This window comes from Astatotilapia calliptera, chromosome 5 (genome assembly GCF_900246225.1).
Source record: "Astatotilapia calliptera chromosome 5, fAstCal1.2, whole genome shotgun sequence".
Taxonomy (NCBI): domain Eukaryota; kingdom Metazoa; phylum Chordata; class Actinopteri; order Cichliformes; family Cichlidae; genus Astatotilapia; species Astatotilapia calliptera.
The window spans coordinates 7971877-8226238 of record NC_039306.1 but is presented as its reverse complement, the minus strand read 5'-3'; the positions used below and the strand labels follow the sequence as shown (position 1 = coordinate 8226238).

General features: G+C 37.9%; 10 protein-coding genes across 18 annotated transcripts; 6 read left to right on the top strand and 4 right to left on the bottom strand.

Annotated features, from left to right (window-relative positions):
* The first annotated feature begins 34101 nt into the window (after positions 1–34101).
* Positions 34102–62960, top strand: LOC113022044 (immunoglobulin-like and fibronectin type III domain-containing protein 1). The gene is made up of 26 exons (XM_026167024.1): positions 34102–34286; positions 37837–37927; positions 44044–44163; positions 44901–45043; positions 45158–45257; positions 45396–45440; positions 46655–46688; positions 46777–46960; positions 47113–47226; positions 47316–47484; positions 47734–48006; positions 48170–48305; positions 49047–49102; positions 49468–49497; positions 51736–51854; positions 53531–53672; positions 53867–54160; positions 54265–54561; positions 55257–55436; positions 55544–55672; positions 55760–56068; positions 56493–56578; positions 56677–56869; positions 56961–57257; positions 61786–62112; positions 62372–62960. Exons 2-26 carry the CDS (start codon positions 37879–37881, stop codon positions 62374–62376), a joined length of 3831 nt encoding a protein of 1276 aa, XP_026022809.1. The 5' UTR covers positions 34102–34286; positions 37837–37878; the 3' UTR covers positions 62377–62960.
* Positions 62961–70130: 7170 nt separating this feature from the next.
* Positions 70131–85417, top strand: igfn1.4 (immunoglobulin like and fibronectin type III domain containing 1, tandem duplicate 4). The gene is made up of 23 exons (XM_026167022.1): positions 70131–70308; positions 73782–73844; positions 74864–74986; positions 75362–75501; positions 76174–76273; positions 76471–76552; positions 76628–76820; positions 76996–77109; positions 77522–77690; positions 77790–78062; positions 78228–78449; positions 78649–78711; positions 80330–80445; positions 80643–80784; positions 80876–81169; positions 81286–81588; positions 81841–82020; positions 82121–82249; positions 82359–82438; positions 82627–82819; positions 82993–83289; positions 84726–85052; positions 85142–85417. Exons 2-23 carry the CDS (start codon positions 73799–73801, stop codon positions 85144–85146), a joined length of 3591 nt encoding a protein of 1196 aa, XP_026022807.1. The 5' UTR covers positions 70131–70308; positions 73782–73798; the 3' UTR covers positions 85147–85417.
* Positions 85418–86709: 1292 nt separating this feature from the next.
* Positions 86710–102898, top strand: LOC113021644 (immunoglobulin-like and fibronectin type III domain-containing protein 1). Its single transcript, XM_026166346.1, has 24 exons — positions 86710–86829; positions 89470–89556; positions 92143–92265; positions 92357–92496; positions 93537–93636; positions 93745–93771; positions 94060–94105; positions 94180–94375; positions 94650–94763; positions 94888–95050; positions 95155–95427; positions 95623–96000; positions 96474–96598; positions 96752–96893; positions 97197–97490; positions 98299–98598; positions 98984–99160; positions 99285–99413; positions 99550–99858; positions 100494–100579; positions 100685–100877; positions 101511–101807; positions 102404–102730; positions 102847–102898. Exons 2-24 carry the CDS (start codon positions 89520–89522, stop codon positions 102849–102851), a joined length of 3981 nt encoding a protein of 1326 aa, XP_026022131.1. The 5' UTR covers positions 86710–86829; positions 89470–89519; the 3' UTR covers positions 102852–102898.
* A 1706-nt stretch (positions 102899–104604) lies between these two features.
* ppp1r12b (protein phosphatase 1, regulatory subunit 12B) lies at positions 104605–114691 on the top strand. Of its 3 annotated transcripts, none has more exons than XM_026167018.1 (8): positions 104605–104634; positions 107110–107285; positions 111223–111239; positions 111413–111551; positions 112264–112365; positions 112551–112601; positions 112681–112731; positions 114275–114691. In XM_026167018.1, the coding sequence occupies exons 2-8, from the start codon at positions 107184–107186 to the stop codon at positions 114359–114361; spliced, it is 549 nt and encodes a 182-aa protein (XP_026022803.1). In that variant the 5' UTR covers positions 104605–104634; positions 107110–107183; the 3' UTR covers positions 114362–114691. The 3 variants fall into 3 exon arrangements, with proteins under 3 accessions (XP_026022803.1, XP_026022806.1, XP_026022804.1); XM_026167019.1 differs by having other exon boundaries at positions 104606–104634; positions 107107–107285; XM_026167021.1 differs by lacking the exon at positions 112681–112731.
* A 680-nt stretch (positions 114692–115371) lies between these two features.
* syt2b (synaptotagmin IIb) lies at positions 115372–145045 on the bottom strand. Of its 4 annotated transcripts, none has more exons than XM_026167015.1 (9): positions 144718–145045; positions 126602–126830; positions 126324–126484; positions 124211–124342; positions 122442–122609; positions 121380–121547; positions 120230–120347; positions 119911–120044; positions 115372–119770 (listed from the first exon to the last, which is right to left on the bottom strand). In XM_026167015.1, the coding sequence occupies exons 2-9, from the start codon at positions 126804–126806 to the stop codon at positions 119555–119557; spliced, it is 1302 nt and encodes a 433-aa protein (XP_026022800.1). In that variant the 5' UTR covers positions 126807–126830; positions 144718–145045; the 3' UTR covers positions 115372–119554. The 4 variants fall into 4 exon arrangements, with proteins under 4 accessions (XP_026022800.1, XP_026022799.1, XP_026022801.1 ...); XM_026167014.1 differs by lacking the exon at positions 144718–145045 and adding an exon at positions 131737–131865; XM_026167016.1 differs by lacking the exon at positions 144718–145045 and adding an exon at positions 131737–131865 and having other exon boundaries at positions 124211–124333.
* Positions 145046–148523: 3478 nt separating this feature from the next.
* Positions 148524–160912, bottom strand: LOC113022034 (myosin-binding protein H-like). Its single transcript, XM_026167010.1, has 12 exons — positions 160642–160912; positions 159574–159636; positions 159268–159402; positions 158475–158642; positions 155045–155133; positions 154765–154960; positions 154545–154684; positions 154218–154377; positions 151344–151480; positions 149930–150116; positions 149747–149800; positions 148524–149055 (listed from the first exon to the last, which is right to left on the bottom strand). The coding sequence occupies exons 1-11, from the start codon at positions 160832–160834 to the stop codon at positions 149769–149771; spliced, it is 1500 nt and encodes a 499-aa protein (XP_026022795.1). The 5' UTR covers positions 160835–160912; the 3' UTR covers positions 148524–149055; positions 149747–149768.
* Positions 160913–161182: 270 nt separating this feature from the next.
* Positions 161183–206842, bottom strand: LOC113022033 (neuron navigator 1). 4 transcript variants are annotated; one of them, XM_026167005.1, is made up of 31 exons: positions 205793–206842; positions 200158–200260; positions 197696–198055; positions 184123–184273; positions 182447–182747; positions 180414–181173; positions 177926–178336; positions 177203–177244; positions 176957–177117; positions 176292–176465; positions 175663–175715; positions 175266–175289; positions 174657–174734; positions 173852–173863; positions 172843–172926; positions 172296–172407; positions 172080–172201; positions 171529–171537; positions 170868–171046; positions 170507–170663; positions 170094–170292; positions 169486–169586; positions 169291–169386; positions 167761–167929; positions 166259–166494; positions 165978–166129; positions 165821–165892; positions 165267–165463; positions 165047–165165; positions 164634–164831; positions 161183–164532 (listed from the first exon to the last, which is right to left on the bottom strand). In XM_026167005.1, the coding sequence occupies exons 1-31, from the start codon at positions 206523–206525 to the stop codon at positions 164449–164451; spliced, it is 5649 nt and encodes a 1882-aa protein (XP_026022790.1). In that variant the 5' UTR covers positions 206526–206842; the 3' UTR covers positions 161183–164448. The 4 variants fall into 4 exon arrangements, with proteins under 4 accessions (XP_026022790.1, XP_026022791.1, XP_026022794.1 ...); XM_026167006.1 differs by lacking the exon at positions 173852–173863; XM_026167009.1 differs by lacking the exon at positions 173852–173863 and having other exon boundaries at positions 169486–169583.
* Positions 206843–211672: 4830 nt separating this feature from the next.
* Positions 211673–248172, bottom strand: LOC113022035 (uncharacterized). Its single transcript, XM_026167011.1, has 5 exons — positions 247940–248172; positions 246998–247084; positions 214984–215792; positions 214597–214685; positions 211673–211858 (listed from the first exon to the last, which is right to left on the bottom strand). Exons 3-5 carry the CDS (start codon positions 215763–215765, stop codon positions 211770–211772), a joined length of 960 nt encoding a protein of 319 aa, XP_026022796.1. The 5' UTR covers positions 215766–215792; positions 246998–247084; positions 247940–248172; the 3' UTR covers positions 211673–211769.
* Positions 237259–241406, top strand: LOC113022037 (cysteine and glycine-rich protein 1-like). The gene is made up of 6 exons (XM_026167012.1): positions 237259–237366; positions 238227–238336; positions 238787–238955; positions 239216–239345; positions 239439–239532; positions 240364–241406. The coding sequence occupies exons 2-6, from the start codon at positions 238228–238230 to the stop codon at positions 240438–240440; spliced, it is 579 nt and encodes a 192-aa protein (XP_026022797.1). The 5' UTR covers positions 237259–237366; position 238227; the 3' UTR covers positions 240441–241406.
* On the top strand, positions 241423–247488 carry LOC113022038 (troponin I, slow skeletal muscle-like). The gene is made up of 8 exons (XM_026167013.1): positions 241423–244696; positions 245945–245977; positions 246162–246168; positions 246288–246329; positions 246420–246551; positions 246683–246772; positions 246941–247117; positions 247327–247488. The coding sequence occupies exons 2-8, from the start codon at positions 245964–245966 to the stop codon at positions 247429–247431; spliced, it is 567 nt and encodes a 188-aa protein (XP_026022798.1). The 5' UTR covers positions 241423–244696; positions 245945–245963; the 3' UTR covers positions 247432–247488.
* Positions 248173–254362: the final 6190 nt, after the last annotated feature.

Below are 254362 nucleotides of genomic sequence, written 5' to 3'. Positions count from 1 at the left end.
TAAAGAAAACACACTCCTCTGTAACGCTCAACACGTCATTATCTTGACTGTGGAGTCCATTGAACAATATTTCTAATTGAGCCCCAGGGAAGATGAAGAACCAGATAAGTGCTGTAAGTAGAGCTCCCCAGGTTAAAGAGAGACACTGTGGTAATGTGTTTTTCTCTGGGGAGAAAAAAAAAGTGTGAGGAGGTGGGTAAAGTCTTTACAATGAAACTAGGCCATCCTAAAAAGAACAGGGAAAGGCTGTGACAGTAGAATGCAGAGCCTAGTTTACCGCAGCCTGGGTCTCATATTCACCACCAATAATGCTTTCATTTGCTATGCACCACTTCACTCTCTCCTTTTAGCTCAGTCGACCTCAAACGCACAGTGCTGTCTGTTAAATACATCTTCTTAGGTATTCTGTCAGAGAGTCGTTTCACTGGCCAAATCTAGATTTTGATTATACAAACAACAACAACAATATATTGTATGTTTATGCTGATTCAGAAATGTGGCAGCACTGACATGACGTTCTTTTAAAATTTAATGTATTTTGTTAATATTTAATGCTTCTATTCATATTTCACAACAACAGAATTGATATTTCTAACCTGTCATTTCTCTTTCTGTGCACCTGAATATGTCCTGTATTTATTTATTTGAACTGAATTTTCTGAAATGCCATACCAGTATGTATGATCGCTATTACCACGGTGGTGTCATAACATTATAAATTAGTCCACCATTACCAACTACTGGATTAACTGTCATGAAATTCCTTCAGGGTTCTTCATTATAGCCTGTGTCATGGTCCAGTACAGTTTACAATCTAATTTCTGTTTTTGGTTATAGTTTTAGTTATATTTAAATCCCTGAGTTAGCTTCAATGATTTGGACCCCTGGGTTGTTATCACACTGACTGATAATACCTCCTTTGCCACAGTGAAAACCCTCTGGAGCAAATGATATAGTTTTAATACTACAAGCCATGATCAGTAGTTTAAAAGAAAAACACAGTCATTATGTTATTAAAGTTTTACACTACTACTTGCTCACTCTGACACAACCAGGGTTTTTTTTTATGATTTGCATAAAAACCCATGAGATGGGATAATGGGTAGAATGAACTTTTTAAAATTTAGGCTTTCTGCTTAAGATCCATAAAAAGGCATGTTTGAAGAGTCATTTGAGTTTTCTCCTAGTAACATCAGCTACTTACATCATTCACAGTATGTTAATAACTTTTTCTGTATTACTCGTCGTCACTAGAAATGCCTTGATCCTTTGCTCATCCTGAAGCTGCTGGTTTGTGGGTGGCTCTGAGCTCTAGATAGCTTAAGCTTTAGACATTTTTTTCTTTTTCATCCTCTTTAAAATTTCCATGTCGAACTGGAGGAAGACAATTTAAGTTTCTGATTCTGTTTTTAACAACATTGTTGTGCTGTTGAACAAAGTTCACCAGGAGGAGGAGTTCATGGTAAACTTTTTGTGTCCACCTCTGTGTAGATGAGGAACCTACTGACATGTTAGCATGTGGCTGTGAGTCTACACGTGATTGCCCAGATAAAAAGAGAGCCATCTTTGTGCATTGAGAACTCTGGCTTTAGGGTCAAAATATCTGACTAACCCTTTAATCTTGCTTGGTAGTACATGCCTCCAGATGGAACTCAAACTGTGGAACACATCAAGTAATAGCAGCCTATTGAGAAAGCCACTTTCCCACATTTTACATGTCATTTGGTAGTGGTCTAGTTTTTGCATGTCATTTTACAAAGTGTCATTTTATAGCATTGCATCTTGAATTAGGGGTAGGAGATAGGCCTAAATTGTTATTAGCTATAAATAAAAGCTGTTAAATACGACTTTAGCTGCACACATGTATTGTATTAAGACTTGTATACCTACATCTTTTCTTCTGAAGCAATTCTCTTGTAGATTTGCTGGTGTGCTGGGGATCATTCCCCTGTTGTATGACCCAATTTCACCCAAGCTTTAGGTGCCTGACAGATGGCCGCACACTTGACTCTGGAATACGTTGGTATACAGAGGAGTTCATAGTCAACTTAATGACTGCAAGATGTTCAGGTCAGGCTGTAAATCATCACTCCTCGACCACAATGGTTGACAACTGGTATTAAGTGTTTGCACTGATACATTCTGTTTAGTTTACACCAAATGCAGCACTGTTCTCTATGGCTTAATTTTTCCACTTTGGTCTTATCAGTCTAAAGGACATTGTTTCAGAAATCTTGTGGTTTTTCCAGGTGGAACTTTAAGATAAGATAAGATTACCTTTATTAGCCGTAACCATTAACCTTTACAAACCTAAGGTGTGCTGCTAAGTTCTTTTCAGAGAAAAGAATCTTTCTACTGGCAACACTTCCAAACACGCCACACATACTGTAATGAATTTTAACATTTGACATGCTAACTGAATCCTGAAGAATCTGAGATTTACTTCTTGGGGTTTTTGTCATTTCTCTGTGTACTGACCTTGAGTGGATTTGCTGAGATGTCCGCTCATGGTAAAACTGGCAATTGTATTGAATGTTTTCCATTTGTGAATAATCTTTTTTACTATAGAATGATGGTCTTGAAATTGTTTGGAAATGGCTTTATAATGTTTCTGAGATTGAGCAGGAGAAACATTTGCTTCTCTAAGATTCAAATGATTTTTTATCATGTCTTGATACATAAAACCTTCGAAATGAAAGAGGTTGCACTTTTTGCCATGACTTTATGAATAAGCAACAAGGTCCCAGAAGTGAGCAATGCCATCAAAGGTACATTGCTGCAGATGGAAATAATCTTCCTCTGACTTTAGCAGCTGTGAGTGAAATAATCACAGCTACGGTGAAACTAAAGGAATTCAACGATTAATCCATGAGTCAGTGCAAAGAAAATTAAATGATTATGGTCGAGCAAGAACGCCTGAGTCAGTCACAAGTAAGGGAACTGACTAACTAGCTGTTTTCCAGATTTTTCACATTTTATTTGGACTTCTGAACTGTCTCAAGTTTGTTTTGCATATTTTATTTCATCACATGTTGTACTTGTGATATCTGAGACTATAATAGGTAGCAGGTAATTCAAAGAGAAACATCCTAAGGATGAGACTCATGTGTGATGTTATACAATAAAATAATGGAGCAGAATGTGACTTAAAATGGTTAATAAATAATGGGGGCTGGACTATAATGGTGATTGTCTGTGTATAACTAATGGAATGACAAAGTGGACAATGAGTACTCCGAGAAGATCCACATTTATCTTTCATCTCACGAGGGACTCTGGAACAACTTTGTGTGGACTTTGCTAAGAAGTAGGTCAAGTCTAGATAGAGGTGAACTCAATCCCTAAAGCTGTTAAAAATCATGATTTATTGCAAACCATTCAAAGCCCTTCACTGCATTAATACTGGATGACACTGTATGAAAATGTGATACATAGGGTAAAAAAGCTTTCTAGTTTTATAAGCAAACATTGGTGTCTGGTCACGGAGAAGATGGGAGCTCATATTGTAATATATTGTCAGAGAGTCCAACATAAGAGGAAATATGGGCCCATTTTTAATATAGTTCAACCTCCCAGGCAGATAGTAGGGCAAGGGTCTTCTAATATGACCACTCATATTTTTACAAATATTCTCCAATTTAAGAAACACCGGCTCTGATTATATTCAGAAAGATTTTCTTGCTACAAACAAGAATTAATAACCAGGATATTTGCTCAATTTCCACGGAGGCAGGTTGGCAACAAACTATAAGGATTATGAGCTACAAGGGAATGTTTATCTCTTTGAAACTCACTTTTCTATCACAGGAACTGTAATTCCCCTGGATTGATTTGGTTATTAAATGTTCTATTGAGATTAATATTAGATCCACAGCCTGTTTTTCCTGTAAATACAACTATGCTTAAAATGACTTTGTGCTATCACTCTTCAAGCCAAAAAGCCTTTTTACAAATTTGATACATGTTGATCTTTTAAAGTAGAATATTCTACACACTAAAGTCTGCAATACCATCATCTTTTACCCATTATAGGACTTCAGAAACATCCATCCATTCGCTACCGCTTATCCTTTTCAGGGTCGCGGGGGGTGCTGGAGCCAATCCCAGGTGTCATAGGGCGAGAGGCGGGGTACACCCTGGACAGGTCGCCAGTCTGTCACAGGGCCAACACACAAGGACAGACAACCATTCACACTCACATTCACTCGCACATTCACACCTAGTGGCAATTTGGATTATCCAATTAACCTATCCCCACAAACTGCATGTCTTTGGACGGTGGGAGGAAGCCGGAGTACCCGGAGGGAACCCACGCAGACACGGGGAGAACATGCAAACTCCACACAGAAAGACCCCGGCCTGATGGTGGAATTGAACTCAGGACAACAGTGCTAACCACCGTGCCACCGTGGCTCAAGAGTTGGGAGTTCGCCTTGTAATCGGAAGGTTGCCGGTTCGAGCCCTGGCTCCGACAGTCTCGGTCGTGTGTCCTTGGGCAAGACACTTCACCCGTTGCCTACTGGTGGTGGTCAGAGGGCCCGGTGGCGCCAGTGTCTGGCAGCCTCGCCTCTGTCAGTGCGCCCCAGGGTGGCTGTGGCTACAATGTAGCTTGCCATCACCAGTGTGTGAATGACTTCAGAAACAAGCACCTAATGTTACTGCCTTGTGTTTTCTTGCAAAAAACTTTTTACTCGAGGCTGTTTATTTACTAACTCAGCAGTTACAGAGCAGCATTAGTCTAATAACTTTAATTTCAATAATCAACTTAAATAACCCGGCTCTGCTAAATATTCCAGTGTGTTCAGCAAAGAGTTTTAAACTCATGTGCAGCAGATTTTCAGTACTTTATCACTTACACCACCTGCCTGGCTCCAGCCGAAGACGACACCATAAGGGTGAACGAAAACGGTAAAAACCTGGAATATAATGAGATACAACTCCCTGTAAAGTTTTATAACACTAAGCAGGGCTGCGGATTCAGGTGACAATTACCTTTATTGCCCCTGTACCCATATGACTGACTCTTTTCACACCATCACACATTATTGTTACATCTCCATTTCATAATTTAAAAAAAGTACATACAAGTGTATGAGTGTGCTATTTTAGCTTTTTGAGTTATGCGTGAGAGAATACTAGCAAAGCAAATAAAACCATATTCACAGTTACACATATTTTAGGGGAAACCCATTTTCTTTGAAAAGCCTCTGAGCATGTCACATGTAGACTGTCATTAAGTTAGTATTTTGAAGAGAGAATAGCTATGAGGATGCACTTCCTCATATCAATGACATTGAATGAAATGACATTAAAGCAGTCTGATGTATGGCTATCAAGACAGACAACTGACAGATGGCCAGATGGCCAGATTTCTCAAATTATACTCATTAATGTCATGTAATAGTAATTGCAATTTCATGACCTCCTCTTAAGGGCACAGCTACATATCTAAATGGACCACAAACTAAACAAAGGTGAAAGCTTTAACTTTACATTTTTTTTTACATATTTGTAATGCAAATTTCAAACTTAAGGTTCATATAGTTTTGGGAATAACAACTGAGACAGTATTTTTTCCCAGTGAAAACTATAAACATGGTGACATTACTGCTTTTTGACTCAAGGCAAAAAATTGAAATTCACCACTGGGCCTCCAAAGTCTCCAAATGTATGTTCAACAATCTGTGACAAATGCTATTAGTCACAATGTCCCTCTGATGTAGAGGGTATGATATAGGGCCTCATCAAGCCTTATTCAACTTAATCGCTCTGAGTTTCAAGTCTTGATGAGTGCATAAAGTGCCTCTTTCTCTCTTACTTCACTTGTCGCCTTAAGGCTTTATTCTGTGCTCTCACAATCTTGGCAACCAAAAATATTAAAATAAAATATACAAATGTCTTTTTTCCCCATGTTTTTTTACTTGGGAAGATATTATAACTGAACAAAATAAGGTTGTTAAAGAAAACATCTGAAATGAAATAAATAAAAAGTCAGTTCAAAGTATTATAACAAGGAGGTGATTTTTATAATATGCCTCCATGCATCATTATGATGGTTTTTAAAGGAGTTGAAGACTAAAATTTCAGCTTTAATTCAAAAGGTTAAAAAACAAATAAATATAATTCTAAACATACTTTTTTTTTGTAGGATGCATTTCTATTTTATGTAGATAATGGACATGTGGATGCTGCCTTCAAGTGCTGAATAGTTGTGGTTCTTTTTGCTTTTACTTTCATCTTCAGTAAATGGAAGTCACACTCTAATACTCTTATATTTAAGATCATTCAATTTCAAACACTAAGATGCACTTGTTTTGTTTTCAGGGCATGCTCTGGGTCATTATGCATCTGTACTGTGGAGCAGCATCCAATCACCATTGTGGCATTTGTCTAGATCTGACCAGACAGTATAGCTCTATACACTTCAAAATTCATCCTGCTGCTTCTATCAGCAGTCACAACATCATACAGCAATGACCCAGTTATATTGGCCATGCCATAACATTTCCTTTACCATTTTTGACAAATGACATTGTGTACTTTGGATTATGAGCCTTCCTTTACTTCAAATTCTTCATTTCTCACTATTTGGGTACAAGTCAGTCTTGGCTTCATCCATCTAAATAATCTTGCTCCTGTTTAGACATTTATTTAATGTAAGGCCAAAATGCACAGAATTTAAGATCATGATTAACTCCCACCTTGTCCTCTGATTATGGGTACAGATTTGCTGGGTACAGATCAACTGGTAAGACAACGTGTGAGGGTCACATCGCAACCAGCAGGTTACACCAGTAAGATGTGGTAGGTGCTGTGCTCAGCAGTAACACAAGGTTTTCTGGTGCTCTGGACATCTTGAAAGCATAGGGAGAGACAGAGTCTGTCTATTTGGAAAACCCAATAAATAACATAGTTGACTTTGGGCCAGAGGTGCCAAATTCCATCAATCCCACAAAATGGTTCAGGGAACAGTTGTTAGGCTACAAAACCTACCAGGTTGCACCAGTCTCATACAACATAATGCTGAAACTTGCCTGGGTGTGATGGTTCTGTCATGACCCATAGGTTACCAGAACAGAAGTTCTGTAGGATCTGAAAGCAATGCTGGAAATGGGGGTGATGAGCTCATAGTGTCTGCTATAGCTTATACCCAACTATTCATGTCATAAAAAATGTTAAGCGAGTGAAGTGTCATGGTTTTATGCTTATCCCATGCCCCTGATCAAAAAGCTCCTGGAAGTTAACCGAGGGTTCCTGGAAGAGTTCCTTCTCCTCAGAGTCTAGGGAAGTTGGTATATCCTACTCTATTCAATATACCAACTTGATACACTTACTTTCCGTCTCTTTATGCTTTTTAGGTACCTCATGGACAGGGTGCAGCGTGTTATGCTGCTACCTGTGTGGACAATGTCATCATCTACTGCTCACCTGGTGTGTGCAGCAGGTGGCCATGGTATTGGAGTCTGGGCTTATCACTAACCTGAAGAAGTATGCGGATTGATGGAGAGAGGTACAGTATCTGGGGTACCACATGGGCAGTCAACAGCTGGTCTCTTAGGCGGATGAAACTCACTTTGCTCTCATCCAAATTTGTTCCAGAGGCCAGAGCAATGCCAGGTGGAATTTGAGAGTGAAACAATCTCCACTCAGCGCTCCTTGCTTCTCTCCTCTTTGTCTCGCAGATTCATGCTTCAAACACAGGGCTCAGGGCCATTTTGTTCCAGCATGGATATCAGCCAGAAACTGTCAGAGTGTAGAATCAGGCTACAGTACTGTTGAGAAAGACTGTCCTATGATACCGTACACTATTACTGCCTGGGACACTCACTGGGGGCTGCAGGAGGAGACATGGGGCAGAGTAATTTAGGAACAGTGCCAGGTGAGGTGATTGGGACACCTGTTGTGCATGTGCCAGTTATCCTCTCCCTTTTTTATGAATTAGGTACAGGCCTCTTCAAAGACACACACACTAACCTGGGAAGACAGCCAATGGGCTGTGGAATGGAAGAGAGCTCTTCACCCTTAAAGAGTGCTCTTCATCTAACTAGATGTAGCCAAGCGTTTTTTCTTGACCTACTTTAGTTGTAGAAGTCATTTTAAGAATCTAACAAACTGATGATGTGGTCACTTCATCAACAGCTCCTTGGACTGAATACTGAGAGTTTCCATGAACAGGTGCCAAATGCAAATTCAGCTATTGGACTTCAGTAATGAATTCAATTCATTGTCCAGTTGCTTTTGAGCCAGTGGCTGTGATTTCTAAATGGTAAAACCAGAGGTGACCATCGCCATCACTGCCCCTAGACTCTGGAATAATCTCCCAGTCGAAATCCGTACTTCGGAATCAATTCAATCGTTCAAATCCCGTTTAAAAACACACTTGTTCAACTTAGCTTTTGAAACAAATTAGTTTGACTTTCATTTGGCCTGCACTACACCATGTAAATGCAATTTTAAGTATAATTGTACTATTTGTTCTTTATTCTGCCCGCACTGTGGTTTTATTGTGAAGCACTTTGATGTACACTAGTTTTTTTAAAATGTGCTATATAAATAAACTTTGACTTGATTCGACTTGACATCTCAATTTTGTAATTTCAAATCTATTGTGGCGGTGGAGGAAAACCTGTTGAAATTGTATATTTCAATACTTGACCTGACTGTGTAATACACCAATCAAAACACAGACACAAACAGGGAGCTGATTTAGCTACTGGCTGAGTCAAAGTCAGAAATCTGGTGGGCACATTCACAGTACACTAAATACTTCTTTCATCAACAACTTAACCACACCAGTCCTCAGTGATAGTCAATTAGGTGTGAGAAATAACAGGGTGCAGTCTGGTTTCTGTACTATGTGGAGCCAAATACAATGCTCATAAAAGTGACATATTTCAGCCTCCTAATTATTAAACACCATCTGCACGGTGTCTGAGGGATTAGGATGATTTGTTTGGGGAATCCTAAACAATGAACCCTGACAAACAAAGTGGCACAAGGAAAGCTAATACCATATTTCAGATACGTTTTATGCTTGAAATATTGATAACTGCACTAATAAGACATTACGCCGAACATCTCTGTTATTGCTCTCCATCTGAAAAAGTGATATGACATTTTTGATAGGTAGCAGGAGGCTGGTTTACAATGTTAACCACTTAAGCTTAGTGCATTTGTGTATTAATATTTACTGATGAGCACAAAACATAACAAAAACTGAATAAAGTGGGAATATTATCTCTTTGACAGTTCAGACCAATCATTGTACAAACCAGTCCATTGAGTATGCATTGATATTGATATTTTCAGTTAGATTAAAGTGGGAGACAGTAGTTTGGAATAATTAAACATATATGGAAAATTCACTGGTTAACTTTCTCTCTGAGAAAATAAGGATTGATTTTACTCCTGTGTCATTTTAGTTCTATGCTGAGTCAGTGCGCTGTGGCAAAGAGTAAGTAGAAAGCTCAACCTTGAAAAGAAAAGCCCATAGTCTTAAAAGTCTTGTTATTAACAGGCTCTCTCTTCTCTCTTTCTCTATGTCCTCTCACCCCCTGTGGGCGTTCTGTCCTTCAAGCTCAGGTCCTCTATCAGAGGCCTGGGAGCTTCAGTATCCTGCGCAGCTGTACCTAGGACTGCACTCTTCTGGACGGGAATGTCGAATGTTGTTCTTGGGATCTGCTGGAGCCACTCGCCTAGCCTGGGATTCAGTGCTCCAATTACAACTGCATAGTAGCATTCCAACAGCGCCCTATTTTCATCTCTTGCCCACAGACGCCATCTTATTCAAGTAGCCCACTTCTCATCAGAGTGTCCTGGTTCCTCAATGCCTCATGTGACAGGTAGGCTTGGTTAGCACGGGGGGTCTAGGCTAGAACCCTTACTGGATACAGAAGCCCTGGTCAGGAATCAAACCTGCGAGGTGTGCAGTCTTACCATGAATATATTGAATGAATGTCTAAATATATTGAATGAATTGAATGTGTTAGCACCAGATGTGTAATATTACACATCTGTAATATTACAGAAGTGTAATATTCTGTACATTACTTATTCTGTTCATTACTTATGAATGCAGCTTCCCATGTCGGTAGACAGGGAAGCTGCATTCATAAGTAATGAAGACATAATTCTATGGAAAATGCTTGCACTGTCCAAACTAATGCTAGTAACAGCTTTCAGGGCAACGATAATCAGCCTTTCAAAAATTTCTGATACAAATTCTTAAGCAGTGCAAAAGACTCCAAAGAAAACTGTGGAGCAATTCATAGCATGCACTCTAAAGAATTGTTGAGAGCACTCAAGGAAACAAGTCTTGGAAGTTGCTCTGCATATGTGTAAGTCTTTAGGCAGAGTAGATAATCACTACAGATCACTCCACTCAGTCTTATAAGGTGTGACAACTGACACGTGTTTTCCTGGACACTCTCTCTGTCTGGTTTCAGTCTGAAAATTGCACTGCCAATAGATATTACCTCCTATAGACTTACTTAAGAGGTAGTACAGGGAATACGTGTTAAGAACCTCAGAACAGATAGTTCTGTTTTCCACTTCTGTTTTCCCTGAGTTCTTATTTTGTGCCCTCCTTTTTGCCTCTACAACAGCGGTCCCCAACCTTTTTTGCGCCACGGACCGGTTTATGCCCGACAATATTTTCCTGGACCGGCCTTTAAGGTGTCGCGGATAAATACAACAAAATAAAACTAGTACCGGTACCGAAAAAAAGAAAATTTATTCATAACACACGTGAAAAGACCCAGGAAAACCGAGTAAACGATAAAAACGATAAACAAAATAACGCTGAAAACCGATAAAAACCCTGAAAACTATACATTTCACACCTGAGCCTCAAATCTCGGTGGCCCGGTACCAAACGATTCACGGACCGGTACCAGTCCGAGGCCCGGGGGTTGGGGGCCACTGCTCTACAACATACTCTTAATCCACTGGGTTCTGACATGCGCGACCTGCTGACTGATACAGTAATTGAAGGACAGTTGATAAACTGTGTGTCTGGCTGCTACTACAACATGTATGCTTAGTGCTGATAGGAGAAAAGATTAAACCACAACTGGGTAAGAGTCTATACTCTGTCACTATTCAATCAAAGGTTTTAGAGTACAGATAAATCAATATCTGTGTTTAGACATATTCTACCTGTAAACAGATTAGTGAGTCAGTGCGCTGTGGCTGGATATTTTAACCTCCCATCATAACTGAAAAATGACTATGTTTTCAATAGCTGTAAGGATTAATGGTATATTATCTGACAACTACAATAAGCAGCACTTTTGGTTTTACAAGAAAAACCTACAACTTGCATTAGATAATTTAACCTCTTTTCATTGCTTAAAACTTAAGAATTGCTTAAAAGGAATAGAATATACATTTATCATGGAATCGGTTTCATGGAACTATATGCTTAAGTGAGCAGGCTTTAAATAGAAGCAGGTAAGGGCTACAACACTTCAAGATGTCCTAAAACCTCAATGATTCTTATTAGTTACTTTACAAAGAACATTTTGTTTGTGAAAATGTATGACCTACTCATATTATCTGACAAAAGACTCTGAGTGACGCGTAAAAGGTACTGTTGTTTTCCAGACTGCAGATGCTTGGGTAAAGAAATTCACTGCTCAGTCTGTTAGGTCTCTGGCGAGGTTTCCTGCTGCTTTTATTTTAGTATAATCAAGAGTCCTTGAAGCTGACAAACTGCTTTTATCCTGCTCTAATGACGGAAGACACTGACAAGGAACAAACATCACAAGAGGAAGATGTAGCTTCGTTTTACATGTACAGTGAAATGAATGAACCTCATCAGATGGACTCATGACTCATAATCCACAGACATAGGTGGGTGATTCGAATGACTAATACTGTCCCTTTCCTTACAAATTACTGTCAAATTGCCCTTCATGAAGGCACTGAAATTCGTATTCAGCAGGAAGGATGGAGTACACAGGTAGCTGTGGTGGTTGGATCCCTAGGGAAAAGTATTTTCTCTGTGCTGTTAAAAAAATAAAACACCTACCTTGTTGAAAAACAACACATGCCCCTCTGATTAGTATCGCTGTGGTGGCAATTAGTAGTGCAGAGTTTTACAAGTTTATTGTTAAGCATGGGGTGCTAAATAAAACACAGTGATGGAGAGGCTTTTGATCAAATAATGATGATGATGATGAATCAGCAAAATCAAAAACAAAAGAATTCATACCTTATTAAGTCTCGCTGATGAATATTAACCTGTGTCTTTTGGTAAGTTTTTGACATCCTTTTATTTGTGGCTCCAATATTGTATTTGCAACAAACATGATAACTTCATGCAATCATGCTGGTATTTTTTTTCTCCTAGTCAGTATTTCAGAAGTATACATGCACTATAAGTTATGTGTTTCTGGAAATAACAATTAAAAAGCAACTGATGCATTATATCTATAGACTAGAAAAGTATTATCATGTGAAAAAGTATTATTATCAACACTAAATAGTCTTTTTACATGGAAAGAGTTTCCTTTACATGATATTTGAGGTCTTATTGTTAGCAGGTTGTCGTGTTTTGACCTTTTAAAATGATATCTTTTAAAATCTAAAAGTATTCAATGGTATTACTTCCAATTTTATTTTTATATTTTATAATAATGTGTTCTCAGCTCAGAGTGTCAAATACACATTGTTTCAGATACTGCTGGCATTGCAGAAATATGTACAAGGTGTCATTTGGCTTGGATGCCTTCATGCACCGGCTGCAGCAGTATTGTACACCACAGAGGAAAAGTCTGCATTAGGATGCTGGAGAGGTGTCATAAATGGTATCCTGTTTGGTCGTTAAGTTACATCACCCAAATTAATTGATTAGTTTTAGGCAGTAAAAATAACTTCTATGGGTTTATAAGGAGATTTTGTATTAAAAAAATATGAAATGTGGACTGAGGTGGAATTATGATTACGCCTATACAGTATACTGGTACATGAGATGTCAAGGGATCCTTAAAAAGTGTTCATATCTGATGAGGTGGGAATGAGAGCCATCAAACTATTGTCATAACTGGTGTATCATGTTGTTGAGTGTACTACTTGACTGGCTCTAAATTAAAAAATAAAAGGGTTCTTTTTATAAACTGTTGAGCATTTCTTTTCTATTTCTGTGTGACATCTTTACACACAACTTCTAAAACTAGAATAGATATAGAGAAAACCAGTAGGGAAAAAGTTCATAAACAGAACCCAAATAAATAGAACCTTAATAATATCTCATGAGATGAAATGTTATATTCTGTTGATCTGAAGTACAAAGTATTTGCTCCCTTCCTGATTTTTTTTTTAGTCTAAGGATCACAGTGGCAGACATAGAAGAAAAGGTCTACAGTATGAAGAGTTAGACAGCACCAGGCCCCAACATGATTCACACCTACTGGTTAGAAGCTGAGTGGACTCCGTGAGCGTCTGGCAGCACAAATGAACCAGCTGCTAATGGAAGAGAGACACCCGGAATGGCTAACTAAATGTCAGACAGTCCTGATCCCCAAGGATCCCCAGAAGAGACAGATCCCATAAACTACCGACCAATAACCTGCCTCAGTACCACATGGAAGCTCCTGTCAGGCATCATAGCAGCTAAGATGAACAGGCTCATATCAATACATAGCACAGAAAGGCCTTGGCAGGCACACCAGAAGGGTGAAACATCAGCTACTGGTAGATAAAGCAGTCACCAGAAGCGGCAAGATCAGGCTTACCAACCTGTGCCCCACCTGGATTGAAAGCCTGTGACTCAATGTCCCACATATGGATCCTGGAATGCCTTCAATTCAACAACCTCAACAGGACCATAACAGCTGTCATCAGGAATTTGATGGGGATGTGGCAAACAACACTAGAGGCTAACTTCAAACCAGTCGCACAAGTCCCCCTCAGTGAGATTACTGACAAGATGGATACCAAGTACGGAACAGAGAATTGTCAGCCACCTCCTCTAAATAGATGACATTAAGCTGTAAGTCAGGAGTGAACGAGACATAGATTCACTGGTTCACACCACTAGAATATAAAACAACAGCATCAGAATGTCATTCTGTCTGGAGAAGTGTAGTTCAATGGTAACAAAGACAGGGAAGGTATTCAGAACTGAGGACATTGTACTACTACAAGGGAAGATTGTAGATGACTTGTAGATGACAGCTACAAGTACCTTGGAATCATACAGGCAGATTGGAACCACGATGAAACTGCCAGGAAAGCTGCAACCACCACATACCTGCAGAGGGTCAGGCAAGTCCTAAAGATCTAGGCAATCAACATCTTTGCCCTACCAGTGATCAGATACCCTGCTGGGATAATAAGCTGGCCAAAGGAGGAGACAGAGGAGCAACTGACATCGACACAAAGAAACTCCTTAGCATGAATGGAAGATGGCTACAACTGACCATGTGCTTAGTGAATACCTCAGGCAGCAAAAAACCTGAGAAAAAAGAGGAGCACGACAGGCCCTTGCATGGCATGCATCACCGGCAGATTGAAGAACTGGCTGACATCCAGAAATCCTACCAGTGGCTAGATAAAGCTGGATTGAAAGACAGCACAGAGGCACTAATCATGGCAGTCCAAGGAACAGCAAAGATACGGCGCAAACCCAAAGATGAAGGATAAAGACCACCTCGCAGGGCAAGGGGGGACCTTTATTTTACATATACACAATTACCCATTTGAACCCTTTAAACAAGCTGTCAATGCTGGAAAACTGTCCAGTGTGACTGAACTAAAACAATTCTTTAAAAACAGCCAGCCAACGCCCCTCCAGAGTGATGCGAAAGACTCATTGCTAGCTATTGCAAATCCTTGACTGCAATTTTTTTGCTTTCACAGCAGTGAGCAGTGGGCATTTATAGACAGATAATCTAAAAAAAAATAAAATAAATCAAAATTTCATAACTCAAGATTTTGGAAGTATATTGTGGCAGGAAAAGTAGATATCTCAGAAAAAAAGTTGTTGGTACTCATTAGGTTGGAAAGGGTACCATCTTGGAGTTTGGACTCCACCAATTTACAGGCACCAGTGTGTATACAAATTAACCCTAAAAGCCTGAACCATGAAAAAATTACCAGAAAGTTGTATTTTTTTTTTTTTTGAAATGGTAGTTTTGAATCTTTAAAAAAATAATAATAACTGTTAATTTATATATATCAGTTTTAATTTGTATCATATTTGCTACATCCAGCTCTTTTTTTCGCAATGTATTGCTTATTTTGATTATTTTGATTTTTCGGGGGGAACAAACATGAAGATATTGTGAAGTCACAAAAGCTAAAAAACAAAACAAAACAAAAAAACCCCTCATATATCTAATATGATACACTAGGCATTAGCATAGAATAACATTAACATGGAATATAATGACATAAACAAAATAGAACCTTTTAGTTTAAATTAGAAGTGTTACATTTGGAGAGAGGAAAAAAATTAATTCTAAATTATATCAGAGAATTCTATTAAAAAAAATGAAAAAACCATCAGTATAAATATCTCAACAAAAAGTGAGTCATGCAGAAGAACAATAACCCTCAGTTTTCACATTGTTCTGCCAAAAAATGCTTGAGGAAGAATAAAGAAAACATTTTACACAATCAAGTCTGAGTCAAAGTCCTGACCTTAACCCAGTAAGTTGGTGGACAGCATGAAAGTGGTTCATCTGAGGTTAGTTGCTGGAAACAGTAACCTGCAGTTATTGCTGCACCAGTGGATCACATCAATGACTCACTCTAACATTTCCATTTAATTTGCTTTTCATTCATTTGTAACTAGATTCTCTTTTTCTACTTTAAGGACCTATAAAAATGGATGATGCTTTATTTCATTCATATCCAGGAGAATAGAAAGGGAATAGAATAGAATAGAGAATAGAAACTACACTATTTCCCCCTTCATACACAAATTAAGTAATACTCATATTTAAAAGGATTAAGACCGTAGGGGATCGCTTCAACATTTTTATTGGCAATTCTTGTAGAATTAAAATTAGCAAGTAATAAGCTAATGAATGGAGGAAGTTGGATGGATGAAGGGCCCTGGTTTAAATACTTGAAATAGAACTTTAGTTTTAATATTGACTAACAAACCTACTGAAACTCGCAGTTCCATAGTCTGGCTTTACGATACATTTGCTGTAGTTAAACAAAATGAAAGAGAAACTGCATGTACAGCATACTGGTAACATGACACTAGCATGCTGATAACAGGTAATGGAGAAGAAATGTGAGTGATGATGAAAGGGCTGGCACAGTTGAGGTTTTAGCCTCTTGATTTCTATGTACACTGAATGTCTGTGTTAGCAGTACAGCCAATGTCATTGTTGAGTAATGAGTCACAGTCAGTTCCTTGTGGGAGAATCATCCACAGGAAACCTGGATTTAGGGGAGTTTCTTTATTAATGTTATACTTTTGCTCCTTTTCTTTTTTGCTGGAGGAGCTTTTAAAAAAAATGAAGCGCTGCCGCTCATACAGTGTGACAAGTGAAAAGCCTGGGGAGACGTTTTCAGTGTATTCTACAATAACATAATATTGTGGTTCCTTACCCCCTGACCTTGAGGCTACACTTGTCATTCACACCTACTTGCACTGAACAGATGTGGAGATGCAATATAACATCTAAAATGCATGTAAACGTTTAGCTGATCATACTCTTCACACACCTTTTTAGTGAGGTTTAGTGACCTATTGCTATTTTTATTGGGGTTTTTTGTTTGTTTGTTTTTTCCTATAGAGTTACAGTGAGGGAGGTTTGAAGCTGGATCAGCCAGACTGGAGGATAAATGGCTATTATGATGGAAGGTGAAATACAGCACAATCAGACTTGGTTTTTTTTTACTTCTTATTGGCTGTTTCCACAGCCAGGAAAAAGCCCAGACAGCAGAAAGAAATAACTGAGCAATTCTATTCCACATAAAAAATACAACTATGTCCTGGCTTTACCTTCCTGTCTAATTTCTTCCGCAAACAGTCTTTATCCTCCTAAGCAGCCGATCCATCATACTTTAGAAAAAAGCAGACTTCCTTTGCCAAAGTCCAGTTTGGTCAAAACTGAATTCGAAAATAGTAACTGGTATAAATGTTTTTGTAACCAACTGTATGGTTATTTCAGACTAACAGCAAGTTGACTAAGCTGTGATACAAATCCATAACCAGCAGACATGATTTACATGCCTGATCTGCTCAACTGGTATCATGGCTCAAGTAACAAAAGTTAACCTGTTTTTACATTCAGACTGCAACTGCCTGTGTCTTCACCTGATCCATATGAAGAAGCAGAGATGGGTAAGTATCTCACAGGAATATTACTATGAGGCTCATGAGGTAGCTCATCGACAGATGGATGGCATTCTGCAGAGCCAGAGATGGGGACCTTAAGATATTAGCCTAAATGATGACCACTATTTCCCCTAGCAAAGGATAAGGCTGTTGAGCGCCAAATAATGGCCACAACAGAGAAAAAGAAATGACTTAAGAAGGAAACATTATACTAGTAGAGGCCCAATTTCAGTAGCAGCATACTTAAAGAATGATACAGAATGTGACCAGACATAATGAAAATGAAAAGTTTAGTGATGACAGCTGGTCTAACGTTCGAAACTATTTGCACAGAAAGGAAAATTTAAGTTACAGTCTTATTAGTTAGAATTTTTTTTGGCAGTAAGTCCACAGTAAGCCTATGCTGGCATAGGATTGTATATACCAGTGAAGTTACATGATTACAACTATTACAATCGATGATGGCTAGCAGATATAATATTAACCATTTTTAGCAACTTGGTTTAGCATGCTAGTGTTCGCTTATTAGTTTTAACCAGTAATTGTTTTTATTTTTTTAAAGTGTGCTTTAAAGTGTGTTTGATTTTTTTTAATGTTTTTTATTTGCATTATTGTCTATTTAGCAGTCATAACTTTAGAGTAAAAGTAGTTTAAGGCAAAGTACTGTTCAAGCATGCTGGAAAACACCAACTCAGTTTTTAATGTCACTTCTCAAAAAAGGAAAATGTTTATAATATGACTAGGAAATGTTTAAAGTCATGTGGAGATTTTGTTTTAACAGGAATACATGGATGGACAAAGGTTATGCATATTGAAAATATGGACGGGTCAGCAGTTTTGTTGTTTGAAGGCGAAACACATGACTTAAACATTTATTAAATATCTAATTTGCTAGTTCTGGATTAATATTAGCTAACTACAGCATGGGGTTATGGGCCTGTTAGTTTCAGTATTAGTGTAGTTAAAGACACTATGATATTGCTGAGCAATAAGTACCATGATATTAAACTATGCTAAAGTGCATAGATTATTAGCAAGATATGTTAATGCTGCATATCCACTCAATCATGATTTTGCCTTGTTCCCATTAAAGGTGCACTATAGCTTAGCCCTCGTAAAGAAAACAAATTCTACTACTGTCGCTAATATGGTGAACAAATAAGAACGTATGCTGCACACACTATGAGTAGCTACTACTGGCTTGTGCTAGATGAAAAGTCAAGGGACCATTATGATCACCAAGAATATCTGGACAAAATGTATAAATATTGATATTTAAATCTAGACCAACGTTGTTAGCCTGAGAGCTGCCAGCATGGCTTTGATTCTGGCACTTCAGTTAGATGCGCTCACCACTGGTGAAAGAAATATATTTGCAGAGAATTCTCCAGTACTAAGAGACAATAAATTATTCTGCATAGTTACAGCCTTGGTCAGCTCAGACATAGAGTAGCTGTGTGGAGGATTTCACTCTTGAGTTTTCTCACACATGAGGTTTTCAACAAGATGGTCCTTTAAAGAAAGGAGTGTGTAAAAAAGAATATATTCCCACAACAGGGGCTCGTCTGTCATCGTGGCTGTGCAGAGGTCCATTATTACATTGGAGTTATCGCTCCTGTCTCTGGTAACACTGCAGTTCTTAAACAGCTACTATAAGTAAGACTTATGGTGACCAAGACAGAGATATATATAATGGCAAAGCATCATATGAAAAATTACTGCTTTGCCTGAGCTTATTTGCTGGTGCTTGGGTTTGGCTGTGATATATACCAAAAAGCACAATACAAAAATGGTTTGTCTGTCAGTGTAGGTGGGTATCAGGCAGGCTAACAAGCTCAGTTCTAGTATCCCATCACTGCACTATGATGAACATTTACTATCCAAATGGATATGCACAAACAAGGTCATCCTATATGCATTTGCTTGCAGCCATGCAGTAGCCGTGAATCTGATACACTGACTTATATTTAATAATGTATTGAAATTAATGACGTGAATATACTTTCCATTCACATTTTCCATAAATATTGATGTAATTTACAGAAAATCAGGTATAAAGAATGGCAATTAACATGCATTTCCACCCTATTAAGAGTTGATGTGCATCTAGACAAACATCCTGTGGGGATAATTTAGCACAGGGGTAACTAAACTGCTGCTAAAGACATGATGGAAAAAGGTACATTTATTTTACAGGAATTTATTGATCATTGCTTAATGTTATGTTAATATTTGTGAGCTGTTCACACAAATATAATGTTTTTGTCTACTTCAGCCAAATATACAAAGTATGCAGATTGTGGCAGGGTGTGTGTTTTATATGAGCTGCATTTTTAAAAAGTAATAAAGGCATACTTAATAGTTTAATGATTATATTAAGTTAATAATTATTAATCACCTTGTACAAATAGTATTAATGAACCACTAATCATTTAAATTATATTGTATTCACAATATCTTAATGGTATTCAATTCAATTCAGTTTTATTAATATAGTGCCAAATTACAACAATCAACAATCTGTCAACAATTAGCTAATTCCCCATAAGTGCACACTTGGTGTCAGCGGGAAGGAAAAACTCCCTTTAAACAGGAAGAAACTTCCAGGCTCCAGGGAGCGGCAGCCATCTGTTGTGACTGGTAAGAGATAAAGAGAGGGAGATTGAAAAAAAAAAACACAGTGGAAGAGAGCCAGATTTTAATAATAGCTAATGATTAAATGCAAAGTGGTGTATAAACACACAATGAGAGAAAACTCTGTTTATACACCTATTCGAACATGACAGGCAAACTGTCTCCTACCAACTTTGACTGCTGGTAGGAGAAAAGATGAAAACAGCAGTCTCCAGAGTCAAAGACTTTCATCTCCCTACCCTGGATTTCAGTGGATATCTGCAAGGTTCTAATGATGTCATGATTAAATAGTTTTCTTTTCAAGAACACAATTATCTGTGGTTTCATTTTTTTAAAACTGATCGCCAGTGCTGCTGTTTTCTGGTGAGGACAGCTGACATTTGGTCCTTGGTGGTGTTCTGCCAGGCCTGGACTATGGCCAGTTTTTAGTCTTGTAGCCTGCAGCCTGGTATTTACCAAGAGAGACATCATTTGGAATTGCAGTTATGTCACTGACTTGGCCATCCTTAAAAGTCAAGAAGGTGTCACTGTTTGGCTCAAAATATCTGACAAATGGTATAGTCGCTGCTTTTAATGCACGCACATGGTAGGCAGAGTTATATTATCAGTAGAAATAATGTATATTGATTCTCAATAAATATACTGCTAAATTCAAGTTAGATTCAAATGTACTTTAGTATGATATTTTCATTATGAATGATTCTTTAAGAGATATTTTTGCCTATAGTCACATAAAATTTGTACTTGTGGCAGTATAATGGTCTCTGGATGATTGGGCATATTTAACATTTGCGAGACTGAAGAGAAGTTAGAAGTACTTTCCTGGGTTTCAGAATACATAACCAAAACCTGCTGTGGTGAAGAGAAATACTCCTGGAGTATTCCTATTCAATGCTTGCTTTTACAAAGAAGCAATTTGGAGGTTTGATGCTTGAAATCATTTTCTCCGAAAAGAATGATATGCTAATCTTCTTAAAAGTGTGCTGTAGGGTATTTCATGTTGCGGCTATGAATCATGCTATTGTTGGCTCTCACATTAAGGTGGATGCACGACTACACCTGAGCCCTTTTAAAAACCATTTTTACTAGTAGCTTTATCCTGTTCCTGGGTGACCTCCCACTTTAAAGCTTCATGCTTGAAATTTAGCCTCGAGATCTTTTGGAGGGGAAAAAAGGAATAAGTAAATAAATAAAATCCTTTCATCCTGCAGCTGTCAAAGATTTTTCCACACTTTGGCAAAGGTGTTTCAAAGGCACAAATCAGATTTAACATTTAAATGATTGCTTTGGTCTAGTTAACCGTAACTTCGTGTCTATGGATAATATCATTCTGTCATTTCTGAGACAGCTTTCCATATTCTGATTTTATATGAACAGAATTCATAAACTGTCATTAAGTGCCACCTCCAGTATGTTATCCAAATGAGAAATGGTTAGGTGGACATAACAAAAAAAGATTAAGTGGAGGTCTTTCTATTAGGAATATATATATTACTAAGACACTATTTATCATCTAAGGGAATTTTATACTGCAATCAGTATTACATGGTCACACTAACTGCAGCAACAAAATGGAATTCAAGCTTCAAAACTGCATTGTAATTCAGTGTATAAACATTCTGACCAGTTGTGCCACATGACTCCTCAGCTTTTGATTTTTAATTGATTAAAATGTGTTAAATTCACACCGTGTTGTGAGGGAAGCCTGTCCTCACAGTAAAGCGTAACAACACCATCTAGTGGCAGCATTGTCCACACTATAACAATGACAAATATGTCAAGGAATCATGTTAAGCTCTGGATGTTGGAATCTGCATTGGAAATGACTAGTTTTTTCAGTTTAAATGACTGTTTAAACAGTGAGTCCATAATGTGATTTCACAAAGCTGATGGGGCCGTTTATGTCTTGCCACCACATTCCAACACTAAGTAGAAATATGATCTATGTGGATTTCATGGCTGCTCAGCGCTGACGATCAGTTTCCCAAGAACTATTTTAAACCCCGCTGGCCACACGGTAAACACCAGAACATGCCCCTGGCCTTCATCGGGCGCTGATGGATGCATGTTTCATAGGCTAAGAAAAGCAACATACTAATTCCCTTTTTTCAACATTATGTTTAATGAAGTATCTTAACATGAGCACAGTGAATGAAGTGCTACAGTAAATGCTACAGACACAGACTTTGCCTTAGTTTATATGAATATGCAGTTGATGAAACCACACAAGAGAAAGCCACAAGAACTAATTTTCACCTACTCCAGAACAACAGGATCTGCTCTGATCCACCTGGCCTCTAAGATTAGCTTTACTGATTGTAGTGAGTGCAACTGATTAAACTTTTTTACAAAAAAGAAAAACTATTATAGATAATTATCTGTAATAAAAGACAATCTACATTTCTTCTATGTACCTGCATCTGTTTAGAATAAAGAAATAAAGTATCAGCTTCAAAAAAACATAAAAATTGAGACAATTAAATTAGATTAATAAGGTTCATCCATGTTCAGCCTATTTTTATCTATCACTCACACCCATTTGTAGTTTGTTACAGTTTTTATAGTTTAAGACTCTCTGTAACTCTCTGTATATTTATTGCTTTCATTTTCTCTTCATATTTATATATAAATATATATAAATAAGAGTCAAATTCCTTGTCTGTGTGCACAAACATGGCCAAATGACCAAATAAAGATGGTTCTGATTCTAAAAATGAGTGAGTGCCATTAGTATCCATAATGCTAAGTGTTTTTTCTTAATCAAAATATCAGTTCTTTTTGACAGTGACAGATGGTTTCACATTTCACTAAAATATGTTTGACAGAAAGGTGATAATATGAGCATCTATGTGGATATTAAGTCATCATAATATATCTGATAAAAACACCAATGATTGCGGCTTTACTTGCCAGTAGATAAGGGCCTGCCTAGTTAGTTTAAGACTTACAGCTCCAGTGATCCTTATGCTTTGCTGTTGGAAGAAGGTCTCTTACATTCTGTTTTTAAGAAGAAAAATCAAATTGAGATGAACATGGAGAAAATATGTGTATTTGAATCTAAGTGGGTCAGGCTTTTTATGTTTTTCATTTAGATGTAAATAAAGAGCATTGCTCAGAGAATGTTATCGCTATGTGTTCAGTGTCATGGCTTTTTTGTTTTCTGTAATTGATAATCTTTTGTGTTTAATCAGTCACACTCACTACCAATTACCAAATCACACTGGCTACTTTTCCTATAGTAATTAAAAATTGTGTTGCTTCTGGCACAAACTTACACATACATTTCAAGCGTGCAAAGGCTTTCATGAACTGGATATAGATATAGGATGTGAACAAACACCTCATGTCCATGTTCATTTAGGTGAAGGGTATCGATTTAAGTCTATCTATAAACAGTTTGCTGCAGCATCTCATAGAAATACTGGGGGTACAGAAAAATGATAAAACCATTCATGTAAGAATGTGCTTGTGGCTCAAATGTCGAAAAGGGCCTCTGTTTACTGTTGCAGAGTCAGGTCGAAATGGGTCAGATGCTTTGGACCACAGAATCATCCATCATCTGCTGGGCAGGAGAGGACAGGGGGAAACTGGTGACAGTCAGGCTATTCCAGCTGATGATAAAAAATCATCAAGATCTCAAAGATTAATCTCAAAGATACTCTGTAATCGACTGCTAAGAAATTGCAGGTCAGTGAGGAAACACTGATTATATGAGCATGTGGGTTATTTAGTTAGATTTAAAAAAAAAAAGCCTATATAACTTCTGCCCTATATCACACTAAAACTGGAAAAGCACTTAAGAAAATGGACAGATGGATGAATAAATCGATAGAAGATCATTACTTCATTATTACCACCTAGATGTAGGTGTCCTGCAGGTTTTAGATATCACTCTGGGTCAACACACCTGAATCTAATGACTAGCTCATTACCAGGTCTCTGGAGAACATCAAGACATGTTGAGGAGGTCGTTTGGCATTTAAATCAGCTGTGTTGGATCAAGGACACATCTAAAACCTGCAAACCCTCGAGGCCTGGAGTTCAACACCCCTGCATTAGATAGACCTCCCACTGCCAGTACAGTACAGTAGAAAAGTGCTCCATATAACCCCAGTTCATTATGCACAACACTGAAAAACAAGGTACAGCCACTAATAAAAAAAAAACCTGGTCATAATTCTGTTTTAATCTATTAAGAAGGATAAATAAATCTCATGTCTTGATCAAAGATCAAACCTTCAAATATAAGAGCTTTAACATTATACTCTTTGCAATATTCAGTGAAAAAGAAAAGAAAAGAAAACTGTTCAGGACAGAAAAAAGACCCTCCACCCCAGCTACACCCTCGAGCAGAGAATGCAGTCTGAAAATTGACCATAAATTAAACTGTTACTGTGAAAGTATCTAATTAAACATTGTATATTATGTCATGTCTATGTGCATTGAGCCATTTCTGTTTGAAGAGTGTGAAGAATACTGTATTTACAAAACTGTTTTGTTGGAGTGTTGGATATATTTTCTTTAATACTCATTCTAGTGATTCTCTCTGGATCTTTTTTCCCATTTTAAAGTCTCAGGATGTCTCAGGACGAGATCAAGTACCAGCATGCTGCATCAGTGTTGTCATAAGCTTTTATTGGTGCTAATTTACCACTTTTATGGCCAAGGTTTAACTGAATTTTTATGAGATTGTGACTGGACCTCTAGCAAATGAACATCAATAACATCTGGACATCTGCACATTAATAACAGAAATCTGGAATTTAAGAATATGTAAACTGTAGCTTTTCGCTTAAAAAAAACCCAAAAAACTTGTATGACTTTATTTGTCACTGGAAACCAGATATATAGAATAGAAGCCCTTTATTGTCATTGTACAACAGATTTATAATTACAAATACATTGCAATTATGACAGTTGCTGAGCAACAGAGCTTACATTAAAAGATCCAAAGCTTATGATTTCATGTGGAATGCTTTAACATTAACCACAAAGCACATTTTGTAAACCTACCAAATGACTGAAAAGGAATAAAATTGTGAGTCATTTCAGATCTCTATTAATTTGTAAACAGATTTTGCACTAAAGGAAATTATTTAAGATTATCATAATTTCTTTACAACAGCTGCGAAACACAAAATCACATCCTGACATCCATTCTGACTTTCAAAGACATGCATTACTCGTTGCAGAGTCAAAAGAAGCTGATTTAGAAAAGACTGAACGATTATCACTGAGATGTTGTAAGTAAAGGTTAACATGAATAAATTACAAAATGTTTTATGTCCACAAATATGTTCTTTTCAAATACTAAAACATAGAAATTTAGTATGGAATTAAGCTATCAAATAATCAATTTATACATTTGATTGGATAATGTGCAGTTCTGACAGATTTCATGTATTTACTATTTACAGTTAAAAAAAAAACTGGTTGGACAAGAGGACATTTGATGCATTTAAAACATTTTAAATCTACATTATTATATATTACAATCTATATTATTATAAATTTAAACTCAAATTAATTTTTAGAGAAACATTTAGTAATTAGTAGTAAAATATAACTGTAAACTGTCACATGGTCAGAATGTAAGCATTTGGTAATTTCTTACACAGATATTATGGTGAGATGATGGTGCTGTGGCTCTGTCATCACACTTTGTAAATCTAAAAATCAAAATCTTTTGTGAACTATAATTTAAACAGTCATCTATTAAACATTCAGTCTGTACAGCTGTATATAAAGCGTTTACCGTATTTTCCACACTATAAGGCACACTTAAAATCCTTTAATTTTCTCAAAAATTGACAGTGCTCCTTATAATCTCAAAAATCTGTCAAAAAATGTTTTAGTACAACTTTGGTAAGCTACAACCTGCACCGCTTGATGGACTGTCGGAGCATTACGGCTACCGTACTAAGGAGTAATCTGGGTCCAAAACTCTGTCAGCTTCAGGTCCCAAAGTCAAACGAACACTGCAGCATCACTGAGAGTTAAAAACTGTCTAAATTCTTTCATCTTTAATCAAATGATCAGCATTGCTGTTTTACCAGGTGTAACAATTAAGTTTAACATCCATGCATCCCATGAAAACAGAATTTATTAAATTTAACGGAGTTAGAAGTTAGCAGGAAGTTAGCTCGCTAGTTTCCACCTAAACATGATATACCATGTTCTAACTGAGAGATTTCTGAAAAAATTAAAACCTCTTTCTGCTATCACTTCCATAAATGAAGACAGAAAACTAAACAGCAGTGACGTTTGTAGGGTTACTGAAGTTGGACTAGCTGGTATATAATGATGTGCTACGTGATCGTTAGTGACACAACTATGTTAGATGTAACATAAACACAGTGAAGCTGGAGGATGAATGCTAACTTTTTTCCACTTGATAAAAGTTAATGTGAGTGTTCCCGAGGGTTAGGGACAAATGCAATCGCATGATAGGATGCTGTAAACAGACCAAACAACAAACTTCAGTCAGGAGAACAACTGAGATAATCCATCCACATTACGAGGTTAGTCATTAATATACTGCAACATGAAAATAGAGCAGCTGTGAGAGAATTCAACATTAATGAATCAATGGTACGGAAGTGGAGGAACCAAGAAGAATGGGTTGAGTAAAATTTGGCTTATCTGACTGTTTTGTTTCACTTAATGCGCCTTATAATCCGGTCCACCTTATGTATGAAAACAGACCAGTTCATCGACAGAACGCCTCATAAACCGGTGTGCCTTATGGTCCGAAAAATACATTATTTCCCAGTGATGTAATATAATATAATACAATTTTTTTGGTCCTAGATTTTCAAGTGTTGGAAATATTACTATGAAATGTAGCAAAAATGTGTAATTTTGGTTATTTTGCTAAAACTATCACAGGTGTTTGCAGGTAATCATGACGGTTAACTAAGTTACATTTTTACTTTCAAACAAAGAAGAATGGGAAATAAGGTTTATTTAACAAAAAGTGTTATTTAACAAAAGTATTTAGGCTGAGAGAAAAAACAAACAAGAATAGGAAACAAAAGGCCAAAGAAGACTCAGAAAAGTAGACTAACCCAAATCAGGCATACTGAGACAGCGGAAGCGAAACTGAACACAATGCACAAGAGTTTAGGGACTGTCTAAATAAGACAGGGAGTATCACACACACCAAAACTAAGACAAGGACATGCAGACTTGACACTTTGACAGGGGTAAACAAACATGGAAACACATGACAGACTGGGGGAGACAAAGGAAACACAGGGAGAAGAACATGGACACAGAGCACAGAGACGAAACAGGGACGAACGACAGAGAGGGCGAGAGACATGACAGACAGGGAACAAAACACAGAGAGCAGAAAAAAGGGAGTGGGACTATAAGCTGATAACCATGAAGTAACTTAAAACTAAACTAGAGACCTCTAATAATATAGCAGAGAAATTACCAGGGATTACAAAACTCTACAATTTCAGTAGTTTGGTAAAGCTCCAAAACATAAAAGGTCCAAAACACAGAACACTGGGTCAACAACCCAACCCCCCTACCATGACATAAGGTATGATTAAGCAGCATCATTCTGAGGTTACTACCACAAGTCAGGGACGGGGATAAAGGGCAAAAAACAAAAACCAACAAAATAAGCAGACAAAAAAAAAACTACATATATCAATCACCTGGATCACCTGTTGAGAAAGAAAAAAGAAAAAAGAAAATACTAAATATTAAACATTATTGTGCAGCATGCAAGATCGAGAGCGTGAAGTGTGCTTTGAGGTAGGAGCCAAGATACGCCAACTTTTCAGCTAATTGCTCTTTGCTAACCCCTTTGTTGTTGCAAAATTACTATTTTATGACTGTCAAACTGTGTTATCCTTGGCATTTTTCATAGATTAAACAAAAGAAATTGGAACAAATTGTGCATTTTTTGGGACACCCTGCCAGTAAGAATGTGCCTAACAATACAATTCAAAACTGGTTCTTTCCCAAGTTGTCTGTTATGTTTGCTTTGAAAGTCCTTCAGAAAGCCCAGAGAATTACTGCTCAAGGCGATTTTGAAAAAAATTACAAGAACATCTGGCTTTGGAAGTAAAACATAGAGAAATGAGTGATAGTTACATACTTGTGCACTGTAGTTGCACTAAAAATGCTTCTTATATAATAAGTCATTCAACTGCTAGAGGTTCTTATAAAGCCAACATAAAGATAGGCCATATTAAGAATTATAGCACACAGAAAATCCTTTCATGTTTCTTGTCTTCTATTCTACATTTCACAGTATCTTCTTCAATGTGGAATGAATGTGCTACAAAAATGAAAGACAATGCCCTATTTTTAATCTTTGACTGCAGTCTTTAACATGAAGCGCATGATGTAAAGTGCATTGGTATCAAACTGCTGATCAATATCCTTACTATTTCTCAGAGTGAATATCTGCACAGTGGAGTACTTGCATCACTGACTCAACTAATGCTACCCTAAAAGGATACTGGGTGGGGGCAGTAAATGAGTATCGCCAAGTTTGCAGTATCCTAACTAGTATCATCAAGTGTCCTGGTATGCACTAGCAACAGGTGGCACCTTTATGAGTGCCAAAAGTGTTGCATGACAGAAACGTCTATGGGTTTATTACCACGACCAAAAGGGAGAGATGGGCAAGGGAAGAGGGAGCAGGATTTTAAAGTTCATGGATGAGATAGTGACCAAGGAAATACAAAGAGGAAGGAAATGAAATGAAAAAAAAAAAAAGATTTACACACTTTGTCCTTTTGTTTTTAACATTGTTCCTTGACTGCAAACAGAGACATGTCAGTTATCCCAAACCTTTCTTCAGCAGCCAAAACACATGATGAACAGAGAATTCCAGAGAGGTCACACTAACCTCGACCCCTACCTAACTCTGTCATGCTAAAGGAGCCTCTGATCATGCCTCAAGTCAGATGACCTCAAAGAATTTTAGTTCTAAAAGACTGTGGCCTACTCAGTCCAAATCAATGAGCATGACATCCATCCAAGTTGCATAAAGAACGACATATATGAATAAATTAAATAACTACATATAACTACACTCCAAGAGGTTTGGTTTTATGTTTTCTGAAGAACAAGGTCATACTGACTTGATTACAAATACAAATATGGTAAACAATCCTGATATCACCTACCCATGCCAGATCAATCTATACTCTTACTTAGACCAGATACACTTTGCTTTTACTGGGTTGTAACCGAACCAATTTGATTCTTGTAGTGGAAATCAAGCATCATCAGACCAGGAAACATAATACCAATGTTCTATTGTGCGATGTAAAATGTTCTCATTTTTCTCCTGACAGTGATGGTACCCAGTGTGGTCGTATACAGCTGTAGCCCATCCACATCAAGGTTCAGCGTGTCTATTCAGAGATGAGTAGTGTAAAGAGTGTTTACAAGACATTTTTACTTATAAAACTGCCGCTGCCTGGATATTTTCTCTTTTGTGCAGAAAAATCAGTAGATCAGCAGTTTCTGAAATACTCAGACTGCCCTGTCTGGAACCATCATCAATGACACATTCAAAGTCACTTAAATCACCTTTCATCCACATTCTGCTGAACTTCAACAGGTAGTCTTGAACACGTCTGGCTGATTTGATATTTGTGTTAATTAGGAGTATAATACACTGGGATCTCATACAAGATCAAAAAACACATTAGCTTTAAACACAATGTACATGCTGTGGCAATTGTGTATTCCTTTAAGAAAGATGTAATACATAATTGCCACAGCCTCCCATATGGAAAAGAAATAGTAAGAACTTATGTGTGATTACTCATGAAAGTGGCCACTTTCGCATTACTTTCATACATTGTTTTAGTAAGTATCCAAAACATACAAGTTTCATTATATAATTTTTCAAGGAATCTTATATCTGTTTTCATACAAGTTTCACACAAGACAGATACAAACTTTATAAGATTTATATATATCTTTTCCATATGGGCTGACTTACGCACACCTAATTCATATCTAATTGGATTAGATTAAACTTTATGCTTAATCACACATCCTTGTGATCCTACTTGAACTCACGGTGCTTTCCTGACAGATTAACATCAACTCGCAACAGTGACATGCCATATGTGCCCATTTCCCATTCCTGCTAAATTGTTAATTAACATGTATGAAAACAGTATCATCTCTCATACATGTGTTCTATGTCTGCTCAACCATCTGTTAACTGGACAATACTAGAGCCATACAACTGCACCTACCTCTATCCTCATAGATTTAACAATTTACACAGTTACAAGAATGATACAAAAATTTACAGCCTGAATGACAGAAACAGATTACAGTGATTAAACAATACAAGGCTGAGTACTCATAGGTATCAAAATTGCATACAAAACCCGTACCACTAATTTACTGAGTGTACGCATCTCACTGGCAGTCAAGTAGAGGTAATGCTATGTACTGTGCAGAACTCAAGTTCTCTGGATGCGATGAAGAGTTTGCTAAGAGCAGATGCCTGGTCAATGTCTCTTAGTATATTTTCAGTAAAGTAATACTTTGAAAGTATACTTAAACCAAAATGGGGTTTACCATGTTGTTGAGTCTGTGACGGGGACAAGATGAGCACCACTTTAGGGTTGGGAAAGTGTAAAAGGCATGAATTCAATTATTTTGGATTTAAAGTAAGACGTTTAGCTTCTTCTTCCTCTTCTCTGGTTGAACGTGCAAGTGGTTTGAAGTGAGGCTAAATCTTAATACATTTCTCAACACAAACTTGTGTGATCATTTCATTTAAAGTTGTAAATACAATCTCACTTTTTCAATGTATTCAACTGTGCCAAAAATTGAGAATCAAAATGACAGATACAAAGCTACATTCACACAGTCAGAGCACAAAACTGGACAAAACCAGAAAAGCCTTTCATGTTTACAAGTACTCTCACAACAAAAGGTATTAATAATGTATTTTGATTCATACACTACATGCTGCTCTGGCCACAGTCCTAGGTTTGGTGTAGCAAAGCTGGCAGGGCATTGAATCTGACACAGGGAGAGACCTCATCAGCCACTTACCTCTTTTAAGAATTGGGGCCATCACCTTTCCAGATCGCACCTTTTCCTGGTGCACTCCCTGTAGTTCCAAAACGTTCCAACGCTATTAAAATTATCCACGTAAAACTAGTCACATGAAGGCTAGTTGTTGACCCATACTGCTTACTGGACTGCTTACTGGGAGAAAACTTTGAAGTCTGTCTATTGCAGTTCACAAAAACATGCAAGCTAACAAACCAATGAATCATTCAAAAGACAAATCAACGACAAGAAATGGATCAACACTGATTTATTTGTTTACAAGATAAAATGTAAAAGATTAAAAGTAGGATAAAATGTTGCATGCAAGAAGAGATTCAAAGGAAGGACAGGAATATCAAAGAATAGGTAGATATGTTTGGTAAATGGAGTGGAAAGGAGACAAAGTAGTGGAGTGTGAATTATCAGACAGACCATTAGAAACAGACGCACACTGCTGTAAAGCACCAGTTTGCAGGCATGTCACCAATACTAATAATAAAATCATACTGCAGCGCTGAGGTTTTTTTTTTTCTTTCTTTCATTTTTTCTGATGTAAAATTCTCCCTTTGTGGCACCGTCCATTCCATTGCAGTTTAGCACAGAAACACCTTCAGTTGTCTAAATCACACTGCTGCATCATAATGGCTTGTGATAGATTTATACAATGGATTATTTGACACGTGAATCAGCACAGTGGATTTTATTCTTCATCTCTTTGACTGAAAGCATTTTTGTAATTTTTTCATTTAAAGTGTCAAGATGAGAAATGTTCATATTAAAAGAAGCTGATTCAAGTTTCTTATTGACATACATTTACAGTATGTTATGCCTGCAATGAAATCCATAGGTCACTTGCAAAGCATGGCCTATATAACACTGGGAAAAACTAAATACATTTATTTATTTATGTCTCCTTGCTTTCTTTTTGACACTTTTGAGAAAAAAACAAAACACTGTAAACACAATTTATATAATCAGAGATTCTCATTCTGAATATTTTCAACAGCTACTGAAGTTTTATATAATGTAGAATAAGTTAAATCTAATATATGACCTGAGGGGCATCCTTTCATTTAATATGGATTCAATAAAAAATTTTGGTAGGCACTGTATAGCGATGTGTTTTACTTGGAGTTAAAAAAAAAAGTTGTTAAAAAAGTCCGTGTAGCTCCCCTTTGTGCTGACAAAACAGCTCTGAACCACTGAGGCATGAACTCCAAAAGACCTCTTAAGGTGTCCTTGTGCCACAAAAGCTGGCACAGAGTCATAAAACTGCAAGGCCCAAAGTTGGAATCACTGATATTAATACATATGAGAAGATGCACTCTGAGAAATTCCCAGGTGATTCAAAGTCGTAGCAGGCTGCTAATGTCTGATGTTCTTTTGTCGTGACTTTCTTTCTCAGGGAATTATCCTATCCAGTGTACTATAACAGTAAATAATTTTTTGTTTTGTAACTTGTCAAAATAGTTTCAAAGGAACAGAAGGCAAAAGTGGCTCCATAAGAGCATTGACACCACATCTGTTGAATGTCATATTCCTCAAATCAATTCTGAACATTTTTTGCACTGTCGCAAGGTGCATAATTTGTTTTCTGAAAGAGCCTACTGCTATTAACTAATACTGTTTTTGCTGGCTGACAGCATCCAAAAACAGCAAGAGGCAGTTTTTGTGGTCTTCATAAGACCTTTCCAGACCTCGACCTGACCCAGTGACATGTCTAACCTCAGCCAATAAATTATGCCGGTGGTATCGTTTTTCCATGTGAGTGAACGCATAAACCTCTTAAGTATCTGATGCAAATGTATGCATGTTTATTAAGTGTTTATGATTGTATGTAGAATATGTAGAAGCAAGTAAGTTGCTGCTCCCTCACTCTATGACAAATTAAATCCTCATGCAGGATTATTCTGTAGTGGAATTATTTTCTGGAATAGGTTTTCTCTCATTTTTACAATGAACTATATATTTACTTAAGCATAAGTCAAATAGTGGTGGGCCTATATATTAGTATATTTTGCCTGGAGACCTTTAGTTATTTTTAGTCAAAGTTTGCTGTCAAGGCAGGAAGCTTAAGGAAATATTGTCATGTGTTAAAATTTTTTGGCGTAACTACTTTTGAATATTAGAATTTTTAAATCATTAAATTCATTATGGTATTAGTGTGTATGCATTTCCGGTAAGGATGTTTTTGTTGCGGTTACTAACACTCGTCAACACCCATGAGCAAGTTTCAACAGCTGCCTGGTGATTGGCAGAACACCCAATGGGAGGGGACAATATGACACACCTACAATACACATCATCTCTTTATTTAATCCTCTGTAGACAGTGCCTGGCAACTTCTATAGCAAATCTTAAAATAATACCACAACTCTAAACATGACATTCAGTCTGCAATATCCTAGTGTGTATTAAAAAGACATGATACAAAAGCATTTATAGCTGCAGCCTTTAAACTTGGCCTAAATAGGAAAGATAAACAACAACAACACATTAATGGAAAACCTGTTGTTAGATATTACATGATGATGCTTATCAACTCTAATGTGCCAATCTGCTATGAAGATTTTGAAAACAACCCTCTCTGGATATCATACTTTACCCATTTAAGATGATCATGAATACATATTTCTACTCCAGTTGCCACATCAATATTAGCCATTTAGCTACTCCCTATTTTGTTAATAAAAGTTGACAGGGTGATAATTATTATGTCCCAGCAGTCAAGAATGGATTGCTTCTGATGAATACCAGAGTTAGGTTATGAAGTTATAATGCACTGGATGACAGGACATCATCTCTGCACTGAAAACGTGTAGTTTTGTTTAATGTTTTGCAACTTCCCTTTCCAGGTGATATTTGGGTTTAGTTTATAATTAAATTGTGTTGAATAGTATGGTGATTAATTTTTTGTCCATCATTTTATATGCTGGTTGTCTAAACACACATTTTAGAAAGAGACAGAAAGAGAGGGAAAGATTCAGGCTTCAGAAACTGGATTAACGAAAAAAAATTCTTTAATAGGTGTTCAACCTGCTGCCACCCCCCCACCCCTTCACATTACCTCCCTACTTCACCACCCACTCAACCTCCAATGTCTTTGGGGTCACGACTAATACAAAAAAGCCTAAACAGCTTTTGGCAGTCACTGGGTCTGGGCAGTAGAGGAGCATTGAGCTCAGACTTGCACACTGCTGGAAGGATCTATTACACTGAAAAAATTAGGAGAAGGCACAGTGTGACCAGACTGCTGTCTGAAAGGGAAGAGTGCTAAGAGGACTGAGAGCAGGTAGGTGGCCCTCAAAATGAAGGCTGGATAAGTAAATGTAGAAATGAATTGCAAAAGCCTATCCTCTGTAAGTCTGCAGCTGGGAGCGCAATCTGCATGAATACAATGTCTACCATCACTGTTTATATCAGAAAGATGTCAGGTGCTTAACATTGCAATAGAAAAGCTAATGTGTAAATGCATGAGACATGAAGAGATGTTTCTATTTTCCTATCCAAAGACTGAGCTTGAAGCTTAAAAGTGCTTGTAAGTCACGAATGTGGTATCTGATTTCAGTTTCTAAAATTACAGTGCATGCAGGGTTTGCTATCATATTAATAATTCAGACATACATTAAAACTTACAGGACATGATTTAATTACAAAGAGGACAGAATTGATGTTGCTGCATGAAATCACTTAAGCAAGGCATGTAGGCTTCTCAGTTTGAATTTCATAGCTTTAAATCTGGCAAGCTCATCATAGCAGTATGGTCAGAGCTGTGAGGTTGTTGGGTGATGACTAAGTTTAGAAGGAGGTATCAAATCAATATGTGACCTAAGATTCAAGAAGCTGCATAGAGGGAGTGGGTTGTATTTTGGCAGAGAACTGGATTTCTTTTTACATTAAATGAATTCACAGGGCTACAGTTCACAATGTACAAATCCTCCTAACACTGAGCACATACGGTGCATCTCTCTTGCATTTAAAGATTGAAAAAACAAAGCAAAATGCTGTATTCAGTGTAGTTAGTAGCTTAAATAGACAAAGACCAGCAGACTCATTACAACATACATATTACATGTAGGCTAAGTATTTCTTACATGTTTTGAATACCGAACATATAAACAAATCCACTGGGAGGCTCAAATAGTACCACTAACACTTGGACACTAAAAGACATGTCATCAGACTCAGTTTTGTGTTAGAAAGTGACTTCAGCTGTGCATCTTGTGCACTCAGCTGCAGTCAGTGATGTGTAGAAAAGTGCAGTGAGGGACATTTGAGAAGCTACCAGATGCCATTTCCAGAATATGTAGTCAGCGGTGCAGTCATCTGCAGTAGGTGTCACATGCGCTCCTACGTATTGGGTGCAGTCTAGTTGTCTGCTGTTTCTCAAATTTCTCAAGAGTCTTCTTTACAAATTTCTATATGTTTGAGACTCCATTTCATGTTGGTAACATAGAAAGAGATCATTTCAGTATTGTAAGCAAAAGAAATACATAGATGTCATTACATAATAAAAAAACAATCATCATAAATATATCAGTGCTATTTTTACCACTTTTAATTAAAATGAAGAACATAATAATGAATAAGTACAGTAGTGAAGTATACAGGAAAACATGAGGCAACAACAACCAATACTTTTCTGTAGCAGTGGCCCAGCATTTCAGATAGTCCATCTCCAATTTCAGCGGTGGCGGCTTGTTATCTTGCCTGCAGTGACAGCCAGCCTGCCTACATACTGGTTATATGTAATGATTTTTTGAAGCATGTTTTTTTTTCTTTTGTTTATTTTTTTTAAGTAACAACATTTAATGAAATGCAGCCTGCAGCACAAATCCGTGAATCTCTGGGACAGTGACTAAGACAGATTTATTCTGGAATGCATTGATAATAAAAAAAATGTCTAGAATATCCCCTCCCCCACAAGTCAAAATAAAAAAAAAAAACAGATGCAAGCCGCAGCAAAACAGTAAATGATAAGAGCTAGCACAGCAACAACTATTAAGTGGAAGAGAAGATGAGAGCGTTGCCTTTTGCAAGATGTCTCCTTTTTCGTGCTGTTTTCCCTTTACCATATGTGTTGTTCATTCTCAAAACAGACCAAGTGCCAAGATCACTGCTGGAGCCCAGAACCTTTTTAACATATGCTAGAGCATGTGCACAACTATAAATAAAACAGTTATTTGTGGAAATGTTAATGTGGAGATTATTTGACATCCAAATCAGTCAGTCTCTCAAAAGATCATCTCAATAGATCACCCATATCCACCACACACCAGCTTTCAATTCACCCAGCCTAACAACCTTCAAATGATTAGAGGAGTTCATATAGGTTCAAGCACACATGCTTTCTGAATGCCTGAATTTCTGTAAGACCAACATTGAACAAGCAGGATAACAAAGCAAGCATAAATTTAAGAATTACATGAGCAACATTTCAAAGTCATGAGCATTTTGGTTATGTCTGTTTCTTCATTAGTAGAGTGTGACACAGGAACTAAACCATGTTTTAAACACTAAAAACTGTTCAAACACATCCTGAACCAGGGGTAACATACACACACACACACACACACACACACACACACACACACACACACACACACACACACACACACACATATATGTATATATATATATATACATATACATATATATGTGAACAAGACTTACCTCTTCACATCAACGTTATCTTCTAAAAATCCATGTTGAGCTACAAAGTAATGACAATAATATTATTTACCCATAAGTAACCACACCCACTGTGAATCTCTGTCCAATGAGGAAGTTAAGACGTCTTAACATGACTCTTTGGTTCAAATTTTACAAGAACAAAAAATAGTAATGGCATAAATCCATATGCATGACCTTTTAGAACTGTGACGAATGCTAATTTGTAAAGTGTTGTGTTGCACCTGATGTTCTAAAAAAAAAACAACCCCAAAACAACAAAGAAACTTTTAACTTTTGAGCATCTGAAACAATGTTTCAGTCAAGATGGAAAAACAATTTTCCTTTATAGCTTCATCTCTTCAGCTTTCAAACACTTACGGAGCTAAAAAAAAAAGGTGATGTATTGACCACGGTGGTGTGACTCTGAGCCAGTGAAACCCTTGTTGCTCAAGAAATCTCACTAAATGTAGTACTATGGAAAACTTTGATGTATATTTTCACACACACACACCAAATTAATTATCCTCAAATCATTTTGCGGCATTACACAGTCATAAGCATATATCCTAAGCAATTAAATATAAAGAATTTCCTTTGAATTTCATTTGATCCTTGTCACCGACTTCATCCAGAATTGTACAGAAGATCCCAGAACTCTTCTAAGAACAGTAAAATGTTTAAAAATGTTCGCAGTATAATGTCTGTAAAATTATAAATTTTACACTGGCATGTAAGTTATTGTCATTAACTGGGTGATCATATAATTATTGCTGTACAGTGTGCAGCATTATCAATCTAATTCCAAATCTTCTCCATGTTTATATGAGGTTTCATTGAGCACCTCGGTTAATTAACAAATGTATGCAAAGGAATCCTGAGACACAGAATAATCCCATGTTAAGTCTGACATTCACTGTAAATGACGTTGGCTGAACGGGTGCTGATGATCACTTTGTGCCACTGGAAAAGTAATTAGAGCAGTCTGCTTCAAAAGCACTACATTACTCTATTAAAACTTTTAAATGGCGTCTGCTTAAATTTTCAAAAAGAAAACAATCCCAAAATTAAAAGACTAACACCTCAAACTCTGACACAAATGTCTTATATCAGGGATTTGATTTGAGCCACACTTGTACAGTAGATTTTAGATTTCCTATTCTGTCTTTTAGTGCAGAGCCTTCTGAATCAGCAGAGCTCAAGAGAAAACCAAGATGTCGAAGAAGTCAAAGGTGACCGATCAGACTGCCACTGGGCAGGCGGGTAAGTAAAGAAGCCAGTCAACGGTTAGTATTGCAACCTTGTCACCCTGTACGTTCTATTATTGCAGTGACACACAAGAACAGGATCCTCCTCACAGACAGCAAACAACTAAACTTTATTAAAACTAAAGAGCTGTGTGACACTGCATTCAAGAATAATTAAGACAAGAAAGCAACAGGTAAAAATGACATGCCAAATGGTACTTAAAGAATAAAATTACAATAAAATGTGTAATATGAAGGCCATCACCAACAACTTAAAAAGAAGATAAACAATACAGCTGCCTATTTTCTTCAGTGGAAGCAGTCGATACAAGATCCCTGCAAGATATCGAGATTTTGTGTGGCAATGAGAAAACAGATGCTATTTTTCTTCTTTTTTTCTGTCTAAGAAGAGAAGTCATTTTTCAGTCACTAGCTTCTCCACTCGAATGAAGATGTCGATCAAAGAAATGATCAGCGGCATCACTGACAACACAAGAGAAGATGCAAACAAGCTCTCATCATGTTTAAAAAAGATTTCTTCATGACCAAAGACAAAGAATACTCAGGATTCATCTGAGAAGCAATGCTGGCAATGCAACCGTTGGGGACATGGAAGATCAAAGCAAGATCATCGAAGATTAATTCAACACACACTTGAAGCTGCCACAAATAAAGAGGGAGCTGAAAATGAAATTGTGTCTCTGTTTGATAGAAGACAAAATGAAGGCTTATTTGAAATCATCTTTCCACAAATTGCTTTTCTATTTATACATAATTTCTCTCAAGCACTGCACAAGAAACATCCTGAGATGTCTACCATGAGAAAATGCGTAAGAAAGTGTGAAGCTATGTCTAATCATCAGTTGTACAGTACAGCATTTACATGCTTGCTGTAACAACACATTGCTAACCTCTGTCTTATTTTTTGTCTGTGACTAATGATTTGATGTGCAATGTGTCTCTAAATATTTGGGTCTGCTCAAGTCTGTCTGTTTGTGCTTTTGATTCCTGGGAATATACTGTATATTGTGGTGTTTTATGTCTATTATATGTTATAATCCTGTCGAAGTTCCAACCCAACATGGTGCTTTTGTCAGGATTAATATTTACCTGTCCTGTTCCCTCTCCCACTTTCACATTACGTGTTAAGTTGGCGGTTCTGAAAAAAAGGTTCTGAGGGAGTTCACCCAGACGACAAAGGTATGCGAGCGAAAGACAAAAAACAAAACAGAAAAAATCGAATTACCTGAACGATTCATCTTTGTAAATGCATGATTCCATGATGGGTGAGTTGCATGTATGATATGATCTTCATCATTCATTGAAAGGTGTCATCCAGAATGGATGATATGACTTTCAGTGTCACAACAGATGCATTTCATTGTGACATTTTCAAACCCCTCATATGAATAGTGTCTGCAGGCTGTTGCTAGAGGGCACTGCGGTTGATTGCCATCTGTTGACTGTAGCTTGTAATTTCAAGAAAAAAAAATGCCACTTTTAAAGATGTATTCAAATGCAAAGTAACCTTGTACAATATGCTGGCACAGTTCAGTCTAAATAAGTGAACTTGCTCTACAGGAATGGCATAATGTCTCCTAAAATCTATCTAATGCAACTTGGCACCTGTCACATTAGATAGATTTTTGCACTTTCTAAGGACCCTTAAAAAGTGCAAATTTCATCAAGCTTTAATATAATTACATTGTAATTACTTTTAAACTGCAAATGGCGTGCATTTGGTATAAGTAGAAAGATTACCAGTAAATTATATCTGAGTACTTTCCTCTAATTTGGACCATTCTGTACCCTCTTAAATATTTTGACCTTTGTATTCCTGCTCAACTGTGAAATGTCAAGGTAACCAGCTAAAATGACAGTTCTCAGTATCATTTAATGTCTTATACACGACAGACAAAAGCACTGGGTAACAACCTTTAATCTATCTTTGAATTTAAGAGTTTTAATCCCATTGCTAGAGGAATATAAAATCACGCACCTGCAGTCCACCTTTACAATGAGTGGAAGAGAAAGACCTACTGTAATACTGTATGGCACAACACTGTAACAAAAGAGTTCATGAAATTTCTTCAGCTCTGCTATAGACCATGTAAAGATGCAGATTTACAAACCTCCTCTGGTGTTAACTTCAGCACAAAAACTGTGCAACAGGAGACTGACGGCATGGTTTCCTATAGCCAAGTAGCTCCAATAGGTGTAAATATGTAAGTGGCCTGGGACTTTTGGGCCTTTAATGTATTATTTCATTACTCAGTCTAAGGTATAAAATAAATAAATAAAAATAAAACTCATATTCTACCGCAAATCTCACAATTTATACACTGTGACTAGTGCAATGGCGTTTAGTGGCCTGTTCTACTCAGCAGACCTGACCAACTCTGACCCTGACTCTTAAGAAACTTTGCAGTACCAAAACAGCTAACAAGTTTTACATCGATAAGCACAATGAGTCACTTATTCTGCTGCAGTATTTAGTGATGTCGTGGTGATGTCATGTAATATAGTTTAAATGCAACCCTAGTAACAACACCAATTTTACACTAAATTAAATCCAAATTTCAAAGTGTACTCAGTTGTACTACAATCATCCTCACTCAATCTTCCTATAACCTCTAGTATGACATCTTAATTAATCCAATAATAGCACAACAAATCCTTTCTCATAGTTGTGTTTAAAGTTGCACATATTTATTTGTACTTATTTTGCATGTGAAACCAGACATTAATGACTCAATCTTCAGATCACAGGTGTGAGAATCGGCCTGTCAAATCGGCCCACTGGACAGCTTTAGAAAATATGAAGCAGGCCAACATTTGTGGGCCTTTAACTGTATTTTTTATAGGTTTTACAGCTTTTCCTGATGATAAAGACCTCCCCCACAGCCAGTCATGCTACACCAAAGTAGTTAAGTAATAAATAAACAATTACATTTCAAAATAGTTTTCAGTAAAAAGAAACACTGAGATGTGCTATTGAAATTGCACTTCTTGATCTTATTTTAAGATATCTAAGAGATTAAATGTGCAGTTAAACATATTTAAACATCTCTACACTGCAAATTAAACAAAAATAAACCAAAATGTTTTTTCATCAGAGCTTTTTCACAAGATAAAACGTATGCAAAGCCATTTTCCTGTGAGACACAGGGGGATTTAACAATAAATTAACAAATAATTTGGAGGATTAGAGAGCATTTTCCAGGGTTTTTTTTAGTTGAGGTTTTAAAAAAATAAACATAAACAAAAAATGCACTATAGAGTTTAACTACAGTAGGACAGTATCAAATAAAAACAGTTCAGCACTACTTATCTACAAATGAAAAAGAAAATACATTATTCAGTCCTGTCAGTCTAATCTGACGAAAAGGTTGAAACTGTACTGTTGAGAACACAAACATCTGACAAAAATAAGAACAAACTGGAGAGTGAGCAGGTTTTGACAGTCTACCTGAATAGACTCATTATTCATTCATATCATTCATTCTTTTGTACAGTTGTTTGCTGAGGAAAGCCAAGTGTATGAAACATCATTCAAATAACAAGAGCCTTATGAGACACAAAGACACAAAAAGGGAAAAATATTCATTTAAAAAAAGAGAAAAAAAGAAACAAGGTAAAAGGAGAACGACATTAACGAGATAAATGCATTATCCTCCTGCATTCATTTGCAGGGTGTAAGGGTGCACGGTATAACTACTTAAGTTTTAAAAGTAGATTTTGTTTTAAAAAAACAAAATGAAGTGGAATCTCTTTTATGAGTTTGTTTTCCAGCTTTTAAGCAAACACTGAGGGACAAAGACTCTAACAACAGATGGTACAGTTATTATCATTATTACTAATTCATTCCAAAAACAGGTTCATTGTAAGTGATGAAGATGCAAAAAACACACAAAAGGAAAATTTATTCTGTCGCATCTGTGTTTGGTAGACAATTCAAACAAAACAGGGACATTTCCACTGCGACGGTAGTGCAAATTTTCAATGAAGGCAATCATTTAAGTAAAAAAAAACAAGATATCAGGGATGTAATGTTGAGAAAAGTAGATGTAAGACAACTCAGATATAATATACAGTGGAACCCTGACTTACGAATACCCCATTTAACGAAAAATTCAAGTTACGAAGGAACTTAACGGCAATATTTCTGCCCGTGTTACGGCAAAATGCCCGCGTAACAAAATCCGCTGGCTCTGATTGGCTGAGCCCACAATGCCTACAATGCCCACAATGCCTTCCCAATCATGTGACAACCCCCTTGGCTTTCGTACTTGCGCTTCCGTCGTTGCAGTTAGCAATTAGCCTATAGCCTATCTTTCACTCAAAAGGTGCGATGGGGGCTTCGACTTACGAAAATTTTCGACTTACGAAAGACCCTGTTTTTAATCAAGAACATACGTCTTGTTCAATCTACTTCAGAATGACAGAACTGAATTAAACCTTTTCGTACCACATTTATGCTAATTATTTTTAAATGTTATCTGCAAATTGACCTATGATATCAATGCTTGGCTTTCATGTCATTCTAATCACTGTCTTATTTTGAAAAGCTGATCAACATTTTCATGTACACATGTTGTTTTTATTGTTGCATCATCCTAAAAATTCCACAGTGTGAACATCCAGCTTGCTAACAGCAGCAACACCAGTGTAACGTTATCATCACCGTGCAGCATACAAACCATATATACTATTCAGTAACCCCTGCTGCAAGCAATTTAACTTATTTAATTTAACTAACTAATTTAACAGTGTGCTTCAGACTGCAAAATGCTGGGTGGGGCATTCTGCTCTCACAATCTTTAATAAAAATATAAATATTTTGTAGCTAATATTCTGCCTATTGCAGGTCTTTCACGCAAGGTGAAAATAATTAAAGACCAGGGATCCCTGGGCCAGCTTTATCCTTGTGAACAGCAATCAGTGATGAAGTCTTCGATATTGCTGAGGGTTAGTTCATATGAATACTCTAATAGTACAGCACATATATGTAGATCCATGTCTGATTCTGTTGACACATATTTTAAAATACAGAATGCATGAGCTAACCTCAACCTTTTTGTTCAGTTTTATCTTTTCTCATACTCACAAATTTAGAATAAACTGTGCTGAGAATAATACAACTAAATCTGTAAGTGTTTTAGTAAATTATAAATGTGTTTTTTTAAGATTATGTATGCATTAAATTGAAATAGACTGAGAAGAAAAAACTCTTAATCACAATCACAAGCATAACCTATTCCACATGACCAAAGTGCTGATTTTATGCTAAAAGACTGACTTTATTGTTATAATAGCACCAACTATGATCTTACTGGGCTTGAGACTCACACAAATATTTGTCTGAGACTCAAGCCCATAAATATGGCACATGCTAATATCACTAAACACTACACACTTACTACTACAACTACTTCAAATGCCCATAGGTTTGTTAAATTGTTATAGGCAACTCTGTCTTCTTTCAAAAAGTTACTTAAAAAACCTAATTAAATATCTCAGTTATACATTCACTGTAATTAACGGTTTATGATTGTTCACCTTTCTCTATGTAAGTGGCTTTTATCCTACTTAAACAGCACTAGGAATTGGATAAACTGCGGGAGCAAGTTCAACAAACCTTCAGCAATATGAAACTATCCTAGCTGATAGCTGACATATTTCATTCCCAAATAAGCTGACTGTTAAAGTATTATTCCTTCCCTTAGAATAAGCACCTGCAGTTTGTAAAGAAAAAGGGGTAGATAATCTTATAAAATGCAGCTTTTCTTAGCCATTTTGTCATGCAGCAGTTGAAATTTGAGCGTGTATTGTGGCATTTTAACATCAGAATATGCATTCTCTTCACACATACTTGATTCATACGTCAGAATGTGACTGTGTTTGCAATTGACCCTGACCTCTTTTTTTTTCTGGTCTGGGTTTTTAATTTCTTTAAATGTGCTGGTTATTTTTTTGATCAAAATATGACTGTTTTTTAGACTTATAGAGTTGCTTTTTTAACATTTTAAGTGATCTATTATCCTCAGTCTGGATCACACAAATTTGTATATATCTGGTCTGCTTTGAAATATTAGGGTTGCCTAATTGCCTAATATGCCTTGATTTGGTTAGGCATCAGGAAGAAGTCAAAAGTGCCTGGTGTCATGATAACACAGTTTATGGAGGAACTTCCAGAGGGAATGACAACTCCAGATTTCACCCGCAAACCGATTGCTCTAACTATTCAAGAGGGTAAGTCTCATGTCATGTCTCAAATGCTTCACAATACAATACAAAAAAATGTGCTGCACACTGACCTACACCTTAAACCTACACAAGTATTACTGACAAATACTGGGAAGTCCTAATTGTTCTGGTGATGTAATTAAACTGAAGTCACTAACAAAAGTATCTATTAAACAGATGACAAAGATAAATTCCAGTGAAACTTTTTAGATGCATGTGATCATGTTTGTGATCAGGTTTTTGAGAAGCTCTTAATCCAGTTTTGAAGAAAAGGGGTATTGCGTGTTCTTATCTGGGTTACTGAATGCTATTGACCACTGCGGTTTTATGTACTGGGAGGGTTTTGTTTTTTTTAGTTGAATAAAAACACATGACATACTACACTATGTCACTGTCAGTAACTACAAGACCAAATCATCATCCCTACACCACCATGCTTGCCAGTTTGTATGAGGCGTTTATGCTGAAGTGCCTTGTTTGGATTTTGCCAGACATGGTGTTGTGCATTATGGCCAAACATCTCCTGTAATATTGGGTTGAAATAAATATCATAAAAATGAAGAAAACTAGGAAAAGCCTCAAACCTATCATTTCTGCACACTCAGTGGCAGTGGCAACAGAAATCATTTTAGAATTTCTTAATTTAATGTATTAACATGATCTGGAACATTTGTAACTGGAACATTTCCATTTACTAAGTTATTTTTTCAATACTAAACAATCCTCAACTTTTTCTATTATAGGTAAATTTGCGTTCTTTAAAGCCATAATAGTAGGAACCCCAACCCCTACTGTGACATGGAGTAGAGCAAATGGAGAAATACTTTTTCATCCTTCTGTGTGCCTACAAAAATATGATGAGGCAACCCACGAACACACCATTGAGGTAAGCTCCACAATAGCACTTTCAAGGTACAAGTGATTGTGAGCTGAAATAAATAACAACACTTAATATGCAGTCAAACATAATAAAAATGACATCAGCTCTGTGCTTCATTAGTTCCCTAAAGTTTCTCCAGAAGATGCTGACACCTACAAGTGTTTTGCAACAAATGAATATGGAAGGGCTGTTTGCACTGTTGTTTTAAATGTTATTGAAGGTAAGACTTTTATTCTCTGAAATACTGTCTCTTTCAGATGTGTTAAAGCTGAATTACATATCTTCATGAGCAACTGGTATCTTTATGATGAATTAAAAACAAAACTAATAAATAAATAACTATGTTTACTGTTCACAGTTGGATTTTCCAAGACCAAAGAACTCCAAAAGGCACAAGTCGAAGGTAAGAGCTCATAAACACTTGGTGTTGTATGACCTTGAAATGTTTTCTTAGAAGCATTTAGTGTTTCCTTCACTAAATGGTTCTTCCTGTTAAAAGGGAGTTTTTTTTCTTCCCACTGTCGCCAAAGTGCTTGCTCAATAGAGCAGCGGTAGGCAACTCCAGGCCTCGAGTGCCGGTGTCCTGGAGGTTTTAGATGTGTCCATGATCCATCACAGCTGATTTAAAGGGCTAAATGACTCCTCAGCATTTCTTGAAGTTCTCCAGAGGTCTGGTAATGAACTAATCATTTGATTCAGGTGTGTTAACCCAGGGTGGGATCTAAAACCTGCAGGACACCGGCACTCGAGGCCTGGAGTTGCCTACCCCTGCAATAGAGGGTCATATGATTGTTGGGTTTTTCTCTGTATGTATTATTGTAGGGCAGGGGTCCTGCAGGTTTTAGATCTCACCCTGGGTCAACACACCTGAATCAAATGATTAGTTTATTACCAGGCCTCTCGAGAACTTCAAGACAGAGGAGGTAATTTAGCAATTTGAATCAGCTGTGTTGGATCAAGGACACATCTAAAACCTGCAGGACACCGGCACTCGAGGTCTGGAGTTGCCCACCCCTGTTTTAGGGTGTACCTTACTATATAAAGGGCCTTGAGGCAACTGTTGTTGTGATTTGGCACTGTATAAATAAAACTGAATTGAATTGTTTGTTATCAGACCAGGACAAGTTATGCATTACTGCGCTTCTGAAACATTTTCTAGAAAATAAGCAAACTGCATTACAACCAAACTATAAATGTAATTCAGAAAACATCTATTAGATTTTACAGAAGACATTTGGGGAACTTGGCAAGATAAGTTAAATGGATATTGATGGGCTTTCTTTAAATCTACCAATATTTAGATAGAGTGGTTCACTTTTTCTCCTACACAATTTGCCCATTAATTTTAATTGCAAGCTGACATTTTACTTAGTGATTTGAATTATTTGGAAAAATCTGTCTGTCACATCAGCACAGTTTCACTATGCACAGCCACTTAAGACATCAGTGACTCTTTTTCTGAAAATATTAACCTCAGCCCCCAGACGCTTGCCATTATGAAGCTATGCTGTGGTTTAGTTTCTAGAGCCTCCTTTGGTCAGAGCCTCCCACATTTATGATATTTCTATATTGACTGACAAATTTGTGTTTTAAGTTTGTTTTTTTATGGTTCCGCAGATACAGTTGACTTCAGAAAGACACTAAAAAAACGGTGAGCTTTTTTATAGCTTGTGAACTATTCTTACTTTTTGTATTCTTTACAGCTGTGAATTCTAACTTAATGCTGCTTGTCAATACAGTAATCCAGATGGAACACGTGAGCAGAAGCCAATGGAGACAGAGGAGAAGGTCTGGGAAATTCTGCTCAGTGCAGACAAGAAAGACTATGAGCGTATCTGTGCTGAGTATGGTATCACAAACTTCCGTGGCATGCTAAAGAAACTTAATGAAATGAAAAAAGAACGAGAAGAGGAGGTCGCAGAGGTACAGAACTCTGGCATTCTTTTATTTAATCAAAAGCCTCTCCAACAAAACTGCTTTTATTCAGAGAGGCCTATAATGTTTTCTTTAAATTTGCTGTATTGTATACTGTCGCTTGACCATTTTTTATAATTTTTGATATATCTCTGCCATAGTTTGTCACACATATCAGCAGTTTAAAGCCTATTGAGGTCACAGATGATGATTATGCAACAATTGAGTTGGATATGGACCTCAAGGATCCTAGCAGTAAACTGTACCTGTACAAGGTAAGAAATTAACTGCTCATTACGTTTTGTCTTGCTTCTTTCTTTTTAAACGTATTATCAAAATGTTAATACATCTTTAAATTCTGCAGGATGGTGTCATGGTTCCATTTTCCAAAGATGAGGCTGATGAGCAGAAACATAGTTTGAAACAAGTTGGCAAAAAATACATATTCAAAATCAAAAAACTAGGAGTAGAAGATGCTGGACTCTACTCAGTGGATGTTGAGGGTGTCAATGTGTTCTCCACTGATTTTAAAGGTCTGTCTTTAATCCAGGTATTAAGATTAGATAAGGTTTAGGTCTATTCAGCTTCTTTTATTGTTACTTATACAATTGTTAACCATAAATCGTGTTTTTCCATTTGATTGAAATGTACTCATAGCTTAAATTAATGTAACTCATTAAGTTCGGGCAGCTCTGATGAAAGAGTTCTTGAACAGGGTAAGCAGTTTAGATAATGGATTGCGTTTTTCTCTGATTCTTTTGTGTCTTTTTAAAACCTTTCAGTAACTCCAGTCGAATTTGCTGTCAAAATACAAGAAGTCAAGGCAGAAGAACGAGAGGACGCCCTCTTTCAATGTGTCCTAACTGCACCCATGAACGAGATCAAATGGTATGGCAAAAGTGCTCTGCTGTCAAATAGTGAAAAACATGAAATTACTATATCTGAGGATAAGCTCATCCACAAATTGATTGTGCGGGACTGCATGCCTTTGGATGCCGGTATCTATGCTGCTGTGGCAGGAATAAAATCTTGCAACGCTTGGCTTATAGTTGAAGGTGAGAATTATGTACACACACACACACACACACACACATGTATATATATATAGATATATATAATTTAAAAAAAATCACAAAATTCACATTAAAAAATTGAATATTCCAAATTTTTTCCAAAACCAGCTGCAAGTTACAAATATATCTGATATATTTTTCATAGCTGACAAAGATCCTGCAAGTAAGGGCAAAAAGGTGGCTCGGAAAACCACCATGGCTGGAGGTAGCAACGAAGAGGAGCTGTTGAAAATAGCAAAGGAGCAGCAAGAAAAATATCAGAAAGAATTGGAAGAAAAACTGGAACTTGCAAAGAAAGCCCAAGCCGAGAAAGAAGCCGCTGGAGCAGCAGCCCAAGAGGATGAAGAAGCAGCTAAAAAGGCAGCTGCTGAAGCCAAAGCTAAAGCTAAGGCTGCGGCAAGAGCTAAAAGGGCAGCAGCTGGTAAAGACGGAGCTCCAAGGAAAAGTGCGAAAAAAGGAGCCGGTGCTGGAAGTGGCGCGGCCTCTGCTGATGGAACTGTTGGTGCCGAGGGTGCTGCTGGTGTTGGTGGGGCTGCCGGTGCTGATGGAACTGTTGGTGCCGGGGGTGCTGCTGGTGTTGGTGGGGCTGCCGGTGCTGGTGGTGCTGATGGAACTGTTGGTGCCGGGGGTGCTGGTGGTGCTGTTGGTGCCAGGGGTGCAGCTGGTGCTGGCGGGACAGGTGGTCCTGGTGGTGCTGCTGCAGTTGCAGGTGCTGGTGGTACCAGTGGTATTGGTGCAGGAAGTGCAGGGGGTGCAGGCAATGGAGTTGATGGTGGTGCCAGTGCTGGTGGACAAGAAGGTGGACATGGAGCTGCAGCCATTGGAAAAGGTGGAGCTCAAGGCGCAGCTGGAGTAGGAGTCGGTGGCGGTGAAGGAGAAGATGAATATGATTCATTTGAAGATTCTGATGAAGAATTTGAGGGGGAGTGGGGAGAAGAAGGATGTGTAGAAGGAGGAGGAGAGGAAGGAGAAGGAGGAGAGGGAGGAGAAGGGGGTGTAGGAGGAGAGGGGGGAGGTAAAGGAGGAAAACGCAGAAAACGTGTGAGAGCTGGTCCTCTGGTTCCAGATACAGTAATAGGTAAGTTGTTAATACTGTACTGCACTACACACAGAATTATATAATAAAAAAAAGAGTTGACCATTTTTATTCTCTTTCAATTTATTTAATTTGTATTGTATTACACAACTTTTCATTTACGCTGTTAATATTACTAGCAGTCTATTCTGTATAAAAGTGCTATAAAATAATTAGAAATATAAATGATGAGGAAACCACAAATCAATGAGGAGACTTGTGGTTTCCTGTGAAAAAGAAAAACACTGAAAAAAGGTAAATGTGGCATTTGAAGAACCTTTTATTGGTAAGCAATGTAAAGGTTGCATGCTGTAGTTTATTGACAAATAAGTCATTGGGAATGAAAATCGCTATCATTATACCTGTAGGGAATTCTAAATACTTCAGTTTAGATTCAGGTGCGTAAGCAGTAGCTGATATCTTACAAAGTTTTTCAGTACTCTGCTATGTCAACTGCAAAATTAAGCCCCACGAAGTGGATTAAAAAAAAATAATAATAATAACAAATTCCAGAACTCAGTAAGTAAGAGAACACTGGGATGTTAAACAAGCTAAAGGGTTAAGTTTACTGCTTCTTGACAATCCAACATTCAAATATAATGTCATTTAATGAGTCATCTGTAGTGCAACCATGTATTTACAGATCACATGGTTTTCAGTCCAGAAACAATGAAAACCTCTAGTTAATAAATTAGAAAAAAACTGTTGTATATTATGCCTGCTTTTCTTTGTTTTTGTGTCTCGTCTTGAAAACTAGCATATATGTTTTTTACATTTTAAACTCTCTTTTAAAGCTTTCACATATATGGAAAGTGATCTGTATTTGTGTTTTATGTGTATTGTGCTTTCATGTTTGTTTTTATGCTGTATAAATGTCATGTTTGAATCATTTGAGGTCTTCTATTTAGTAGGCAAATAGGAAAGATTATTAAAACCCAAACAACTTCACATATCTAATCATGAACTGTCCACTTTTTGAAGCACTAGAAAATTTAAAAAGGATCAGCACTTTTATCACATGTATTACTGCTTTTGGTTATTTCATCTATTTATTTTTCACATATACCAAGAAATACTATTCAACTTAGAGATCACCTTTTCCACCACTCTGTTGTACCGATTGCTGTTTGTTTTTATTATCTATGTAAATATTTGTTATTATTACTGACTTTATCAATGTTATTTGTAAGGCTTAACCAACAGCAAATGAGAAATACTGGATTGATGGTATTTATGGTGATGTTCCTTAAACTTGAAAAGCAAAAAACTGAGAAGCAAGAGATACCAATGGTGATAATGGCACTGGACCATCAGCAGGCAGTGATGAATCTCCTGAAAATGGTGAGGGTGCAGATGATGATGAGCCAGCAGCAGCTGGCAAACGTTCAGGCAGTGCACAGCAAGGCTGACTGTTTGACGAGACACTTTGTGGTAAGATTACAGGTGCTATATTAACTGCTGCATGGGAAGCAATCTCACTTCTGGACGACTCTGTGAAGTCATATGATGAGCTGATGACATTTCCAGTGGCTTGGGACTTAATAGAAGTGTGTGATCATTAAGAAGAAGAGCAGATTTAATGTCTAATTGGATAAATTACCTCCTACAATGATTACAGGTCAGGACAAGTGGATTTAACTTTGAACATGCATTTATTTAGGAAACATCAATTAAATTTGATACACTAATGCTTTTTTAGCTTAATTGTCCCAGAATTGTTAAAACTACTTCACATATTTTTTAGGTAACAGAACACCATTACTTATATAATTTAAATTTTTTTTTTTTTGACCTACAGGTGGATTAGCTGCCAACAATTTGTTTATTTGCGTCTACATGTGTCTTTTTATGTATTTGAAGGTTGGGTGTGGTGTGTGTATGTGATTTTTATGCATCTGTGCTTTCTGTGCTTTCTGTGTTAACAATCTTGCTTTTCATTTTAAAAGTTAATTCAGGATGAATCAGTGCTTTGGAGTAATTTATTTTTTAACTGGTCACTTAAATACTTTGTGTAGTTGCACTCTTACGTAACTGGAAGATGGAAGACAACTTGGACTGACCTTGGAGGATGACTATGTCCTAAACCAGATTCATGGGTGTGTTTTTTTTTTTTTCCATATTTCACTTGATGCTGAATTTATGCCAGCAAAAACGACATACTCCTTCACTGACCAAGAAGGTCAATCCCAAGTGGGACATCTTAATAGTAAATCTTTCTTTTTTCCAAGACTAATTAAGTGAACAGATACAAATGGACGACTCTGTGAAGACATTCCTGAGCTGTGCCAAGAGTTGGCTTGAGCTGACGAAGACCAATGCCATATGAGACAAGCTACAAATTTTAAAAAAAATAAAAAGATCTTCATCAAGTAATTTTTTTCCCCAAAAACCCACTCTTATTGCATCATTTACCAACTTGGATTAAACAGCTACTACAAATCTGAAATTTCTGTCATAAAAACTTATTTTTTATAAGTAAAAAATAAAATAGGTAAGTATGTCCACAATTGCATTCCTGCATGCATGAATGGAAATCTTCAAATCACTAAAATTCTAAATGTACAATTACAAAAATGAAATAAAAGAAACTGTATTTGCAATTACTAACTTAATGTTTGATAAATCTTCAGACCCAGGAGTTCACTTTCATGCTGGGCTTTCTGACTGCAAAGCCATTATTGGAGAAGCGGCAGAGCTGGAGTGTAAAGTGAGCAGTGAAGACTGTGTGGGAGTCTGGTACAAAGATGGGGAAGAGGTAAGCTCATGGTCTTAAATCTGTTCATGTTGCATTTAGACTTTATCTGCATGGGTTTCCTCTGCGTACTCTGGCTTCACCCCACTATCTAAAGACATTGTATTTTGGCCATGGATGACAGGCAGATATTATTATAGAACAAAGCGCTATATCAGGGGTCTCAAACTCGAGTCCCACAACACTGTATATTGACATGAAGAAATATAATGCAATTTGACCCTTGAAGTTACTTTTTTGTTAGGATTTGTTTGTTGCTGAATGCAATGTTAAAATAGTCTCTCCAAAAAGTTGATTCTGTTCATCTGGATGTAGCATTTTGTGGGAGAAACGTTTCGTCACTCATCCAAGTGACTTCTTCAGTCTCAGCTGAATGCAGGTTTCCCGAATCTTATAAACATTTGCATAATGCCTGAAACCAGCCCACTGAAGGAACAATGGGCTGGGATGTCAATTCCTTAATCTTAATTATGCAAATTCTCATGACCATTGATCAACAACCACTGACCAAAACCCACTGATCAATAACCACTGATCAATGGCCATGAGTACCATTCACAGAGAGTTGGGGAATGGCTGCAATCACAGCATTGTAAGATGGCGAAAGATGTACCCTTAGGCCCCCTCCTCAATTTAGAGATGGTCTTTCCCTTTTCACATAAATGACCTCCTTGACTCCACGCTCAAACCAGCGTTCCTCCCTGTCCAAGATGTGTACATCCTCATCCTTGAAAGAGTGGAGCAGTTGAGACGCATTTTTTCTAAACACCGGGTCTCTGTGGCTTTTAAGCCCCAAAACACGCTGCGCCAAAAACTGGTCCACCCCAAGGATCAGGTCCCCCGACACAAACAGAGTAACATAGTGTATGCTGTTAAGTGCCAGGAGGATTGCCAGGATTTATACATTGGGGAAACCGAACAACCTCTGGCGAAGCGGATGGCACAACACAGAAGAGCTACATTGTCAGGCCAGGACTCTGCAGTCTATTCACACCTACAGGCCAGTGGACACTCTTTCAAGGATGAGGATGTACACATCCTAGACAGGGAGGAACGCTGGTTTGAGCGTGAAGTCAAGGAGGCCATTTATGTGAAAAGGAAAAGACCATCTCTGAATCGAGGAGGGGGCCTAAGGGTACATCTTTCGCCATCTTAAAATGCTGTGATTGCAGCCATTCCCCAACTCTCTGTGAATGGTATTCGTGGCCATTGATCAGTGGTTATTGATCAGTGGGTTTTGGTCAGTGGTTGTTGATCAATGGTCATGAGAATTTGCATAATTAAGATTAAGGAATTGACCTCCCAGCCCATTGTTCCTTCAGTGGGCTGGTTTCAGTCATTATGCAAATGTTTATAAGATTGGGGAAACCTGCAGTCAGCTGAGACTGAAGAAGTCACTTGGATGAGTGACGAAACGTTTCTCCCACAAAGCGCTACGTCCAGATGAACAGAATCAACTTTTTGGAGATTTACTTTCCTGGATGATTGAGAATGCATCGAAATGTTAAAATAGGTTATTTAAAAAGCACAACATGGTTTAATATGAGCAGACAGTACAAACATGTTGAGGGATTGCCTGTGTTCAGTGAAAGTTATTTTTTAAAGAAAACAATTTTCACTTGCAATCAAAAACTAATTTGTACACTTATGTCTGCATTTTTATTTTGTTATTATTCCAGATTAAGTCATCTGAGGGGTTAACTATTTCAAAGGATGGAACATTTCACAGACTGAAAATTCATAAAGTCACAGAAGAATTTGCAGGGAAATATAAATTTGAAGCAGACGGGCGTAAGACAGAGGCTGAGATTGCTGTTGAAGGTAAAAACATTAGTATTGCAATACCTATTTTCTTGCTCACAAGGTCTGCATCATTCATTAAGCAGAGTGTTTAGTTCATGATGAAAAATAATTTTTAAGAGCAGTGCAAAATAAGTTTATTTATTGTACATACAGTAACTACAAAGCATAACAGTGCTTGAAATATGTTTTTGTTTTTTTATGACTCATTCTAGATCCACCACGATTTAATGCTGAAGATCTGGAAGCATTCAAAACTCCTGTCACTGTGAAAAAAGGACACAAAGCTACGTTCAACTTGGCTTTTATTGGACGGGAACCTATAAAAATTCAGTGGTACCGTGAGGGTGAAGAGCTTTCGGAGGAGGCAAACATCAAGATAGAGCATTCAGAGGGGTCTAGCCGTCTACTGCTATTGAAGCTTCAGCGTAAAGATAGTGGTGAAATCAAGATTAAACTCAAAAATGAGTTTGGCACTATGGAGGCTCTCAGCCAACTTGTTGTACTGGGTGTGTGTGTATAGCACTTTTGCATAAGACACTGGATTTAATACACTTAAAAATCTTGGTTCTGCACAGATGAATATTCTGTATTGTACTTTCTCTTCAAACAGATAAACCTACTCCTCCAATGGGACCTCTAGAGATTGTTGAAGCCTCCTCCTCTGCAGTTGAATTCAAGTGGAGACCCCCAAAAGACAGTGGTGGCTGCAAGATATTAAACTATATCCTTGAACGACAACAAGTTGGCCGTAACACCTGGAAGAAGTTTGGGCCAATTGGTCCTGAGGCCAAGTACAGGGACACGGATGTAGACCATGGCCGAAGGTATTGCTATCGCCTCAGAGTGGAGACTGAAATGGGCATCAGTGAACTGATGGAAACAGAGGACATTCAAGCTGGTACAAAAGGTGAACTAAGATAACAATTATTTAAATGCCATCTTCTCAAAATACCACTGTATTAACGGTCTGGTCATCAACATTCAAAAGGCAAATCTTACAGGTAAAAAAAGAAAACCTTTTATTGAAAAACTCAGGTACTTGTTTTTTGTGTTTTTCCTCCAGTGCTTCACCATAAAATTGACTTTCCTCAATTTTCACAAATTGAAAATGGGAATGGTCTGCAGACAGCTGCGAGATAGGACACTCACTGTTTATTTTATTTTAAATAAACTATGCAAACTTACTTCTATGACAATAAATTGAACAACCTTATTTTCATTTTCCCATATACATTTTTTTCTATTCAAATCTTTGTTGAATTAGGGAAAAAAACTGACAACTAAAAGTCAGGCAGAAGCTTTCATTAACAATGTAATAAATCTAGCTGTGTACATTTCAAGAGAATGAATGGAAACATTTTGCTGTGCTAATTTCTCATGTGGCAAGACTTCTAATTTAAGGTAGCTAAATAACTGAAGAGAATGCAAAGAATATCTTTTAATTCCAACTGACCACTATGGTTTCTAATGAAATAAAGTTATTGTTCAGCTTTTGTGTCATTCTCAGAGTTCCTCAAAAGTAGACAACCTTTTTTTTAATGAATCTTTAGACAAAAAAATATAAATGAAAAACATACTAGTCCCACTCTTTTCTGTATACAGCATACCCTGGACCTCCATCAGCACCCAAGGTTGTCAGTGCCTTCAAAGACTGTATCACTCTCTCCTGGTCTCCCCCTGCTGATACTGGAGGAACCAGTATTCTGGGATACAACCTTGAAAAACGCAAGAAGGGCAGCAACTTATGGGGCCCTGTCAATCCACCCAATGAGATGATTAGAGGTTTCTTATTCACAGCCAGTTTCTGTTTGTTTATGTTAGAATAACTTGACAGCACAACAGTGATGTCCTAATGATTTATTGCTGCAATTCAAATTTTTCCCTTACAGGGAAGCAATTTGCTGTGAAAGATGTAGTTGAGGGCATGGAGTATGAATTCCGTGTGTCTGCGATCAATAACTCTGGAGCCGGTGAATTCAGCTCCCCTTCAGAATTCGTGTTTGCCAGAGACCCTAAAAGTAGGTGGAAACTGATACGGTTGGCATTTTTAGACTATATTTAGCTTTGTGTAAAAATAATGTTTGTCTTTGAATCATATTTTACAGAACCTCCTGGTAAAGTCAGTGACTTCAAAGTGACAGATTCCACTTACACAACCATCTCCTTGTCTTGGACAAAACCCAAGGACATTGAGGGGGTTGAAGATGAAGCAAAGGGATATTTTGTGGAGATCAGGCTTGCAGAAAACACAGAGTGGGATCGCTGTAATTTGAATGCAATAACCATGACGTCTTATACAGTAAAAGGCATGAAGTCAATGGCTATGTACTGGGTAAGAGTCATTGCTATCAATGAAGGAGGCCATGGAGAGCCACAGGAACTGGATAACTACCATATCTCTATGCCTCCTCCTGGTGAGAAAATTTCCAAATGTTATATTTAATGTCATGATTACAAAGCAACATAATAATGATAAATTCAGTAATTATTCTTTGTTTTGTTTCCACTAAGCAAAGCTTGACTCAAGTTAAGTATATAGTTTCAATTACTTGAAATTACCAGAATTTTGCATACTTCAGAAATCTAATAACCAGCATAAAAGGTACAACCACAATATTTGGCAATACATACCAGATTAAAATCTGAGGTAGTTTCCTTGAGCATCAATGCACCCAGTGTCTCCACTGCTCATGGTACATTTGAATTGCTCCATGTATAAATATCATCTTCTGTGCCAAATTATTACCACCAAAGCCTACTTGCGAGATTTGTCTTCCTGTAACTTTTACCCAATATTAAATTTTGTTCTGACAAACTTTCATCCTGCTGTTTACATAGTGAGGCCCCGATTCACTGATGCCAAAATTAAGAGTTTTATGGTGGTGAGAGCAGGAAATTCAGCACGATTCAACATTAACTTTGAGGTAATAACTTGATTACTATATTTGTGACAACAGACATATAGGGATCTTATTTTATCTTCTTACAAACTAAGAAAATTACATCTTTGTATTCTTTCTAGGCCTCTCCTTGGCCAGATGTAATCTGGCTAAAAGATGGCGTGCCAGTGTCTAAAAAAGTGACCATCAGTAATGCAGAGGGTACATCCCAGATTCTCATTCCTTCTGCTGAGCGCTCAGATACTGGAGTCTATACAATCATTGTCAAGAACATTGTTGGGCAAGAAACAATCAGCATTGAAATTAGAGTCACAGGTGTGTTTGGTATAATCTTGTATTAATTGTAAAACTTCCATTTCATATGCTGTGGACAAAAGAAAAAACTAAACTTTCTTTATAACTCCAGATGAGCCCAAGCCTCCAGGTCCTGTGGAGTTAGATGAAAATGTGCATGGTACTGTGACTATTTCATGGACAGCATCTCCAGATGAGAAACGTGATGACAGGCTGCACTACATGGTGACCAAGCGTGATTCAAGCAAAAGAACATGGAACACCATTGCAGATCGAATCTTCAACAACAGATTCACAGCATGTAACATAATGCCAGGACGAGAATACCAGTTCAGAGTCTATGCAAAGAATGACATGGGCTCCTCCAAACCCTCTGAATCCCCCAAGTGGCTGATTCCTGCCAAAAAAGGTATGCACATGGTTATGCCTGTCCTTTTGGAAGACATGTTAGTTTGAAGAAGAACTGCAATTTTTAAGAGTACAGCTTTAAGAAAATCTAGTATTAAATATTAACAACTAAATGACTCTTTAGCTACAAAATAAAGTTTAACTGTTTGTGACCATATCTATTTTACTTAATTTGCACTGACACTGATGTCATAGGGCCGTGTGTGTGTCTCATATATATTTAAAAAAAACACCCAGCACGCCCCTGCGGGCGGTTTATCCTTCAAGCTCGGGTCCTCTACCAGAGGCCTGGGAGCTTGAGGGTCCTGCGCAGTATCTTAGCTGTTCCCAGGACTGCGCTCTTCTGGACAGAGATCTCCGATGTTATTCCCGGGATCTGCTGGAGCCACTCGCCTATCTTGGGAGTCACCGCACCTAGTGCTCCGATTACCACGGGGACCACCGTTACCTTCACCCTCCACATCCTCTCGAGCTCTTCTCTGAGCCCTTGGTATTTCTCCAGCTTCTCGTGTTCCTTCTTCCTGATATTGCTGTCATTCGGAACCGCTACATCGATCACTACAGCCGTCTTCTTCTGTTTGTCTACCACCACTATGTCCGGTTGGTTAGCCACCACCATTTTGTCCGTCTGTATCTGGAAGTCCCACAGGATCTTAGCTCGGTCATTCTCCACCACCCTTGGGGGCATCTCCCATTTTGACCTCGGGACTTCCAGGTTATACTCGGCACAGATGTTCCTGTACACTATGCCGGCCACTTGGTTATGGCGTTCCATGTATGCCTTGCCTGCTAGCATCTTGCACCCTGCTGTTATGTGCTGGATTGTCTCTGGGGCATCTTTACACAGCCTGCACCTGGGGTCTTGCCTGGTGTGATAGACCCCAGCCTCTATGGATCTTGTGCTCAGAGCTTGTTCTTGTGCTGCCATGATTAGTGCCTCTGTGCTGTCTTTCAGTCCAGCTTTGTCCAGCCACTGGTAGGATTTCTGGATATCAGCCACCTCCTCTATCTGCCGGTGGTACATACCGTGCAGGGGCCTGTCCTTCCATGATGGTTCCTCTTGGGTTTCTGCAGCCTGAGGTATTCACTGAGCACTCGGTCAGTTGGGGCCATCTTCCCAATGTATTCTTGGATGTTCGTTGTCTCATCCTGGACTGTGGTGCTGACACTCACCAGTCCCCGGCCCCCTTCCTTCCGCTTAGCGTACAGCCTCAGGGTGCTGGACTTGGGGTGAAACCCTCCATGCATGGTAAGGAGCTTTCTTGTCTTTATGTCAGTGGCTTCTATCTCCTCCTTTGGCCAGCCTATTACCCCAGCAGGGTACCTGATCACGGGCAGGGCGTACGTGTTGATGGCCCGGATCTTGTTCTTACCATTCAGCTGACTCCTCAGGACTTGCCTGACCCTCTGCAGGTACTTGGTGGTTGCAGCTTTTCTAGCGGCCTCTTCATGGTTCCCATTCGCCTGCGGGATCCCCAAGTACTTGTAACTGTCCTCTATGTCTGCAATGTTGCCTTCTGGTAGTTCAATCCCCTCAGTTCTGACTACCTTCCCTCTCTTTGTTACCATCCGGCTACACTTCTCCAGTCCGAACGACATTCCAATGTCATTGCTGTATAGCCTGGTAGTGTGGATCAGTGAATCGATGTCTCGTTCACTCTTGGCATACAGCTTGATGTCATCCATGTACAGGAGGTGGCTGATAACTGCTCCGTTCCGTAGTCGGTATCCGTAGCCAGTCTTGTTAATGATCTCACTGAGGGGGTTCAGGCCTATGCAGAACAGCAGTGGGGACAGAGCATCTCCTTGGTAAATCCCGCACTTGATGGTGACTTGTGCTATGGGCTTGGAGTTGGCCTCTAGTGTTGTACGCCACATCCCCATTGAGTTCCTGATGAAGGCTCTTAGGGTCCCATTGATCTTGTACAATTCTAGGCATTCCAGTATCCAGCTGTGGGGCATTGAGTCATAGGCCTTCTTGTAATCAATCCAGGCAGTGCACAGGTTGGTCAGTCTGGTCTTGCAGTCTCGGCTGATTGTTCTGTCTACCAGTAGCTGGTGTTTTGCGCCTCTGGTATTCTTGCCAATTCCTTTCTGTGTCCCGCTCATGTATTGACCCATGTGCCTGTTCATCTTAGCCGATATGATGCCTGACAGGAGCTTCCATGTAGTACTGAGGCAGGTTATTGGTCGGTAGTTGGAGGGGACCGGTCCCTTCTTGGGGTCCTTGGGGATCAGGACCGTCCGACCTTCGGTTAGCCATTCCGGGTGTCTCTCGTTAACTAGCAGCTGGTTCATTTGTGCTGCCAGACGCTCATGGAGTGCAGTCAGCTTCTTCAGCCAGTAGGCGTGAACCATGTCGGGCCCTGGTGCTGTCCAACTCTTCATACTGGAGACCCTTTCTTGGATATCTGCCACTGTGATGGTTACTGGACCCTGTTCAGGGAGGTCGCTGTGGTCTGCCCTCAGATCCTCTAGCCACTGAGCATTGCCGTTATGGGTTGCATCCTTCTCCCATATGCTCTTCCAGTATTGCTCCGTCTCCAGCCTTGGTGGTGCTGTTCTCTTATTGTTCCCTTGCCACTGAGAGTACACCTTTGCTGGTTCTGTGGAGAACAGCTGGTTTATTCTCCTGCCTTCTATCTCTCTGGTGTACCTCCTCAAGCGGCTGGCCAAGGCTGTGAGTCTTTGCTTGGCAGTTTCCAAGGCCTCAGGTATGGACAGCTTGCTGTATTTCTTAGGCACCTTATTTGTCTTACCTTTCTGCAACTCCGTTAGTTGGCTATATATATATATATATATATATATATATATATATATATATATATATATATAAAAATAATGTGGACAATGGGTATGCATTGCTGTATTTATCTGTATTTGTTTTTATGACTTATCCACTGATATTTAAAACTTTAGAGTTTTAACCTTGTTTCCCTTTTGCTTTGCTGTATGATTATGACAAACTCTAGTACACGAACAGGACTAGTATCTCCTTTCATTTTCTAATAATTCTGTTGTAGAGCAGGGTGATATGGCCAAAAATATTTATCACGATAACGGTATAACTGACAATATAATTGATGCGAGACAAAATACAACTCCACAACATTACTAGCGCAAAAAGACAACCTTCCATTTATTTTCACTTAAACAAAAAGCTGGTTTTTATGTACATTAAAGCTTTATAAAAATGTAACAGTGCAAATGCAAATTCCTTGCTGAAAGTTTAACCAAAAGGCATCTCCAGTAGAAATGGGCTGACATATCCTGAGCATAACCATGTATAATATCCGCTGAAGTTAAAAAGAGGTGCTTTGCAACATTAAACTGCAGTGTGCAGTACGTATTTTCCGGACCATAAGGTGGACCGGATTATAAGGTGCATTAAGCAAAACAAAGCAGTCAGATAAATCAAACTTTATTAAACTCATTCTTCTTGCTTCCTCCACTGCTGTACCATTGATTCATTAATGTTGAATTCTCTGGCAGCTGCTCTATTCCCATGTTGTTGCAGTATAGTAATGACTAACCTTGTATTGTGGATGGATTATCTCAGTTGTTCTCCTGACTGAAGTTTGGTCCGTTTACAGCAACCTGCCATGCGATTGCATTTGTCTCTAACTATCAGGAACCTTCACGTTAACTTTTATAAATGGAAAAGTGTTAGTGTTCGTCCTCCAGCTTCACTGTTTATGTTATGCTAACATAGCTGTGTCGCTAGCGATCACGTAGCACATCATTATATACCAGTTAGCCCAACTTCAGTAACCCTACAAACGTCACTGCTGTTTAGTTTCCTGTCGTCATTTATTTTGGAAGTGATAGTAGAGCTGTACGTTTGAATTTTTTCAGAAATCTCTCAGTCAGAACATGCAATATCATGCTTAGGTAACTAGCGAAACTAGCGAGCTAACTTCTGCTAGCTTCCTGCTAAAATCTAACTCCGTTAAATGTAATAAATTTTGTTTTCATGGATGCCTGGAAGTTAAACTTCATAGTTACACCTGGTAAAGCAGCAATGCTGATCGTTTTATTAAAGATGAAAGAATTTAGACAGTTTTTAAACTCTCAGTGATGCTGCAGTGTTCGTTTGACCTGAAGCATATGGAGTTTAGGACCCAGATTACTCACAGATTTAAGAGCATCTTAGTCCGACAGTAACAACGGCCACTTGCATGTTCTGCAAAAAAATGTGCTTTGTCGTGTATCTGACGGACAAACGCCAAACCAGTTCCACATCACTGAAATTGCACCATTTTTACAAACCAAATCTGGTTCATCTGTTTCACTCAACAATCGGCCATGTGCGTATGAAAACAAAGGCACTGCGCATGCGCGTTGTACTCATATTCTATCGCGATATTTCATTTTCCTATCGTTGCCTAACATTATACCGGTATTACCGTGAATGGTATAATATGGCCCAGCCCTATTCTGTTGTAGCGCCATCATCAAGACAGTATTGACACATTTTCTAATGTTAGATGAATACAATTAGAATGCACTGCATGTTTCCTTTCTTCCAGAAAAGTTCACTGTGAAAATGCCAGAATCAAAGACGTGCAATCTGCTGTGTCCTCCCAAGTTCATTGTCCCACTGAAAACCCACACAGCTCCTGAAGGGTATGAATGCTATATGACTTGTGCTATAAAAGGGGATCCAACACCTCATGTCACATGGCTCCGCGACAGTGTCAGTCTGAATACAAACACTAACTACCTAATCTCCAACACCTGTGGAGTATGCTCTCTGCTCATATTGAGGGTTGGCTCGAAAGACACCGGGGAGTACAAGGTTGTTGCAGAAAACTCTTTGGGAAGGGCAGAGTCTGCAACTAAACTCACAGTCAGAGGTAAGCCTTTCAAAGAGACATTTTATGCCTTTCCTCATTTGCTGTCATAATGAGTGTAATATACTGATATAGATATAGATATAGATATATCAGTATATCAGATGTATATACTAGTATGATGTAAATCATCTCTTCATGTTTTAAATAATAAAGGAAAAATAATTCCTGTGGGCAAAATGCTCACTTCAGGCTCCTCTCACCAGTTTCAAACAGTTTCTTTCCAGAATGTGTTTATTTTTGCTTTACCTTTTCTTCACAGAATAATTGGACACACCGAAGATGGCAGACTTCCTTTATAATGCCAGCATAAATCAAGCTCATGATAATGCCACATTGTTTGCAGTTAAGTGAGAACTGTCATGAATGAAACCTTTGTTGTTTTTTAAATTATGCTAGTGATGCCTTCCTTATTTGATTCACAAATTCAAAACAAACATCATCTAAAGTTAAAGTAACAATAAAGCCTTAGGCCTGCAAAAATTGCTTAAATAAAAGTTACCAACATGTGTCTATTTTGATTTCAAGGGTATAGCAGTAATGAAATAAAATACTGAAATATAACTGTGAAAACTATATACAGTTTTTATCTCTGCACAGCACTGATTGTTATTAGATTAGTTGCTATTAGTCTGAAGGTGATGAAACAACTTACTTGTGTCTTAACAGATTTTTAGATGCAAGGATCTTTGGCTTGTATAGTAGGTGTTTGTAGAAGACCCCAGAATAAAACTAATATGAGAAAATATATGAACTGACAGGATATTTACATTACAATGACACTGCTGTCATAAAATGACATCAATATGAAAATTGTGTGAGTTTGATGTAAATAAACATTTCAAACAGCATCGTGACGTGAATTTTTAATGTGACCTGCAAGTCACTTTGACCTGAAAATAATAATAAAAATGTACCGGACAGATTTTTGTTACTATAGACTATTGTGGCCCTGGGTCAAGCCTCAGCATAGCAGACAAGTATTGAAATTCATGTGTGTTGTTCACATTCATGAAACTTTCTGAATAATAACTTATGTCCAGTGTTTCTTATATTACATTTTTAAGCATATTTTGAAAGGCTCAGCCATCATTCCAAGTTTAGAGTCAATAAGAACTAGAGGCTTAGGTAAACCCTGAGCCATACATAAATTCTGAATGCAGGGTGACACAGCTCAGTTTCAAATACTGAAATTAATATAAATGCTAAATCTGCTCATATTCATGCTCAGCCTAAACCTGCAATAAAATAACTGTCGCTCATTGGTACCCTAATTTTAGAATGAGGTTTATCTTGCTTTGTTTTGATGAACAAATAAAAATGTATTCCTTTTCTTATATGTTCAGATACATATCAGATAGCATACATGTAAGATCAGACAATGCCAAGGCGGCTCCACCAGTGGCACTACAACCCTCTGTATCAGATCCTATAAGACAGCACAGAAGCACCCTGCTGCCATTCTAAAGTTGACTTTCCAGTTTTGAGGATTATATTAGTGCCTTAATGCTGCAATTTATCTGCTGTCACCTTTTCAAGAACTTATAGGAATCCAATACCAGGGCTTAAGTCAGTAACCTCCAAGAACTATGGTAACAAACAAAAGTAAAAAACAGTGGTTAAAGGTTGTTCTGAGGGTCTTTGAAAGGCTTTACTGCATCTCAAAAAGAAAGCCCAGACTCAAGAATCATCTGAAACCTAGCTGACAACAGACAATGGAAATTGAAAATACGGTAAGTAAAATGACCAAGAACACTGTGATGATCGTGTCCACAAACACACAATTGAAAAACTCTAGTATTACTAATTATATTTCACAACCATATAAATCAGATACAGAATAAGGTTTAATGCTGCCAACTTATTTTCACATTTAAGATTTCTTGAGCTTTCTGTGTGATATGTGTCTTTGTATTAAATTTAGTTATTGACTCTGGGGTTTGCCCCTTTTTCGTTTAAAATCCTTTAAAACATTAGTATATAGATTGGGCTCCATCTCATTTGGGCAAGTCAGTTTGTTAAGAGATTATTTATTTATTTATTTATGTATTCATTTATTTTAGACTAACCACATTGCTGTTATTTATATTCACCATTTAATAAAAGCATAATTGTGAAAAAAACAAACATATTGCTACTCATGCTAATGTCATTATGGAGAGAAATTGACTAAATTTATTGTTAATAGTATTCATGAGAGAAAAGAACCAGATAAACTACACAGAACAAGCTCACTCATTTATATGCTTATATTTACCATATTGCTCTTTAGATTTTTACACCTTTTTTCTGAAACTTTAAAATTCTTTCAAATGGAAAAGGGAAAATTACATGATATGCACGTCCATGTTATAAATCAATCAGTTCACTTATAACAGCGTTCAAAAGCCAACTAATAAATATGGCTTCACAACAGTACACCAAGCATACAAACCCATTAAATATGTAGGCCTTTTATTAACTGACAGAGCCCAGATGATTAATTTTAATTAAATTTAATAGAGAAAGCTTAAGTAGCTATCAAATATACTGTCATTGGACTATTGAACCATATAAATGAAGGAAGACTGAGCATAAATATATTGAGAACAGCAGCTTTCACATTGCTTTTTCCCTGAGATACAGTGTGATACAGCATATTGTTGACATTACATGAGAACAATCAATTTGAATCTTCTAAATATGCAAACACATTGCCAAAAGTATCTATAATCTAAATCTTATTTTTCTTTCTACATTCATTTGTAAGTATGGTGCTACGTCTTCTGCTACATAACAATGCAAATGCCCTCAATTTCAGTTATGGAGAACAGAACCATGCAGGTACAACAGCAGGTGAAATGTTGTTCTGTTTTGGTTTGACAGGTTTATGTTTTTAGATACAACGTTATTTTCTAAGACATGTTTTCCTCTTTTTGGATGGCTGACATTGAAAACAAAGACAAAGCCACAAATCAATGGCAAGTTTTGCAAACTGTTGATGAGTGCAGGCAAGAAAGATTACACGAGCATCTGTTCTGAACTACTGATTTTTGCTGGATGCTAAGGAAACTACATGAGCAAGAAAAAAAGCTCATGTAGTTTGAAACTTGGCCTTCAATTTGGATGGCTGCATCCAAATTGAAGGCCAAGTTTCAAATAATGGGGAATGTCAGAGATAGGCCATAAACTGAGCATCCCAAGAAGACGACACTACAAGACTGTTCCCTTACCATGTCAGCACTTAGGAACTGTGGGCAGTGTTATACAGATTTACAGTGAAGGCTTGAAGGATGATATGGCTTACAGCTCTTTACCCAGAGATACTGGACATAGTGCACACAGCCAGTCTCTGATGTCAAGGGGATGGCAGGAGACCTGCCAGGCCACATATGTTTCTGAATACTATGCCAGCCACTTGGTTATGATGTTCTATGTATGCCCTACCTGCTAGCATCTTGCACCCTGATGTTATGTGCTGGATTAGCTCAGTGGCATCTTTACACCTGGGGTCTTGCCTGGTGTGATGGACACCAGTATCAATGGATCTTGTGCTCAAAGCTTGTTCCTGTGCTGCCATGATTAGTGCCTCTGAGACATCTTTCAGTCCAGCTTTGTCCAGCCACTGGTAGGATTTGTGGATGTCCAGCCACTGGTAGGATTTGTGGATGTCCAGCCACTGGTAGGATTTGTGGATGTCCAGCCACTGGTAGGATTTGTGGATGTCCAGCCACTGGTAGGATTTGTGGATGTCAGCCACTTCCTCTATCTATCCTTCCATGATAGTTCCTCCTCTTGTTCCTCTTTTTTTGGTTTGCTGCTGCTTGAGGTATTCACTGAGCATGCGGTCAGTCGTGGCCTTCTTCCTGATGTACTCGTGGATGTTCGTTGTCTCACCCTGGAATGTGGTATTGACACTCACCAGTCCTCGGCTTCCTTCCTTCCGCTAAGCGTACAGCATCAGGGTGCTGGACTTGGGTGAAACCCTCCATGCATGGTCAGGAGCTTCCTTGTGTTGATGCCAGTGGCTTCTATTTCCTCCTTTGGCCAGGTTATTATCCCAGCAGGGTACCTAATCACAGGCAGGGTGTAGGTGTTGATAGCCTGGATCTTGTTCTTACCGTTCACTTCTCAGGACTTGCCTCACCCTCTGCAGGTACTTGGTGGTTGAAGCTTTCCTAGCGGCCTCTTCATGCTTCCCATTTGCCTGTGGGATCCCCTGGTACTTGTAGTTATCCTCTATGTCTGCAATGTTGCCTTCTGGTAGTTCAATCCCCTCAGTTCTGACTATCTTCCCTCTCTTCGTTATCATCTGACTACACTTCTCCAATTCAAATGTCAATGTCGTTGCTGTATATATCCTGGTGGTCTGGCTCAGTGAATTGATGTCTCGTTCACTATTGGGATACAGCTTGATGTCATCCATGTAAAGGAGGTGGGTGATGATTGCTTCTTTCTGTAGTCAGTATCCGTAGCCAGTATACAAATAAATAAATGACCCATTTTTCACACACTGAAATCTAAGGCAATGCTTGACCATGAATATCTCAAAAAGCATTAAAGATAATAGCTTGAATCTTTACTGTGTTTTCTTACCATCAATGTGAATCTGTAATTTCGGACAAATGTATCAAAAATGTCTAAATATTGGTTATATCAGCACTACTGAAAGTCCCATATTTGAGGATACATAAATCAAAAACTTGAAATTGCAAAAGTCAACTTCTGAATGATATCTTGTTGAATTACACAATATTGTAAAATAAAGCAAGTAAAATACTTTTTAACATGAAATTCTTAGACACAAAAATGAAGAAAATGCAATTTTTCATTCAACTGTCACACTACAAACTACAACTACAAAACAAAAATATTAGTAGTCCTGATAGTACTCTGAACAATTTAGTTCAATATGTGAATGTTTTCTTTTATTTTCAAGATCTGCGTCATTCCATCTCCAATCATGAAACTTTTTTTGCAATGTGAAGTTGTTTTGTGTTTTTTTTTTTTTCCAAATTTTATCTAATCAGTATTTAGACATTTTTCAATGTATTTGTTCCAAATTAAAGATTCTGATTCAGTCTGATGGTAAGACAGATCAGTAAATATTTCAGGCTTTTATCTTTCATAGTTTATATAGTTTACCAATATTATTTTTTTAGATTTTCATGTTTAAACATTGGCTCAGAGTTCACTGTGCAAAAAAATAATAATTGTGCTACAATTATAATATAAGGATTGTTTTAATATTTTCATTTAATACGCTTGAGAAACTTGAAGTCTAGAACATCGCAAAATGCTGCATTTGAACAAAAGTGGTGTGAAAACCCCCACAAACAATCTAAAGAGCTTTGAAAGAAAAGGATCCGGACTTCTTTAATTTTCTTCAAGACACCTCACCTCTCATTCAAGAAGCTTCTTCAGCTCTAAGAGCAGATGGTGGAGACCCAGATTTTTTTAAGCCCTGTGGGAGTGTCCCCCAAGGGGGGCATGGATCCCCTAGTGATCCTCCACCTAATCACACGAGCCAAGGTGTGAAAACGGGTGTGGGTCATAATCAACCAAGGCTTTGGGTGAACCCACTGTGAAACCTAGCCTCACCCTCATGGGATTTCCTGAGGTAAAATGGCCCAGCATGTGAGTGGGTCTGGGAAGGGATTTTAAAACAAAGACAATATAGATATGCTATTTTAAACCACCAATAACATTAGATGTGTTTTTTAAACACTGTTTACTGCAAAAACATTCAGTTTTCCTACAAACCTGTGTATACTGTGTGAAAATGCATGCCTGGCTTCAAATTTACCTTTTACTCTGGTGTTGCAAGTTGCTAGGGAAAGTCATAAGTGATACAATTTCATGTGAATGACAAAGTACAACTGTGAAATAACTATACATCTTTTATAAAGTGCTAAGACATGCAAACATTATCAGTAGCCACACTGTATCCTATTATTAGTGGCACACATCATTAGTAGGAGTTTCCTGTATTAGGCTTTGACATTTGGAAACCTATAAACACATACCAATGGTATATAGAAATATAGAAATTCTCTGTAGTAATGCAGTAAGGAACAAAGGCATACCCTTAATTTAACAACCTAAAATAAGCACTCATTTGAGAACATAAAAATATATGCCATAAATGATTTATCTTTCAGCCATTTAACTGTAGTTCTAATATACTAAGTATACTGACGTATTATGTATTTAAACGAAAAGGGGAGAAAAACCTTTGAAAAGTGATGGCAACACACAGATAACACACTACCTTAGTTCAGACTATACTGCTTTGTGCAATTTTAGCTTGTTTCATCATTGTTTTGGAGGGTAGAATTTGAAGCTTTTGACTTTTGTGACCTTTTGCAATAAATGCCGCCAAGCCCATCAAGCCTCTCATATCAGCTTTCACTGTCTGAGAACCTCATAGTTCTTGTGTCACACATCCGACTTTTATTAAACATCTTGAACACACACACGCACGCACACGCACACACAAGTTCATGCTCAGACTGAGCATAACTCTGTTATTATGGTACCACAATAACTGGGCAGTGGTCTAAAGTGCCAACGAAGATAAGTCGGAATGACTCCTAACATGTAAGTAAACAGCCCCAAGGTGGTAAGTGCGTTAAACAGAAAAGATATTTATACTAATAAAGTAAATAAATTTTTGAATTTTCTGTGATGTGTTAAAAGTAGTTTTACAATTCTTGGTCAATACAAAATTACCCTATTAAACATTCTTTTGGATGTATAAAATAACATCAATTGGAGGTAACAGTGTAGTTCAACTATGTAGAATTGCATTGTTACTGTAAATACAGAAACAATGGAAATAATACAGTCTTAATTCGTGGGAATGATTGCTGTCCTGTGCTCAAGAAAAGTTGCTTTGGAAAGAGCAGTACTTTAATTCCTCAGAGGATTTCCCACCCTTTCAAAGGTGATTCATTAAAAAAGAAAAAGAAGAAATTTTAATGACAGCAGAACAGAAAAGCTGTCCTTATAGGTTAATACACTGCTCAATTAAAAGGAATCACCTTCATCGCAGGAATCCCACCCCCCATTATGGAATGGGTAATGTATTAGAAATGAAAAGATCCTACATAATTTACTGCACTGAAAATGATCAATCTATGGGGGTCTGAAATCAAAGACACCCCAAAAATCCAGATCTGTAGAGGTCTGTGCATCCCTGAAAGGATACAGTATGACTTCCCAGACCATGACTGACACACTCTCAAACAGGTCATGCTGAATGATGTTACAGGCAGCATGTTCTCAACAGCTTCTCCACACCCTTTTATGTCTGTAAACAGTATGAGGTGGACCTGCCAGTTCTGGTATTCTATAGCAAATGCCAGTCGGGCTCCATGGTGCCAGACAGAGAGCACAGGGCCCACCAGAAGGCTCTCGGGGCAAAAGATGAGGAAATAAATCTGTCAGTGGCTTGCACCTTTCCTGTGCAGCAATGTATATAAAGAATATAGTTTGGTATATATTATTGTTTTTCCATGCATATTTGTTACCATTTGGCCCTTTTAGTTCAACCATCCCAGAAGAAAGCTCACCTATAGTCCTCTCAGAGCATTACTACCAAGTCATGTGGCTAATTAAGCCCATTCAAATACTGAAGAATAAATACTAGAGGGTATAAGGCTGTCAGCTGCAAGTATGAAGGATGTAGTGGTCACAGTTGTATTTCCCATTTTTTAAGCAAAGTATAAAGTAATGGGGGTGGCTGAAGACTTTAACACTAGTGTACACACTTGCTTTGTTGAGTATTTCTAAATGATCTGTAACAATGTGTGAAAGAGACAGAATAAAGGAACTGAAACAGGGAGAATGTAAAATGTAAAGTCTTGTAAAAGTGGTATGTGTGATCATAACAAGATTCATTTTTAGGTGTGTCATTCACAGTAAATGTCCTGAGGAAGCTTACGTATTTGTCAACAAGAAGTCCCAGTTATGGTCATCTCAGCACAAGGCTTGCAGGCAGCCTTGGCTTTCCGTCTTCCTATCTAGAGGTTGTGATTTATGCCAAAAACAAAAAAAGCAATCCCCTGTCTTGGCAGGCACTGTGTCTGACAACGTGGGAGCTTGTCGCAGAGTCATTGGCATTCCTGTAAGGATTTAATAGCTTGTAGACCAGGAAGGCAACACTCGAATATCAGCCAGGGAAGCAGCACCACTGAACAGGATCACAGGAGTACTGTGGTGAGTTCATCATTCATCTTATATACATCACCAGTCTTAGATGAAGGTGTTAAGTATTAAGACATGGCTCTAGTTTTTAACACTCAGTTCTGGGCCATATTAAATCTTAAAGATAACAGTAAATCCATGTGATAAACTGTGCAAAGTATTTGCCTATAAACACAACTGAGCTGACTTAATAAAAGTTCTTTGTTGTGCACATGAAAGTGGTTTAATTTTCCATCATTCACATTATTTAAGTACAGTGAAGTTGTTTTCTAATTACTCAGCTCCTATGTTTCATTAAATATGCATTTCAAAAGGTTTTTCAAAAATTTTGAAAATGCAACAATAATGCACATCAGTATACAAACGTAACTGCTTACGTGAGTTCAAATAAAATGAACTTTATGTGATTTCCAGATCTTGTATATAATTGTAGCCAGTTGGCAAAAAATCCTTACTACTCATAACTTTGCCCTATGTCCGTGCACGTAGAAAAAATATCACAGCCATACCTAAAACCAAGAACCATCCTTTTGAGAGCATGTTATTTTTTTAAAACTCCTAACTTTAATTTTTCTTCATGAATAGTTACTCTAATCTGCTCTATTAATTTTTCATCCATCAGCTTGTCAATTTATGGCCCCTAAAAGTTTTAAATGAAGATTTAAATAGATAAATGAGCTGCATAAAAATACAAAATAGTTTATGGTGAAATTCTGGAATAATTCAATTTAAGCAAACCTGGCACTCTAAGCTACTGGCATCAGCGTCATCTCCGTAGATAGCCACATGCTTTGTGAACATGCCCCTCACGGTGTCTCCCTTTTAATCATCTTTATGATGCTCTCAGTCTCTGAGTATACTATCCCGTACTGTATTTCATCTCCAGTCAGAGAAGCAGCTGGTGGCATTAACATCGACAAGTTAACATCAGCAAAGGCGATATTATATCCTATAAAAACAACTCACGCAGCAAGGAGTCCTAAACTGGTTGTGTAAGGAGTGTGTTAGAAGCCAAGTACACAAAAAAATAATTTCTAGAGTAAAAAAATAAAAAAAATCTAAATCTCAAAGGCTTTTCTGACCATAAAAAATAACTTTGCAGAACAACCACAATGGGAGCTGAAGTTATGGGCTTAATCTCATCCCATTTATCCTAAGAACACAAGAATACAACAATGTGCTTAGCAATAACCATTTTCTGTTATATTTACTGAATACTTTAAAATAGTTAAAGGCTTTTCACCATTTAGTTGCTGCTATAATCATAAGTAAATGCACCAAAAATTAAAAAGGACTGATTATGAAGGTTATCCGTTTGGTGCCCATAGATAGAAAATGTGGTAATCTATAGTGATTTAATTTGCTAGACTGAAAAAGTTTCACCTCAGTTTGACATTATCCTGTCAAGTGATTTACAAGCATATTAAGATGTGCAAGATGGGATGTTCACAGTTTTATGTGGCATGTGACCTATCATATGACAGTCCAGTTTTCTCATCTTCCAACAGCCATGAAGCGCTGAAACCCTAGAATATCACATGTGTATACCGGGATGTGCTAGGTTTGTGCAAATACTATACATGAGAATGAAAGATGTCGCACGCATCTGAAATATAAAGTCAGTGTATCTAATTAATCAGCAACAATGTAGAGCTATACAGACTGAAAAATTATGATGATTAGTCAAGTTACTCAGGCATTCAGAAACAGTTTTTCTTGTTCACACATATGTGAAAGAGCTTTACACAGTTTGGTGGATTTTGACATAACAGCTGCAGACGTCTTACACCCTTCCCTGCTGTTAGATCAATGATTCAGAACATTAGCTCTGTACTGTGTACTGCATTGTGCACTGACACATCAAACAGGTTATTTCATTCGGACATAAAGTTCAACGCAGCCCACAGAACTTTTAACTGGTCCTGGGACACAGGAAATGGGTCGAACTAAAGTGCTCTGGAAACACTGAGTTTTGGGAAACAAATTTTCATCGACTGTGACTCACATCCACTCAAAGCAACTCATTTCATAACACTAGCAACAGGAATTTACAAATTCTGTAAAAATTCCCTCTCCACCAAACTAAAAACTACAGTATATGTAGGTGTGATGATGAAACTGCTAAAGTGTAAGAGGGAACATTTAACATTTGGGAACATTAGCATTTCTCTGTCAAATGATATTTTTTACAGTATATAAAATTAGAGATCCAAGCAATGTTTTCATGTTTTAAACCTATAGTCATGTACAGTTTTTCTTTTCCTTTTTTCTCTTATTTTCTTTTCCCTGTCAGACTTTGTTTTGACTGACAGCTTTGACAATCTCAGCATACAATACTAAACAGTATATAATCCCAGATCTCTTCCTGTTATTATAAAATCTATCAAGCTGATGTTTCTCAACATATGGAAACAAAAAAAAAAAAGAAAAAAAACCCCATAAAAGTAATAAATAAATACATCAGCTTATCATTTATTTCAACCAGAGTGATGGTTATAAAAGGATTTATTGACAGAATTTGTTAGTTTTCGTATCATTTCATACAATCTCATCTTTCTTAAAACCAGCACTGATAAAAATATCTAATTCCTGCAATTATGCATTAATGTTCTAACGAAATATTAACATTTCTGCAAATCCGCTTAAGCCCCAGCAACACTGAATCCATTAAAATTAATGTTCAGTCTATTTTAGTCAAGTGACATTTGTCATTCTAAGTATAGCAATCATGTGGGTAATGAAAGCCATGTAGAGATCCCTGCTGTGAATGGATCTTTAAGATCATAAAAATGTGAATTTGCTAAGCATGTAATCATTTAAACAACACGTCAGCTTGCTGTATCTTAACGACACAAGAAGAAAACTACAAATTAATAATAGTTTGCACAATAATATCATAAAGTGAGGTAAGAAATATGGGCTTTTCCCCTCAGCTATTCTTAAAAAGTTGATTTCCTTACTTTAATTACTCTTGGCATAGGGCAAGAGTTAGACGACATGCAAAAACAGATGTCCATGTTCTGTGTCTTTTGCCGTGTAGTCAGTCTGAATTTGTCACCAGTCACAGTATTTCCCTTAAGAACTCTCATAACAGGTTCTACATTTTTAACCCTTCTTTGTTTTGAATTTGTCCTCAACTAATCAGTCCCCCAGAAAAAAAACAAAAAACTCACAATTTTGTGGTTTCTAAAGAAGAACATTTTCAAACATGGCCAAATTTTCCTGCACATCATGATTTAATGAAAGGTTGGTCACATCTCGCAACGCCTCTCTTAAGCTGTTCGGTGCCAGATAACTTTTGAGTCTCAGTTTCAACTGAATCTTTAAACAATTTCTTTCAATAATACTTAATAATACTCAATAATCCAGTAATACAAAACTAAAAAATGCTCCTGCTATTTTAATAAATTAGTACACTGAAAATATTGTGTTATGTTTCCTAAATAAATTAACTTTTCTCCCCAATTCTTGCTGAATCCATTCAGGAATCAAAAGACCCAAGATGATTAGAAAATCAAAAGCGACAGACGGGACAGCCACTGGCCAAGGTGAGCACTACATATAACTGTCTACAGCACTACAGAATACTCGACTAGCAAAACACTGTCTGTACAAATTTAAACGAATGATTTTTGCTTTATTATTCTAATTTTAACATCAATCTGCAACATGCAAGTGTTAACCAAATTAAATAAGTACTATGACTCTAGAGAGAAAATTATTAAATTAGGTATATTTGCATAATTCTGAATTTATCTGCTAGTCATGAATGTACATTGTCTATTACATTCCTCCTATTACTAAGACTATACCATACATCAGGCAGACAATATTACAGGTTTAAGCAAGCACACGTTCATTGATAAGCTGTAGCAATATAGAATAGGAAATGTGTGCTGTAACCATTACAGTGCAGATTATATATTGTTACTACTTTTTAAATAGTTATATAGCATAACTATTCATTAAATATTCTGCAGGTCAATTTATTTATTTTGTTTGCTTGCTTGTTTGTTTTTTGGGTCAGTTAAACTTTTAAGTCGAATCCAATGTTACTACTATGCTGATCCATGCAGTACATTCTTCTTAACATATGCCTTATGAGCTCCTGCTGCAGAGAACTACAGTGGTAAAGAAGGTAAAGAAAGCAACAGAAAAAAAATGTTAGCCATTTATCTACCTACTGCTCATGAAGGCATCAAAAACTCATATGCAATGAATTTCTTGATACGCATGTAATTTGTGTGAATATGTATGTATTACTAAATATCTGTTCTCAGGCTGAATTTTAAATATGGATTCATACAGAAGATGTAAAAGAGGTAAATCTGACTGAAACGCAAACGCTACATTTAGTATATAACTCAGAGTGGTGATAAGGTGAGTAACATTAACATTTTAAAATATCAAGTAATAGAATGTGTTTTCAGCAATGGTTTAAGGGGGCTTGCTTACAAAACAACAGATTTTGACAGTGAATACAATTACGGCTATGATTTTCATCCTTTTCCTTGCTCCAAGTGTCACATGTATTGCCACTGACATTTCATTTTCCAATTCTTGACAGTTGGGATCAAGAAAAAATCTAAGGTCCCAGGAGTGATGATTACACAGTTTATCGAGACGCTGCCAGAGGGAAAGAGCCATCCAGACTTCACCCGCAAGCCAATTGCTTTGACCATCCAAGAGGGTATGTTTCATAGCAAAAAAAATAATAATTTTAAACATTAATATTCAGGGGAAAAACATCCCAAGGAAATATGTGATTCTGCTAAATGGATTAGATCAATTCAATTTGCCCAAAGAAAAAGTCTCTGCCTTTCAAAAGCAAGAAGCCTGTGTCAGTAGAATTGCAAAACCGTGACTAAACATCTGCAGAAGTGACAATGTTACCAAATCTACTCTGCATAACACAAATGATCTTTTTGCCTCTGTAATGTGAATGCATTAACAGGTACTGTTCACCCATTTCAATTTAATATCCATACTAAATGTCATCGTATATATTTGGATCTCTTCACTGTCTCCAGGGAGTGACCTGTCTTTTTCTTTTCTTTTTTTACAGGGAAATTTGCTTTCTTTAAAGCTATTGTCATTGGAGACCCAACACCAACTGTAACATGGAGCAGAAATAACGGAGATGTGTCTGATACTTCCCGGTACCAGAGTAAATACGATTCCCCTTCCAATGAGCATACATTTGAGGCAAGTGATACAGTAAAACTAAAGCAACATGTTCACATAAAGGAGAAGCAGATAATGTAAAGACAATCTAGAAGACAAAGATATTTGATTACATCAAAGGTAAATAATATTTGTTACAAAAAGTACAGTTATACAAATTTCAATAATAACCACATTATTGACTTCCACACCACGAATTGTGATAAATTAGATCAAAATGAAATTTAACACATTTGGTTGTTAATTGTAAATTGTAAAGGGGCAGCACGGTGGCACGGTGGTTAGCACTGTTGCCGCACAGCAAGAAGGTCCTGAGTTCAATTCCACCATCAGGCCGGGGTCTTTCTGTGTGGAGTTTGCATGTTCTCACCGTGCTTGCGTGGGTTCTCTCCGGGTACTCCGGCTTCCTCCCACCATCCAAAGACATGCAGCTTGTGGGGATAGGTTAATTGGATAATCCAAATTGCCACTAGGTGTGAATGTGCGAGTGAATGTGAGTGTGAATGGTTGTCTGTCCCTGTGTGTTGGCCCTGCGACAGACTGGCGACCTGTCCAGGGTGTACCCCGCCTTTCGCCCTATGACAGCTGGGATAGGCTCCAGCGCCCCCCGCGACCCTGAAAAGGAGAAGCGAATGGATGGATGGTTGTTAATTATCTAGGTCCATTACACTCAGTATATCTTTTACTGTCCAGATGCCAAATGTTGCCCCAGATCAAGCAGATACCTACAAATGCTTCGCCACAAATGAATATGGACAAGCCATGGTCACAGTTGTTTTAAATGTGATTGAAGGTAAGGTTATGAAGGTATAGATATGGAGATAGTGTGATGAAAGCAATCATAGAGTTATTAAATCTGCACGTATTTGAGTCTGCATGCAGATTCTGCCAAATTTGATACTTTGTTACTTCTCCGCTTAAGGCTATTTCTGTCACTTCACTTTTTCCTACATAGTTGATAATGTATTATCCTTTTTTTTTACTTTCTAGTGGGTTTTAAAAAAAACAAAGCCCAAAAGCAAGCAGCTGATGCAATAGAAGGGGATTTTAAGACTGTTCTAAAAAGGAAAAGGTAGGATTGAGGTAGTCTACTGATCACCATGCGTCATATATAGATTTACAAATTGTTTACTATATCCATTTCCAGCAAGGTTCATCCCAAATCTGAGCAACCTGAGAAAAAAGAGGGAGAAATGGATCCAAAATTTTGGGAGCTTTTACTTAGCGCTGACAAGAAAGATTATGAGAGAATCTGTGCAGAGTTTGGGGTAACTGACTATCGTTGGATGCTCAAGAAATTAAACGAAATGAAGAAAGAAAGGGAGGAAGAACAAGCACAGGTCAGTGATTCGGTTCATGATTTTTTTTTTTTACTTCCTTTATGAGGCTTGATGTTGACTATACAAGCTTAAATTTGTTTATAAGTTTATTCTTGAAAAAATAAATAAAGCTATTTAGTTGCAAAAAAAATGTCTGTTTGCTTTCCTTTTATTACTTCCTCTGTTTTTGTCCCAGTTCGTCAAAAGCCTCTCTAATCTGAGACCTATTCAGGTCAACGCAGATGGCACTGCATCCTTTGAGATAGACATGGACCTCATTGAACAAAGCAGCTCTATATTCCTGTACAAGGTAAGTTATAGAATGAAGTCGTAACGCTACTAAACCATAATAGTAGAAAACAATGAATAGAGTCATTATCTAGGACCACCCCAAAATACCACAGCCATAATATGACCAGTGCTTGCAAAGATACATCAAGATAATTAGATGATATATACCAGATAACAACCTTTGAATTAATTTTTTATGTTTAAACATTAGATATGCAGCTTTGTTTTTGTTTTTGGTTTTTTTGGGGGTTTTTTTTATGCAGCTTTGTTAATGAGTTTTTACTTTTTTTTGATGAAATCCTGTTATAATGTTATCAATATTTAATCAAATAAGACTTTTTTGTTTTGTTATTGTCTTGCAGCTACATTGTGCTATGCAAGTACAAAAACATATGAAAATAACAATCTATGTATATACACACACTCCACAGGATGGTGAAATGATCCCTTACACAAAAGAACTGGGTGATAAGCTCAAGCACAGCCTTAAGAAAATTGGGAAAAAGTACATTTTCAGCATGAGAGACCTAATGCCAGAGGATGCCGGGCTGTACCAGTTGGATGTCGAGGATGTCAATATGTTTTCCACTGATTTTAAAAGTAAGCATTTTTACAATTGCACATGACACAACAAAATGAAGGATGTTGAAATAAATTCATGTATAATGTAGTATAATAAACAAATGTCTTATTTTTTAGTCCCCATGGTGGATTTCTTGGTGAAGATTCAGGAAGTAAAGGCAAAAGAGAGAGAAGATGCCATATTTGAGTGTGTCTTGTCAAACCCCTTTGCCAAGATTTTGTGGTTTGGCAAAAATATGCCACTGGAACAGGGAGATAAATATGACATTGAGGTTTCAGAAGACAAGCTCATTCACAGGCTGCTGGTTAAAGACTGCATGGTGGCAGATAAAGGAATTTATTGTGCCTGTGCAGGGATAAAATCTTGCAGTGCTTGGCTTGTCATTGAAGGTATATCATCTCCCACCAAAAGGCTATTTTATAATATATGATATAATTAACTGACAATATTTTTTTGAAAGATTAGATTAATTTAATCTATTATTGAGTTCATGACATAAAATACATTTTTTTAAGTGCACACTGTCACAAATCTAATTGTCTTTCCCAATTCAGCTGATAAAGATGCACAAAAGGGTAAAAAGACAGCAAGGAAAACAACAAGGGCAGGGGGATCTGGGCAGGATTTACAGAAAATTGCCAAAGAGCAACAAGCAAAACTAGAAAAGGAGAAAGAGGAAAGAAAAGAGCAAATGAAAGCTTCTGAAGAGGCTGCACCTCCACCTGCTGCACCCACTGACACTCCAGTTGTGGCTGGATCTGCAGCTTCCAAACCAAGTAAGAATGCCCAGAAGTGGTTTTAAATGAACATTAACCACATTAACCAAGAGAGAAAATGTCATTTTAGATAAGTGTGATGCACCTTTTCATATGAATATTATGTTGTTTATGTGGTTAGTCAACTTTTGTTATTATGTGGGTAATTATAATGTGTTAATCTATCAACCTCTGACTTGTTTTTTTTATGGTTGATGAGGAGTGGTAAATGAACCAACAATGACAGGTTCACATCCACCAGTTGTGGAGGCAACAACCACTGGTAAGATCCTAAAATTACTTTGAGACCTAAAGTCCTTCTTACGTCTAACTATTTAAAAGTATTATTTATGTAAACATTTGCCAAAATATAAATATAAAACTGCTAGTGAGGTCACAGTAATATTTTGGCTGAACTTCATAATGTAATCAGTTCATTATGTAACTACCTCTTCAAGGATAGATTTTAGCTGACTTTACCTTTTTTTGATGTTGTAAAATCATTATTTTTATTATGACAAAATAAAAGTACTGAAACTGAGTTGCAAGTCATTGAAATTATCAACAAACACAGAATAATAATAATAGCATTGTCATACTGTCTCTGATCGCACATAGGTGAAACATCAAAACGAGAAGCTGCCACAGACAAGTTTAAATCACTTATTGTTGTTATTGCCATCAGGCCACTCACCTGAAGAAACCAGTGGTAGTGAAATGCTAAATCAACCACTTGCATATGCAGGCATGCCAGATATTTAAAACTGAAAAAGCACTACAGTACTAACAATATAGAAAGACTAATAAAATATCTATATAGTAGCTTACATGACTTTAACAGAAGTGTAAAAAATAACACATTAACATCAATGTATGTTTTATTCGAAACCCTGCTTACTTTTTTAATGCAGATAGATTTTAATTAGACGGAATATCAACCAAAAATCCAGAGGGGGAAAAAAAAAACCACACAAAAAAACCAAAAAACCAAAAGGAATGACATAAAAGTTATAAACTGATTTTCATGTCATTGAGCGAAATAATATTTGGTCCCTTACAACTCAATCAGTGAATCAATAAAACCTGCTAAAGGCTAGAATGTGCCATGAGACCATCAATAAGAAGCTTGGTAAGAATGTGACAACTGTTGGTGCAATTATTAGGAAATGGAAGAAAAATGGCCTCCAATCGCCCTCGGTCTGGAACTCATTGAGTGAAATAAGTATTTGATAAAACAAAAAAAAAACTTAGAACTTGGTGGAGGAACCCTTGTTGACAAGTACACTGGTCATATATTTCTTATAGTTTCTGTTGCACTTTTTCAAGTTTTTCAGTACCGCTTGCTGATTATTTAGCATTAGTGTTTGCAGACAGTTACTATAAACAATAGGAAACCGTAGGAATCTTTTAGCAACCAAAGTATTTCCAAAAAGGTATCTGGTACAGCAGCCCTTTTGTGAGTGATTTCATCTAGCAGCAACTATTCACAAGCTGGTCAGGGAATACACATTTTCCCTAACAACTGGTGGTTACCAGGGGTTCACTGGTGATTTTCAGTCTGTGTTATACAGACTTATACAGACTCAGACCTAAAGTGGATTTTAAGTTGGGAGTCTATAGGGACTTTCTTGTCTTTAGAGCCAGTAACTGCAGCCATCCCCAGATGTGGCCACTTGTTTGTTTCACAAACTTGTTAAACTATTGAAGAATTACAGAAAAACCTTCCAAAACATCTAGAAAGTTCTCACCTTTATTTGATCAGCTATTTACTGAAATTAATAAAAACGAAACGTTTAAATATTGTATGTTTTCTGTTTTTATTCAATATGCATGCAGTTTTAAAGACAAAGCTTCATCACAAAGAATGTCAAGAGGATTCTAAATGCATTTATGTTTCCTAGAGCCTGGAATTACCTCTGGACTTTCTAATATTTATGCCCTTCGAGGAAAATCAGCTGAATTGCAAGTGAAGATGAACATTGACAGTGATGGCACCTGGTTCAAAGATGGAAAGCAGGTAAAGCCAATGAATAAGTATTATTAAATCTATATTTTTCAATTTTAGATAGCATTTGGAATAAGTCAGTATTATGAAAAACAAGAAAACTCTACCTACAGTATGTTTCTATCATTAACTAATTTTATATAACAAATTGTGTTAACAAAATTGCCATATCAGGTACTTTCCCTTTGCTTTTTTAATTTCCTTTTTAGTTAAACTCAGGTGCTGGGATCACCATAACCAAAGATGGAAATTCTCATGAGCTAAGAATTAAAAGCTGCAATGATGACAGCTCTGGAATTTATCAGTTTATATCAGGGGAACACAGCACACAAGGGAAGGTTACAGTTGGAGGTATAATATACTTTCTCTCGCTGTTACATTTCTATTAAATGGCAAAACAGTCACAGATCTTTAAAATGGACTTGTGCTTTGTGTTTCATAGATGTACCTGAGTTTGATCCAGATGACCTTCACAAGTTCTCTAAACCTGTGATAGTAAGAGCGGGACAAAATGCTGCTTTCAAGATGCCCTTTCCTCCTCAGGAGTCTTTGGAGGTCAACTGGTTCAAGGATGGCACTGAGCTGAAAGATGGAGGAGGAGTTAAGATTGTGAGGGAGCGCAATCACAGCCGCCTGTTGTTCAGAGACTGCCTGCGGATAGACACAGGGGAAATAAAGATCCAGCTGAAAAACCCATTTGGAGCCATAGAGGCCACATCTAAGCTTATTGTGCTTGGTATGGAAACAAAGATAAATATATGTGAAAATGAGATTTTCTAAAGGGTAAATCAATAAACTTTCTAATATTTGTTAACTCCCATACTTATGTTTAAAATTTAACATGATACCTAGATCGACCCGGTCCACCAGAGGGTCCAGTGAAGACTGTTGAAACTACCTCATCAATAATTGAGATTAAATGGAACCCTCCCAAAGACGACGGCGGCTCTGCTGTAACCAACTACATTATAGAACGGCAGCAGACAGGACAGAGTCTGTGGACAAAACTTGGAGATGTCTCAGCGGACAAGACCTCCTTCAGGGACAGGAATGTGACACATGGAAAGAAATACAACTATCGCATCTATGCAGAAAACCCTGAGGGTATTAGTGATGCCCTGGAGACAGCTGAAAGCATAATGGCTGGCATAATGAGTGAGTGTAGAAAAATGAAGTCGTGTTTAGTGTTTCTCGACAAATCCAAATGAAAATGCTTTCATGTAGCTTTTGTGATTGCGTTAAATACTTTATCACTGCAGCTACTATAGCAGTCTAACATTTTATCATTGCTGGAATTTATGCTCTCTTTAAGAGAAACTGCTTGCAAATGTCTTTGATTAATTTAAGTATGTCCTAATTATTAATGATGAGAGTATTTAATTAATTAGACTTCTCACTATTTTATAGTACTCGCCGGCCCTCCTGGTGCTCCTAAAGTGGTAAGTGCCTCAAAAACCTGTATCAACTTGACCTGGACCCCTCCAGAGGATGATAAAGGAGTGCCGATCATTGGGTACCAAGTAGAGAAACAGAAGAAGGACACAAATCAGTGGATTCCCCTAAATGCAGTTAATGAACCTATTGAAGGTTTGTAAAACAAAAATAATTTCTACTCCTAAAGAACAATTAGCACCTTTCATTAAAGAAAATTGACTCTTTTATCTTGACATTAATCATATTTTTCCAGACATAAAGTACGCAGTCAAAGATATCACTGAGGGTTCAGAGTACGAGTTCAGGGTTACAGCAATCAATGAGTCAGGATCTGGAGATCCAAGCCCTCCATCTGCGATGGTGTGTGCAAAGAATCCCAACAGTAAGTCTTGACATGCTTCAGTGTGAATATAAATGATTACCTTAGTTATCCAGAGCAGGGATTTTTTTTTCCTGCATTAATTTGAATGTTTTATGTGTTTTATATCCAGTGAGACCTTGTTTTAAGGATCCAGAGGACTTCATTGTTGTCAGAGCAGGAAATTCTGCTCGTATCAAAATTTGCTTTGAGGTATGAATGAACCCAAAATCAGGTTTCCAAGTATTTTTTCATCCCTTAATAACTCTTAAATCTGTCATGCCAGTATTTTCTGCATTTACTTCCCTTGTCATATTTTTTGAGTTGTAAGTTCACCACAGCATGACAAGGGGGGATTTGCCTCACATTTAAGGTAATTTATCTGATATTGATATCTTCAGGCTGAACCTCCACCTCAGATCACTTGGCTGAAGGATGACGAGAAAATATCTGCGTGGATTAATATCATAAATACAGAGGGAACATCTCAGCTTGTTATTCCCAATTCAAAGCGCTCGGATTCAGCCATCTACACTATTAAAGCCAAAAACTCTGTGGGTGAGGCTTCATTTGACATTGACCTTAGAGTCACAGGTAAGGACATAGATATCAGCCTATGATTAATGTAAAACAGGTTGTATCGCTACTAGTTTCTGAACTTTGTGAAATATATAATAGACTATATTGTTATTCAATTTGCCGAACTGAACCAGAGTATTATCAAAATAATTATCCCACTTTCTGTAACTTATTCTGTTTTTTGCTAGATGAACCCAAGGTTCCAGGGCCTGTGGAACTAGAGCAAACAGTACATGGAAAGCTAGTGATATCATGGGCTCCCTCACCAGACCAGGAGCTTGATGACCGCCTGTACTACATGGTTTCTCAACATGACTCCCTCAACAGAGTTTGGAAAACTATAGCAGACCGTCTATTCACTAACACATACACAGCTAGCAACATCCTTCCTGGGACAGAGTATCATTTTCGAATCTATGCCAAGAATGATATGGGACTGTCCGATCCATCTCCGTCACCTACATGGGGCACCAACATCAATAAAGGTGGGTTAGTTATTTTTTAATTATGCCATAACGGTGAACTAAACTATAGGGTGCATTAGTTTGATAATTTAGGTGCTTTCCAGTGACCATAACAGCTAATTTGTCAGAAAACAAACATTTTCATGAAATACATTTTGTGTCATTTAAAATCTATTGTCATCACTGAAGACACACCCTACATTAATAATAATAATGTAAGAGGTACCATAATTTGAACAATCAAGAACAATCAAACTGTTAGAATGATTTTGAGGTTTTCCTCGTGTATTTAAAACCTGCCTGGCTAACCCAGGCCAACATATTATATTATATGTTGGCCTGGGTATTATATTATATCATCCACTTAACACACTGTTTGCTGCTACAACTACACATGTTTCTTTTCCAACTATTTATTTATAAGTGACTTATGTATGTATGTATATATATGTATATATTGTACTATTCTTAGTTAGCGTATTGTCTGTCTTGTCTTAATGTTGGTTTAAAATGGAGCACTGTAACAAAAAATAATTTCCCCCAGGGATCAATAAAGTATTCTGATTCTGATTGATTGAAGACTGCAAGTTAAAAGTGGACAATACACTGTATTAAGAACTAAAAGTACAGTATATACATTTTTAAAACAGAAATCATCTCATCATTCTCTTTATTGCTATGTCTTTGTTAATGATTGCATTATTCTGATTTGTTTGTGTGATGTGTTTTGTCAGTTTTCTTAAAAGAATGGGATACATTTTATTAAATATGCCAATGTATACTTATGCTTCCTGAGCCTAATAGATAAAGGAGTTTAATTTAATTAAATAAATTTTTCTAAACTTAAAAAAAAAGTCCTGCATCTTTAAAAAGAAAACAAAATAAAACTTAAGCAAAACATATGTTCACCTGGTGGGACAAGAGAGAACAATACCTACCATGCACTTTAAAACAATTAGCCAACAGTTGCGCTCCTGCTCAGAAACTACCTTACCTCATTCCCTGCCAACCTCAAAAGCACACATCAGGCAGACTGGGCAGAGTCATCACAGTTATAATGTTGTCCTTTCTCAAATTTAGCACACAATATAAAGGCTTTGTTTAGCTGCATCATGTGTGGAACGCCATACTATGACAACTTCTTCAGCGTCACTGAAGAAGTTGTCTCCAGATGATTCTCCAGATGATTATTATTATTCTTACATTCGCTCACTCTGACATTTCCCAGACAAACAGGCACAGACTGCATTAGGGAGCTGACAGGATATGTATTCTCACATTGAGCTCTACCACATATCAAGAAAAGTTCAGGGTTGCACTGGATATGCAAAACTGTTATAATGCTGCTATTTGAAATGTGATTAGTACGAAGGAATTTTGCAAATATTCTTGGACCTTTATTGACATTATTAAAATCTGACTTTAAATACTAACTTTGAACGCTCCTTCTCTTTAAGTTCCAGTAACTTCAAATGGAATTATTTCCACAGAGGTCTCCTTTGAGAGACCTCCATCTATCTTGGTCCCTCTGAAAGTCCACACACCACCTAAAGGTTACCAACTCTTTATGACATGTGCCGTTAGAGGATATCCCGCCCCAACTGTATCCTGGTACCTGAATGACATCTGCATCAACTCAGACAATAATTACTACATCACCAACTCTTTTGGTGTCTGCTCCCTGTATATTCTCCGAGTTCGGCCAAAGGACAGTGGGGAATATAAGGTAGTCGCAGTTAACTCTTTTGGCAAGGCAGAGTGTTCCGCTAAAATTTTTGTCAGAGGTAAGCTTTATTTAAGATTATTATTATATTTTTGTAGTTTGTGATGAAGGGTTTATTCTTATAATTGTTTTGCTTTTTTTCCTGAACAGATTAATTGGCAACAAACCTTTGTGGAGCTTTTCTTCCTACTGAGATCCTGTGGAAAATACAGAAATAAAATGAATTTTTTGGTTTGCTATATAACAGAAATAGTATACTTTCAATACAAAGTGTGGGAAGAAAAAAAAAGAGCTTTAATGCAAACTCATTTGATGTGTCTGAAGTGCAATATCTACAATTGTTACCCTGTCACTGGTAATAATAACTATTAAAATGAGCGAAGTGGCAATCTTCAGTATAAAAACATCTGTCAAATTGTAACCGCAATAAATCAACAAACTGATGTGTACTCAGTGTTCTGCCTTCTCACTTATTCTTGTTTTATTGAGAACTTTTTCTATTTTTCACTGATACAAAGCATTGCATGGGTTTCAAGCACCACATGGCTCCAATTTATGAGCCCATGACAACATGCACGTCACAGTTCTACATCAAGCACCTATGATCCAAGTGTGCATTTTATTTCATTCCCACATATCCATTTCCTTTACATACTTATTCATGTAGATCTAAATAAAAAGACATCGATTTGCATTTTATCTAGTGTTGTAAAGCTACTATGAAAGAAGTCCATGTTGACAATCAGAATAGTTACTGTACTAGATCTAACCTGTTCATTTAGCAGTGTATAGTTACTGAATAGAGTAAAATAAGGCAGCAATGATCTTATATTAACACAGTCTCACAATCAGAATACTGTATTAATCCCTAAGGAAATTGTGTAAATGTCTACTAGATTATGTAAAAGTCCTTACCGCATTTCCTTCCATTGTCAGCTCAGTGGTGATATTCCTGATGTCATCAGAGTTTTCTTGCAGTTGAGTCATTTACTTTAAAAAGGTCAGAGTAACTATTCTAACTGCGCTGATATGCCATGCTTGTTTAACCTCTGACTGCTAACCACTGCTCAGTACACAGAGTCCAACATACCACCAACACCACGAGCAACCACCTTTCCATAATGCCAAAGCAGACACAGTGTGACCTCCCAAATACCAAAGGCATGCTGTGAGAATTTCTGCTGATACATTTAGCGGTCTATTGGAACAGTCAATCTGTTCATTTCAATTAGAGATTATTTTACCAAATAAAATGTCTCATGTTAATGTTTATTGACCAATAAAGTCCATAGTACAGTGATCATATGACTATAGACCTCGTGAAGCTGCCAGTCAAAACCTTTAAGTTAGATAGTTTGCCTATAAAATGAAATTATAGGCATTATAAGTCTGAACCTCGAACCATGGAGTATGGTAATAACCATTCCTAATGTAATTGTAATTAATGAGAATATGCTGGAATCCATCTTAGTTTTATTTGAATCTGGTGCAATTTAAATCTTCATATTAATATACAGTGCTGATGGGATTTTTATGTTCTCAACAGTAATGTTTGAAAAGTGTTGACTCAGAATCTCCAATGCCAGATTGAATGAACAGTCATAATGTATTTCCAGTGACAACTGCAAAGTGATCGCTTTCATAGAGATGCGTAAGATGAGCCTCGAGCCTTTACCAGCGTTGTAATATGGATTTTTACCAACTATCCATGTAAGGGTTTCTATGTGCTCCAAACGTTTATCACCGAACAAAAAGGAGTGTCCCCTTTGAAATATTGGGTAGTGAGAAGAGCACAAGTTAAAGGCGGATAACTGATCAGAGACGACAAAAAACAAAAAGTGAGTACAACTTATGTTATTAGAAAAAATGTGTGTTAGTAATTTTAATGAGTGTCCCAAAAGAACTGCTAAACTAATATTTTAAACATGAGGTTTGACTGAAATTCTTATGCAGTGCTTTTGACAACCAAGCAAATTCGGCAAGACTTTTAGTACTATTTTATAACAATGGCACACCAAAAAGGTATTATTTGATAAGACCTATATTAGGACTGAAAGTGCAGTCTAGTTCTAGTAAATGAGTATCCTGTAAATTTACACCTATAATAATTTCCCAAACATAATTTAATAAAGAAAATCATCAAGACATTTTCAGTTGCTATAGAAGTCAAATAATACTGAAAACAGAAAAACAGAAGACAAAGATCCTGGAGATTTTATGACTTGGTTGTATATTACCAAAATTGCTATATCAAAGTGATATCTTTCTGCAATGTTATCTTCTTGTGTGGTAGTACAACCTTTAATGCAATACAGTCAAAAAATCAATTTCTACAACAATTCTATGAAAAGGAGAAACATTAATTGACCTTTTGAGATCAGTCCAAACATTTAAGATCTCAACAATGAATGACATTTAACTGTGTGACTTTCCCATTTGGCTTCCCATGACTTACAAAAGACTGAACCTATAAACTAGGTCTGAACTACAGACACTGTGACACATCAAAGCTTAAGCTTTTTTTCTGGGTTGTAGATGAAGGTCAGATATGCTTTTTTTTTCTCACATTTTCAGTGTCTCTTTTATGGTCCTAAAAATAAAACACTGCATAAAAAAGCCTTATGGCCATAATCTTGATATAAGGTCCATTTTGTTCTAATTAAAAGCCTCTCAGCTCTATAGCCATTAAAATAATTACTTAACTAACTTAAAGATTAAAAATAACCTATACGAAACATATCTTTGGTTTACTATCCACTGTTATTTAAGGTTCCACTTTTCACTTAAGAAAAGTTCAGTGTACTGAACCTGAAGTTTATTTTTAAATTAGACTTAAAGAAGTGCAGTCATCTTCTTTTGATGCTATTATGACCTGGATGACTAAGAGCCTACATAGAGATATCCCTAAGGAGTATTATAAAGCTAAAGAGCAGTTTTAAGCATTGATGGCATAAAAAAAAGATATACAGGTTACTTCATCGCCTTATCACTTTGATATAAACACACTGAGCTCTCTTCTATGTTTGGATCCTGAGCAGTTAAATTGTTGGCACAGCCACCTGACTCCACGGGCAGTTGGGTGGAGTGAGTCACTAGGTGGGATTTCACATTCCCCATTTACAGTGTCCCAGCATGTCTCCAACTGTCTGCACAAGTCACGCGTCAAGGAAGTCAAGGAATTCCCAGTTTAATGATACATGAGAAGATGCTTGAAGGCAGGATTTCTCAAACTCTAGTTGCCCATGGCTCTGTTTCTAGGTGCCCTTGATTCTTGCAACACTAGCAGCTACTAGAAAAGAATGGTTAAGTGAGACTCACTATAACTGACTGCAAAAGAAAAAAAAATATTAAGACTTCTCATAATTTTTGCTGCAGTAAAGAAATACTATATTTTTTTCTAGATGTTTCCTTTATGAAATGTATTTAATAATCTCAGCAAAAGAAACTACTTACCTGCAAAAAATAAATAGATAAACAAATAACTGATAAAAAAAAACTTTGTTCAAGTTTCCTGCAAACTGCTGATTATGTAGATATAAGGGAAACATAATAAAATACATAAAGGATGAATTTGGTCATATATGGACAATATGAAGTATGAGTACTGAAAACTGGACCTTTTTTATCATGTCAACATGCAGCAATTTTCTTTCATTATTATTCAAGGCTAAATTTGTATAAAATGCATAAAACATAACATCCACTCACCCATTACATCATTAGTTACATCTTGCTAGAACTGAGTTTGGCTCATGTTGACACGATAGCATCACAGAGTTGGTGCAAATCCATGCAAATCTCCTATTCCAGCACATCCTAAACCTGCTCTGCTGGATTGAGATATGGTGACTGTGGAAGCTATTTAAGTACAGTGAACTCATTGTCATGTTTAAGAAACCAGTTTGAAATAATTTAAGCTTTGTGACACGACACCTGGCTAGAAGTAGCTTCCAAAAGATGTGTACACAGTGGCCATAAATGGCTGGATTTGCTCAGTGACAATACTCAGCAAGGATGGGGTGTTTTTATACAATGTTCAATTGTTTGAAACACTCTGGCCATTCTCCTCTGACCTCTAGCATCAAAAGGCATTTTCACCTAGAAAACCGAAGGTCACTTTTCTCTTTTTTGAACCATTCTCTGTAAATAATTTCTGAAACACTCAGACCAGCGTGTCTGGTACCAACAATCGTGCCATATTCAAAGTCACTTCAGTCACCCTTTTTCCCCCCATTCTGATGCTTAGTTTGAACTTCACTTGGTTGTCTTGACCATTTCAACATACCTAAATGCACTGGCTTCCTGCTATGTGATTGGCTGATTAGATATTTCCATTAACAAGCAGTTGAACAGGTGTAACGAATGAAGTGTAATGAAGTGGCTGGTGAGTAGATGTAAGGCTTTTTAATACTAATAAAATCAGCTTTGATTATAATGACAGCATTAGTTAACAGTGACAGTCTTTCTTTGTACTTTAGCCACACAAGGATCGCACCTCTGATCTGATAATCAACAATCAAACATCGCCATGAGTTCAAAAACAAACCAGGACCCAAAAGCCTTCGGTAAGTATGAAAAATGTGATATTATATATTATATTATATATTTCTAGCTTCTATAAAAACAGCGACAGCTGCTGAGTCTAGCAAGTCTACCATGGGAAATAAAGGGATGGAGGTTTAGGTTCCTTTATTTGTACCCATAAGTAGGATTAACTATCATTCAGGATCAGACTTCTTAACTCTCATTGACTTGCTAATGTGAAACATCAAATACAAACTATGAACAGCTATTCCCTAATAAAACAGAGCCAGATGAGACTGAAATCATTAATGGGCCAGCTTTGTAGTATACCAGTGTTTCACAGTTGACAAGCTCACTGTTCTTACAACATTTTGTCGGCTGCACATCCATCTGACCTACATCACACCTTGGGTGATCAGCTAATTCAGTTTAGATCATTCATCAAGCCTGGAGATAATAAAACCCCAGCTGGATTACTCAAGATAATTCTAAACTACAGACTGCAATAAATGTTTTCAAATATTACTGTTGTGCTGCAGACGTTGCTGATTCTGCCTGTGGGTAGCTATAACAGAGAGCAGGCATTTCTGCTTCTATCCAGGATAAAAATGAACTGAGAAAACAAATGTTGCAAAAAAGGACTCGGAGCACACTTTCTCTCATGGCAACTGCAGGCAAATCTACTAAAAAACTGGAGAATCGTGTAAATGATGTCTATCGTTATTTTATGCATATATTTATCTCTTTTGATGTTTAACATGGTGTCATTCTTCATTGTCACCTGTATCTGAACTGAACTGACCATTTTTGTGTTCACTCCAATGCTATGCATTTACTGTTTAATGAAGAATTCCCTATGGTTATGACACATATTTAATTTTGGAAAAATTATATGAATAACAATTAGGATTAATAATTCTTTCTGCACTGCCGTACAGTCTGCTATTCTCACACTGAATAATTTGTGTGTGTGTGTGTGTGTGTGTGGGGGGGGGGGGGGGGGGGGTCCACTGCCCAGGGCCTATGGCTCTATAATAACCCGTTTACATCACAGCTGGACTCCTATCTAGCTCTAAAGACATTTTAGGGATTATTAAATCAAAAAGGATGCCTCATAAATGAGATATTTTAGTTTTCTTCTTCACAAGGAGGATAATCTGCAGAGTCTACAGTATTGAAACAAACTGACATACACGTTCACTGTGATTTTACTTGTAAAGATGAAAATAAAAAAAATAAATGAATGGACATTATAAAAAGTAAGCATATGGTTTAGCTGGGTTTACAGCAGGAATATCTACTTTATACAGTCAACAAATTCTTACCGAATGTGTTCCTGCCAAGGTTCCTGCTGCCAAAAATCCAAAAAATTCTTCATGTAGTAATTGCTATGCAGAAAAAAAGCAAAAATGCTCTCCTGCTAGATTATGTCTAAATCGATGCTTCAGTAACAAGGTCATAAGAATCGTGCTTGTGTCCAGATGATATAAGCATGTGCATCAACCCATTGACAGATTACACATACAGTTTGATGAATATTAAATAAATGCCCTCAAACTATGTTAAGGCCACAGAAAAAAAATAAGCAGAGTAGACAATCTCAAAGTGACTCACAGAAGGCATGACCAAAGAAGTTATCCCTGGATACTCCATGTCTGATCAGATTTGTTTTGGGTTTTTTTGTTTTGTTTTGTTTATTTCCTCCTCACTGAATAAATCTGAATATGATTGGTATCTCCATATTTAACTCTGGCATAGTTTGGTAACAAAAGTATGGTTTAATATGATATATTTAAAAAATATATTACAATGACGCTCAGACAGATTGGATTATATATGCTGAATTATGTTAATATAAATGTAGTAGTAAACACGTACTAAATGTACAAGCCCCAGAGTACTTAATGCAGCTGAGCTGAACACCATGCATTTATCTAAAACCAGCAATAAGTTAAATAAACTTAGTGCTCTATAACATGTCTATATGATTGGAATTTTGGATAAGAGCAAAAAAACAAACAGAAAACCCTGAAAAATATGCTATGTGTCTTTTTTGTTCTCACAAAGAACACAGTTAGTGTTTAATACAGTAACAGGTCCTAAAACTTAGTTTTGATCTACTGACTTTACAACTCTATAATGACTTCTTAAATAGACACACTTACAACTTGTCCAAGTCACTTTTTTGGTTAAAATAAAAAGAAATAAAAATAAATGAAAAAGTATCATGCTGACAGGTTAAAACCATCTAATTTTAAAATCAAAGTCCTCCAAAAATCTATACATAAATTAAGCATTTAACCAAAAAATTACATTAAATTAATACATTAAATTAATTAAACAACAAAAAATGTGTAGAATTTAATCCAAACTTCAGCTTAGTCAATAGAATTTAACATATTTCAAGATCTTGCCATGACCTAGCTGTAATGTTAAGAAAAGTAAGGAAATGGTGACCTCTTGTGAAATTCCAGTGTGAAACTGCAACTGTTCTAAATAATATATACTCTGCAGACACATGCATTTGTAACATCTATGTTTTTCTGTTGGTAGCGGGCTTCCTGTTCATGTTTACATTCATAGCATCAACCAGCTATGCTGTTAAACACTAAACCTTCCCTTGACAGTGGCTATCAAGAAAAGGTCCAGGGTTCCTGGGGTTATGATCACTCAGACTGTGGAGCAACTGCCACCAGGGAAATCGACCCCCGACTTTACCCGCAAACCAATTGCTGTGACTGTCCAAGAAGGTAGAAAAACAACCATAGCCAGTGAAACTGACAATAACCATAGAGCATAATTATTAACACCTGCATCACTGTCATGATTTGATTATTTCAGGTAAAAAAACCTTTTTCAAAGCTATGGTTAGTGGAGAGCCAGCACCAACTGTGACATGGGGGCGTAATAAAGGTGAAATAGATGACCCAGAAAAGTACAAGACTAGATATGATGAAAGAGCTCGAGAACACATTCTTGAGGTAAGAACAAAATAAAAGGATTGGGCTAATGATAATTTCCCAACTTTAATTTTTCAAGCTAAACATTTTTGAAGTCATGAAATTCTTTTTTGAATATTCATTAACAATTAAAACAACAGTTGTAACTAAGTGTACAATATGCATTTACTTTTAGATTGAGGTAAGCTTGTAGTAATTGTAGGTGTCACGGGCCTGCAGCTGCAGACTGTGTGGCGAGAGGATAAGGACCCAAACGTGGACACTTGAAAATATGAGTGGGTTTAAACAAAAGGGGAGCCTTTTATTTAGGCTGAATGAAAATACAAATAGAAGTCAAACGAAAACTTAACCAAGACTTAACTAATAAACTAAACTGAGCGAACTAAAGCTAAACACTAAACACAGGGATTACGGAAAATGAGACCTGGACATGGAAACCTGGAACATGGAGCATGAAATGCAGGCAACCTGACAGGGTACAAAGAAAAAACAGAGGGTGATTAAGGAGAGTGGAAACAGAAACATGGCTGGGAAAAATAGACATAACCACACAGGGGAAGCAACACTAAACACACTGAACACGGGACGAGAGACTGTCAAAATAAAATAGGAAACACACTAGGATGCAGACTGAGACACGCACTTGACACAGGAGGAAAGAACGCACATAGGAACAAGACGGACTGGGAAGATGAAGGGAGGAGACAACAAGAGGGAAACATGGAAGCGAGGAAGAGAGGGAGCGAGACCAAACACAGACACGACTGGAGAAACATACACAGAAGACATGACAGACTGATAATAAACTCGAACTTAAAACATCTTCATAATGCAATGGAAGAAATAAACGAGAGATAACCTCAAGCCTAAAATATCCTAATAAAGCAAAGGGTCATGAACCAAAAGGAAAACCCAAAAAGCTTGGTCATAGACCCCAAACCATGACATATGGTGTTAAAGCTCCATAACCAAGTTTAACTTTTTTTGGGAGATAGACTCAGATATTGATTCCACTGTTGTCAAATATTTACATATTTCACGTGAGAATCATTTTTTGTCAGATAATCAACATCAATCCAGACCAAGCAGACACTTACAAGTGCTTTGCCACCAATGAATACGGAAAAGCTGTCTGCACCACCACTCTCAATGTCATTGCAGGTGAGCTTTATAGTTAACAATAAAAACTGAGTTAAACAACTTTACAATATACCATGTCTGGTAATTAATGACTTCTTGTTCTATTGTGGTTTTCATGCATGTATGAAGCCGGCTTCAGGAAGAAGAGCCAGGGAGGTAAGAAAGCATACTTTAACATGAAGTGGTTTACTCTTTCTAATAGCGTCCAATCCACAAGTTTCTTTTTAGAATTACAGACTTTTAGCATATTTATTCTTTGCAAAATTTTACTTCTATAGCAAAGATTTGTTTCTTTTTTATTGCAAAATAGTAAAATTTAAACAAAAACTTGACAGAGCCTTATAAGAATCCTTCACAATTAGATTTGGAAAAAAATACCACAAAGTGAAAAAAGTGTCCAGATGGCAGAATTTTATTTTAAATTTAAGTCAAAATGTCTTTCAGGAAGTCAGCAGGAACCACAGGATTTTAGATCAATGCTCAAGAAAACGTAAGTTCACATCAAAGTCAAATTATTCAAAATGTGTTCTGCGTGTTGTAATGGCCTCCAATGCCCTTTTTTAGTGTTGTTGTCACTAGGAAAAAGCAACTCCCACCACAGAAAGAGGGAGAAATTGATCCTAAACTCTGGGAACTGCTTATAAGTGCACCAAAGAAAGATTATGAAAAAATCTGCTTGGAATTTGGGGTTACTGACTTTCGGTGGATGTTGAAGAGATTGAACCAGATGAAGAAGGAAAGGGCAGACGAACAGGCAAAGGTACTGTATAAATTAACAGTTACACATGAATTCTGGATTTTGTATCCTGAACCAACGTTACTGAGTTTAACCAAGGAAGAAGGTTGACTTGCATCTTGAGCTTTACTTTAAACCCTGGTAGTTCATCCTGCTAAAGTCTGCTTGGTTATTTTAAATGTTTCTGATTTAATTCCTTCCTTCCATTTTTTCAAAACGTGATTATTTAAGCAGTAAAGTTTAAAACAACACTTGCAGACACATACATTAGATAAAACTTGTTATCTTTCCTTTATAGGTTGTAGAGCAGCTGGAAAATGTGAAACAAATTGAAGTGAAACCAAACGGAAAAGCTGAATTTGGATTTGACATGCAGCTATGGGATCCCAATAGTGCAGTTAACTTATACAAGGTGAATTTAAAAGCATTCTAAAACAGCAAAAAATAATAATAATTTTTAATTAAACTTGCTAAATAATAATTTAATAATGAAAATAAATACATAAATAATAATGTTACTACTTCTGTCTCAAAAGGATGGCGTAATGGTTCCTTATGCAGATGATGAAAATTCAAAACATAGCCTTAGGAAAAAAGGAACAAATTATATATTTAGCATTAAAGACCCTCAGCCAGAAGATGCTGGATTTTACCAGGTTGATGTCGAAGAGGCAAATGTTCTTACAACTGACTTCAGAGGCAAGTAAAACTACTCTTAAAGTTTATAAAACAAATCAAGTACATTTATATTTTGGAAATGAGATCATCTTGGGTTTCAAAATCTACCTTTTTTCCTCTCTTAGTGCCTGCAGTGGAGTTTGTAGACAAGATTAAGGATGCTAAGGCTGTTGAAAGTGAGGACGCTGTATTTCAGTGCGTCTTGTCAACACCACTCAACAGAATTACTTGGTCAAGAGAAGACTCCTCACTTGAACATGGGGACAAATATGAGATCACTGTCTCAGAGGACAAACTAACTCACACATTAAGAGTAAAAGATTGTGAAATTGCAGATAAGGGAGCATATTATGCCATTGCTGGTATTGCTTCCAGCAGGGCCTCTCTCATGGTGGAAGGTGGGACATTTTTCTTTTTTGTACTCACAAAGTACAATAATAAATAAAAATGCAAATGGTGTAATACAAAGAAAAATAGTCTTGACTGTTTGATAGTCATGATATTATTGAACCTGTTTTGCTCATCATTTATATTTTAGTCAAACCTTTTGACTGAAATAACTGTTCTCTCTATGTGTGTCAACTATAACTCAGAGGATCCACATGGTCGGAAAGGTCGCAAGGGAACCAAAACCATTGGACATGATAACCTGTCTAACCAAGGCTTGGACAAGGCAAAGATTTCAAAAGAGAAAGATGACTTGGAGGCAGTCAATCGAGCACTTGCTGAAAAGAAAGCTGCAAACACACTCGGAGATGCGAAAGATGGGGGTGATGGAAGAGATGGTTTAGGGGCTGGGGATGGTTCCAGTGGTAAAATTGGCGATGGTTCTAGTGACAGGGATGGTGATGGAACTGATGGAGATGATAAGAACCACTTAAGAAGCGAAGAAGATGATAAAGATACAAAAGATGATGCGAGTAAGAAGAAGCAATCACGAACTGGGCCTTTGGTTCCTGACACTGCCTTAGGTAAAACTCCATACAACATGGTTTAAAGACTGAATAATGTATGCTCAGATTACAGATTATTATAATGTCAAAGATTTAGCTCAGCTATTCTCAAGGGTTAGTATCTGCAAATACTTGTAACTTGGCAATATCAGCCCATTTTCAATCAGTGTTTCAGGATGACTCCACTAAAGGTTTGATCAGATATAATGTTTGAGGCTTAAGTATCATTTCTATTCCAGAGGGAGAAAATGGACAAAAGTGAATGTGGTTCAATTTTTAGTGAAAGATAATCATCATACATATTTCCCAATCCCATCTGCTGTCCACAAGAAAGTGCATACTGTAATGATAAGGATTTTTAAATTAAATTGTGCGCTTATGTGCTTTCAGTTTTATCTCTATTGTAATTTGCTACTGATGTGTCATTTTAAAAATAATCAAATCAATAATTTGTTATATAACGTGATTATTTTTTACATTTTCACATGTAGATCGAGGTGTTCAATTTGTCAGTGGGCTATCAGATACGAATGCCAATATTGGAGAACGGGTGGAGATGTCTTGCAAACTAAGCAGTGAGACGTCAGAGGGGCACTGGTACAAAAATGGGAAACTGGTAAGTCAAAGGAGTAAAACAGGAGTGTAACAAATTGCCACAATTCACTGTATATGGAAATTACTATAACTACGACTTTGTTGTTTTTCTACAAATAACTAACATTTTATATAGTTAATCACTTTTTTACTGTTTATTTACTTATTTGTCTAGCTAACAAATGAAGATGGGGTAACAATTATCAAAGATGGAGCCTTTCACAGGCTGATAGTTGATTGCTGTAAAAAAGATGATGCAGCTGTGTACCGCTTTGAAGCTGAAGGACGTAAATCAGAAGCAACACTTAGTATTCAAGGTCAGAATAAAATGAGTAACATGGCTGTAGCACGGCAAAACATATCAAATAATTAGTGCTGTCAGTGTCAATCTCGTTAAAATGACGTTAACACCATAACCACATTAACACGGAAAATCTCTGTTAGTGAGTTACCGCGGATCGCCCCGTGTGTGGGGCTGCACAGTGTCAACGCGGTTATGGCGTTGACGACATTTTAACAAGATTAACACTGACAGCACTACAAATAATATAATAACACTTTTAAAAAAAAGTTCTCAATGTTTAAATAAAACACTTTTTCCCGTCTCTCCTATACTAAAGATCCACCAAAAATGGACCCTGATGCACTAGGAAATTTCACAAAGCCAGTCATTATAAAGGCAGGCGAAAATGCTGAATGGAAGCTGCCATTCTCAGGCCAAGCACCAATGACTATACAGTGGTACAAGAATGACGATGAGCTGCTGCCAGCCCTCAATGTGAAGATTGAAACGTCTGATTCTGAGAGTCAACTACGCCTTATTAAGTGTCAAAGAAAAGACAGTGGAGAGGTGAAAATCAAAATAAAAAATGAATTCGGTACAACAGAGGCAATATCCAAACTTATTGTACTGGGTGAGTTTTCCTCAGATATAATTTGGCAGTTTCTGTGATAACAGCCGAGGACATGTTAGACATAAACAGGCTGTGGAAAAATAACATTTTCTACTTGAGCGTGCAAGTGGTATACTGGCAAATGTTTCACAAAAAAAGCCCTATGAATAAATAAACAAAGGCTTTTATCGCCACTGAAATGATAATGCTTTTAATTTTCCGGAGATGAATACAGCAATTAGAGGAGTATGTTTAGGAAATTATGACTTTGTAATAGCAAAAATTACAGACATTAGCTTAATTGTTACATATTATCTGGCATAATGACCTGTTCTAAGTTGGTTCTCTATTATATTTACAGTTTGTTTGCTTATGTTGTGCTTTATTTACTTTATAAATTAAGTAAATAAAGCACAAATTATATTGTTCGTAGTGGTGTGAATAGTGAATAATTTAGTTGGTAGCTGGTTTGAGGCCCATCCCCATGCAAGAATGGAGATATTGCTTTAAGAGCAGAGCCTGTCTACAGAGAAACCTGTGCAATTATTCACTACAGTCTAATTACCATAATGCATGAATTCCAGCATGGCCAACAGAAGTGTACTGGATTGAGGCTTTCAACATGAAAATATCCATTTATTACCTTAAAAGACAGTCATAGAAATAAATCCCTGCTTGTAAAATGACCGTGCGTCAAATAAAGGCCTTAAGCAACTTAAGTACATTTTAAAAAATGCCCTGGTTGCTAGTTGAACAAAAACGGTATGGCAAAATGTAGAATGTGCAAAGATAAATGCCTCTGACGCATTTCTTGTCATGTTGTCAACAGACAAACCAACCCCTCCACAAGGGCCTGTGGACATTATGGAAAGTGCTGTGACATCTGTTGAATTCAAATGGAAACCACCAAAAGACAATGGCGGATGTCCGATCGCAAACTACATCATAGAGCGACAACAAGTAGGCCGAAATAAATGGACAAGTCTTGGTGAGATACCCGGCAACAGCCCAAGTTTCAAAGATTCAGATGTGGACCCTGGAAGGAGATACTGCTACCGGATTAGAGCAAAGACTGCAGAAGGTATCAGTGACTACCTGCAGACAGAGGACATACCAGCTGGTGTATTACGTAAGTTTTCAGTTAATGCCTTCTTCTTCATTACTTTTTCTTTGTTCAGTTTAGAAGGAAGTATTACAAGGCATGTCTTTTTAGTATCCAGGTGGAAACACTTTGTTTATTGCAGTAAAACCCTGACTAGCCGCTAATAAAATGTTTTGGGAGAAGTTAAAAGAAATCCATAAAGAATATATACAAAGCTATGTTAAATATATTAAAAACACTGTCTCTGAATTTATGTGTCTAATAAATACCCTTCCATTTACACATTCTTTAGTTTTCAGCCACCTGCTAATTATGGATGACGGAAATAATAAAAGTAATGTTGAGAAACATGGCATGGCAACATTGATTAATTAACTCACTTTCACTTTTCTGTGTCATATATCCCCCGCAGGTTATCCTGGACCACCAGCTGTACCCAAAGTGGTCAGTGCCTTTAAAGACTGCATTAATCTGGCATGGAGTCCTCCATGTGACACTGGAGGAACCAAAATAGTGGGATACAATTTGGAAAAGAACAAGAAAGGCACCAATTACTGGAGCCTTGTAAATCAAAAGGGGCCAATTACAGGTATACAACTTAAATGCTGAGGTGCAGGACATTTAGCTCAAGAGTAAAAATAAATGCTTGTGATGTACCTGTACACATCAGTGCAGATTTGTATTGATATAATTGCTCCTTCTGTTGTCTATAGATACAAAGTATGCAGTTAAAGACGTATTTGAAGGAGCAGCATATGAATTTCGAGTGTCAGCTGTCAACCTGTCTGGTGCTGGAGATCCCAGCATTCCATGTGACACAGTTATTGCAAGAGATCCAATGAGTAAGTTAATCACACAGACTTATGTTTTACTGTATTTGGGGGGATTTTTCAGTCATGAAAGTCATTCTTTAAAGTAAATATAATTCTCTCTGTCGTGTAATATAAAAGCTTCATTCTCACCTTACTGTTATTGCAGAACCCCCAGGCAAAGTCACAGACCTTAAATTAACATCTTCCAATTACATGACATTTTCGCTGGCTTGGACTAAACCTAAGGAAGTGCAAGGGGTAGAAGATGAAGCCCAAGGGTATTATGTGGAGATCAGACCAATAGAGAGCCTTGAATGGACCCGCTGTAATACCACCCCAATTACTCTAACATCCTACACTGTGCTTGGCCTTAAGGCAATGGCCACATACTGGGTGAGAGTAATTGCCACCAATTATGGAGGTGATGGAGAACCTCAGAGCTTTGATAATTATATCATTGCTATGCCTCCTCCTGGTAAGAAATGCAGTTTTTATAGTTTGGTTATTGGTTATTTCTAAAATGAGATATATTTATATTTATTTTTCACAAAATGCCAAAGAAAATATGCAGTTTTTCTTCTAATACAACACACCTACAGAGAGGAACAATTGTCTCGAAAAAGCTTACAGCTGTCAAAAAATAATGTTTGTGTGCTATACACCCATTTAATATCTGTAGATATACAAGACGGCGGGTGAGAATTGTTGTGACAAGACAGGTTATGACTGAAAACACATCTGATAGGATTATAAAGCCCAGCATGGACAAAAAAACTGCACTTCAAATGCATCATATCACCAAGCATAGCAATTTAAATCTGTAGTTCAAACTCAAAGAAGAATTGTAAAAGAAAAACTAATGAGTGCATTTAACATCTTATTAATTGTTAGTTTTATTCTCACTACTAGTACAGGTTTTCTGTGTAGCTGAATTATGACTAAAAAAAGGGAGGTCTAACAATGGAATTAAGGTTAATTATACCCTTTTTGTCAACTATACACAGAGCACGTCCTCATAATACAGTAGAGAGATTCAAAATATAGAACTCCCTCAGCAGCTTTATGAATTACAAATTTAATTGTATTGTATTCTAAATCTATCCCTCACAGTCAAACCAAGGTTTAAAGACCGCAACATGAAGACCTTTGTGGTGGTGAAATCTGGAAACACTGTTCGCCTCAACATCAACTTTGAGGTATTATTCCACAGGCTTTTACTCTGTTCACTGTGTGAGAATCTAATCAATGCTGTTAGTTAATATAGCAATATATTAATTTGACTCCTATGCTGTCATCTACAGGCGTCTCCCATGCCTGAAATATTTTGGTTAAAAGATGGTATTCCAGTACCAAAGCATGTAACCATTACCAACTCTGATAAAGGATCTCAACTCTTAATTCCTACATCTGAGAGGACGGACACTGGCATTTATACCATTACTGTCAAGAACATGGTTGGCCAGGAAAGCTTCAATGTTGAAATCAGAGTTACAGGTAACTGTCCAAGAGCCATAGCAATGGTTTGTCATTGTTAGGCTAAATAAGACCATATATTGTAGCCAAATTAGAGTAAAACTATGAAATCTACTTATCCTGTAAGTTGGCTGGATACAGTTGCATGGTAATTGCGGTACAGAATAATAACTTAATTTGGTGACTTGGATTCTATTTGTATTCATACTACCACGGAAACATATGTTTTAGCAAATACAATGTGATTAAAGTAGGAACAGAATACATGTATTTATAACTTAATGTACCACATAGGTTGTACTACTTTAAGATCACATTAAAGGTATGCAACACTGTAGATAAGGGAATGCTTAAAGCCATAATCCTGTGACTGTAACAAAATACTCCAGTCCAATTTTCTCTCTGCCTTTTACTTTGCCTATTTCAAGAAATCCCTTTTTCCCCCAAGCTACGCTTATTGCTGCAGCTAGCTGTACCTGTGTTAGGAGTTTTACTTGAATGAAAATCTTTCTAATTCAAAGCGTATCCGGCAGAAGCTGTACAAAAATCTATTTCCTGTCCAAACCATCAAGGGTACAATTTAGACTGAAAATCAGTAACCTAGCCCTGCTATATCAGTAAACAGTATTTTAAAATCTCTAAATTTTTCTCCAGATGATCCTAAACCTCCAGGTCCAGTGGAGCTGGAACAGAATATCCCAGGAACAGTGACACTGTCCTGGACTCCCTCTCCAGATGAAAAAAGGGATGACAGGCTGCACTACATGGTATCAAAGAGGGACTCCTTCAAACGGACTTGGAGAACAGTGGCAGACAACCTCTTTAACAACAAATTCACAGTTGTCAACATTTTACCTGGACGGCAGTATCACTTCAGGGTGTTTGCTAAAAATGACATGGGCCTTTCTCCACATTCCGAGTCCCCTGCATTTGAAACCAAAAAGGAAAAAGGTGTTTCAAGTTTTATCATGAAAACAATACAAAACTTGCAATCATTTTGCAAACTGTCAAACTAAATCACTGTTCCTAAGCTAAGCTAGGTTCTCAAGAAAGTGATGATTTCTTTAAACAGTAAACTATTAGATTTCCCTGACGTTCATTCATTGTTAGACTGGGGTTTGAGCCACAAATGTATAAAAATATTAATCAGATTGTCAATTAAGAAACTAAATAAGCCCTTTTCTGTATTCAATACAAAATAGCAAAGAAAGAAACAGGGGTCTCTGAGTGAGCGAGAATAAAATATGCACAGGCAGCCAATAACAGACGGCAAAACTGACAGTAAGAAAGTGCATGATAGCTATAAATATGGACTCATCTGTGAGCTTAAATGTGTCTGCTCATTACCCATGGTTATTAAAGATAAATGCATAACACACTTTTATCACAACCTTTACTTCAATCTAAGAAATCAGATTTGAAATCAACATAATGTTTAAATTTCACTAATTAATACTAACCATCCCTTATCATAAGTGTCCCAGTCTCCCCTACTTAATTATTATTTTTGTTAAAATATAATTACTTTTTGTAATTCTTTGTTTCAGAAAAGTTCCAAGTAAACAGGCCAGAGATAAAACACCGGATCTTCGATTCTCCTCCCTCATTTATTGTTCCCCTGAAGAGGCGTACAGCCCCACAAGGTTATGAATGCTACATGAGCTGTGCCATTAAGGGTGATCCAGCTCCACGTGTTACGTGGTACTGGAACAATATCAGCCTCAACACAAACACCAACTACCACATCACAAATGTATGTGGAGTCTGCTCCTTGCTTATATTGAGAGTGGGACCCAAAGACAACGGGGAATACAAAGTTGCCATACAGAACAAACTGGGCACTGCGGAGTCATCAATGATGCTGAATGTCAGAGGTATTCACAAGGTTTAACAATCATAAAGTTTTTACTAATTTGATTGTCTGTTGTAACATTTGAGTTTGCAGTATGTAGATTAAATAACCTTAGAGCAATATTGCTTTTTTTTGCAGAGTGAAGACAAGCCACAGCTCCTGGGAAGAAGCTGAACAAACACCTATGTGGAAATAATATAACCAATAAATAAAATGTAATGGAAAATGTGGTCATTTTTGTTTAAATGGTGGATGTTGCAAAAATAGTTTAAAAATTGCTCTTTTTTAAAATTCTGGAAAGGGATCCAAAGCATTTTGAAAGAAAGACAGTTTGAACATTTCAACACAAATGTGAAGTGCCATTGCTAGTATCTTAAGATTACATTTATTTATTTTCCACAAATCACAAAATATCCAGGTTAACTGTGTACTGCAACTAGTATGAATTATGATGAAACAGCTCTCTCTTGAGGTGAATGTGCAGTGTGACACCTGAATGCTACAATAACAGAGTTAAAGACAGTCACATCAGATGGCAGAGAGATGGAAAATTTCCAGGTACAGAAAACATAAAAGACTGCATTTCCATCTTACTTCATATGTTTAAAATTAAAAGGCTTTAGTATTAATATATTAGTGTTTGAACTGCAGCAAAATGTTACAAGTCAAGCTCTTTCCTCTTTTATTGACCATGTAATGTGTAGTTTCAAACATTCCTCAAAATCATATTTTGTAGTAATTTAGTGGTAATGAAGCCATTTAGGCTTATGATTTATCGGTAGATCTATGTTTAAAAATAGAAAAGATATCAGGGAAAACATATGTTGCTGTAGCTCAGGAGGTAGAGCAGGTCATCTACTAATTGGAAGGTTGGTGGCATGCCAGATATCCTTGAGCAAGATCCTAATTCCAAGTTGATCTCTGATGCATCCATTGGAGTATGAATGTGTGTGAAGGTTAGAAAGAAAGCACTCAAGTAGAAAAAGCATAGGAAAAAAGTGTCTGTGTGAATGAGGCAAGTTGTATAATGCACTTTGAGTGCTCCAGCAGAGTAAAAAAGTGCTATGAAGTGAATTTAGTTCACAGAAGACACCCAACTCTGGTTAACTCCCTTTGCTGTTTCTACTGTGAAGTAAAAATCATACCGGCCGCAACAAGAAGCAGCTTCCTCCTGTTGGAGAAACTAGTGTGGTGAATGCTAGTGTTGGTCCTTTGTACCTTTACAGTCAGGCCTCTGAGAAGAGGGATGTATATGTAACATCAGCACAATCTTAAGAAACTGTCTTTACAACAGCAATACCTCCAGCAGGTGACGGAGATCACAGAAGCACAAATTATCTAACTTTATCACCTCTAATCAACCGGACTCTTAATTAATATTAAGTACTTCTATAGTTACTTATTTCATTCCTTCCTTCCTTCGGAAGTTGCATTAAAACACACACACACACACACGTCATATATACATGAGTTTAAAAACAAGGCACCAAGATATAAATAAAATAATGGAAGCATTGCAGTTTCACTTCATAGATAAACGTGTAACTGTTACGGCCCTAGCAAACTTGTTATGTGTTTTAGTGTGTCCCGTTTTCCTTCTCGCCTGACTTCGGCCGCCATCCAGTTCCCCCAAGTGGCCAGTGCACAGCTGGGTTCACTCAGCAATTAGCCACCCAACAGTAAAAGTTGTTGAAGAGCTGCTCACTGAGCAGCTTCAATGCTGTGGTGTGCTTGGGCGTCTGAGTCAGAACGCCAAGCCTGTAGAGGCCTAAGCTGCAGTGTTGCCAACTCCTCAGTAAGGAAAATCGCTATTGGTTGTCCTAAAAGTCGCTAAATGACGTCATCGCCTATTTTGCATAATTGATCATGCTAATCTAATTGCACCTATGTTGTTGGAGAGAGAAATAACATCGTGGAAGAGACAAAGTGAGTAAAAAACGTCCTAAATGCATTTAGAGTTTATTTAGAACTACAAATTAAATTTATTTTAGCAATTATTGTTTTTTTTAATGTTACAATTCCAACCCTGCTCCTTTACCCGGGCTTGGACCGGCAAAAGTGACCCGAAAAAGGCACTCTGGTGGAGTTACTTTGTGTGTGTGTGTGTGTGTGTGTGTGTTTGTTTGTTTATAAGTAGTTTTAAACCTTGTGATCCACAAAACAGCATAAGAGTAAAAGAAGAACTGACTGCGTTACAGCACCCGCTGCTTGTCGAGAGTAAAAGCGATGCGCGCTTTCACGTATTTTTTTAGCGACTTTCTTTAGAAAAAAAAGTCGCTAAGGGGTCTGAAAACTCACTAAATATAGCGACAAAGTCGCTAAATTGGCAACACTGCTAAGCTGAGGTGTGTCTTGACAGTATTTGGGTCTTCAAGCTACTAGACGGTAGCTAGAGCCTGTTTACAGGAGCAGTGTTTTTCTTTGCTTTGCAGTGTCCGTTCTTTTCAGCACATTTTAGTTTGTTGATACCTAATGACGGTTTGATGAAGCCCTGTGAATGTGTCCAATCTTGATGTTTCCATGTGCTTTTTATAATGTCTTTACTTATATTACTAAATAGACTTTAGTGAACAGGATTTACAAAGGGGTTATATTTCTGCTATCCTCTTGGTCCGATTTCTCTTTAAAAAAAATAAATTTTTAATGTCAATTAGACTTTTTAACTGGATAAATAAAGGATACATAAATGTCAGGTTCCCATATTGTGGGTTCTACCTTATGACAAGAATGTCATGTTTGTGGCTCAAGATGACTTGATATCATTCGTGAGGGATGCATTTAACATATGTTTCACATATTATAGGCCAACAAGTCAGTTATAGCAATTTAAAAACGGGAAATCACTTTACACAGTTCTCTCAGTGTCAAGTTCTTTTGTGAAAGGTACTGTTTTCTGCCAGCAGGTGGTGCCTGGTTACTGCCATATGATGATGAAGCATACTGAATAAAGGGGATATGGAGAAAACAAAACCTTTGTAACTAGTGGATATGTGCCGTTAATCTTTATTTATTCTTTTATTTTTGTAGCCAATTTACAAGTTACTGTTAAATGTAACCTCAGATACCTCAGATTTCTCATGTTAAGTGGACTACTGTCATCTTTCCTTGGTCTTTGAACAGAAACTGATTAAAAGGCCACAGCAAGCCCCTTTTAAGTGAGTGACTGACTCCTACATTGTTAGGATGTTGCACTTTATGTAAACTGTACTGTCTCGCTGTTGTCCAACATGAAATAAATAGAATAATCCAGAATTCTTCTTTAGTTGCAGTTACATCATGTACGATGTGCTCCCATCAGCATTCCTGTAAAAATTTAAATTTGTAGAATTATTAGATTTTTAATGTGATTAGAGTACATGGAGATGATGTGTACACTGAGGCTGAAAAAAGAAATAAAACCAAGCCCTAGTTTGGTATGACTAAGATTCCTAAAACTTTCACCTCTCATAATGCTAAGAAATTACTCAGAATCAGATATTTTTGCTAAAAAAAAAAAAGTGTGTCTTTACCACTGGCACAAATTTACAGCAGTGCATTATTTGGTAATAACTTGCAGAAAATGTACCCTTTTTAGATAAATGAATGCCAAAAAACTGCCTTTGAGCTGGTTACACTGCATTGCAACTAATGTAACCACAGACACATGCAACTTGGAGCTCGGTCAAAAGATTAACCTTTAACGACAGAATATACTGTAAGACATAGTATACACATGTCTCCATGGCCAAGCACCCTATATGTTTTTATTATTACTTTTCCTTCCTTTACTACTGTACATTCAGATGTGTCTTCCGCTAGTTATTTAAACTGGTAGGTTTTCATTTATTTATTTATTTATTTATTTTAATGTAAAAACCTTGGTTCCCTTTTGCTTAAAGGACTCTATAGTAAATCACATTTTAATTCACAAGGAAAAAAATACTTCTTTGCCTTGAAATAAGTTTACTTCCCTTTGCATTACATACAACATCACATTTACAGAATTTACATTGCATCAAAGTTACACCATAATATACAAAACAAGCTTTTCTTTAAAAAAGAGAATAATGTATATTCATTTTAAAATACTATTAATTTGACTTTTTATTGTATTTGTAATTTTTACTCTGGTTTGTTAATTCCTTTACACAATGTTGCTATAAATCCTTGTGTGTACACACACACACACACACACGCATGCACACGCACACACATTGCAGCCCGCCTACTCCCCTCTCCCACCACTTCGCCCCACTATCTCACACTTGTGCAATTGTTTCACTCTCTTCTGATATGCAATGTCTCACTATCACGTGAAGAAGACGCTTGGATTGTCCTTTAACCAAAGAAAAAACAAATCTGATTTTAATCTTACTGGATAAAAAAAATACATATCTCTCTACTTCTCTTTCGTTTAAGAAGAACATTAAAAAAAAATTGGACATACTTCTGACGACAATACTGCTGCATGCAGTGGTTCCAGCTGCCCAGGAGCGATGTCATCTCTACCCTCTCACAACAAAGATCCGTCACGCATCAGAAAGCAGTTCTCTGACTCTTGTCCAGTTTCTTCTGTTGCCACTACTAAGAGCCTGCGGGTAAGGCCTGATTGTCTTTAATCTTTTAAGTGTTTGTTTAGTGGCAGGAAATGCCATAAAAGGAAAACATTAACTTTGAGGTTCGGTCATTGTCGAAGAAATGTGTTGAAAACAAGCCACAGAGGTATTTCTGAGCATTAGAACACACATAACTCATCACTGCCTTCAATCCAATTCTATTTTTTTTTTTTTGGTCTGTTTTGTTTTTTGGACATAATTGTGTGGCATTAGCTAATCATTTTGTATGATTTATGCAGTACAATTAGGAAAAATTAGGGAAGTAGAATTTCTCAAAATATGCTAGACTTCATGTGTCTTCAACTGTTTCTGCAACATGATTACAATGTTTTATTTTGGTAGTCCAGTTTGACATTCTATAACTGCAGAGGAGATTTTGTGGTAATTTAGTCCAATACAGCCCAAAGTGTTATATTTACCCAATAATGTGCTATTTTTACATTCTAAATAAATCGTGTGTTTTCCTTTAAGTTCGAATAGCTTATCTTTGGGATTACTTATTTTATTGCATTCTAGGGTCTGTGGAGTTAGATTATTAGATACTTGTAATAAACCATGTGGAGAATGTGCAGTTTTATATTGTTCATTACTGTATATGGGGATAGTTCAAATGACCATAGTAACACATAAACTGATAAATAAAGCTACACGTTGATGTTCGTGAGCAAGGGAGCAGAAAACTTGAAGGAAATGTTGTAATGAGCAGTTAGTCTTATCTGTTTATGCAAACCAAGAACCTCTTGAGAAAAATATATGGTGTGACGCAGAGAAAAGTTTGTGAGAGAAAGGGCAACAGGAAGAAAGGAGGAGGAGGAGGCAAGAGAAAAATAGAGAGAGAGAGAGACAGAGCAGGGGGGATGAAAGACAGGATGAAGAGGAACAGAAGGAAAGAGGGACAGAGTGCTTGGAGGACTGACTTGTGGGAACCCAGTATTTATGGATGTTTATCTCTCTGCTAGTCCTAAGGGAAGCTCATATTTTCCATTTGGGAATAGCTGGTCATTAGACAAAAAGTCCCTCACAGAATCTGGGAAGGCTGGAGGACAGATTTCAGATGGAGTCAGTCCTTCATGAGACAAAGACACAAACTTTTTGATCAGCATCTGTTTCTGTGCGATACTGCTTAATATAAATCCGAGCTTTTTCCAGGTCTGAATACAGTATATTGTTCATTGTCATTTACATAGCATGGCAGGGTTTGCAGACATGACTGGATGTCATCTCTTTAAAGGTCCCATAAATGTCTGAAGTGAAGCGTATCACTGTGTTTACACAATGTGCCTTCAACTTAAAACCCTGTCTCTTCTTTAGAGAATTTAGCTTACTTTATCAGTTTCACATGACATGTAGCCCTCAGGCAAAGGATACATATCTGCTTTTTGGCTGAAGTTTATACTACAGTCTCTACCAAAGGTCTCTGAAAGAATAAAGATGCAGTGTAAACTGTAACTGTGTGGACTGTCTTATATTAACAAGTCAATTCTCTGTTTGAATTTTCTAAAAGACAAAATGCAGAAGTACAGGCAAAAAGCAAGATCATTACTTTTACAAGCTTTAAACAAACGTATTGTTTGCACTAAAAGAGTTACAGTAAGAGCTTTTCTTATGATGAATAAACAGAAAGCACACTTGAGGATTAAAAGGTGGGTTTAGAAAAGAAACGTGGCGAAGCTATTTTTGTCTACTGGAGGCTGTATTTTGCTTTCTTGCCTTTTAATCTATCACACAAAAGTGGGCAGCCATGCTAGTATCTTTACAAGGCTGTATTTAGGAACAGCGGTGCTTTCAGCTAAATGCTAATGTCACCACAGGACTTGGGCATATATTTTCTTTTGCTCTCTAAGGTTAGGATGTTTGTCCCATAACGTTTGCTAATCAAATGATAAAATCTTACCAGATTATTGCAGACAAATTTTTGAAGTATAACAATAACAAGTATCCAAGAAGTCCTCCAAGCACATAATAGTGTTGCTAATTTGTTCCTACTAATTTTAATAAAGAAATTCTTTATATGGATATCCATAATCTGTAGGCAAGGGACATAATGTTTGGTAGTGACAATGTTTCTGTTTATAGGCTGCTTGTAGTCTGAGTGCTATTGACCGATGATTTAGCAGGTTTGGGTGCATGCAAGTAAGCAGTCAGCATGGAGAGCAAAAGAAACAGCATTTGCAAACACATCCAACTGTTGAAACGAAGACTCCAGTCTGACCTTTTTCTAAAATGACTGTTTAGTTTTGCCTTGGCTCTCTGTTTATTTTTCATTTCCTCTTGCTATTTGGTTGAATTCAGACACAGAAACTAGTTGGTTAGCATTAGATAACAAGAGCAATCTGAGTTAAAATACACAAAAAAGCAGTAAACACATGTTAAAAAACAGCTTTATTTCCTATACTGGTGCTGAGTTACACTCACAGATTGTAAATAAAGCTGGATATAGCCACTGTGACATCATCTATAACTGGTCCTGCAGTGAAACTTCTAGCTGAGCATGTTTGCCACTGCTAGCTGTTTTGAAACCAAATTTCATGAGTGACATTAAACTGAAGGCGCTTGTAAGAAATGGAAATGGAGTGGAACTCATGTGATGTTTTATAGTCTTACTGACCACTCAAAGTGCTTTGGACTACAAGGTACGAGCTTCGAGCATATATAATCTAAGTACTTTATCTACCTCATGTTTATGGCCAATTTAAAATGACCAGATAAACCACAAATACAAATCTTGAGAGAAAGCCCAAGTGTCAGTACAAAAACACATGCAGGCACGGGGAGAACATAACAACATGCTCCCCAGAGAAAGACCTACCTTATCAGACAAGATATGCCTATTCTAAACAATTCTCTATTTGAGCCTTAATTTTTGCAGTAATGGTAAACATATTTCAAGCAAGTGCTAGAGACTATTCAGGGGGCAGAAGAGTGTTTGTTGAGCTCATGGATCAGAGGAGCCAGTGGATGTTTTCTATAGAGTCTGACTTCTATTTGCATCATAGGCACTGCCAGTTGCTGGCCACGGAAGAATAGAGGCTCAAGGGACTTTTACAATGGCTATAGTCTTCAGAAAAGAAAGCTAAGTCCATTGTTTAGATACAGTCTATAGTTTCACTACAGTTGAATGTGGCAGCACAAGTGTACATCTTATTGTTGCTAGTGGTCTTAACTTTAAAATTTCAAATCACAAAAGGAAACAAACTTTAAAAAAATATGCTATGGCCTTCCCAGTCACTGGATCTCAACTGTCAACTCAGCAGAACTGGTGTGGAAGACTTTGTACCATATATATAGTCCTTATATTTCATACTTTATTATATTTACTAACCTTATAAGTTGATGTATTATCCTATATTTTGTCATCTCCTGAGGAAATTATTTCCTAATTTAGAGTTAAGCAGTAGTCGGTGCAGTAGTTATTACCTTTTTTGGATGTGTTTTAGCTATCTGTGCTTGTCAGTTTATTTAAGGAATCATTTCCTCTCCCCCCTTTAACTTGGCTGAGAATTTCAGACTGCCATAAACCTTTTTTTCCCCACTAAAAGTCCATTTCAAGATAATTCTTGAACAAGTAATTTTCCAGAAACCCAGACATGCAATTGCATGAATATTGATAATATAGTCTGTATCTATTTTTGTTGACATTGTGCCTGTAATAAAACATGCTCTGAGTCCAAATTACCTTTATTTTAGTGTAACAGTCTTATGCAGAAGAAAATGTTTGTGCATTTGCTGGAAAATGGGGTTGAAATAGTTCCTTATGCAATGTAAGGGGTTAAGCACAGCTGATATCTTGGTTAAGAGAATCAGGAATGTTTATAAAAGTGATTAGTGTGGTTGTCATACTGTATTTTTTTATTTATTTATTTTTTTTAAACTTTGGTCAGATTGCACCCCTTTCTAAAACATTTTCTTCTCATTTCAGCATGAGAGGCTCTCTAGGTAAGGTTCTTCTAATTTGATTTACACCATCAGTAAGAAAGGCATTACCACGTATTACCAGAATGACAACAAAAACAGGAATCTATCCATTACTGACAGGAGTATATCCATTCAATTGGGCAAAGAGTGTGCTAAATCTGAATTAATAGTTAATACATCTCCTGTGTCTTCAGATTGGGATCATCTGGATCATCTGATGTCTCCAATGACACATCAACAAACCATGCTGAGTCCTACTTTTTACAAAGAGAGAACAGACTATCTGCAAGGAAAAAGGCACAAGAAGAGACAGCAAATAATGATTATAAAAAGGTATGTGATACACCTTAAATACAAATATACACGACTGTTATAGATTTGTAATATGTAGATTCTGAGTGCTACTTTTTGACAGTACTGTAGATGCGTATGTACTGTAATAAAAGAACAAAAATAAAAAGAGCACACAGAGATTCAGTGGGCTCAATAATTCGTAACATTTGGATTTAATGAAAATGATGAATAGAATGGGAGCTACTGCTGATAATAATCAAATCTAATTTCAAATAGAAATTAAGTATGTAAATTTAATACCACTGCACTTTTTTAATGTTGTCAGATGAGAAAAATAGTTTATTCATATGAAATTATATGAAAATGAATCAGAATCACGTATTCAGGGGGGCAGATACTACGATGCTAATGGGTTCTATGTCGCTTTATGAAAGTAATATGATCACCAAAGATAGCACAGCTTATCTTGACAAACACAAGTGCCATGAGTGATTCATCCAAAACTTGTTGAAGCATTTCCCTCACAGCCACTAATGTGAACATCATGGGAGGAAAAAAGTCTCCAAAGTCAATATGATTCATTATACATGTAACACATATACTAAACCTAATGGCAATCTAATGTCTGTCAAGATATTTTAAGGAAGAAATCTGACCCTGATGGCAATTGATGAAAACTGAAACTACCACAAAAATGTGTCCTGGTGGCAGTGTTTGGTGGTGGAAATCCTAACATGTGGGTATTTTGTAGATGTATGAAAAGGCACTGGCAACAAATCAAAGGCTCAAGTCCCGACTGGAAACAAGTAAACAGGAACTCACCATGATGCAAGACCAGCTGGAGAGAGCACAGGTACTCTAAGCAAGGCTGAAGTAATGATCCAGAAACACTACTGAGAAACAAATTAACCACTTGTTTGAAAAGGGCAACAGTCCATTTTTTTTACATAAATATGAGACATTGATAACAGAGACTCCATAATCAAGCTGTTTCCATAAATTGCAATCTTTTCTCATAGTAATCTCTCTTTGCTGCAGAAGGGGAGACAGGATGACTGTGGGGCCAATGTGCTAGAAGCAGAAAAAAAGGTATGGACTCAAGAGGAGAAGTGTTTTTTAAGCATTTTTACTCGTTTATTTTAATTACCTTTAATGATTATACTTAAAGGAAAGCTGGAGCCTTAAAAAGAGGATATCAGATATGGAAGAACAACTGAAGGTAAATGTTTTATAAATGCCTTAAAATTGAATTTGAACATTAAGTCTCTTTTGAGAATATACAGTAAGTGTTTGGTTGTAACTTGGTGCTGTGGTCTCAGCTGTTTTGTCTTCAGTGGTTTTAGCTGACATCATTTGTCACCATTATGCTCTGCTGGCTGTGCAATGTGTGAGCACTGCAGCGAGTGAGCAATCAGTATTCATGTGCAGCGTAAAGCCCACAAATGTCTGCTGTGTTCTGCACAAGTGAATGCAAACAAAAACCTCTTGTTGTCTGTGAATGAGAGACCTAAACAAAGATGCTGGTCTAAAAATATACCTTTACAACAGAGAAATGATTCAAAACTGGTCTAAAAGCATCTGTCTGTCAGTGTGTATGAACACATTATTGTATTTGTTTAATAAAGATCAGTCTGTCCTTTATTCTTTAGGCCAGTTTTCTTTCTGTACCAGTTACTAATAAGAGTAGAAACCAGAAACCTTCATAGAATGTAGATAAAAGATGGACATACCGTAGTCAGTATGATATCAGGTTTGGTTAGAAATAGGTTTAGAAGCCTCAGGCCATGGATCAGATTGAGAAACCAAGAAGCACTGAACACTTGTACAGTAGCAAACTATGAGTCACAAGGTAGGTCCTCTCTGCAGCATACCTGGTTTTTTCCATCCTATTTGACTTGAATGGGGTCCAGAATCTAAAAAGAGAACTTAAAAGTAGCGGCTAAGACCACAGGGGAGTGTTTACGCTGGCCATAGCTCAAAGGAGCCAAAAAACATTTTTTTCCCATGGATTACTATACAACTGAACATGCAGGAACCATCTCATGCTGGTGATAAGACAGACTGTAGGTTTAAGGCACTTTTGCATTGCTTTCACTTTTCAGACCCTGAAGCTACGTCCATCATTTATAAACACCAGCAAACTTGTATGAGTTTCACTTTAAGCAGGACCTTGTTACTGTCCACTTTGTGAGCAAGAATTTTTTTTCTCTTAGAAGACACCGTTCTGTATCCCTGTGTTTCTCTCTCCTGTGTTATGCACAACTTTTAAAAAGTGGTCTCTGCACAGATCAAGATTCATTGTATTTATTAATATTATATGTAAATGTTATGACAGTTACGGGGTGTTGTGGTCACTGTCGATCAAATCTAGTGAAACAAATTTTGTGCTCAAAGTAAATATTGTTTATAGCAAAAAAAATGTTTACTTGTGGTTTTGCAAGAATCCAAGGTTATGCCTTTGTTTTAAGAGGTAGATTAGCATGTGTTCTGCAGGTGGTCTGTTGTACTCTGAATCTGCTACCTCCCATTTGATGTGACCAAGGCTGAAAAGATTACTGACATGACCAGAAATAAAAACCAGTCCTTGGTGTGTAGCCCATGAAGACACTACCAAAATATGAACTTACTTTTAAACTACAAATTAAGAACAAGCAAATCCTTATACTAGCCACTGTAAGCAGAAATGCTCTACCTGGGACGAGTTGTAGGACTTTTTAGATACTCTGTCCACCCTTATGTTTTTATACTCTCTTTTCCCTCAGATTAAAGCAGAGCTTAAGATGGAAAACCAGAGACTAAAGGATGAGAATGGGGCTTTAATCCGTGTCATCACCAAACTCTCCAAGTGAGAAGGGAAGCAGACAGGAGGGAGGAAGAAGAAGAAAGGATTCAAGAAGTCATATTTTAATCTGTATCCTTTAAATTTCTGAAAGCATAAGTCCATCCTCTGAAAAGATATGTACATTGGTCAGCAGAATGTATTAAACTGAGCCCTTTCTACTGATTGTTTAGAAAGATGAAAGAGATGTTGATTTAATACTGATTTTCCATCCTCCTGTTCACATATAAGAAGACACATTTGTCCAACTGTAAATGCACAATGCATCAATTTAAAATTTAAAATGTAAACTCACTAAATATTTCTAAATAAAGGCAAATGCCAGTTTACGTGTTTCTTATTACTGTCTTTACGTGAGTAAATTGTCCTCAAGTAAACAGTGTATGAAATTTTGTTACTGAGTAGACACTTTCACAAAAATGGACAAAATATTGCAGGTATTTCCAAAAAAGCATTGCCATGGAAACAGCAATATTTGGCCTATTCCATATGCAGATCATGAAAATGGGCTCTGAACTATCAGGGACAGTGGGTGATGGATGAGAAACATTTTTTAGGAACGTAGGAGTGTCAGCTCTGATTTAAGAGCTTTACCTTGACTGATGATATTGCAAGTAACACGATCTTTGGCTTACAAGTTTACATAGAAAAAATGTTTAAAAAAATTATGTATTTATATATTTTTTCCCTATAAAAGTGTCAAAACAAATTTAGCTTTCTTGTAAAATATCGCCTCAATCTCATGCACTTATTAATCTGTCATATTAGCGTCAATTAAGTAGGAGTTGTGGTGATTTTGATCAAATCACATGGACTTTATCGCTAAATGGTGAATATGATATCCTTTATTTAAAGGCATAAAACTGTGTCTTTTGTTTTGTTTTTTTTAACGCTGGGCTGTCATCTGTGTCACACTCAGCTACTAAGCTGTTTCTTGGCATTTATTTTATGCATGCAACGCCACCCGCTGACCATAAATGGAAATGCATCCTCTACATACATTTACACAACACATGGGACAAAGCTACTTAAAATGCCTTTATTTCCTATTATTACATATGAACAACACAGAGATATGCTCTGATCACATCCTCATATTTTGGTTCCCTTGAGTACTTCAGTTCTACACAGAATGATGTATGAGTACAACTTTTTTGGTCTTTTTTGTTTGCTTTTCTGCTGGAAAAACATGGATTCTGTACAGAATTAAATCATGCAGTTCACAAAAAGGCACAACTATTGACACACCTCTACAACAAGACAAAACAAGAATGACGAACGACATTCAAGCATTTCCCTTGTCTATGTTGCTGGGTAAGTGAATATACAAGCGAGCTTGACTGTCTTTGGATGTTCTGTTATATGGCTATGTTGACTTAACAGGATTATGACTGTAAAGGAACCATTACCGAAGCAGCAGGTTGGCAGTATTGCATTTCGAATGTTGAATGTTGAATCTGCACTGTTTGGGTCTGCTCTGTGCCCAAGACAGCTTGTGAGACCCAGGAAGACAGGGATTTTGTTGCCTGCATCGCAGAGAACATACCTAACATACCTTAACAGAAGACCATTTAACGAATGCCGGCTCTACACTCCTGTTGAAAATACATAAACTAGCACATGTAAAATATAAGTTCTATATCAAAGAGTAGAGGATGTGCTGACACACGGTGTACTAAAGGATGTAATGAGGTGCTTCTCCACAAAAAAGATATTGGAATTAGACATTAATCCTCTGTCTTCAGCTCATCTCCTCGAAACCAGAAACAGTCTTAATGTGAAAGAGAGTGCAGAGAGGATTAGGCGCGTTCATCTCCATGCACTCCATCTTATAAATAAGGCTTTATCTAAACGTAAATGATAATGACTCAAAAAGCAGAAAAATGAAGGCCCACATTGTAAATGATGTGGTAGACAGCGTCAGTATCTAAGAGCATGCACAAGCGACACAACACCAGCTCATCCTATTGTAATCCCTTAGTTAAAGTATATCAGTTCATACAGTGGCATTTGTAATGAAAAAAAATATTGATTGCTTGATTATTAGATGGTAGCTACTTAAAAGAACAGCATCAATAATCTGGTATGCTGTAATAATATTTAATTACTTATGAAGCAAAGAAGACACTACTGAATAATGAATTTACAACTGAATTCAGTTTAATTTATCCTACAATTTAAATAAAAGCTAATTTTCTTGAAAAGCAAGAAGATGAGGAGGTACAATTTAATGACGTGTGACGAAAAAGGGGCTACAAGTCAGTTAGCTAATGTACGGCACTGACATTTGATTAACTAAGACTTGACACCCGTCTGGCAGGAGTACATGAAGGAAACACTTAGGTACACTGAGATAGAAAATTAAGGAGACAAGTATTCTCCTGTTTTGAAATATATACAATTAACTGATTATGTATTAATACACTCAGAAATGAACAATTATTACATGACTTGTAGCCTGAGGAAAAAAACACACTAGCATAGAGACATAAAAACAATGACGGAAAATCAGACGATCATGCAGTTTGATGAAAACGCAATGGATTTCCATGTGACACTAAAATCAGCTGTGTTTTTAACTGAGGCATTCATGGAGTCTGGTAAGCCAAACATGGATTGTTCAGACATACATTCAGCAGAAATTCATACACTTTGCAGTCAGTGCATCCTTTTTTTATACTCTGTTTTATTATAAAAATGACACAGAACACAAACACACATACACAATATAATTATGGTTCCTCTTTAAAACATGCCGCTATTTACATCATCTTGTAAATACATGCTGTAGCCTATTAACAAATTTTGCGGGATGCATATGTTAACAATTGTAAAGAAGTACTGTGGATGAACCTGTCAATGTGCCGCTGCTCACCATTAGATACTTCTGCTGGCGACGTGGATGCATACGAACGACTGCCTTAACATTTTCTTTTTTAAACAAACTGCCCCCTTATAAAAATGTCCTGAAAAATCTATGTTGACATTTAAAAGCACTAAATGTAGACACAAGTTTCTATGAGTTCATTTTTTCCAGTTTCTGAAATTCTGAGAAAATATTTTAATGTGTTGGCCTCCCAAGATCTGATTTTGGATTTTTTGATTTAAAGAAAGTAATTCACAAAACACCGATTCCCTGATTTTGTCTCACTTAGAATTCACTGATAACATCAATGTATCAACTCGGGTTGAGTGGATGAGTGGGCTGGAGCCAATCCCTGGAGATAATCCACAAGAGATGGGGTAAAACCCTGGACATGTGTCCAGTTCCATCAATTCATGGCCAGTTCAGAATCCAAAATTACCTACGTAAGCAGTGAAACTCAACATCAGAGAGGCTCTAGACAGTGTTTGAAGCCAGAAATTAGTTGTCATTAATAATGATTTCAGTTACAATGATTTGAATTATAAGAAAGTGATACTGACTCTTTTCCCTCCCGGTAAATTCGGAAGATTTTTCAGGTTCAGGTTGTCATCACGTATGATTAGAGAAAGTGTCATCCATTTTCTAAAGCTATTTTTTTGGGGGGTTTTAAGGTTCCTGCAATAAATGATAATTTTAATCCTACATATGTCTACATTTAACTCAAAGAAACCAATATGGGGACAGTCATGATTCTTCAGTTAAGAGGAGCTGCTAAAGGAAAGAGATCAGGTCATTGGTAAATTCAGTGGAATTTAAATGTCAACATTTTAAATGTTCTATCCTCAGTCATTCCCTTATAATAATCAATTCTTTGTGTCCTTTTTTGCTTCCAAGCCACTAAACATTACACTAATAATTTGCCTACAAGTTTCAACATCACCATATTGCAGCACTTTGTCTCCAGGATCAAAAAGCTTGTGTCCCGACCGAGTGATTCAAACAAGACAAAATACTGCGAGGCATGATACATGCTCTATTCTGCAGCTCTATTTGGTTCAAGCAGATGGTCCAGGATGTGTGTATTGTATACGTTTGATGATACAGTTGCTATGTTTAGATTCTACACACCTCATTAATACAAATCAAAGCTACATCTTACATTTCAAATTCAATAATATATAAAAACATTTCGTCTTTGACAGAAATCCTCATGTTGTTTCAGCAGAAACTACAGAAATATTGAAGTGAATTACAGTAGAACTACAACATCAGCCAATGACGTGGAATCGTTTTAATGAATGTCAAAACATAATAACCAAAATGGCACTGTCTTTTACTAAACAACAGAAATCAAAGAAGCATAGTCAGTACTGTTTTCAGCATCATTGGTAATCCTTTTTAGTGCCTTACTTCTACAATGGATAAGTAAGGTTTTACATCCAAGTGGTCAACATAGCCAGATTTCAAATGGCACATTCACAGTGTCCCTGACACATTTTGAACAATATTCAACCACTTTAAAATAAACAATAAAACCTGCACTACTTCTCAAAGTGTCATATTAGGAAGGCACCCTTGTATTCCTGTCTTACATTACACCTGTCTGAAGACACAGAAATATGGGTTGAAGCTAAATGCATAGATGGGCCTTCGTGGCAACACAAAACAAGCAACTTAAGTCAGACAACTGCATCATCCCTGCTATATGGTTCTGCTGCACTGTTTGCACCATCTCATATGTGAGCTGATAAAATCAAGAAAAATGTCATACATATTCCAGAATTGATTGTTGCATTCATTGATCTCAACCTGAATCATCTGCACTTGAATCTCTTCGCATTGATAGACTTAAGACAAACTTTATGCAGGAAATAACCCCAAATTAGAGTACTTTCTATTGCAAGTTAAAGCACAGTTATTAGCAAGACACAATACTGGGCGTGATGCACGCAGAGCAGTGGGGAGGTAAGTAAAGCATGCTCTATAAACTAAACTAAAGCCTTTTTTAATATATATATCCAGCATTGTCTTCACCAATAATTCCATTCAGTGTCAGCACCCTAAGAATGAGATTCTTCAAATGAAGGAAAGACTAAAAGTCGATCATTCATTAACCAGTCACCCGGTAACTCAACACCATTCTTCTCAGCATACATTAATGTGGGAAATGTGATGCTCAAAAAGAGTTTCAGATATTCTACAATGTCTTTTTTTTAATATATTTTTTTTTGAGCAGGACTTTTGACAAATAGTCATGTGTGAAGTCATGAAATTCATGCAAAGTAGGGATGAAGATTGGATTTCTGAGTTAGTGCATTAGCTGGTTGGTGAGATGTGTTACTTCTTTGCATTCAAGGATGCCAGCTGGCCATCAATTTCCTCCTCTGGCTGCAATGGGTGCCACTGGGCAATGGGACGGCGTGGATTAGCCAGCATGTCAGACCAGTGCTTAAGACCTAAGCCAGTAGCCTTACTGCCCACGAAGATTTTTCCAATGGCATCATTCTTACCTATCTTGTCATAATCAAACACTGTGACTGCCACCAAGATTTTCTGAGAAGGCAGCAAGAGAAAATGTAATCAATTATCTGTTTTCTGGGCATTTCATCATTCAAACTGTAGTGGAGATTCATTCATGAGCTATTATAACATATCAGTGAAGTCCAAAAGGTGTTGTATGACTTGTACTGTACCTGCATCTGTTCCAGGGGGATTTCAAAGCTGAAGGATTCATTGTAATATGGGTTTAGGGTGTTCTTCTTCACTGTAGTCTTCTTTTTCTTCAGACGCTTACCACCCTGGAGCAGCTGGATCTTTACATAAGGATCTGGAAAAAACATGAATATGATGAACAAAAGAGAAAAACTTATTCTGTCAATGACACAACCTTTAGTGTTTCTTAATTTGTTTGTTTGTTTGTATTTTAAATGGTTTTTCTTTGAATTTTCTCTTCAAATTGAATTTTCTTGCATGTGCCAAAGGACAAGAGTATTATGTGTTTTTTTTTTCTACCAGATAAACCGCAGGCGTCCATCTTCTTCAGATTCTTTGCCTCCAGGATGCAGACAGTGAGTTTTCCAGCAGTGGGGACATAACGAAGGGAGATGCAGATATCTCCAAGTTTCTCAGGCTGAGCAGTAAGAGACACAGAAATGACAAGCACACATACTCATCAGATGTCCATAAATTGCATTTTCTGTGATGGGTGGGTGCAAAACATAGCTTTTATTTATCAAGATTTATACTCTTAGACTGAAACTGAGGGGTTTTTGTTGCTGCAACAGTGACATTATTTGGAATAAAACCCCTCTATCTGGATTTATGATCGCTCTGAGCTTTTAGACTTTGAAAATCCACTTTGATGACTGGGGGCAGGGATAACCTCGAAAAAGACACTGGAAAAGACTAGAGATACTAGCAGGTTATGTATGTAATCAGTTGTGATAAATTTAAAAAAGTGAGATAGTTTCCTTAATTATTCAAGCAAACTATCTCAGCATCATTGTTCACAGGTGTAGAAAAGCAAGGAGAGAAATTTGTTGCTCCACTGACATAAATAAAATTTTTGATTTCTATGTGTCTGAATGTTTGTGCACTGTTATGAAATTCCATCTTTTAAGAAATGCGAACTAATCAAGGAGCTAAATTATTTCTGAATATTAAAGATAGGATGATCAACCAGTGCCATAAACATCTTGCTGACTCCTCCAACCGAGTCGACATCAAGCCCCTCAGCCCTGCTGTAGTTTTCAAGTAAAATTAAATGCAAATAAATAAAGAGGGAGAATTTTTGGTGAACTACATTTAACTGTGTTTAAACCTGAATTGATACACAGTTAGTGCTCAAATAAGTATTCATGGAAGCAGCATGAAAGACTAACGAGAAACAAACTATAGTGGAACCATTTATCATAATGAAGGAACATGTAAGCTGGTGCAATGGTGCAGCTGAATGTGTTCTTAATTGATTTTTGGTCAACAATGGAGCATTGTGGCTCAGAAAAATAAGATATAATTGATCTCTGTCTAGACAGACAATACTTGATAGTAGCATCAATTCATAATTGGTTTGGGGCTTTTTCTTAGGGTTGACACCCAGAAAGTTTAGAATCTCAATGGTCTATTATTTAAAGAGCACAGAATGAATCAGTTCAATAAGCACCTCCTCTTGATCAGCACTCTCGAGATCCCGCCACTCCTCAATAGGCCGTCCAAGGTCAATGGTGTTCATGGGCAGCTTTACCTCTCCAATGACATCATGTTTAGAAAATCGGTCATAGTCATAAACAGACATCACCAAGGTCTTTCCACCAAGCTCCTCATAGGGTACCTGACCAAGAAACACAATGTCACTTATAGATTGTATTTATCTGTCTCACAGGATAAATAGGTTTATTTTTAATGTCATTAAACTTCACATAAACTGCCTCTGGAATTCTTGAAAAGGGCGAGTTAGTCCCACTGAAAAACCCCCTCATTAAATGATACAAATACTTGCTTACAAATTTATAGTGTTTAGCAGCTGCTATACAGAAAACAGTCAATAATCAAAACTAAATGGAAAAAACTAAGTGAACTAAAAATGTTAAATTATAAATTATCAGAGAAAATAATCTGAGAAACCAGACAAATAATACGCCCTAAAAGCACTAAATGAAATGCACGGTTATTTTCTCAAATGGAAACAACAAACATATTAGGAAAAATAAGTTATTACACCCCAATCCACAGAAATCTATGTGAAAATGAAGATGAGGACACCTCTACTACAAACTGCATAGGCATACATGAAATTAAAAAAAAAGCATCTTCTGTTTTAAAAAGAAAGAAAATATCTGGAATAAATTTTGATGGAGAAACAATAAATCTGACAGTGAAATTCTCATGGGAGGCCTTTGGAGATGGCAATAAAGGGCAGCCTGTACAATAAGATATTTTTCTGCTGCAGTTTTAACATTTTGCAGACTGGTATCACCTGCAGCTTGACCCAGAGAGACTTGCAAAGTCCCAGCGGGGCTTATTAGCTAGGAGCATCTAAGAGCAGCATGTAGGCTGCATAGGCCAGTGGGTACACACACAGAGCCAGACAAACCTGACATACTGTCAGTTTCATACACAAAAAGCTGCGATAATGATTTGTGATATTTAAAAAAAAAAAAACAACTTGCTCAAATAAGATTTATGTTTCTTTTTTTTTACAGCTGCATGCAAGAACAAGACTCACCTTGAAAACAAATGTCTCATTGAAGACAGGGTTCAGTGTTTTTTTGTGCACTTTGGTGTCAAACTTCTTCTTCTTGTCAGGGAAGAGCAGGACTTTAACATAAGGGTCTGAGGTTCCACCTGAGTCCATGGACATGAGATCTGCAGCTTGAAGGATACCAATTGTCAGCTGTGTGGAGAAAATGAGGGTGTATGTAAGCAACAGGAGCAGTGAAAACAGAATTTTATCAGGCAAAAATGCAACTTTTCTTTGAGGGTCACTGCCTCAGACTGGTTATATAAGCCTCGCAATCCATCACCACAAGCGTCTCAGCTGACTGGAGACATACTGGATGTCAGAAGCTTTTCCTCAGTGTCATCCAATTGTCACAGTGTGGTAACTTCTAAAAAATGTATTACACTGTGTGCTAGAAAATACAGATTTTAGCTGTCTATATTTTACAGATACATTAAAAGTACAGCCATTTCACCCTCTACTGTGTTTCATATCTAGTGAATTATTGGCATTTTAATTGAGCACATGAAGGTTTGCTCATATGCTGTCGCGTAATCAGTTAAGCTGCTGGAAGTACCACGGTTAGATAAATGTCTTTTGATTTACCTGAAGCCACTATAACAAGTTACTCTTTTAAGGTTTAGCCTCTTTTGTCTTTTCAGCCCTAAAAATAACTGTGGTTTTACTGACAATGTTCATCTTCTGCATACTCCTGTTCAGGTTTTGTATAGTATGTAAATGTAACCTTGAGTAACATCAACTTAACTGTCCTGTTTTGCTGCTATTAAAATTGTGAAGTTTATATTTGGTGTTTGTTCACATTCAAAGCCTGAATTAGGGAACTCTCTATTCCTCAAAATGTCATGGAAAATTACTCTTTTTCTGGCTGCTGACAGTAATTTCTGATTTATGGAGTAATAAAAAAACAGCCCTTTGTAAAAACTTTAATACGTCAAAAGAATGAAAGAAGAATTCCGAGTCTCATTGATCTCACTCTTACCAATGTTCAGATATCTGTTCCAGAAAAGTTTTCAAAACTGGCAATGATGCCTAATTTGCATAATTGAATGTGAAATTTCAGAATACATTACAAAAAATAAATAAATAAAAATATTTGATTAATGTCTTGATGGATCCAGGTAAGGAAATCTCAGAAAGTTGATACCGCTCATGGGTAGCGGTGGGAGGAATGCGACTGAAGAAGTGACCTGGATGAGTGAAAAAATGTTTCTCCCACTAAAAACACTGTCCAGACGAACAGTTTCAGCTTTCTGGGAATTGGATTAATGTAAGTAACGAACTAGAGAAATCTTAAGGTATTATCTTTCAATTAAAATGTTTGCTTTAGTGTTTTGGCACCTTTAGAGTCCCTTATTATGAGCTGGATTACTCAGCACAGAGGCATTATGTGGTATTATTGCTACTATGCATCTCCCAGGTAAAGAAAATGTTTCATTCATGACACCCATGAAAGAAAAAGCTTGTTTTTTCTTTGCACTTCGGGTTAAATAAACAAGAAAAAGCATTAATTTAATTACTATAACTTTACATTTTTTTATTATCTTTGCACAGAACCAAGCTACTACAGCGAGTTCCATACTGAAGATGACATGAATTGGGTTATCTAACTCTTTAATTTAAACATGTCTTTAAACACTAAAACGTTTCAAATGGGTAATTTAAATATAGCAGAAAACATGAAAAACTCCCTCCAAAATTGTTAATTATTTCTAGAGCTTTTTTTTTGTAGTTCACAAAATGTGATAACCACAGACCTTTGTATTCTCAAAGTCATAATCTATAGAGTATTGCAGCTTCCCCAGTTTCTCCTGCTCTTTCTCCTCTTCCTCTTTCTCTTCCTCTGTCAGTCCAGTCTCTCCCTCATCATCATCGTCATCCTGATGTGTCTGCAGTGTAAAGGTAACAAAACAAAAAGCTATGTTAAAGGTAAGAGTACAAAAAGTCAGGATACAGGGTTCCCCATAACAGCCAGCATGCCACAGACACTGGAGCTCCAGGAGTTTTTATGTGGGAGATACATGTTTTGGTTACTGCTTACCTGCACAGCACCTGATGATAAAAACCAGGAATTTATCATTTAAAAGGACATAGCTGCCTGTAATCGGTATCCCTACTTTTTTTTAAGAAACTGTAGAAATGATTGTCTCAGTGTTTGTGGATCAGTGGGCAAGTCCTTAAATCTGACATGCTTCAGCAGTACAGTGACAGCCAGAATCAGTGGAGGCATTGCATGCTAGTTCCACTAAGAAGGGTAATAAATGCCACGTCCTAATAGTGAAACTGAAAATAAGAATAATTTCTTGTTGTTAAAGGCATTAGATCTTAACAAATGAGCGAGGAGATATAGGTTTGGATAGACCCCTAAGGAACTAGCTTACAACAGCAGGAACAAATGCATATTAATCAATAAAAAATATGACATAATATCCAGGGCAAGGGGATGTATCTTATTTTATAGGATTTATTTTTAAGACTTCAAATTTGTTAACCTGCATCTCTTTAAATTAATGTGGCAAAATAAATGTTTCTCCTTTCACCTCACCATTATTACAAAACTAAATCAGGATTAAAGGGCACAGCCAGCTATTTGAATTTTGTTAGAGCCTTACTGCTTCAATATGATTTTTCTTATTAAGTAACTTAGGTGATCTTGACTTTGTAATCTTTTCTTTGGGTCATCCAGTGTCGTCACATCCTACCTCCTCCTTGAGTATTACCATAAAACGAAGAGATTTGCAAATCTTTGGCTCACCATGCAGTTTTATCATCACCGTTTCCATGTCTCCCAAACAACCAGCCATGCCCTTTATCACATGCACAGATTAATAGTGTTAACAGTCTTGGATATCATATTTTAATCCAATACTTTCCATATTGGTGTGATTTACAGTAACATTGTCCCGAGAACAATGTGTTAGATGGTTAGACTCTCCTCTCTGGGGTTTATGGAGCACATCATAGCTTTCCATTGTTACATTCTCAAGCTATCATACCAAAAAACTACAAAATAATGGGGAGGAAATTAAAAAAAGAAAGAAAGAAAAAATAGCAAAGGAAGCTACAACTTTCATTCCATGAAACCCCCCTCCGCCCTGGGGGCCAGAGAGCATCGACATGAGCTATCCACCTACCGTAGAGCAGGGGTCCACCACAGTCAAGAAACACGAGGCACACACAAGACACAAAGCGGAAAAGGAGGAGAGCAGAGAGAGGAAGAGATTCAACTCACAAGACACCAAACACACTTCAAAAAGAGAGGCAATCAACACCACCACCACCACAATCATGATGAGAAATGACACGCTTGTTTTAGGCTCAGGGCGATAATTTCACATTGTGGACACAAGCAGTTGATTGCTTTAATTAACTGTACAGGGGCAGTCTATGGTAATATAAGCTGTTTAGCCCATCAAATTAAGAATTTATCCTTAACTTTATAGCACTTTGATTCACAACTTCCTGATGTTTCTGCAGGCCTCATCCTTTCATCCATTACCTTTTAATATGATAAGCTTTGTTTTATAAGTTGACGAAACATTCTCTGCTCATTCTTTGCCACATTGCAATAAAGTGTGCCGTTTTTCACCATGGAGCACAATGGAGCACACGTTTAAACAACCACAACAACAACAACAACAACACAAATTGAGGGGAAGAGAGCTCTCCTTGTGTCCTCTACAGCCTGGGCTAAAAAAGCTGCTGGTAAAAGATCAGATTTAGTTAGCAACATTGTTAAAATCTGGGCAATAACTATCATAATAAATAATAACAACTTGAATAATAAATTATTGACATAATCAACAAAATTTCACCAATGCATCTTGTAACCTTGACTCTTTAGCATGTAGGAAGCGCGAGGCATCATACCTCACCACCCTGCATGTTCTTCATGTTGAAGCCATCCTTTCCCTTCTTTCCTTTCTTGTTCTTCTTCTTCTTGCAGCAACATTTTTTGATTATGCAGAAACAGCAGGTGAGGATTAGCAATGCTGCCACTACAGCAATGGCAATCAAAGCCCACGGAGGCACTGTTGATTTCAAAATAAACGAGGAAAAGCTGAGTTTGAATGGAACTTTGGTGTTTGCCAAATGTTAATGTTTTGTAATGCTTGGAATGATGTAAAAAGCTCTGCAGCATTACTTACATGGGATTTTATCAATTTCATTCAAGAATTTGCTCTTGATCTCCTCAAACATGTCATTCTTGCTGATCTCTGTATTGTTCGAGCCAGAAGTTTCTGGTGCTGAGGTGGACATGGCAGCTGAGGTGGGAGCCATGGTCATGGTGGGGGCACTGGTGGGCTCGGCCGCTGTCATGGCCTGTGGCCGTCTGAACAAGTTGAACTTCATTGTCAAAGACTAGGCACAGCGTCCCTGAAACACAAAGAGATCGGATATGAAGCAACAAAAATTGCTTTAGTGGTATCATGGAAGATTTGTCAAAGAAAGTGAAAAATATTGAAAAACTATTGAAATATTGAAACTCATTATGACTCAGGAAGTCATAATGGAACATCAATCAAATTTAGCCATCTGCACCAACAACAGCGGCAAAAGACTGAAGTAACTTCTTAAGAGGGGTGGCAAATACATTAGGTTACCTATTCACTAGGGGTGCAACGATACACAAAATTCACGGTTCGGTTAGATCCTTTGGTGTCAGGGTTCGATATTTTTTCAATACAAAAAAATGTTCATGCCTTTTTAATTTGTCATTTATTAAAATTATAAATATATATTTAAGTCAAAAGTAGTTTTTAAATTTAATGTTGCTGAAACAACAAAATAAAAATATCTATCTGATCGAGGAATCACTCATCTTTGAAAAAGAGAGTTTATTACAGAGAAATGGCTCTTTCCAAAATAAAAGCTATACTATCCGCTTCTTCTGGGCTATATTCTCAGCAGCATATTAAACATATCAGGTCCCCATAAGGAGAATCATGTGCTAACGGCTGTCTAAATGACTCGGGTAAAGTTTGTAGCATGTGTGTTTGTTGTTTTTGTCTGCTTCCACTTGTCTTTGCACTAGGATGATGTCGGTGTAAATGTGCAGTCATATTCATTGTGTTCCCACTAGTGCTGTCAGCGTTAATCTTGTTAAAATGACATTAACGCCATAACTCGGCAAATCTCCATTAACGAGTTACCGTGGATCGCCCCGTGCGTGGGGCTAAGGCACTAGTTCCCACCAATTGAGCATTGCATGGCACATCCGACATATTGTTTTACTTTTGTCCATGACACGCTTACCATCAGGGTCATGCTTCACATGAAAACCAAGATAGTTCCAAACGCCAGATCTGAATGAGGGTGGGAGAGGTTCAATTTCGGGTAGCATTGAGGCAGTTGCCATGTTGCAACGAGCTTAGCTTCTGTCTTGCTAGCTTGCGCTGCGCTCAGTGGATCTGCACTCGACAGTGCAGCCTAGGCGGGCGGAGTAGTCGAACACAGATCCACTGAGCGCTCAACACAGACAGCATCGTCAGAAGAAAAGTTGATAAAATAAATCAAAAATTTTGTATTGTTTGATACACATGCCTACCGAACCGAAAGCACTATATCCAACGGTTCAATATCAATACGAGTATCGTTGCACCCCTACTGGTTAGTAATCTAAAACTCCAGAAAGCTGCTAAATTGATTTTATTCTGACTTGCTTTCCATTATAATTTTTAATTTTATGTTTGAGTGATGATGACCTTGAGAGCTGCAACTCAACTCTGTGAAAGATGGGGAGTATGAAAACAATGCTTCATCTGGGACTCATCACACTCATCACACAAGTCACAGAAGTTGAAAGCCCTTGATGTTGCTGATGATATGAGAATTTAGTGTGTGTGTGAAACTGTGACCTGAGATGATTACACCTCCACCTTAAAACACAATGATCTTCCAGACCTAAAGGAGAGTCTAAAAAGTTATCCAAAATTAAAGGACACGTGAGTATCTGTACATGTACATGATGGCACAATTGTTAAATGATTTTCTAGAATAATCAATACATAAACAGCATCATTTTGTCAAGTAAGTATAAAGAGAGACATTAAAGATGAATAATTAGTTTATCTTAATGACTTGAACCCAATAACTGCTTGAACCAGAAGAAAACAGCTGCTAACTCAAATTTAGCAAATGTCAGTTGCTTGTCAAACCGCAGAGCATTGTTACTTAAAATATATATGATGAGTGAGCTTTAGAGGTCCTTAAGATAGACCTTATTATATGTGACAGAACCATATCTAAGCGTCTATTTTTCTGGAAAAATACCAGAAACACCTTCCCTGACATGATGAATCATGCTTCTCTGTCTGGCAACCCGATGGGTGAGTCTGGGTTTGATGGTTGGCAGGAGAACGATACTTGTCCAACTGCATTGTGTCAAGTATAAAGTTTGGTGGAAAGGGAATTATGGATGAAGAACTTTACTGGCCTGCACAGAGCCTTGATCTCAACCCAATAACATACCACTGAGATGAATTAGAGTTCACATTTCGAGCCAAGCCTTCTTGTCCAATATCAGTGTCTGATCTCACAAATACACTTCTGGAATAATGGGCAAAAATTCCCACAAAAATCAGACTCGTAAAACTTGTGTAAAGCCTTCTCAGAAGAGTTTAAGCTGTTCTGGCTGCAAATGTTGGGCCAGCATCACACAACCCTATGGATGAAGAATGTATGTCACTCAAGTTCAGTCATTTGAAGGTAAATGACTGAATAGTTTTGGTAATAGGGGTTTTCTTCTACCAACCAACTAATCTGTATTTATTTTTATTATTTATAACCGACGAATCAATGATCAGACCAATAAATAGTTGAAGGTTCCACCTTAAGAGTTCAAATGTTTTAAGATCAATCTTAAAATAGATTCTGAAATTTTATAGACTTAAGTTTAACAGGTTAGACATAGCTGGAGATCTAAGCTGCGACTTTAAATAGCATAAGAAGGCAGTCATCTAAATCAGTTTCACCTCCCAACATACTCTAATAAAATGAGTGTCTTCTCAGAAGGGCCCTCTTTTAACAGATGACAACTCCAATTTAACTCTCAGCCCCAAGTGAGCATTATGTTATGTATTCTCTGTTTGCTCTTTGCATGACTGCTGGTGGCAGCAACAACACTAACATTTACTGCTGAGCACAAATGTCAATGCTCTGGTCTAATTGAAGCTTGCTGTTTGTCAAAGTGCTGCAGATCGCTAGATGAATTTGAAAACACCTGCTTTAGTTTTAATTAACTATGAATAACTGTATTATAGTGCTGGGACAGGATTGTTTCCTACTGCATTTAGTCATTTATTTGATTACTATGTATGTCTCAGGAGCATAATGGTTTAAATTGTGTCAGTAAGACTACTTATTTACCACAGTGTGATATATTTCTAGGAGCTGCTGCTCTGACTGATATGTTTTTTTAAAACTAAATAATATGATTTTGATGCTGCCTTTACTCTTTCATGAGCCCCACAAACTCAGCATAGTGCTTAAGAATAACTGGCAGCTTGACATCCTTTTATTCGTTTTGTCACTCTGCTAATGTTTCCACATTTATTTGTTTTTCACTCCAGGGTAAAGAATTCAAAGAAATAAAGCAATTTAAGAGAAAAGGTCATGGAATTAAGATGTGTTCAAGCAACTAAGGAAAATGTAACATGATTTACATATTTTTTTAAATTGCTAAGCACATTAGGTATAATGTTTTATATCCATGCTATGGATGTAAGACAAGTATAGAATTAGTACTGGCAACTAAGTTTGCTAGCGTTACACCTTTTTTTCAGTTGATCTACTGTGATCTGCTCGAGTTTCTTACTATAAAAGATGTAATAACTAAAAAAAATTGTACTTTTTATTGTGTAAGCTTTAAAGTACGATACTATCAGCTTTTTATCAGCTGTTTGCTTGCTATTACACTGTTATTTTACAGTGTTTCTACTGTTATTATCATCAAACTTTTATTGTTGTAAAATGTACATACATGTCCTCCTCATATAACGTGAATCCAGTTTATTGTCTTTCTTGAACTATACGGTAGCTCCCCACAATTCTTTGCAACACCTGGTTAGAGAAATGCTTGCACAAAGAAGAGGTCTGGTCATCTGTAATTAATTGCTTCAGGAGTCTCAGCCATTGTGGCTCATTGCTAGCTGTTCTCAACTATGCAAATAGTAGATGCATATACAGAACTATCATAGTCTAAAAACACTAAATAAATGCACAGTAGCTAGATGTTAATGTTTTTTTCTATAGATATCACCATTTACAGTATTCAACTGTATCCACAAAAGTCCCTCCAGTCATACAGAGATTTGCTACAGCGAGCTTATGTGTCATTATCAAAGGAAGTGGTCCGCAGCTAAGGATATCAGTACCTCAAAGTAAAAGTGAACTGTCAGAATATGGCAAACATAATGATGATAAAACCCAATCTTAATTGATTTGCAGCCCACAGATCGATAAGTATTGCATTTCAACATGTGCACTTTAGCACAGACTTTCTATTGCTGTAAGGTAGACTGTGCACTGTTCACATACAGTGGTGGTCTATGTGCTGTGGGCAAGCACATCATTGTTGCTAAGCAATACTGATAACGTCTATAGCTGAAGTGACCAACCAATCAAATAACCAGTTGGCTCAAGGCCAGTGTCAAGTCACTGCCCAAGTGGTGGGCATGACATGATACGAATGCAGACTGCTGCCACTGAGCTGAAATGTATAATGGTTATGAATAAAGTTTTTGCTCCAGCAAAGGTTCTTCAAAAACATTTTATTCATCACCTGCCCGTATCTTTCATTTGTCTCTAAACCCATCCTCACCCCTAAAATGAAGCACATCTGAGACTGCAATGTTAAAAAAAAATCCTAACATTAAGTCAGATATGATTTTCTCCACTACCCGAACTTCCCTAAGTTAATTCTGTCTCCTCTGAGAAGAGCAGTGATGAGAGAAGCGACTGAATGGAAATAGAATACAATATGCCCATACCTTCCCCTCTTATTTTAGCCTACCTTCTACCTCTGTGCCATTAGCACTCAGTCCTTATCTCCCTAGGATTTCGGCAGCTCACCACTGGCCGATATCACTCAGTCACAAAAAACAGGCTCGGACACATCCTCATTCATAAGTAGGATCAGGTCCGGAGAATACAGTGCAAGCAAAGCAGTTTGATATGGTTTACCCAGTTTAAAATGCAGAGAAGATTCCTCTAAGATAACTGTGGTCCAGTTGTGCATCTTAACTCATTTTTAATCTACAAAGATCTTCAAGACAAAACTCACCAGTCAAATGTGGTATTCCCCTCGTGGGGTGGCCCATCCAATCAATAAGTGTTTGGGTTACAGTTCCTCAGAGCTGTGGTAACATAGTCTGATCTCTCCCATAAGCAGAGACTGCAGTCTCCTCTCACTTCTCTCCACTGCAGCACTACACCCCTCCTCCTCCCCCTCCTCTTCCTCCTCCTCCTCTGTCCAATGCACACCATCGCCCCCATTTTCCACCCTCCCATCCCATATTTCCCTACACCCTCTCTGTCTCTCTGTTCAATGTACTTATGTACGCAACCTCTTTACCTCTTTCTCTCCATCTTTCTCATTCCCCCAGCCTCATTTGTGATGCTGCTCACACAGCTGATTGCAGCATGCCACTCTACGGTCTAGTATTGGAGGGCAGTTGTAAAAGATCACAGACTCTAGGGTGAGGTTCATGTTAATAAAGCCACAGCCTGCACAAGTCAGGAATAAAAAGCAAAAGTATGCACTAGGACAGCTGAAAAAGTCTTAAGGCGGTGCAGTTTTTTGTTTGCTTGTTGTTGTTTTTTAAATCAGATCTACTCCATGGAATTAAGTGGTTGCTAACAACTGATCTCAGAAGTATGATTTAACCCTCTGAATAGACCATCTCTGTTAAGTCATTCAGAGTGAACAATTGAAACAAAGAGTGATTACTCCTATTTGTCCGGTGTTCACTGATCCCTCAGGAGACTTGTCAGTGATGATTAGAAGTGAGGAGATAACAAAAGCATCTTCTCGAGTTGCAATACAAACAAAACGTATCCCACTGTATTGAGCTAAAACTATTACATAATGAAACGTGCTGTTTGAGCCAGAGACCTACGCAGATGCAGAACTAAACATATGAGGTTTAAAAATTAAACTTTAGGTGCCTGTAGCCGACCTTGCGTGATAAATGTGTTTCAAATGTTCAACATCCCTAAAGCAGTTATGTTTGTACATGTTTGAACTCTTTGCAATGCTGGCATTTAACCTTTTTTTTTCTTGCTTTTTCCTGAAAACCTTTTTCTTTCAGTGCTCTCCTTGGGGAAATGCCTTTCTAAATGCTTAAGTTCAGCTGTCATCTGTTAGATGCCTGGCTTGATGTGGCTATTCTTGCAGTATGTCAGGTTGCAGTGCATTTAGCTGCTTCTACCAGAGGAGGGCAGGAATCTCATATAAAACTGCTGCATCACAGAGCATATTCTTTTTTTCTTTTTGAGAACTGCAAAGTTATGCCCAGAGACATTTGTCTTCTCTGCTTTGCAGGGTCAGTTTTGATCTGCTAAATGCATTTAGCTATGGAAAAAAATGACACAGTGTTCCTCTTTTTAGATAGAATATTAAACTGTGGATAAGTCACCACAGTATTATGCTTGAATAGGCCTTAATGTTTTCTCCTGCTTTTTTTTGTGATTTTCTCGTAATATCAAAAGACTTATCCTTCAAAAGACTATTTTAACATTTTCGCTCTAGGAGTGAATTAAAAAATGCTGCATTCATCTTAAAAGCTTAATGCTTTAATTAGAAGTTAATGAATTGGTAGAGTGAAATGGCTGTGCAGTGGGGCCATGGGAGCAGAAATGATCTGGCTTTGAAGAAAATAAGCAGCTAGGGTGAAGTTAGGTGGGTTATATGGCCAATTCATGGATTTGTGTAAGATATTTTAAGATATAGGGCATTTAAGTTACTACTGCTTAAGTAGTGATGTCTGCACTTTTTAAGGTTTTTAAGTTAAGCCATTGTAATAAAGGAGATTGTAAATGAACAGACTGTTAGATGTTATACAATCTATTTTTTCTTCACGATAAAGTATATCTTATGTTATTATCTCATCTTTAATTATTTATTTAAGACACTCTTTTGCCTTGCCCTAGATTGCATGGGGCTCCTTCATGAAACTGATATGCCTGTTGTCCTTCTTTCTTTTTTTCTTACTTGATTTCTGGTTGTTCCCTGGAGTGACCCGATATGGCCTGACACCTCGTGGCAGAGCAATTTAATGAAACCAGGAAAAATATGAGTAAGCTGTAAAAACCTCTTCTGAGAAGTCAGTGACTGTTTTGCTTTTTTATTCTTATGAAATATATTTTTAATAAATTATTTATTTTTGATATCAGCAGCATATTAGCATTAGAGCTCCCATAGATATGAAGAAATAGAAATCGCAAGATGGCCGCAAAATAACCAAAACAAACAATGAAACAAAAACAAAATGCTCAATCAATAAGATAATACCAGTCAGATTAAAAGATCGTGGATGGATTTTTTTAAAGCTATATGTTAAAATAGGTGTTAAAGATTTATTAAAATTGTTACAGTATATTTTTCAGTTAGTGTGAGATTGTTGTAAAATTCTCATTCTGCCCTTAACCCCTCTCCAAAAAACTGTGCTTTTACAGTATGGTTTACTGAAATTCCCACTGCATTGTGGGATACTCAGCTTCTCCCTGGTTCTTGCATTCTTTTATGAGCACCTGTGAATGAATAAACTTTTCCCTCCCTCTCCATCCCTGCTCTCTAGTGGATGAGTCAGGCCTGAGCACTGTGCAACATTAGGAGGTCAATAAGAGCAACACAGCTACTATCAAAGCCTCACATAGTAAACATATGCAGAGGGCAGCTGCTGACAACGTGTTCCCCGTGCTGAGTTGTGCTGGGACATTTTTGTTGAGATGACTTATCTCCTCTGAGGCAGCAGAGATGATGTGGAAAAAACTGCACCTCTCCAGCTCCTGCAGGGAGTGCTGCAATGCAGGGGTGTAATGGAGAAATACGAAGCTAGAAGGCAGATTGTCCAATAGTCAGCTAGCAACTCTCTTCCTCCACTTCCTGCCTTGTTTCTTGTTTCCTAATTTCTTTCATCTTTTATGCCTGTCGTCGTAGCATTTTTCCTTCTAGCCATGTCTCTGTGTACCACTCATACACACATGCATACGCTGTATCCTGCTCCCTCTCTCTCTATCACTCACACACACACACACACACACACACACACACACACACACACACACACACACACACACACACACACACACACACACACACTCATCATCTTCTGGCCAGTCATTACTGCAGCACAGGCAACAATAAACAGAAAAGACCATATGCTTGTAGTTGGCTCTGTATATCACTTGCAGTGTTTGGGTGTCTCAGAAGTAGCAGTTGGTCAGCATGGGGACAGTGTGTGTGTGTGTGTGTGTGTGTGTGTGTGCGTGCGTGTGCGTGCGTGTGCGTGCGTGTGCGTGCGTGTGTGTGTGTGTGTGCGTGCGTGTGTGTGTGCGTGTGTATGCGTGTGTATGTGTATGCGTGTGTATGTGTATGCGTGTGTATGTGTGTATGTGTACACTTTACACCGAGTAGCTGGAATGATGTCATTCATCTAAGTGAAAGATGGGCAAGCCTTGACAACTCCATCAATGTCAACATGACAACATGTCAGCAAGTGAAAAAAGATGATGAAAACTGGGGCACTTTTATGAATTTGTTACAAAAAGTCACTTTATTAATAAAACAAAAGGGCTGCTGGGCAAAGTCTTAAAGCCAAATAATTAAGCAGGCCAGAAGCTAGACTTGAAACGGGAATGTTGCTATTAGGGTATGCACCATATATTTAGACTGTCAACACGACAGTCTAAATATGGGCGATCGTGGCTCAAGAGTTGGGAGTTCGCCTTGTAATCAGAAGGTTGCTGGTTCGAGCCCCGGCTTGGACAGTCTCGGTCGTTGTGTCCTTGGGCAAGACACTTCACCCGTTGCCTACTGGTGGCGGTCAGAGGGCCCAGTGGCGCCAGTGTCTGGCCTCTGTCAGTGCGCCCCAGGGTGGCTGTGGCTACAATGTAGCTTGCCATCACCAGTGTGTGAATGGGTGGATGACTGGATATGTAAAGCGCTTTGGGGTCCTTAGGGACTAGTAAAGCGCTATATAAATACAGGCCATTTACACAGCCGGCACAACTCGTACAGACGCTGTTTATGACAGACATTTTGACTTTGACATATAGCATGAGAACAAGACTAGGTCTAACAATAACTCATTTACATTTTAAGATCCCCTTGAGTCATTCATGCTGATTTTTCCTCTGCTTCACATATAGGCAGCAGGTCCAGCTAACACCATGTTCTAACAAGAATAATAAAAGTTTGAGATACACACACAGAGAGATGTGGAAAACCTGACTATAATGTGATAAAGATTAAGCCCTGTTTGTCCATGCCAATGCAGAAGTGAGAATAGATTAGGAAGTGTAAGAGAAAATGAGTGGACTGTGAGTCTCTAGACTTTACTTACTGATTTTCTTACATATGGCAATGCAGGTCATGATAATCAAGCAAAGATGGCACAGAGTATATCAGTGTGTATTCCATCACTCCAGTGAAATCACTTGAGCTGATTTTACAAACTTTGCAGACAGAGAGAACAAATAGAAGACCATCTGCAAAATACTTTAACATGTTTTCCCCTTTTTGGCTTGAACGTTCAAGTCATAGTATTTATTTGCAGTCAATAGATTGCAAACACAATTTGCTGGAAAGCAGCCATCATAAACATTATAAATTACACCTGTGCTTCATATACTTATTTGACATTTGTGGAGGATCTAAGTACTTGGCATTTTCTAGCAGTACGATAAAATGTGGCCCAAACAAAGGCAGATCCACACGTTTCTTGTGGATTTGGGGACACTGACAATGGAGGACTGGAAACAACACAAAGACTGTACCAATTTCTAGAATGGCTGTGTTTTGTTTTTATCTATGTACAAAGTTATCAGAACAGCACATTTTCACAGCAGGCATTTTCAGTTCTCATAACTATTAAGATTAATAATAACCACTTTCTTCAAATGTTCAAACTGTATTAGTGAAATTTTCATGATAAAGTGAGTGTACACTTTAACAGGACACAGAAACTGATATAGCTGAGAAAAATTCAGCCATGACTCATTTTATTATTTTTATTTTATTTTATTATGATTTCTTTTCTATTGGGGCTTTTAAAAATGTCTTGGGAGTCTTTCTGGTCACCCACTGGACAACAACTTTTTCAGCAGTGATTAATAAATGTCCACTTGTTTATTTTTGCTCTAATGAAAGAAATGTCGGCACAGTAAATTCAGCATGGGAGCAATTAAAACAAACAATATTGGATATGTGTGGTATAAAGGTGCTGAATGAGAGGACAGCTAATTGATCTCTGGGAAAAATGTGTGTGTCCTTTGACTTCTTCCCAAAGTGCACGGCAATATGTCTGTGAAGGTTCTCAGTCATCCAGGTCATCGTAGTCTAAGGAGCTTGGAAAAAGAAAAGCGTCTGGACTTCTTTGAGTTTAAAGTTTAACCTCCTAGGACCTGGCGTCCACATATGTGGACATCACATTTTTGGGATGTCTGGACCAAAACACTTATTTTTTCCTCTACAAGGGCCTGATATACGCTTACAAGGGCATTATACTGCCACTGTTCTATCAAAATTTAAAATGAATGTCCTCATATGTGGATCTAATTTTTCTCAGAAACAAAAATTCGGTAAAAAAAATAAATAAATCTGGCAATTCTTTGTTTTTAAATTCATCAGGTCGCAATCAACCAAAATAGCAAAGAAAAATTAAAAATGCATACCATGAAAGAGTCTTAGGAGGTTAAAGAAGTCCAGACGCTTTTCTTTTTCTACGCTCCTTAGACTACAATGACCTGGATGACTGAGAACCTTCACAGACATACGTGTCCTTTAAATGATTAAACAGCAACAGCCAAACAAAATCAAACTTCAAGTTTGGCTGCCCAGAATAAATAGAAAGCACATTTTATAATGCAGTATATTACCATCCACTTACAAGTGGAAAATAATTCTATTCACATGGGCAAAGCTAACAGAAGCTATTAACCACAAAGCATCTTTCCACTAAATTTCCCCTGTGTGCATCCATGTATATTAGCTTACAGGCAAACTACTGCAACTATCACGCCCACAGACTATTTCTCTGTGATGGGAAGTTATTGGGGGATAAAAGAAAAATGATAGACAAAAAAATTATTGCAGATCTTCAGTTGGGGGGGGGGGGGGGGGGGGGCAATTTGTAAAGCCTTGTTATGGAAGTTCGTCTATTAAACATTTAAGTAATATACTTCTTTTTTTTTTAAGTTCTTTTGAGTTCCTTTCTTTTGTTTTGATGGTGTCGACTGTGAGTAGATAATGCATTATGATTGAAATTCTGACTGATAATACTTTTACAGACACTAATATGGTTAAGGTCAGTAAAGGTGTCAATAAACCCACTATCTCCATTTTTTTCATAGAAAAATAAAGACATGTTTTACCTGAACTTCAAGCATATATTGAACTCTAAATATGAATAAAATAAAATAAAATAAAAAAACAACTCTGTGACAATATAAAAGGGGTCACTGAAAAGCCTTTTCACATTTCACAGACTTATCACCAGAGTCTGCAGCATTTCTTTTCTTAACTTTCTGCAACTTTTTCTCTTCTTTCACCACTTTTACAGCATTGTTACAGCTGCAACAGGAAGCTGTTTTCAGTTCAAAAGTAAGAATATAAATAAATAATGGAAAACTGGTGGTGACAAATGCTACGTGGCAAATGATAAAGAATTCCCCAGTAAAGATCCAAATTAAATGATCTAAATTTAATATCTCTCCATTATACCCAGTGGGGGACAATAAATAGAAGACTTAAAGTACAGAGTATTGCTGTATCTACAATTAATGTCCTAGTTATAATGAAATGTAATCATTTGTAAGTTTAAGCCATTTAAAGAAAATATAGATTATTTTCTTTAAAGAAGTTAGAAAACAAGGAAGCTACATGATACAGATTGCAGAGTAGAGTTTAATGGGTTTCAGGAGCATATTTCAACTCAGTTGATAGGTTTATGTAGAAGTTAGTTTTTATATATCAGATAAGTCAGGTGGATAGTATTTCTACTGTTATAGTTATTTTTGTCTTTGATGATATTCTGGAGATTTTATAAAGCTCATAGCAGCAAGTTTTGCACTCAGTTGCTTGTTTGTATGTTTTTTCATTCAAAAAATAGTCTCACACCTAAAAGTGACAACATCCCAACACTCTTCTTTGTGCAAGCCAATATAAAACTGGTATTAATCAAGTATAGTACAAATATTGACAACGTGGTCATAATCTGTAGCCTTGCTGGCCATATTCTCTGGTCTGTGTTTTAGATCCTTTTCAACACATCTGTCTTTATCTGCTTTTTTTGGGAATTTTAAGTCAGGTACAGCTAACAACATAGTACCAGATCACAGCTGAGCCGCCCTCCAGCTGGTCCAGTGTGAAACCAACCATAGAGGGCCTGCGTGTAATCTTGTGGAGAAATTAAAATCATAGTTGAATGTTTTCTGTTGGTGTGGTCGCCCTTATGTAACTTTTCATTGTGTTAAAGAAAACAATGAAGGAGACTGTTACAGAAAAAGTTTGTATTAGCATCTACATTGTAAACATTTTCTAAACTCAACTGGGTCATTTTGGTGTCTTTAACTGGAACAAATATTGAGTGGAAACAGAAAGTCAAAAATAAAAGTCCATGGACATGGTTGAATACAAGACAGGACTCGTGTGTTTTAGATGGAAGTCCGGCCCATCTAAGACTGGATCTGTAAGTTCTCATTGCTTAAGTGCCATGAATGCACAAAGATTCAGTGTGTACATAAGGAAAACTGAGACCATCATCACAACTAACAAGCACACAATCTCTAGCTCCAATTGTTTACAATTTAAGATTGTTTAAGCTGGATCAAATGCTGCACTTTACGCTAGTACATATAGGCTGTGAATAGAAGGGAGGAGGGGCACGCCATTTAGAGACTAAGAAGGAAGAAAAAAGAGAGACAATACACCACACCACCACCAGTGAAGGATGAGTTGTCCAAATGCATAGATCTGGGACAACAAGACAAATCAGTGCTGAGTAAAGAGAAGCCAGGAGGAGCACTAGTTCAGTAAGCAACTAATTATATGATCCATCTGACTTCTCTACATTTCCTCTAGCCTCAAAACCATTTTACATCAGATTTCATTGTAGACTCTCGCTAATTAAATAAAGAGCAATAATTTCCCCACTTATTCTTCCTCAAAAACATACATAACAGAGCTTCCATTTTTGCAGGACAATATTTACAGGATATATAAGTCTGCTAAAATCTAAAAGATCTGAATATCTTTAAAGACCATCATATATCAATCTTAACATCCCCCATTTTCTGCTCCACCAAATTTCCAGATCTGTCAAGGGTTTGATGCTGAGAGAGGATAAGACAAACTAGCATCATTAAAAAAAATTCTCATCAGCAAATCCTCACAAACAGGTCTGCACTCTGCCTCAATATGTGGAAAGACATGAGGATCATTTTTATTGTTCTGTTTTTTTCGCATGATCAGATATTTGGTGTAATAGATGTATTAGAGGTAATGCTCCAGCAATGCTCCAGACTTTTGCATCTGGCCAGTGTAAGACTGAATGACCAGCAGACCATAGTAAATGCAGTAAAAATAATAAATATCTTGTTTGACAAAAGGATGCCCTGCTGTGAGCTACTTTTTTGCATTCCTTGCAGTATTCCACATTGTTACTGCATCGATTGGCTTAGCTTAATTTGAGCGCCTAAACTGACCACAAGAAGCTGATGTATTCTTGACTGTGTTGCGGACTGAAAGCAGTTCAAGCAAAAGAAGTCAGATTCAGTATTAGCGCTGTGTATTGACACACAGAACAGATCCTTACAGACCAGTCATTCGCCTATTATCCCTGAGCAGTTATCTGTTAAACTGATGGAATTCAACTGGAAATATACTGCAGCACCAGCAAAGACACTAATTCAGCAGCTTTCACAGCAAAACTACAGCAACAACATTCCTCTCATTCCTCTTAAATGCTGTGAAAATGCTGCCTATCAACGTGAAAAAAATCATCAAATGTCATGCTGTGACATGGCACTCTTTATATTCACTGTACCAGTAAATGGTCCATGTGCACACACACACACAAACGTTGCTATCTGTAAATGAAAAACATCATTCTGAGTGTGCTTCATGTACACTGATGCACCTGACAGGCTGTGAATGAGGATATAGGTTGACAGGAGGGGGATTATAGACTGCAGAACAGCCTCCCATTTCATGAACCATCAAGCAGCAGAAGTGCCCCAGGCATGCAAACCTGGAAATGTAATGTGGAAACTCAGAGTATCAGGAGCTGACTACAAACAACTGTCTATAATCAGGAATACAACATTAGTGATATTCTGGTTTAGGTAATTTCACTTTTACTTTTATTAATTAAAAAACGTGCAAATTTAAAACCATATTATTTTAATATTTTAATATATTTAATTAAGGATATTTTAATTCCCCTACAACCTCCCACTGTATGATAATTGTAATTCCATGTGGAGTTGCGTCTTTTAAAGAGTCCTCTGAATTAAGAGATAAGGCAGAAATATAGAAGCATGTTTTAAGATCCCACAACCTTTCTCTAATGGAGCTCCATTTAGGATACAGCAAAATTAAGATCATGTTAAACTATTCTAATAAAAAAAAAATTTCTGTTCCAGTTATATTCAGACAGGCAATTTTTTTTTTTAATGCTGCAGCTTTTTAACTTTTTTTTTCTTTCATGTTCTTTATTATTAGCATAATAAAAACATTTAAAAATGAATAAAGCATGAAGCAATTTTTAAAACCATTTACCAACCTATAGAAAATTTCTATTTTGTTTGGACAATTAATGCTACTCCTTAACTGAGTCTGGTTGATAAGTTTCCATTGGTGCAGACCTGCTCTTGGAGTGCTTCATATCACACTTTAATTTGAGGCTATTTGGCCTGAAAAGCACTTAATGTGGTGGAGGAAGAGTGTGTACGGGTAAGAGTGGAAATGGGCCAATAAAACTATGTTAACAGCAGCTGGGAACTTAATGCTAACATCAGCATACTGACATGAAAAAGTCATGGCATTACTTTTAGCTATCATATATTTATTTATTGCAAATCGCTTAGTCTACGAACTGCAAAGACAAAATTTATCAGAAATGTTCATAATTACATGGTTAGCATCCCATTTGCTATCAGCATTAAAATGTGAGACAAGGCCTCAAAGGAAACCATCAGTAGGATAGTTGCGTTCTAATATTTGGTGGATTTGTAGTAATTAGTCACAAAGTAAATTTTGGACAGTGTAGATCTTTTCCTCATGATGGTGCCAACTTGAATGCCATAGTAATCCAATAACTGAGGACAAACATTTCATACTAATCTGCAAAGTTGGAGCCCATGTGATACTCTGGGAAAAATTAAAACAATAACCAACATTGTTGTGATACATGTTATTGGGAACAACAAATGCCAGTGGGCTACCTCATTTTGTGTGAAATTATGATAAATTCTGTAAGACTGATTTGATATTCAAACAAAAAAAAGATCAAAACACTGTCACTAGGAAATCACACTGAACACTTAACCATTTAATAGATACATTACGTCCGTCAAATTACAACTGGACACCCCCCCCCCCCCGAGTGAAATGCCATACTGATTTCATCACAACACACCAAGTCCTTGTGTGTCCTCTTTGTATGCAGCTTCTTTGCTACTGCAGCAACAAAAACTGTGCAGTGCAAAACAATACACACTGATGTTATCCTCTTCTTCTCATAGTCCAAAGATTCTTTAGACATTTTAGAAATGACTCAACTGATGTAGTTGAACCATTTTTTTAATGTGTCGTACAACTTTGGAGTCTTGTTGTTAATCTCAAAATCTGTCACTCTTTTTTGATTAGTCACCATAGCAACTTGATCTGGACCATCTTAAAAGTCCTACAGATGAGATGTATAAAATATATGAGAAAGCAAACAAATCAATATTTAGTCATTTGTGTTTATTTAAAAGAAGAAGAAGAAGAACTCTAGACTCTGTTAGGCCACAGTACTGATATATATGCATCCATGATATATGAAGATAGAGCTTCTAACTGGCATAGCTGATATTTGATAACTGGTAAATGAAATCATTGACCATCTTCCAGTTTTTATAGTTTATGATAAGAACTGTACAATTAATAAACTGAACAGAAAAAATAACAATGCAGGTGTGTAAGAGATAAATGTCTAAATGCTTTTAAAACAATGGAATGACAGAGCTGGGTGGAAATAAGATGAGAATAGAAAAAAAATGACATGTGATGTCAGTGGTGCATATAAATGTAATGTCCATGGATAACAAAGGGTCTACAAAATACATCTTAAAAGCATCATGCAATTTGAATAAAACTAAAATAATGTTATTATGATCATGAAAGCAGAAATATGCATGTGCAGATTTAAATCAATGGAGTTGATATTGAAAGAGTAAATTAAAAACAGACTTGGGATAATAAAAGTTACAAGATTTCGTTTTCCAGGTTTATTCAGATTTTGCAATCAGCATTGATGTGTGGCTGTAAAGTCATAAAGTTGCCAAAACTATATGTGATTATATTTTTATTTTACATGGTGTATAAATTCTGTGTAATCCGAAATATATTTAGTGTTGATTTTGAGGTTTCATGAAGGAAACTGGATAAAAAGTAATGCATATTTTATTGAGAATGCTTAGGATTAAACAAGAGTACATGTCTTCCACTGCTTTTAAGATATGTACAGTTAATCAGCAAATGTTAATGTGATATTTTGCTTGATTTTGTTTCATGCAGCTTTCGGTATACTGTTTACATGTTTTTAAAAAAATCACCAAACAAAAAACAAGATGTTACTCTATTGCAGCACAAAATGCGCCATATGTATGCAGCTGCTAACATATTGCACCTGCACATGCACTGATTCATCTCTGCTAATGCATAAAGAAAATCCTCATTTGGCACACACTCTGAGGAGTGTTCCTGTCATGTACTCATAATATCCCTGGGGAGTAAAGAGACTACAGCATCACCTGACCTGTTCACACCTTTGCATCATAATCAGCCCAGGAACAAACGATGCAAAAGAGAGTATTCCCCTTCTTCTGCAGCAAAACGTGAGTCACTTTTAATTGATTAGAAACTAAAAAAGAAAACAGAAAAAAACAGATATTGGAGATGAGATATGGGGCTTAACATATAGAATGTGCCTCCCAACTCAGTATCCATCAGAGGCTGTAATGCAGAGAGCTTTACCTTCAATCACCTTCAGCCAAGCAAATCTAATCTTTTTTAAAGAAAAGGCTGCAATGGAGTACTTAAATTCACCAATCTAAGTACTAATAAGATCACTCAGATTCATTTGAAACACTGAGTTCTGCAGACTCTATGTGGGCCCTTCACTCTTGCTGGCTCAGCAAATTTGACTTTGCACACACTCCCAGTGTATTTTTACTGTATAACATTAAACTGAGTACCATCATCCCTATAGAGCATCCGCACACTAAAGCAAACCAATAAAATAACAGAAACAAAAACAAAACAGTGAGAAAATGAAAAAAATGAAACAAATGAAAATCTGTTACATATAACAATTTAATGTTTGTGCACTAAAAATCTATCGTCGCTCACTGTTAATCAGTTTATAATCATCTTTGTCATAATCAGCCAATGAAAGTCAATTAATATTTGTTTAACAGTGAAATAAAATTCAGTTCTCAAGTTCTATCTCACTCATACGTGCTTTGTTTATTATGTAACATTATACTGCAGCGCTACATGATGCTACGCACCAGTCATTAAGGGACTTACTGGCATGCTTTAAAAGTTCCACTATAGCAGATTCTCTAATACGAGACCCTGCATTAAAAGGAGAAGTGCTAAGACTGTCTGCTCTAATTACCCCTGAGCCATTTATTCTCTCTTTTTCTCTGTGCAGGGCTTTTTTTCTACATTCATCCAGGATGTGTGTAATGAGGCTAGGTGCCTCTGTGACAACTTGCCACACAGCAAAAGAACCAGTAACAGAATGCTTGGACATAGAGGGAAAATGCAGCTTACCTTGCAGAGAGATGTCTCCTAACCAAGGAGAGCGGAAAACAGGGTCAGATATGTTCTTAAAGAGATCTTAATAGTCTTAATAGTCTGCCCTTTGACTCATCCCACCCTTGAAATACATTGCAAAAAAAGAAAAAAAAAGTAGTAGCAGGTCCCAGTGTCACCTGGGGGAGGTTTCTGTCCTAGAAGACACACATAAACGAGACTCAGTTTGTTGCTAATGCGTGCTCAGATCGGGCAGGGAGGAGAGGATACACTCATTAACATTGTTCTAACACAGTGAAATAAGCACAAGCACCAGAGCCGGTGCAGGTCCACTGCTGTATTTCCCGGCACTGCATGCTCATTGGCTAAGGAGCAACTCAATAAAACCTCTCCTCGTCATCAGTTGGATAGGGAGGGGTCTAGATTTTCTTTGGCACACTAATAGCTGTGCTCCTCCTCTTTTCTTCCTCACTCTATCACTTTTTCCCTCAGTACAAGCAGACAGGGACTGCTGAGCATTGAGAATTAGACGCAGGAGGAAAACCAGAAAGGGGGGGGGACAAAGAGAGGAGCAGGAGGGAGTATAAAAACAGGGGGATCGATGAGTGATGAAAAGAAGGGTGAACGTGGAAACCAGCAGTCTGCAGTGCCTCTCAAAACAGAGCTCGATTTAAGGTGCTGTACCTCCCTGCTGCAGGAACTGTATGGGGACCTGAGTGCAGTGAGGTGTGAGCGGAGAGGATAGAGGAAAAGGGGGAGGAGGTGAAAGGGAGAGAGAGGATGGGAGAGGGGGAGTGACTTGGGCTGTTTTTGCTGCAGTATAGAGGCAAGCAGAACACAGATGGGAAGTTTGTTGTTTTTTTTCTGAAGCAGTTAATGTGAAGCAGAAATGGCAAAGTAGTTCACCCACTCTACAGAAGCACCCAACATGTAACTGGTAAATAATTTAGAAAGTAGGATGAGACACATAACTGTGTCATTCACATGGGAGATAGTATTCAACAACAAAAAGTGCAAAGGTCAGTGAGTCAAGGTGATATATGTAGAGCTTTAATGCAGCAGGATGCCAGCAGAGAAATGTCTAGTTTGGTTTGACAGCATATTACTGTATACTTGTCTACTGGCCATCTCTTTAAGAATTTGTGATATACCATAAGCTTTAAGACGGCTGTTTTTTTGTTTTTGTTTTCTTTTTTTTACTTTTCACATATTTATTTAGTATCTTGGTTTTTAAAGAATGAAACTGACTAAATGAAATCTCATTCTGCCATCTTAATTTGAAATATGGTAGCTGGACAGCCTTCCTCTGCAGTTTCCTCCAGAAAAATCCACGTACTGTGTGGTCGGGGAGAAGCATAAAAATACACAATTTCCAGAAGCACCAATTTCCCCAAACAGTACCTGTAAATGTTTAAAAGAAATGAGGAGGAATGTGTTTGTTTGCGCATAACAGTATCCACTTCTCATTCCTCCTTAACAGCCTAAATCTTTGGCAAATGAAAAGTGTGCTCAGACAGTCTATCCAGCTGATTTACTGGTGCAACATTTGTTAATGAAAAGCAACGACAGGACACTGTTGTGACGGCCAGTTTCACCATTACGCTTATTAAACCTTCTGGGACCATAGCCAAAACTCTGCAGCAAATGGCAGTCAGGCTACCCTTCAAGAGCGACGCACCATTTCGTTGCCTTTGGCGTTACCCTTGACATCCTGTAGCAGTGACCGGGCAGTGCTCGGCGCATTACCCACAATTAGAGCAACACCGCAAGATGTGTCACAGATGCTGCATCACTGAAGCATCCAGGTTTTTTATGAACTTTACATTCTGCTGTGCTGATTTGCTCCTATTCTTGATCAGAGGGGAGGATGATGGAGAAAAAAAAGTTTTGATAGAATCCAATTATTCAGCCAGAAGATATTTGGTGATTGCCTCCTGCTGAACGTTATAGCAATAAATTGGAATAGATGAAAGGTGGTAATTCAACATGGAGATTAGAGGCAGAATATGTGCCTGAAGCAGCTGTGAAGGTCTGGTTTCATAAAGGTGAAGCAGGGAGTCTAATGAGGCTCACATATAAAATGAAGATGTAATAGTGAAACGAGACAAAGAATACAATGATGTTAGCTGCACTATGAGGATGAACAGCTGTGCTTTGAACCAAACGTCTCCCTGCTACCTTTCTACAGGTATCTTTGTAACCACACATTTTTGGTCTGCAGTTGCTGGCCTCACCAACATATCCAGTGCTTTTCCTTGTGGTTTCCCTCAATGCTCCCTCCACTCACTCGGAGTAACTGTTTGAGACAGATGGCTGCCGTCCACGGACCTCTTTCTTCTAGGGAGTTCTTTCTGCTATTTGGAATATATCCAAAAACTACATTAACAATTTTTTAACAGAATTTCTGGATATCTGCAGTATATATTTTTTGCCTTACAGCAATGTTTTGATCTCAAAGTAGAAGAAAAACCCGTAATCCTCACTCTACTATTAATATATTTTTTGGTGGATATAATATATTATTTAATGCATGTTTTTACACAGTCCATCTGTGATATAATGACGCCTTTCATTGGGAGCTGGAAACCTTTTCAGTGCAGGATCTAAATTAGACAGGAAGTCTCTTGCTCCATGACCCTATTGCGGCATGTCAGCATCCAGGGAACAGCTAGAAGTAGGCTTGAGACCCATTATGGCTCATAGCCCACAGGTTAAAGCTGCACTATGCAAATTAAGCAAGTACCTTAAAATGTCAGGAAACAATGGAGCCTATCTATTTAAAGACATATAAATTACACTTGACTGTGTTGATCTTTGTTGACCTCTAAAAGTCATGTTTGCGGGTTTTATTGTGACTTATGGATATAGTTTTCATTTGACAGTCTATCCTTTTATTTCTAGTTCCTCTAGATGTCATTACTTAATTGAAACACTAGAGGGCGCCACACTCAAATAATCTGAATAAAGCTGCCTTTTCTTTTTTAGCTGGGTCACTCATTAAGATGTAGGTTTTGAACACTTTTCCCTTTTTTATTACTTTGCCACCAGAATAGTTTTATTTATCCATTCCTTTTAAAAAATGTTATATCAGTTGGCTACTGTGACTTAAAAGCACATTTTGCCAGCTGAGCTACTGATCCCTAAAATAACCCATGGGAGATGGAGCACTAGGGCTAATTTTGTCAGCCTGTGTGTGAACCCATGCATCTCTGTAACCTGGATATCTCTGGCATTCTGCCTGGTACTGTATCACTATGCCAATGACTTCAAGACCAAATAGTTACAAGTTCAGTATTATACACTGGTATTATTATTACGGACGTTCTGGCATGCTCTAGTACTTTTGGGTCTGTAAGAGTCACATGAACAACACTGCTGTCTCCAGTTTCTTACTGGACTTCATCCAGAAGCCTCATATACTCAGTAGCAATATTGGCATTGAAAGGGAAAGGTATTAGATAAATGTGTGGATATGGAAAAAAATTATAAAGAAAATATGAATTTCAAAACTGAGTTTAAACCTGTATTTATCTTTCAGGTAGTATTGAATTTTAAAAACAGCATTTTTAAATGTGTTTGGCTTACCTAACCTGCTCAAAGACTTTGTGTACAATTACATGGAATCCATTATTTGTATTTGGAGCAACTGAATTCTTTATTTTTGCTCAAATTAGTAGCACACTTAATTAGTAAATAAAGTAAATCAGTACCAACAGGCCTAAAAAATGAAGTGTTACTATATTCTAAAAACCTCAGCAAGCATAGCTTGTTTTATCAACGTAAACAATTGCAATCTATATAAATATATAACACCATAAGTGTACTCCATGTATAATCCCTGCTTTATTTTTTCCCTCCATAGAGCTTTTACAGATTATCATAGCACAATATTAAGTTTTTATTTAAACTGCTGTACACAATAGAAGCCATTACATGGCAGTGGTTACAATTTACAGAAAACAATGTATTGAAAAAATAAAACCAGAAATTAAATAGTTTATTGGTATAAACTCATTGATGTTACATGTAGTTCTCCTACGAGGAACAGAAGATCCATCCTGCAAAATTCTTGGTGTTAGATGATAAAATAGGAAAGAACAGTGTCTGACAAATTCATAATTTAGTTACAATAGACTTTGTTGTTGGGGAAAAAGCTGATTGTGGGCAAGGATATGGACTTAAAAATGCAGTTGTAGCGATACTGATGATATTTAATATTTAATTGTAATTATTTTTCATCATAATTCATTGTTCATCATAATATTTGTTAGCGCTTGGCGATAGATCAGTCTACATCCATTAGGCAGTGTGGTCACCAGCCATATATACATGTTCTTCCAGGAATCCAGCACCTTCCTGCAGGGAAACAAAGACATTATTTAAACTACAAAAGTTTTTTTTTTATCAGTGTGGATGACCATTTTAGAAACACTGTCAGGCACCTGAGACTGCAAAGGCCCCTTTCCTTCTGAGTCTAATTTGGGATTGGATCAGTTGAACAAATAGCAAAAACATATGCTAAGGAATAAATTAAGCTGCAAAAACAGCAGTGATTTGAAACAAAGCACACATAAATAATTTTCTTGTATTTTTTTAATGTGTTGTACTGTTTAAGTGTTAAGAAGTGACCTACAAATAAAATGCTCCTGAAGGAAGCTACTGCAGCTACTTCTGCTGAGTTGATGAAATGTGATTAAGTCTCCAAACTGAGTGCATGGGGAGTCATTACAGTTTTAATTTATGGGTGCTACTGATTGGAGCATTTCAGTGGCAGTGGCCATGTTTTCCAAGTTTAGTTCTCTCCAAGTATGGACACCAAGTCATTTAGGCAGCTGGTGAAGACACACATAGATCAACCTATCCAATGGATCTTATTTAATTGTTTTGACACAAATGTCCAGCTACAACAGCACTACAATCAAAGCTAACCCCGAAATATTACCGTTCTGTTAAAAGTGTTGTGACAAAGTTGTATACTTGGTGTACTGATATTCTGAGAGCAAATAAAGTGTCAAAGTATAAAAAATAAATAAATCAGATTTCTCACCTGTGAGCGTCACGATGTCAGCTTATTTCTTGTCGGCATCTGCAATCACTGGCTCTGTATAACAAAGACACGTGATATTCAGGATACTGGGTACTGGCAAAGCAAGTCCTACAGCTGAAATAGAGTTTTTACACATATCCAAAAGACCTCGGATTTTAGTACAGCTTTAAGATCCTGACTTACGTTTGACCTCCAGCTTGCAGCTGACAGTTGCCTCTCCGTGATCATTCTTGGCTCTGCAGGAGTACACACCTCCGTCAAAGTTGCCAGGCTTTCGGATCTCCAGGGAGCAGATACCCTGGACACAGATCTGCCTGAACTTGGGGTCATCTCCAATAATCATCTGGTTTTTCATCCACACAATCTTGGGCTGTAGAAAAACCGATTCATACAGTATAACTGGATGTAAAGAGCAAAACACCTTGCAAAGACTATGAACAGAAGTATTGTTGACATATTTGTGGCTTTGGGACTGAAGCAGAAACAACGTACACACACACAGCTTGGGAGTTTAGTGGCATTAAAAGATAATAAATATCTGGTGGCCTCTTTGCATCGTATTGTGCTTAGTACCATTTATCCTACATCCTGTTGGTGACCTAGTGGATTGCAGACATGAAAGAAGAGGTAAGGGACTGAGACAGTGAGCTAATGAGCTAATGGGTGCAGCTTTCGTATGTTTAAGGAAGAAGGTGCCTATGGAACAGTCTAGCTAGTTTGCACCTCTGGTAAAATCGAATCTGCATGCACATTTAGACTTTAATATTTTAAAGACCAGAACTGTGTCGGAGGTTCTACATATGTAGCGATTATCTAAGCAAAGCAAACATTCTTCAACTTCTGTATTTTGTTAATAACAGGTAGTAGTAACAGGGACCTAATAATACGTGTGAATTACAGTGCTGAAGTATGATGAACCCGGGTGGACATTTGGGGTGTGGTTTTACATGAGATCAGCACTTCGAAGATTCTTACCTAGTTATTATCCTTTTAGCATTACTTGCGATTATTGTGATGTTTCTTTCTTTCTGTAAGAGTCTGTATGAAGAATTTAATAGAAGGGTACGTCCCCACACTTTTATATGGCGATAATTTGCAAACAAAACTGCAACCAGAAAGTAGCCAATAAAATAGCTTTCACACCTGTCTGTAGTAGATATTTCGATTGAGGTGTTGACATAGAGCATTTTTATTTCGCTTGTCCTTTTAAAATGTGATATTTAGTGGGAGAAGAAAAACGTATTAAAAAGTATTTAAGCAAGCAGAGGAGACTGATCACTGATGTTCACTCTCCACCTCACAGTATAAAGCACCTTAAGACAGCGGTTCATATATTATGAATATATGAACTGAATTAGAGAATTACAAGAATGTAAATACAATTCACGTGGATTCATCAAGCAAGTTTTATAAAAAAAAAGCTTCAATTGATCTCTGTGATCTATCTTACAAGCAGTAACTTGGTCCATCAAGTTAATGACTGTAGACTGAACTGAAATTAAAAAGCACACTACTGTTGTCTTAAGACCAACAAGAGCTTACAATTGGTGCTGTTGAAGTGCTAATAGAGTGCAAATAGAGAGAGATGTTACTATACTTTTGGGGATCCCCTGACGGAGCAGAGCAGCTTGGTGCTATAGCCAACAGTAGTGGCCCGGTCAGCCAGGGATGTGGTAAACTTGGGTGCCTCACTGAAGTCACGTTCCTTATAGTCAGGAGGCTTGTAGTCAATGCCTGAAAATAGAGGAAAACACAAAATATGTAGAATGAAAAAAATTTGAAACATGAATTGCAGCCATGGCCTTTTCTATACATCCCCTCACATAGGTGATGGAGAACAAAACTGTCTGATGCAGTCATATCGCACATCAAATGGTTTCTAACCTGTTTCTGAGTGAAAAGTCAGTGTGATGTCTGACTGTCCGCTCATAAGAAAAATAGAGGTAATTATCCAGTGAAATGTCAGAAAAACAATTTGCTGTTGTGTATATTGCGTTGTGCATCACACTTTATCCAGGGATCACATAACAGATGTGTTTCTATTAGTGGAAACACATCTAATGTGGGCTGTCTCCTGTTTTGTGCCACATGTGAGAAAAAACAAATCCTGACCAGGTTGTCCGGGGAAAGAAATGTGACTAACGGGGTCAAAAGCCATTTTAAGTCATACAAATTTTTAGCAAGCTAAATCGATTTTGTTTTTTAGTTTTTATTGTAAAACAAATCAAAATGTTCATTTCTGGCTCCAGAACTGTCCTTTATAGAAATGCAAAAATTGTCAAAGATTTCAGAAGTGCCACTGCAACCCCCTCTGGCCTCTGCTCCATAGCTGCGGGGTGACCTCTCCTTTGGGGCTCTACTCAGCTCTTCCCAGGAGGGTGGCACGGTTCCCCCCCCTTTGGTGGTCCTCCTCGGGTCCTTGTACTCTGGGACCTCTGGATATCTGGGGCCTGGATCTCCTCCATACCTGCTTCATACCCTGGTGGACGGGGCTATGGCTCCCCACACGCCCTAGCAGATCGTTACATGGAGAAACCTTTGGAATACAAGCATGCTGATCCACACAGGTATGCACACAGGTGTGCACACGGGTGTTCACAGACGCGGACTACAGCTTTCTTGGCTGCTGTCTCAAAGCACATTGTGCGCTGTCTATCTTGCGTGCTGCACAATATCGTTTATTATTTAGTATCTACTGTTATCTACTGCTAGCAAGTTTATTGTGATGGTGCTGTTTTTTTTTTATTATGTTGCTCTTTGTTGTTTGCTTTCTCTTCTGTTTTTTTTTCTCCATACAGGTGATCCAGGTGTTTTTGTTTGTTTTTGGGGGGTTTTTTTCTTTCTTCCCCCCCTTCTCACCGTCTCTTCTCCCCTTTGGTTTTCTTTCTCTCCCTCTTTCTTTCATTCTTTCTCCCTGTCCTATCCCCCAGTCATGTCTGTCCCGTTTGTAGCAACTGAAAATAAAATAAATTCATAATTATAATAAAGGTCAATCAAATGGACCAATATGGCAAGGCCATGATGATCCACTTGGTAAAATAAATCCGCTTGGCATCTTTCTTGGCCTTAAGACAACAATTCTGATGGCTAAAGATCCAAACGGGACACAAAAAAAAAAAAAAAAAAAGATTTCAGAAGTGGAGCATTCAGTCTGCACAAGATCTTTTATTTTAAACTGTCTGGATTGTCTGCGGTTCCTGTAATTGATTTCCTCCCAATAAAGGAAATGGAAATCCAGCTGTTCTTGTTGCATTTAAGAGTAAGATTAAAGGGATTACAGTATACTGTACTAGTGGGTGATACATTTTCTTAATAGTAATCAAATAGTTTAATGTTTATTGGTCCCCTGATTAGCTGTCAGGGATTTCAACCACACTTCACGCTACAGAAGTGAATTTTTGATTCATTTAGTTCTATTCTAATGAACGTAAAACGGAAGCAATTCTGTTTGGCCCAAATCGTTCCTCTGATATCCCTGATGTTGACCTTGCTGCTCTGACCCCTCACCTGAAGAGCTCGATTACCAATCTTGGGTTAAAAATCGACTCTGCACTTACCTTTGATGGCCACGTGAATGGGGTGGTGAAATCGTCATTCTATCAACTCAGGCGTCTGTCGAAGGTTAAACCTTTTCTTTCAAGGTGTGATTTGGAGACTGTTATCCACGCTTTTATAACCTCACGCTTGGATTATTGCAACTCCCTTTTAATAGGGGTTGGACTGGGCACTCTGACACGCCTGCAACTAGTACAGAATGCTGCGGCACGGTTTTTATCTGGTAAAAGGAAATTTGAGCACATTACTCCGGCCCTGGCCTCCCTGCACTGGCTTCCAATTGAATTTAGGATTCATTTTAAAGTTCTTTTATTGGTTTTTAAATCTTTAAATGGTCTGGCACCTGCGTATCTGTCTGATTTGCTGAAGCCCTATGTCCCCACTCGTTCGCTCCGGTCAGCTGAGCAGCTGTTGCTCTCAGTCCCCAAATCACAGCTGAAACTGAGAGGAGACCGAGCGTTCTCTATCGTGGCTCCTAAGCTTTGGAATAATCTTCCTCTTCACATTAGGCAATCGACATCAGTGCTGGTTTTTAAATCCAGATTGAAAACGCATTTTTATTCACTGGCTTTTGACTCAGTGGTTGACTGACTTGTATTTTATTGTTTTCGCTATGTTTATTATTTTATCATATTTATTATTCGTATGGTATGTATTATGTTTCTATTGTTCAGCACTTTGGTCAGCCTTGTGTGTTTTTAAAGTGCTATATAAATAAACAATGATGATGATGATGATTACAAAAAACTGTCCCTGCTCTCATTTAAATTTAGTTTAAATTTAAAAAAGACTTACTGATGGCAGATGCCAACAATTTCAAATTTAAGGCAGGATCCACTGCTGAATGAATGAATAAATTAAAACATTTCTGATATCTTCCTTCTAATGCCTTATAGCTCTTTTTAAAAAAAAGTACCTGTCTTCAAGATCTTGGCCTCTTCTTTTGTAACAGCAGCACTCTCACTCATTCCACACTTGTTTTCACTAAACACTCTGAACTTGTAGGTGTTGCCCATGATGAGGTCTGAGATGGTGGCATTCAGTCTGTTGTAATGCTCCAACACAGTGAACCAGTCCTTTAAACACACACACACACACACAGACATGATGGATTATTAGCAGACGTATTGGGGATTCAGGACATGCGGTATGTAATTTATCAGTGGAATGTGACTATTAATCATCAGAATGAGTTAGCTGTTATGACCTGAAAACAAGCGGCCCTTTGGTACAGAATACTTACTCCAGTTTTTTTGTCCGCTTTCTGCACTGTGTAACCCGTGATCTCTGTGTTTCCATTGTCTTTGGGTGCAGTCCACTCCAGAGCAACATTGAAACCCCAGGTATCCACAATCTTTACAGTGGCAGGAGGCCCTGGCAGCTCTGCGAACAAACAGGCATGGGTTGAGTATCAAATAGGACAGTTTTAAAGGCATCTCACACAGTATCAGAAATTTACTCACCAACAATTTGAAGGGTAATTTGAGCCTTGTCCTCAAAGTCATCCACCTTCACACACATCTCGTACACTCCAGAGTCCTCTCTCTCAGACGCACGGATGAACAGGATGCTGTCTCTTTCGGTACTGCGAATGTTCACCCTCTTTGTGTCAAGGGGCTGCCCGTTCTTTGTCCAGGTGACCACAGGTTTGGGTTTTCCCTGAGAGAAGAAGCAAACAGACAGTGAATTCCAGTGTGTTATTTATTACCCATGGAGCAATGCACAGAAATCTTCCAATCTTACTGTGAAGGGGATGGTCAGATTGATCTTGTCTCCAACATTAGCGACATATCTCTGCCTAAGAAAACGAGGTAGACGGACCTTGGGACGATCTGGGGAGGAAATCAATGAGGAAAATAATTAATGGTTATTTGAATTATTTTCTTTCGTATGCTGTTTGCAAGATATATGTATGCAGGACCCCTCCAACTTGCTTAGTGTAAATCATTCCTTCTCTCTTTTGGAACCCACCTCCACCCCATCTCCGCCTCACGCAAGTCACTCCATCCAAGTTTCCATCTTATCTTCACCACCACCAACATCTAGGATTGTGGCCTAATGCCATCACCGCTGGAATTTCATTCTCTTGTGTTAAGTCATCAGTCTAATCGCGAATAGCATAATTGAATTCTGTAGATCAATAAATCACGTTCAATTCCTTCTAATGATCTGTCCTTATTGAACAGAGAAACCAAGAACAAGGCTCAGTCATAGGATAGTGACTTGTGAATCATAAGGTACTGTCGCCCTATACACTAGCCTGATATCATTATTTATCATTTGTTTTACTCTCAATGGGAACCATTATTTAACATCGCATTGTCCATTCATCCATCTGTTTGATTCATTTTCTTCCGCTTATACAATTCAGTGCCACAGTTGAGCTGGAGCCTAACCCAGCTGTTATAGGGTGAAAGGAGGGATACACCCTGGACAGGTCACACCTAAAGACATATTAGAATCACTATTCAAACTAACATGCTTGGCTTTGGACTATGGAAGGATGCCAGGACACTCAGAGAGGACACGCAAAGGTCCCACCCACTAGATTGAAACCCAGAACCTTCTTGCTGAGAGATAACAGTTCTAACCACCACATCCTCGTGCTGCCTGCATTATGTTGTGTGAAAAATATATTGCAGTCTCTGTCAAGCAAGAGAGTCATTTTTAAAATGGTTTATTGTTATTTACACTAGCTGTGATATTTTTTTATTTATTCTTGATGAGTTTGTATAGTTGACTGTAGGGCTGTGCGATATGACCAAAATCTCATATCCCGATATAAGAATTCTATCGTCCCGATAACGATATAAATCACAAAAATGTAACATTTTCTGTAAATTCTGTGAATCTCGGGCAGCTCGACTTGCGGGAAGTGTTTCCAGCTGCGCGTCGTGTAGCTGGAGTCGAGTGTTTTAACAGATGCATGAAACTATACATTTTTAGACATAAGTTGTAACGGCCGCCGTTTTCTTTGTGAGTATTTATTACACGGCGTGCTGCGGGGAAAAGCCTGTTCTAACGTTTGAGTCTACGGTTTATTTTTTAGCACCTGGCGGCTCTTTTTCACTTCTCATCCGTAAACAATCTGCTCTTTCACGTGATTCAGTTTGTTTTGAAAAGTCTCAACAGGATCTTGAGTAAGTAAGTGAGGGAGCGATTAGGAGTTATATAGAGTCTTTCGATCTATTTAGTGCATTACAACATAGGAGAGTACTTAAGCAAGATAGTATTTGAGTGTACAGGCATGTAAATTCATATATATGCATCTTTATTAATATGGCATACACATGAAGTTGCATATGAAAGAAACTGAGACCTATGAACATGTAATTTTATAAACATTACATTTGTATGTTTTCATGCCAAAATCAATATAAATCAAATTAACATAAAGTTGATATGAATGCCTTAATTGTTGCTTTATTTATTATCGTATTCACAAAAATTGATCTACACTTGTTGTTTAGCTCCTTGCTGTGTAGTCTCTTTTGTGCGATGTAACTGAAAGCTGACAATCAGTGAATGAAAAACAGAAATGTTTCAGATGGTTAAACACTTGGAAGTGTCCTGCTGTAGCTTGTTTGTAAAAGTGATTTGCAGAGAAGCAACACCTGCTGAGTGCAGCCCAGCAACATTTGTCAGGTCTCTAAATAAAGCAGGCGTACTTTAGTCAGTATATCGCTTCTCATGACGCATGATTTGGAGATTCGGTTACCCCCACTCACATCAGAATGCATTAAAATCGCAGATGAGATAAGCAGACACTCATCTGGACACTCCTAAAAGCAAATGATGAGTAAACATTAAATGGGATGTAAACTGTTAACTGTATAAAAAAAAAAAATCAAAAAGAGGGTAAGCTAAGGTATTAGAAAGTATACACTGCATGTTAGGTGTCTTATCACTTCATGTGGAGAGGATTAACCTTAATAAAGATTTGTGCTGTAAAGTCCATGGCATGTTTCAAGATAAACAGTGAATCTCCAGCGGTGTCATGAGATTTAGGTGTCATCTGAGAGGTTAGAAGGATACCATCCACCCCCTCTCTACTCTGAGTCAGGACACGCTGGAATTTCCCATCCACCCCCTCTCTGCTCTTAACCCTTCCCTAAATGCTTGCAGTCAGATCACTTGACACCATCGATCTTAGAGAAGGGAGCCTGACATTCCCCTCAGCGTGAATCCTGGCAGGGATCACGAAGCAATGCCAAACCCTCCATAGAAAAGTCTGTGTTAACAGCACAGACATCCCAGTTATTTTCTAAAGCTTTGTGGTAATTTTGTAGGAAACCATTCATAAGTTGATTCTATATGGAGGCCACCCGCTATGGTGAACACGATGGTTAATGTGACTACTGAAAGACTGCCAGTTCAGCTGGGATCAAGTTGCCTTCCCTCCCTGTTTGACTCTCCATTACACATAACGATGATTTGTGAGGGGACCCAGAGTCATGCAGCTCCTCCTTATAAAGCCCTCAGGGTCCAATCATCTTTCACAGCAATTCAGCTCAGATACATATACTGTCTATGATTAACACTGTAAGGTGTGCAGCAAAAGTAAAACCGTCCACTTATCAAGTGTGTAATTATCACACTGTTGCCAGCTCGGTCGGGGTTTCAACTTAAAGTGGAAACAAGAGAGAACACCACAGTTTTAAAATGCAACATTGCAGGCATGTGCCAACAGGACATGGACAGCTGAGAGGAAAAACATTGCTGAGCTTCTTAGCTTTGACTCCTGCACTTTGCAACTCCCCTTTCTCGTGATAAACTTTAGGCTATATCTGTTTCAGATGGTACGCACTGTCCTCTTAAAACACTAAATTTAATCATTTAGCACCTGGGAGAAAGTTTAATTTCATATATATGATGTAGAACGTCTGTTTATCTAGTGGATTTATTAAACAGCACTGATGTAAAAATTGGGAAATAAGAGTAGAGAATGGCCTGATTTTGGAATGATTTTTTACAGCTTTTATGGTTGATTAATTGTAAAACAATTAGTTTATGGTATTAAATACATAAATAGTATGGACAATATATTAAATAGTATTGTTAATTCAGGATTTAGTACCCTTTAGTTTATCTTGTAAATAATTGGTTTTCCAAGAGGTAAAATTCCCTTATAGAAAATGTTCAGATTATGTTCTCTATTGGAAACACTTCTTACCAGCGACCTCCTTCACCAACACAGGCTCAGGGAGGCTAACGGGAGGACTGCGGCCACCTTCGTTCACAGCAACCACTCGGATCTTCAGGCGGTCACCAGTGGTTTGGTTCTTGATAACAAAGCGGGAAGACTTCTGCAGTTCTTCATTAACTGCTTTCCAATCCTCAGCTGGATGAGAAAAATTACACACAATGATGAATGAGTTTAAAAAGCTGTTGTTTTTCAAAGGAAGAGTCTGCCCAATATGCAAAATGTTGAAAGAGTGAGTTTGATTTTGAGTGAATTTATACAAATTATCAGGCACTAAGAAAAATGCAGGACAGTGAGCACTCCTTTTTTGCAGCGTTCATATTCATTAAATTGCTGTGCGGGTCTGCTAAATCAAGCCTGCACTGTATTGCTGCTGACATTAGCTTAGTGCTGTAAGTCTAAATGCAGAACATCCAGCAAGACTGCAGCGGCTCCTGAAATGCCTCTTTCCTTGTAGGGAGAAGTTAGGTAGCTCGTGATATAACTCTGCGGCTGACACTTCAGGAACAGCTGCTGCTGATGTGCCTGACACACTTTAAAACAGAAAAGAATAAGAATTTCCTGACTATATTTTGAAAAAATAAAAATGAAAAACTATGATGCAATTAAAGATGCACGTTGTGAAACCCTAAAATCTGCAGCTGAAAAAGTAATTCAAAGGTCAGCTGACATTTCTGTCAGGGTATATTAATACCACTATCTGACCCCTTTCGTGGACATGCTGCTATATGATGCACGTGGTTCAGAGAAGAGCTGGGCTTACTTCCATCCTTGCAGACTTCAATGGTGTACCCATCTAGACCTGAAGCCCCAATGTTCTCTGGCTGGCTCCAAATGATAGTGACCGAAGTATCGTTCTTATCCTCAACAAAGAGATCCACAGGAGCGCTTGTGGGCTCTGCAGATGCCACATAAAATACAATTATTACATGAATGAATTTTAAAGACAAAGCTTATAGTATGTTGGAATACATTTTCCTATTTTAATGTTGTAATAAGCACAAAGCAAATGACAAAAAACAATGAAATAGGTTTTTAAATAAAGTTTTCGCTTTCATGAAAAGGTTACCTTTGGGTGGTGGGGGCGTAGGTGGTTTAGGCTCTTCTGGTACAGGTGCCTCAGCAGCTTCAGCTGATGTTAAACAGGCATTTGTATTATTGTTGGCAGCATATAATGAGCAGAGCAACAGCATCAAATATAATCCAGCTATGCATCTCACAGCTCTCTGTCCCCTTTGCTGGGAATTCAAAGGATTAACAATGCTATCACATGGAGAATTTCCATCCAGTTAGTCTCAAATGACAAAATCATCTCAGTTGTTAAGGAGAGAGAGGAGTGAAGAGGAACACGTTTTCTATTTTTGCAGGTTGGATTAACACCAGCAGAGACTGCTGCTGGTGCAGCCTCCTGTATCGCTGCACTCAAAGTAGTTATTATTAAGTGTTATATATTATCAATTAATGCATTGAGGAAGGTGGAACATGTTTTGAGACTAAGCACTGCAGAAAGTTTTATCAAGAAGTCACTTAGAGTAGTTGCTAAAGCACTAATGAACAAGTGAAGTCCTTTAATTTACCATCATCAGTGGAGGCAGCTGGCAATTCCTCAAAAGCAGGAGTGGCAGCTGATATTAAGGGTTAGTGCACTCATTTTTATGGTAGAAGACATCACTGAGTGTGCATTTCCAGCATGGAGTTAAACGATTCAAATAAAAATGAACACATACTCCTCTGTGTGACTGTGAGTCAAGTCAGTGGGAGCATTGATGTTGGCGCTAGATTTCAAAATCAGTGTTCAACAAGACGAATTTAAGTGTTGTAGATTATAGAAAAACGCATTTTAGTCGATAAACATGCACTGTCAACATACATTCCTACAACAAACGTTTCATAATGCACTGTGACTTTTAGGATTATCTGCTTGTAAAACATGCAACATGCAAGTTAGCGTCATTATGTTTCTGCAGAAGGGCAAAAGTAAACATTTGAACAGTTCACACTGACCCCTCAGAAGTGCATGTGTCTAAAAAGTTACCATTGGATCAATTAAAGAGTTACCGACTTATCAAAAGTTCAGCCATCGAGAAAAATGATTAAAGGTGGGCCGTTTGAGACACTGCTGTGCACGGGTAATTACCAGGTGGCGCAGCCTCTCCCTCGGCAGCAGGGGCCTCTCCCTCGGTTGGGGCAGGCGCAGCTTCAGCCGGGGGGGCCTCCACGGGAGCGGGCTCCGGGGCGGGTTCAGGAGCCGGCTCTGGAGCCTTTGCCTCCTCTTTCTTGGCTGGTTCTTTCTTAGCCGCCTTTTTTATTGGGGCAGGCTTGGACGGCATGTTGGAGGTGGCAGCTAATTCCCAACTCGTTTAAGTCCTTCGAACTGTATCCAGTGCCATCATTCCTGCGGGGGTGGCAGGCTTATATATGGCTCGGCACTTTCAGACGCCGCCCCCTAATAATGTATTACATGTAATGGATACCGACACCATGTATGACTCAGACCCCACTCAATTTGTCCCAGTCTGTACACTCACTGTACATACTGTATATTATTAACTGCTTTACTAATTTAAAAAAAAGCCTTTTTAAATCAATTTGATATGATGATGAACTCTATTACTCAATGGTTACTGCAATTCCTAGTAACAGGTCACTCATGTCAACTTGAACAAGAAGCAACAGAATAAATATAACATGTATTTTATTAATTTCAACAAACAGTGATAAGTGGATGAAAGCCTTCAGAAGCATGCCTTATCCATGTATTGGACCCAACTTTGAAGAAATATATCTTTCTCTCACAGATTTAGTTTTTCCTCCTCAGTGATTGTTGCCGCATCCAGAATGCTGACATATTTACAGACTTTACAATGATGCTCTGTACAAAATAGAGAACTTAACTTTTACAAAGGATTCTTTAGAAAAAAAAAAGAAATATCAAATATCTGAGTATTAAAAAAAGAAAACATTATCATCTATTATCAATGATTTTCCTAAACAATGCATTAATGTTAACATTTTTTCATCACACAGCAAGTTTACATGCATTTACAACACTTAGAAACCCTTGACATTTGCACATTAGTGACACTGCATACAGCGTAACATTGTTTTCTTAATCTTAGTCCACAACAAGCTTTGCGAAAATATGACTATTCAGCAACATGTATTGGCCTAAGATGTCAGATTGTTTTTTTTACTTGTTTTAATGCAGACTAACTGCGAACTATTTCCACCTCATCTTTTGATTTTTTAACCTTCCTTGAGGGGACTGTTGTGATTTGATAAACTGGAACTGAATTGCTTTTTATTTCGTTTTTTATTGTCATTTGACGATTTACAAGTCCAGCTGCATTACTTTAGTTGCCATTCATAAGGACAAAACACATCGGCTAAACTTATGAACCCTGTCTTCAATGTATCACCAAACAAATCCTCTTCTCTTTAAGGCTCTATCTCCAGCTGACACTTATCATGTGGTGCAGTTTGGTCTGAATTAAGAAATCAAAGCCCGACCATATGAAAACACAGCGTTTGTTTGTGAATTTCATCATTGCTGATTGCCAACACCAGTAGAAGTTGCTGCATAGTCCCAGTACACTAGTAAGCAAACACAAATCACAGCTACCACAGAACAACAGGCACAATAACCAGTGAATGAGAAGCTGGAGTTGATGGCTTTAGTTAACCTGCAAAACAGATCAGAGAGGGGCTTGTAACACAGTCTGATACCTCACATATTTACAGTAATCAAAGTCAGCATGATGTCAGGGTAAGAGTCCCAGACACTTGACATCGTTTTTGCTCTTCGATGTCTTTTCTTCATTCATTTTTTAGTTTGCTTGTGACCAGTAAGAGCTGCAGATTAGCTTGAAGATTTAAAACCAGCCTTATACAAACAGTGCAATAAAGCAAATAAGCATGAAGCATCTCAGACATAAGTTTTTAGACTTTCTTATTGAGCTGTCTTTAAGTGGTCCAACATTCATTTACAGGTTTTACTTCAGGTGAAGTTTAGTCTGAGCACCAAAATGTTGGGGATAAAGAATTATTTCAACACCACTTGCACAACAATCTGTCATTTACTCCATAGGGGGCGTGTTTACACACATCTACACCAAATTCTTCATAAAGCATTTTAAATCTTTTTAACTCTTGCCTTGGAATAAGCACTCTACTACTTGATTCTGCATCATGTGCCCAAAATCCTCTCAAACATAAATACTGCAGGACATCAACTCGGGTATATACCGTATAAGATCTCACATGACTTCAGCCACTACAGAATGTCTTTAATAACATCTCCTATGAACTGTCACACATTTTCTTCCAAATATATTTCATATTTCTTTTGTGGTTGACAGAAATTACAGACAACTTTTTGCTAACCTACCCAGAACATCTACACAGCTTTTATCCAACACTAAAACAGTTTGGGACATTTTTAAGGAGCACCATGAGTACCGTACCTAAATGAAATTAAACATGAGTGGGGAGAAAATGTTCTTTTTGTTTGTGAAGCGTGTAAAAAATGAAACAGAAACAGGCAGCTCTAAAGCCACCCTGCTCAGCCATTAATAAAAGTGTTTAGCAGTAGAACTTTGATAAGGCTTACTTTAAAAGCACCTCCTACATGACTGTTATACGGCTGCTGTATAGGTATTTTCTATACATTCATAGTTGAACTTAAAACCCTAACTTGACAGTCAATATGCATGATTAAAGTACAGTATTTGGTTCAGTATATTCGATATTTGCACCAACTAATGTAGATAAAGTAACTGCAATGCAATCTGACTGTATTTACAGAATATACACAGTAACTAGTCTGAATGTTTGGGGAAAGACTTGAAAGAGATGTGCCTTTTCCTACATAAATGTTCTAGAGAAACAATCTTGAATTGGATTTAAATAACATTTACTCGTTATGTCTTCATTAGAGGTTGTTTGTTAAGTTATATCATCCCTGTGTAGTAAGTATCTAATACCTGATACATATGGCGACATTGGTGGCACTACTTAAGTAGCGACTAAAACAAAATTAAGTGTGCAGCGACAAAGTGATGAACTTACATCACTGATAAATAAGTTCTGTTTTATGCAAAAGAGTATGACAGCAGATTTAACTCATAAACTATGAAAATGATAAAGAAGATGGGAAAAAGTAAAAATATATTTTGAAAATTCCACTTGGAGTGTTCAGACTTTTTTTTTTTGCTGTGAAACGTAACCATGATGAACTGTAATATATAATATAGAAAGCTGAAGAAACAGCTTAGGATGCGGCTGTCTTAGGATGTTATTGATAAAAGCACCAGTATATTCTGCTTAAGTTGAGGTGACATTGATGTCTTTGTCTTAAGGCATATCATAAGTTTCACCTGCTCGGGCTGTAGAGTTCAGGATTGCATATATGTAAGATTTGGCCTTCAAAGACTGATACAGTAGATATGTGCCAAAGAACCTTGCAAGAAAGACTGGTATCTGTGATGCTGTCATACTCTTTTCCAATGGCTCTTTTTGACAAACACTTCAAGGTGCCCTTGAGCATAAAACAGGATTGACCGTGTGTTTTGTTGCAGAAGTCCCCTGAAGCTGAAGTGCTGAGCTGATGGACTTCTTAACAATCCACTAGCACCAATCTAAAAGTACTGAGGGCTACCATACTGGTAAAGATATCTGATTTATGTGAAGTGATTCTTAAATATATAATTAAGTAAGAGAACATAGCTTTTCATTTAACAGTTTTTTGAAAATACTGAATGGGTTAAATGATTTGGATTTAATAAGTCATATTTTCAAACTTCTCCTGCAGGAATGATGGTTTTTAATAGCCCCACAACCATTTCTGAGGGTCCATTTGTTCCTGAATATGCACTGCATACACTGCAGTACAGTAAGCAAAAACAAAAAAATTGGAGAGCTAAGTGTTTAGGTGTGAGCTTTGTATTCAAAGTTTAGGCAGGCTAGGGTCTTCTTTGTCTGGTGATTCAATGAAATTGGCAGCCTCTTGAAGTTTCAAAAGCATTGCCATCTATAAAAAAAACAAAAGAGAGATTTGGGAAATTAGAACTTCTCTGGTTTGCAGATCAGTTTAAGAAATAATAGAAAGTATTGGGACACTGTCTCTATTACCAGAGGATCATTTTCCATGGAGCTGGGTGGAGTCTCTTTGTGAGGCCTCTCCTCACTTGGCTGGCAGGGGCTGCTGGAGCCGATGCTGGGAGGAGGTAGGTGGAACAATTTTGCCTGGTCCTGCTGGGCAGATGGCCAAGGCAGGGTGCCCCTCACCCACTCCACTGGGTCCTCCCATACTGCCTTTTGGCCATGGACCTGAGGAGTCACAACATAGCACCAAAGTAAAATTAGACTACAGCATTTCCTGTGAAAGGAAATACAATGGTGCTTTCAGAGAATAATCAAACTGCAAATTAATCTTGACCAAGTTTTATTTCAACAAGAATTACTTATTTTATTTGCTGTTATGGCTGCCCTAATCAATAAAAGCTGATTAAAAGTTTTCACTTTAAATGATTAAAGTGGTTCACCTTGATGCCATCCTTGGCCCCTTCTTGCAGGTATGGTATGATAGAGTGGTTCCAAAGATCAATGAACCATGATCGAAACTCATCCACTGTGACTGGACAGGATAAGAAAAAGCAAGGGCCTAAAGAGAAAAAAGCAGAAAGAAGAGTGAGAATGCAGCAACAACTATCACATCGAAACTAAACCTGTTTCTTCATTCCTAAAGTCTCAAGTGCTTCATACCTATGAGGAAATCCGATGTGCTGTGCTTCTCTAGGAAGGTGTGCAAATGATACCACAGTTTGGGAACCCAGTCTAACACCCTGATTAGATCCTCATTGGTCAAGTTCCTCTCATCTTCGGACTCCATCAACTTCCTGTGCAAGTATCGCACAAGGAAGCCATTGGCTGGCTCCACATTATTGGAGAAGGTCACCATCCTGAGACAATGAGAAGCATTGCATGTCACAACGCTAGACTTAATAGTTTGTTAACAACATATTTCATTATTTAAGAAGGTTTACCTTTAGGCTACACAAACATTAGATACATTGTAGTTTATAGTTAATGTTAAAATGATAGAAATGAGCTATTCTTTATAAACTACTATTAATGTTAATATTTATAAAGACGTCTTTTTATTTTGGTCTTTTGGCTTTTAGAAGCCTATCATTATCCTCTTACTTATAGTACTGGGACAGCATTATTGAATGAAGCATGCAAAAATTCTTCAACCAGCATTAATAGTTTCAACAGGTTATTGCTATATATTAGTTACATAGTCATTTATAACCAACCTGAAGCTGAGATGCAGGCCATGGTTTGCAATCATCTTCACTGGCTGATTGCTTGTTCCAACAATGTAAGGGCTAAACAATATTGCACAGTTAAGGCCACATTCAGCACCTACATAACTATGGTTTATCAAGTTGTATTCATGGAGACGAAGTTTACCATTTGTGATATTTGCAGGTTAGAGCACCATTGACAAGTTCACTGATGGAAGCAGGATCATGAATATCATCCAGAATAACCACCAATGGTATTTCCGTTGCGCTTTCCCGGTCTATTTGATTCGCTAAATTAGAAAGATAAAGCTGCAGATCCTACAAAGAAAGAGACAGAGATTGCAATACAAAATGATAAAAGTAAAATTATACAGGTGCAGACTGGACAAACTCAGTCTGTGGAAGAAGAATTGTGGGGATCTTTAAGGGCACATCAGTTTCTGTTACCTTGCATGACTGGCGGTGCATGTTGAAAGTGACCACAATGCCATCTGTGACTTCGCGAGCACTGCGGTCCACCAGGTACTCAGCCAGCCGGGAAGCGAGGTACGTCTTCCCAGTGCCACTCGGCCCAGACAAGATCAGACGACGATGTTTGAGTAGAAGACTTATGTAGTGCTGCATCATGGGTTTGGGAATGAGAGTTTCAAATACCAGGCTGTCCACACACTTCTCCTTCAAACCTGAGCATAGTGAAGGAAAGAAAGAATGACTTGCATGATCAACTGCTCTAATAAACAAAGTTGATGACTATCTGCTAATTACATTGGATGTATCAGCGATGGTGATAAAGTGCAGTTTGATACATAATATTTAAATGCTTGATTGGAATTCTGTTAATATCTATACCAGAAAAAATACACATTGCAAACTGGACTGGCTTCAGTCAGAAGATGTTGTGAAAACAGATTTATATTACTTTGCATGTCCTTCATAATCAGCACAGAGCTCAAGCATTTCACTCTAAAAATAGTTCTGCATCAAGTGTAGGAAGTCTTTGCACCCCCATCCCCCAGCCTGCAGAAGTGCAATCTTCCTTAACATCTATGGGGCCCATGTGTCTGACGCTGGTCAACCAGCTGGGCCTGACTGCCCTGAGATCATGTTACTCAGAGCCCTGTCTGGGCTGCCGCTGCTTTCCCAGCTCTCCGAGCACTTGGCTCCTCGCATTCCTGCATGCGAAGGTGGAGCGGGGTCAACCACCAAACCAGAACCATGACTGTTCCCACCAATCATCACTCTGGTTTAGAATCACTGATGGGCTCAACATGTGTGCAACTCAACAAAACAAAACAGTGCCAAAGGGTAAATGCTTATACCTCAAATATATAATCCTAGTGATAACGCTAAGTGAGCCTCTGACAGCAGGTCACGTTGTTGTTTACATCTATATCTGTTTAGACATGACCTTTGACCTTCTAGATATAAATCACATAATTTTATTGTATTGATATTTGTTGAACTTTGTTATAATATACATAGGAATGCATTTGAATTATTGCATCAAGGCCAAAAATCATTTTTGTGGGGTAAAACAAACAAACACTTTTGACCATTAAATTCTAATTAGTTCTTCCTTAAATATAATTCAGTGTTTGAATCGGACAGACATATGGATAACATGAAGTGTAGTGTTTCAGGTCACAACTGTCAAAAATAATTATTTTAATAAAATAGCGTTTGGGGAGAAATAATGACCTCATCAGCTGCTTTGACCGAGGATCAGAACAGTGCAGTTCATTGGTTTTGACCACAAATGATTGTAGAGAAGTCGGCTCAAGCTAAAAAAAAAAAAAGCCTCATACAAAAATCATTGTGAATTAGGAAATTTGAATGTTGAATTCCAAACTTTACGTTTCAATACTAATCTGAATGAATTTACTTCTAATTCTGTGAATAAAACATCTTAAATTTAGTAGCACTTTAGAAGTTATACATTTTCTGCAAACCTTTCAGTGCCACTGTGATGCTACTGGGGCCTCGTGACATGCAGCGAGAGGGTTGTGTCTCAGGAGCTTCTCCTCCCAGCACTCTCTTAATGTGGCCCATACTGTAACTGTAGATGGAATCTGTAGACAGTCCCAGACTGGAGGTAGGGTCCACCTTGGCTATATATACCTGGAAGAAAAAGTAAAGAAAAGCAGAACTGAGTAAAACTAAGTAAAGAAAACTCCTTACAAGAAGAAAAAGAAAAATATGTACAGTATAACAAAAAAATAGTTTTAGAGCTATTCCTCCACACAACACATTTGGTTTTATTACCACCACATAAATAAAATGAATGATCTTTCAAGCCCATTACCCTCGTAACAAAATCAGAAAGTTATTTTAAGTTTACAGATGCAGCTCAAAAACTAGAATTATGAAAAAGTTTGTAATTTCCATTTAGTTTATCATATATTAAATTTTCAATATTCGTTTTGATAGTTAAACCCTAAAGTTCCTTCCATAAAAAAATAACTCAAAATATTCGAATATTTCAATTTAAGTTTAAGTAAAGTACTATTAAAATGGTATGAATATTGTGTACCTGTCAGTTCAGTATATGCAATCACAATCATGCAGAAGACTACCGACTTGACAGTTGTCCAGACGATGATCACTGACATTTCCCACAAGGAGAGTAACCTAGCGAAAGTTATTGCTAAAAGGCTGACTGTCTTCAGAGGCTGTACTGAAGCATACTAATGGAAAGTTGACTGGAAGGGAAAAGGGTGGTAGAAAAGGGTGTGCAACCATCAAGGATGTCCTCAGTCTTGAGAGGACTGTTGAAAAAGTCAATTCAAGAACTTGGAAGAGATTCACAAGGAGTGAAGTGAGGTTAGTTTAAGATACAGATATCTTCAGCAAAGTGCTAGAACTACAGCTGGACCTGACTGTTGCTCAATGGTACAAAGTCTCATTTTTTTAGATGACTGTAAACTTTACATTTCAAAGATTTACTGTCTACTGTTTACATTTTAAAAATCAAGTCCCAAGAGACTGCAGGAAGAGTAGAGAGGTAGAGAATCCAAGAAGTTTGAAGTCCAGTTCGAAATTTCCACAGTCTATAATGATTAGGGGTGCCATATCATCTGCTGGTTTTAATGGTGGTTGCTGGTCCATGATGAGGATACTACAGATGTTGAACGTTTCTCTACTATAAACTCTTTTTGATTGATCTTGGGAAAATCATAATAACTTAAGACACTGGATTTCTAATTTTAATGAGCTCTAAGCCAGAGTCATCAAAATTAAAAGAGAAATGGCTTTAAATATTTCACTTTATGTGAATGTAGAAGATATGAGTTTTTGAATTAAATACCATTTTCAGAAGCACTGGTATGTATGTTTTCTGTGTCTTACTTTACACCTCTGAACAGCGCTCCTGATGCTCCTCTTGATGCTAAAGTTAATGTGACAGCTGAATTGTAATTGTAAGCATGCTTCAAATTTGCATTCAGCTTTTTAACAGGTTGCAGTGAGTGAGGATTTCTCACCTTAAAAGCCTGGCTGACAGCTGAGTCAAGCATCACCCAATCCATCCTGCCATTCACTCTGACAGTGCCGACAAAGAAATCCTGCTGTTTAACCTCCTGTTGACACAAAGTGAAGTTAATAGGTGATTCACAGGTGGCAGAGGCAATTTAAGAGGAAAGGAAGGATTTAGAAAAAGCAAATTTACGAAAACATACATCTTTAAAGACACGTAGATCCGCAACACAAACCACGACCCTGACACGATGGTCATCTCTCTGTGAGGAAAGGCTGAGAGAATCTGCAGTGTGGATGTCTGCTAAGCAGTAAATCAAAGAGTGTATAAACAGAAAAAAGAAAGCTAATGAGGCACAAGTTGAAAGTTGAAAACAAGCAGTGTTAATTTTGCATTATATTCTGTATCTACTGAACTGTAATTTTAAAAGATCATATTTTATAGACTTCAGAACAAAAGCATGGATTTTTACATCACCATGTATTAAATGACCAAGGAAACAAGTAATGGATTTTGACTTCCTTGACACTGTAACTTTAATTTTTATTGTTATCAGACATTTAATCTCTGGGCATATAGATTCTAAATAATGGCATGAGGCAATTATAGGGATTCTAGAAAATCCAATGATTTCAGTGATACTGAATTACATTAAATTATTTTTTCTTCAAATAAATTCGGTTGAGTTCTTTTTATCATTCAGATAAACATGCTTATTTTCACTGTTCTGTTTTGTTTTTTTACCCAGTTATGGGACTCATTGTTGCATTCTTACTCCTATAAATATAAATGTCAAAGACGGAGCTGTACCTGAGCTGCTCCCCTCACTCAGCCCTCTGCTGTAGCTTTTAGGCACGTGCATGGCTACTGACTGTCGGGGTGATGAGCTTCCCAGAGCAGTGAGACCTGAGGACTGGGAAACAGAGCTGGAGGGTCCAGGAGATGGACAGGGAGACAAAGTACCTGTCTTCAGATGGTCGTTCTCAGCCTTCAGGTTTTCGATTGTCCTCTATTTAAAAATAAATAAATAAATAAAAAATTACCGATCACTGCACTGTTTACCAATTGCAAAATACAAAACACTAAAAAGGGTAAGATTTTTACAAAAGCAAATCAACTGGTCTAGACAAAAATCTTCATAAAATAAACATCCGGCTGGAAAATGAAATGCACTTTGAGGCCAACCTTTTTATGAAACAAACAAAAGACAAAATTATATATACCTGCATGTTGTTCATGGCCTCCTGCAGGTGCTCCAGCTGATGGGCTGAACTCAGAGCCTCGAGGCGGATGTCTGTCAGTTTACGCTCCTTCTCCCACAGTTCTGTGCGCAGGTCTGTTACAACCTTATCATCACCTGCCTCACTCCCTTCAGAGAGTCTGGTGACAATGAAATTATGGGAAAATTATCATTATGGTACTGTAGCAGGGATCAGAGGAATGACAGGAAAATAACAATTTTACATAGTTCTGTGATATTCTGTTTTCACATCTACGAGAAGTTTGTATTTATTTATATTGTGATTCAATTCCTTATTTGATATGCATATAAATAGAACAATGATAAAGATCCTTGTATGGTACCTTGAAGATGATGCTGAGGCTGAGGATTTCATTGACACCGGAGGGTTATCTCCATCATGGTGGATTTTGGGGGAGGAAGGTGCTGAGGATTCTGGGGTGGCAATCTCTTCAATGTCAGCATATGGCCCAGTTGGCTTTGAGCCCTTCTTACTAAAAGCCTTGTTGAATGAGCTGCGTAACTGTTGGGAGAATACATGAAATTGAGATGTAATAAATAACAAGCCTGGGAAAAAAACAAGAATAAAAGCAAAAGGCAGCTGAAAAGAAATTCTTAAAAAGTGATTGTGATGACCTGAGAGTTCACAGAATGTGGCTTTTTTTAAACAAAAAGTAGGCAAATATAAATTTCCAAACAAAAAAAAGTTGGTGAAATGTTAGATTTACAGCAAACTAGTTTAATAAAACTCATTTAGTATGTTGGGGTTTTCAGTTCCTGAAAATTGTAACAGCAGTTTGAAGTCCACAAGACAATAAATTTAATAATAAACATTTAATAATAAAGCATGATTAAATCATACAGTAACTGTGTATGTTTGAAAAACAGACAAACAAAAAAAGGGATGACAGAACATTTCCCAACATTTAGGAAGTATGACTCAAAGCACATGCAGGCTGGAGTGGAAAAGGTTTGAGTTTTATTTACTGTAGCAACATCACTCACCTCAAAGACCTAAAATAAACAAGCGGGGCAGCATGAGGGAGAGACCAGAGTCATATTTAATACGAAAGATGGAACAAGACAGGAGGCGAATCACACACACACAAGCAGGAGCGTAAAGTAGGACAACAACTGACTTTTTCAGTCTGAACACACAAGACACAACAAGAAAAGGAAGCAAGACATGTTCATTCATTTAAAATATTCATCCATTTAACCATTGAGCTGTATTGTTATAATCACAATTAAAAGCAATTATAATTCTATAGCTCCACCATACATTTCAGATGTTATATGTAAGACAAAAAGAACAAAACGACCCAGTTTTATCAACACAGTCACTGAATGTGGTCAGTCTGATCAATTTGGAATCACTAAATTGATACCAATATTGTTACTTTCATCTCGTTTCCTGATGATTTGTATGAAACGATGAAATGTATTTGTTTTTCCTGCCATATATTGTCCTGCACAGATGCCATACAGGATGGTACATTAAGACTCCTGGTGAACTTCTTAGGCACAAATTTAGTCAGTGACCAGTGTTTCCTCACCCAGCTCTTCTTCTTCTTCTTCTTGGCCTCCTGCTCCTTGAGGCTGCCCATGCTCGAGTGGCTGGTGGTGCTGGTAAGACTGGAGAGGCTTTCTGAGGAGTTCTGGCGGTTGATCTGCAGCTCTGAATGCCCAAAAGAAAATAGAAGAGTTGAACAAGGAGACAGAAGTATATGACAGTCAAAATCCTACTGTATATCATAAAGCGCAGTCTGTACCTTTGGGTGTGACATCAGGATTACTGAGGGCCCCCTGAATGATTTCCTGGGCTTCAGTATTTTTGGCCTTCAGAATGTCAATGGTGTCCTTCAATTCAGTAAGCTCAGAGTCCTTAAGGAAACATCAGTATGTAGTCATGTTAGTTGATGGGTTAGTAACTGAGCCAAGATTTTTCTGTACCAACGACTGTGGAATGCCTCTTCACTTTCACTAAGGATGTCAGGTTGTGTTGAGTGACAACATCGAAATCCTATCATGACTCGCATCTCATTTTCATGACAACTATGCAACTATGGTCTCTTTTTCACTCACAAAACTAACCTAATGAGCAGAGTGCATAGTTTATGATTAACATCACTGGAATTTATTTGCTGATTATGTAGTAATTTCTGTCTGCTTTTAGCTGTCATGTAAGAGATTGTTTATGGCGTGTTTCTAGTGTTACCTACTTTTCTCATCAAATTTCCTCATGTAAATAAATGGAGACTGGCACAGACTTCGCTACCGTTATAGTATTCAATCATCGATGTAATATCGCCAAAATACCTTTTGATCTGAGGAGACAGACAGTGTCTGCAGGCGTGCTGTCATCAGGGCCAGACTTTGTTCAAATGCTGCGACCAGATTAGCCTATGAGAGAAAGACACAGAGTTAAAAGGCTACAAAGAGAGAGTGTGTGTCTGTGTGTGAAGGATGGTGAGGCAGCAGACAGGTATGAGTCACCAGCTGAAACAAATCGATTTGCAGCCTCACACACTCACACCACGTCGAACAAATAGCTTTCTTCATCTGCTGGGAGAGGATAGAAGGGATGGAAGAGTCAACAGCTGCGGATGATGTCAGAGGTAAAAAGGACATTATGGTAATGGTGGTAATGTTCAAGGGGATGTTGCACTATGGGACAAAGGTTGTTAACCTCAAAAGCCCTGGATAACAAAATCACATTTAATTAGTTAACAGGTACATGTGAGTTTTTCTTTGTTTTACAATAAATAGTTTCTACAAGGATCTTTTTGCAGACTTATTTTTTCAGTTGTTTTAGAATATCTTCCATGTCCAAAAGTCCACTTGTTACTACCCTCTGGTATACATTTAGAGCTACCAAAAATACATTTTTTGTCTCATACTGCTTGACTCATCATTAGGTTTGCTGCTGACCTCCTCAGAAGCTTTTAAAGCTATCCTAACCACCTAAATAAAGAGCAGTCAGCTACTGAATTGTCACTAAGAGCAGCAGACCTTCAGCAAACCTAATATGTTACACTACCGGAAAGACGTTCCAGTAAAACTCATGTCAGCCACAAAACTAAAACCTAAAAGTAAAAAATAAGTCAAAGTTAAACTATACAAAGAGACGCCTCAGAAAACTGTGCTGCAACATTTTTTTAGATCAGCTGTTTTATATTAAATAATGAATGTAACTGTTAGTTGTAGCTCTATTTAAAATGAAAATTAGCATTCAAATCGGAAGGCTTACGCCACACCACAACACAAGACCACCATGTCAGATGTCACAAGAGAGTGAGACAGGGTGCTCTGAAAGTAACTAACAAACCTGGCCTAGCTGCTACACACAGCATCCAGAGGTACAGGACAGTGGGAGGCAGGCAGAGGGCAGCAGTGAGTCCAGCAGTCAATGCAGCCCAGGTTGTAAAAAAGAGGGATAATGGTGTTAGGAGAGCGAAAACCTCTTACAAAAACATACGGACAGACCAACAAACACACTTAGTTCCCCATACATACATCAAAACATCCAGATTAGTCAACAGCAAAGCCTGTTAGTGCATGTGCAAAAGAAGAATGTTGTCTACTGCATCAGAAACTGCAGATTAAAGGGTCACAAGCTGTACAATAAGATAATTAAAAGTAGCTGGGATGGGAAAGCTGGTAGAAACAAAGTTACAAGCGAGTAGCCGGGTGTAGGGTTACATGATTTTGTTTAAGAGGATACAGATTTTAATAAATGCGGGGGGAAAGTAGTTATAGAGAGAGAAGACGTAATTCGGCCTAAGTGCAATTAGAGGGGTAAATCTTAGGTTCTGTGTCCAGCATGCTGTTTAAGTAGATGCCAGGGTTACAGTTAGACTACATTAAAGTTAACTAATGTAGTTTTTTTTTATTTTCTTAGATTAGCAAAGATTTACACACCCAGATAAGCCTCACAAAACTGCGGGTACACCTGCTTTTAGTTGGTTATGGGACAAAAGTTCAATGACTTAAATCAAGTGGAATTTACATTTGTGGTTGAGCACTTTGAGAGAATACCTGTTATGTAGCCAAGTTATTATCAGATTAACTTTGGAAAACAGACAGAAAACGAGGGTGGAGAGATACAGGAGGTAGGGGTAAGGCTTACGTACATTGGCAGAAAGCTGCACGGTTAAGTTGGCAACCTTTTCCTGGGAGGATTCCAGCTCCCGTCTCAACTTGCGGATTTGCTGTAGACAAATAGTAAATCAAGTTTGAACAGTATGACCACAGCACCATACACAATACCTCAGACATAAAACCAGAGCTGATGAAGATGTTAACACAAACTTTGATAATGATAATGCAGTAATGGAATGTGTTAAATGCATAGCTTTGTTTGGTTAAATCAAAGAATGTATAAACAATGTAACATGAAGGTTAATGCTCCACCACAGCAATCAAAATAATCCAGAAATATACTCTAAACCAACAGAAATTGGATGAAAGTCTCTTTTCAACTTATTTCTCATGCACTCAGAATTTAATGAGAACTGGCTGTCTTTATGAAATGTTAGAATGTATTGTTAAAGAACACAAAATATTAAAGATAAAACTAAATGAACTGAATGAACTGAGTTATGAGCTTCTGAGATATAATCTCAGACTTTCTGAAGCACCAGTGACACCATCTGATGACAGAACCCATTTCAACAGGAAATGACAGACGGCGAGTACAAATGCAAAATGGGATCTGAAGACGTATGGCATGTTTGCCTTACCTCCCCTTGTATCCTCTCCTCATTCTTAAGAAAGCATGGCGAAAGTAAGAGGGATAGTGTAGAGGATTCAGTTCACGGGCAGTCATTAAAACTAGTCATCAAAACAAATATAACTCAGAATAGTTATCACTACCCCGATACCAGCTCACGAAGAGGCTTAGGAATCAGCTGGACGGTTTCATAAATGCATACAAGAACTTTCCCATGTCAAACCAGTTGATAACTTGTAGTTATGGAAGCTGGTCTCCTAATGAGAAATTCACCCTTATCCTACACAGGAAATACTTTTAAAAAACAGCCTCCTGGATGATTTGTAGACATAAAGAGGAAGTACAATGCTACAAGATTAAAAGTAAAACATTTCCTATGCTACAAAAAAGAGACTGTAAATACTCACTGAGGAATGGTTGGATGAAGCATTAGATGCCAAAGACAGCACAGAGCCATGCACTGAAAACACAAGGTAGAGTTGTAAGCTTAATATTAAAATTTAGTTTCACAGAAGGCAGCTTTAATTTGCAAAGTAACAAAGAAATGTTGAAATAATCATAGACCAAAATGATAAATAAATGACTAAAGAATCTAGAAATTAAATATTTTTTAATATACCAAAGGCTCCCTCAAATCCTATTCAATATTCTATAACATTATAAAACAGTATGTGACTTAGCTGACTTCATACAGTTAAAAATAAAGCATATCCTGTTTAAAATTCATTCAGATTTCTGTAATTAAAAAAATACTTAAATGTGTAAAAACAAACCAATTCATTAAGAAACTGAAGTTAGGGGTATCCTAATGTTGGACTCTGTATTAAAATGTCTGTAAATTATCAAAGAGTTGTAGCAGGATTAAAATGTTGCTGTTTTGTATATATTTTCACCACAGATTATGCCCTTAAACGAGTCTAACATTCTGCTTAGATTGCAGATAGACAGATTGTGTGCAGTATGAGTAGACAGCTTTGTTTCATTTGAGGTCATATTGGAAAGCTCCCCTGCAGGGAAGTGAGTCAAACAGACTCACCATCCTCTCCTGGTTCACGGAAAGACCCAGACCGCATCATGCTTTTTGGACGGTCAACCAGGGACATACTGCTGCCCAGAGGGGAGGATCCATAGAGATCGCAGGCAGAATCACTTGGGGGGCCTATGCTGTTGGACCGCGATATCCTTGGGGTGCCACTGGAAATTGGGGCAACTATCATAACAGATAGTTGGTATGGTTCAGTGCTCCACACAGATACATATATGCATACAAAACACTCCTACACCTTGGTACAGTATAGCACTCTCATTCTGATGACTAAGTGTAAAGCAACACTGACACAACAGCAATATATATAGCCTCACTCGACCCCTGTTGCATTCATCTCCAGCATATTTTGAACCTAAACTCAAGTTTAAGTAGTTGTTCATATGGCATAATTCAATTCAGATTTTCAAAAAATCTATTTTAAAACATCTGGCCAATACTTTTTCACTCACAATACAGAATGCATTACTGACAACTTGTGCAAACCCTGCTCAACTGTAAAAGTTTTTCTCTCAGCACGAGCTCCATAGCCCTGTCCTCTCAAAGCTCAACAAAAAGAAGCATCGCTAATCAAAGATTAGCCCTTAATGTTAAAGCTCAAAAAGTGAGGGCTTTTAAAACTTGTTAGCCAGCCAAAATGGAACACATAAACTCACCCACATTGGTGAGAGGAATCTTATTGGATAATGGGTGCAGGGTGCGGGTAGGAGAAGGCCACTGAGGGGGGCTATCACTCTCTGTCATGCTGACTATGTTGTGGGAGTGCCGTCTTCCTGGCTTACATTCTTCACTCTCTGATAGGTTTGAGCCATAGCGTCTGCAAAAGAAAGGTTATTTACTTGAAGATGCAGCATAGTGCATGATTTTAAATAGACAATTTGACAATAAGTGTTTTGACATACTCTAAGCCTTTCTTTGGCAAGGTATTCCGATCTGTTTGCAAGCTGTAAAGAAAAGAGTAAAAACACAATTTTCAGAAAACATGGCCTGGGTCTGCCTAAACATACATTCCTTTGGCAGGAAAGTATCTGGACTATCTCCATCTCAATAAAGAGAAATTTTGTGATAGATGCAGCTCTTCATCTTCAAAATGAGACCGTGGACTCTCCTTTCCCAGAAAAAGGCACATATAATATGAGTGAAATGAGTGTCAGCTGCCCAGAAATGTATAGCCAAACCATCACACAGAAACTTCATCTTAGCTGGGCTTCATCCTTAGCTGCTCGTAGGATAAATGCAAAGTCTTGTGATTGTTCTAATGAAAAGACATGTGGACATTTTTATGACTGAATTCTTGTGCAATGAGCATTTCTTGTATTGCCAATTGAATTAGGAATCCCTGAATGATAGCAAAATGAAAAATAAAATAGTTTTTTGGTCCAAGGTTTTGCTTCAATTTTTTGAGGGTTTGTTTTTTAAACTTTGATGCTTTTTCAAATTAGTTGCAGAAGTATTAAGCATTTTTTTCTCCTCTAAGGAGACAAAACCAATTGTCTGTTCAGAGTTACTCTTTAGCAGAAACTCTCTAACAACATACACTGATGACATTAAAACTGCATAACCCCTTTTTTCCCCCAAACATATCAGTTTTGACACAGTTTACATTACATATTTCAGACACTTGCCTGTCTGAGAGGGTGAGGGACGTCCTACTCCCAGCCCCCCAGGTTCCTGTACTCCTCTCTTCTTTATCACGGGTGTTTGTTGTAACAAACCTTGCACTTGCAGGCACACTCATCTGGAGGGGCAGGGACTCCAAGCTGCGGTGCATGCCTGACAGTTTGGGGTAGAGTATCGGCGATCCACTCAGGCTTTCACTTGCGTAAGGGCTGGGTGAATCAATATGAAGGACTGGCGCTGGGCTAGGGGTTAGGCGGGTGGCCGTGTGGGAACTAGCCAAGTCTTGGAGCTTGGAGTATGGGGGCACTTTGGGTGGAAGGTCCTGTATTGTCACACAGGAGTCAAGACTGTTTGAGTTGACCTTGTCCAGGTGAGCCAAGCTAGGAGGACGACCTAGAGACTTAGTGTTCAGCATCCTAGGATTGAAGCATGAAAGACATGATGATGAAAAAGGAAACTGAACGTTTTAAAACCTGTTAAGTATTGAATGCAGTTTATTTTAAAGCCTTTTGCCCCAATTTTTTTTTTTTAAATTCAATGTTGCCTTTTTTCCCCCTAGCTCTATTCACTCCCCCTTCCATGTGCTTGTCCTGCTAGACCTCAGTGCAGATTTTGATACTACTGACCATAAACATTTTATTACAGCAATTAGAGCATGCTGTAGGTATTAAAGGTAGTGGGATGAAGTGGTTTGAATTGTATCTACCTAACAGACTCCAATTTGTTCATGTAAATAGAGAGTTTTATTCACAAACTAAGGCTAATTATGGACTTAGCATACATTTTCACTACTATGCAGACGACACACAACTTTATCTATCCATGAACCCAGATAACACACACCAATTAGTTAAACTGCAGGAATGTCTTAATGTCAGAGTATTTTTGCTTTTAAAGGTTTTATTATTCATATAATAATCAGCTAAGAGTGTTTATATTTCTGTTATGTACTCAACCAGCTGTATATTTTAATTGCTGGCTCCCTACTTTATAACGGAAACGGTTTGCTTTCACATAATCACTCTTTTGCCTTCACATTGTCACTGTTTGCCTTCACATTAATTGTCAGCAGCAGGAAACCGCCACCCAAGAGTAAGAAACAACCTTGTAGAAAACACAAAGTTTTTGCGAAACCACACCTGCGTTCTTGACAAGATAAGGATGATATTTCCTTTTTTGTATGCTTCATGATGTGTATAAACAAAGCCTGACTGCACCAAGGAGGTGTGTGAGTCTCTCCCTGAGTCTCTCACCCGTGCACGTTTAAAACTGCTCTAAGTGTCTGAGTGATATTTCATTGCATCTGAGTACTTGATAATAGAATATCTTTAACACTTAAAGACATAAATTCAGATAGAACTGAAGTTATTGTACTTGGCCCTAAAAGTCTTAGAAATCTGATTTCTAGCCAGATGCTTACTCTAGATGCCATTACCCTGGCCTCCAGTAACACTGTGAGTCATTTTTGACCAGGATATGTCCTTCGATGCACATATTAAACTAATATTTAGGACTGTTTTCTTCCACTTGCGTAATATCTCTAATATTAGAAACATTCTTTCACAGAGTGATGCTGAAAAACTAGTTCATGCATTTATTACTTCGAGGCTGGACTACTCCAATTAGTTATTACCAGGATGTTGAAAAAACTCCCTGTAAAGCCTTCAGCAGATCCAAAATGCTGCAGTAAGAATACTGACAGGGACTAGAAAGAGAGAGCAGATTTCTCCTGTATTGGCTTCCCTTCATTGGCTCCCTGTTAAATCCAGAATTGAATTCAAAATCCTGCTCCTCACATACAAGGTCTTGAATAATCAGCTCCCATCTTATCTTAATGACTTTGTAGTACCATATCACCCTATTAGAGCACTTCACTCTCAGAGTGCAGGCTTACTTGTTCCTAGAGTATTTAAAAGTAGAATGGGAGGCAGAGTATTCAGCCTTCGGGCCCCTCTTCTGTGGAACCAGCTTACAGTTTGGGTTGGCGCGACAGACACCCTTCTCTACTTTTAAGATTAGATTTGAAATTTTCCTTTTTGATAAAGCATATTGTTAGAGCTGGACCAGGTGACACTGAAGCCCCCCTTAGTTACCCTGCAATAGTTGTAGGCTGCTGGGGGATTCCCTTGATGCACTGAGTATTTCTTCTTCAGTCACCTTTTTCGCTCATGTGTTTATACACCTCTCTGCATTGAATTATTCGTTATTATTAATCGTTGGCTCTCTTCTACTGCATGTCTCTGTATGGTTCTGCTGGAGGTTTCTTCCTGTGAAAAGGGAGTTTCACCTTCCACTGTCACCACAGTTCTTGCTCACTGGGTGTTATATGATTGTTGGGGTTTTCTCAGTTTTCTTTGTATTTCTGTAGGGTCTTTACCTTACGGTATAAAGTGCATTGAAGCATCTGTTGTTGCGATTTGCCACTATATAAATAAAACTGAATTGAACTAAAATGAAAATAAAAACCCTCAGAACATCAATAAAATGACAAACCTTGGTATGGTGGGTGATGACAGTTCGGGGTATTTGCTGCTGCTAGTTCGTCTCAGGCCATGCAGTTTCACGGAAGACTCTCCTGTTGATTCGGATGGTGCGTGTTCTCCTTTTAGCGAAGCACAGTCGATGTCTGCAACCACAGCCTTAGCTTTGGCCCTTTCCTTTTCTTTCTCTCGGTCTGTCTGGTTTACTGGGCCAGTACTTGTTCGATTAGTTATTTTAATGCTGGAGCTACTTGGTTCTTTAACCCTGGGGCCTGAAGAAGTTATGGGTACAGGTTTCAAGGACAGCAGACTAGAGTCAATTGTACTGCTGACAGGGCAAGTTGTGGGGCGCCCAATCACACTAAGTGTGCTTGATTTGGCCGGTCGGGGCAGGCTGCGGTACTGAATGCTGTTTCGGGCGTTTGGCCCCAGGAAGCTCTGCTCACTGCTGGCATCAAAACTGTTCTTTCTACCCGAGGGTATTCCTCCTCCTACAGGTTTCACAGGGATGCCAGATGACTTGGGGGTTTTTCCCACAGTAGCAGAGCCACTAGAGATGGTGGCACCCCCTGCTGTCATGACGGTTGCTGTACCAGTTGCTGTTGGTGGTTTCTTGTAGCCAAAGGAGGTTCCAGCAGTGGGTTTAACTAGACCTGAAGGGGGCTTGCGGTGCTCTCCATGATGATCTCTGCCAGCATCTGAACGGGAACGCTGCAGACCAGCAGTTCTGATGGAAATCTTGGATTTGTCCAGTGGCTTCTCACTTTTTGGTGCTAGTTAGACAGACAGAAAGAAAAAAACATATTACATTGACATTAATAACTTAAATAACTTAAATACTTATAAAAGCAGCAGGAATTTGGGGGAATGTGATTAGTTCTATTTATCTTTCAGCCACAGTGACCATAGCCTTCCTCTTAATATAATCACACCCTGTCAGAAGAAAGTATTCAAATAAATAAATGGGTGGTTATTTGTTGAGGGATATGTATGGGCTAGCAAACCACATGAGAGTAGAAATGCATGCCATTTTTGCTATTACTGATGAGATAAAACAAAACACATCTGTCTGCACTAAAAGAACCTTTATGTGTTCCTTGATGTTTAGAGTGACTCACAAAAAAACTTTTATTTAAAACGACGGAAAGTAAAGTTTTAACAATATTTTAAAGCCTATAGTAGTGAATTAACCAACTAAATTTATTTGTTCATCTAAGACAAATGGAAGTAAATCATTTTTAAGAGGGTATATTGGACAAAAAAAAGAGTCAAACCCCGATATTTTTTTCTACTTACTTTTTTTTTTTTTTTTTAAACTTTAGCTACTTTAGCATTAAAGTAGCTAAAGTTCAGGTTACAGTACATTCATGAAAGCAGATAGAAAAACAGCTAACTTATGGAGTCATTGTCAAATATAGTATACGGTTTAAAATACAACAGCCAAGAGAACTTTTTTCCACCTTCAACCTGCAGCCAAATTACACAGAACTGGATATGATTTTAACGACTTACTATTTTTAAAGCTAAAATTAGGTTGAGGAAATTAAAATGAAAAGCAGGCCAGCCAAATGTTCTTACTGGAACTCAAATCTAAGCTATTATTTAATCATGGCTTGTTTTGTTAGGGATTAGAGGACACTTAAAAAGCTGCTGCAGACGGAAGGCAGTGCCTCTGCAGACATGTAGAGTAACACACTTTGCTTTAAGATAATAGAAGGTCTGGAACTGAAACTGCAATACTTTCTTTATTTAAGTGAAATGAATTTAAACGTATGTATGAATCATAGCCTAGCTTACATTTAGGAGTAAACTTCTGTATTTATTTTGTTACCAAACTCACATCAACTGTTGTATAAACTGCTATGGACTGCTGGACTCCACATAAAAGTGAGATAATAGACTGTATAAGTGTTAAAGCTATAAACATTTAAGAACATTGGCCACACACCAAGTTACTACATGAGACGAGCAGAAGAAATAATGGTTAGGGATAAAATACACGCAGATGCAAAGTAAAAAAAAAAGTTTTTAAAAAGAAAATGTCACCTGCGACTTTGAGCATACTCTGGGAGGTATGGGTGATGGGGGAGGTCACACCCACAGGAGGATTTCTGCTTTTCTTGAAACTTCCTGGTTGACCCAAACTTTGAGGCTTCTTCAGTTCCCCTTTACCGCCAAAATCTTCACTAAGACTTGGAGGCTTCTTTCTCCACTTGCTTGGTGCCTCTGTCTTGAGACTTCCTGAGTCAAAGCTGGAGCTACCAAGCTTATGGGTGCTTTTGCCATCCTCACTGTACCAAGAAAGTCCACTTTCCACCAGAGAGCGCTTCTCTGCATCAGTGCGGAGCTGTAGAGAGAGGAAGGACACAATGTGGGCAACCATCAGACATGGTTTGTGTTATCTATGGAATTGACTGTTCTCTGTAATCTTTATCCCATCTGAGCTGCATTCCAGTGGGAAGGAGGGAGAGATAAACTGATACGTCCCAAGGGGATAAAAAAAAAAAAAAAACCCAGAGAGACAAAAGAAAGAACAAAAACATGTCCAAGGATTTAACACTTTAAGAGTTAGATCAACACATTAAACAGTAAAAAAGAAAATATTACAGCAGAGGACAGCTAGAGCATTATTTTTGTAATTTAGGGCTATATAGTAGATAAAAAACTGCTACACAACAATAGAAAAATCATGTGGTGCACCGAGGAGGTAGCACGGAGGGCAAAATTGGGCATGCTGTTTTTTGGCACCATATTATCCTGTTATAGAGCGACAGATGGCACATTGAGTAGCTCTAGTGTTTATTTCTTCCAAGAGACCAATTTCTAAGTAAGTAAAAGCACAACATTTACCTATGAAAAAGGTAGAATGTGCGGCCACTTAACCAAATCAAATTTGATGCTCATTTCTTTTCAAATTTAACAGAACATCCTTTAGGAATGGAATACTTACATGGCACCTAATAGGTTTTTCTTCACAAACATCAATAAAAGAGCTGATAAAAATTTCATAACTTAATATTTTGCATTCATTTTGCACAGTGTTATGTGGAGAGACAACTATCTCCCAGGCCTTCAGATATGAAGGCAAGTATACAAGTAAATAAGCAGTCCTGGACTAACTACAGGTTGCTCTTTGGCAGGGCATAGGATCAACACAGCCGCCTTCCTTTGGGAAAAGCATTATAAGTAAAGCCTTGGGAAGCAGTAAGGTGGAAGTGCAGTAATAGTGGAAGAACTGGAATTCCTTCGATGGTGACAGTCACAATTACACTAGGTACTCAAATTCTGGTTCTTCAGCCAGGGTCACCTAATTCAGCTAGTGAACTTCTGCTGTGTGATAGATGCAGTGAATCCTTAACTAGACGCATTTGAAAACTCTAGCAACTCTGCAAGATGATGATGATGATGATGATTGCACAGTGAAGCCCCAAAATATTCATGAGTGGAGGAACGCTCCCGCCACATGCATTTTTTCTGACTAGCAGGAGAGAGCTGTGTGTACCGTGACAAGGTAAGCTCTGTAGTGGCTTTTGTGGCCTCTGCCAAAGCAAAGGATTGCCTTTAACACACAACAAACTAAATCACATGGTGTGGCTTTGGAAATGGTTTCAGTAAAGAACTAAGCTGCAATCTTTAGCAATCTTTTGCTACAAACAAAATAAGCTGTGGGAAAGAACACATGCCACATGCTGTATTACAGGCCGGTACAGTATTTCACTAACCATAACAGAGGAGTTGCGCCTTGATCCCAAGGGTGTGTTTGGGAGGGAGTTGAGAGACGAGCTGGCATTGAATTCCTCTGAACTGAGATTCTCCGAGCCATCGCCATCACCATCGCTGAGTCCACTGCTAATGGAGCTGCTCTCGTCCCAACTGAAACCAGACAGAGTAACCACTTAGCAAAAATGTGCCACTGAAAGTGTGAATGTAAAGCACGAAAAGCTGCAGAACTCTGTGTTTGAGGAGAAGATAAGTCTTGCAGCAACATTAATTTGTCCATCTGCCTTCAGCAGGCTGTCTCTGGAAGAGGCCACATGCTTAAACAAACAGGTAATTCCAACTTGGCTATTTTGCTTTGACTTAACAAACACATCAGAGCTCAAGACCATATGGTGAACAACTCGTCAGGCGTATATCCAGAAGATTTCTTTAATTTATGGTATACATACATCAACACTGTCTTTCGGAACTTCAAAAATGAGAGTTAAAGCCATACCTACTTGTTAAGTCCCATATATTTTAATAAAAGTGCAAATTACAATTTATTCATTTTAACAAATCCAGAATCTGTGGCAGTTCAAATTTATCAAACGAGCTGTGTATCATAACACTGTGTTTTACCACAAAGTGCCAAATTATAAGACGAGACGTCATCAAATAGTTGTTTCCCTGGGTTTCTTGACTTCATAAAATTTATGCCCGTTTGAAACTTTCATCAATCCACAAACCCCACCATTCACAATCTTCACAGCAGCTAATAAACCTTTTTAAACACACTGCACCACAACTCATGTGGGGAAACTCCAGTCTAGCAATCATAATAAAATGGTCAGCTTGGGCAGTAAATTTTAAGTCAGAAAAATGTAAGCTTTACCATATTTTAATAAATCGTAATGACAGCACAGCTAGGACAGCACTCTTTGTAGTTTTTCAGCACAGCTTCAAGACATGCTGATGAATCGTGGTAAATAAAAAGTACTGCAACTGACAGTTCAGTGTTTAGAAAACAGTCTGTTATGCTCAAAAGAAGCAGGATGACAGAAATCAGAGTGACAGGCTCCTGAACCTTGCATGACCCTTCCCAACAGCCTTCAATGAAGTCCTGTCTCGCCTTGAAACAGATGCTGCCACATTGGCCCTTCTCCTGAGGCCAGAAGGGACGGGCAGTCCCTGCACACCCCAGAGAAACTGGTCACTGGGCATCAGGTCTCTGGGTGCATTCATATTTGAAAATACAGTTCAAGAAAAAGCTTCTCAGTCAACCAAAACATCACAGGATAAAACAGTTCAATCTGAGTGGGAAGTTTAAAAGAAGTGCTTTAGAAGAGCAATGATGCCATGGTGAACTTAAAAATGGTATCTCCAGAGAGCTAAATGCAAGTCCAGCTCATATTTGGTATAATTATGTTCCCCATCATTACCACTGGCAGCCACAGGTGGTAATCAAATTTGTGTTGGCGCTCAAAAATGTTGCACAGTGGAAAAGGTAAATTAATATGCCTCTTAAAAGCAGAGTAGCTGCTTGAGCTGAATCAGTTCTTTTCCCTTTCTTTGGTTTCCCTACTGAGCTCAAAATGCTCTTTGTGGGTCTGCAGTCTGCAATTAGCAGAGCCATGGAACATGGAATTGCACAGGAAAATAGAGGGAGACAAAAATGGCTTATACACACATTCAGAATGGATTTAAACACATGGCATGAGTTGAGTTATAGATACAGCTGTAAAACAGGGAAGAAGCTTTTCTTGACACTGTGTGCTGGTTTTAAGGCTTTTTGATGTATAAAAGCAGCGTTTTAGTAAAGTGATTTGTGGCCACAGATATGTGACCTCTTGACAACAAGAGTGTAACATAAAATAAATGTTGGATTTTAGAAAAAGTTCTTACATACCAGTAAGAATAACAGTGAGAAAAGTTTCATGATTTACATTAGGCACAGATGTTAGTGGTATGTTTGAACAATACCTCCTCTGTCAGGGGCGACAGAGGGGCCATGAATAACCCCACAGGGATGTCAGCCTAGGAAGAGGCAGGAGGGCCTGTGGGCTGTTGATATTACAAGTCAAGCTGTCTGCTCTCAGAGGTAAAATCCAGACAGGGAGAGGGTGGGAGTAGGCTAGGGTAGTGCATACTTCATACATTGGGTGGCAATTAACATTTTGTTTTCTCTGGCACAACTCCTACGCATATCTGATTTGAGCCCATTTGTGATTTGTGAGCTGCAATAGTGTGAATATTTCTTCTGTTTTAATAAGATTGAGAGGTGGTTGGTGGGGCAGAGCACAGTGTGGACATTAGTCACTGTCTGGAGCTGGAAGTAGATTTAACAACCTATGGTGGATTGGATGAACAAGAAAAACAAAAAATACATCAATTTTTTTAGGATTAAAACGCTATCCAGGCTTCTCAGGGACCGTCCTTTGATAATATTGTAAATATCATATCAGATTAAATAGCACACGGGAGGGAGGAAGCATCTTGTAGGTCAATTTGGCAATGTGTCTGCAAAGTTTCGGCTTAAAAAAAGAATAATGATGTGGCTCCTGGGAGCGCATGACTGTAGCTGAATGAGTGGTGAAGACATCCTTCATTATACAGATAGCTGTGGTAGCAGCGCTCCCGTGTCCTCCAAGAATAAAACTGTTTTTCCACAGATGCTATAACTTCAACTGCAAAAACAATGTCTGATCGTGACATTTAACTTCATGGCGCAAAATGTTACAGGTGAACGGCACGGCAAAGTCAAATAATTAAAAATAATATATTAATTAGATTTCATCGATTACACTGTTATGATATTACACTGATGATCGAAAATAAAGTCATATTTAGAAGAATTTAAATCCATTGAAGAGCTTCATTTCTTCGCGAAGAAACAGAATATTAGCGTCGGGGGCAAATAAAGGCAGATAATGTGCCAACGGCGATTAAATATTAATGATACATTACCTTGGAGTTAAAAGGAAAGTCCTCCTTGCTCGTGTCGCCGGCTGCAGCGGTGGCACTTTACCGACCAAAACACGCCCGCTCATTTGTGACTTGTACGGCTTTAGAGTGAGCGCAGAGTCACTCCGCAAGCAAAGACCCCTGTTCCCTCATTCAGCGAGAGGAAAAGTAGTGTGTCTCTCAGCATTCAAGCAACACCCCCTCCCATAAAGGCAAAAAAAAGAAAACGAACGAGGAGATCATAGAGACCCCGATAGCTGCTCAATCCTCAGCGAGACAACGACCAATTGCCGTGGAGCGGAGTGGTAGTCATGGCAACTCCAATTACTCCCTGTGGTGTAATCCTTTACTTCGCCCCATGTAATCCGAATACTTTGATTTATGTTTCTGCTTCACCTGAAGCGCTAATTACCATAAAAAAAGATTATCCCAATGAGTCTAAGTACCGTTATCATTTTTTTCTTCTAAAATATGAATTTTAGTTTTCATGTCTATAATAAAGAACATCTTAAAAGTCAGGTATGCATAGCAAAACCTGAGAGGGTTTATAGAAGATGGAAACAGCTGCAAGGTCTGAAGAGTGGAGCCCAGTTCACGATTGCTTTGAACTTTAATAACCAGCAGGGGCGACGCTTCTGGTTGTAAAAAATCCGATTTTACAAGTCTGTGGGAAAACCACCACCAATGTCCATTGACCTATGGCCTCTCTAAACCCTTCACTGATGTGCAGATGAGTTTATGTTAGTTTCAAACATAATGAATATATCAATATGTTCATTTTGTTAGTTAGGATCCCCATTAGAGTCATAAAGGCAGATAATGCAGGCTATACTTAAGCAGAGCCTACTGTGAGCATTTTTGTTTGGTTGGTTGTTTGGTTTTGTTTTTTAATAAACGCTGGATGGATGCACGGGTTCTTTTTAAAAACAGTTTTCACTTTGTTGTATCATTATCAGAAGCAGTGAATGTGTTAATAATAGCAATAATAATAATAGCAATATTGATTTTCACCAATTGTACAACAACTAAATACCAGACTCAAAACATTTCTTGTCTTTTGCATAAGCCAAAAAAGTATGTTTTTTTAAAATACATAAAATATGCACGAATCCCAACTGCATAGAGTAATAAATGATTCACCTTTTTTGCATTCCATTGTGCTGCCCCCTTCCAAATGCAGTAAAATGAATAGACACCAACTATAATTGGCAGTAAGGCTGAGAGCAGACTTTCTTAATTCTCTGATGGATGCCATGAACCTTACCCATTATGGCAGCATAAACAATATCGCGTAGCATTAATACTAATGAGCTTAGCTACATATTATAGATACACTGCCACTAGGCCTACAACAAGAAGGGAGATTTGAGAGGTTGCTTTTAGCAACATGGGGTGCTGTAAATAATGCAATAGTGTAAGCTCCTTGTATAATTTTGATTGATTGCGTCGAAAAAAAATTGGTTTAATTTACAAGGACGTGTTCCAATGGAAATTTTCCACTTTAGTCATGAGATCAGGGTGATCTTGATGTAAATTTGTTTTGGAGTCCCTCTTTTCTCTAGTATCCAACAACTGCTGAATGGTGCTTATTGTTCATATAAAACTTCAGAATCACTCATATCCACTGACTTCAGTGCTAACAAAGTCAATCGTAGAGCTGAAATAAATCTTTTAAACATGCTTACAAAAGGACTAAGAATTTAAAAAGACTATGTAAACAGATATTTCTATACTTTGACTTCTTTTTACATTAAGGAGAAGATTATCATGATGAATTTCCTTAAAGATGTTTAACTTCTAAGGCCTAGTTGGAAAAAAGTCATTCCAAGGTAAGGCTTGAATCACTGTGAGTGCAACCGCAAGCCCACAATGACACAAGGACCTCCACTGAGGCATGGGTAGCCTTGAAAAGCCTCCCTCCCCCTTTCATTGGCAGAGGTGATGATCTCACCAGATCTCAGCTCTGTAAACCTCTCCAGGAGGTAACAGCTCTATAGACCAAGAAAGCCCCACACACCCTGTCCACATCATCAGTTACAAATCAGTTCAGTGTGTGCCTAACAAAAATCATTTACATTTGAAATGCAGTAGCAATACACTTTATATGCAACATGGCAATAAATCATTGCTAATTTCAAAAAGTGGAAAAAACAAATATACAGGACATGCAGAAAAAAAAGATTTTCCACATTGGGGAATATTTCAGAGCCAGCTTGAATGGGATTTTAAAGGACAGTGGGGGTTTTTTTGTGAAAAATAAACAGCTATACTGATGTCAGCCTGACTCCCAGACATAAAGGCATCCCTTAAAATATCTTTAGCAGAATGAGATTCAAACCTGAGAAAATCTTGTCTTGTCTGTCTCCTTCTTTTCATATCCGTGACTCGAGAAGCTTCTCAGACTGTGGCCCTTTGCGTTTTGCTTACAAACAACATGAAACATTTTGTTTAAATACCTGTTGGTTACTTCTAAACTTTCCTTTCAAATAGCTAAACACTGATGATTATTTTGTTGCTTAAAATAGTGAAATGATCTGAACTGTTTACGGTGCAAGAAAGACGTGTGTTACTCACATCTCCTGTTTATCTCAGCCAGGCCACAGTGGTAATAAACAAGATGACATCCAAAAAGCCTTGAAGTCATGTTTGTGCTGTAGAGTAACAGCTGTCCGGCACTGATAACCACATGGCATGTGTAAGAAACATCCTTTGTACATTTGCTTACATGGAAAGTTATTGAGTAATTATGCCACCATAAGTATTTACAGACTCATAAAGTGCAGATTAAACCCATCTGAGAGAAACGCAGCACCTTGTTTTTTTACTGAGGCAGAAAACCATTTTCAGGATTCGACCTCTACTGTTGTGATATTTGATCTAAATCATTTGTTCCATATTTCTCTGGTGCAGTAAAGTGTGTTGCATTGTGCAAGACTAAAAACTGATGAGAAATGAACAGGTTCTATCTCTGTCAGTGGCGAGAGGTCTCTTCAGTTTGAATTCATCAGTAAAGACTGGCATCCAAATTAGTAGCAAACTGAATAATGTGGATGTCATAATAAGAGTTCATGTAAGTATTTTCCCCCTGAGGGAAAAGAATATGTAATAAACCATCAGCAGCATAAAGTATGCGGACAGGTAAACAACTGACAATTTAAATCTATAACAGATCCAAAGTCTTTTCGAAGGGTTCTCATTCTCAACTAGTTTGGTCCCATTCAGTCAAAACAACATTACTAATGCCAAAGTTTGTTTGCTCTTGGCCACAAAGCCATTTCGAAGTCAGCATTATGGTAGCTTTTCATTATAAGTCTGCACTGTATCCAAGTAGGTGAACTCAGTAATGGTCAAAGAGACTGATAGAAATAGAGCTGAATGAAAGCTGTGAGTCCAGCAATGTGGTGCAATGACATTTGATTTCCAGCAGGAGGCACAATGATTTCAAGCTGTGCCTGCTATGGCTACAGTTTAATGTACATGCTCTGCAGCTGTGTTTTAAAATGAGGCACCACTTGGCATTTAGAAAAAAGCAGGACTTTGATTTTGAGACCTTTGATGGCGAGAAAGAGCCGACATTCCTCTGTTGTGTGCGTTCAGCTCAGAAGTACAATGTGGGAAACTGCTTTAGAAAGACAGCTCTGTGTTCAGTGATTTATGTCTGCTTAAATATCATTCATTCAGAGAGACTGCAGATGAAAAAGCTATGCATCTCAGATCTTCACAGCCCCCAATTCTGATCTGTATTGAGGTTGACCATAACTACGCAAATAGGACTGGGCAGCCTTCGGCACAGAGCAGTGGCACATCAGTAAAGCAAATGGGCCTGGGATGCATCACTGACCGTCTCAGAGACTGCAGCTGACCTATCTCTTCAGATCCCCAGAAAATGTATTTGTCATCGGATTATTGGACTGGAAAATTAATGTACCATTTCCATCGACCTCATAGGAGACTTCCACCTCAAAGACACGGCAAACAATATAGACGCCACACCTAATTCTGAGGTTTTCAGTCCTCTTGGTGCCACATTTACAGCCTGATAGTGTGGAAATCTGTGCTGTGCTGGTATTATGACATTGTATTGTTTCATTGTGTTGTCCTGCACTCTGTTTTTAGTTTCTTATTAATATGGCACTTAACTCTGATCTTGAACTGCTTACTGTCTGAGTAATGCAACTTGTGTACCAGGAGAGTTGAAGCAGAACCAAATCCAATATAAAGCAAATACATTTTAAATTAAAATGACTTCAACAGTCATATTCAAAAGCGGATAATCTGACAACTCCCACTCTGAAAAAATATATATAGTGGGGAATCACAGATTAACAAATGCCATAAGATTCCCGTTTTTAAACATACCGTTGTGGGGGGAAAAACGTTGATGTATCACATTTTCCACTTGGGGCTGAGTTTAAACACCGTCTGAATCCAAACTGTGCACCCAGACGACCACACGCAGACATGATACACGGATGAGTCATCGTCCCCGGGTGTTGCAATAATCGTCCATTATTCACATGGCTGAGGACGATGGTGAAGGTGGAAGTACACTGGTGTTGGGGGAGTCAGTATGTTAGTGACCAAACGAGCTCCATATTGACCCCAGATGCGTTCGAGCTGCTGACTTTGGAAGAATGAGTGCACTATTTATCTGTCCTACTCATCAGTAACACAAAAGACAGTATAATGGAGATTGCTTTTTTCCATTATTGCCTCCCTGTTAACCATTTTGAAACAAATTCAAATTAACTTAGCTTAAAAATGTGTGTAGTAGACAGAATCAAGAAAATCAAATCCCTTTTTATTGAGCTCTAGCCCATAAATGACAAACTCCAAGTGCTAGCTCACTAAACTGTAATACCAGCAATGCCTGTGGGGAACCAGAATAGAAAAGCCAAAGACCAACTCTTGAGCAAATGTGTTTAAGTGGGTTTTAAAAAACGTGTTAGGCCTCAACTGTCAAGGAAGCACTTGGTGACAATAGAAAGGTCCAGCCCAGTCGGGAAAGTGAAATTGAATGCAGACTAGCATGGGCATCTATCCAGGATCAGAGGACTGCAGCAAACCCTGTGCGCATTAGAGAATGTACTTGCCGACACACATAGTTTCCATAAAGCTGTGAAATGTTTTAAAAATTAGAAAACTGCACTCACTTTCACACACGCCAAGCCTTTAACCATGGAAATGGTGTTTTTATCCCACAATATATAGCAAGGCAAAGATAGCAATGACATATATTCAGTATTTAAAAGGGCCCAAAGGTCCGAAAGAGGGGGGAAAAAAGCTAAAAATATTGTTCCCCACATTTATTTTCATAGTAAATCACGGTTATCATCCAATAATGCAAACAGAAATACAAACAATGCCCTTTCATACAAGCACCTGTCCCCCAAAAACGCCAGATGTAAAACAATCTGGTGGTTATCATGCTGTCTTTACATCAGCTTCTCGTTGTCTATCGATTATTCTCTCATTTTTTCTTTGCATATTTCGTTCACCCTTTCTTGCCATATCTCAAACAAACCAGCACAGAATGCACATACACATCCTCCACACATACATCAAATCAGCAGCTATCACACTGACACACAAGGCAGTCCCATCACTGGGTCAGTGGAAGACGGTTGCCATGGCAGCACATCCAGAGCCATGTTGCCGCATGATCAGAAGGGTGATGCTGCTGAACCAGCCCCCTTTCTCTGCTCTGCTCCAGCAGTAATAAAGAAAGACATTATCACAGGACAACGGAAAGAGATAAACTATTATGTTACTCTTGTTTTCAGGACGCCGTATATGAAGCAACTCTAATGATATTGTGTTATTTATGAGGTTACAACATTCGATAGATTTGCCCATTTGCTAATAAAACCATTTATGTACTATTTATTCAAGTCTTATGATAATGTTAACAGCAATGGCTTAAAGCAGGGAAAATAAATTAATCACAGAAATAACAGTGTCCTGAGTCTGTTACAGCTTTAAAGCATTGAATACTCAAGAGCTTACTGCTCTGGTTTAGTAACTGCTTTAAGTGAAAAGGCTTTGATAAACTAACTGTACATGCCCAGCATCAAGCAGCAGACAGATCAAAATGAATCTGGTTGACTGAGTTATGATTCCAAATGATGGCTGTGTCTGCTGGATGATGTATTTTCCGCATTGCATTTGATGTATTGATTTTATTTTAATGTGTTTACAGCCTCCTTATCTATTCCTGAAAAAAACAAAGCTAATATAGAAAACTGTATGTGTAAGAGCAACAAATAACAACTGGCACTTAATATTTTTTTTTCAAAAGTTCAAAATGAGTCTCCTGTTATGTTATGGTTATGTTTTATTAGAGGTGAGGTATCTCACATTTTCTATTTCTTATATTAAGAGACTGAGGAAAGGCATAAAAAGCTTTCCTTGTCAAGAAAAAAAAAAAAAGACAGAAAAAAGAAAACTGACCTCAGATTCTTGTGGTTATCAGTAGCTCATTATTGAATTTAAGTGCCCTTTGCTCTACTGTAAGAAAAAAAATAATTTGAAAGCAGTCGAAAGGTTAAAACCTATTTGCTTTTCTCCTCTTCCAGTTTAAGGTTTTCAAACTGTTTATCTTCTGACAAAATACAAAAATGAGGCTTTATTTATCCCATTACGTAATTTCTTTAATGAGCATCTGTATTCGACATGAAAAGCTTGCTTACATGAATGCTTACATACACTACAGCTGAATGTCTGTAAAACATCAACCATAACTAACTCAACACCACTAAAAATCAGACTGAATGCTGAACAGGAGTCATAATGTAAATACCAGATACGGAAACAACCGCCATCAATATAATGTGATTACTGGTCCACTCATAAACCAGCCTCTCAAAATATGGCTTTTAACGGGATGATAGCATATAAGTGATGGTTAAAAACTGGCAATATGGTGTGAAGAAGGCAGCCGCAGGAAACATTTATGATTCCTGACGTGGTCAAGCCTAAATAAGAAGCCAGCTCAACACACTAATGTAAGCTGAAACACAGCAACTCACTTCCTGAGTAGTGCTAGTGAAATGAGAAAAACTCTTGTTAGCTTCACTGCCAGCCAACATTTTAAGCAGACATGGAGTCTACTGAGGACAAAATGGAAAATGATGTACAATTTTGTTATTACACTGTATGTAATTATGGCAATTTTAGTTGTAACTGAATGTAAACATCCTTTTAGGAGAGAACAGTCAAGAAGAAAACTTGCAGAAATGGGAAATGGACTGGTACTTCTTTACCTCTACTAAATTTTGAGCACTCAAAAGTCTCATTTGCGCAATCACACACACATTCATACAGTGCTTTTATCTATACCTAATGGAGAAGAGGAGGTGAAGACAAGATCTAAGTGCTTTCAGGATTGCCATCTTGGTGTTCTGAAACCAGATGCGTCGAGTGAGGGTGGATTTGGCTAAGAAACACAGAGAGCATGCGTGTCCATATGGTAGTAACTTCAAAATCACAAGGTAGGGCCTCTTTAAAGCTCAGCCTGCTTGATCATTCTTTTTGACCGCAATTTATAAAATTACCTCATGTTTTAAACAGCACCTGAAACTATTAACTGAGATGACAAAGCAAGGAAGCTGAGGATGATTAGAAGATATGCTTCACTTTTCCAGGATACTCTGAGTGTCTCTTCTTCACTCACATTTTTTCAAGTGTTTATACACCATTCTGCATTTAATCATTAGTTATTATTAGTTTCTTGCTCTCTTCTTCTACTGTCTTTTTTTCCCTGTCTTCATGGCAGGTGGGTGCCCCTCCCTGAGCATGGTTTTGCTGGAGGTTTCTTCCTGTTAAAAGGGAGTTTTTCTTTCCCACTGTCACCAACTGCTAGGGAGTCATCTGACTGTTTGTATTTTCCTCTGTATTCGTTTAGGGTCTTTAAGTTACAGTAAAAAGAACTTTGAGGTGAATGTTGTTGCAATTTGGTGTTATTTAAATTAATTAAATTGAAGTAAACTGGATTGCTGAGCTAGAGATGCTAGACTTCATTGTTCCTATAGGGCTCAGAAATCCAATAATGCCATTCCATCTCCTTTGTATTAGTGATTTGACAAAAACGATGGATTAGATCACAGCAAAGTCTGCCAGATTGTCTTTGTTCCACAGAGTGTAAAATATCAGTGTACAAACATTGATTATGAAGTGTTAAGTCATTAATATTTCATTAACTGTAGGTGAACACTGCACTGTTGGATGGCTTAAGATTAGAATGGTGACAAATAGAAGCAGCAGAACTGTACCTGTATATCCCCAGATCGTCTTGTTTGTCTTTAGAGAGGGTATGTATCCTTTCTTTGTAATTAAATTAGGACAAACCAGCTTATGATTAGGTTACATGTTGCAGCTTTCTCTCAGACTTCTCCTGTCTGAAGAAGGCTGGAGCTGATGAGGAGACTGACTTATGTATCAGGTTATTGATGATGAAGACACACCGTAGCAGTGATAACGGTCTTTGTGAACATCTTATGTAAGCAGTGCTCCCTGGTGTCGATTAATCAATATCCATTACACCTTGACCAATGTGCTGCAGTACCATTAGACTAGTTAGTCTTAACAACATGCCTTTTGTTTTATAATTTTTACAGTTGACTCAGTTTTCCATTTCTAGCCCATTTCTCTTGAGCCTTCAGGATTTTCTTTACATGATCTAAGTATTACATACTACAACTGCATTAGTGATTTGACATTCTCAATGTGCCATTCATATTTAGCTGATTATATGGGTGCTCATTTCAGATCAATACGTTTTATGAAAATGTAAAACTGGGGCCTTACTGAAAGGGGAGCAGAAATGGCACCTCTCCTTACAGTCGATTTTCAGTGGGTTTCCATGGTTACGCGGGAGGAGCCTGATCTATTTTCAAGAGCTGGTAGCTTCTCAATGAGCTGAACTGTAAGTGTGTGACAGGGGATGTGGAGTAAATGCAAATGCATCACAGAATACTGTAAAAAAAATTAATAAATAAATAAATTAGAGCATGTGCTGCAGCGCCTGCTTCAGAAACTGGATTAGCTTGTTATCTACACCAAAGGGTGTTGGTATGTTTATGTGGCACAATTCATTCTTGGTATAGAGCACTAGCACCCTATTATTTCTGCAGTCACGTCCAAGCCAACAAACCAGAAGGATTTCAACCTTCCAACTACAGTATAAGCACGAAAGTTAGTCACGTTAGAGAGAAAACAGCGCAAAATATTTCTGTTTCCTGGTATGTTTTGTAGACTGAGTGACCTGTTATTACGCATAACAGGAGGCATATCCATAGCATGCTTTGGGTATAAATGGTAAAAATGCTCTATGGGGACCCGTTTTTCCCATCAAGAGTTCTTCCAGTCACCTTGAAAGCATGTCTAGGGATTGCTGACTTTGGTGGCCTAAAACAGAGAGCATGATGAGGCATTCTAAAACTAGTGTTACATAAAATGATTAGCATCTTTGCTGCCTGCGGTGTCAAAAAGCAGAGGTGACGCTCTCCGCTCACCTCTCTAATGAATTTGAAACATCCCAGCAGAGCTACTGCAGCGAGAAACAAGGAGAAATACAGGGCAGATTTAAATGGACTTTTTAGTGCATGGATGTTACTGTGAGGAATGGACCCATTTGACATAATCCCCGTTTAATCCTGGCCTTATCAACTTTATGCTGTTTGATCATTTTTCACCTCTCTCCTTCAAATTAACCATCTATCTTTACTTGTGAAGCCAGTTCTCCATGTTAATTTCATTTAGCCCTGTTCTAGTTTGCATTTTCTTCTTCTATGCTCCAATTTCTACTCATCTAAACTGTGCCTCACTTCCTCTCGTCTCCTTAGTGCACATAGTAAGAACGTGACCTGGCATGCAGGGCCTTTGGAGTGCTCCAGAGAGCTTAAGTCCCACTGCATGTGCAACCGTGATAAAGCTGCTACACTGGAGAAGTGTCCTGGATTCTTCCCCTCTCTCTCACGCTCACTGTCAGCTGTCAAGTTGTGAGTGGGAATTAGATAAAGAATGTAAGATGAGGGAATCACGGAAGATGGAAAGTGAGTGAGAAGGTGAGCAAAAAAACTGCACAGGTGCAGCTTTCTACATATGTCATCGGAGCTATTTAGTGCACTTGTTTATACTGTTTACACAGAAATGAGGGAGTGTTTACTGTGTGACTGAGAAAGCCCCAGATAACTTCTCTCCTCAGTGATAAAGTTAAAAGAAGCTTTCCACACGGTCAGCAAAAACAGGCTCAGACAATGTCTCGGGCAGTTTGAGAAGTCCTTAAAGTGCAAGAAATACCAAACATGTCTATAGAGATTGCTGATGAAAGCTCTCTGATAAGCCTGCCAAGCAACATCAGGCTCCAGCAACAAAGAGAAATTCATGATGTCGATGTGAAAAGTTTCCTTCATGAAGGTTTTTTTTTTTTTTGACCAGCAAAATATGCACACATTTGCAAATGAGGACTGATAGTATCAGGTAATGTCCAGCATTTCAAGAAGAGTGCCTACTTATTAAAATGCAGCTGAGCTTCTCATTGACCTTCCTTAAGTCAAAAGATGGAGGACAAACCAGTATGCACCATTTGCAGCAAACTATTGCTTCATGTTCTCATTTTTTAAGTGCTCTTACCCGTTAGCCAGGTTGTCATCATCATCATCTGGCAGGCTCTTCCCTAGAAGGTCAGTGTCACTCAGGTAACCAGACTTGAGATCAGGATCATCAACATCAAGGCTTTCTATGAGCTCAATACGAGACGTGCTGTTGAGTCGACTGGAGCAGCGAGCAGGCATTGTATGGGCTGTGTACTGGGAACCACTCTTACTTCCCTGGTATCCGCCACCTGTGGAGGATGGGGCATCGCCAGCTTGAAGACGAGGGCTGGCCTGGCCGTGGCGCCAGGAAAGAGGTGATGAGCGGTTGGATAGGCTGGATATGCTGCGAGCATTGGTTTCATCGCTGTCATAGCCCACATTACTGCTGTCCAGACAGCTAGAGGGACACACAGGGAGAGGGTCAGGGTGGTTTACAAACATGTTCAAAGCAATTGGTTAAGAGTCTTGTCCCGAAAGAAACATAAAAGAAAGACTCCAGATGTGCACAGCACACCCAGAAAACTTCTCTCTTTTTTCTTCTGAGTTTCTCTTCAAAGAAACCAACAGTGGCATTCAGTCGCTCTTGACCTAGATACACCAGTTGTGTTGTATCAAGTTCAGGGAGTAAAACTAGAAAAGATGCTGCTTAGGAGAAGACTAAAATTGCTATCTCTGTGTTGCATTGCATATAGCATTTCTCTCTCTTCTCTCCGTTTCTTCAATATACTGCTTTTGTGTACCAGGAAGTATTCCAGGATAGCAAGGACTCTGCTTTTCAGGACCACACACAGGAAATATTAATAAAATTTTTCTCTGTTGTAAGTGGGTCAGAATTAGAAACGTCCTCCAAATGGCTAGGAGCGTCTACTGTGTCTGTCGATTACATAACGAGATGAACCGAGTCACCCAAATAAATATTGCAGTGCCCACGACCATGCAAGTATTTTTATCCATTCTTCGTGGATAATTCATCAACCTGAAGGCTGAGAATTTCTGCATTTGTCAGTGACTTTAAAATACTATGATGATGAAAATTACAGGACAGTCCTGCAAGCAGCCATTAAGTCTCAGGTCAGTCATTGATTAACTGAAGCCCTTTTGATAGCTGCCTAAGAAAAATTTAGCGTGCAATCGCACAAATGATTATTTACTATAATCACAACTCTTTGTTTAACAATATGTTTCAAAGAGGTTGAGCAGAGTAATTACATTAAAACTAAAAAGCTTTAAAGCAGCACTTCTCAACTTTCTGGTATAATAACAGCCATCACTAAACAAGATTAAGTTTATGAGCCAAACAGCCTCTTTAAACATCTAAGACAGAATAGTATCGCCCTGTGATAGTTGGGATAGACTCTGGATGGATAGAACTGAAAGCATTAGTGCTAAACTTTTCCATATCTGTTAGTCTCTAACTCCGTCAATTATTTTGCAGGTAGTTTATAATCAGTGCCATGATGCACATGTGGGTGTTTAGAACTAAATCTTTGTTATAGATAAGACATAAGACATTACTTATCCAAGAGAGTTTTAAAATATAGAGGCAATGGGTTTGGTGTTAAAATTATGTAAGAAGAAGGAAGATAAGAAAATAGGGAAGGGCTGCAGCATTTTTTTAAACATGTGGAAACATAAATGGAAATGCAGCACATAAGGCAAAAACAGATTGTACAGGTCAATAATGCTGAGGTCTGGACTCTGGGGAGGCTAGTTCATGATTGTATCTTTCTGTTTAGTTATGCTTTTATTTTTTTGGCAGTGTGTTTAGGATCACTGACATGTTGAAAAATGAAGCAATTTCTAATCAGATGCTTTCCAGATGATATTGGATCAAAATCTGGTATTTTATAAGACCAACACCTTTGGGTGAAATGCAGCACTAAACCATGACACAAATGCAATTATCTGTACAGTTATCTGTAGACACTGACTGTTTTATTTCTCCCCTGACCTCCTCCGTACATACTGACAATGATTTGATTGTCATCAAATTGCCATTTGTTTTCATCACTCAATGTGACCTGTTGCCACTGATTTTCAGTCTAGTATTTGTGTAATATGTTATCCCTCAGCCCTTTCTCATTGTTTCCCTTGCTGAAAAATAACTTGAGAAGATTTTTGGTAACACTTTAGCAAACACTCGCTGGATCAACTGAAGGTCAGTCTAATCTCTCTAAGTCTTATCTCAGGTTTTTTTTTTTTTGTTTCTCTGCTGTAGATAGTTTTTTAGGCCTGCCACTTCTTCTTTTGTCCTCAAAACTGCACACCATGCAGATATATGCCACCAAGGATAACCTTCTTGGTGCAATAAACCAATTTTCTGTTATCTTGTTACCAAGTGGCAACACTGTAAGCAGCCACAATACAACTGCTTACACGTGATTATGTTATGTATCAATCCAGCAGGGTCTAAGTGTGTTTTTTTCACTTTAAACTGACTTTAATAAATGGATTTATCTCATAATTTTATCAATACATGTATATATATACTTTACTTACCTATGGCTCATCTGGGAGCCCCGCAGACTTGTCATTGTATCTTCTAAATTCTGGCGTAGGTCAAGGACATTCTGCACAGTCCGCTTCCTCTGGGACTCGGGGTCTGTGGGTGAATGATGCAGAAGCAAAGGTTATAAAACATTTAGACGATCACAATAAAAGCCAGACACACGGTGTTCTGAGCTTAGTTTTTAATGTTGAGTCATCTCTATATGCATGTTCTTCCTTTTATTATTTGTATTTGGATTACAGTGACCTGCATCCTCTGTGTAAGAACACCTCCCATGCTTGTTCGCATCATTAAGCAGACAAATGTTACTCCATAGGCAGCTTCACCATGGCAACCCCTGCTCTACCCCCCACTGAACTGATGTGGTACAGCCTAAAAATGCACCATTGGAAGGCTGCCATTGACTTCGACCTGCCGCCAGGGGGATTCATGCCACACCAGGATCGCTTTTACTTTCTTTCTAGAGATTTTCTGATCTGCTGAGCATTACCTCAGAGTCACTCGGTTCAAGTAATACAGCTAACTATAAGCTGAACTGCAGCCAGAACAGTTTCAGTGAAGGTCAGCTTATTTGGACTATACTCTGTGCACTGCAAAATATAGAGTCAGTGGGTTGTGACCGTGTCAAATCAATATTACAGTACAATTAGGAGCGCTGTTGTGGTAGCTGTAACAAATGAGAGAAACCCCCTGTCACACAAATGCAGGAAGTTGGGATTTTCCCCAGCAATGTTGAGGCAAAAACCCTCAGGCAGAAAGAAATTAATATTCACTGTATTAGCTGCAAAAGCTGAAGCAGTGTAAAAGTGTAAAGTGTGTGTGTTAGTCCCCATAGGGAAATAGTTCCTCTGCATTTAACCCATTCACCCAGTGAAGCAGTGGGCAGCCGCCAGTGCAGCGCCCGGGGAGCAGTGTGTAGGGACGGTACCTTGCTCAGGGGTATCTCAGGGTAGCGGTTCAGTGGAGTCGAACCCCCGACCTTCCGATCATGGGGCCACCACTCTACCTACTGAGCTATCCCTGCCCCTCGCAGAGGCGAGGATGTCAGGGGACCAAAAGACAAATCATATGCTCGTCTCATAAGTAGATATTGAACTAAATCAGCAGAGCACACAGAGAGTGAATTCTAAGCCTCAATTTGAGTTTACAAATTGAAATGCACTATTGTGATTTTTGCAAGTCAAACTAAAGCCTTGTTTACTTTGCCACTCTGAAAAAACACTGAGCTTTCTGAATGGTGTGTTCTTCGGGGTTCTATAATATACAGTAGCTACATATGTTATCTGCAAAAAAAGGACAACAACTAATTTATAAGCACACAAGAGCTGGTCCAGAATGTCCAGAATGAAATATTGATTTCATCTTTAGTGCTATTCTGACAGAAAACTGTCTGGCTCTGGTAGCATTTTTTGAGTAAAGATTGCAGTGCAGCTGGAATGCTACAGTACAAACTGCAGCTAAAGTCAGCCAAGAATTCACTCCATTGTTCCCCATATAAAAGATACTCAGCAGTTCTTGCTATTGCCAAAAGAAAATAAAAACATTTTGGACACTTTTGAACACTCATTATTTTTCATTTTATTACATACATGTAATCATCTTCTTGCACAATTGCTAATCATTGAGTGTTTATAATCTAAAACATTGCTTTGAGAGATTCCTAGCAGATTAGACATGGATTTCAAATAAAAATGCTATATAGTCAACATGCTGTTCTTTATCTGTTTGTAGTCTAGTGGCCTTCTTCTAAACACTATACTCTGGGAAAAGCATAGGTTTCACGTGACCCCAAATAGTTTTAATATATTTGATATTATCAGAAAGAAGATTAATATCTTGAAATTGCAATGCTAACACAAATATGTCCTTAATATGAGATCAGCAGAGGTGTCCACTGAGCAATGAATCTTTTTGTCATATTGCATTCTTATTCAATCTTCTCATTTCCTTTGCGATTAATTCTGGGGGAAACACTTCAGCAGGAATGCTAGACACAAAGTGCCCATGTGAATCACATCTGCTGTGAGTATTAGATTTATGTGTTGTGTTCTTGTTTAGTAGTGGTGTGGTACCCTGCATTGCAGTTGGATGGAAAAAGGGAAACTCAGACAGAATACTGAAGCAGATCTGAAATGGGAAAGTCCTATGAATGATGCAACATCTCAGGAGATACTCCATATACTCACAATGTAGGAAAAGATAAAAGTTTGGAAAGACTCATTCTAAAATAGCTAGAGGTCCTCAGTAATTAACCTTACAAACACTGGTAGATTAACAATAAAGGAACCGCATGTTGCACCAAGTCACCAAGAAATACAACAGCAGGGTCTTGCAGTCTTCTTCAACCTCCACATTTCACTTTTATGCCTGTTCAGGGGGTTAAATTTCACATGGAAATATAAGAACTGGACAGAAAGAGGAAAAAAAGGTTTTTGCTTTAGGGCAAAAAGGAAGGGCAGAATCTTTTTGCAGCTCACATGAACCTTCTTATTTCAAAGGCAGATGTAGTAGATGACAACTGGAAAATATTTATCTTTCTAAGAAAACATGAACTGTGACTAATGGTGCAAAAAAAAAAAAAAAAAAAAAAAAAAAAAAGGTTACCAGTCATTGTTAAACAATCTTTGTGGAGTGGTGAAAATACATATAACCATTTAATCTCTAGTTCCTACCTTTTCAAAATATTGTGTAAGAGGAAAAGTGCCTTTGCTTCTTCATTTAAAAAAAATTAAAAATGTATAAAACACAGGTATGTGCAACAGAATATTGGGGCTACATTAAGAAAAAAATGTTAATCTTTTTGAGATTAAAGTAGAAGTTTTGAGAAAAGTCCAAAGTCAAAAATATATTTTGAGAAAAAAGTCTAAATTCTATTTTGTGAAAGTCAAAATTTTGAGATTACAGTTGTTGTTTCAAGACAAAGTCCCACGGCTCCTACACCCTCTACATGCCTTGTGTAGAGTTTGTGAAATCGTACTTCAGAATCAGTTTTAGTGGTGGTGATAAGTATAAGGGCACTGATAATATGGTGCAGAAAGCTGCATCTGGTCAGATGGAGAAACCACACAAACATGAAGAGTTGGCAGTTTGGTACAAAATGAAATAGCTGGCAATGGACAGATGCAAGGATACCAACACTTACACCCTCATGCAATAAATAGGATGGACGTTGTATCACATGACAGCTGATCAATTTGTCTACACACAGCATTTTTTAGAGGCTATAGCAGCCGTGGCATTTTGTCTTGAAACAGCAACTTTGATCTCAAAATTTCTACTTTATTCTCAAAATGATCAATACAATTTTTGTTTTTCTTACTGTGGCCCTAATACTCCTTTCTAAGTATGAGATAACAAGTGTTTCCCACTATTACACTAGAAATACCAACTTAAAAGAAGTAAAATGAGAATGATAATGTGGCCTTTAAAAAGTTACCCTCATGATAACCTGTGTAAAAGTGAACTTCTCTGACACTTGCGTGCCTCTGTAGCTTCAACAAAAAAGGCAAACATAACCATAATCTCTAGATCCGCTGTGATAGATATAGACCACTGCTTCATTTCTGAAGATCTGGCATGACAGATTCCAATTATGACAAAATGAGATTTGTTCATCCCCATGTTGTCTAGGGTAGATGGGTTTTATCAGATGTATTTCTGTCTGTACTACTCTACTATTTTGTGGACTTCTTGTATGTGCTTTACTTTGAAAATAATGTAATGCAACTGATTTTTTAATTTATTCCTGCTCTATTCCAAATTCTGCTGCTCTGTGAAGCTATTCTAGATCTGAGGAGGGAGTTTTTTATGTATCCATGTGCATGAAACCTTGCCTTGTGATGAGGAAGTGGTATGTACAGTAATGCTCCAGTGTCCTGCACAAACATAAATGGTTAAATTAATAAATTACCCTATTAACTAAGATGACCATTCTTGCCCTATTGGAAAACAAAGAGACCCACTATACTCATAAATAAATGCATCCTTTCAAGGAGCTCATAACGAGAGATGCTGCTGATGCAGAGCACATTAACCAGGCCTTGAATGTACTGCAGACATGAAAAGAAATATTTGTAGTAACAGGCATGTTCACTGTAAAAGTTCTGTAAACTGGTAAAACATAACATTCTGTTATAACTCTGACACTGCTGTCTTCAACCCAAAACAATGACATTACTACTGTAACATGAAAATATTTTTTCTCAGTTTCTTGCTTATTAATTCTTCTTCGATGCTAAAACTTAAATGTCTTTCCGTGTTTCCATGTATCCTTTTTCTGGAAGGCTATTTTTCTTTTCACAGTTCATTAAAATGATAAAACAACTTTTTCAAAAATGCCTTCCATTTGAGCCAGAGGAATACAGAAATATCAGCCTCAAGCACTGAGCTGCAAATTTAAGCTAATAAAGCAGATATGGGTGTGGTGCCGAACCTCCAGAACTCTTAGCAATTTTGGTTGTGGCTCCACAGTTAATTACACAAAAGGGATTCAAGCAGCTGACATGTATAATATCCAGCACAGTATAAAGTTCCCACTGGTCTCTGCAGTATGTAAGTGTAACCAGTATGAATGATAAATGTCCACATACTAATGAAGCGTGGATAACAGATCGAATCATTACAGATGTGTTCATTAAGACGCAACAGCAAACATGATGATGTTGAGTTGAATGGAAGAAGACATTCTTGCTTGTCTGTCAATGTATATAAGAGCAAAGATTAGCAGTTGTGAAATACACACACTCCAACATGCCATTTTATACATCTCACGATTAGATTTGGTGTTCAGTGCATCCAAATTAGATTATAATTAGATACACAACACACCTGCAATTAAATACAAAGCTATCTATTTAGAAAATAAACAAATACAACATCTAATCATCAGAATTATAATCACCGCTATATTATAATCAACACCTGTATTAATCATAAAAGCTTTCCCAATGCAAAACCTGACCTACAACCTCCACAGACAAAGACATTTTCTTTGCCATTTGCAGTGTAGTAGTACACTGGGTGGAAGCCGTCTGTCAGTGCTCTGCAGATGAATGAAGCTGGGAGGAGGCTAAATGTGTGTCTCTGTGCCTAAAAGGAACTTAATATGGCATGCTGTTATTCCCATTTCTGGTTTTTGGAAGCATATGTGGAGAAGCTGATGGACCCTCGAGTGCATCTGCACATGTTGCCATAAATGAGAATCTTTCGGAAGGAGATCAGCCTGTTGGTAATAATCCACAACTCCCCCAGGCCTAATGCAATCAGGCAGCAATGTTATGACTACAAGCGAAAATATTTCACACGCCCAAAACCAAAGCACATAAACCTGAGTAGCATGCTAGAGGAATAAGAATCATTTCAGCTTCATGTTAAAATGCTAAACAGTGCCTGTATTCAATAAAATAAGAGTAGCATGCTTTGCAAGCATGAAGATGTCTTTGTGCTCCCCCCCCAGTTGGTGAGCTGTGTAAAATCCGTTCAGGGGAAATGTGGATCGGGAGCAGCAAGCAGGTGCCGTGTGGTGGCTGTTTCAAAGGGGGGCGTGTTGCAGATTTGGTTCATAGCACATCGTATTTGAGAAGCCCAGTGGTGGCAAAAGCATTAGGGCTTCTTGGCTGTACTCACCTAACATCTGACTGAAGAGCAACTGCTCCAGGTCACCCAGCACTGTCACCACCAGCTCTGGGTCCACTTTCAGGAAAGGTTTGTCTGCTCCTTCTTCTCCTTGACCCTTGGCACTGCATTCCCCTCCAGCTCCAGCTCCAGGTTTCTTTCCATTGGCCTTTGCCTTACTGGACAGGATCTCATCATCTGATTTTCCATCCTCAGGTGCTTTGCTCAAAGGCTTCACTTCAGCGTAAGGACCACGAGGTATGCGGCTCTGCTTGTTCAGGGCAGAGGGAGCAGCCAGAGGGCTAAAGGGCTTGGGTTTGCCTTGGAACAGTGAGTGTTCAGATTTGGATAGGTTTCGGGAGAGAGGGGCACCCCCTCCAGCACTGCTGCCACCCCCTGCTGTCTTTGGCTTGCCCGTTTTGATCTGCCCTGTTCCAGGCTTGGCCATGTCATCACACCACTTTGGCTCATAAAGGTGTAACTTCTTCTCGGCGTCAGTGAGCACAGCCAGGTTTGTCATAGACCTCTGTTTGCGGAGATTAGAGGGCACTGGTATCCTGCCCTCAGAGCTACCTGCCCGGTAAACCTTTAGTTCTCCCCTCTGTGTGCTCTGGGGCACTCCAGACTTGGCCCTCTTAGCTGCCATACCAACTCCTTTGCCATCTGCTTGGCCGTATGCCTTTGTGCTATCCGTCCTTTCCATCTTTAAATCTCCTTCTCTGTCTTTCACACTATTTCCAAGCATTCCTCCTGCATGAGACCATATCAAAAAGCATCAGGAGGAAGAAAACAGGCTTCTACACTTCCTTCTCTTTGTGCAAAATTATATATAGAAATGGTCCATTTAAAGCAATCCTGCAGCCTTTCCTTCCTCTGTCTCCCTCTGTCTCCTTTTCTTCCTGACAGGCTGCTGCAGCTGCAGCTGTTGCAGTGCTGCCCAGGCGCTCCCTTTCTCTCCTTCCTTTCAGTCCTCCTTTCCTCTTTTTTCCACAGTCCTCCCTTCAGCACACCCTCATGCCGCTGAACCGCGCAGCAGCAGAATGACAGCGGCGGAAGACGCAACAGTGCACCCTCCTCCCCTTGCTCTCTGCTGCCTCTCCCTCGCCTCCGCCTTCCCTCCCATCCTCCCTCCTCCTTCCCTCATTTTTCCTTCATTTAAAGATGCTTCGCTGTGTCTCAGCAGAATATGTAAAATACAACAGAATGAGGAAAATAGATCATGTGCGGCTTTTTTTAAACCGGCACAATTTTCCTCTAACACAGCACGTTATCGCACCATCTCCTCTGGTTCCTTTGTTCTTCCCCTCCCCCTTCTTCACTCACTGTTCAATACTCTTAACGTGGTGCATGAATTGTTCTAGTGGAGGTGTTATTAATGTGTTAAGTGATACCCATTTACATATGTAATTACATCCTATAGCATAAATTAGGATGGCTGCCAGATTGCAACAAAAGGAGGAACCTCTTCATTATCTACAGGATTTCTATTTCTTTAAGATATCTATTCTTGATTTATGCCAAAAAAAGATTAGTGGACCTTTAGTCATACTATATCAACAATAAGCACAAAAGCATTTAAACTTAATGTCAACAGACGAAATAAGGAAAAGTAACTGAATAGTTTTGTTCACTGCTTGAAAAAAAAAAAAAAAAAAAAAAAAGAGGAAATATGACTTAAAATGTAGTGTATCTGCCAAAAGAGTGACTTCACTTTTGCAGACTGGGAAAGCAACAAGATGTGCCAGTGTAAGCAAGTAACACACCCAAAACCACACTTTGGAAATATCTTTACGTCACCAAAAGATGCATTTAAACACACACACACACACACACACACACACACGCACGCACATGCAAACATGCATGCACGCACACACTTCAAATTGCAACTCCAGTCACATCATTTTGTGCAGGGCTTATTTGCTGACATACGAGTATAATCGTCATTCAGTACTAGACACAGCAGTCTCTGAAGAAGATTCAGGAGGCTCAGGCTCTGCAGAACTCTCATGCAGGCTGCTCTATGGAAATACTCTTTCGAAAATGCTGCATGTCATCCACGCCAGATATGCACAACCACAGCTGCCAAAAAACCCCACAAACACTTAACTGTGACAATGAGAACATGTTGATATGTAATCATTCTATGAAATAAAAAAAAATCCTTTAAAGTACACAATTCACTTAACCAGCATGACTTAAAAAAAATGCTACATGGTGCAAATCCACCGGATATGTTTGACCTGCTTGCTTAAGTGTGGAGAGGGTTCAACTCCAACTTTCACAATAGGCTGGCAACACACTCCAACGCCTTTTTTATTAGGCTTTCAGAGCACCTGGGGTGGCTCATGGACTAGCAACCCTGTTTGATCTGGCAATTAGCTTCTGGAACAATGTCAACTCTTGTTCTTCCTCATCACGAGATCCAAGCCTCCCTGCCTGACTTGCGATCACTGCCGGTGACCTCACTCTTGCGATGCAGTGAATAACTGGTTTGTTTAGGGAGTAGGGATTTCATAATGAATCATAGGATCACAAGCCCCCTATGCATAAAGATTGCATCAGACATTGACAAACTGAATACTTTCTACCAAATGATGTTGAAAGTCCCTTAAGTGGGCCAACTAATTAATTTGGACCAGAGAGGAATAATTCAACATCAACTTTAGAACAAACAAAAAACATTTAGAGTATAAATCCCATTAACTTTATTTAAAAATTTTGTCCAGATATGGTCATTCCCTCTCAGAATTAACGGTTCTTTTCAATTTTATCTAGTAAGTTTCTGGTTTACAACATTGTTAACCCTTTTACACATAGTGGTCAATACAGTGGACCTCTATTCAAAGGCTGTTTTCTTGTATTTGTGTCAGTGTTGATGGTATACTTGCACATAAACCACTACATTGGACACTGATGTGTCACTCCATACCCTGCCACCCACTGGTCGTTTAATGTTACTATAGATGTATGACGTGTTTCATTGTAATTATTGTTATTTAACCCTGTCATGCATGAATTATGACAACCTCAATCAGGATTTTTTTCTTAAGTATTTTTATTCATCTTTTCATGCCTAAAGATGAATAAAAATACTTTAGGAAAAAAAATCCTGATTGAGGTTGTCATAATTCATGCATGACAGAGTTAATTATGTTAGCATGCTGAAACTAACATGGAAACAAACTTAACATCTAAATAAATTTTTCACTGGGTTTATATGCAAAAACCCTTTTTGCCTGATGCAGGATTTATGGCACGTCATATGTTCATTTGCTTAGCTCTTTGGCAAAACAGCGGGAAAGATTCCGGGAATGCAAGCCGCACAGATGCTGTGAAGACATATTTGTGTGCAAGCCTCCAAAAAGCCAAGAGAGGCCCGATGGTGCTAAATAAGATAAGATAAGATAGAACTTTATTAATCCCTCGGGTGGGTTCCTCTGGGAAATTCGACTTCCAAAAAGCACAGCAACGACCGAAGTTACAGTTACAGAATTGTTAATTGTTATATATATATATATATATATATATATATATATATACATACACACACACACACACACACACACACACACACACACACACACACACACATATATAAATACAGAGACAAATATAAATAAAATATACAAAGGGGATAAATAGAATAAATAGGAATAAAAAATAAAAAATAAAAAAAATGCTTGTGCAGGTAGATTGCAGAGACATTTGCCATAACAATTCATAACAAAGATAAAATGTACAGATACCAAACACTGGTTGTAATGTACAGATTTCATTGTTTTTAATTAATAGTTTTGTTATAGATTTCCTTGGTGGTAGCTAGGATAAACGTTGAATTAATACCAGCATTACAAACATGAATAAGTCCGATTACTGGAAGTTACAGTTTTTTACAGCCGCTAGGACACATTTCACAATACTTAGGTCACTTTTGCAAAACTCTTCACACAATTCTCCTAACTGACCTTCAGCTTGGCAAAGCAGGTCATTTCACATTCAAAATGCACTACAACTACCAAAACACTTTATTCAGGTCTCAAATAAACTCATTCTTCCAGAACACTAGCAAAGGTTGACAGCCGACAAACACACTTTGTCACTCACAAAACAATGACCTAAAAAACACTAACAACATGTAGCATTACACAGTGTTTTCTTGTGTAAAACAAGGACACATCTCTGTTTATAATTTCAATATATGTTACTGGAATGAATCAGACATCATGCAGAATTCGTTAATATTTGTTTATGTATTTTTATTTTTTTGCACTAAGTAATCCCAAGATACAAGAATTTGTATACACACCATTCACTGATACACATACAATAGTAATGCTAATCTACTCGGTCTTCTCCATTTGGCCACAGGTTCTCATCCACATCACATCTTATGTCATCTAGGGCAACACACCTAGGAAAGAATCTTCTGGCTGCCAGAATTGAAGGAGTTGAAAAATTGAAGGAGTAACACCTGTGTAGATGTTCATCTACAATGAGAATAAGCTGTGGCTGGTTAAACTGCATTTTTAGATTTAAAATATGTTTCAATAAAATATTGCTGTTGGATTTTGCTGTCTTTTTAGTTTTTGCATTGTGTTATTGTTTGGGCCATAAGTTTAACAGTTTTGAAAACAGTATGTAAGTACATGCAAAATGTCCTGTACGTACAAAGATTTTTGGCAGTTGTTGTGTCTGAGTGAGAAGATAATTCATGAAATTTGAGAGATGTAGTCATTGAAAGCATTTTGTGCCAAAACAATGATAACTGATCCTCAGTTTAGCCCACATAGACTTCTGTTGTGCTCACTGTGTGAGGAGTTTTGCAAAAGTGACCTAAGTATACTTCTATGGCAGGACAGCTACACAGGTGTCTGTGGTGCATTTCCCTTTTTCAGCACGTGTAATCATTTTTGGGGTGCTCAGCTGCTATGATGCAATGCACTGAGGAACATCAGGCAGACCAACACATGTGCATGAAGGGGAAAACCACAAAGAGTCACATGGACATTACTGGGCTTTCAGAAAGAATGTGAAAAAGGCCTATTGCATTCTGAAAGTGTTTATTTGTAATGGTTTGTGCCATGCTGAGTCTGGAGAATATATTGAAATTTTTTAAGCAGCACCCATCACTCCATCAACTAGTGATTTACTACATATTCCACTTACTCGTGCCAATGCCATTTCCAGTTAATGAAACACAAATGTGTGTGCCTAAAAAGAACACATGTCTGATTTGTGAAAAAAAATCAATGTTGCAAATGATCTAAACAACAACTACTTTCCCGCTTCATATGTAAACAAATAGGTGGGATAACATATATTATACTGAAATTGATATTGATATTGAAACGTATTGATCACAAAATATTGTCAAGAATCATATCCAAGCAATCAAACAACAACCATACAGCCAAAGTCATTAGAAACCATCTGTCCAAGATGATTTGAACAGCCTCTTTGCCATGTGACTTGACATAATGTGTGCAAGTGTACCTTTTGCAGAGAGCTGTAGGTCGAAGCATAGAATTAAAAGCACATGTAAAAATTGTGTTGAAGTCATATGGTAACTAATGCGATGCAAGAGTCTCTAAATACAGATGTAATGGAATCATTGTGTTAGCTGGAATGTGAGAAGCCTTAAGGGCTTCTCACATTATGATTTTTTTCCTGAATGAAAGTCTACTGATGAGCTCAAGCTGCAAGACACAATAGCAAAGGTTAAATGGTCTTGTCTACTACTTGCTGTTTGTAAAGTAGTGAGTCTTCCTATCCGGAAACTTTTCTAACTGAACAGTTATTTCTGCCGAATGGAACCATCAGTATTACACATGTACTTCATCTTCCAGCTATGTAGCTGAAGACATATGACAGGTTACAAAGACACATCTCTATGAATTTAAGCGTTCCCTAAGTCTTTCCACTGGGGAGAAGAGAAACTCCCAGACAGGAGGTGAAAGCTGATCCTCCCATCAAACCACTCAGTCTCTCAGTCATGCATCTGTCCACCCTCGGCAGAGGACCACTCAGTTGCTGGTCTGGTCTCTCCCAGAGGAGGCTGGCTGAAGGCTCTCAACCCTCAAAGTGATTAAGATAATTAAGAAGTCAGTTAAAGGGTTTTCAAATAGCCCGTGGCATTCATGTGAGGCCATTTTCAAAGTCTGTGTGATTTGGGTGATCCAGAAATAAACAACATAACTAATTCAAAATACTTGAATGCATCCCTGTAAATTCAGTTTTACTGGGATGAATTTTGCTAACTCAATCATTAAAGAGGGCATCACTGTCTGTTCATTTGAGTCAATATCGCTTGCTGTTAGCTAGTTGCCCAACCAAGACTAAATCTAGTCCAGTTGTAGTTATTGATTTCTGTATTCAACTCATGCCAGTAATACTCATACATGTCCAAGCCCATGTCCTGATATACTATATAAATATAATTTTGGTTCATTGCTAGTTGGCTGCAATGCGATGGGCTCATTATATGTCCTATATAGCACACTATATATTTTTGGCTATAAATGATGGGATTTTAACATGCTGAAAATAAGGCCACACCCAGACAAAAAAGGAAAAATGATATGATGCTTTCATAAGCTGTTACAGGTGCAAAGATGCTAAAAATTGGCTCTTTTAGTCCATTGGTAGGCGGTTGCTGAGCAACATAATGGTCACAATATCTACTAAAAATAAGACCATAATATCATTTAGTGGATCTAAAAATTAGACGTTACTGTCATGAAATTGAAATTAAGCAATGCCTTTATAAAGTGTTACAGGTTCATAAATGCCGCCATCTTAGCCCATTAATATGTGGTTGCTAGGCAACATGATGACATCATGCTATTTCATGCAGAATTCAAATATTTTGCAGATATAAATTAGTTGCTGTTATGAAATTAAGTATGATGCCTTTATAAGTTATTATAAATGCCTAAACATTACAAATAGGTCACCTCAGTCTTTTGATAAGTGGTTGCTAGGCAACATGATAACATATTTGATAAAAATAAGAACCTTTAGGGGTCTAAAATGTACCGAAGTGCCAAGTTTTGATGTTCAGCTTTTGATTGTGTAGGAGTTCACAGACAGACAGAGACTCCATGCATGTAAGATACACAAATAAACTGGTATCTGCAGCCATGCGATTCAACACTATAGTGTATGTATGCCACTTACTGCCCAAACAAGTTAAATTTGCTGATGCTCTTCATACTCTTTTCTAAACATCATTGACACTGGGTCAAAACTAAATAACCACAATATTACAATCAAGAATTCAAGAGTTCAGATACAATCGATTACATCATGGTGGGGTCCACGTTTTAAATGCTCCACACTCTGTTGCTCACACTTTGAGTTTTAGTTGTTTGTGTGTTGTTGTCTGAAAAGATTAGTGGTTTTTCATTTTTGACCAGTTTATTACTGTTAATCATTGTGACAGTTCTAAAAGAAGTTGGTCCATCTCCAACAATGGTTAAAAACAATGTTTAATATTAAAATATAAAATATAGAAGCTTCTGTGTAACAGTTTTACAACATGCGGGTTTAAATAATAATTTTGTTCTGTGATGTCTGTTTATTTCTCTTAATTAATATTACTTACTTACAGTAGAGCTTTAATAAAATAGTCTCTCTAATTTGATTTAACAGATCTGCCATGCTGGTAACTGCTTCAATCTTCATTTGGAAAAGTGTATCCCTTAAAACAATGAAATAGTGACCATACAAAACATTTTAAGACACTGTGCCTGTTTATGTTCACACGTCATGTTTGTATTACAGTGTCCAAGCAACAGGATGTGTGAGGAACAGGGCTGAGGCAAAAATAACTCAACTTTTTATGTTTTACACAGCAGGGATGCAAAAAAATGGAAATTTGATTGTAATGGCACATCAGAGATGTCAAAAACATTGATAAACAGTGCTGCATTAACAGTGGTGTGCGATTTGAGAGAAGTACTCTCTGCCAGCAATCTGTTTTCCCACATGCACACAAAGAAAAAGTGAAGTGCTTCAGGAAATCCTGATGAACATAACAGGTGGTACAAGCAGTATAAAGATTTTGTTGCGAGTTGGCGGCAGTTTGGTGAGAACAACTGTCAAGCTGAACTGAGTTCAGTGTCAACAGTCAGCCATATAAAAACTTGAGTGTTACACGATGCATATAATACAAATGGAAAAACAGGGTTTTTTTCTTGTTTTCCTTCTTTTTTTGCATAAACTGCCTGACCCTTTCAGTTTTAAGTGAAAAAAAGTTCATTTTTGTAATGAATTAAGTAGGTCCTTTGGGGATAACAATACTAGAAAAGACTTAAAGAGTGAAAAGAAGAAGAGTGAATTGATTTAAAGTCAAAGACTGATGGAAATCCATCATCATTTTTAGCATCCTGAATTAACCCTTTTTATCATTAAGCATCAATTTTACTGGGTTTATATTGGCACCCATTTAAAAGCACATGTGAGTGTTTCATGTATTTGGAGGTGATTTGTTTGCCTTAACTGAATATCAAAGAGCAAAGAATAAACCATAAGAGAGAAATGGAATACCAGATAAAAGATTAATGAGTTTTACCTTAAATTTGATGCCACTTCCACAAAAGAGTTGTTGATTTTTCTTATATTTATTTACTCATATGAATGAGAATAATTAAACATTTCATATGACAACAGCAAAGATCACAGAAATTCCAAAGTCTATGACCCTCCAAAGTTATTTGGTAACTCCTTAGAGGTGCAAGATCCCACATTAAGAACAACTGCTTTATAACAACAGATGTGTCCAGTAGAAAGATTAAGATTTCAAAAAGACTCACCTAGATCATCACAACAGACCTCCATGGAGTCAGAGGAGCAGTCACTGAGATCATCCAGGGAGGTATCTGTATCCTCGTGAATCTTAAACCTACAAAAAACAAACAAACAAAGAAACAAACGGGTCAACCAAACAAACGGTGGTTTAAATCCATGTCTGTTTAGACATAACTTCTGACCACTGAATACTGCATTCAAGAGAGTGAGGCTATATGTATAAACAGACACCAGGGAGCAGGGGGGGGGCGGGTGTCTTTCTTTTAATAAGACCATGAATAATAAAAAAAGTATGAGACATTATGAGTGTGCATTATTTTCTCTGTGTCCTAGAAATAAACTGCAATCTATTGTATATCTTCCTATCTTAAAAGGTGAAACACTGCCCTCACCTGAATCTAAATGGAGCAACAGCAGCCATGTTGACCTTTCCTGGCTCACTCCCTCTGCGTGGCAGGTTGAATGTTTGATGGGAAGACTTTGATTTGTTGAAAAGCTCCCTGTCAGAAGCTTCCAGCTCATAGTTGGAGATGTTCCTCACTTCTTTTTGGAAGTTCTCTATTCCTGCTGAAGATACTCCTGGTATCTCATTTCCATTTGCATTTTTACTATAAAGAAGACGTCCTCTTCCGTAGCCTACCTGAGGATTTGGTGGGCGGTGTCGCAAAGTGTTACCCTCTTGCGCATTGTCCACACTCCTCTGACGATACTTTCCAAAGGTCCAGTTCTTGTTAGTGTTTCTTCTTAACTGAAGGTCTCTCAAAGCTTTCTGGGTTATCGTGTCGCTGCGGATGTCTGATGTGTCTTTCGAGCGTGGAACTTCCCTCTTTGGTATCTGAGGGCTGCTGTAAGCTGAGCAGGTTCCATCAGCTCGCCCTGCAGCTGCTGAGCTTCTATGTGAATACATGCTAGTCTTTTGGTGCAGCAGGTTGTTCTTTAAAGCGGCACCTCTCAGCAACTCTGCAGCTCCTGAAGAACCAGAGAATGAAGAATATGTAGGCCGTCGTTTTGCGCTGTGCTGATACTGCATTGTGGGATTTGGGAGCCCACTATATTGCTCTTTGGGCTCTGCCTTTGAGACCGACATTGTGCTTCGAGGTGACGGCAGACTGGAGCTGACACCTGCGTCACTCTGCCTCCGAGATATGACTTTGATATTCACTCCGCTGCTCATGGTTGTTGACAGTCACTGCTCTGAGATCTGGAAAAGAATTCAGGAAAGACAAATACAGTACGGCAGTTACAACAAGTACAAGATAAAAATATATTTTCACAACAGCAGCAGCAATAGTAGTACATGTTTGTAGCAGTATTATGTGTAATAATAAATATTCAAATGTTTCAATATTGCCTTCTGTTATTTTGGTTTATTTCTGATTAGTTCAGTTCCAGTGTCAAGGTTGAATCTTGATTATTAAGAGGTGGGGGGTGTGGGTTGGTGTGGGATGGGGTGAGCACTTCTACTGATAAATGGCTGATATGGCAGGGCCATCAGCTAATGCATTCATCTGGGCCTCACAGGCTAAATAAGCTGGCTCAGATAAACTGTTCAGTCTCACTTCCAATTCACCTTGCATTAACCCTCTTTAATGTCTGTGGCTTGATTAGTTTATGTTTATTCAATTATCTTCAATTAAACATCTTGTGTGGACTCCTTGCCACCTACTTTTAGCCAGTTTGTGATAAACATTCTGCAGATTTTAATAATGCCACCAAACAATGACAGAGTTGGTTTTGTGTGGGGAAAAGAAGTGTTAGAAACAGAAAAATCAGTGAGCATTTATTTAATGGATGCAGACCTTTAAACATTAACATAAGGGCTAAGTCACACTATAGTACATAGGATCACAACGTCTTTGCCCGGTGACTGGACTGAATTGTTTTTGCCGTAAGCAACCAATTGCAAGTAGCTGGAGTGACCAACTAGTTGGCCAGAGATTAAGAGTGTGACTGCTTTGACTGCAAGGTCACGTGGCTGGAGGCAAACTGTCTCTAGATAATTGTGATCTTACTTTGACTAACTACAGTTAAGGTTTTCAAATAATTACTATTTAAGTAATAAATGCAACCAGACTGCCAGCACTTTGGAATCAATCTGCACCAGAGAGCAAAAACTCATCTCTGATGCCTTTTTTTGTTACAGGCTACTAAACTTAACTGGTTTCCAACTGGTTTTATTTCAGTTATATTCCTGTATGAACCAGAGTCAAATTCTTTGTTTGTGTGTACAAACATAGCCAAATTACATTTTCCACAAAATACTCTTTCAAAATCCTACTCAATAAGAGAATAGCAAATCAGTTGACACTGGAAAATCTATAGCTCTAAGTGACCTTCTTACTGTTATATACTGAAAAAATAACATATTTTTAAGCCTTTCTGTGCACATCAAAATATACAAATGTTTATGTGTAGACATTTATCTTTGCTACATTGTGGATGATGGATAACGAGTGAGATTTTTATCTTACTAAATACTGTAAAACAGCTGCACATTCCAGGCTGTCTGCTTCAGAGACAGTTTCTAACCACATGACTTACTGAGTGAATACAAACATGAGCGAGTGGGAAGGAAGAAAGAGGAGAAGATGGTTTGAGGGGAAGGAGCATTATACCATTATGTATCGATTACAGCATCAAAGTAGCTTGAAGGTCTAAAAAACAGACCAGTCACCAGTTCAAATTCCTGTTTGGGGAGAAACACTAAGATCAGAAACGTCTCATGATGTTTGTGTGCCCTTGATTGCACCTCGACATGAAGCAGTGAAGCAAGAAAAAAAAATCCGGGGTTAATAATAATGAAAGGAAAACAACACTTTTTAAAAAAGATACAATAGATTAAATTGAATTGTGATCAAAATAAGAAGAAAACAATTAAACTGCCTAATTTCTAATTAATCAAAGCACCATGTGCATTTCAAAATGTGCCATATGCTTCAACAGCTTTGCCTAATGTATTCTTGGTCCTTTACCCACAACCTCCAGTGTGAAACGTGCTGTGAAAGCCAGTGGCAGACTGACACCATTTGGCACATGCGGTAGGAGGATGGCTCCTTTCAGGCCATGCCAACACCGTCTGTCCCTGTCATGGCCAGCAGACAGCACCTCTCCTCCACAGATACAATGTAGTGATTCAACAATATATACCACTTCAATGAACTCAGTGAGGATAACTTTCCTGAATGGATTGTATAGTAGGTGTTGCAGATTCACATTTTCTTTCCTAGAAAAACTTTCTGTCATTAAAGCCCTCAGTCAAAACTGGAATCCGTTTTAAGCTCGGCAACTTTAATTCTCTATATTTTTAACTATTGTCTGTGTAACAATGATGGAAATCAAAATGCCCAACCACTGAATCAGACATAGTGATGTTTCTGAACCCCTTTCAACATTGCATAAGGCTACATTCAACACCAAAACAGATAAAATTGATGGAATAATCACACATTTATAGTTCATTTAACAACTACAACAAATATTGTGCAAGTATTTGGCTATTTACATTATTGTAAATTAAAATCTAGATGGTTATCTGTTTTGGACATTTCACTTAGGGGATGATGCGCCTTGTCGCAGTTTTCTGACACAGTTTCATAGATCAAAATATAAAATTTATGGTTCGTAGATAATACAAAGAATTGGTTTCAGCCCTACGATCAGATAATTATAAAGACTATAATGGATTCTGATTAAATATACACAGAAAGGAAAATAATGAGCATGCCCTGTTAACCCTGTCAAGGCAGACGTTGCCGATTTGCAACAGTTAAAAACTAACAACCTGATTATCCACATACATATTTTATGAGTTTTTTTACTCAGAAGTACCACTGCAGGACTTGGTTGTGCATTAGCAACAAAAAACTTAATTTGAGCCTGAGAGGGTTAATCTTTCTGAATATGTACATACAAAACCTCATTTAAGCAAATGTAAATAAATAAATAAATAAATAAATAAAAACACACACACACACACACACACACACACACAAAAAAAACCCCTCCTTTGTTCACATGACTCTAGTATCTGGGGTTTTTTTTATGATTAGCAGTGGGAATGCTGCAATATACATTGGTGTAGTAGTAGTGTAGACATTCCATTAGCTACACAATGCTCATAAAAAAGTTCCTGAAATGTTTTCAAGCGCTTCATGTTTGTCTTTTAATATAGAAATCATTCATTTTACTGCTGAGTTTTACTGAGTTTGTTGCACTAGTTGTTTCAGTATGTAACAATTAGTTTTTGCATTTTTCTTTTCCCAAAGCAAGGTACTTTTTGGCATTTCAAAAACACTTATTTTGTGTTTACTGTATTAATATAAAGTACATGCTTCCCAATAGTTTGCCAAGATTCAGTTTTGCAAGTGCTCATTCCATTAATTTAGTCTAAAGTGATTAAACATGTGATTTTAGTCTAAATAAATAACTGTTACTAGTAGTAGTTTTAATGATAGTTTTAAATAATATTTGGTAATAAAATCTGCACAATACTTCCATGTGTTTTATTGGGTTTTTTATGTTTTACTTGAGTGATGCCTTGAAACCCTTATACGTACACTGAAAATAAGGAAAGTTTAACCTGTCAAGGACAAAAACGTACAGAAAATTCTACATCAAGACTTGTAATCATAGCTTTCCTACTTTTGTTAAGCCTCGATTTACAGGTTGTTGGCGTGGTGGTTAGTGCTGTTGCCTCATAACAAGAGAGTCATGGGTCCAAAACCACAATCTGGCTAGTTTGCAATGGGGTCCCTCTGAGTACTCTGGTTTCCTCCCACAGTTAAAAGTCATGCAGTTATTAGAGTTAAAATAAGAGTTAATTGGTGATTCCAAATTACCCATAAGTGTGAGTGCAAATAGTTGTTTGTCTCTTTGTGATAGACTGACGAGCTGCCCCAGTCCCCCTGCAACCCGGATAAAGATAGGAGGATGGAAGTTGTTGTAAATCCATTCAGTTTTTATGTTAACCAGACTCTAGACTTTGTTGAACATTATGTAATATGAAGACAACATTTAATTATTTAAGTATTTAAGTGACCGAGCAGTATTGGGGTAAAAGTTATTGAATAGTGTTGGAATAAAGTGACAAAACCGTGAAGGACTAAAATATTCCAAGAGCTCAACTTATTTCATTTAAACATGTTTCAATCATGTTTTATCAACACAAAATGCACAGGTTTATTGAATATGAATAAGTTGTGTTGATTTATCTCAGTTGTTTAAGTTTCTGCCAAAGCAAAACAACTGTGTGCAACCAATGTCCACTATTGAATTAAGTAAATCCAACATGTTCTTTTTTCAGTGTATGAGAAATACTGCTTATATGCATATGGATGTGCACACACAAACACAATGGTTTTCATGTCATATTGAAATTAAAGCCACAACACACAAATACAAACAATTTAACACTGATAATTTAAAAGATTGCAAAGATAACTTATATTAGTTCCATTTTTTTATTTTTTATTTTAAGTTTTCTAAATAAATAACATGGTAGTATCCTCATTGAAAAAAGTTACATTTTTACCTATATCTCAAATAAATATTCTGTTTTAAATCTACACTGGCATAGCCAAAAGAAAATTTTTCATCTTACCTGAATAAAGAAGTGTCCAAACTTTGTGTTCCACAAAGAGACAATAAGCAGTGTGATGTGCAGGCTAACTGGCTCTCATAGTAGAGCTACACCTAATAGGGAGATCCAACTTAAGTAAGAGTGCTGTTTTGCAGAGAGCTTTGGCAAATGAGAAGTCAGTGAGAAAACTAGAGGGAAACCTTCATCTCCAACAGCTCAACAATCTCTAGTTTCTCTTCTCTTCCCCGAGGCCACATATACACACACCCACTTCACCTATTATGACCAGAGATTAGTGAGTCATACTTAAGTCTTTTGCCATTGGAATCATGTGTCACAATTTAAATGTGACTGTAAGCTTTTTATTTATTTATTTTTAAACATGCCAGTCTTTCAGCAAGCCATCATCAAAGCACCTTGCCAACTCTATGAGGAGCTAAAATTGCTAAAATTGTTCTCCAAACCTATCATCAAGCAAGAAGGCCAGACTAAAGATACTTAAACAGACCAACATCATGTCTGCAGAGGATCAGTTTACTCTACTCTAAAGTGTCCAGATTGCTCAGGAGCCCTGTACAGCTGATAATGTCAGGCCTGATAATGTACTCATAACACATCAGCAGATTAAATTTCAGGAAACGCCATTAATCCATTTTTGGAAAATGTCTGAAATAAGGATAAAAAAAATAATAATCTAGAAATAATCAACATTCAGTGAACCTTTTAAATGCTTATCAAGCCACATGTAACCATTTTATTTCACTTGCAAGGCCTAATTTTGGTGCTGGAGAAATACACAGTCCCAATCTCTTTGCTGCTCATGTTTCTCCCCATGTAGCCCAGCTCCAATAGATAAGCGCTGAATGAGTACATCATTACATTATCTACATAATTCAATTTTCTCAAGACTGTCATATTATCTACTTTTACAAGTTGCCTGATCTAATTGTTATATATAGCACCAAGGCCCAGATTCCTGATTTTCACCATTTCTTTCTGTGACCTAGCTTTCCCAAGGAGAAACTCTGCTGGGGGAAAAATGAACTGAGGTCAGCTCAGAATGATCAGCAGCACACAGATGCACACATCCAAATTTAATATATGCATATGAACTATGAAAATATGTAACTAATGGAAGTTTCTTCTTATATTTGGTGTAAGGCACAGTGTAAGTGATCCAGTTTCCAGAAGATAATTTAATCCAGTTAACAAAAAAATGTTAAATGAAAGTTGCAAATAAAAAAAGAAAAGAATAAATAAATAATAAATAAATAAAATTTTATTTATATATCACCTTTCTAGACAGAGTCAAAAAGTGCTGCACAAAAGATAACAAATAATAAAAAGGTAAAACAGACAATATAAAACAGGCAAAAATTAACCAAAAACAGTTTTAAAAAGGTGAGTTCACAGTTCTTAATGTATGAGGGAGAGAGTTCCGGAGTCTCGGGGCCACAGTGGTAAAAGCTCTGTCACCCTTAGTCTGTTTTATAGCAAGTAAGCCCTGATCAGATGACCTCAGGGACCTGCTAGGGACATAGGGCTGTAGCAGATCGGAGATGTAGGCTGGTGCCAGTCCATGCAAGCCTCTGAATGTCAAGACCAGGATCTTAACACGTACTCTAAATTCAACAGGAAGCCAGTGTAGTTGAAATAGCAATGGTGTCACATGTGAATACTTGGAGGATTTTGTCAACAGCCTAGCGGCAGCATTTTGCACAGCCTGCAGATGATCCAGAGAACCTTTGCTTAGACACATAAACAAAGAGTTACAATAGTCCAAGTGTGAGGAAATAAATGCATGTATAGCAATCTCCAGTTCAGGGTGAGATAAAATAGGGCTTAACTTAGCCACACTTCTTAAATGATAAAAACAAGACCGAACCAGAGATTTCACATGCCCATCCAATGTGAGAGTCGAGTCAAAAGTCACACCTAAATTCCTGATAGAGGATTTAACATACACTGAAAGAGGACCAAGGGTTCTCACTATCTGGGATAAAAAAAATCTGTCCGCATATGAGGACTTCAGTTTTCCCCTCGTTGAGTTGGAGGAAATTTGCAGCCATTCAATGTTTGATGGAAATATCGTGATGCATGCTCAATCATCCAGGCAAGGACATCCCAAAAAGTTGGTTCTGTTTATCTAAATAAAAAGAATCAGCTTTTTGAAATAAGAGTAGCATTTGACTTATCTTGTTGCTTAATAATCAGTGTTTTGTGTTTAGCCACATTAGTGCTGTGTGACTGGAGCTCACAAAGTTAGTCAATTTACTAACTTTACACTTTCACATTTGGGTAAACTGAGTGAACTTTGATTAGCACAATGTATTCACTCATTCATATTCAATGTGAGAAGAGACACTCAGATCTGCTTTTACCCAGCCACCTCCTCCAGCTTTTCTTGGAGTGGTGGAAGAGTGGTTGTGGGGGACCAAAGCATTCCCAGACCAGGCGAGAGCCATAATCTCTACAAGTCCACGGGGCCTCTGAACCTCCTCCCATTTTGACAATCATAAAACACATTACCTAGGAGGCATTCAGGTCAAAGGCTACCTAAAACTGGGTACTTGCAATGTGTAAATGTGTAGTGGTGCTACTGTAAGCTATCTAGTAAGTGCAGAGACCCTTCAAAAGGAGATTGTTTCTGCAGTTTGTATCCATGAGCTTATCCTTTTGTTGACTACCCACAGCTTTTGGTCATAGATAAAATGGGGAAGGCAGACTGTTTGGTGAACTGACAGCTTTGCTTTCACTCACAGCTCTCTTTACACTACAATAAAGCTGTATGGCACAAGCACCATGGCAGACATGGCGTCAGTCCTTTAAATTAAATTTCCTTCTCCATCCCCCCTTACTTGTGAACAACATCCTGATAAAGTGCAGCCCTGGTGAAGCTGAACTCCCATTGGGAACTGAGTCTGACTTTTAATGCAAACCAAACACTCTATGGTTGTACCTGGACCAAATAGCCTGCAATCATGTGTCTAATACCCAATATTACACTTATAAATAATAACCAATACTACACATCTTTATGTTGGAACACTGTAGCAAAACTGCAGCAGAGTTCCAATAACCAAAGAGCCACTCAGGTTTGAATCAAGCAGGTCTTTCCTACCAACCATATCCCTCAAGGTTTCAGTGCCACTGCCACAAAGAGTCTATAAATTGGGCATGATTCAGCACCTTGCTGATAGATACCAAGATGGCCGGTGCATAAAAATAAACAAAAGCAAGGAAGTACCCCTGATGTTCACCTGTGAAAAACTGAATAGTGGACACAAGTATACCCACCCATGATTATTGCCTCTCATCTGCAACTTCTGCCCTTCTCCAGTACACTGGATCCTGATCTGTGTTGTCAGATACACATTACTTTATCTGCACCGTTGTTTGTTTAAGTAATATGGAAGATGTAAATTTTAACAAATGACGAGTACTAGATGTTGTGGTTCTATGCATCTATCATATAAAAAACAAATCACATTTTATTCCTGTGTGTTTGATGACAAATTAATTTTAAGAACAAATTATAATTTGTTTTCAAACACGTTTTTGTGAACATCTAATATATTTACAGCAACTGTTTAAGTGCCCAACTGAAAAACTCGCCGTATTTCTTTTTTGGGAATTACTGCAAGTTTTTCAGCGATCACATCACCTCCCTAATTTCAACACAATAGTTAAGTAATCCCTCCTCAATCCATCACACTGACTAACACATTTATAGCACTCTGCAGGAGCACTCATCAGCCGTGTGTCTGCTTACATAGAAAGGCATGTACATTGTTATGTAAAGTGAGTTTTGTGATCTCCAACTTCTCATCACTTCATTTAGTCTTGTAGATATTTGTTGTTCTTCAATTAGTGAAATGTTACCATGAAACTATTAACTACTGACATATTGTCTTTTTTTTTATTAAAGCTGTACTTTGTTTTGATGTTGAGATTAGAGGGGACATTTAGGCAAGTGCATTAATCCAGGGATTTACCCTTATTAGTCACTTTATGTAATTAACCATGGTCAGTAATGCTATGGCAGGATCAACAGCATTAAAAAGTTACATATTAAGTCCATATTATCGGCCACTGGTGATGTATTGATCTATATGTTTTAAAGCTTGAGTGGAGCACTTGTCCTTATAAATGAGCATCAAATACATTCATGTTCTTGCCAAATAGGCAAAATAAATGCTTACTAATCCTATTAGAATGAAGTAAAACTCCCAGTACTGAACAGTATTTCATAGTTGCATCCCAGCATATTTTCCCTGCACTGATTTTTATGCATTTCTTGTCAACGACCAATGCGTGGCTTGCAGAGATGAAGAGGGGAGGAACTGTAATGGATATGTATTGGGGAGATGTTAACTGCATATAATAGTAGTTTATTTAGGCATGGGTCTGCTTGTAGTTTATCACCTTACGTTTAGTGATTATCTTGCTAGCTTTAATGATTTGTGCAGTTCATTGATGTCAAATTCTGAGCCATTATGCAATGCCTTCATGAGGCAGAAACATATGTTGCCAAGTGCTCAAAAACCCTATGATTTCATGATAAGGAATAATCGCCACAACCAGCAAGTATATAATGATTCCTTCTACCAAAAAATGTCAATTCAGAGATTTTTTTTTGGATAAAATGTGACTATCTTGTTATACTTTCAAGTGTAAACTATTCATTTTTTTGTTCATTTATTTCTTTATAAATGGAGTTTGAACTAAATTCCTTTCAGTGTACTGGATCCTATAGTGGAATTACCTAGGGGGCATCCAGGAAAACTTTCTGATGCTACAAATAAGGGATCAGAGGACTGATTACAAGCTTAAGATGAAAGTGATTGTTGGATGCAACTGTCAGCAGCAGTTCTTACAGATACTGCAAGTGCCATGTATAAAATAGGGCTCTAATTTCTGTAATTTTTAGAGATGGACCGATCCGATATTACGTATCGGTATCGGTCCGATACTGACCTAAATTACTGGATCGGATATCGGAGAAAAATAAAAAATGTAATCCGATCCATTAAATATCACGAAAGCACCTCACAAAACTTGCAACACGCCGTAACTCGCCTCAGAACGTCGGAGCAGTATGCATCACGTGATAGAGCAGCTGTGGCATGCAGGACCTGTCGGTGGTCTGGATAGCATTTGGAGCTTCGCTAGCAACCTGGCATTTCATCTCCGACAAAGTTATCCCCGAGAAAAGTAAAGCACGTGTGTAAGTCCATCTCTGAATGTTTGTAAAGCATTCCCACGTTAAGCTTAACGAGCGACTGCCTCTCGCTCTCCGGCTGCTACTTCAATCGTGAAACTGCTTAAATGATCAGCTGATCGGCTTTTCTGTCGTGAGTCTCTCTTGTTTGTTTTTGGTCCACTTTGCGCCAGAAAGAGCTAACCAGCGGCTGGACAACAGCAGCACGTTTAAGCTTGATAAGCTGTTGTTACAATTTATTTAATATTACTTTCTACTCGAGGATCTTTTTCTACGTAGCTGACGGCTGGTAACTGTGCAGGGGCGGATCTAGCAAAGTTTAGCCAGGGGGGCCGATAGGGCATTAACTGGGAAAAGGGGGCACAAAGACATATTTTTCTTTCTTATTCTCATTTAAAATGTCGAGCTTTTAATAAATAATTATCTGACACCCAAAGTTTTAATTTGATGTAAAATGAATAGAAGTCAATTACTGTATATAGTGACTATTAAGTCTAATATATATACCCTAGTAAGCTATAGTACATTTTCATTTGGGAAGGTACCATCTGTGCAGTCTGCAATTTTGTTGAAGAAAGATGTTGAATCTATTTAATATTTCTTGAAAAATAATTGATTTCTGTGCATTTTTTTTCACACTGCATCAAATTAAGGTTGATTACGTTGATTAAGCATCATGAGGTGGAGTGTGAGGGGTGGTTCCCTATTTTTTATTTATTTATTTTTGTTGTTGCTGGGAGTTGGAACCCTATTAGTTAGGTTGCTTAATATTTACGCTAAGTACTCTTTAAAATACCAGAATAGGGAGGATGGTGTAGGTCTAAGTTTATTAGATTGATCAGTATTGCTGAACTATGAAATATTTTTTTTGTATACAGGTATAACAGAATAGCTTTAGTGTAGTTGTTGTTTTAAACTTGAGTATGAACTTGCAGACTTGCAAAATGCAGCAAAAAAACAGTTTTGTTGATTAAAAAACACTATATCGGATTCATATCGGTATCGGCAGATATCCAAATTTATGATATCGGTATCGGTATCGGACATAAAAAAGTGGTATCGTGCCATCTCTAGTAATTTTCTGCGCACTTGAGCTATTATGAGCTGATTTTGGTTCCTGCGCATCAGGGCCGTGCAGAGAGGTTTAAAGGGGCGGGTGCTCAAAGTTAAAAAGGGGCACATTGAAACAGGGTGAATAACAACAACACACATTCACCAAGAATCTAATATGGGCAACAAGGCAAAGCAAACGTAGCCGATGTTTTACCTGATGGGTACAATGTTGCTGTTGAGGGGTTGCTGTGGATAGTGCTGCAGGGCAGGGCTGTGTTGATCTGAGACTGTAGACAGTAAAAAGTCCATAGGAGAGATGGTAGCTGATTAAACAAGTGTCATGAGATAATAACAAAATGTAAAGATTATGTGGACATGCATATTAGATCGTTTTTAGTGAAATATAATCCCTCCAGAAAGGCAGGAAAAGCTCTGTAACTTACTTTAAAACTAAATATGTTCCCTAAAACGGTGACAGAGCTACAGACCCATGACAGCCTTACACAGGTAGCCAGCAGCTATGACCAGCACTACTTGTGCAGTTAATAAAAGGACAGGTAATGTTTGTCACGCTGCTGCACACACAGCACGCTCGTTTGTTTCAGTTCGTTCTTTGCAACAAGACAACTTACCAACGTGTACGTAATAAGCTAATACTCCTGGGTGCTATACACTACAGTGTACGCTGTACACCTACTTCCTGGTTTTGTCACATCAGTCTGTGTCTCTGAGTTAACTTGTGTTTCTCCTACAGCTCCGGACCGCAACAAATGCGCGTGCTCTTTGTGAGCTCGTTCCCGGCTCGTAACCAGCGCGTTCTGCCGTCAAGGGCGATCATTGGTTAAATGTGATCATGTGACTGATGTAAGCCAGATCCTTTTATTTAGCAAAACTCTGATTAATAGTTAAATATTATTGTTGAGGGGCACAGACAGGACTCCGCACGCACACACACATTAAAAATAATAATAATAATTTTTTTTTAAAAAGTTGCCTCAACAAAAGGGCACTTTGGGCACCCATCAGGAAAGGGGCGGGTGCTCAAGCCCCTCTAGCCCCCCCCCCCCTGCACGTGCCTGCTGCGCATGGAGGAGGACAAAAAAGGGGGAACAGGCGCATGATGGTAAAGTGCAAGCTGCATCCAGAATAGAAACAGCTACATTATATTGCAGATGCTGAGAAAGAGCATCGGCTCCAAATATCCACACAGACAGCATGCTAACACAAAGCAACCCAATAACCCGGAGTGATGACAAAGCTGAGTCTATGTTGACTTCAATCCAGCAGCCTGATCCTGAACTTGAACAAGTCACAAAGGCAGTAAGTTCGGTTTGCAGCATTGTGGCCTGCATTTCTACCTGTACATCTTTCTATAGTAGAATTACAGTGACAATCAATTTGTAATTGTGTTGAACTGGCTTTCAGCTTTGCAGTGTTCATACATATACACTAAAAGAAAGAATGGATGTGTGCCCTCATTAGGATAGAGATTTGTGTGGCATGTGGGACTGCAGCCTACGGTTTATATTGTTAACTGGCAATTATGTGACATCCTATGAAGTAAACTGGAAGTAATGTAACGGGTAGTTTAGCAAATTACTTTCTCCAAGAAGTAATTAAGTAACATACTGTATTATTTAGTAATTAGTTGTCGTTTAAAAAACAGTGAGTGAGGTCATATCATGTAGACATGCCACATCATGTTGCCTCTTTGACATAAATGATTTAATTTATCTGAATTACAACAAACAAAAGTATACACAGCCCTGAAGGATTATGAGCAGTGCGGTATGTTCAGCTGTGAAATCCCTTAAGCGCACTAAAACAACCTGCTGCTGTAGTTATGCAGCTGTTATGCAACTGACACGGTTGTTTGAGGTGAACAGAAACTCCTATAGAAAAATGAAAACGTTTGCCCTGCATGCTGCAGCACCGTGATGAGTCTAAGTGTGGGCAGTTGTCTGTGATGGTTCAACAGCCTTGTGAACTGGGTTATTAGAACAGGTAGGAGGGGAAATGTGGATCAAAAATATACTTTAATCATGGACCAAAATCCAGCAACACCCAAAATAGAAACAGTGATTCAGATCATGCATAAGAAAGTAAGACATGATTTGTTACTTTCATCTTCCAGGCTGCCTGAGGTTAAAAGATTTACAAGTTTCTTTTCTTTATCCACATTCTGCTGAAACTATATGATTGATGACTGACTGACTACACTGAACTAACTTACACCATACCATGTACAATAAAGCAGATAGTTTTCCAGTGACAGTCTTTAGTTTGCAGACATTTATTTTACATGGTCAAACTCAGAATCACCAAAGTCCTTCTTTCACTTGCCACAGTCAAAGTCACATCTGATATGACCGACTGAGCATCTGCTCATGCCATTCCCGAAAGCTGTCACCACAATCAGCTTGTCACAATAGCCAGCAGTAAAATGAAAGGCAGAGTAAAGCCAGGGCTTTCTTTTCCTTTCTCTTGACACAAACTTGAAAATTGTACCGTACGACAAGGTGCTTCACTATGATACATGTATGGCAGTTGTCATTCATTTAAGAATTCGCTTAACTACAACACACCTTTAGCCAGAAAGGAATAAACTGCTTACAACAGTTTACAAAGTTGCAGTGAAAACTGTGTACATTAACACTGGTGAACAAAAACTCATGGAAATTTTAACCCTCTTAATCTTGCAGTGTTATCAGTCCAGATTAAAACAAGGCTGAGCTTTCCTCCTAGTAGGGTCTTAACATAATCCTAGCTGAAGCCTGTCAAGTCAGCAAACTGACCTTTTCCACAAACAGCTAAGGTTTCCACGTGAAACACAAAAAAATAGTGAAACAGTCGTGCTTTTGTTATACAGTTCTCTCTTATAATGCATTGTCCCAGTGCTACTGCACATGTGGGGTTCAGAGTTTGTGTTCTTTTCCCAGAAACTGGTGATACTGTTTAACTTAAAACACAGTCCATTGCTTCAGCCACATACCTGCCAGCAAGAGACCTCCACAGCTGCCAGATGTTCAACACAGTTCACACATCCAGCAATGTGGCGTCCTGTGAATGCTTAATAAAGAATTTGAACCTCCCTAGGTTAATATGCATACTGTTTTCACTAACAGTACACCAAAAATGCTCTTCCATCAGAATCTGCTCAGCTGAGCAGATACTGATGGAAGAATAGGGGAAGAATGGGGGGCAACTGCGCTGAAATGTCAGCGTGCCTGCAACATGTCACTCAGCAGCTGACAACAGCGACATAAATTGTAACCAGAAGACTTAAAACTGAGGCACTGCTCTTCCTGGAGGTTTTCTTAGTCAAAACAATCATTTGTTTATTTTTATATGTGTACACTTTAACAAAAAGCAATTAGAATGAGTCATGACATGCATTAATCTTTCCGCCACGCCATTTACATAAAAATGATCCAGAAAAACCGTATGTGAGTGCACAGCTCAGCCTGACATTGTCACCCAGAAGCAGCCCACGATTGCCATCTTTGGCATGCTTCCCCTGGCAGCCATCACTGACCCTGCATAAACAACATAAAGCTAGAACATGCACAAAATGGGAGAAGTCACCCCTTGTCATGTCTGAGCTCTGACAAAGGTTTATTCTGAACACCCATTATTATATAACAGCTTTATAGGGAACACATAAAATATGTATCAAGTTTTCCGAAGCCGGCATACATGTCATTTTCGGTTAGCCAAGGTGGAACATGTCTGCTACTGGAGCGTGTCTGCGGACGAGATTTTCCAAACCACACACACACACACACACACACACACACGCACGCACGCACACACACGCACACACACACACACACACAGACACACACACACACACACACACACTGGATTCAGGACGCTCTGAGACGTGGCATTTACAAGAAGGGAAAATAAATAAATAAATCTCCCTTTGAACATCATGGTCTCCAGCATTTGAAAACATCCCATCATAACGTCATTGTGCATGCGTGTGTTGTTACACCACAACTGTCGTTGTTATTGATGGTATTTGTAACTCAAAATGAGCTATTTTAGTGTTCAGTAGCTCACTGACCAGAATGCCTACACTGCTACTTCTTTTGACAGGATGATGAAAAGGAAACTACAAGGCATCTGCAAATGCAGCAGGTCTGAAAGTCTTGTACATGATGGGTACTCCCGGGAAGAGGCTAAAATATGCCCTTAGCTACATTTTATAAAAATCACCATAATAAATGTCTCACCAGAGACGACTGTTTCTGTGTTGTGTCATGATAATCCAGCAACTCTGAAATTAGTTAAGTTCACGTTGCATACATGTTAGATCTGTTTTATTTAGAATGACATCACCCACCATTAGTGTTATAGTGTTATGCCAAGCCCCATGTATGGACTCCCTTTGTAGAATTGAATTACTTTATGGTTTGCACTGTATGCATTAGTGCATGCTCACGTTGAATGGCACTTCAGTTCTGTTTAGTACAGACCAGCATGTGTCTGCGGAAAAGCACTACCAAGTACCAAATTGAAAGAAAAAAAAAAAGTGCTGATAGAGCATGCTTTGTCAGATTTTTTTCTTGGTTTTTTTATCCCTCTAAACATCACATTGATGTTACACAGATAGGCACATTCTTACCAGACAGCAGTTTGACTCCCAGTAATTTCAGGATTCATAATCCTCATCGTATTCTTGCCCAACTAATGTTATTCCCATAATGTTAGCAATCTAACACTTTACACTAAGATACTGAAGCTTACCTTCTAAACATCAGCATAGTGGAAGTGCCAGCATGCACACAGTACGTTAGCATGATGAGTGCAGCATGTAGCTTACACAACCACCTCACAGAGTCTCCAGGAATTTCTTTGTTTTCCCACTGCATTGTGGAGGAGTTTTTCTATATCATTTGGGAAACCATTAAACATCTGAGAAGTTGTTTGTTTGCTTGTTTTTGTTTTAATCTGCCATTGAAACTGTAGCTGAGTTTTGGCCATTTGGAGATGAAAAGCTGTAAACAGTTATAAAGATATTTTCTTTCAGTTGGATTACTGGTCAATGAAAAGAACTCAATGAGCTCAGTGCAATAAACCCAATATTTGAATTTATATCAGCCTCTCAAAGAAATATCTTGAATTTTGGGCTGCTAAATACTCTGCTGAATCTAGGCCTATTGGCATTGAAGCAGCCATTAAAATCACACAACATATTAGCACACGGACTTGATAAAATGATATATTTCATTATTTTTCCCTCCTTAAAACTAAAACTCTTTAAATTTCAAAGGAAGTCTTGTCTTCCAGCACTGAAACAAGAGCTCATATTGATTCAGTCTTTGATGAGGACATCAAAAACCAAATCACGAATAATCACAGGCTACTGGAGCTCAGTGTAAACTTAGTAGATTAGCAGTGATATGGATGAGCCTGACGCAGAAGTAGCCTCCAGCACAAACAGTTATGAGTCAGCAGTATATCCCAGACATTTGCTAGGCATATGACTCCCTGTACAAGGCACGGACAATAAAAATCTTTGCAGGAATTAGTTGAGCTGTTTGACTGTGTCCTATTCCCCTCAGGCTCTTTTTCTTTTTTGTCATACACATGATAGAAATCTCTCCACAGGACACTGCTGTTAAAGGACTGTGTGTGCCGATTCCTCGCATGCTCAACAAATACTACATCAAAATGCACTTATGGTAGTAGAATCATTCAACTGAGATGTTTAGAGAGAACAGGAAATAAAAAGCTAGTATTAACGAAATGATTTCAAGTCCAGTTTAATTCAAAATAATTTAACAGGTAGCATATTTCTTGCTAGTCTATTTTTATTATAACGGATTATTAAACGGACATTGTTTTCTCTATTTATTAAGCAAGAAACCCAAACTTACCTATAATTGACGCTGACAAAACTTAATGAAATGCTAACAAGCTCAGAACATGTGGATGCTGAGTGATGAGCAATATCTCCAGACCTCCATCAGTCCATCCTCGTTGCAGCCCATGTGCTCAAAGTCCTGTGGAAGTCTACTGTCCGGTATGCAAATACCCAGAACACCAAAGAAGCAGCTTCCAGCTCTGAAGCATCTCAGCCTCTGTCCGATGCCTGGATCAAAGTGGGACTGCTCTCTTCCCGCTTGCATAACAATACTCTAGACACATCCTCAGCTGCTGCTGGTGCCTGTGGATGGGACTACTTAGCTACCAGGCGATCTCTCTCTGACTTGCAAATGGACCTGGCACCGTTCCAGTCCAAGTCTTTCTGAACAAAAGTGCTGAGCTTAAACTGGGTCATATACCTGGTGAAACACTCATAAAACAGCCTCATATTCTGCACTTAGTAATCTCTGGCGCTTTCTGTCACTGCATAGCTTGGCGGGTTGCGTATGCATCTTTTCTGCCTGGCGCTCAATGTCCTGAGTCACAGCTAGAGCCAGTGAACTGGACTAATTTGAATTGTCAATGCATGTTTGTAGTTGGCTGCCTACGGGGCACAGGCAGCACGACCCCTACTGAGAATCTGGGCCAAAGGAAGCCGGCTCAGAGGTGTCAGCTCAGGAAAAAAAAAGAATGACAGGAGGAGCGATGATATGGTGACAGCATGGGTTCACACATTTTTTTCCTCATAATATTTAAGGCTGGGATTACAAACTGTGACTAAGACACCCCTCTCTGTGTGGTACAACCAAATATTAGAAAGCGAGTCATATGATCAGCTTACAAGGTTGAATATGTGCAGGCTAAGGACATGTAGTGGAATATAACTAAAATTAACCTGTGCTGAAAGCAATGAAACTACACACTTCAAACGGGTGTGAAGACAGAGGGCAATGAGTGATTTGATGGTGGGGTACGCCATAATTCTCGCACATTTGAGAAAATTGCCTGCCCTTGAAGTTAAATCGCTCTGCAGGATGACTTAAGTTCACAAGGGGAGATTATAGACTGTGGCAGTTTAGAAATTAGACCCCTATGTCCTCTGTGTCTGAGTCTTAAACAGGAGATAAGTGAGGATTACAGTCAAAGATGTGCACTGGCTGGACGCAGAAATTTTCAGAAAACTGTAATTAATCCTCACGCTGCACAGATACTCCACACGTTTGCTGTCTGACCTTGAGAGATGCAAATTACTATCTACATTATAAGATCCCTCGCACAGGGCTGAACATAGTCACAGCTTAATTAAAGGTGGCAAGATAAACAATCAGTAGTATTACAAGCAGGTACAAACATCTCAAGTGAACTGCAATGATAAAAAAAAGTCCTTCATCGTCTTATTAACTGTGCACTTCGCACTCTGATGCTTGCATGTGCTGCGTCAGATAATAAGCCTTGTCACCTTTTGCATCAGCACACAGCACATATAACACAGACAGAAAAACGGGTGTGTCTCAAACATAAGCTCTGCCCATATGTGACCTCTGCTGGCTAATTCGTGTAGCTACATCTCTACGCCTCTCATTATGGCCACAGTGCGTGCTGCAAAGCAGGACTTTGCAATGGATTCAGTAAAACATCAAACTGCTGCTCCCTGAATCAGAGAGGATTGTTCAGTGCTGAAATCCTGCCAAAAATCCCTCTAAACACAATTATCTCATTCCCACCCCACCCTAAGTGCATCCAAGGTTTTTGCTGAACAAATCACGGTTATATTTTTCCATCCTAATCTGCTCTAATGACATTAGACAAAACATTGCAAACACTTTTGGTTACTTGTGTTTGAAAAGCTATTTTTGCTTTCTCACACAAAATAATAGAGATTCAGAATGGAGGGAGAACAGGTTTACTGCTAAAAAGTTCAAATTCAATACACTTTTCAATGTGCCGAAAAGGGCGCCTAGTGCAACCAATGACTTGTGCATCAGTCTGATCCTTAAATGCAATATTTAAGGAAGTTAATCAGAAAATTACTAAACAATATTGTTTATTATTTCCTTTTCTTTTTTTAATGTCTTTTTCCTTTTTCTCTGTTTGATTAAATGGTGTGGAAAAGGTCAGCAAAAAGTAAAAACTTGCCATAAAAATTTATAAAGGTGAAGGTAACATATTAAAGCGCTTGTTTAAACTAAAGATATAAGGTGAAATAAAACCAGAAAGTACTCACATTAGAGAAGCTCAGCTGTGTAAATTTGGGGCATTTTGCTTCTAAAATGACAGATTACTTTTATAGATTCCTCAACTAAACAGTTTAATCTTAAGTAGTGAAATGAAAACAAACACAAAAACAACCAGTGAAAAATTGGAAAAAATTAGGCTACATGAGGTTGTTTTGGCAGAAGTAACACATGACAACATGAACCAAACTATGAATATCAATCAGTTGAATACGAAACACTGCTGTGTATCCAGCCAAACACACCAACACAACACAAACACATTCTCAGTGTGAAGTCAGCTCACCTCTTCCTCCTCACCTGATAACTGGCAAAGCTTCTCCAAGAAATGTTGCCAAAAGCAAGATCATTAGCAAAGAAGTGCTGGATTTAAGTCAGGTGTTTTGTTTTGTTTTTAAAATAGGACCAAATTCCTCCATGAGACTTCAAGAGCAATCACTGCTCCTCCACACACTGATGGATGGACCACAGCCCAGCTCCGTCACTGCCTCTTATCATGCTTTCCCTCTCAGTCTGTGCTCTTCCTCTGGATTAATCCATTGAGTAGCTGTCACTCCACCCCTCTCTTCCTCTTGTTTCCCTCTCTGTCATGAGCCTAATCACATGTACACATACTCTACAACTAGCCAAGGCGGATGTCCACAGAGCAGAAACAGAGGGCTAGTGTTAGCCAATGGCAGGCTATAAATAGGCTTCTTGAGTTCATCATTGTCTCTTCGTATGATGGTGAAGAGCCTGGAGGGCTTAGAGGGAGGGAGAAAGGCACAGCATCACTATCTGCTGGCTTTTACTTCTCTCCTTGCATCGGCTGTAATCTCCATATCGGTTTCACTTCTCCTTATCTGTCTCTTTCATAGGGAGATATCTGAACCTAGCATCAATCATGTTTACGAATGAACGAATGAATGAAAAATAATCCAAAATACAAGAAACTGTGACTGTGTTATGATTTACTGAACAGTGGGATGATTTATATCATACCATGCATCAATCTCTTCCGTCTGAAAGGTCATGCGTGCATTTTTTTTTTCCACCAAGAAGGGGAATGCCTTCTACAATTGTTGAATGTCATAGTGCACAAGATCAGCAGCAAAATGTCGGCAATTGTTCTTAAAGCAGAAGCAGGTAAATGCACATGCCACAATAAGCAAAGCTGCTAGTCTGCCTTAATAGACGTACAGACATGTTTAGCTTCAGTTCTTTTTCACATAATGTCTGTTGCTTTTATGAAATTTTATATTTCAACAAACAACAAACTGTAAGCGTTATTATTGTGGGAGCATTTAGGAACCACAGCAAAGTGGGGATTCCAAGTTCTGAGACGCATAGTGCATAAAAGTCTCCAACGCTCTGCTGACTCAACAGCAGAATTCTAAACCTCCTCTGGCATTAACATCAGCACAAAAACTGTGCACCAGTAGCTTCATGGCCAAGGAGCTCCTGTAGGTGTAATGTGTCAGTGGCCCAGTACTTTTGTCCATATAGTGTACATGTGAACTAAATGCAACTCGAGAGAAATATCTAAACTACTGAAGGAAAACGAACGTTGCATCTCTTTAGTAAAACACCTTGTAAGGAAACAGTACAAACCTTATCCTTTATTCATGCTTATCTGAAAGAAGGAATGTGTGCAAGCACTACAAAAACTGGGATGTGCACATTTCCCATTTAAACAAACACAAATGACTTTCTCCCTGAAGAATAATAGTAATGCTCTCATCTAAAGTCAGAACCAAAACAATTAAAGCTGCTCTCAGCTACAACATGGCAGACAAATGGATTTCATTTTTTTTATTTAAAAAAAAAAAAAAAAAAGGTTCATAAATATTTCTAATGGGTTTCTTTATTCCTGCCAAATCACACAGCTAAATGAAAAGTTCTGCTGCTCTTTTGTGCCATTTAATTGTTGGTTTCTCTAGTGCAATCTTACTTCTATGGTTACAAAGAAGGTAAACCTAAAACATATATTTTTTGTCACTGGGACTTGTGGAGGATGTACTTTATATCTTGCTTAGTTTTCTCAGAATTTTATTCAGTCTTTTTATATTCTAATGATTTTCTTTGCTTATGTAACGTACTTCGAAATACATTGTTTGAAAAATAAAAGCATTTCCATTGCCCTGCCTTTCTTCCTCTTGTTCTTCTTTCAGGTGCTCCCTTTAGGGGTCAACAACAGCTCATCTGCTTCCATCTCACTCTATCCTCAGGACCATCTTCTGTCACACCACCCCTCTGCATTTCCTCCATCACCACATTCATCCTTCTATGAGGTCTTAATCATTCTCTCTTGCCTGGCAGCTCCATATTCAACATCCTTTACCCATAATACCTACTATTCCTCCTCTGCACATGTGCAAACAATATAAGCCCTGTCTCTCTGTTGCTTTGACCATGTGTGTGTGTGTTTAAAAATAAGTCATTAAATGATGTTTATCTAATATTTACATCAGTTTTCAATTCTCAAAGCTCTCAAAATTCAACCTTTTACCTCTTCTTACCACTTGGGACAACGAGTGTGCAAACTTACAAGTTGCAGACATTTAGCAATTTGATTCAAGAACACAATATAAAACACATGCCACGACAGTGAATCTTCATTCCTTCTCTCTCCCATCTCTCGATAACTACTCATTATCTTCCTCCTCCTCTTCCTCCCTGCATCTCTCTCCCTCCGTGTCTTTTTGTCACAGCTCCTCCCTCACTTCAACATGGGCCTCCCTCTGTTTCTCTGCTAACAAGTGTCTCTTCTCAGCTCAGCTGTCTCACTGTTTCATCAAACACCCACTGAGAGGAGCGTCGCTTTGACTTGTTACGGGTAAGATAAATCTGAATAATTTTTTATATCTCAGCACTTAATCATACAATTTCACGCTGCAGCACAAATTTGTCTTTACTTTGTGCAAGCAATAAATGCACGATGGAAGTTTTACTTGAAATTGAAATGTTTGGGGTTTTTTTGTTTTTGTTTTTTTAAATTGGGAGTAAATATAATAACGTAAAAGAAGCACTGTAGACATACAATTTAGAAATAGTCAAGAGGCTTTTCCTGAGCATCAGTAGCACTGGCATCCAATAAGAAATAACTGCTGTTTAATATCTAAAAATACCTTCAAACAAACTTTCATTTTTTGAGACAATTTTATGTGTGATTAGAAATAATTAACTATACATAAAAAAACAAAACAATGTTGGATCATCAAAAGTTGTTAACAATGCTGTTGTGACTACAAAACAAATTAAAAGTAGATTATTTGATTTCTCTGTGTATGATAGCACGAACCAGGCATATCTGAAATGTCACATAGTGTGTTTGCCATTAAAATGCTTTGAATTTTTGAAACCCAGAGCGATATTGATGTGGTGTTTATACAGAGCCTCACGTCATTTTATCTGAGTAAGCTGGTTTAGTGCTATCTAAAAAATGCAAGATACTTTGCATTTTACAATAAGGTCTGAACAGCCCTTCTGTTATCCACTCAACCCAGCAGGCTTAAACTGGAAAACAGAAGAAAGAGCAATATATCAGAGAAAACTGGTGCTTCTCCTTTTATAGGAATTGTTGTATCTAGCCTCAAGTGCTGCAGAAGGCCTCTGTCTACTGACCAAGAATGATCTGAACATTATATATACAATGGATGAGAAATATACATAAGCAGCTCTCCTGTGTGTTTGCAGAATGCCTTTAGGGGGAGGAAATAAGTGTGGCTGCTGCCAGAAACCTGTCTACTTTGCTGAGGAAGTGCAGTGTGAGGGAAAGAGCTGGCATAAATCCTGTTTTCTGTGCAGTAAGTATTGAGAACTTAAGGTAATCCGAATCATTTGATCAACAACTTCTTTAAATCATAAGAAGTGCCCGGCGGGAATGCAGAGTATTTGGCATCACAGGAGTAAAGTGAGCATCCACAGCTTTTCACTAAGACATCTCAGTCCTTATTTGGATCCACTGCAAACATGTGACAAATACTTGGGCTTCCTTTTATGGCGAAGGAAGGTACACACACTCAGTCTCAAACACTGAGCAGTATTTATCTGAGACTGCCACTGTGGTGTACACCATTCCCTTCTGTCACACAGACTTTGTGGGTATGCCACAGCTAAACATCTGTTTTTAAAAAAAATGGCGGCTTGTGGTGGGTGACTGCTTTTGAAAGATAAGCTCGTGCTGTAGATGCTTGAGAACTAACGAAAGAAAACTATGTGTATATTTGTTTTTCTCCCTTTATCTCTGTTTTAAGTGGTGTGTAAGAAAAACTTGGACAGCACAACTGTGGCTGTTCATGTGGATGAGATCTACTGCAAATCCTGCTATGGCAAGAAATATGGGCCAAAAGGCTATGGCTACGGAGGTGGAGCTGGCACGCTGAGTATGGATACAGGAGAGGGTCTTGGAATCAAGCCTGAAGTGTGAGAAAAACAACTTCCTCCTTTCTTTAACTGCTGAAACATTCAGATATATAACAAAGAACTCTATAATCAAAACAAAGACTAATATTTTATGTATGTTTGATTTACCACATGATATAATAAAACACACCAAACCTCTTCAGGTTCTGTATTTAAAGCTTAAATGACAGATGAGTACGAGGAAAGAAATACATTGATTTTTTTTTTCTTAATTCCATATGAAAAGCTTTCCCCCCCCCCTCTTTCTCTTCTAATGGCAGGCAAGCTCCTCATCGCCCCACAAATAACCCCAACTCCTCCAAGTTTGCCCAGAAAGCAGGAGGCTCAGATGTGTGTCCACGCTGTGGGAAAACAGTGTATGCAGCAGAGAAGGTTATTGGGGGAGGCAATGTAAGAAAGAGAAAAGCTGCAGTCTCAATGTGCAGTCTTGTTTCAAAATAAAAGTAGATGACGATTTAAAACATTTCTTCCATGTCTCTTCAGTCATGGCATAAGAGCTGTTTTCGCTGTGCCAAATGTGGAAAAGGACTGGAGTCCACAACCCTTGCTGATAGAGATGGGGAGATCTACTGTAAAGGTTTGTGTATAAAAGTATTATCTAAAAGACAAAAATATCCCTGGGTTCAAACTGATTAAATATAGAAAATGCCATTTTTTCTTGTGTAATAAGTGTATAGTACATTTATATTATATTACCATATTTTAATTACCAAATAAAGACATAAACTGACATGTCAGTTTATAACTGACAAAATAATAAAGCATATTAAACACTTCCCATCTGTCTGTTCAAAGTCACTCAACTGAGTAAAAAGACAAAATAACATTGAAAATCACTATGATATCTCTGGTATGTTTGAGTTGAACTGCATGTCCACTGCCAAATTACTTGAGACAGATGCTCAAATGGCAGCAGCTCTGACACATTGACCAAGATTTCATTAAATTTATGCATTCATTTTTTTTAATTTTTTTTTAAATTAACACCAATTCTAATGACAGGCCTAATTGATTTTACGACTGTAAGGCCAATCCAATATTCAATGATCAATGAGGCCAATCCAACACTTTGTGCGATATTCATTAATAACAGGAACATTTCAGTAGACAATTAAGAATATGTTTTCCCACACATTCCTTCCGTCTTCCATCAGAAAGCACTAACACGTTTATGCATTGCAAAATGGTCCACTATAGGCCTTTCTCAGTTCTAAAAAAAAAACGTCTAAGTGCATTCGTAGTAAACCCTTGACAAACAGCAATAAAATTATAATTTCCCAGTATATAGTTAATATTTTATATGCTTAAATGTTGATATCCTTATCAAGCTCATAATTCCAGCATTAGTTCTATATTCTATATACAAATTATGCACAGGATTTCTCATTCATTTTAATTTCCTTTACAGGTTGCTATGCAAAGAACTTTGGTCCAAAGGGTTTTGGCTTTGGTCAGGGTGCAGGCGCTCTTGCTCATTCCCAGTAAAGCCTGAAGCCTTAGCTCACCTGGGACTGACATCTGGTGGGCTCCGATATCACAGCTTCTGGGATCTCTCAGTCAACATGAAGCTTATTTCACTTTGCCCTTTCACTTTAGCTACAGGCAATGAAAAATGAAAGAAGCACACATCAGCAGCTCTTTGAAAATATTCACCAAGCAAAGTCTGCTCCTTACTTGATGTTGCATTAGACTCCAGTGTATACAACCCCAAGTCCAAAAAAAGTTGGGATGTGTACGTGTTATAAATAAAGATGGACAGAAGTGATTTGCAAATCTCATAAATCTATATTTTATTCACAATGGAACACAGAAAAGGCATTACATGCTTAAAATGAGGTATTTTACTTTTTCATTTTGAATTTGCTGGCAGCAGCATCGTTCAAATAATTTGGGATCACGACAGCAAAGGAAGTGCAAACGTAAGACTAAAAAACACAAAGCAGTAGGAACAGAAATTCAACAATCTGGAAAACACTGCATCCACAAATTGATGATCAGCATTCTGAAATTTTACCAGAAAGTAATATACCATCATCAAAAGATTGAGAGAATCTGAAGAAATCTGTGTCCAAGGGACAAAAATGAAAATCAGTACTGGAATCATGTGATCATCAGTAAACTCATCGGGACGACATTAAAAACATAACGGTCATAGATATTGCCTGCATGTACTCAGGAACACCTCTAGAAACCATCGTCTCTCAACACAGTTCACTGTGTCATCCACAAATGCAGGTTAAACCTCTATTATCCAAAGAAGTGCAAATACAGAGGTTACAGAAACAAGTTCCAGACTTGTATGGACCGTTAAAGGAAGACGAGTTGGTACACCGTGGTAAACACGGCCCTGTCACAACTTGCTTGGGACAAGGCTGTGACATGTTTTTGCTGTCAGATTCAAAATGACCACATTTTATTTTAAATTTGTACATTTTCTCAGTTTACACATTTGCTATGTTTTTTATTTTCTGTTGTGAATAAAATGTGAGTTTGAGATTTGCAAATCATTGCATTCTATTTACCTGATTACATTTGCTACATTGACATAAGTGTAGCAAACACATCTACAAATGTTACACTGACATCTAATTCGTGTGCACTCACTGAGTAGTTAACAATTTGGCTTAAACAGCACTAGAACATGTACACAAAAGCAACTTGGCTTATCGAGTGCTAAATTTAAATAACATCTAAAAATAATAGACAACAAGAACAAAAGAAGAAATTATACACTGACAACTGTGAGAAAACAGTCTTAAATCATGCCTCAGTTACATTGGTGCTGAAGCTTTTCTTACTGCCGAATGTTATAATTAATATCTTAAGAAAGGCATTTCTTGCTCTAACACAAAATAAATTTAATGGCAAAAGCAAACAGTAAGTTTGAAAGTTTTCCTTACTTGTCGTAGTGCAAAGTTTTTCATTGTTGTTTTTTTATCTGCTACTCAGATCTGATTAAATCAGCATGCATGTTTATGTGATCTCAAGTGTGCTTGACAATCTTTCTAAATGATTATCTAACTTAACAACATGCCAGTTGTTGTGGTGAACAACAGAGCCATAGTATTCAGCCCCATCTCTGGCTGCACCGAGGAGTTGGCACACTGGCCAAAGCGCTATGCAGCTGTGGTGGTGGTATTTGTACCACCACCACAGATGTGTGAGTCACATCGGCAACAAAACTACAGCAGAAAGTCACGCAAACATCAAGTGTTACAGGGAAAAGCGCAACTCTTTCATTTTGTTGCTATGCTTACATAAATATGCACTAGTCACCAGAATGTTATGGCTAATATTGTGTAGGCGATCCAGTTGCAGCTGAGGGTTTCCTGTGGTGTCTGCTATGGACTGAACTTATTCTCTCCTTCATTCTTTCTTGGCAGTCTGGTGGCAGTTGCAGTCCTGTTTCTTAAAACCAGTGTTTTGTTATGTTTTGTTTGGGAGTGCCATTGCTGTAGGGATTTGTGCCATTTTGGAACAATGTTTATGTGGGTGGTAACATACAGATAAGAGTCAGTACTCAATGCTGTCGATTCAAAAAGCTTATCAATCACACATCCCTCGTCTGTGATTTTAATGGTGCAGCAGTTTGTGTTAAATAGGAAAACCCCACAGATCCCCTTAAGCCAGTTTCTGTAGAAAGCAACAGAGTAGCACTCCATCACAATAAGATGCATTTTTCAATTATCAATAGGTCCGTCTTTAAATTTCTCCATATATTGACGTAATGTTGGTGTACTTGTTATACACTACCATATCACATTAAAAATCCAAGAGCAAAGAAGGGAATATGCCATCATGTGACCACTCAGTGACAGGGCACTCAGTTCTATGTCATATCAGACTTTACAGAACAAGTACTGGCAGTTTATCCACATACACAGTAATAAAACCTGAATCATTCGGTTGACATTTTAAAGTTTTTTGTCTTAGAAAAAAAAACAAAAAAAAAAACAAAAAAAAAACCCAGAAAACACCCAGAGACTAGTGCAATGTACACCACATAATCCCTTTTCATCTGTATTTATCCTTCCTGCTTCCTGGAAACAGTGCTACAAACACTCACAGGACTGCCGAGTCTGCCATATATGCTGTGGAATCAGAATCAGCTGCCATGAGCTAGGAGGGCAACTCAAATCAGATGCAGGGATTGAGTCCTGACTTAGTGAGAGCAAAAGATTATTTCCTACATAGTCCATTTCACATCCTTGCTTCAAAAATAATAAATAAATAATAATAAGACACAGCTTGAATTATAACTGAAAGAGTACAAACACATTGTACTCTTGCTATAGTTTTGAAAAACTAAATGTTTTCCCAGCTTTCAGTCATCACTGGGTGACAGGCCTGGGCTGTCCCAAGTCCCAGTCTTGCCTTTTGATCTGCCCCTTTATAAAAGCAACACATCAAACAAATACAACCATCAATTTAAGAGTCTTCTGATTAAAGATGACTGTTTGTGTCCCATACTTGACAGAGCTTCAACATAGTTACTTTGTCAAATAACTGTTTGTGTTCCAGCAGTCAGGATGTCCACTGGACAGGCGCGTAGCCATTTGACTGACTATACTGCAAACTCATGGCAACCACCCTCTATCCTTTCTGGCTGCTGCAGTTTCTGATATTGACAGCATATATGGAAACAATATAGTGCCCCACTTCTGGTCACATGCGACCAACAGGTGGTGCCCGTTATCCAGCAGATCTAGGCTTTAGCAAATTTACAGCCACATGTTTTAGGCTCTGTGGATGGTTATATCCGGCTCTCTGTGTGAACTCTAGATCAAAGCTGCTGTATCAAATTAGGACTTTGTTAGGCTATTATGTACATGACTGACTTTCAAACTGGACTTTCATGTTTGTTGTACTAAGTGGAGAGTATGTCGGTAACACAAACATCGCCCAGACACAAATAATTTCATGGATTACTTTAAGGACTTACTGTCCTTGTGAGTGTGAACTGAGCACACAAATGTGTGTTCACAAAGACAGCCATATTCATCTGTGTTTTTATTTTGCTTGGAGCACACAAACCCCCAAATGCAAAGCATGCACACAATTGCAGACCGAGACCCAGTATCAAAGAGTGGCAGCATCACACGGTGTTGCAATTTGTCTATGTTTAGTTGTGAGGCCGTGGCCAAATGAACACTGGAAACTGCATTCCTGTCTTAAAACCAAGGGCTTAATGTTGTCTGCAGCCATTATCCTAATCAGACCAATGGGGCCCTTCAGTCTCAAAGGGGACATGGCAAGTCTCCAGTGTCTCTTTCAACAGCCACAGAAAACCTCAGAAAATCATCTGTACTAACAAGACAGACTGTAGGCTGCTTTATAGTTGATTTAACTGAGGTGATGAAGAGGTATACACAAAACTCTGACCAAATGTCAGAAGAAAACAATAACTGATCCCGCCTAGAATTTTAAATAATTTACTTTTGTAAAAACAGACTAAAGATGAAAAATTTATTCAGAATGATGTTGTTTATGCCACTTTGCCACACATTAAAGTTCACACATATTATTATGAAGAACAGAAAAGCGGTGATCTGTCAACACAACACAAGCAGCACAGGCACGATTATCTTGAGACCACCCCCTCTTATGGTGTGTGTGTGTTTTTCTATTTAAGTCTTATTGTGATAGAGAGGAGGGCCAAAAGGGAGCTGGAGATAAATGTTTCACTGTTCTTCTCTCCATCACTTCGTCTTTGTCTGCATCCACAACATCAGCAAAGAAAGGTAATGGCATAGTCTTCCTGCTACACAGAATACTAGCCAGTGTAGTTTTCCCTGTTCTTTTTCACTTTGTAATATATTAATTTTCAATATATAATTTTATTACCAATATATAAACTGCTGGTATTTAAGAAAAGATCAAATAATATTTTTTTTCCAGATAATACTTTGGTCTATTTCAGCAAATAGCAAAAAGTAATAATAATTTAAAAAAACAAAAAAACAAAAAAAAAACAAAACGACATGTATTACAGGTTACCTGAACCGAAGGTGACAACTCCTTTTTTTGGTTGAGTTTGATCAGTAGTCTGACATTCAAAGATTTAAAGTTCAATTACCTACAGGAAGAAAAGCAAATCATGATAGTTCTTTTCTTGTGCAAGAATTTAAAATTGTTTTTCATAAACCATAAAAATAACAAATATGTCAAACAGTAAATAACCTGAATAGCAGGAAATGTATTGCTCTTTTTAAAGCATTACAACAAAGCACTCCCAGTTGTTGATCTGCTAACACTGTTCAGTAGCTCAATAGAAACCTGTAATCCGCAACTAGATTCAGTTCACTCCCTTAAGCAAGAAAAGGCCAAACTGCTTACTTCAAGACAATAAATTATGAAGGGTGTCTGCTTGTTTTGTCTAATGTGGCTATAAGCTAAATATCTGCATGGCTATAAATTAAAACAACAAAGTACTGTAACACAATATGTTACACCATCGATGGAGAAAAAAGAATATGTGTGTCATATAACTTGGTGAACATCAGTCATGCAGTTTAAGTCTGGGATGTTCTAAGATTTATAGAGCCAGTCTATATTTGTGTCTTGATGCTACAAAGCAGTGAGGGGGAAAGTGGGAAATAAATGCTATCAGGAGTGGCTGCCATGTCGAGGGCCTGGCATGCTTTTCCATGTCTGCCATCACTTCCCTTTCATTGTTATCAGCACTGAGAGGCAACTAGATGATTTTATCCAGGAGGCTCAATGAGCACAAAGTAACAATGTCTGATAAATTTAATAAAATAAAAAAAACATTGCTAGATAAAGTAAAGTTTTGTCATCCGTTATCAATTTCATGAATAACCGACCTCACTTGTCGTAAAGAATCTGGTATAACAGGCCTTGGGATATCTCTAATGTATACTTTACCGGTAAGTCTTTTAACACTATACCATTGACTCACCCATTGTGTCTTTCAGTGGTTCCCACTGTCAAGCACTTCAAAAACAAAAGGTTTTATTTTTGTCTTCCAGGGGGAATTGAATAGTCAAGATGCCTGAGAAAGCGTAAGTATATTGAGTTTCTATTATTATTTTAATTGCCGATTGAGAGGATCATTTACAAACAGTAAATAGAATTTCCGTAGAAATATAATTTAAACATGGCAGGAGCAGTCAAGAATTACAATGAATTGAATTTCCTGTCATCAATAATAAAGCACTAATGTTGGCCTTCTGTTTCAACCAACAGACCAGAGGTAAGACTGAACTAAATATATTTACACTTACTAATGCTTCAAAAACAGCCACTTCAATCAGCATTACTGTAGACTAATAAAATGCCACAATATGATTAAAGAAACTGTGCTTTTTGCAGAGGAAATCTAAAATCTCAGCCTCTCGCAAGCTCATGCTGAAGGTGAGTAATCTGCAGCATTTGGCACACAATAATATCTCACTCAGAAGGATCGATCAAATAATTACATTTACTTGGTGTATCGTGTTTCAGAGCTTGATGGTAGCCAAGGCCAAGGAGGAACTGGAGCAGGAGATTGTAGAAAAAGACGAGCAAAAGGCAAAGTTTCTGGAGGAAAAAGCTCCTCCAATACGGACCGGTGGCCTCTCCTTAGCAGAGCTACGGGTACCATTTAACATTCATCATCATTTTGTTGCCACCCACAGACTAAAGTTACGTGTGGTTACAGAAATTACACTGTCAAGAACTCAGCTATTCATCTCAGGACATTACGGGGAAATGATCTAACTTTGCAGATATTATGTGAGGAGCTGCATACCAGAATAGATGTGGTGGACGAGGAGCGCTATGATATTGAAGCCAAGGTCTTGCATAACACCAGAGAGGTAAAAAAACACAACTGTAGCAAAACTAAAAAAAAAAATAAAAAAAAACTAAAATAAATGTATATATCAACATCAAATAGATACATATATATCTGTATGTCACTTTATAATATCTTATTTTGGCTTCAGATAAAAGGTAAGGGGTTTATGTCAAATTATCACCTCTAGATCAAAGACCTGAACATCAAGGTATTGGACTTGCGAGGGAAGTTCAAGAGACCTAACCTGAGAAGGGTGAGGGTCTCTGCTGATGCCATCCTGCGCTCCCTACTGGGCTCTAAACACAAGGTCTCTTTGGATCTGCGAGCTAACCTAAAATCCGTCAAAAAGGAGGACACAGAAAAGGTGAAGTCATGAGAAAGAAAAGTAAAATATACAGACACAGCTACTGACAGGAGATGCTTTGGGCAAAAAAAAGAAATTAATACAGATAATCATTTACTCCCCTTGTGCACAAGATGTGCACATCAGGTCTTCTGCTGATGTTCTCGCCAAGTATGAGTGGCAAACTGTGAAAAATCATATCTCTCATATGTATTCTGTGTGTGCTGCAGGAGAAGACAGTGGAGGTGAGTGACTGGAGGAAGAATGTGGAGGCCATGTCAGGCATGGAGGGCCGCAAGAAAATGTTTGATGCTGCAAAAGGCCAAAACCAGTAAAACAGCTGGCTAACAAACAGCTGGCTAACAAACAGCTGGCTAACAAACAGCTGGCTAACAAACAGCTGGCTAACAAACAGTTGGCTAACAAACAGTTGGCTAACAAACAGCTGGCTTTCATCTAATCACCATCACTTGCATACCAAAGATTTCTGAGCACAAAGCATAAGGGATGCTTGGTGACTTCACATATTCAAGTCGTTTAAATACTCAGTATCTTTCCTCAACACTGAAATAAACAGCATCTCTAATCTCATCGTCCCTGAGTCATCTTGTTTCGAAGAAGTGTTCAGTGATTTCTCTGTTTCTTGTTTATTTGTGTAAGACACAGAAGCATATCCTTTGTAATAAAATAGCTTAAATGAAACTTTACTTCAAAAGCACACAGATTCAGTTCTGTACAGCTGCACACGCGAAACAAAATTACCTGCCAAGAGATAAACGTGCTCAACAGTACAGCAACTGGAAATTTGCAGGCTAAGGAAGCATACAAAGTGCACATACTTACTGTAAGTTTGGTAAGTGAACCAGCAAAGACTAAAACCCTGCGGGAAGAATCAGTCTGCCATGAAGACTCCAGGACAGGAAACTCCAGTTTTAGCTCACTCGAGGATGAGAAACAGAGAAGAATCACAGAAGCAATGGAAAAACACCACTGTCTTAAAAACGCATCTGTCCAACATGACTGGACTTTTTGTGGACGATGAAAACGCCACACGAACCTGGTACTGGAGCTAAACACTGGGCTGGGGACCAGTAGTTTAAATAGACCGCGTCATTGCAGCCTGCGCATGCTCCGTGTAGCCAAAAAAAAAGACGAAAAAAAGAAAACCACCGCCGTTTATTGAGCAGTGAATTTTGCACATGTCCCTGCATAGGTCAATAGACTAGACACCACGTTGTCATTTGCCGACACTAGCCAAGTGTGCTTGTAAGTTCTGGGACCACACCCATCTCTGAAAATATGTTTATCGACTCGATGTGAAATATATGACGACGTGGATGACTGAGAACCTTCACAGACGAAATACCTTTTTCACGGTATTGCACATTTCCGTTTAGTCTTGGACAACTTCTAACTAAAATGCCCACCAAGCAAGTTTTCACAAGTCAGAAGAATATAGTCTCCTTTCAGTCTCACTTCTCTCAGAAAGAAGGAATATGTTTCCAAAATGAAAAGCAGAGAAAATTGTTTTCCCCTGCATGCATCAGGAAAAGAAAAGGGGGGTTCATGTGGGTTGTAACCCTCAGGTAATAGGCCGACTTAAAACAGCTGAAGTTGTTGTTGACCCAACCTGTGCACGGAACCTTTCACCTGTAACCTCTTAACCATCATTTTCATGTGAGCTGGTGCACTGAGTGGTGACCAGTGTGTGACAGTCACTTTTCTTTCTTTATATTTCCGACATATAAAGAAACATAATAAACGGTAGTTTCTGCTGTTGGATTGGATCTAATAAGGGGGGAAGTTTGGTATTTTGCTAAATTGCCCCCCATTAGTTACTGATGACCAAGGATGCTCAAAATAATTCCTAAAGATTGCAAACTGGTGCTCTGGTCCATATCAGCAAATGTTGGTTTTACCACACGGTGGCAGTATTTGCTTATGACTTCACTTCAAACAACGAGAATAATTGTGGGTTCGGTAATGAATGCATCGAGTAAACGTTCAGATGAAAAAGCTATCAATTAAGTGAAAGTTGCAGTGATAGCCGGTGGTACAGTAAGAAAAACAAAACGTGCTGGAGTTAAGAGTCTGTGTGTCGTGGAATTAAAGGGAATTTTATAAGTGGAATTACGAGGAATAAACCTAAAGGCTTATCTGTGTTGTTTTAATCGTCGACTCAGGTGCCAGAAAGGCGGGGTTTTTCAGCAATAAAGTCAAGAAGAGAAGGTGTGACTTGACGGCTTTTGATCCATTCCGCTAAACAAATATTTAGAAAGTAATATGACGTCTAAAAGGAGGAAAAACAAGTTTGATTTCAAAAACGAATAAAGCCTAACATGGCTTACGAACATCTGTTTTACATACTATACAGAGGCGATTCTAGGTTCAAACGTAGAGGGGCTCAGCTCTCGATCAGAATGACAGCAGTGCCTTGCAATTAATATTAATGGCATATGCTGTTTGCATATGCAATTACAGTTTTTTTTATTGGTTTGGCGCAGTTTTCACAAGCAATTGGTACATTTTCAAAACTCTTAGTACTTATGTCACAACAGATCATCAAAAGTGCACGTTTCTCAAACATTTCAGCATATTTCCAATTGTGTCAGTATAATACACATAATGACAAAATATCCTTTTCACTACACAAAATAAGTGTTTCATCTAAATAAATGTTTTGTTCACAGTTACTGCCTTTCATAATGTTATCACTATCAAATTTTTGATTTGCACCTCTTATTATTCAGTTTAATACATTTGTCTATCATTTAATTCAACTGATCTTAATGTTTAATCAATGAATCCTTCATTATGTCCATGGATTTTCAACTTGACTGATTGTTGTCTGGTCATTTGTAAGTTACACATTGCTGCAAGAGCAAGAGGTGGTGGTGCTCCTCGACAGAGAGGTGGTCTTCAGAGAAATGTAGGCAGAAGACAACGCACCATCATCTCTAATGAAGTCCGGGCCATCATTGTTGACCATGTGGTTAACAGAGGCTTTACCATGGCTGAGGCTGCCAGGTTGGTACAGCCTAATTTACAAAGGTCAACTTTCAGCTCTATCATCAGAACGTTTCGCCAAGAAAACTGGTATGTCTGCTATAGCAACTTCACTTCTAAAATATAGTACTCTATTGTATAGATGAACAACATGTAATTGTCAGTTTACAGTAATGTAATTTGTAATACTTCAATATTGACAGTATATGATTGTCCTCAGAATTAACAGGAGACAACCTGGTGGTGGTCGCCCACGTGTTTTGACTGACCAGCAGGAGTTGGCTGTGGTGGAAATGGTCAGGGAATGACATACGGCTGTCTGAAATCAAACAGGCTATTGAGAACAACAATGACACCTTTGCCAATGTGCCATCAATTAGCCTTCCAACGATTACCCGGCTTTTGAAGAAGCACCAGGTTTCCATGAAACAAATTTACTTGGTTCCTTTTGAGAGGAACAATGTCTGGGTGAAACAACTGTGTTCAGAATATATTCAGGTACAACACTAAACTGGCATGCAATTACTGTAACAGTACTGACAACTATTATTTGTAAAAAAAACTAACTAAATTATCATTTTAGAGGGTGATGGAGCTGGACACTGCTGTGAATCATCACAAGTATATTTTTGTTGATGAGGCCGGTTTCAATCTGGCAAAAACTAGACGCAGAGGACGTAACCTTATTGGACAAAGGGCTACCATCCAAGTCCCTGGACAACGTGGAGGAAACATCTCAATGGGTGCAGCTATATCTGAAGATGGTGTGGTAGGCTGTAGACCAGTTCTAGGGTCATACAACACTGAACACCTGATAGTTTTTTTTTTTAAAATGAACTGGAGCAGGCCTGTCAGGGAGAAGACATTGTCTATGTTGTTGTGTGGGACAATGTCAGCTTCCACCATGCACAGCTGGTTCAGGAATGGTTTCAAACACATCCTCGCTTCATGACACTCTATCTTCCACCATATTCCCCTTTCCTCAACCCAATTGAGGAATTCTTCTCTACATGGAGGTGGAAGGTGTATGATCACCATCCCCATGAGTAGGGATGGGTATCGAAAACCGGTTCTTGTTGAGAACCGGTTCCCACTGTTTCAATTCCTTGGAATCGTTTGCCACTTTTAAAAACGATTCCCTTATCGATTCCAGTCGCCCCGAATGACGTCATCACATTGAGTAGCGTCTTTTACCCAGTAGGAAACACGGCGCCTGAGCGGCACAAACGCTCAAAAGTTTGGTTACACTTTATGAGAAAGGATGACAACAGGGCAACGTGCAATACTTGCAAAGTAGAGATTTCATCAAAGGGAGGAAACACTACGAATATGCAAAAGCATTTGCTCAAAAAACACGCGATTGCTTTCAACGAATGTCGTGTTTTTGATCCGCTCCGGACTAGCGAAGCTCAACCCAGCAGCAGCGGTAGCGTTTCCACGTCCTCTCCCGTTAATACTGCAGGTAACTAATCAATTAGCATTGCATATTATGTTAGCGCGATTTACCTTATTACAAAACCTGCTATTACTGTGCGTTGCATTTAGATAACCATGATGAGAGAGACAGAGTCTGGCTGGCTCAGATGCTGGCAGTTCTCGCTGCAGTCTACCGGTAGCGTCTCCTTTCAGGCCAGGATAGACGAATGTCAACCAGCAGTGTCTAAGTTTGTGGTCAAAGGCTTGCACCCATTTGCCACAGCAGATGCCCCCGATTTCACTTTGGTAAGTGAATGTGTTTAATTGTAGGCAGGACATTACTGGATATTCTTGTGTAATTGCTACAGAATAATTTATGTTAAACTTTGTTATTGCTACAGGAGAATATTTATTTTATTATTTTACATATACATTTTTTTCCTGGGGACCCTGTGACACCCCATTGAAGAGCCATAGGCTGGATCTCTTAAGATCTCACTGTTGGGTTTGTAAGGCCATGTTACTCCTAACTTTCTATCTTGTTCAAAGAGAAGATATAAAACACAGTTCTAAGCTAATCGACTTTAGTGTTCTCCTTTTTAAAAAAAAAAGAATCGATAAGAGAATCGATAAGGAATCGAATCGTTAAACAGAATCGAAAATGGAATCGGAATCGTTAAAATCTTATCAATACCCATCCCTACCCATGAGCATGTCTCCCTTCTTCAAGCCATGTGTGAAGCTTGTGGTGATATAACTGCTGAGCAATGTCAAGCCTGGATTCGTCATGCCAGGAGATTTTTCCCACGGTGCCTGAACAACGAAGACATGCATTGTGATGTTGATGATGGCCCAATGTTAATAACCGGCTTGATTAATTGTGTAAAAGTGATAAAAATAAAATAAAAAATATATTGTGCTTATGTAAATGACTTGTTGTTTTTTCTCCCTTTTTCGTGTGTGTATATGTGTATATGTGTGTGTATATATGTATATATTATATATATATATATATGTATATATTATATATATATGTATGTGTTGTTTTGTTTTTTTTTTGGTTATGCCTGAACATAAGTGTAATATTTGCTGTGTAAAGTTTTACAGTTCAGTTACACTCATTCATCACCAAGGACAATTTGAAACGCTTACCTTGTATTATTTGCTCCTGAATGAAATGATTGGTAAAAGTACTACGTTGAAAAAAGATCTTACTGTTTTGTTTGGGTGAGTAAAGCAAATGTTCTCAGAATATATCACAATGATCATATGTTCTGCAACAATGATTAAGTGGAATGAAAATTTGTGCAAATACAATGAACTCATGACATCAGATTTGAAAGAATGACTAGTGGTGTTACAAATGTGATCAAATGTGAGTTTTGTACTGAGAGATTTGAAAATGCACACTTTAGTTGTGAAAATAGTACCAAACCAATTTAAAAAAACTGTAACCCTTTTCACATTCCCAAACCTCAGTTCAGTTGGATACACATTACAATGCTGGATGACAGATTGTAGTGTCTAGGAAGGATTCAGAGTGAATAATCACAGATTACAATCTAATCTTCCAGTTTTCTCTCATTTCTCATCCTTCTTCTTCTTCTTTGGTGCAACCCTATAAATACGCGGTACCCCTTTGGCCTTTCCCCTTTTCTACAATTCCCATGTGGGAGAAATTGGTGTCATTTCTTTCCCAATATTGTACAACACACATATACTGTATATTTAGCCACCCTGATGTTTCTGATTGTGTTTTTAGTTCAGATATTGCCATCATTGTGCCTCTCTTTGGTAGATACTGTAAATGTGTGGTACGTGTGTGCCACATATGTGTTATAGACACAGTTAATAGCATGAACAGATAATTCTTGCTAGCTTGGAAGTTGTGGTGACTTGAATAACCCTCTTCCCTACTGTTTCCATTTGGTTGCAGGGGCTGGGGTGGGCAAGTTAATGACTTGGAGGTCTTTGTTTCTTTTACCTTTCATTGTCAGACATAACGCAGGAACACACCGGTTACACAGACACTTCACAAGTCACAGCGTTGTCCCTGCATTATCAGAACAGTTTGAACTTTACAGTTTGAACATCTTCTTTCTGCCACAGGAACAAACGTCTTACTTAGTCTATTAATGACAAAGCAACAACGTCTCTGTGTGAGTGCACTATAACATCATGACATCAACAACACTGGACATAAAACTTGTTTTCAACCTGATGTAAACATACACGTTTGGAAAATATAACACTGAAGATAATTCCAGAAAATAATTCTAAAATATGCTATTATTAGTGCTATTAATATAGCTATTTTTAGGGGTGCTCTGATGAAATTTGGGGGTGGTTGAGAACCTATGTACTATAACAATGTTAGAGATCTCTCCACAGAACATATCTTTATTAACATGATAGTGTTGTAACCTGTGGTTTGCATCACGGTTGTATTACATGGAAAGCAGAGGAATAGATGCCTTTACTTTGTAAAAAGAAAACTTTCAAAAAAGAAAAATGAATGATAAAAAAAAAAGGTCAACATCCACCTTTATATTTGTGAGCTTTAGCCTCGTTCTTTATGCGTATGGCAAAATAGTTTTTGAATCAAAGAAAATCAAAATAATGATATGACACGTACAAAATGTGAAAATGTGACCAGCTTTTTTTTGTATGCTTATTTTTTTAGTGGACAAATCCTTAACAAACGTTCATCTCAAATGAGACTGAAACAAGACAGCATGTTATTTACCCTGGTCCACACAGTGCTTATGGGTACACAGGGTTGCATCATTGAGCCTGTTAGGAAATCACATTGACAGTAAATTCCTCGACTAAACTGATTCTGAC

Bases quoted from the DNA above. Each gene is read 5' to 3' on its own strand.
- LOC113022033 (XM_026167005.1), bottom strand. From the start codon at position 206,525: ATGCTTGGAAATAGTGTGAAAGACAGAGAAGGAGATTTAAAGATGGAA. The intron at 169,587-170,093 runs GTACAGCTCCGT...TTTACTGCTTAG, and splicing joins GAGTGAGGGGAGCAGCTCAG to CAGACATCCACACTGCAGAT. The intron at 164,832-165,046 runs GTGAACCACTTT...GTGACTCCTCAG, and splicing joins GGGCCAAGGATGGCATCAAG to GTCCATGGCCAAAAGGCAGT.
- igfn1.4 (XM_026167022.1), top strand. From the start codon at position 73,799: ATGATTAGAAAATCAAAAGCGACAGACGGGACAGCCACTGGCCAAG. The intron at 78,450-78,648 runs GTAAGAATGCCC...ATGGTTGATGAG, and splicing joins ATCTGCAGCTTCCAAACCAA to GAGTGGTAAATGAACCAACA. The intron at 82,021-82,120 runs GTTTGTAAAACA...ATATTTTTCCAG, and splicing joins AGTTAATGAACCTATTGAAG to ACATAAAGTACGCAGTCAAA.
- LOC113022038 (XM_026167013.1), top strand. The intron at 246,552-246,682 runs GTACCATTTAAC...CTAACTTTGCAG, and splicing joins TCTCCTTAGCAGAGCTACGG to ATATTATGTGAGGAGCTGCA. The intron at 247,118-247,326 runs GTGAAGTCATGA...TGTGTGCTGCAG, and splicing joins AAAAGGAGGACACAGAAAAG to GAGAAGACAGTGGAGGTGAG.
- syt2b (XM_026167015.1), bottom strand. From the start codon at position 126,806: ATGAAGTTCAACTTGTTCAGACGGCCACAGGCCATGACAGCGGCCGAG. The intron at 126,485-126,601 runs GTAAGTAATGCT...TGAAATCAACAG, and splicing joins TGAAATTGATAAAATCCCAT to TGCCTCCGTGGGCTTTGATT. The intron at 124,343-126,323 runs GTATGATGCCTC...TTTACACTGCAG, and splicing joins AGAACATGCAGGGTGGTGAG to ACACATCAGGATGACGATGA.
- LOC113022035 (XM_026167011.1), bottom strand. From the start codon at position 215,765: ATGAGCAGCGGAGTGAATATCAAAGTCATATCTCGGAGGCAGAGTGAC. The intron at 214,686-214,983 runs GTGAGGGCAGTG...TGTTTTTTGTAG, and splicing joins GTTGCTCCATTTAGATTCAG to GTTTAAGATTCACGAGGATA. The intron at 211,859-214,596 runs GTGAGTCTTTTT...AATCACTTTGAG, and splicing joins GGTCTGTTGTGATGATCTAG to GGTTGAGAGCCTTCAGCCAG.
- LOC113022037 (XM_026167012.1), top strand. From the start codon at position 238,228: ATGCCTTTAGGGGGAGGAAATAAGTGTGGCTGCTGCCAGAAACCTGTC. The intron at 238,337-238,786 runs GTAAGTATTGAG...CTCTGTTTTAAG, and splicing joins TAAATCCTGTTTTCTGTGCA to TGGTGTGTAAGAAAAACTTG. The intron at 239,346-239,438 runs GTAAGAAAGAGA...ATGTCTCTTCAG, and splicing joins AGGTTATTGGGGGAGGCAAT to TCATGGCATAAGAGCTGTTT.
- LOC113022044 (XM_026167024.1), top strand. From the start codon at position 37,879: ATGTCGAAGAAGTCAAAGGTGACCGATCAGACTGCCACTGGGCAGGCG. The intron at 49,103-49,467 runs GTAAGTTGTTAA...TTATACCTGTAG, and splicing joins GGTTCCAGATACAGTAATAG to GGAATTCTAAATACTTCAGT. The intron at 56,870-56,960 runs GTGTGTTTGGTA...TTATAACTCCAG, and splicing joins CATTGAAATTAGAGTCACAG to ATGAGCCCAAGCCTCCAGGT.
- ppp1r12b (XM_026167018.1), top strand. From the start codon at position 107,184: ATGTCATCTCTACCCTCTCACAACAAAGATCCGTCACGCATCAGAAAG. The intron at 112,366-112,550 runs GTACTCTAAGCA...TCTTTGCTGCAG, and splicing joins ACCAGCTGGAGAGAGCACAG to AAGGGGAGACAGGATGACTG. The intron at 112,602-112,680 runs GTATGGACTCAA...TTATACTTAAAG, and splicing joins TGCTAGAAGCAGAAAAAAAG to GAAAGCTGGAGCCTTAAAAA.
- LOC113022034 (XM_026167010.1), bottom strand. From the start codon at position 160,834: ATGCCGTCCAAGCCTGCCCCAATAAAAAAGGCGGCTAAGAAAGAACCA. The intron at 154,378-154,544 runs GTAAGTATTCTG...GTGTGTTTAAAG, and splicing joins AAGCGGACAAAAAAACTGGA to GACTGGTTCACTGTGTTGGA. The intron at 151,481-154,217 runs GTACTTTTTTTT...CTCTATTTTCAG, and splicing joins GGCCAAGATCTTGAAGACAG to GCATTGACTACAAGCCTCCT.
- LOC113021644 (XM_026166346.1), top strand. From the start codon at position 89,520: ATGAGTTCAAAAACAAACCAGGACCCAAAAGCCTTCG. The intron at 93,772-94,059 runs GTAAGAAAGCAT...AATGTCTTTCAG, and splicing joins CAGGAAGAAGAGCCAGGGAG to GAAGTCAGCAGGAACCACAG. The intron at 98,599-98,983 runs GTAAGTTTTCAG...TATCCCCCGCAG, and splicing joins CATACCAGCTGGTGTATTAC to GTTATCCTGGACCACCAGCT.